The sequence below is a fragment of the Musca autumnalis genome, unplaced genomic scaffold (genome assembly GCF_047663935.1).
Source record: "Musca autumnalis isolate F117 unplaced genomic scaffold, ASM4766393v1 scaffold_1, whole genome shotgun sequence".
Lineage (NCBI taxonomy): Eukaryota > Metazoa > Arthropoda > Insecta > Diptera > Muscidae > Musca > Musca autumnalis.
Window position 1 is genome coordinate 60,577,241 of NW_027411644.1, and position 288,358 is coordinate 60,865,598.

The 288,358-nt window shown below is 35.0% G+C and overlaps 7 protein-coding genes across 8 annotated transcripts; 4 read left to right on the top strand and 3 right to left on the bottom strand.

Moving 5' to 3' along the window:
• Positions 1–999: 999 nt before the first annotated feature.
• LOC141398824 (MYG1 protein) lies at positions 1,000–3,878 on the top strand. The gene is made up of 3 exons (XM_073976530.1): positions 1,000–1,158; positions 1,228–1,588; positions 1,659–3,878. Exons 1-3 carry the CDS (start codon positions 1,089–1,091, stop codon positions 2,398–2,400), a joined length of 1,173 nt encoding a protein of 390 aa, XP_073832631.1. The 5' UTR covers positions 1,000–1,088; the 3' UTR covers positions 2,401–3,878.
• A 1,706-nt stretch (positions 3,879–5,584) lies between these two features.
• Positions 5,585–6,531, bottom strand: Prosbeta3 (proteasome subunit beta type-3). Its single transcript, XM_073963511.1, has one exon. It carries the CDS (start codon positions 6,385–6,387, stop codon positions 5,770–5,772), a length of 618 nt encoding a protein of 205 aa, XP_073819612.1. The 5' UTR covers positions 6,388–6,531; the 3' UTR covers positions 5,585–5,769.
• Positions 6,532–12,144: 5,613 nt separating this feature from the next.
• Positions 12,145–17,549, top strand: Iru (E3 ubiquitin-protein ligase Iruka). Its single transcript, XM_073976547.1, has 2 exons — positions 12,145–12,529; positions 12,596–17,549. The coding sequence occupies exon 2, from the start codon at positions 12,845–12,847 to the stop codon at positions 13,958–13,960; it is 1,116 nt and encodes a 371-aa protein (XP_073832648.1). The 5' UTR covers positions 12,145–12,529; positions 12,596–12,844; the 3' UTR covers positions 13,961–17,549.
• A 7,258-nt stretch (positions 17,550–24,807) lies between these two features.
• On the top strand, positions 24,808–26,488 carry Syx18 (syntaxin 18). Its single transcript, XM_073976540.1, has 2 exons — positions 24,808–25,988; positions 26,047–26,488. The coding sequence occupies exons 1-2, from the start codon at positions 25,029–25,031 to the stop codon at positions 26,233–26,235; spliced, it is 1,149 nt and encodes a 382-aa protein (XP_073832641.1). The 5' UTR covers positions 24,808–25,028; the 3' UTR covers positions 26,236–26,488.
• A 5,567-nt stretch (positions 26,489–32,055) lies between these two features.
• Positions 32,056–155,905, bottom strand: mld (molting defective). Of its 2 annotated transcripts, none has more exons than XM_073976549.1 (6): positions 155,353–155,905; positions 107,697–108,287; positions 53,445–60,015; positions 52,115–52,204; positions 34,464–35,156; positions 32,056–34,400 (listed from the first exon to the last, which is right to left on the bottom strand). In XM_073976549.1, the coding sequence occupies exons 2-6, from the start codon at positions 108,234–108,236 to the stop codon at positions 34,321–34,323; spliced, it is 7,974 nt and encodes a 2,657-aa protein (XP_073832650.1). In that variant the 5' UTR covers positions 108,237–108,287; positions 155,353–155,905; the 3' UTR covers positions 32,056–34,320. The 2 variants fall into 2 exon arrangements, with proteins under 2 accessions (XP_073832650.1, XP_073832660.1); XM_073976559.1 differs by lacking the exon at positions 155,353–155,905 and adding an exon at positions 153,226–153,338.
• Positions 155,906–159,032: 3,127 nt separating this feature from the next.
• On the bottom strand, positions 159,033–160,266 carry LOC141388994 (uncharacterized). Its single transcript, XM_073959986.1, has 5 exons — positions 160,255–160,266; positions 160,082–160,179; positions 159,553–160,030; positions 159,349–159,493; positions 159,033–159,256 (listed from the first exon to the last, which is right to left on the bottom strand). The coding sequence occupies exons 1-5, from the start codon at positions 160,264–160,266 to the stop codon at positions 159,033–159,035; spliced, it is 957 nt and encodes a 318-aa protein (XP_073816087.1).
• Positions 160,267–241,517: 81,251 nt separating this feature from the next.
• On the top strand, positions 241,518–242,339 carry LOC141389052 (uncharacterized). Its single transcript, XM_073960116.1, has one exon. The coding sequence runs from the start codon at positions 241,518–241,520 to the stop codon at positions 242,337–242,339; it is 822 nt and encodes a 273-aa protein (XP_073816217.1).
• The last annotated feature ends 46,019 nt before the right edge of the window (positions 242,340–288,358 follow it).

The window sequence follows — 288,358 nt, forward strand, 5'->3', positions numbered from 1 at the left end:
CAGAAGGAAGATGGTTGTGTTTCCTTCTTAATTCCACACACATTTCTTGTCCATTAGTTCAAAATCGCGTAAAAAATCAGAAACAAAAAGGAAACAAATAACTGAAAGTCTGTATACACAAACATTGTTTTGACGTGTCCCTCTCTCTTTAATTTTGAAAATAGAAACATATAAAAATATATTGAAAATACAAAATAATTAAGAATTTATGGAAAAAATGAATGAAATGTGTGTAGTTAAATATAGAAGATATATTTGAAGGAAAGTCTATTGCTTTTCCTATTCATTTAATGTATATTTTATGTGTTTTCGGTTCAAATTTTCGTGAAAACAAGGAAACAAAAAAGAGGGAATTTTGTTTATGTTTCTGTTAATTACGAATGGTGTCGTGGAAACGGGTTAATTCGTTTACGTCGTTCGACAGGCGAATAACGTAATTGAAACCCTCGTGTGAACATGACATTCTCAATTCCATACAATATCAGTCAAATAAATGACGTAAAGGCCTGCGTACATAAGCTGGCTTGCCTGCTTACCTTGCTTACTTCTGATAGCTCTGTTCCTTTACGTGCCTGAGGTTACCATTTCTTACCATTTTTAACCTGCAAAGCGTTCCTTTACTTCAACAAGCATACAATTTATATGAGACCAGTTCAACACTTTTACCATTTTTTGCCACTGTTACCATTTTTTAAAGTAAAGGAACAGACCAGATAAAAGAATAAAAAAGAAAAGGGCAACCCAGTTCGAAATTTCCTCGGCCTTCTTTATTCTTTTATGTTTATTATCTCAAAAATGAAGCAGGAAAGCAAGGCAATCAGGCAGAGCAGCTTATGTACGCAGGCCTTAAACTCCCAAAACACCTGTTTTAAGCGCAAGTGTAAAACGCAGGCGTATTGGGAGTTTATGTCATTTATTTGACATATATTGTATGGAATTGAGAACTTAAATGATGCATGTTTTATAAAACATGTTAAATGTCAATTTGTTTTTTTTTTATTTCCCGAAGACACATTTTGTAAAAATTCTTAAATAAACGAACACACCTATTGCTGCGCTCAGGTGAGCATCACAGCCAACGAACAAAAATGGGGAGGCTCAGATGTATTTTGCCGCTTTTTAGAGTCACATTAGTTAAGAATAACAACAGATCAACGTGTAAGTAGTGCCTCATTTTGGAATAAAAAGAAAAAAACTATTAAAACTAAATTATTGCTGCAATTAAAGTTTTGCCGCCTAAAAAACTATTTCACAACATCACCATCATGTCATCGTCACCAACTGCCGCCACATCGCCCAAACGTGTATGCCGAGAAGGAGAACCCAAGTGTATTGGAACACACAGTGGGACATTCCATTGTGATGAAGTACTGGCCTGCTTTATGTTAAAGCAATTACCCGAATATAGTGATGCCAAAATCTTTCGTTCCCGTAATGACGCTGAGCTACAGGAGAAATGTGATATAATTGTAGATGTTGGTGGAGAGTTTGATCATGAAAAGAAATGGTATGATCATCACCAGAAGTCGTTTCAGCATACATTGGGTTCTTTGAGACCTGAATTTGAGGAGAAGTTCAATCAAATAAGGTGCGTATGCAAAAGAGGGTTATGATTAAATTTAAAAGAACAAAATAATGATATTGCTTTTAAATTTCAGGTTAAGTAGTGCCGGTTTGGTTTATTGTTTCTATGGCGAACGTGTCATTGATGAGATTCTCAAAAAACATGCCAACATCTCTTTAAGTCCGGATAACTTGAAGTTAACATTTGTACAAATCTATCGTAATTTTATTAGTGAAATTGATGCCATCGATAATGGTGTACCAATGTGCCCAGAGGGAATTGAACCTTTGTATAAAATTTCCACCGGTCTGTCAAGTCGGGTGGGCAAATTCAATCCATCATGGGAAGAGGAGGGGACCAATGTTAATGTAGATGAACGTTTCCATGAAGCCATGGCATATGCTGGCAAAGAATTTGTTGATAATGTGCTGGCCATTGGTGGTTCATGGATTAAGGCCCGAGAATATGTACGTGAAGCCTTGGTAACAGCCAAAACTATTTATAAAACAGGAGAAATTCTTCTGTTGCCACGTTTTTGCCCATGGAAACAACATTTAGTGGAACTGGAAAAGGAATACGATGTTGAAGGTGTACCAAAGTTGGTCATTTTTGTTGATACCACTGGTAGTTGGCGTGTAGCTGGCGTTCCATTAAATCCAGATAGCTTTTTGGGAAGAAAATTTCTACCCGAACCGTGGAGAGGTTTACGTGATGAAGAACTTTCAAAATTGGCTGGTGTGGATGATTTAACTTTTGCACATCACACCGGTTTTATTGGTGGAGCGAAAACGAAAGAAGCTGCCATTGCTATGGCTATTAAGACTATAGAGTTTTAAGGATAATGTGAGGTATAGAAGTGTGTGTATGCGTGCATGTGTTTGAATGTATAATTGAACAAAAGGATAAAATATTTCATAATTATGATTGACGAATGAAAAAATAAATTATGTATTTACCCCCCATACCATTGCTATCGAAAACGATATCGTTTTCGAATGTTTCTCGAGAGTTTTGCGGATATTTTGTTCGAGAACGACACACGAGAATGAATTAAAAACGATTCACTCGTCGCTCAGTTTGTGGCAGGAAATCCTTCGATTTCGAATATCGTTAATAATATTATTAGCGAATGATTGACGATAGTTTTACGATAGTGGCGAAAAACATTTTTTGTGGAGTTTCTTGATGTTTCTGTTATGTACCTTTTACGTTTTTATTTCTTTATGTTTGCGACGCGATATTTAACTGTTGATAAACATTGTTGTCTTGTGTTTGGCAACCTACCCATATGTTGTCTTTATCAACACTTATTGTCTATATTATACGTAGCATTTATATCGAAATTATTTGAAAAAAGCAAATGGGAATTTTTTACAAACAACGTAAATTTTTTTTTGAAACAAAAAAATTTTCAAAGTAAAAAATGTTTCTCGAAACAATTTTTCTTGTGAAGAAAAAACATTCGCCAAATGTTCGAAAACGATATCGTTTTTAAACTTTTGACGAACAAAAGAACAACCCCCCCATACCATTGCTATCGAAAACGATATCGTTTTCGAATGTTTCTCGAGAGTTTTGCGGATATTTTGTTCGAGAACGACACACGAGAATGAATTAAAAACGATTCACTCGTCGCTCAGTTTGTGGCAGGAAATCCTTCGATTTCGAATATCGTTAATAATATAATTAGCGAATGATTGACGATAGTTTTACGATAGTGGCGAAAAACATTTTTTGTGGAGTTTCTTGATGTTTCTGTTATGTACCTTTTCCGTTTTTATTTCTTTATGTTTGCGACGCGATATTTAACTGTTGATAAACATTGTTGTCTTGTGTTTGGCAACCTACCCATATGTTGTCTTTATCAACACTTATTGTCTATATTATACGTAGCATTTATATCGAAATTATTTGAAAAAAGCAAATGGGAATTTTTTACAAACAACGTAAATTTTTTTTTGAAACAAAAAAATTTTCAAAGTAAAAAATGTTTCTCGAAACAATTTTTCTTGTGAAGAAAAAACATTCGCCAAATGTTCGAAAACGATATCGTTTTTAAACTTTTGACGAACAAAAGAACAACGTGCTTGTGTACACCCGAAAAACAATTGCCAATTCTTCGAATGTGATATCGTTTTCGAAAGTTGTGTCGAACATTCGAATAATATCCGCAATTGGTATGAGGGGACGTGCTTGTGTACACCCGAAAAACAATTGCCAATTCTTCGAATGTGATATCGTTTTCGAAAGTTGTGTCGAACATTCGAATAATATCCGCAATTGGTATGAGGGGTAAATCCGAGATATGTAAGTATGTGTCTTTGTGTTTTTTTTTTTTGTGTTCAGAAGCTTACAAGTTTAATAAAGCAGGGAATTTTTGATCCAACCAGTTGACACCGGCAGTTCTCTTCTCAAAAGAGTTGTAGGGGGCTCCTTCAAGCATGACCCATAGGTACTCTTGAAATAAGAGCAGCAGATCGTCCCAATATCAATCGATAATATTGAGGTCGTCCCCATGAATGCCAGGAGGTGTTCGCCATGGAGGCGAGTAGGTCTTTTTAATAGATAATATTAAGGTATTCTTCATAAAAATGATTAGGTAGGTACTCTTCAAAGAATACATGCAGGTCTACAGTAGATATTCTTCGTGGAAGACTATAAGAAACACTTATATAAATTTCAAACGTATTCTTATGGCAAATTTGTATTGGGTAAGTAGGCCTGACTAGAAGGCTTTCTTATAGAAGATCAGTATATCTTCTTACAGAGACGCAAACGGTCGTATTGTAGGATATTGTAAACGTTATCAATAGGATTCCTTAGTACTCTTCAAATATAAGCAGCAGGTCCTTTCATGAAGGCCAGCAGGTATTCTTCACAAAGGCCGATAGAACTTCTTCATGAAGGTGAGTAGGTATTTTTTGTAGATCTGAAGGTCCTCCTCATAAAAGATGCCGTAGCTGCTCTTCAAAGAAGAGTTGCTGGTCTCCTTAATGACAGTCTGTGGGTCTTCTTCATCATCTTCTTATGGAAGACTATAAGGTCTATTTATGGAAGATTAGAAGGTCTTATAGAAAATCAGACTTTTGTCTTGTTGGAGATTAGAGGTCTTCTTATTAAAGGTTAGTAGGTCCCTTTGCAGATCTTCTTGTAGAAAACTAGGTTTTCTTATAAAAGACTAAGCGGTCTTCTCGGAGACCTTAGCTATTTCTTGATGAAGACCAATAGGTACTCTTCGTAGATGACCAGTGGTTCTTCTTCATAGAAAATCAATAGGCCGTCCTCTTCATAGAAGGTCTGGAAGTCATTTTCATGGAAGCGACACCATAGTCTCATGGTAGGTACCTCCATAGAGGGTCAGAGGTATCCGTCATAAATGACTGGAAAGTCATTATGTGAGGACCAGAAGGTCATCATCATAGATAAGTGGTAGGCCATCTTGAAAGAAGATTAGGGTTTTAGTCGAAGAAGATCAATAGGTCTTCTTCATAAACGGCCGGTGGGTCCTCTTCACAGGAAAGCAGGACTTCTTCAAATGGGATAAAAAAATATTTAAAAAAAATAACAGTAAGAAGAACAGCAAATCTTCTGTGTAGAAGACGTGTCGAGTTCTACATTGAAGACCAGTAGGTCATCATTATAGAAGATTAATAGATTTTCTTCATAGAGTGTCAATAGGTAATTTTTCGAAGTTCTACGTTGAAGACCAGTAGATCATCTTTATAGAAGATTAATAGATTTTCTTCATAGAGTGCCAATAGGTAATTTTTCATACAGGACCTGTAGGTTCCTTTATTACATACAGGGTCAGGAGGGTCTCCTCATAAGGAACTAGTAGATCTTCTTCAATGAAGGCTTCAAAAAACAATAGACGTTCTTCATAGAAAGCCAAAAATGCGACTTCTCCCTAGAATGACAGCCATACAAGTCCTATTGTTACTATGTGTAGAGGCGTCCAACTTGACTTCATCATACAAGAACAGATCCAAAACAAATAAAATAAAAAATACAATACAAAAATTTCTTTTGTTTTAAACAAAATTTTATTTTCTTTTTTTTTTTAATTTCGATTGGACAATTCATGACCTTTGCTTATACAAAAAATAGATACGTAATAATTACAAAATTAAAGATAAAAAGCATACTTGGGGCGCAGCAGAATAGCACAGTATCCTTCCCCAATATACACTCCCATCAACGCCATCCTAATCCATACGGGTCTTCAGTGTCTTCACAGTAAACTTGTCTTTTTCAATGATATAAACAGTGGCACCCCAACCGCTAATGGCATCACGATCAAAGGCATTTATCATGGCCTGTGATATGACTTCGAACAATTGATTGGGTTCCAAATCAGGTTTCCACAGTGTTTCACACATACCGTACAGCTGTTCACCACAAGTACCGGCAACAACAAAATCATCTGGAACATTAGGGCAACCGATCAAGTCCATATTACAAATAAATGGCTCCATTGTCTTGGGATCTAAGCCAGCAATGACGGGTTCAATAAAATATGGTCCAAAACGATGTTCATACAAGAAACTCGAAAGCATTGCAGCAAAGCGTGCTGGTTGCATTTCACGATTTTCGCGGGTTTCATACAGATTTTTACGGAACATCAGTCTGTCACGTACCGTGAGAATATCCGTTTGCAAACCCACCAAGCCCACAAACATGCGAGGATTAAACTGGAACACTTTTTCAAAGTCGGTTTCAATTGTTTGGGCCTGAACACCAAAACGACGATCCGTGGCAATGGCAACACAATCCTTGCCACGCATTGCTACAACACAGCCTCCATTATATGCCAATATGGACATTTTGTTTGTGAATTTATTAGAAATTAGAGTTAAAATTTATATTTTCCAAATGATTTGCGAATCTATTTTTTGCAAAACAAATGCCGCTGCGGTTGTTCCAAAGACGATGACTTTTTGTTTCGTTAGGGTTGCTGTGTGCGGGAGCAACGGTGATTTGACAGTTTGTTACTACTTTTGTTCAACAACACTGACAAACATAATGCTATAGTTGCCATATTAGTTGGTATTTTCTGGAATTCGGGGAGTTTTATGAGGAATGAGGTATTATTTTGGGATTTTTAAAAAGCATGACAGGCTAGAGTTTGTTTGAAGGAGAAATTTGGAATTTTCACCACAGGTAGCCCTTTCGATCCTGATTCCAACGGTGTATAACTTTTTTTTTTTTTTTTTTATTTATTTATTTATGCTCATGTAAAAACCTAGCCCATAGGGCCATAATCGGTTCCAAAAACCACTATACATTTACTACTCTCAAAAACTTAAATTTAACAATGATCTGATTCTTAAAACAATAAATCTAACAAATGAATACAATGTTAAAGCAAAAGTTCTAAACCAGCCATGCAATTATAGTTCGATAACAAATTAACATAACAAACCATGAATTTTATATTACACTGCTATTAAAATGCTCATATAACTTTCGTTTGTAACAATTTAAAGAGGAATTAAATACCTTAAGCTCTGGTGGCAAAGTGTTAAATACACGAGATACTCTTACAAGAAAAGACTTCTCCAACAATGGAGTCAAACACGGCACATGTATTTGTTTGTTCCTCTCCGATCTGGAGAATGTAAAAAGGTCTAATACAGTAGAAGGTGTCTGCATTTTATGTACCTTATAGAAGAATAACACTGATCTAATACTCACAAAATTATCAAATGTGCAACCAAGGAACTCTTTAACATACAGAGAAATATGATCACGACATCTAACATGATAAACATAGCGCATAACTTTATTGAACAGAAGTTTTAACTTTCGTAAGACAAAACCACGACTACCCCCTAAAACCTCAATACAATACACAAAATGAGGCATTATGAGTGCATGAGCCAATTGAATTCTTATGTTCTTAGGCAGAACTAAATCCAAACAATATAACTTCCTTAAAATGAAGTTTACCTTGGACACTAAAGAATTAACATGCACGTCGAACACTAAAGCACTATCAAGAAACAAACCAAGACACTTCATGGAGCTTACAACATTTATAGACGTACTATAAATGGAAACATTTATTGAATCATCCTGCACGTTCCCGAAGAACATCACTTTAGTTTTTTGTGTATTAATTGAGAGTCCATTGCGAGACAACCAATTAACCAAAATACTAACATTAAAATCAATCGACGACTGCAAAACATCCATAAACACATACTCTCCCTTGAACAAAAGCTGCACATCATCAGCAAACGCAAACGACATACAACTCCTACTACTAACACAACTCAGCAAATCATTAACATACATCACAAACAACAGGGGACCTAGAACAGACCCCTGAGGCACACCACTACTCACTGGTAGAGTACAAGAAACACAACTTTTACAACATACATACTGCTTCCTTCCGAACAAATAAGAAAAAACAAGTTTACAAGCTGAGGTAGAGGCTTGAAAAAACGATGTAATTTATTTATTAACTTTGCATGATCAATTCGGTCAAACGCCTTCTCAAGGTCGAGAGATAATAGAACACAACATCCCCCAGAACCGACCGTCATCCGTATATTATCGGTCAACCCAACAAGAAGGGAAGTTGTGCTACGATTGCTTCTGAAACCATACTGACTTTCATGAAGCAACGACATGCTATTAATATAGGCAAGCATTTGATCTTTCATTACATGTTCAACCATCTTAGAAAGTATTGGCATTATTGAGATAGGCCTATATTCACTGGCATCACCACTTTTATGTATCGGAACTATCTTCGCTATTTTCCAGACCTCAGGAAAAACAGACACTGTCAACATTGTATTGACAACATGTAACAAAAATTGACCAACAAGAGGAAATACAAGTTTGAGAAATTTAAGCCGAAAACCATCGTAACCTACTGCATTAGATTTTATTTTATCAAAAGCACATACAAGCTCAGCATAATCAATAGCACGAAAAGAAAAACCATCACAAACTCCAACAGGAACACACGAGACATCAAATGCAGTCACAGATTGATTGGAAACAAAAGCCAAATTCAATTCCTCAACATTTATATTCTCAACCTTTTGTCCCGGAATTTTGTTCATCTATGCTTTACCGTCAAGAATGTTAAGGCCTGAGTACATAAGCTGCCTTTCCTGCTTGCTTCTGATAAAAGAATAAAAAAGAAAAGTGCAAACTAATTCGAAATTGGCTCGGCCTTCTTTATTCTTTCATTTTTGTTATGTCAGATTATGTTTTCTTTTACTATTGGAGGGATTTGAAAACGCAAAATAAAGCAATTTATTGGACTTAAAAATATAATATTTTCAATGTAATTTAATTTCAAAAAGAATGCTATAAACATGTTCAGAAAATCCAAACTATAACAAAAGAAGTCTTACTCCAATATAAAGGGAGAGCAGCTTATGTACGCAGGCCTTTAAGTCTTCTTTTGTTATAGTTTGAATTTTCCGAACAGATATACGGGTAACCTCGGAGTTAAAAGTGATGGTTAAATTTCAAGGAGGTTCATCTTGGCATTTACTTTTAGTGTGAAAATTATACCTTTAATGCCTCCAAATTGGTTTATTTTGCGTTTTCAAATCCATTCAACAGCAATAGGAAACATATAACAACGACCCTTATAATAATGAAGGTTAAAGTTTTGTTAATTTTAATCGAAAGGCGTTGCTGTACACCGGAAAGCGTAGCAATTAATAAGATATCACCCTCAGCCACGATCACCGTCACTTAAAAAATACGCATCCATGACAAAAACTATAGAAAATAAATAACCCATAATGTTAGCGACCAGTGATATACATATGTTACAAGAACCTGGACCACTGTCCTGGTGCTGGATTCTTATTCTGTGAAAATTTGAAATAAAAAATATTTCCTTTATAATTTTTTTCATTTGACAGTTTTTTCCTTTATAAAAGTTTTCATTTCAGATTTTCATAGAAACAGAATTGAGCCCCTGGCCTTAACAATAAAATTTTTCTAGACGATAATTTCTCTATTCCAGAATCTGCAAGAACTTACTAAGGAAAAATTAGGTGTGTTCGTTTACTCAACAGTTTGTACAAATTTGTACAAGTTCAGTAACTTCTTGTAATCCGCCGAGGTCTTTTGCATTGTACAGTAGAGTAAACGAACAACATCCAGTAACAATTTGTACAATTTTTGAGTAAACGAACACACATATTATCAACTTTTTAAAAATAGTAGATTCTTGCAGGTTCTGGGGCAGAGTATATTCGGCCCAACTTTTGTATAATTTAGCTTCTGAATAAAGTCTAAAGTTGTATCAGTATTAAAGAGTTAAAAACACGCATAATCCCCGAAGGGACAACGCCGATTCATATTAGCTTAATGGTATGGGACCTACTTGTTATCGCCGAGTCCGAACGACATGTCTTGCGACACCACTTGTAGAGAAGTTTTTTATGGCTGAAATAAATACTTAGAAAATGTAGGCCAATATTACTCTGCGGGATTTGCCAACGACGAAAATTTTGATGCTCTGGTCACGGTTTCCGTGAAGTTGAAAATGCCGAAATTTTTCTACCTAGACTCCAGGTAGGTGGGTAAACCCTTCGTTTTGGAATCTAATACCCCGGTTACACTTAACCGGATTAACCCAGTGGATTTGGATTTCAAATGTCAATTCCATAGCGCAAACGTCAAATAAATCCTCTCGAAGTGGGTTAACCCGGCAAAAAACTCTAGTGTAACCGCACTATAAGGCCATGTTTATATTATAGCCTTTTGCAGGGTTAACCTTCTGAATCAGAATTTATTAGACTTATATGCAAATGAATTGACATTTGAAACCAGTGGGTTTGTTAAATCCGTTTATATATAACGTACTATAAAGGCCTCGGTACATAACAAGCATCGGCGGCTGGCTTTCTTGATCCGCTTAATTTCTGATAAAAGAACAAAAAAGAAAATGTCAACCTAGTTCGAAATTGACTCGGCCCTTTATCATAAATGAGGCGGAGCAAGAAACCCAGCCGGCGAGGCTTCTTATGTACCGAGGTCTTAAGACCCAAGCCAAAATCTCAAAAAAGAAGAAAAATGACGCCGAGGAGAAAAAAAAACCTGTTTCCCACACTTTTCATTATTATTTTCCATTAATTCTGAAAATGTTTGTATTTTCAATACGTTTTTTATTTGTTTCTATGTTCAAAATTGAGGAGTGACATGTCAAAACATTATTTGTGTATATAAACTTTCAGTTATTGGTTTCGTTTTTGTTTCTTTACGCTATTTTGAACTAATGGACAATAAAGGTGTATGGGATTAAGAATGAAACACCACCTTCTTCCTTCTGCATCTATATAAAAGGTTTAATACATTACTTTTCATTAACCTTTTTCTGAAAATTTTTGTGTTTTTAGTAAAAAGTATTTGCAACTTCTTGCAACTACTTTCTCTTTTACTGAACAAGTTTGTTATCGAACAGCATTTTGTGAAAGTTTGTACAAACTTTTGAGTTATCGTACAGACCTACTGCCTACCCTAATAAATAAATCTCCCTTAAGAATATAAATTTGTAGCTTTTCGAAGAACAATTTTTTGATGTAATCCGGATTTCAAGCTTTTTTTCGTTGATATCCACATTGCTTTTTTCTGCTTTCAGTAAAGGGTATAAGGTCAAGGGTACTTACGGAACATTAAAAGTCCATATCAGAGAAAATATAGAATTCTGTGGTAAACGTTGCAAATGATCCCCCGACCGGGATGTAAACTGAGGCTGGATTCTCGTTCTATGAAAATGTGAAATGAAAAATATTTTCTTTATAATTTTTTTCATTTGACTCGATCTAGGGACGCATAATTTCATGAATTTTTTTTCAACGGCATCGCTGTAGTTTGGACCGGGACTTTTATTCCATTAAATATACACATTTCCCTAAAATATTATTTCCCTAAAAAAATTATTTCAAAAAGACATCTGTTCTATGGGACCATAAAAGAAAATATAACTTATGGCCTGTTCCCGTACTTTATAAAGTGGTAAAAGTCGTAAAAGTTGTAAAAGTCTAAACGATTTTCATATACATTTTGTGTACGGGAACGCAAAATGTGTAAAAGTGGTAAAAATTGTAAAAACTTTTTAGTTCTTGAACAGAGCTTTAGATTTGTATCTTTATACATTTATGCTCTGTTCCAGAACCTGCAAGAAGCTACTATTTTTTACTACGATAACATTTTTTCCTTTATGTTATCGGAAAAAATAGTAGAAATTAGTAGATTCTTGCAGTTCTGGAACAGACCATTAGTAAAATGCAATATTCATATGGCTGGGGAGCCGTATATCGTTTTATCCATACAATTATCTTTAAATATTATTATTAACTTTTGAATTATAATTGTTACTACCATAGTATTAGCTTTTTTATTGTAATCTCCAATACATATATAATTGGCTAGGGCTTTCTATGTATTGATTTTTAAATAAATAAATAAATAATTAAATAAATAAATAAATAAAAAATAAATTCCATCAAACAGATGTTTACATCAACACTACGTTACGTTACGCTACACTAATAATTCTGACACGCTGTGTTTGCTGCTCTTTTAGTGTGTCAAACAAATGTCAAACGTTCTTCGTTCTTAGTGAATTGCTCCGCTCTCGCTGTCTACCATTTATCATTGCAAAAAATCAAAGTTATTAAAATTCACACAATAATTTGGCAAAAATAGTTCTTTAAATTATACAGAAATTGTCAAAACCATAGTTAATAACAAAAGAAAAAAGACAATAACTTTGTCAGCAACTACAAAGTCTGATGAAATATTTCCATTAAATTGTCATCTAAAAACAAAAAGAAGGTGCAGTTTAAAGACACGACGAACAGAAATCAGACAAGTTGTGAAAATGAAACTATAGAAACAGTCGGTAGTGAGTATGGTGTGTCAATAGAAGTAAAAAACAGAAGATATAGTACAACGACACATCACAATCAGTTGAAAAGGGTAAAAAACAACAAACAACTACAATTGAATATAGAAAAAAAACTAATTTTAATCTTCCTCATCAAGAAAAAAGTGCAACAACAACAAAGGGAAGGGCTGGTGGCCTACGTACATGCAACAAACAACAAATCAATTAAACACACGACGACGCAGCACAACTAAACAACTGAAAGAGAAGAAAAAGACCCCCGGACAGGTGTGGGAAAATAATTTGCAAGCAAAAGTATAAATCACAAACCGGTGGTACAACAACAAAGCTAGTGATTTTCATTTGCTGTGTTTTTCTTTCTGTTGTTTTTTAAAAGAACAAAAGATATGGCCGAAGCTGTGGTAGAGGAGAGACCACCAGTGGCACCACGATTCTATTGTCATAAATGTGATGAGGAAATCAATATTGCCAATACTGCTGATTACATATGTCCCATATGTTCTGGAGGTTTTGTCGAAGAGTTACCACCAGCTGCTGCCAATGCTGCAGCCAACAATGCCAGCAGCAGCAGTGGTGGTAGTGGAAGCAACAATGCAGGCTTTAACAGTGATGAACTGCAATTGGAGGCATTGAGGGGACAAATTGCCAATTTGCTAGCCTCACGTAATGGTCCCAATTTGGAAATCAACATTAATCCGGGTTCCTTGCCAAGACAACCAAGAGGAATTGTATCTCTGGGACCTCCTGTCACCACGGCCGGTGGTCGTGTTAGGCCACAAAGTTTGGGCTTGGATAATGTCCTCTTAGATTTCCTACAATCGATATCGATGGGTGGTAGTGGAGGAGGTGGTGCTGATGGTGAAATGCATCCTTTTGATAATTCCCATTTCTTGTTTATGGGCAATTTGGGTGACTATGCTTGGGGTCGTGAAGGCCTGGATACCATAGTAACGCAGTTGCTAAATCAAATGGAAACTTCTGGACCGCCACCATTGGCCAAGGATAAAATCGATGAAATACCCAAAGTTGAAATAACACCCGAGGAAATTGAACGTAAACTACAATGTTCGGTGTGTTGGGAAGATTTCAAAATGCAAGAAATGGTACGAAAATTACCCTGCTCTCATGTCTATCATGAAGAATGTATTGTACCATGGTTGAAATTGCATGGCACCTGTCCCATATGTCGTAAATCACTAAATGGCGAAGAGGAGGAGGATACTGATGTTCACATGGATGTTGTTGAGGATCAAACTTCGGCGGCGACAACAACAGCAACGGCTGGTGGCAATTCCTCATCCGCATGTCCCATACATCAGCAAAATGCAACAACGTCTAATCAATATCGTAATCATCAGGATGGTCAACCCGGTACCAGCAGCAATAGTGCCAGCAGTGCTTCTAGTCAACAGCAGCAGCAGCAACAACAACAACAACGTTCAAATCCTACTTCCGACAATATATTTGGCTTTGAAAGAATGGATAGTGTTGATTTGGATTAAAATCGAAAAAAAAGAAAACAGAAAACCGCAAGAAATAGTTTATGTTTATTTCTTTCCTTTAGATTTAGAATTCTATGCATAAACAAAATACATAACACATACACCCACACACACACATTACGACATTATAATGAGAAAACAAATTATCAAAGAAAAAAATAACAAATAACAAAAGAATTGGAAACGAAACGAAAATCAGTGTAGTTGGTGTTTAAACATGAAATTGGCCTTGTTTGTAAAAAAGAAGATATGCAGCAGTGGGGTTGTGAAAAAATGGAATGGAATATATAATAATACCATGGAGACCCTTGTCTCAGTAAAGTATGTAAGGTTTCAAATCTACCAACCTAATGTCATTTAATTTGCAGCATCATAATGTCAAGAAGAGAAGAGAGAAGTCAGAAGAATTGTTTTCTACTGTCAGGCCCAGATTACAACGCTAAGGTTATTTGATCGGAAAATCCCAGCACTTTTCAAGTTGTAGGCCTAAGTTAGCTATCATGAAAACATTAACCCACTTAAGTTTAGTTTCTTTTAGCAAACCCTTACTAATTGAGCCCACATCACCGGCATGGTCCATATGAAAACAATAAATCAGTTACGAGGCTTATCTTTAGTACCATCTAACAGATTGATCCCATATTTTTACCAGGAAATTTATACTGGCTTAAGTAATAATTTGATAAATATTTGAAATATTTATGGACCGATGAAGGAAGTGAAGGATAGTGAAGCTTATAATTTATAATATGGCGAGATAGTGAAAGTGAGAAATCTCCCGCAAGTGAGCATTTATAATTGGCCTGATAATTTTGAAGGTAATATAGCCATAGCTTACTTTAATTCTTTGGCTTCTGTTAATTTCAGGGAAACTACTAGTTATGGCATTTGTTGTCCTATTTTAGTAACCTTTGAAGTTTCAAAGACTCAAGAAACTCCCTAAGAAGATTTAAGAATGATGCTGAACGAGATTTAGCAGCGTTATCAAACATTAAAAATCCCCCAATTTTAAGTATGGCCATAATTTATTTGGAAACTTCGGTTTTCTTTAAAATAGGGATATCGCCCGAATCGCCATGATTCGATTGTAGCAGATTCTGACGTACGCAGGGCGTTTTCTATCGTTGAACATTTTTTTTCAGAAAGTCAAATTTGATCTAGTTGAAAACCCAAAACTGATAGTCATCAGCAAAATGTTGTTGAGTTTAGTGTCACTACATGCATTGATATGGGTGCCACCGTGCGTAATGAATTCCAGTTTCGATTCCCAGGCCTGGAGTCGATATTGATCGGGGTTCATTTGTTGATTATATGCATTGATATGAAATGAATCCCATTTATAGTTTTGCTGTCCTGATTACAATCCATAACTCCTGAGAAATGAGCTTCTGAAATATAGAAAAATCCAAAAATTATAGTTTGTATGTTTTTTTTCAAATCTGGCGAAGTTAATGGCTTTGCTTTTAACATCAAATGTGTGTTTGAACACTAAAAACAGACACTCGTTAGCGAATGTGGTTTCAGTTCAGTTTAGGAACACCAACCTTGGTTGATATGCATTTTTTTCTAGAAATGTAGGTCTTTGGGCTTTTATTTCTCATAATTTAATTTCTACGGTGACCAACGAAAATGGCCTGCGAGGGTGATGAGAAGTGACTAACATTCATCCAATCATCTTAATATTTCCCTTAAACTTATATGAAGCTCGGAAATGGGCTATATCGTACAACTTCTTCCTGTACCTCCTCACAAAAGTTCACAATTTTTGTTTAAGTGCAGTTTAAGGTCTGTTCGATGATTGTTTTGAGATTTTCATCGAAAGTACACCTTATGATTCTGCTTACAACGACATGATTTTTTTTCGTGAGCAAGTCCATGCTTCCTGACATAATTGTCCAAAAGCTTTAAAAATCCTACGGTAACCAACGAAAATGGTAAGGAGTGACTGATATTGGTTCAAACATCTTAGTATTTCTTTTAAAATTACAAAGTTCGGAAATTGACTATATCACAAACTTAAATGATTTCCGAAGATATACCCACAGAATTGGGCTATATCGCACAACTCCATCCGGTACCTCCTAAAAAAGTTCACAATTTTCGCTTAGGTGCAGTTTGAGGACTGTTCGAGGAATGTTTTTAAATTTTCGCCAAAGCTAGTCCTTGTGATTCTACTTACAACGACATTATTTTTTTGTGAGCAAGTTCATGCTTCCTGACGTAATTGTCCAAAAGCTTTAGAATATCCTACGGTGACCAACAAAAATGGCTTACGGGCGCGATAAGGTGTGTCCGACACTGATCCAACTTATATGAAGCTCCAAAATATATATCGGATAACAACTTCCTTCGTTCAGAATTTGCACTTAAATGCGGTTTAAGGTTTGTTCGAGAATCGTTTGGGAAATGTCACCAAAGGTATGGTATTTCCTGTGATTCTGCTTACAACGACATATAATCCATTGTTCCTCGCATAATGAACCAAAAAACACTAAAAATTCTGCGGTAACCAACTAAGGTGGCTGGTTGGAACGATAACTACCGAAAGGAAACGAACACCCAAAATTAGATCCACTTCCAAAATGGACTATGTCGGCCCTTTCCTCCTCACATAATGAACCAAAAACTCTTAAAATTATATCCATTTTCAAAATGAACTATGTCGGTCCTTTCTTCCTCACATAATAAACCAAAAACTCCAAAAATTCTACGGTAACCAATTAAAGTGGCTGGTTGGAACGATAACTACCGAAAGGAAACGAACACCCAAAATTAGATCCGCTTCCAAAATGGACTATGTCGGCCCTTTCCTCCTCACATAATGAACCAAAAACTCTTAAAATTATATCCATTTTCAAAATGAACTATGTCGGTCCTTTCTTCCTCACATAATAAACCAAAAACTCCAAAAATTCTACGGTAACCAATTAAAGTGGCTGGTTGTTGCGATAACTACCGAAAGGAAACGAACACCCAAAATTAGATCCACTTCCAAAATGGACTATGTCGGCTCTTTTCTCCTCACACAATAAACCAAAAACTCTTAAAATTATATCCATTTTCAAAATGAACTATGTCGGTCCTTTCTTCCTCACATAATAAACCAAAAAACTCTAAAAATTCTACTGTAACCAACTAAAGTGGCTGGTTGGAATGATAACTACCGAAAGGAAACGAACACCCAAAATTAGATCCACTTCCAAAATGGACTATGTCGGCTCTTTCCTCCTCACATAATGAAACAAAAACTCTTAAAATTATATCCATTTTCAAAATAAACTATGTCGGTCCTTTCTTCCTCACATAATAAACCAAAAATTCCAAAAATGCTACGGTAACCAATTAAAGTGGCTGGTTGGAACATTAAGTACCAAAACAAATGACTGCTAAAATTAGCGCCACTTCCAAAATTGACATGTCGGCCCTTTCCTCCTCACATAATGAACCAAAAACTCTAAATATTCTATTGTAACCAACTAAAGTGGCTGGTTGGAACGATAACTACCGAAAGGAAACGAACACCCAAAATTAGATCCACTTCCAAAATGGACTATGTCGGCCCTTTCCTCCTCACATAATGAACCAAAAACTCTTAAAATTATATCCATTTTCAAAATGAACTATGTCGGTCCTTTCTTCCTCACATAATAAACCAAAAACTCCAAAAATTCTACGGTAACCAATTAAAGTGGCTGGTTGTTGCGATAACTACCGAAAGGAAACGAACACCCAAAATTAGATCCACTTCCAAAATGGACTATGTCGGCTCTTTTCTCCTCACACAATAAACCAAAAACTCTTAAAATTATATCCATTTTCAAAATGAACTATGTCGGTCCTTTCTTCCTCACATAATAAACCAAAAAACTCTAAAAATTCTGCTGTAACCAACTAAAGTGGCTGGTTGGAATGATAACTACCGAAAGGAAACGAACACCCAAAATTAGATCCACTTCCAAAATGGACTATGTCGGCTCTTTCCTCCTCACATAATGAAACAAAAACTCTTAAAATTATATCCATTTTCAAAATAAACTATGTCGGTCCTTTCTTCCTCACATAATAAACCAAAAATTCCAAAAATGCTACGGTAACCAATTAAAGTGGCTGGTTGGAACATTAAGTACCAAAACAAATGACTGCTAAAATTAGCGCCACTTCCAAAATTGACATGTCGGCCCTTTCCTCCTCACATAATGAACCAAAAACTCTAAATATTCTATTGTAACCAACTAAAGTGGCTGGTTGGAACGATAACTACCGAAAGGAAACGAACACCCAAAATTAGATCCACTTCCAAAATGGACTATGTCGGCCCTTTCCTCCTCACATAATGAACCAAAAACTATAAAACTTCTAGGGTACCCAATTGAAGTGGCTGGTTGGAACGTTAAGTACCAAAACGAATGACTGCTAAAATTAAAGCCACTTCCAAAATGGACTATGTCGGTCCTTTAGGTACCTCCTCTGCAAAAGTTCAAACAATTTTGCCATTTTTTTGGGAAAAAGGTCAGTTGTATAGTCGTTATTCGAGGATCTGTCCATAGACTTATTCATTAAATACAAATATTGTGGGGGTCTAGCTCCCAAGACATGATTAAGGAGCTTCTGCAATTCAAAAAAAGTTAAATTTCCAGGGTTTTGAAAACGCAGATCTTGTGGTGGCTAGGACAGACTTTCATCCATATGTTTTTAAGCCATAGTTTTTGATGTTGTACCTGCCGTGGCTCTAGAAGAGTTTAATGATGAATTGTAGTCATGATGTACGGTTACCTGATGTTACACTAGGGTGGGACGATTTCAACATCTTAAGGGGCGTTTCGCGTTTGTGATTCTTGGGATTGTACTGAGCAAACAAGTCCACAAACTGACTGATTAACTTGCAAATTTTTTCCTTTTTTTTTTTGAAATTTTCTTGGGCCCATATTTCGTAAACTATTTAAAATGTTGACTTATTTTCGAAACTAAACTTCTTACAGAAGACTCTGAGACCCTTAGTTTAAAATATAGAAGAATGTCAGGTTTTTTTATAGAGAAACTAAGATCTTCTTGTAAATGACACTTACGCCCTCTTCTGGAAGAGCACTACGTCTTTTTTTAGAAGTCGGGTTACAAATTCTCTGAACATTTTCCTTAGAAAAAATTTCGTTTTCATGGTCAAAAAAGTCGAAAATGTAGATAACTTGCCATTTTTATTTTTGATATTTTGGGCTTTAACAAAATTCGAAAATTTAGAAAATTCACTTTTTTTTATATTTTTGACTATAACACCCATGGCAGAACTACCAGGTAGTGGTATCACACCACCTTATCGAATATGAAAAGTCAAATCCCTTTATAAAAAAAATATTGTTGTTGTAATTTCCCCAACAACATAAAGTTTTGACATAACATATTCAAAATTTTATGATGCCACTAGCTGGGTAATTGTGCCATGATAACACCCAAACCATTGAGATTTTCGATTCAATACTAAGACAAAATTTGTATTCAAGACGATAGTTAAGAACTCTCTAGTACTACGCAAAAGCATTGGAACGCTTCTAAAAATGTTGTCTTAGTATTGAATCGAAAATCTCAGTGGTTTGGCTGTTCCAGTGCTTTTGCGATGTAGTAGAGAGTTCGCCCATTAAGATTTTTTCCTTCCATACTAGTCCCCCCACCCTAATATACACACATATTTTTTGGGCAAATCTGCTGTATAGGCTTAGTCTTGTGCCAGACTATGAACATTTTCATGAAAATGTTTTGAGCTTATGGGTAAGAAAGAAGGGAGAAAGGGATCTCCTTCACCTCCGCTTTCTCCTAAAAGCTAAAATATTTTTTGAAAATCATAGAAGATTTTAAATTATATAATTATTATATAAGTTTTTCTCCCAAGGGACAGGTGGAATATTCAAATTCTTAAGCGAAAATCCATTTAGCAAAAATAAAATACAAATAAAATGAATTTGAGTGAACATTCGGCAAGTGGTCTTTGAAAGCCCCTCATATAAGAAGGTATTCAGGGTGATTATGAATGTAAACACCCCGTGAATTTTGTCTTTCTGTCGTTTCAACTTAAAGGAAAAATTGCGAAAACTCACGGGGAGTTGATATTCATAATTGGGCTGATTAAATTTCATTTAAAATTTTATTTAAAAAAATTGAAAAAATATAAAAAAAAATTATTGTTCCCCATAAGCTATTTCCCTCCTGCTGCTTTTTAAACACAAGGTCAAGGTCAATTTCATCAGGGATTCCTAATTCGATTTAACAAAAAGCTCAACATAAGAAAGGTATATTTTTTATGAATATTTTAATTTTTTTTCTTCTTAAAAACATACTAAAATTAATTCTCTTTTAAACAAAAACAAAAATATATATTTGAAAACAAGAACAACAACAAAAATGTGTTAATTTATTGCTTGTATTTTTTGACATTATAAAAAATGCATATTTAAATAAAACTAAGTTAAAACAAAAATTATATATACATACACACCTACTATTACCAAAACTGAAAACATTTTCAATTATAAAAAAAATAATGTAAAAAAATTATTATTAAAATTAAAAAAACACTATTATTTATATTCAAACAAAAATTTTATAATATTAAAGAACAAAAACAAATAATAATTATGCATATAAATACAGCTTACGACTGTTTTGTAAAATAAAACCAAAATTTACAAAAAAAAAAATTACAAAAATAATTAAAATCAAATCCATGGGGTAGCTGATGATGAGGATACATACTATCCAACACATTTGTAAACATTTAATGTATGGATTCAAAATATGGATTTGTTTGTAAGGCTTTTCAACTCGTGAATGCAATTCCAGCTGCGTACATGAGTTTCAGTTCAATTTCAAATGTTCACCGCTATTATAAACGAACAGGAAGAGGGGAAACTTGAAAAAGAATAGTTTATTAATAATACGACAAAATAATGAAAGTGAGTAATTTGAACATTTTGAAATTGTCTGTATAATAATAATGACTCCTTTTCCCTCAAATATAATGAAAAAGGGAAAATACATATATACGAAACTATCTATAGTTTAGGGACAATATAACAATATTTTCTAATTTTCACAAAAAACAATTTCAATTTATTTTCACTCCAATTAAATAATTATTGCAATTTTATTATTTCATTCTCATCACCAACATTTACATTAAAGAAAAGCAATTAATTTATTTTGTTTTTTTTTTTTTTCTAATTACTCAATATTTATTGAAATTTTGAATTTGTACGCGTATGCACTTTTGTTATTACATATTTTTTTCCACGAAAATATTTTTCATGCCAACATTTTTAAAATTAACAATTTATAACATTTTCAAAATATTAAAGAAAAGTAAACAAAAATAATTATCTATATAATTAGCTTATAGTTGATGAAAGTAAAATATATAAAAAGTTGAAGACAAAGAAACATATAATGTAATAAAAAAAAAAATACAAAAAAAGAAATATAACGGTTAAAACAGAAATGAAAAAAACACTATGCAAAAAAAGCAAAATAAAATTTAAAAAAAGTTTTTGGACAAAAATTGTATTTTGTTTAAATTTAGAGAAAATGTGCAGAAAGTTATCTAAAAATAGACATAAGCATCTTCCACAACAAGGAAGACCTAACGGCCATCAACAAGAATACCTTAGGGTCATCTATAAGAAGACCTAAGATTCTATTTAAAGACCAGAGGGTCTTCTATAAGAAGACCAGTAGTGGGATTCTCTAGGGCATTTTTGGTTACCGACAAAAATCAGTCAAATTAAAACGCAAAATTAATGAAATGAATGAAAAGTTCAAATAAAAATTGACATCACTGTTGCTATCCGTAGAACTTTGCGAGTACTTTTTATTGGTCGCTAACTTACCGAATAATATCATTTATTACCGAAATTATAAGCATTTTAATTTTAACAATTTTTGTCGATAACCAAAAAATGCGTTAGAGAGTCCCACTACAGAAGGGCTTCTAAAAGAAGACCAAAAGGTCTTCTATAAGAAAACCATAGGGTACTCTATAAAAAGACCATAGCGTCTTCTATAATAATATCTTAAGGCCTTCTAGAAGAGTACCTAATCAAATAAGAAGACCTAAGCATCTTCTATAAGAAGAACTGAGGGTATTATATAGGAAGGTCTAAGGGTTTTCTGTAAGAAGAATGGTCATTCTCAAGTAGACCTAAGAGTCTTAAACGTAGGTCCCATTATCAATGAGCTAATATGAATCGGGGTGCATGAGAGAAGTCTCCCTTGTCCCTGCTGGGATGTTTGTAGAAGAATTATTATTATCAAGACAATCTTGGTGTTAAGTAGTGTTTATTCGCGGACCTGCGATTTCATTGAATTATCTATTTTATCCAGGGGAAGTCCATACTTGCCCGAGATATGGGCCATGAAATTATAAAAACCGAAAGTCGCGCTTAAACCCCACTTGTTCCGAGAAGAACTTCTGTGCTTCTTTGGAAATATTGTTCACAGAACCTCTGATGTTACATAAAAAACTTTCTTCTGGAATAAGACCTTTCAGGTCCTCCCAAGAGGAAAGTCTTATATAAAATATTTTCGGGTCTTCCTCAAGTGACAATGGATTCTTCTATGCGAAGAACTTAGTGTTTCCTATGGGAACACCTGCATATCATCCACTAGACGATCTTCTGGACTTATCTGAGAAGACTTTCAGAACTTATTTTTCCATGAGAATACATTAGGAGGTCTACGAAGAAGCCTTTGGATTTTAAATGAGAAGACTTTCATGTTATCTATGAGAAAATCTGCGGGTTTTTCATGAGAGGACCTTCTGATCTTTTATTAGAAGGTCTTCGTAATTTCTTTTGGAAGATATAATAGACTTCTATGGGAAGCAATCTGGTCTTTCTATGACAATACCTTCGGATCTTCCATTAGAAGATCTTCGGGTCTTCTATTATACGACATTCGGGTCGCTCATAAGAAAATCTTCAGATATTTCTACAATATATTCGGGTCTTCTATAAGAAGACTTTCGGGTTTTCTATAAGAAGTCATTCGGATATTCTTTAAGCCGACTTTCGACCTTCTATGAAAAGTCCATCTGGTCTTCTATTTTCTATAAGAGGATCTTCTGGTTTCCCATGAGAAAACCTTCTATAGGATGACCTAAGGGTCTTCTATAGGAAGACCTATAGGTACTCTGCCTCTCTAGACCTACGGGTCTTCTATAAGAAGACCTAAGGTTCTTCTTTAAGACGACCAATGGACCTCTGGGAATTCTATAGAAAAAACTATGGGTTTTATAACATGACCTATGGGTCTTCTATATGAAGACTTAAAGGTCTACTTTAAGAAATCCTATGGTTCATATATACAAGAACTAAGGTCCATCTATAAGAATAGCTAAGGGTCTTCAATAAAAATATCTAACGCTTCGCTATAAGAAGTCCTAAGGGTTTTCTGTATGAAGACCTATGGGTCTTCTGTAGGAAAACCTTAGGGTCTTATATACGAAGACCTAAGGGTCTTCTATACAAAGGCCTAAGGGTCTTCTATATAAAGACCTAAGGGTATTCTATAAGAAGAACTAAAGGTCCTCTATAAGAAGACCTAAGGGTTCTCTATAGGAATGCCTTTGGGTCTTCTATAAGAAGATCTAAGATTCTTCTATAAAAATACCAAACAGTATTATAAAGAAGACCTAAGGTCTTGTAGAAGAATAAGAGGGCCTTTGTTCATCTGTAAGAAGACCTCGGGATCATCTATAAGAAGACTTCAGGGTCATCTATAAGAGGACCTCAGGGTCATCTATAAGAAGACTTCAGACTTCTATAATAAGACCTCAGGATCTTCTATAAGAAGACCTCAGGGTCTTCTATAAGAAGACCTCAGTGTCTTCTATAAGAAGACCTCAGGGTCTTCTATAAGAAGACCTCAGGGTCTTCTATAAGAAGACCTCAGGGTCTTCTATAAGAAGACCTCAGGGTCTTCTATAAGAAGACCTCAGGGTCTTCTATAAGAAGACCTGAGGGTCTTCAACAATAAGACCTCAGAGTCTTCAGCAAGAAGACCTCAGGACCTTTAACAAGAAGACCTGGGGGTCCTTACAAGACCTCAGGGTCTTCAACAAAAAGACCTCAGGGTCTTCTATAAAAAGACCTCAGGGTCTTCCACAATAAGACCTCAGAGTCTTCAGCAAGAAGACCTCAGGGTCTTCAACAATTAGACCTCGGGGTCCTTACAAGAAGACCTCAGTGTCTTCAACAAGAAGACCTCAGGGTCGGGTGACCGTGCAAACCAGACATTTTCGTTGGTCACCTTGGGATGTTTAATAGCTTTTGGGTCAGTTTATCAGCAATGGACTTGCCCACTAAAAATAAAATTATGTCGTATTCAAAATCGGGCTGAAATGTTTACAGTAGATAGCCCTTGTCTATTGCTCTGTTCTACAAAAAAAGTAAAATTTAGTAAAAAATTAGTAGATTCTTGCAGTTTTGGAATATACTTTATATTTCTGACCTGCGAAGTAGTATTATCTCGTTCTATTTTATTTAATTTTGTGCCAAAAACCCTGTCTCGTACTCCAAAGAGTTGCAAAACTTGCACTTCTCTTTTAACAAAAAGTTACACTTAGTGCCACTGATTTAATTGACAACGGGATAGGGTTGTGTGTCATGCCAATGTTATTCCAACTTTCATCGTTCTTCATTTTTCAAGCTAAATAAATGTCGCATCCTCGAGTTTTCAGCAGGTCAAACTCTCTAATTAGGAACTCAGTGGTGTTTCCAATAAAAAACGCCACAACTTTCGTATCGGCTGTTTTACTTTTAAATACACTCTACAACACTGTTTCATTTAACAAACAGCTGTTCGTTGCTGTCAAAATCTGGCTGGAAGATGTTGAAGATGTTGTCATTTTAGATTTTAGTGATGTGTCAACAAATTTGCTTCTATCAATCAGTCAATGTAGTTAAATTAAATTTCCCCTTAATCCCTTTTTGTTTAAAATAAACAAAGGAGATTTTTCATAAACAATCCACCCACCACATTAGGCCACATCACAGACCAAAGCTTTAATTTTTTGTAAAGCCCGAACATGGATATAACACACTTATTTAAGGCCGGAGTAATGAGCGTCAAATTACAACGTAAAGGTGTATTGGAAGCACAGAAAAGAATACTACCCAGCAAATCCACAAGCAATGCCAATGGTCAACGTGATGAATTCTCCAAACAGGCCAAGGATGTGTGCAATAAAATCACAACGCTGCGTAATGTTCTAATCGAGAATCGTTCAGCCTATATGCGTATAGGACAGCATTTAAAGAGTGCCGCACAAATGACGGACGAACAGAGAGATCTAATCGATAGGGAATCGGAGAAATTTGTAACATTCTATACACAGTATTTGGGGCAAATGCGTAACGATTGGAAAAAGGCAAAGCGAAAGCCTCAACAAAGGGAACACATGGAGGCAGTGTTGGATTTGTTGGCGGCCTATTTGAAGTCGGTACAACAAATCTATTTGGAGCAAAAAAAGTATCGGGTGCAGCATGAACTGGAAACATATCGTTTGCTGAAGTTGGCATCGGATAAAAAGAAAATTCCCGTAAGACCGGCCGGAGAGCATAGATCGAGAAAAACCTCTACGGTATCATCTACATCTAGTAGGGATTTACAATGGGAAGCAGTTGGAAGAACGGAGACAACTTCCGATACAGATCCCGGTGATGGATGGGATTTAGATGAAGATGATATTACAGCACCCAAATCTTCAGTATCCGATGGCAATAAATCACCACATGACAGTTCCAATTTGAGCAATACCTCATTTTCGGCTGATTCCAAAGCCCAGGTGGCCTTAGATGAAGATATACAAAAATCCGAACAAAATGTTGAAGATGCTGCCAAGAATCTTAGTCCCGAAGACATACAAATGTTTGAGGAAGAAAATCTACAATTGTATCATGAACTGCAGGGTCTATCGGAAGAGGTGGAGGCCATTGAAAAGAATGTTGTAGATATAGCAACACTGCAGGATATATTCACAGAAAAGGTAAAAGCTCATTGTATTCCAACAAGGAACATTATTAATTTTGTATTCTGTCTTTCAGGTTACTTTACAACAACACAACATTGAACGTATCATCAATGCTGTCATTGGCAGTACCGAAAATGTTAAAGATGCCAATGAACAAATTAAACAGGCCATACAACGTAATGCTGGTCTACGCGTTTGGTCGTTGTTCTTCCTCCTGGTTATGTCTTTATCTCTGCTATTCCTGGATTGGTATTATGACTAAGATGTGTACACACACATATTTATAATATAGCCGAGAGATGATGCCTTATTTCTCATCCACAAAAAATGTTCCATGTTCCATATTTCCGTTTTGCAATAAGTTTGTATGTTTCTCTCTGTGTTTTTGATACCGCTTTAGAGCTTAAGATTAATCAACAGTTCACCAAATTTGTTTTTATAGCTAATATAATGATGTAAAAAAACGTTATTCTCGAAGACTTTAAGGAATAAAGAAACGAATTCCACTATAAAAAGAATTAAAGTAGATCTTCTTTTCATAGTAGATTCGAATGACTTACCAAAAGGTCTTCTAATAGAAGTCCAGTAGGCCTTTTAATAGAAGTCCTGATGGTCTTCCCATAGAATGGAAAGACCATCTGGACCTAGAGAAGATCTTGTCATAAAAGTGGAGAAAGTCTGCTCATAAAACAAGAGTTTTCTTTATAGAAGTCTTTATGGTTGTTTTTTTTTAAAGGATCAGAACCATTCTTACAGAATGCAGAAGGCATTTGTACAGATGATCAAAGACAGCCAGAAGGCCTTCCCGAAAAAGTTCTTTTCAGAAGTAGAGTATGATTCTCGTAGGTGTTGAGATGTTTTTAGGACCATAACATCTTCTCGTATGAGAACATAGCACTTTTTTATAGATGTTCCTAAAGTCGCCCAGTCGCCCCCATTCTCTTTGCTGATCTAAATGCCTTTCCAGAAGGTTTTCTCATAGGAAACCAGAAGATCTTATAGAAAATAGAAGACCCGATGGACTTTTCATAGAAGGCCGAAAGTTGGCTTAAAGAATATCCGAATGACTTCTTATAGAAACTGCGAAAGTCTTCGTATAGAAGACCCGAACATCTTATAGAAATATCTGAAAGTTTTCTCATGAACGACATGAATGTCGTATCATAAAAGACCCGAAGATCTTCTAATGGAAGATTCAAAGGTATTGTCATAGAAAGTCCAGATTGCTTCCCATAGAAGTCTATTATGTATTCCAATAGAAATAACGAAGATCTTCTAATAAAAGATCAGAAGGTCGTCTCATGGAAACCCCGAAGATTTTCTCATAGATAACATGAAAGCCTTCTCATTTAAAACCCAAAGGCTTCCTCGTAGACGACCTAATGTCTTCTCGTGGAAAAATAAGTTCTGAAAGTCTTCTCAGATAAGTCCAGAAGATCGTCTAGTGGATGATATGCAGGTGTTCCCATAGGAAACAATAAGTTTTTCTCATAGAAGAATCAAGTGTCACCTAAGGAAGACCCGAAAGTATTTTATATGAGACGTTCCTCTTGGGAGGACCTGGAAGGTCTTATTCCAGAAGAACGTTTTTTTTGTAACACCAGAGGTTCTGTGAACAACAATATTTAACAACAAAGAAGCGCAGAAGTTCTTCTCGCAACAAGTAGGGTTTAAGAGCGACTTTCGGTTTTTTTTATAATTTCTAGGCTCATATCTTGGGCAAGTATGGACTTTCCCTAGATAAAAAATATATTTTTGTGTTCAAGGCAATAACCTCTATCTGTGGTAAAAATTTCAATGAAATCGCAGATCCTCGAATAAACACTACTTAAAATCGAAATTGTCTTAATAATAATAATTGTTCCACAAACATCCCAACAGGGACAAGGGAGAATTCTCTCATGCACCCCGATACATATTATCTCATTGATATGGGACATACTGCTTATCGCCGAAGTTTTACATGACACTTCCGAAATGTCGCTAACATACCCTGAGGGGTATTCGCCATTTTGCCACTTGTTGAAAATTTGATGTTGGCTGGTCTGGGAATCGATCCCGGGCATTCAGCGTGCAAGGCGGGTGTGGCAACAATTTTCTTATAAATTGTAATATTTCTCCAATAGCAGGCCCTCGGTCGGAGATGCATGCAAAAGTCGGCTGTGCGGACGTAATCTATATATATAAAGTAGAAAAATGTTTGTACGTTTGTTTGTTTGAACTTTGTGGACTCAAAAACCGCTGAACCGATCTTCCTGAAATTTTCAGAATATATCACTAAATGGCCTGAAAGTAATATAGGCTTTAAAATTTTTTCAAATTCCGCGTTGATCCGGTGATATAGGATCAGAATCGGAGGTACCTCCAAATGTGGAATGTGTGACGAAAATTGGCATACAAATAAATTTGTCAAAATATATTTTACCTTTTTTATAAATTAAGATTGTACCAATAGCTGGCCTTCGGACAGGAATTGACTTTCATGGGTACGCGATTTTTTTGAAAATTTGAAGGTCTGATGTATACGTGAAGTATGGACTTCCCATAGATAAAATAAATTGTTATATTCAAGACAATGAGTCCTATCTGTTGCAGACATTTCAAAGGAATCGATAGGTTGCGTTCTTATGGGAGAGTAGTCTTCTAATTGACTATGAGCAGCTTTCTTTATAAAATACCATAGAGTTTTCAGAGTTCTCTCTTAGAAATCCAGGAGGACAATTCTTTAAATATCAAAAAGACTTTAGCTATGTTCCAGAACTAAAAAGTTTTTACAATTTTTACCACTTTTACACATTTTGCGTTCCCGTACACAAAATTTATATGAAAATCGTATACGACTTTTACAACTTTTACGACTTTTACCACTTTATAAAGTACGGGAACAGGCCATTTATTAGAATAACATTCCTTCTCATAGACTCCCTACTATTTTGCGCAAAAGACTGATTGTAATAGATTAATACGATAAAAATTACCAATACAATGCTTTTCAAACTGTAAACAAAGTTTGTATACCAAAGCTGTTAACTATAGAATTGCATTTTAACGGTTTGACTATCAGCTGATAGTAGAATAATAAAAGAATAATGCAAATGTACTGTGACAAATGAAGATTTGTTAAAAATAAACAAATCTTATTACCAATACTACCGGCAAACATCAAAAAGACACATTGTAACACGCTCTTCTTTTATTTAATTATTCTCCCAATTTCTCTTGCCGTTAATTACTTGTTGTCATAGTCATCAGCAACAGTATATAATACGTTTTAGTATTTCTAAGCTTTGGTATACATTAAAGCTAAAAACAGATAAGCTGAAAGCACATACAACGTTTAAGTTTTGCGTTGGGCATTGACAAAAAAAAACAACAACAACAGGGGGACGCCGACATCAAAGTCCGGCGTTGATGTGTTTGCCGGCATATATTTCAAATGAATTTGAATTTTTCGGCATCATGCCCAACAGTGTAAAAACGGCCAAAACGACACAAAACTTTACTCAAACGTTGTATGTGTTTCCAGCTTATGGGTACTTTACACGATATGTTTTTTACATATGAGTTGTCACTTTGCATATACATTTTGTATTGGAGTAGTGACAAGTCATATGTAAAAAACATACCGTGTAAAGTACCCATTAACTTTCTGTTTAGCGCAAAACTACTTTTGGAAATTTTGTAGTTTTTTCGAATTGTCCTTGCTTGCAAATTTCGAAGTGCAATATCAAAACCTCTTGCGAGGAGAAAATAAAAGTAAACAAGTTTTTATAGGAGTGTATATCGAGGCACAAGTTAAGATGAAGGCCACCTCGTGTAATTTTCCTTGAAATGTCTGCCGCCGATAGCCCTTGGTACCCTTAATGCAATAATATATAGAGATATATTTCTAAGAAATTTAGTATAGTGCTGTTGTTCTGCTGTGATGATCGGCTACCGTTGCTAAAGGGATGTAATAGCTTGTTTGCACTTCTGAAGGTTAACCCCCTGGATTTGTTGTTTGTCTTTTGTTGAAAAAATTGTGATCAAAGTGTCTGAAACACGTAGGAGTAACTAGAAATAAGTCTCTTTTGTTGATACATAGAAGTTGCTCTGAAGACATGATGAGTGACTTAATGGTATTTTTTTGCGAAAGAGTAGACCAAGCAATGAAAAATAGTTAAAGTAGCTGGAGTTGATTATTATCAGGTATGTCACAGAAACTAATTCCGATCGAAAGTGGAATTAATTCTGTATTTAGCTTCTTCAGGTAACCAAATTTTTCGGAATGAAACCACTTTTGCATTTGCATGTATCCTTTTGTAATGGAAAGTGAAAATTGCTAAATTTTTAATTGCTACCCTTTTGTTGGACAGGTGCGATCTGTAAGTGAAATCGATTAGATTAGATTATAAAGAAAGCTATTCATCATCAATTAGAAGACGACTACTCACCCATAAGAACGCCTCTGATCTTTAATGAAAAGCATAGAGCGGATTTACATGCGACCTACCTTCATTGCAAAGGTAAAGGAAGGTGATGGATTTTAAACAAAGAATTGTTGTCTACGAAATCGTAATAAGCCCGTTGCCCTTTGTAAATTGAGTATCTCCCAAAATCACCATTAAGAAAACAATTTCATATTATATTCAAAAATTATAGAGTAAATTTATTTTCATAGTAAATTATAGGTAATAGTAATAATGATCTTGCAGGCAGACATATTGTATGTCTTGCTGAGAGGGGGGTTGTTATTTTGTTTACATTCTTTTTTTGTTTTTATAAAATTCAGACTTTGTGAATGTTTAGAACTTATTATTGAATATCCATAACTTTAAATGATAATTTTTATTATTAACTACTTACAAATAGGCTTTATAAACTTAATATTATTTATGCTGTTGTTATTGTTCATTTAAAAACTTATTTATTTTTATTCATATCACTTACATATGTTATACTACGTACAATTTTTGGGTTTTATTTGTATTTATATGTATACTTAAGGTTACCTTAGGTTGTATTTATTTATTTTGATTTCACTTTGCAATTCTCACAATTATTTTTTTCATTTATATTTCTATGGATATAATTTTTGGTTGGTTTAAAAAAATACTATATATTTTTAAAATTTATTATAATATTATTGTTGTTTGTTATTATTGCTAATTGATTTTTATTTTTGTATGTATTTATGTGTATTTTGTGCTCTAGGTGTTTATATATTTACTTTTTCTCTTTTATATAAAACTTTTGGGTTAAAATGGGCACATCGCACCTGTTTAACAAAAGGGCAGTAACTCAATTTTTTCGAAGAGGAAAAAAAAACAGAAGTTATTAATCTGAAGCCATGAAGAGTCACATAAAGTTATACTTTGACGAAAGATTAGACAAAATAATGGTAAATTTTTACAGTGGGTGGAGTTGATCTGTATGAGACTTTTTAATAAGAACTGAAAATTTCAACATTTTGAGTTAATATCCTTTTTTTGAACAGTTGCAATATGTATGTTGTTGTATTTGTATAACAAACAATATTTTGGGGATTTCATTTTATTAATTTCATTTTTACAATTATCATTACCCAACATTTTGTTTTGGGATTTTTCCGTCTATTCAGATTTCATTTTTTTCTGAGAATCTAGTAAAAATTTAATTCAATACATGGTATAAGTAAAGAGGTAGATTTAAATGAAAAAAATCTATAAAACCCTTGTTTTTACTGAATTCCTAAAACATCAAAATTGGTAAACACAAAAGCAACAAGTGGGTTTGTTTACAATACCAATTTTGAGCATTGTATAAAAACACGAAAAATGAATGAAGGGCCAAGGTTTCTCCACATAATCGAGTTTCGGATATGATAAAATGTTTGTTTCAATGATAAGCTGACAAATTTCTTCCATACTAATAGTCTAAACACGAATTTAAAAACCATTGAATTCTATTGTTTTTAAAATTGTTTGGCATATTATTCAAACAGCACACACACATACAAAGATTGTGTATATTGTTTTGACGTTTTAGGAATAGTCGAAAGAAAAAATTTAAATTAACAGGAAGCTTTGGCTAACCTTTCTTATTAAACCATGATTCAATATACTTATTTCTTGTTAAGGAATATATTTATATTGATGGAATTTGAAAAAAAAAATTGAAATACTTTATAACAAAATATTCTAAAGAAATATTTTTAAAAATATTGCAATTTTATTTAGATGTTATTTAATTAAAAAATCAACAACATAAGACCGCTCCATCTTCTATACGTCATAGAAGACACCAACGATATAGAGGACTATTGGTCTCCTAGACAGTGTAGAAGACCATAGGACTTCTAGACGATATTGAAGACCCCAAAATTTTCTAGAGGGCAAAGAAGACCTAATGTTCTTTTAGGCGACCATGAAGACCCCAAGATCTTCTAGATGGCATAAAAGACATCAATGGCTCAATATCTTATAGACGTAGAACACCTCAAAATATTCTAAACGATATAGGAGACTTTTGTCTTCTAGATGGCATAAAAGACATCAATGGCCCAATATCTTATAGACGACATAAAGACCTCAAGGTCTTCTAAAGGACATAGAACACCTCAAAATCTTCTAAACGACATAGGAGACTTTAAAGTTGTCAAGACGACATAGAACACCTTAGGACCTTATAAACGGCAAAGAAAACATCAATGTTTTCTAGACAAAAATAAAACATGAAGGTTTTTGGAGACATAGAAGACGTAAGGACTACATAGGAGACCTCAGTGTCTTCTAAAAACAAGACACAACGGTCTTCTAGATGATATTGAAGTCCTTAAGGTCTTCCGCAAGACATAGAATACCTCAAGGTCTTCTAGATAACAAAGAGGACCTTAAGATCTTCAAAACAACACAGAAGATCTCAGGGTCTTCTAAACGACATAGAAGACATAGAATACCTTAAGGTCTCCTAGGTAACAAAGAAAACCTTATGATCTTCAAAACAACACAGAAGATTTCAGGGTCTTCTAAGAGACATAGAATACCTCAAGGTCTTCTAGGTAACAAAGAAGACCTTAAGATGTTCAAGACAACGTAGAAGACCGCAGGGTCTTCTAAACGACATAGAAGACATCACGGTCTTCTAGACGACATTGAAGACTTAAAGGTCCCCTAGAAGAAAAAGACGACATCGAAGACTTTATAATTTTCTAGACAACATAAATCTTAAGCTGAAAACACATCCAAGGTTTGAGTAAAGTTTTGTGTTGGGGGTTGAGAAAAAAACAACAACAACAGGGCGACGCCGACTCCAAAGTCCAGCGTTGATCTGGCATCATGCCCAACAGTGTAAAAACGGCCAAAACGACACAAAACTTTACCCAAACGTTGGATGTGTTCTCAGCTTTAAAGTCTTCAATGTCGTCTTTGAAATAACTCAGACAACATCATATAGAAGACATCATTAGGTCTCCTATGTCGCATAGAAGAGATCTAAAGATCTTTCATTTCGCATAGAAGACAACTTTAGATACTCTGCGGTGTATAGAAGATATATTGAGATCTTTTATATCGCCTATAACTAATTTTTAGGTCTTCTATGTCACACTGAACTCATCGTAAGGGCCGACTGCCAGCATCTTTGGATCCTCATGGAGGTTTTATTTGTGGTTGTTGTTTTGTTAGGTGGTCTCTTTTATCTAATCTTTTGATTGAAACCCAAAAATATTTTTATCTGTAACTTAGCTTAAATTGAAGTCTCTTTGTTCAGACTTTAGCCTCTGAGAATATTCGAATAGGAAGGAAAAAAATACAATATTTTTTTTTAAACATTAATAGGATTGTTTGGAAATGCAACAAATATCTTAAAGAACTAAATTATGTTTCACATGTATGGCATTAATTTTCTTTATAAAACTAAAGAGAAACTTAAAAGTAAATGTATCTCACTTATTGTTGACATAATTTGTTTGTTTACTTTAGGTTAATTAAATAAGAAGGATAAAAGTATGAGGAAAGTCTTTAAAGAATAAAAAAATCTGACAAAGTCCTTATATGCTCCACAAAGACCTTCTGTACATTACTCTGTGGAACCTTGGATGAAAGTTTTTTTATAAAAAGAAAGCGGAAGGTCTATAAAGAAAGTTGAAGTAAACGATTTGGAACGCCATAAATTGCTTCAAGTATATCCAACAGTTTATTTGTGGTCCAATTGGAACGCCATAGATTGCTTCAAGTAGATCCAACAGTTTATTTGCGGACCAATGACGCTCTTTCAGGTAACATTTACTGATGTGTTTTAATTTTGCAGATCTTTGTTAATCCCTTCAATAACCGAGAAAATTCATTCCACTCTTCTTAGCATATCTCATCGAAATACAAAGTCGCACTTAATTATTTCCCATCTTGGCCTTTTGTGCTTTAGGAGCCTCCAAGTAGACACAGGCAAATGGTAGGGGCATAAAGTTAGCTAAAAAAGAAATAAAAGCTTTAATTAATAAAAAATCTTTTTTAATTTTAATCCCCAACTCACCTTCATGCGCCACCTTTTCATGGGCCTTCAAGGCACTCTCGGTGGCAAATTGCCGTTTACATTCACGACAGGTGTGCAGCTTTTCAAATTTATGTACCGTTAAACGATGCAGCGTTAGCTGTGATGGTCGTGGAAAACGTATCTGACAAATGTTACATTCAAAGGGTCGACCATGAGCATCGTGAGTTTCCATGTGACGTTGCAGGGCATTGCGTAGACGAAAACCACGATTACAAATATTACAAGTATACGCCATGCTAGATTGAATGTTGTGCACCAGAGTACGGTGTTTGCGTAAAGCAGGAGCTGTGGCAAATTTATCTTCACACAATTGACATGTATAGGAGGAGGCGGTATCACTTGATGCCACAGAAGCTTCAAATTGCTGGATATTGTTACTGTGATTATTGTAATTGCAACCGCCACCGCCATTGTTGCTATTGTAGCTGACCATACAATTACTGTTGGCCGACGACGAACAGTTATTGCCTGCACTACATTTTATGGGACTCTTACGGAATTGCCTTAAACCACCAGATTCATTTTGTTCCGCTGCATGCATATTATAATGAGATTGATGATAATTCATCTTGTCACAGTGAGGATTTACACGTTGTTGTTGTTGGCCATAGCATTCTTTGTGGTTGGTTTGCTGCGATGCACTGGATTTTGAGGAACAGCAGCTATCATCATCTGGAAATAAAAACAAAAAAAGGTAACATAAAATCGAAGTTAGTAAATTTTAATGTAATTAATTTTTCTTCTGGCATTAGGATTCTTCTTGTCGCAGTAACATCAGATGCCGCAATAAGACCCCTCCTTTGGTAAGTACATTTTTTATTCTAAAAAATGCTTAAAGCTGAAAACACATCCAACGTTTGAGTAAAGTTTTGTGTCATATCTGGTGGATGAATAAAATGAAAAGTGCTGCCAAGTTTACATTTTTCTTTATTCTTCTACCAGAAAGGACACAAAACTTTACTCAAACGTTGCATGTATTTTCAGCTTAAAGACCTCGACACATAAGAAGCGTGGCACTCTTGCTGAAGTCATATCTGATAAAAGATTAAAGACTAAGTTCGACCTAATAAAAATATTTCAGAATCACATTTGAATTAGGTCGAACTTGGTCTTTAGTCATTTACCAGATATTACTTAAGCAAGAATGCCATGCTTCTTATGTGTCGAGACCTTAAAGGCCTGCGTACATAAGCTGCTTTGCCTGATTGCCTTGCCTTGCTGCTTCAATAAAAAAATAAAAGAACAAAGAAGGCCGACCCAAATTCCAACTGATGGCAACCCAGTTCGAAATTTCGTCTTTATTCTATTATTTTTATTACGTCAGAAATGAAGCAGGTAAGCAAGGCAATCAGGCAAAGCAGCTTATGTACGCAGGCCTTTACTTTTCAGTCAAAAGTTGTAATTGTCGACAGGAATTGATGTTTTAACTATTGTGAACAAATCTCAACAAAAGTTATATGTTTAACTCGGACAAATATCTTCTTTGTTTGGCTTCCGAAGTTACAGTGAACGACAAGAATTGATGTTTTAATTATTGCTGCATTAAAAATATCCTGCAGATGTCGCTATCTATATATGACAAACCTAGAAACCAAACCTTGGTTTTCTCGACGACATAGAAGACCCCAAGTCTCCTAGATGACACAGAATATCCCTATAGATGGCATAGAAAAGACTTTACATCTTCTAGCTGGCATAGAGGACCTCTAGGTTTTCAAAACGGCATAGCAGACCCCTAGGTCTTCTAGACATTACGTCTTATAGACGACAAATAAGATCTTTGGTTCTTATATAGTACTTAGATGATCCCCAAGTCTGCCGTATGACATAGAAGGCCACTAAATCTTTACATGGCATACACTCCTAGGAATTCTAAACGACATAAAAGACTTCAGGGACCTTTAGACGGCATAAATGACCACTAGCATTGCATAGAAGGACCTCAAGGACTTCTAGACGATAGATCTCAAGGTCTTGTAGACGACATGGAAGACTTTATGGTTTTTTAGACGACATAAACCTTAAACTCTTCAATGTCGTCTATAAGGCTTCTCGACAACATCGTATAGAAGACATCTTTAGGCCTTCTATTTCGCATAGAAAACATCTTGAGATCTTTCATTTCGCAAAGAAGACAAATGTAGGTTTTCTATGGCGCATAGAGATCTATCTTGAAGTCTTCTATATTCACCTTCACCTACAATAGACCTTCAGGTCTAACTGACAGCATCTTGCGATCCTCATGGAGGTTTTACTTGTTGTTTTGCTAGGTGGTCTCTTCTATCTTTTTATTGAAACCCAAAAACATTTTATCTGTAACTGTTCATAAAAATATGAAAAAATAATTCTAGGCTTCTATACAATATTGAGCGACCTTTTGGTCCTCTAAACCACATCAAATGTCTTCCAGACATTCTGGATGACGACATAGAAAGCCTCAAGGCTTCTCAGACAATATATAGGCCTCCTATACTACTAAAAGACATAAAAGACTTCAGGGACCTTTAGACGGCATAAAATACCACTAGGATTGCATATAAGGTCAGTAGGTACTCTAGACAACGTTGGTTTTCTTATAATAGAAAAAATAACTTTAGGCTTCTAGACAATATTGAGCGACCTTTTGGACTTCTAAACGACACCAAATGTCTTCCAGGCATTCTAGATGACGACATAGAAAACCTCAAGGCTTGTCAGACTATCTATAGGCCTCCTATACCACCATACATTGCATCTATTCACACACATAAACCATATATGTAGGTCGACATAGAATTACCCTTAGGATTCCGATTCGACCACAAATTGCTTCTATCTACGCATAGAAACTCTTTAGGTCTTCTAAAACGACACACAACAACTTATAGACGACATAGAATAACCTCTGTGGCCTCTAAGTGTACTAGAAAACGACGACATAGAATTCCTCTTGTCCAAGTCTTCTAAAATGGTGAAGTCTAGGGGTTGTCAGACTATCTATAGGCCTCCTAAACAGCATACGTTGCTTCTATTCACACATGTAAAGCCTATAGGTCGACATAGAAAACCTCAAGGTTTATCAGACTACCTCTAGGCCACATACACGGCCACAAATTACTTCTATCCACACATAGAAACCCTTCAGGTCTTCTAAAACGACACACAACAACTTATAGACGACATAGAATAACCCCTGGGGGGCCTCTAAAGGCCTAAGTACATAAGCTGCCTCGCCTGCTTGCCTTGCTTTCCTGCTTCATTTCTGACATAACAAAAATAAAAGAATAAAGGAGGCCGAGCAAATTTCGAACTAGGCTACCCTTTTCTTTTTTATTCTTTTAGTAGAAGCAAACTAGGCAAGCAGGCGAGGCAGCTTATGTACACAGGCCTTTAGTACATAAACTGCCTCGCCTACTTGCCTTGCTGTCCTGCTTTATTTCTGACATAACAGAAATAAAAGAATAAAGAAGGCTAAGCCAATTTCGAACTAGGGTACCCTTTTCTTTTTTATTCTTTTATCACCAAGCAAGGCAAGCAGACGAGGCAGCTAATGTACCCAGGCCTTAAGTGGACTAGACGACATAGAAGTCCTGTAAGTCTTATAGACCACACAGAAGACCTAAAATGACGACCTCTACAACTTTTAAGACCCGTGGGTTCTAGCCGAAAGTTCTTCTGACCTTTACTTTTAAATGACATACTCGTATATGACATTAAGGCCTGAGTACATAAGCTGTCTCGCCTGGTTGCCTTGCTTCCCTGCTTCATTTCTGACATAACAAAAATAAAAGAATAAAGAAGAAAAGGGCAACCTAGTTCGAAATTCTTGTATTTCATGTTATGTCAGAAATGAAGCAGGAAAGCAAGGCAACCAGGCGAGACATCTTATGTACCCAGGCCTTTAAGGCCTGCGTACATAAGCTGCTCTGCCTGATTGCCTTGCTTACCTGCTTCATTTCTGACGTAATAAAAATAATAGAATAAAGACGAAATTTTGAACTGGGTTGCCATCAGTTGGAAATTGGGTCGGCATTCTTTGTTCTTTTATTTTTTATTGGAGCAGCAAAGCAAGGCAATCAGGCAAAGCAGCTTATGTACGCAGGCCTTTAGAGTTGTGTAGTTCCGGAACGAACTAGTTCCAAGGAACTATTCCGGACAAGGAACTATATCCGGCTCTTTCAGTTGTATAGTTCCTTTAGTTCCATTGTGTTCACGTAAGACGCGGCGGTGCCGAAGTTTTTCGGCAATTTACACACATGCGACACGAATGCCAAGAAAGAGCGTAAGAAAGAGAACAAATGTTTTGATTTGAGTAGAGTATTGAGGAGGATTCAAAATCCATTAAAAAACTCAAATTACAAGTCATATAGTAATTAAAAGTATCAAATTACATATCTTAAGTAAACAAATGGGGTAAAAAGGGTCGCAGACTCATTTATAAAGTAAACAAACAGCATACCATGAGATGGGGTGACCGTGGGAAATTCTTGGAATTCCTTATGCTGGGGGGAAGCATGTCCACTATCAACGTGGGTGGCTTCGTTTGTCCGTCCGTCTGTCCGTAAGCATGCTGGATCGTGTCCATGATCAATGTGGGTGGTCTCGTTTGTCCGTCTGTCTGTTGATTGATCTAATTATGAAGCATTGACCATTGTTGAGGCATTGTGTTTATTGTATGTTTGTGTGTATGTCGTTTGGTTCCTTTTGCTTTGCATTGGATCAGCAGCCACGATAGCTTTATTGTATGTTTGTGTGTATGTCGTTTGGTTCTTTTGCTTTACTTTAAGTCAGAGGACAAGTGTACTGAGTATTTACTGTGTGTTTGAATATGAATTCGATCGATCTTTTCGATTTGTTTATTATTATTCGATGAAGGCGACAATGTCTTTAATATTTAATTGAAGGGTAGATTGAATTTTTGGTTGCTTCAAATTGATCTTGTCAATGGATTTGGATATGAATGCAAATATGATTGGGAGAGTTAAGGGGGAAAGGGGAACCAATGTGTACAAATGAGAAATCGATGACCATTGTTGAGGCATAGCGCTTGTGGTGGTACACTGGAAAAATATGTATGCATGTGTAACCGTGGGAAATTCTTGGAATTCCGTCCGTCCGTCCGCGTGACCGTGGGAACTTTTTTGGAATTCCGTTTGTCCGTCCGTCTGCTGACCGTGGGAACTTTTGGAATTCCGTTTGTCCGTGGGCATGCTTAATCGTGTCCATGATCAATGGTCCTGTTTGTCCCTCCTTTTGTCAGTTCATTGATCTAATTTCCTAATGTTATGAAATAAATGACGTCATCAGTTGGGTTTAAATAAAAAATGAATGAAACTGTACTCAAAAAGAATTTCTTTGAGTGCATAAATCGAAACAATCCAAATGAATTCATTTGGATCTTTTCAATTTTTTTATTTCAGAAGTCAAGTAAAGAATTAGCAAAAACTTGAATATTGGATTGAAGGGATGGTTTGGGATATTAAAGCATATGTGGGTGCGTGTGTATGTTTGATTCTTTGCAGTTATGAGGAATGTATTAACATTAAGTTCTAGCAATTTGTTATGAGTAAGAGGTTGAAAGGGGAAGCAAGCATCGAATGCTTTAAGATTAGCTAGAGCATTAATCATATGTTTGTATGAATATTGCCCTTCGATTGAAGCAGTGACCATTGTTGAGGCAATCAGTTTATATATATATGTTTGTGTGTATGCAGTATGATTCCTTTGCTTTGCATTGGATCAGCAGCCACGATCGCTTTATTTTATGTTTGTGTGTATGTCGTTTGGTTCTTTTTCCATTCCTTTTAATCAGCAGGCGTAATTGTCGCCTTTAACGAAAGCAAAAGGCGACAAGTGCCTGGGGCTATCTGCTGTGTTTGAATATGAATTCGATTCTCTTCTCGATTTGTTTGTTATTGTTTGATCTTAATATTTAATTGAAGGATGGATTGAATTTTTGGTTGCTTCAAATTGATCTTGTCAATGGATTTGGATATGAATGCAAATATGATTAGGGAAGTTAAGGGGGAAAGGGGAACCAATGTGTACAAATGAGAAATCGATGACCATTGTTGAGGTATAGCGTTTGTATGTACGTCAGTCCAGCTTCCTTTAAATTTATGCTGTGTATGTTTGCATTAAACCAAAAGGAGGAATCATTGAACTTTCATTCAGTATTACACAATATCGGATTTGTTTTGATTGTTATGAATCTGGGTTATTGGACCACACAACGTCTGATTCTTTGAACACTGTATGTATGTATATACATATATGCATATATTTTGTCGTCTTGAACTTGAAAAGGAATATATTTTTAATATAGAAAATGCTGAGCATATTTAATGTAAACAAATAAAGTGTTTAAAAGCGAAGGAAGTTTTAGAAAAATTATTCAGTTTCTAAAAATTATCGGACGTGTATCTCATCATCTTAAAAGTACAAAATATGTCAGTGCCAGTTTCAAAGGACGATTCAATCTTCCGTTTGCAACAACAGCATTTACTCCAGGACAGCATCGGTGACGCATACTTAAGTAGAGTAATGGAGAACTATGAATTTACATCCATGTTGCGGAACAATTTTTTAAACGATATTGCTGGAGATCAATACTGCATACATGTAATTATGAGTTACGAGTTAGAAATTTTGAGAAAGGGTCTCCCGGAGAAGCCTAAAATCCTGAAGGTAGAGGAATTGCCGACTGTATCACCATTGATTTTAAGCGATATTGACAGCTATATAAAAGAACATCTAAACGCACTCCTAAACATAGCTTGTAGAGTAGAGGATAACAATATAAATAGCTTTTTAATAAAGTTTTTAAACACTTATAAATAAAATCAATTTCGAAAATAAGTATAATCTCTTCTTTTTTTAATGGGGGGAAGGTTGAGTTGGGTGGAAGGGTTGCGAAATCCATGTTTAATCGTGTTACAATTTTAGTATAAAAAGCCCATACTTTTAAATACGATTCACAGTTTAAACGTTATTAACAAAAGTAGGAAGCATTGTTCTGCGACCATTCGATTGAAGCAATGATCATTGTTGAGGCATTATTATGTATGACCATCAACTTGATGTTGTTATATGTTTACATTAAAACAAAAGGAGGAATCATTGAACTTTCATTCAGTATTATTCAATATCCAATTTGTTATTATTATGGATTATTGGACCTTTTTTAAAGATATGAAATGCGGCTGGAACATCAAATAGAAGCAAAAGTATGCTTCAACTTGACCTTGAAATAACATTTGAAAATATGCTTATGTTGCTTTTCATCACAACATCTAAATGTCACCCCATTTCTCTGCAATTTAATACACAAATTATGAAAAACATAAATCTCACTCTTCATTAAAATTTTCGATCTATAAATGCACACCTATATTATAATAATTTTATTAGTCAGAAACATACTTTCAAACTGTTACAATATGGATTCTCAATATATACTTCCTGAAATCTTCAAGGAAAGCACATTAAGGGAGTCGAAGGATATCGAAGCAGACAAATATTTGTTAAAAATAACGGATGAAATTCAGGCGGAATTCTATATAACACATGGTTTGAAAACGGACAGAAACAGAATCCTTAAGCTTTTAAAAAGGTTGGAGAAAATCACAAATGCCAATAATAATTGAATTTAAATGATTATTAATAAATAAGAAACAAACAAATATATTTGTTGCATATTTTTTTGGGGAAGAGAATGCAATGGTTTATGTATAATTGTCATCTTCGAATCTAAAATTTTGTCCCTGTGTTTAGAGAAAATGTGACAACACTATACACAGTTACTATTTCGTGCCACAGCTCGCTTTTCGCTTCAACAAATTCTTATTATAGCTCACCCTATCCCTAATTTGGTTCAACAGCTCTCTCTTAGAGTTAAACAGCTTCATATTATAACTTAAGAGCTCCCTAATCTTATTCAACAGTTTCGTACTCAACCCTCTTCACTTAAGATCGAACCTCTTAATACAAGGAACACATTTTGATAGTTATCAAACATACCATTTGCTTCAAATTTATGAAAGTTAAAAAAAAAAGCAAGCAAATAAATATTAGTGTACCTCACTCAAATTGAAAATTCGAAGGAAAAGAAACTTTAACAAGGCCATCTAGGGGTTGAGCTATCGATACCTAAATTATTACGAAGATATTATAAATGCTGACTTGTGTACATAACTGTACCATATTACTCATTAAAACAAAAAAATGAAATAAAAAACAATGATATTCAGAAGACCATAGATTGCATTTATTTCGTAATCGCAATGTACACATTTGATATAATATATAATATGATTAGTATATAATATCTGCCTCTCGTAGTTCTTCAATTATAGAGACCATCTCATTTGTATGATCATATTTTCCACTTTGATTTGATTCCACCAACCGCTTTAGTCGTTCAACAAGAACATTGGGATCGTTCCAATATACATATTGAGGTTTTTCTGGATTTACTCTCATTAGGCCTTTACCAGTATGAGTGCCATCGATTATCTTCTTTATTATATTGGTGTATTTATATCCTTTGTTAGATTTCACTCGTTCATTATGGCTGTAGTTTACTTTATGTGCATTGGAGTTGAGTAAAATTTTCTTATATATCTCCAACTCTGATTCATCGTAGTTTTTGGGTTTTTGATGAAATAGAAGTTCAAATAAGCCTGGTGTGAGCGCCCAATTCTGGTTTCCTACGACAATTTTCTCATTATTTATATGTAAAGGTTTATCGCCAAATTTCCATTCCCCATTAACATCTGTATGTGGACCGTATACAGTGTCCAGATTATTATTGATTTTCAATTGAAGAAGATTGTTTTCATAATCATAATCATCATGATCAGAATAAAAAGATTCTTCTCCACCCTCATCGTTGCTTGACTCATCTTGATTATTATCTTCTTTGTACTCTTCATCGTTTGCAGTGATTTCGTTTTTAAAATCTTCCTTATATCTCTTGATACTGGAAAACGATGATTTCCCATACTCGGGTATATTTTCTGTTTTAGGAATGTATTTGGATGCATTCTCACTTGTTGTTTTAACTAATTTGTTTAACTCTTCTGTTATAGGTTTGAAGGTATTTTCCAATTGCGTTGTTCTTGTTTGTTCTCCCCTTTTGATGTTTTGAAATTTTCTTTTCAAAACATTGCGGGATTGAACCAATCGTTTCAACATTTCTTCGTCCATAGTTAGAGTTCTACTGTTAAATGTGGGACATTGTCACAATATAAATAGTGTATCCCTTGATCTAAGCCCAACCTAACCTGAATCCAACCTAACCCGAACCCAACCCGAACCCAACCTAACCCGAACCTAACCCGAACCCAACCTAACCCGAACCTAACCTAACCCGAACCCAACCTAACCCAAACCCAACCTAACGCGAACCCAACCTAACCCGAACCCAACCTAACCGGAACCCAAGCCAACCTAACCTGAAACCAACCTAACCCGAACCCAACTCAACAGCTTATACATTTGTTCAATCTTTAATATTTTATAACTTTGCTTAGACGGTCATAATTGCATGATTAACAGTAGTAGATTATTAAAACTTACAGTCCCACAGATGTGTATTCACCTTTTCTATTGTTTATTATCCCAGAATAAAGATATATTTTTGTAGACAAACAATATTATTCATTTATTTAAATGTCAACATTTTTCAAGAAGAAACAAATGCAGAAGTAAACAAAGAGTGGTGCTATAGGCACCTCTAATATACATATCAAAAGCTTGAGTGTCGTCGGCTAAACTATAAACCATGGATCGTTTTCATCCAATGCCCATACGTTTTGTGCTTCTGGTATATACGGATAATCTTCTTCTGAATTCTCCAAAGATTGGTTTGTTCGGGTTTCGTTCTCCTTTCCTTCAGCATCGGTTTCCACTCGCAGAGACTCATTATACTTTGCCTCGAATTCATTTACAGCTTTTACGCAAGCAGCCTCGAACTCATAGTCCATTTCAAATAATTCAATTTGTTGTGGTGTATTTTGTGTTGCCTCGTAATGGTCTAACATATTGCAACAAATCTTTTCGAACTCTGCATCATTCTCGAACTCAACTCCAATCTCTCCGTTGATATTATTGACCATTTTTAGTTTTCTTACTTTTCTTGAAGAAATGTCTCACTCCATTAAAGGAATTTTGAAAACTGAATATAGTTTCCGAGTCTAACTCAACTTTTATAGAGTTTTAATGTTTATATTAAATATAAAAGGAATACATCAAAAGAAATGACTGTCCAAGACGACAAAACTATATATACATACATATAGGGTTTTATATAATAAATGCAATCTATGGTCTTCTGAATATCATTGTTTTTTATTTCATTTTTTTGTTTTAATGAGTAATATGGTACAGTTATGTACACAAGTCAGCATTTATAATATCTTCGTAATAATTTAGGTATCGATAGCTCAACCCCTAGATGGCCTTGTTAAAGTTTCTTTTCCTTCGAATTTTCAATTTGAGTGAGGTACACTAATATTTATTTGCTTGCTTTTTTTTTTAACTTTCATAAATTTGAAGCAAATGGTATGTTTGATAACTATCAAAATGTGTTCCTTGTATTAAGAGGTTCGATCTTAAGTGAAGAGGGTTGAGTACGAAACTGTTGAATAAGATTAGGGAGCTCTTAAGTTATAATATGAAGCTGTTTAACTCTAAGAGAGAGCTGTTGAACCAAATTAGGGATAGGGTGAGCTATAATAAGAATTTGTTGAAGCGAAAAGCGAGCTGTGGCACGAAATAGTAACTGTGTATAGTGTTGTCACATTTTCTCTAAACACAGGGACAAAATTTTAGATTCGAAGATGACAATTATACATAAACCATTGCATTCTCTTCCCCAAAAAAATATGCAACAAATATATTTGTTTGTTTCTTATTTATTAATAATCATTTAAATTCAATTATTATTGGCATTTGTGATTTTCTCCAACCTTTTTAAAAGCTTAAGGATTCTGTTTCTGTCCGTTTTCAAACCATGTGTTATATAGAATTCCGCCTGAATTTCATCCGTTATTTTTAACAAATATTTGTCTGCTTCGATATCCTTCGACTCCCTTAATGTGCTTTCCTTGAAGATTTCAGGAAGTATATATTGAGAATCCATATTGTAACAGTTTGAAAGTATGTTTCTGACTAATAAAATTATTATAATATAGGTGTGCATTTATAGATCGAAAATTTTAATGAAGAGTGAGATTTATGTTTTTCATAATTTGTGTATTAAATTGCAGAGAAATGGGGTGACATTTAGATGTTGTGATGAAAAGCAACATAAGCATATTTTCAAATGTTATTTCAAGGTCAAGTTGAAGCATACTTTTGCTTCTATTTGATGTTCCAGCCGCATTTCATATCTTTAAAAAAGGTCCAATAATCCATAATAATAACAAATTGGATATTGAATAATACTGAATGAAAGTTCAATGATTCCTCCTTTTGTTTTAATGTAAACATATAACAACATCAAGTTGATGGTCATACATAATAATGCCTCAACAATGATCATTGCTTCAATCGAATGGTCGCAGAACAATGCTTCCTACTTTTGTTAATAACGTTTAAACTGTGAATCGTATTTAAAAGTATGGGCTTTTTATACTAAAATTGTAACACGATTAAACATGGATTTCGCAACCCTTCCACCCAACTCAACCTTCCCCCCATTAAAAAAAGAAGAGATTATACTTATTTTCGAAATTGATTTTATTTATAAGTGTTTAAAAACTTTATTAAAAAGCTATTTATATTGTTATCCTCTACTCTACAAGCTATGTTTAGGAGTGCGTTTAGATGTTCTTTTATATAGCTGTCAATATCGCTTAAAATCAATGGTGATACAGTCGGCAATTCCTCTACCTTCAGGATTTTAGGCTTCTCCGGGAGACCCTTTCTCAAAATTTCTAACTCGTAACTCATAATTACATGTATGCAGTATTGATCTCCAGCAATATCGTTTAAAAAATTGTTCCGCAACATGGATGTAAATTCATAGTTCTCCATTACTCTACTTAAGTATGCGTCACCGATGCTGTCCTGGAGTAAATGCTGTTGTTGCAAACGGAAGATTGAATCGTCCTTTGAAACTGGCACTGACATATTTTGTACTTTTAAGATGATGAGATACACGTCCGATAATTTTTAGAAACTGAATAATTTTTCTAAAACTTCCTTCGCTTTTAAACACTTTATTTGTTTACATTAAATATGCTCAGCATTTTCTATATTAAAAATATATTCCTTTTCAAGTTCAAGACGACAAAATATATGCATATATGTATATACATACATACAGTGTTCAAAGAATCAGACGTTGTGTGGTCCAATAACCCAGATTCATAACAATCAAAACAAATCCGATATTGTGTAATACTGAATGAAAGTTCAATGATTCCTCCTTTTGGTTTAATGCAAACATACACAGCATAAATTTAAAGGAAGCTGGACTGACGTACATACAAACGCTATACCTCAACAATGGTCATCGATTTCTCATTTGTACACATTGGTTCCCCTTTCCCCCTTAACTTCCCTAATCATATTTGCATTCATATCCAAATCCATTGACAAGATCAATTTGAAGCAACCAAAAATTCAATCCATCCTTCAATTAAATATTAAGATCAAACAATAACAAACAAATCGAGAAGAGAATCGAATTCATATTCAAACACAGCAGATAGCCCCAGGCACTTGTCGCCTTTTGCTTTCGTTAAAGGCGACAATTACGCCTGCTGATTAAAAGGAATGGAAAAAGAACCAAACGACATACACACAAACATAAAATAAAGCGATCGTGGCTGCTGATCCAATGCAAAGCAAAGGAATCATACTGCATACACACAAACATATATATATAAACTGATTGCCTCAACAATGGTCACTGCTTCAATCGAAGGGCAATATTCATACAAACATATGATTAATGCTCTAGCTAATCTTAAAGCATTCGATGCTTGCTTCCCCTTTCAACCTCTTACTCATAACAAATTGCTAGAACTTAATGTTAATACATTCCTCATAACTGCAAAGAATCAAACATACACACGCACCCACATATGCTTTAATATCCCAAACCATCCCTTCAATCCAATATTCAAGTTTTTGCTAATTCTTTACTTGACTTCTGAAATAAAAAAATTGAAAAGATCCAAATGAATTCATTTGGATTGTTTCGATTTATGCACTCAAAGAAATTCTTTTTGAGTACAGTTTCATTCATTTTTTATTTAAACCCAACTGATGACGTCATTTATTTCATAACATTAGGAAATTAGATCAATGAACTGACAAAAGGAGGGACAAACAGGACCATTGATCATGGACACGATTAAGCATGCCCACGGACAAACGGAATTCCAAAAGTTCCCACGGTCAGCAGACGGACGGACAAACGGAATTCCAAAAAAGTTCCCACGGTCACGCGGACGGACGGACGGAATTCCAAGAATTTCCCACGGTTACACATGCATACATATTTTTCCAGTGTACCACCACAAGCGCTATGCCTCAACAATGGTCATCGATTTCTCATTTGTACACATTGGTTCCCCTTTCCCCCTTAACTCTCCCAATCATATTTGCATTCATATCCAAATCCATTGACAAGATCAATTTGAAGCAACCAAAAATTCAATCTACCCTTCAATTAAATATTAAAGACATTGTCGCCTTCATCGAATAATAATAAACAAATCGAAAAGATCGATCGAATTCATATTCAAACACACAGTAAATACTCAGTACACTTGTCCTCTGACTTAAAGTAAAGCAAAAGAACCAAACGACATACACACAAACATACAATAAAGCTATCGTGGCTGCTGATCCAATGCAAAGCAAAAGGAACCAAACGACATACACACAAACATACAATAAACACAATGCCTCAACAATGGTCAATGCTTCATAATTAGATCAATCAACAGACAGACGGACAAACGAGACCACCCACATTGATCATGGACACGATCCAGCATGCTTACGGACAGACGGACGGACAAACGAAGCCACCCACGTTGATAGTGGACATGCTTCCCCCCAGCATAAGGAATTCCAAGAATTTCCCACGGTCACCCCATCTCATGGTATGCTGTTTGTTTACTTTATAAATGAGTCTGCGACCCTTTTTACCCCATTTGTTTACTTAAGATATGTAATTTGATACTTTTAATTACTATATGACTTGTAATTTGAGTTTTTTAATGGATTTTGAATCCTCCTCAATACTCTACTGATTTGTTGTTGTTCAACAGCTTCTAACACATTTGCAATAATTGCATTTTCTACAATACATTCTCTTTTTATTCGTTCTCTTCTTGGTCACATATGCTTTAGTTCATATAGTTCCATCCGTGCATATAATTCCATTCATTTGTATAATTCATTTTCTTTATTTAATTGCACACGCACTTCGATCTTTCTTTCAATAAACGTAAATCACATCCTCGTTACACCGCTGCAATTTATTTACTTTTATGTCAATTCATCCACAAAAAGATGAAAACAAAAAGAAAGAGAAAGATTCGTTAAACTACTTAACTCTCGGAACTATTTGGAACGAAGGAAATAGAAAGAACGATGAAAGAGAAAGATTAACTGAACTATATCGCCCTCAGAACTATTTGGAACTATGGAACTATATTAAGGAACTATAAAGATCGATCCGCTCCAGGAACTATGTAGATTGCCCAACTTTAAAAGACATGTAGGCCTCTATAAAAGACTAAAATGACATGTAACCTCTATACGGACGTGGAATATCTCTGGATCTGGATAGAAGACCATCAAGGTATTCTATACAACACAGATGATCTTAAAGGTTTTCTGTAGGGATAGAGAAGACCTCCAAAGGTTTCAATAGGGACATATAACACCTTAAAGGTCTTATTTACGGCAGAGACGATCTTAATAATCGTTTATATATACATAAGACCCCCTCAGAAATCTTCTATCTATCATAGAAGATTTCAAAAATCTTCTGTACAGACCTAGGAGACTGCAAAGGTCCTCCATGCGGGCATAGAGGACTTCGAAAATCTTCTGTTCGGACATAGAAGACCTCAAAGGTATTTTGTTCGGCCCTAGTAGGTATCAAAGATCTTCTATACGGACAGAGAAGACCTAAACGGCATTTTATATGGACATAGAAGACTTCGAAATCTCCTATTCGGACAAAGAAGATCTCAAAAGTTTTCTATACGGGCACAGAAGACTTTAAAGGTCTTCTATGCGGACATAGAAGGCATCGAAGATCTTCTGTTCGGACATACAAGACCTCAAAGGTCTTTTATACGGACAGAGAAGACATTAAAGGCCTTCCATACGGACATAGCAGGCCTCAAACGGACAGTTAAAATCTTAAACGTCTTACAAAAGACCAACAATCTTCTATATGGACGTAGAAGACATTACAAGTCTTATGAGACAAGACCTCAAAGGTTTTCTATACGGACAGAGAAAACCTTTAAAGTCTTCTGTGCGGACAGAAAAAGACCAAAGGTCTTCTATAGGGGCATAGAATCTTCTAGAAGGCAGAGAAAACCTCAAAAGTCTTCTATATGGATGAAGAAGGCACCACAAGTCTTATGAGAGAAGACCTCAATGGTCTTCTATACAGACATAGAAGGCCTCAAACGGACAGTTAAGGCCTCAAAAGCCTTATAAAAGACCGAAGGTCTTCTAGATGGGCATAGAAGACCTATATGGATATAAAATACATCACAAGTCATATGTACGAATAGAAAAGTCCTCAAAGGTTTTCTATACGGATAGAAAATACCTCAAAGGTCTTCTATACGGACAGAGAAGGCCTCAAAGGTCTTCTATATGGACAGAGAAGGCCTCAAAGGTTTTCTATACGGATAGAAAATACCTCAATGGTCTTCTATACGGACAGAGAAGGCCTCAAAGGTCTTCTATACGGACAGAGAAGGCCTCCAAGGTCTTCTAAACGGACAGAGAAGACATCAATGATCTTCTTTATAGACATAAAAACCTCAAAGATATTCTATGTGGACGTAGAAGAAGACTTTTAAGAATTTTTGTTCGGACGTCAAAGGTTTTTTATACGGACATAGAACGCTTCAAAGGACATAAAAGACCTCATAGGTCTTATTTACGGGCAGAGAATACCTCAAAACTCGTATAGAGAGACAGGGAAGACCTCAAAGTTCTACTATACGGACAGAGAAGACCCCAAAGGTCTTCTATACGGACATAGAAGACTTTAAAAAGCTCCTCTACGGAGAAAGAAAACTTCAAAGATCTACTCTATAGACATAAAAGACCACAAATGTCTTCTATGCGGACATAGAAGGCTTCGAAGATCTTCTGTTCGGACATAAAAGACCTCTAAGGTTATCTATACGGACAAAGAAAACTTACAAAGTATTCTATACGACATAGAAGACATAAGTCTTCCATAGGGATGGAGAAGACCTTAGGGATCTTCAATACGGACATTGAAAAACTTACAAACTCTTCTATGTGACATAGATGTCCCTGAAATTCTTCTATATGGATAGAGAAGACCTCAAAAGTCTTCTATACGGAAGTAGAAGGCTTCAATGATCTTCTGTTCTGACATAGAGGACCTCAACAGACTTCTATACGCAGATAGAAGTCTTTAAAGGCTTCTATACGGAGAAAGAAAACTTCAGAGATCTTCTCTAAGACCTCAAAGATATTCTATGTGGACGTAGAAGACTTCGAAGAATTTCTGTTCGGACATAGAAGAACTCAAAAGTCTTCTATACATACATAAAATACCTCAAATGTCTTTTATACGGACATAGAACACCTAAAAGGACTTATTTTCGAGCAGATAATACCTCAAAAATCGTATGTAGGGACAGAGAAGACCTCAAAGTTCTACTATACGGACATAGATGACTTATAATTGTTCCACAAACATCCCAGATGGGACAAGGGAGACTTCTCTCATATCAATGAGTGCACGCCGATTCATATTAGCTCAATGATATGGGACCTACTTTTTATTGCCGAGTCCGAACGGCGTGTATTACGACACCACTTGTAGAGAAGTTTTTTCAAGGCTTAAATACTCAGGAAATGTCGCCAGCATTACTGAGGGGGAGTTTTGCCACCGTTGAAAATTTGATGTTGCTTGGCCTGGGATTCGAACCGCAGACCTTCTGAGTGCAAGGCGGACGTGCTAACCATTGCACCACGGTGGCCCCCATAGATGACTTACAAAGTTTTATATACGACATAGAAGATCTTGAAAGTCTTCTATATGGGTAGAGAAGACTTCAAAAGCCTTCTATATGGGTAGGGAAGACTTCGAAAGTCTTCTATAAGAACGTAGAAAGCTTCAAAAGTCTCTCATACGGACCACAAGGTCTCCTATGTCCGCATAAAATATCTCAAAGGTCTTTTATATTGACAGAGAAGATCTCAAAGACCTTCTATACGGATGCAGAGGATCAAATATCTTCTACGTGAGGTCCTTTATGCCTTCCATGAGATAGAAAATACCTTTAGTTCTTCCAAATGACATATAAGACCTCTATAGACCTTCAGATGATAGTCCACAGATCGATCCCCCAAATCTCTAATACCTAATAAAATATTTTTCCTCTTGTTTTACTTACCGGTATTACAATCAGGACAGCATAATTTACGTGGTGGTGTTTGAAAATGTTGTTGCTTGAGAGCCACTGTAATTTCATTTATAATGTCAGCTGTAAAGAAATAACGTTAAAAAGGGATAAACTTCGTTAGTAAGTGTGTGTGAATGAGAGAGAGAGAGAGAGGGAGAGAACATAGCACATTGTCCCAGTCAGCATTTTTTGAAAATTTTAATCAAATTCGAGTCTTTTTTGATCCGACTGCACGATTAAAAAGCTAGAATATGAGCTCATTTTCTGATCATAAATGACTCCTTTGTCGGTAGGAAAACATAACCTCAGGCGACTCTTCTAAACAAATCACAAATGAGTCTTTTTCGAGTCGTATTTCAATCATTTATTGGTGTTTTGTTGATTAATTTCGGACCCTTTTTCGAGTCTTTTTAGAGTCATGTTTATAATCATTTATGAGTCTTTAGGGAGTCATTTATGAGTCTTTTTGTTAGACGAAATAAATAAAAAAAATTTTCTTTTTATTCTTCTTTGTTTCTTTCCTTTGTTTTATAGTCTTTTCTGCTTTGTTATGTCTTTTAATTATCCTTTATGTTGCTTGGTGGTTAGTATACTGCTTCTTCATTTCACTTGGCAAAACCTGTTGTGTTGTGTTTGTCTGTACCTTTAATATTATACGTTACATTTATATCAAAATTTTGTAGAAAGTGTATATGAGAATTTTATTTTTTTATTTACAACCAAATAAAAATAAAACAAAGCAATCAGTTTTTAATCACCTAACTGTTCAAAATATGATCAGAGTATACATAATTATAATCACTTTTCAAACACCTGTATGACCCTTTTTTGATTAAGCATTTTTCAATCTTCCAGATGATCAAAATGTGACAATAAATAACAAAAAATTGTCACATTTTAAACACCTCAATGATTTATTTGTGATTGCTACACATTTGTTGTTGTATTTTAAATTGAACTCTTTTTAATCATTACAGGGAGTCACTTTCGAGTCCCTTTCTGATCACACAAGCGACTTAATCAATTTTTGATCACCAAAAGGACTCTAAAAAGACTCCTCAATGTGATTTTTGAAAAAACAGTCTTCTAAATGCTATCTGGGGTGCTGCTATTGTTTATTGTGTATTGGTTTTGTGAATTGTTGTTGTTTGTTGGCCGTTATAAATCTCGCGCTCAAATCACAATGCACCACCACCGCCAATCACAATGGCCAACACACAATCAACAACAATAGCAGCACAACACCAAAACTAAAACACAATGGCTGAGAGTGTAGTAGCATGCAAGCGAAAGAAGAAGAGAATGAGAAAACAATACTTACAGCATTTATTGTTGTTGTTCTTGTTGATTTTGGTTTCATCCTCATCTGACGTATGGTGAGTAATAACGGCGGCGGCGGGATTTTTAACCAATGATGATGATGAACTATAAGAGGTGGAGTTTTGTTGTTGCTGGTGGTGTTGAGATGAAGTCAATTGCGCTGCAGATGATGCCATGGATGAGGAGTTTAACTGTTGTGTTGGAGCTACTGTTGCTATACGCGGTGGTATGGCGCACGTTACGCTTGATGCATGGAATTTTTGCAAATGAAAATCTAAAGCACGCTGGGCACAAAAACTCACCCCACACTGGGCGCATTGATAACGAGATCCGTGTACCTGGGCCACATGATCCTGACGTTCGCTACGCCTTTGAAAATGTTTGGGACAATAGTCACAATTGTAGGGTTTCTCAGCAGGATGCATGGTAATAATGTGATTGCTATAGTCCACGTTGTTGGTGAATTTCGGCCGTTTGTGACAAAAACGACAAATGAGATTGATTTTTTGAACCTTTTGGGGGAAAGTGCGAGGTTGTATGGGTTTTTGTTGCTGGGAGGAGGATTTTTGTGGCGGCAAGGAGTCCTTTTTGCGAGCATCATTGCTGGTGGTGGTGGTTGTGTTAGTGGTTGCTGCAGGAGTTTGTTGGATATGATGCTGTTCCAATGCTGGTTCCGAAGGTATGCTAACGGTAACATGTTGTCCAGGTATAGAGGTGGGTATTGAAAAGGAAGTCATACCCGATGAAACTTGATTTACTAATTCCTGTTGGCTGGCAGCAGTGGTGTTGACATAGTTGTTATGATTGTTGGTGCTGTTGTTATGTAGCAGTAATGCCGTCGCTGTGGAGCTACTATTGGTGGCATTGATATATTGTTGGTGGTGGTGGCTGTTCACCACCATTATGTATTGGGAAGTAGGCTGAGGATTTTCGTTGGCTTCCATATGAATTGCCTGATGCTGCTGTTGTTGTTGAGCGGGATCCACATAAATTTGTTCCTGGGCCTCATTACACTCCAATGCTGGCGATTGACTGGCTTGTGGTGCTACCACCAAGGCATTAAAGGTGGAGTTGCTGAGATAAATTTCTCCCGAGGCATTAACATAATAGGTGGGCTGGGCTGCAGCTGTTTGTGTGGATGTATGATGGGCTTGAGACCAATTTGTGGTGGTACTACTGTTATCCAGGGCAACATATTGTACAGTTTGATTGTTGTTGGCGGAAGTTTCCTGAGGGGTGCTAATAAATATGGGTCCATGGGGTGTATTGGCCAAAACAAATTGAGGTTGAGATAGTTGTGGCTCTTCTGGCGCACCAGTGTTGCATTCTTCAAGCTTCGTTTCAGTGGCAGGTTGTTCCATATGTACACTTGTTAAATCCACAGTTTCATATTGGACTTGAGTTGCCTCGGAATTGTTTTGTTGATCCTCCTCCTCTGTGATAAATTGTACCTGATTGCCTTCAGGGGGATATTGATCCTGACTCTCTTCTGTTGTGATTTCATATTGTGGCTGATTTTCTTCATTGGTACCGGTAGTTTCCATTAGATACTGCCCTTCTTGGTTCGATAGATCCTCATTGTGGACATACTGGATCTCTTGCTGAATGGCCTGAGGTTCAACGGAATCTTGGGATTCCTGTGGTATCTCATTGTTTCCCTCCACGGCCACAATCTCATGCAAATGTCCAGCCAAAGCCGCAGATCTTGTGTCAATGGATGGTTCCAAATGTTCAGCTGGAAATTCACCCAAATTCTTTGCGACAACCTTATCCAGAGAATCCAACAGATCTTTATTGCTAAACTCCGGCTTATTGGGTAATGGGGTGAAGATTTCCCCCTCCTCAGGATTGTTGGCAATCACCACTGGTATATTTTCAAAACAGGGTATATCATTTTGAAATCCAATCAATTCCGATTGGGTATTGCTTTCCTCCGTAAAACAGTCCGAATAAGCGGCATATTGATCTGAGGCATCACCTCCCCTTTGGCTGCCATTTGTTACACAACTACTGGCCCCACCACCACTGCTCATTGTACTGCTGTGATTACTTTGCGGTGTCATGGCATTATAATCCGCATTCGATCCCATGTAGGGACTTAACATTAGCGAAGGATTACTATTTGCCGTTTGGGGACTTTCGGCATACAGACTATGTGCCGGTGTGGCTGGAGCATCATTGGTCATGGGTGAATAGAGTGATGCATGGCCAAAGAAATCTTCAGTCTCACCTCTCCTTGGAGTGTTCATATCACGATCATGCATTTCACTTAAGATACCATTGAGGGTATTCTCCACATCACGTATTTCAGCCGATAGATTTGGATTGTGCGACGCCGCCGCAGTCACTGCAATGGTTGGTAAATTCTCCATATGGTGATTTGATGCTTCTGCTCCTTGTTGAGGATCAGGAGAATTTATACAATTATTTTGAAAATCATTTATGAAATCGTTAATCTTCGATGAGGCACCACAAAATGCTTGGGGGTTGGCGTCAACACCCGTCACAACTTCAGATTCCTTGACCAAATCTAAAATGTCTGGATGTAGGGCACTAATGTCTAAACTACTATCATTGGCTGAGGTGTCAGGTACGGTAGCTTCTTGGTTGGGGTGTGTTATGTCGGTGGATTCTTGGGGGGAAATGTTTCCATTGTTGGTGGTTTCTTGGGTTTCAAAAGTTTCTCTCATAGTTGGGCTGCATAAATTACTATGGCATGCCGGATGAGGGTTGTTTTCTGCTTTTGGATTATTCTCCAAAGGTTTGTTCTGGGGTCCTTTGTCCGTTATTGGCATTTGAGGTCCCAAATCTGTGAAAATTTCATCATTTTGGGAAACTGCAGGTCCTGTTAAAGGTCCACATTCCCCATGTTCTTCATTACTGTTCGGGGAATGCGATGTACTTCCTTCTTCGTGGGATTTTCCAGATGCCACATGATTTCCGAATGAATTATGGTGTTCTTTTGTGGTTCTGCCATTGATTTCCTTACCTAAAGAATTTATGCTTGTTAATTGGTCTTCTTTTTGCGAATCTGCGGTGGTTTCATTTTGAGTTGAGGAATTTATTGTCCTCAAATTAAAAGCTTCCCCATTAAGCTTCGGAAGCTCAGATTGTTCATTTTTGCCATGCTTGGTAGAGGTTTTCATGTCTGAAGTCTGCTCTTCCATCTCGGAGACTCTCGTATCCAATAGGTTGCGATTGGTCGCCATTTCCTTTTCGGAATCATTTTCTCCTAATTGCCGGTGATTGGGCGCCACTTCCATCTCTGAGTCTTCCCTGGTGGAGAGGTTGCGTTTGGGCACCATTTCCATTGCTGAATAATTTTCTTCTATTTGTTTGTGATTGGGCGCCATTTCCATCTCGGAGTCCCTCATGTTCAGTGGGTTGCGATCGATCGGCTTTTGCTTTTCTGGATCATTCTGCTCAAATTTCTTGTGATTGGGCGCCACTTTCATCTCTGAGTCCCTCTCCTCCAATTGCTTACCATTGGGCGCCACTTCAAGCACTGAATCTTTGCTCTCCAATTTCTTGCCATTTTCGGACATTTCTATGTTATGATCCCGCTTCTCCAATTGCTTGCCATTGGGCGCCACTTTTATCTCCGAGTCCCTCTCTTCCGATTTCTTGCCATTGGGCGCCATTTCTATGTCAGGATCCCTCTTCTCCAATAGCTTACCATTAGGCGCCATTTCTTCCATTTCAGAATGTCGCACCTCCGAGGCATTCTCTTGTTGTTTGTCCTCGGCATTTGTCATTTCCTCCGCTTCACTTTTGTTTTGAACCGTATTTTCCTTATTTCCATCATCACATAGCTGTGGCGAAGCATTTTGCTGTTCCAATTTATTTTTATCTTTGGTTAAATGCAGTCTTTTGAATTCCTGGGTTAGAGCAGCCAAGGGGACTCGTATCACAAGTTTTTGTTGTTCCGTGAAACCTCCAATGGTTATTTCCTTTTCCTGTCTTCCGTCGATATCCTTTTTATTTTCCACATCAGATATGAGTCCCAAGTCTGACGATGAGGGTAATTTATGTTGTATATCCTCTTTTTCATCCTTCTGATGATGATGGCTTATCATTTCACTTTCGTCAGTCTTGTGGTTCTCCTCTTCGGCGAGGCTATTTTCAGGTAATTTACTCTCCATTTCATTGACATGCTGTTGATCATGATCGACGTTTAGTTTGCAACGCTTGTGAGTTACGACTGGTTCTTCTTCCTTTTCCGTAGCTTCTTCATTGCAGGGGGAAATGTTTGGTTCCTCTATCATTTTTCTTTTACGCGTTTGTTGCTCCTCTTCACTTTCTGCTGCTACTTCTTCTTGTTCTTCGACTTCGTTGTTGTTTGCCAGCATATCCTCGGAGCGTAGACAAGCAAAACGTGTACTGCTGCGTCGTTGTAAAATTAATTTCATACCACGACTGCCGCTGTTGCTGACGCTGCGATTATCTTGAGCTTTGTTTTCCTGGTGGTTGTTGACCAAAGGCGTTAAAGTGGTTGTGGCCTCATCTGCGTTAGTTGCTGTTGATATTGTTGGCTTCTGTTTGTTGACCAACACCTCGTCACCGTCATCATCGTTATTTGTTGGCTTGTTAAATTCCTTGCAGCAGTTGCTGCGTTCACTTTCAGCTTCGGAGTTTTGGCTATCAGCATTTGCCTCCCCGTTTTCCTTAGGTAAAGAGTTTTCCTTATTCTGATCTCCATTTCCATCATCATAACTTTTATCTCTTCCCCCGTTAACGTTCACTTCCCCTTCATGCGCGTTGCCATCCCTGGAAATGAAGCTACTGCTGGTGGAATCCTCAATGGTGTGGCTGGGTGAAATCATGGTATTCGCAGATTTGCGGAAAATATTCTGTCCATCATTGGAGTTCTCTTTCATTTCCGCCTTGGTTTTCCACAAATTTATACCCTCCAAAGAATTGAAATTCCTCAAGGGACCATAAAAGCAATTGGGCTTATAATAATCCTCAAAATCCCCATCATCATCATCTTCGGAGGAAGAAGATGAGGAAGTCAAGGCAGATGAGGATGATGTCAACGAAGATGTCGATGAGGTTGAGGATGAACGTTGTGACCTTCTTCGTCTCCATTTCATATCATTGGCATTACGGTTATCGGGTGAGAAAATTTGGGGAATATTTTTACTGGCACCAAAGCTGGAGGATGAGGCCGAGCCTGTTATAGAGGTGGGAAAGTGGCTTGAGGCCAAGGTAAATATATTTTCTTTGGGTAATTTTTCACACGATCTCAAGGCCACATCTCCAAAGCTTGTTAATTTCTTGGGAGACATTTCCAGTTTTACTAATTTACTGGGTATACGTTGGGCGCCATTTTCAGATTTTCTTCTAACCGCCAAACGGCTCGATTTTCTTCTGTCATTTTGACTGCTAGAATAATTTTCGGATTGTTGCGAGTCGAATAAGGCACATTCCATGGTGGTCTTTTCCGCCAGCACACCACGTCTTTTGTTCTCCTTTCGTGAGGAATATTTTTGCCGTAGTCTTGTCAAAATTTCATGAGATTTTTCATTACGTTCTCTTAAATTTTTATCACATGTTGAGATTTCTTTTCTTGGGAGACGGTTAACTCTTTTTGATCTTTGGCTGGTGGAATTATTCTCATCATCTTCTTCTCTTTCTTCTTCTTCAGGTTCATCACTCAAATTCTGCTCCTTGTTATTATTATTTCCGTCAGCTTTGCCTTGGTTTTTATTCAAAGCATTTTCCAAAATTTGCTTAGCTCGGCGATGCTGACTTGCATTTGGAGAATATGATTTCAAGGCTGCTTTAGTTAGCAATGACTGTGATGAGGATTCAGATTCTGGATTACTTCGGCTACGTTTTAGCAATTCATTTCTTTTTGTTCTTCTTCTAGTTTTGTGGTTTAATCTGACCTCGTCGTTTGCCGACAATTTGGTGGGGGAGGATTCACTAAGATTTCTGGTGAAAGAGGTGGTTTCTTTGTCATTTGATGTCTCATCTGAGCTACAGCTTTTGTTTCTATCATTACTGTTGGTGGAATTTTTAGTCTCTATTGGTTTTGCATTTGAAGTTTCTATTGAAGATTGTTGTCCCCGTAATGTAGATGCTTTGGATGAAATTTCCTCAGCTGCATCTGTGGTAAGATCCATGATTTCAATTGTTTGCTCATCATTCGCCAGCGATTTTGATGGAACACTTGTTTCATTGTTAGGTTCCACAATTTCAATTGAAACATCATTTTCTGCACTGGGCTCATCAGCATTCTTGGCAGAGGCAGTTTGAGATTCTTCTTGTTCTTCTTTATTTGTAAAACTTTGCTTTGAATTTGTTTTCAAAGTCGCCGGATCTTGTAAATCATCATCATTTACAACAATAACATCACAGTTGTCTTGACTTTTTAGCACTTCTTCAACATCTTTCTCCACCGTTCGGTTGGGCGCTGGTTTTCTTTGCGTTCTCTGCAATTGCTCCTCATACAAACTTCTTAGCTGACTCTGTACTTTCAAACATTTCCGTCGAAATTTATGTATCATATAGAATTGCGCAATACATTTGGCACAAATACGTTGGGGTAGGCCATCATTGCATTTAATCTGTAATGTTGAAAAAAGCGAGAAAGAGAGAGAAGGAAACATATTAGTAAATTAATGGACAAAGGGAAGCTAAAATTAAAAGATATACTGTCACATTTTAATGGATTATAACTTTACTTAATACCTAAGAAGCCATGGACAGTTTATACATTGACTCTCTAATGGAAAAGAGATTTAAAGCTCATATGGGCTATTAAGGCAATTAATGTAGTATTTTTCAAAAAAAGCCTAGCACCAAATGGATGTTTTAGGGCTCAAAATAAACTCATACTCGACACACAATGAAACAAATGACGTATCGAGAAAGTCCAAAGAAAATTACTACCCAAATCCTTAAGGGTACGTATAAAGCAGATCAGGGGCTCAGTTCTGTTTCTATGAACATGTGAAATGAAAATTTGTATAAAGGAAATAAATGTCAAATGAAAAAAATTATAAAGAAAATATTTTTCATTTCAAATTTTCATAGAACAAGAATCCAGCCCCAGATGTTGAGGATTCTCATCCAATCTATTCGAATTGGATTGTTCTTCTATGCTGGAGGCTTTTACCTCTAAACTGCTATCGTCAAAATGTTTGCGATTGGGCGCCACTTCCATCTCAGGGTAGGTTTTATGAAAATGTTTGTAATTGGGCGCCACTATTTCTGATTCACTTTCGATAGAACGTACGATCAAAAATTTTTAGCAAAATATTACTTATACGCAAGTTCCTCAAATATTCAGTCCTGTTGGTCTGTAAATTGAAAACGTAGCGAGGCAAAAACTTGGTCTTAAGCCATGTTTATATTATAGAGTTTTGCAGGGTTAACCTTCTTTATAAGGATTTATTTGAAATATAAGCAAGGGAATTGACATTTGAAACCCTTGAAACCCTGGCTTAAAAGCTTTAATCGCAATAAATGAATAAATAAATAAACCCAGTGGGTTTGTTAAATCCGGTTATATGTAAACGTACTATTAGCCTTTCTAAATTCAAGCCTCGAATTAGTGCCAACGTTAGGCCATGTTTATATTATAGCCTTTTGAAGGGTTAACCTTCATAATGAGGATTTATTTGACGTATATACAAGGGAATTGACATTTGAAACCCAGTGGGTTTGTTAAATCCGGTTATATATAAACGTAATATTACGTAGAAGCATTATTTAATAGGAAAGGAAAAGCGGTATGTGTAAATTAAATATTTTCCACGAACATACGCGAATGAACAAGGAGAGACTTCTCTTATACCAATAAGAGAACTCCGATTCTAGTTCAGGCATGACCAAAACGAGAACGGAGAAAATATAAGAAAATATTGGCAACTTATAACATTATAAAACAATAACAAATCAAAACATTTGTTCTCTTTTGTACGCTCTTTCTGTGCATTCGGGTCGTGTCCGTGTAAATTGCCGAAAATCATCGGCACCGCCGTGCCAAATGTGACCATGCTTGTTCTAGTTTAGATTATTGTTATCGCTTGTAGAGAAGTTTTACTGAAATTCACAGCAAACGCGAGCCAACCGTACGCATTGATATTGTATGCCTGAGACCTTAACTGAGACATTCAGTGTGCAAAGTGGGCTACTTAACATTTCACCACTGTGGCAATCAAGAACTTTTCCTAATTTCTCCGGGGATGTTTGAAAGATTAGATTAGATTATGTTGCATTTGAGAATTTTCCGATCCAATTGTTCTTCCTTGTTGTGTAAACTTCTAAACTACTATCACTAAAATGTTTGCGTTTGTGTGCCACTTCCATCCCTGAGACTTTGGTTCTCATATTGCTGACGATTGGTCGCCACATGCACCTCTAAGTCGCTCTCCATTAAATGCGTGAGATTGCTTTTATATCTCTAAATAGTTGTTCTCAAATCGGCTGCGATTGGGCGCCACATTCATCTGTGGAATACATTCAACAAAGAAGATTCTCTGAGTCAATTATCATCACTTTTATCTCAGTCTCTAGTGGAATCTTTATTGATGTGACCCGAAAATATTTGTTTTTTAGATATTCCATGGATGGATTCTTGGACAGCTTTATTTAAAATTATGATCAATTTTTTTTCACCTAAAGTTGCTATTTAAGTTGTTTTATGCTTTAATTAGTGACAACGTACCGTGAAAATAATACTTAAGGGCGAAACCTATAGCTCTGCGTGTTGCGTGTGCTTTCAAAAATACAAAAACAAAATACATGTATTTGTTGTTGTTTTCAATTTGCCCAAATACAAATATATGTTTCTATGAATAAGGTACAACAAATCCAATTAGGACATGTAAAGGAGAAATACTAGGTCTGTTGGATAACTCAAAAGTATGTACAAATTTGTACAAACTTTAACAAAATGTTGTTCGATAACATACTTGTATATGCTCTGTTCCAGAACCTGCAAGAAGCTACTATTTTTTACTACGATAACAATTTTTTCTTTATGTTATTGAAGAAAATTGTAAAAAAATAGTAGATTCTTGCAGTTCTGGAACAGACCGATAGTAAAAGAGAAATTAGTAGAAGTTACAAGAACTTGTAAATACAATTTACTTGCGAAGTTATCGAACAGGCCTACTATCAGAGGAGTGCATATGGCGTGTCTAACGACACCCCTTGTAACGTGCAAGGCGGGATGCACCACCGTTGCAACAACACGCACAGAAAAAATATTTTTCGCTTTTGTTGGAACAAAAATATATGTTTTGGTTCCAAAAATTTATTTGTTTTGTTCAAACATTGTAATCCAAATCCAAAAATACCATCTTTTGTTCCAAACATAGAAAACAAAAACAACTTTCAAATTTCCGCAATATTGTTAAAATCGTTAACAATACCGATTGTAGGAACTATCATAATCTAATTTTGTTTACAAAAAGTATTGTCAATACAGAAAACCAGCCCAGAAATTTTTGATTTGAGTGCATATACTTCTCATATACACTTTTCGCATAACTTGGATATAAATGTCGCGTATAATATTGCAATCATTGATGAACACAATACATGGTTTGCTGCATTGGCTGACAACAAAGACAAACAAAAAGCCACAAGAACCCACCACAACATAAGGAATAATTAAACACCATAACAAACATGAAAAGGAAAGAAGAATGAAACAAAACAGAAACAAATAAAAACAAGAGTCTCACAAGTACATACACACAAAAACAAAGGTAAAGGCAGCATGTCATACAAACACACCACAACTCACCAAAATTGTTTTTTCAACACGACATCGAATAGCGAGAGAAGAGAAACAAATTTTCGAAGAAAAGAGAGAAATATTGTTCAGTTGACACAAACTATTTTTGGATTTAAAATACTACATGAGGAATCCAACAATATGTTAACAATACATATTTTGCTCTTGGAATATTGTTGGATCAAACATATTTTTTTCTCTGCGTGAAGTCATTAAAGTGACGTGTTGTTTGAAAATCACGTTATTTGTAGTATGATTATTCGAAACGTAACGTATGGTGTAACATTTTTCAAATGAGCGGCATTAAAAACAATAACTTTGTTCCTTTACTTTTTTAATGGTAAAAGTGGTAAAAGAGAACAGTGTCAAAATTGCTCTCTCATTAACATTTTTACCAGAAAAGTAAAGGAACGGAAAAATGGTAGATCTGTAGTGTGATTCTGTAACTGATTTTTGCTGTTATCGATAATTGTCGGTAAAATTAAAATGCTTATAATTTCGATAATTAACGAAATTTTTCGGTAAGTTAACGATGAATAAAAAGTAGTCGCTAGCCTCTACCGACACAAACTGTGATGCCAACTTTTCTTTGTATTTTTTATCATAATTTTGCGATTTAATTTTACCGATTTTTTCGGTAACAGCAAAAGTGAGTTGCAGAATCCCACTACTGGTAGCAATGTAAAAAAGAAACATAAAAAATCAATTTTCTACTTTTATTTCACAGTTTTTAATTTTTTTTTTGTCAGCGTTCGACTTTTTCTTCTGTTTTTCGTTCGTTTTTTTTTCTTCATTGTGAAATAAGGTCTGTACGATAACCCAAAAATTTGTACAAATTCGTACAAATTTTTACTGAATGCTGTTCGATAACAAAATTATCCAGCAAAAGAGAGCGAGTTTGGAGAGATTTTTGGAGAGTTTTGTGACTGAGAACTTGCAAAATTTTTGCTGGGAAAATTTGTCCACCAAAAATTTGCAAGTCTGATCAGCTGACTTTTAGTCACCTGTTCAATGTAAACAACTCGAAATGTTAACATTTTTGACCAAAAAAATTTCACAATTGCACATTTTTTTTAGATTGTGGATAGGATTAAAGCATTAAATAAGTAAAATGCAATTTTAAAATGTATGTTTTTGTTTCGTTTGGTTTAAAATATCAAAAGAAACAAAAACCAATTTCATACATTTTCGGAAACAGCTGACTTTCTTGCAAGTTTTTGCAAAATGCTGTTCGATAACTTTCTGCAATTTTTCTTGCTTGAGAGAGGTTGCTGGAACTGACTGAGTAATTATTGCTGGGTAAGTTATCGTACACACCTATAATCGTCAAACAAATGTCGAAAAATTAGTTCTACCATTTTTACCTGCAGAAATTTGTCTGGTAGCCTGTGGTAGAAGAGAAAGGCATATGTGTTTTCTCTCTTTTCTTAAAAATTGCTGCCAGTGTTACCACTTTTTGGGGTTAAGAAACGCTTTGCAGGTTAAAAATGGTAACAAATGGTAATCTCAGGTAAGTAACGGAACACAGCTAATGCCAAAGCTTTTTTAGCTTGAAACATGTCATGAATACTTTCTGAAATAAAGTGTTTCTTTAATTATCAAACCTTTAATTAGTGCAACGTAACGTAATATTAAAATATATGGTTACTTGTGAAAGGAATGTAAGAGTGTGTTTACATAAAATAGATTTCTAAAATGATCATCATTTATTTGATATAAACATAATATAATAATATAGTAATTTACGACAGAGCATACAAAAATATCTCCGATTATTGATAACATAACGTAGAGCAAAATGCTTTGTAAAAACCTGTACACATGCCAAACATTGTACCACGTTAATACCATGGCAGAACTACCAGGTAGTGGTATCACACCAGCTGATAAAATATGAGAAGTCAAATCCCTTTATAAAAAAATATTTTTGTTGTAATTTCCCCAACAACATAAAGAAAGTTTTGACATAACATATTCAAAATTTTACGATGCCACTACCTGGGTAATTGTGCCATGGTTAGTACCAAGTCATTAAGTATATTTTGTATATTCAATGAAAATGACGTGCTTTTTGAAACCCCAGTTGTTGCGAGTATAATTAGTGACAACATAACGTATTGTAGAACACTTTTTAAAAGGCACGATATTCGAAACATAGCCAAAGCTCTTTTATTTAATGTAAGTCATGCATATACCTTATATAAATTTGCCTTGGTACTTGTGAATGAAATCTACGACTATGTTTACATCAAACAGTTTTAAACCCTTTCAGTGTCAAAAATAATTTCTGCCCATGTAAAAACATGGCTAAATGTCAAATATATTCGACAAATGGACTGGGAGGATTAATAACAGTCGCCATTTATTTGAAATGTGTTTGATGTAAACATAACCCAATGAAGACATTTATAAGAGAAAGAAAATACAATAAGAGTTTTCTTTATTGATAAAGTAGCGTATTGTAGAACACTTTGACTAACGATGCAAACAATTTGTACTACGATAAAAATTTTACCTTTATGATATCGAAAAAAATAATAAAAATTAGTAGATTCTTGCAGTTCTGGAACTGGCAATATATACGAGTTAGAATGCAATAATATCTTCGATTATTGCTAACGTAACGTAGTGCAGAATAATTTGCAAAAACATGCGGCATTGGAAAGACAACACAATAATGAGTTTTATGTAAACCCATTTCGGTAAACTAGCCTTATAAAGTCCCTTCAAAGAGAGATTATCGATTGCAAAAGAATTTGCTAAACTCCCTGTATTTGAACACTTTAAACAAACCCCATCTTGCATACAATTATGTCCAATATAAAAACCCAGCGATTTGTTTAAACTATGTATGTGTAATTTTTTTTGGAAAAAACTGTGTGGGCTGCAGTAATTACAGACACATGTTAATATACGAGTATAATGCCACTTTCTACATACCCACACGTTTCGCCACATGTAATTATGGGTTAAATTACAAGTATTGCATCCCTGTTAAGCCAGTCGAATTTCCGTAAATAGTAATTATTCAAAAAGGTTGTAGGATGTATTAATTTGGCCATACTCGTATGTATTTTGAAGAGTTTGCTTTTAATTTGTAATTGATTAAAGGTTGGTTGGGCAATGTTGTCCAAAGTTGCAATTGCTTATTGCAAGAAGAAATGTTTGGGAATGAAATTAATTAAATGAATTGCTTCATGACATTTGATTATTGGCTAGAGGTGTGTTTGATAATGTGGTAGTTTTTGGAATGGACAATGTTGAAGCTTTGGAATGATTTGGTAGTGGAAAAGAGGTATGAGGAAAGAATTAAAGAGTGGCTTTGCTACTTTTATAAGTGTAAAAGTTGATAAGATAGTCGGGGGAACCTTAAACTCCACTGTTTCTGCATTTGGAGCTGTAACATGGATTATTTTAGAATGTTCTGATAGACTACCTGTTCTATAAGGCCCTTAAGCGTCTGATAGAGCACCTGATCTATAAGACTTTTAACCAGCATATTTTCTTAGTTTATTTATTTCAATGCCTTGAACGACATCCCTAACATTTTGAAATCACTGATAATACAGTAGCAACTCCATTACATGTCAGTTGTCATAATGCCATAGCATTTTTATCCAACCGTAAGGAGAAAAATACATACAACGAGTATGTATTGTGTACATATAACTACAATCAATTACAACCGATTAAAATAGGAAATATACCCATTCACCCTCCCTGACTCCCTTTCAGAATTTGAGCCAATGACAGTAAAAATGAAAAGTAAAATACAATGGTAGGCAGAAGCAATTGTAGACTTTTGTGACCATATAATTTGATAATTTTGGAAAATAAAAAAAGCAAAACATCCCCTAATTGTAGAGCATTTATGTACATGCATGGCAGCATGTCGTGCATATATTGTTTATTATTTATGTATGTATTATGGCGGTATATATTTACGTTTGGTCCGCCGTTTTGTAGACATTTCAAATTCATTGCATTTTGTTGTAATTGAATTTAGTTAGTCATGGTTAAAATGAAATACTCTTTTTGTGGATAAGCACGGAATAAGGGAAATTTTTTGTTGATACAAAACACGCCATTTTGATTGTTGTTATTTATATCAGTAGTGCGATTCTCTAACTCATTTTTTGAGTTAACGACAAATGTCGGTAAAATTAAAACGCAAAATTATGAATGAAAAGTTGAAATAAAAGTTGACAACACTGTTGCTATCGGTAGAACTTTACGAGTATTTACTTTTGGTCGCTAACTTACCGAAAAATATCGTTAATTACCGAATTTATAAGCATTTTAATTTTACCGATTTTTGTCGGTAAGTCAAAAAATGAGTTAGAGAATCGCACTACAGGTGATATTAAAGTAAATACACATATATAAACATATTTTTGATAGTTAAATGACAATTGGCCAACCGCAACAATGTACATTTGTATATATCTGTCATAAAAGTTGTTTGACATAACAAAAACATGGAGTTTTTACAGACATTGAAGAGCAAATTTTATGTGTGGCTAGGTCACTTTAAGAAATTTGTCATTTATTGCAATTGTGTAATCCTAGTTGCACATAACAGTTAAATCATGGCACAATTGTGTAACCCACATGTTTTAATAAGACATTGACAAGCTAATTTGATGTGTGACTGGGTAGGTTCAAGAAATCTACCATTTGTGGTAATGGAAATTATGTTACAGTACGTTTACATATACCCGAATTTACTAATCCAGTGCGTTTTAACTGGGAATCCATTGGGTATACGTCAAATAAAGACTAATAAACGAGGTTACCTGACAACACATGGATATTGTGTAGTTCCCGAATCTGCAAGAATCTACAAATATTTTTTTGTTTTGCTCGAAAAGCGTTCCGGTTCCACAAATTCGTATTTTATAATACGATTTCAACAATTCTCAAATCAAATGTGAATTACACACACAATGTGGGGATGATAATTGTTTTTGTTTCCTCTTTTAGGGGTGGAATATTTTAAAATTGCGTATACAACTTAAAGAGGAAAACAATTGCGTAAAACATATATGAACTAATCACTTTAGACGTGAGAGAGTGTGTGTATTTTAGTAATGATTTTTATTGCCAATTACAATTTATCGTTAGTATAAACAATACTTCTTTCTGTTTATTCAAAGCTTTGCCAAACGGCAAAGTCTTTCCAAAGGCCAATAGAAATCAAATGACCGATCATTGTTGAAGTTACACTACAAAAAAAAAAAAAAAAAAACAAAACACATAATTAATTACCTTTAAAACGTATGTGTGTCTGTGTGTTTGATAACGTTAGATTAGACTGCATGGTGTTTTATTTGAAGTATGAAGTTGGAAAAAACGGATAAATGAAGTTACGCCTTCTTTTTTTCCAGCTTGGCTGTTTGTCTAAACGTTATGTTATAAACATTGGCTACTAATTGTTTTTGATACACGCTCGATGTGTGTGTTCCTGAGCTCCTGGGCTAGCTGGAGGCGACGACAAAGTCTGTTATATTATTTACCAAGCATTATTCGTGTTGTATGTCGGCTTGGCTCAAAGTGTTGAGAAATTGTTTTATTTTTTTCATGGGGTTTGGTAAATGTAAATAATAGTTATATTAAATTGTTTTCTTCAGTTGAGTATAAAATATAGGGAAAATCATAATAGTTTTGAAATGATATTAATTTGTTTAAAAAGATTTATCAAAATATATAATTTAATGGATTTCATTCATTATTTTGACATGCATTTCCTAATAAATAAAATGGCTTAAATTGGCTTATTTGACGTATATGTCAAAATCAAATAAATCATGGTTGAGCTATTATAATTATGTAATCGATGTAAACATAGCATAAACAACTTAATGATATGATTAAGTTTGAGTCATGAGATGTAAATAATACTATTAATATATAGACACGCTTGGTTTACATTCGGCATCGTTTCGTTATTTCGTAGGGGTTTCGTGATTTCGCGCGAATTCAAGCAACATTTATCACGATTTTGCATACAAAAATTAAATCATCTCATTTTGTGATTTCAACGAAATCAAGATCGAAATTACAGTAAGGCCACGTTTATATTATAGGCTTTTTCAGGGTTTACCTTCTTAATAAGGATTTATTTGACGTATACGGAAAGGAATTGACATTTAAAACCCAGCGGGTTTGTTTAATCCGGTTAAATATTAATGTACTATAAGGAAATTTCACATTCTAATCATAATAGCTGTGTTCCTTTACTTACCTGAGGTTACCATTTGTTACCATTTTATACCTGCAAAGCGTTTCTTAACCCCAAAAAGTGGTAAAACTAGCAGCAATTTTTAAGAGAGTGAGAGAGGAGGGAGAGCGCATATGCATTTCTCTTCTACCTCAGACTACCTCTCAAAATTTCTGCAGGTAAAAAATGGTAGAACTGATTTTTCGACTTTTGTTTGACGATTATTTCACAATGAAGAAAAAAATGGACGAAAAACAGAAGAAAAAGTCGAACGCTGACAAAACTAAATTAAAAATGTGAAAAAGACGAAAATTGAATTTTATGTCTCTTTTTGACATTGCTACCAGATCTACCATTTTTCCGTTCCTTTACTTTTCTGGTAAAAATGTTCATGAGAGAGCAATTTTGAGCAATTTTGACACTTTTCTCTTTTACCACTTTTACCATTAAAAAAGTAAAGGAACAAAGCTAATGGCACACATTGAATTAATGTCATGTGTGTTATAGCATGGTCTGGCCACATGGCAAATTAACTAATAATGACTATATTACACCATACTTTTTCACATGTATGACATCAGCTGGTCTGTATATTAGAATACCGAAAGGGGCAACATACAGTGAAAAAGCATATGGTGTAATATAGCCATAAGAAAACAACTATTAAACACAATAATGCGATATTTTATAAAATATAAATTATGAAATATGGATGCCAACTATATCATATATATATATCATATTGTCGGAACATGCTACCAATTGATTGTTTTGGATGCTAATAGATTTTTTTGAAATATCCATGTTGTGAGATTTACTTGTTTACTTTCCTGTATATGATGTGTGAATGATGAAGGTTGAATGATGAACATAATGAATTCTCTTACTTAAACGGTTGTAGTTCGACATTATTAAAGATAACCTCACATAAAAGTGATGAACTAATGATTTATTCCCTCTCATAAATTAAATTTCTGTTCTCTTATACTCATTTATTGTTTTGTTACTTACAATGGTATGAGAAAAGAGATGTATCATGAATGAATGAGAGTTGGTGTCTGCATGAAAATGACAAAAGGACTAAATTGCCTATTGTTTGATATCGACATTGCCGCCGTTGTCTATTGACTGAATGTAAATGTGTGTGGCAATTGAAATACCCACCTATGTGCGACAGTGAGAGTATATTGGGTGGCGGTCTTACAGATTTGCATTGACATAATATGACAACAAGTTTGACATTATATGACACAAATGTGTTCTCGACAGAAATGTGATAAGTATGCAATGCGTGTATTGTATAAAAATAATTGAATATAAAAAGTTTGTACGTGAGTTTATTTTAATTTCAATCACGTAAACACAATTATTTGTTATGAAGCGAAATAAAATTGCATGATGTTTGGTTGTCTGTCAAGGAAAATAAAAATATGTACTTAAAATCAAGTTACCGTAATGTAAAGGACAGAGTTGTGATTTTTTTTGTGCCTTACTTTTCGTTATATAATTTTGTTGCCTACATAATTTGATATGTGGCCACACAGCTTAAGGAAATTTCACATTTTATATAGCCGCAAGGTCACACACTGAATTCTTGCAATAAGCGTTATAAAGTGGCCTGGCCACATGACAAATTAACTGAGAAAACAGTTATCAAAGACATTAGAGCGAGATTTCAAGGTCTCTACCAAAAATTGGTTTATGCTAAGTTTACATTTACGAAATCCACTCGATTTCAACTGTCAATTCCATAGCTCAAACGTCAAATGAAATCTCTTCTGAATTTCATTTGACGTTTAACCTATGGATTTGACAGTTGAAATCGAGTGGATTTCGTAAATGTAAACCAAGCATTAGACTATGCACTTATACGATGATTAAGTTCATTATTTCGATTTATTTGAGATATATTGTATGGAAGTGACAACTTAAACCGACAGGATTTGCTAAGCCAGACTATTACTTAATTTAATAGTTAACAAATATACAATTTGTAAATTATTGGTCTGTTCCAGAACTACCAGAATCTACTACTATTTACTACTTTTTCCGATAACATAAAGGAAAAAAATGTTATCGTAGTAAAAACAGGTTCTGGAACAGAGTATATATGAACGATAGCTCAATCAAAAAAAATAATAATAATAATAAATGCAAAGACGTTATAAGTAGTGAGTTATTTTAAAGTGGAAGCATTTCTATAAACATAATGTTAAATATAACCATTTAATTTATAAATTCAAATAAAATAAGCAATATTCGTACATAATTACCAAAATGTGTAATAAATTTGTCACACTTTATTTCATTATCAAACAATGTTTATCCTTCTAAATACATTTGCCGTTGATCTCTTTAACAACAAATAGGTCCTAATGAAAATTGTTTTGGACACAATACCATTACGCACACATAATGGCAAAACAATGAGCTTTGGAATGACAAAAAGAAAACTTTTTGTCCCATACAAACAATAGAATTCAATTTAGTATTCACTTTATGGATTTCAGATGATGATGTTGATGTGCTGTATTGTTTCAAATGAGGCATCCGACCAGTAAAGCTGTGTGGGAGATTTAGGGGGGAGAAAAGTTTTGTGGAAAGCAAATACCAACCAACTAATGTTTAAATAATACAATAATATACTTGTTTGTTATTCAAATACGAATTAAAAATTAATGTTTTCTGACATGACCAAGGAAATCCTAACGCATTGCAAAAAATGAAAGTTTGTTAGATTTGAATAATGAAATTTGGTTTGCTTTTTTTAAGATTTTGATAAAAAAAAATTTTCTTCTTTTGATAACTGTTAACATTAGCCCTGTTCCTTTACGTGCAAGAATCTTCAAGTTTTACCACTTTTTACTCGAAAAGCGTTCCTTTACTTCAGACACCATACAATTCATATGGTAGCAGTTTACAACTTTTGCTACTTTTGCCGGTTTTACCATTTTCAAAAGTAAAGGAACAGGCCAATTGATGCAAATGTTAAGTGTAAATTTTATGTATGAACAGGCCATACTTTTGAGTTATTGTTTTTAATGTTTTAACCTACTGTTTGTATTATAAAACATTAAAAGAAATAATTTTAAATAAAGGAATTAAAAAAATGAACAGACCAAATAGTCAAATTTCCCCTGCAGTACCTTCTTTTGTAACCGGCGATACCCTTTTTCCCATTAATTTGACATGTAGCCATGGCGCTTAAGGAAATTTGACATTTTATATTGCCACAAGGTCACACATCAATTACATGCTTTGGATGTTATGAAATGGCCTGGCCACATGTAAAATTTACTGGAAAATTAATAATCAAAGTTATTAATGGCAATTTACAAAACCCTGACAAGCTTTAAATGCAATTTAATTAATAAATTACTTTTACTTTAATTATAAAATTCAATTATTTTGTAAATTACACGCAATAAAATCAATTTTATAAAGAATAACAAAGGCTTAAATTATCAAGAGTTGCTCTTAAAAGTAAAACATTTTGTTTATTCTAATGAACATAATATTTAACACATAATAAATACATTATAATAATTATGCTGCCAGAGGAAAACATTGTTATGAACGAGGAGCATGGCAAGCATACAAATGTGGCATTTTTAGCCCCAACAACAAAGCAACATAATTTTTTACGTTCTTATACTTGCCACAATGTTCCATCACAGCAAGAAATGTGAGGATAAGCTCCAATGAAAACAATAACAATGTGGTGTTTACATTCTCTCACTTTCTCGCGTATATTTTTAATTCCCACTCAAAGGCGTGAGGCCTTGAATGCTAAATATCATCATCATCAACAACATACAATATAAAAAGTTATATTACAATACCAACTTTTGTGATTGTGCATAGAGAAGAAGAATGTTATGAAAGGCGAGAGTAAAGTTTAAATAAACATCTAGGTTTTGGTCGAATGGGGAGTTATGTTGTTTGAAAAATTGTTACATTTCCCTGTGTGTTTAGATTGAATGTTGTTTGTTATTATTGTTGTAATGTTTTTGTTAGACCGTCAACAATCACACCAATCCTTAAATAAGTCAAGTCAGCAGGCTATGACAGCCATCCCAATGGAAATACCAATCATATTATGTATGTATTCGGGATGTGTGTGTTTAGTAGACCTCATCGGTTTGGTAGTAGATTCAATACGAGTGATGTTAAGAAAATTCAATATGTATATGCATATTTTACAGGAATGAACCAAAATAGGGGAAATGAAAAGGGAATTCACTTATTTTGGGAAAGCTTGAAAATTTCAGACGTTTTATAATTGAAGTCTGCGACATTTATGTTCTTTCTCCTATTTTGACATGACCGTCATTTCGATGGACTAACCCTGCGTTACACATGACAGGACAGTTGACTTCATACATATGTATATTGATTGTCAAAATCCCAAGACTTGACTGTGTGACGTAGGCGTCCAGACAACTGCAAAAACAGTTGTAAAATTGTGAATGAAAATCGTCGATTTCTTTTTGTTATCCGTTCACATATTTTGTTTTTATTCATTATCTTTTTCTTTCAACACATTTCAATTATTACCTCACTTTTTTACAAAAATATAAAAAATTTGTTAACCCTGCCGTCTGTGAAAAAATTATGGACAGCTGGAAGACAGCCGACAAATGTATGTATGTGTTAGTAAATCAGAGGTGTATTTGAAGAAAAACTGTCAGGTGTAAACGCCTGGTTACACGAGGCTATACTTCATCATGTATCTGCATTATGTTTGCTTTTATAGCAACAAAAATTTCAACCCCCAGTGTTGCAATTTAAACCCCAACAATACTAATCCATTTTATAAATTTTTTTAGAATACAATTTCACTGATAAAAAGTCGGCCTCTTCTTTCTATTTGACATGTTGCCATGTATCATAAGGCAATTTGCTCTGAAATCCATTGGATTTCATTTGACGTTTAAGCAATGGAATGTACATTTAAAATCGAGTGGATTTCGTAAATGTAAACTTACTATAAGATGATATTAAAACCTTTAATATGTTTATAGTAGATGAACAAACATTTAAATGCAAGGATTATAATTTTTTCATGATTTAACTGTGTTGTTTTAGCATTTTTAAATAATAAAAACCAATTCTGTTCGAATGCCGGTAAATAAATAAGAAATTTATACGATAGTTCATCAGACTTCGGACCGAATTTGGTCCGACAGTCGTCCAAAACTTCCGAATTTACATACCAACAATACTAACCACTGATAAAAAGTCTCCCTCTTCTTTTAATTTGACATGTTGCCATGTATCTTAAGGTAATTTGCTCATTTCCATAAGGGCAAGGCCACACATTGAATTCTGTGCATGATAGTTATGAAATGACTTGGCAACAAGTCAAATTATATTATTTCGTCAATTCTTGCCTTAGTAGTTGTGAAATGGTCTGACCACAAGTCAAGTTATCTTCTTCCGTTGAAAAAGGTAGTTAAGCCGCATATACATCAAAGTGGTTTTAATAAAAAAAAACACATTTAATTTATAAATTCTTTTGAATAACAGTCAATTAAATTACCCACTTACTTGCCAGGGTAAGTAACTAAGCCTTAACTATTACTTATCGAAAAACTACCAACATTTTGTTTTACAATTTTCCCTTAATTTTTAGATGACACCTCGTATATGGAATCGGTACATACATATGCATATTTGCATACGTTTTCCTGTTTCTGTTTTGTTTTTCTGACATGTTTTTTTGTTGGAACATGCTACTGTATTCGTATGTATATGTGTTCATACATGAATTTGTTTAAATCTAGATAACCAGACATGTGTATTTATGTGTAAGAATATCCTAACGTTGAATGTTGATTCTATATTACACGACAATTGAGTGTGTGTGTGTGTATAGAGGAGGTCTGGACTGTATTTCAAATAGCTAGCCATAGATATGTTTTTGTACAAATGTACTTTTCCTATTCATTTCTGCGCAATACAACAACAACAGCCATCAGAAAGAACAATAAAAATTCACTTAACAAATACTCTGGGTCTCTTCCTTTGATTCGATTTTGCCATTCATTCAACTTTATTCATTGAATTAATTACTGTTGGTGTCATCTATTTTTTTGTTGTCTTCAATATTGTGTGTTTTAATTCAGTATTTGTTCAATGTGATTTTTATTATTTGTTTGTTTGACATTTGAATATGATATCTGTTGAATAGACAGTCCCTTTTTTCATTTGCATATCCCCAGATTTTCATTAGCATAGATTTGGTTCATAAACTATACAGAGTAATCGGCCACGCATCAAATTAGCCAGTAGAAATTGAAAAAAATATTTCAAAATAACCCGATTACTACTGCGGTGCCTTCCTTTTTTTCACTGTCGAACACGTTTATCTGATTAATTTGAAATTTGGCCATGCAGCATAAGGAAATTTGTTATTTTATATAGCCACAAGGTCACACATTAGATGCATGCTATGTATGTTATAAAATGGCCTGGCCACTTGTCAAGTTAACTTGAAAATGAATAATTAAAGCTATTAATGTCAATTTATAAGACCCAGTCAACTTTTACAATACAATTTGTTTAATAAATTACAGCATATAATTGGAAAATCATATATTTTGTAATTTAAACACACTAGAAAAAAATTCTAAAGCAAATATTCTCTATTCTCTCAAACAAATGACGTATTTGGCCCAATCACGGTTTTAGGAGAAAGTGTAAAATAAGTTTTACTTGATTCTGTCAAACAAATCGAGTTATAGTTAATACATGGATAATAAGTGCTGGTCTAAATGTACTATAAGTCACTATTTAATACGAACTATTACCGTTGACTTATGCTTGGTTTACATTTACGAAATCCACTCGATTTCAACTGTCAAATTCATAGGTTAAACGTCAAATGAAATCCAGATGAGAATTCATTTGACGTTTGAGCTATGGAATTTACAGTTGAAATCGAGTGGATTTCGTAAATGTAAACTTAGCATTACTGTCGCTAAATTGTTGAGGAGAGTTGGGTGTTGTTTTAACTGACTTTTGTATAGAAAACAATGGCAACGAAATGTAATACAACCGACCACTGTTCCTTGTCGTCATTGTGTCGTGTGCCAAACGTGTTATGCTGTGTTGTTTTGTGTTTGGTAGTGGCATTTTGCATAATAAAACTTTTGCAAAAACAATAAAGCTTAATATCAAATCTTTTATTGTTAGTTGGTTTTGTCTGTCATGTGTCGTTGTCGTCGTCGTGTACGAACGAGTTGTTGTCGTTGCTGTTGGTTTTAAGGATTACAATTGTTATGTTGGGGGGGTTTTCACCCATAAAACCACACTATAAAGCTTATGTTCATTGCAGCTCATTAGCAAGCAACAATACAATCAAGGTGTTGAAAAACAGAGAGAGAGATGACTGACTGTGTTAAGCCACTAACACAAACCGAAAAACATATGTTTTACTTGTTGTTAGTTTTATCTCCTTGTGCACATCATTTGCTGTTATTATTACCACTAAATATTATCTTTGAGGTTATGGCTTATCTCTCATTCTCATATAAAGTTGTTTAACACTGAGTGTAGAGATGTGAATGGGTGCACAATTTCGCCACAAGCAACAATGTTTTGTGACTTGTTTTTTTTTTTTTCGAAACATTGGTTAAGGGGTGATTATTTTATCATGAAAAAGAGACTTTAATAACACAATTAGTTTAATCTGAAAACTAGATTTTTATGCTTCATTAAAATTACATAAATATTTATGAATTTCACTTATTTGGTGTGGTTAAACAAATGGAACTAAGGTAATGTAGAAAATTTACTGGCACTTGGTAATCTTTGGAAACCTTTACAACAAGACGAAATTCTAATATTTTTAGTTTTACAAGTCAGATTCCCCCAAACAATTACATTATACCCACATATGGGGCTGGATTCTTGTTCTATGAAAATTTTAAATGAAAAATATTTCCTTTAAATTTTTTTCATTTGACAGTTTTTTTCCTTTATAAAAGTTTTCATTTCACGTTTTCATAGAAACAGAATTGAGCCCACGGTATCATCTGTTTATATTACGGCTTTTTGCCGGGTTAACTCTCTTAATGAGGATTTTTTGCCGTATGCGCAATGGAATTGACATTTGAAACTTAGTCGGTCTATTAATTCAGTTTATATGTAAACATACTATTAGATTTCTCAAATTAATTAAATCGTGTTTTTTGCTCCCAAAAAGTCCCATTACTTTATTTCTACGAAAAAAAATCGCCACATTGACACACTTGTGTTGTCAAATTTGCGTTTTTTTTCTATGTTTGACAAATACATTGTTAAGTGCTCCCAAAAGCCCCATTACTTTATTTCTACGCAAAAAAATCGCCACATTGACACACTTGTGTTGTCAAATTTGCGTTTTTTTTCTATGTTTGACAAACACATTGTTAAGTGGCATGGCCACACCACAAACATTTACTTTGTTAATTCTCTCAAACTCCCCAATGAATGCAAAGGGAGGAGCAAAACTCATTATGAGTAAAAATCAACACCTCACATAAGTATCCATTCCAAGTATCTCCACTTGGTCTACCACACTTAAGTGTGATCAAATAATGACAATCGATTTTATTGTAGGTTATTGTCAACAGCCAAGTATTATTATCTTGTGTCCAAGTGTTGAGCCCTCAGCTTAGTGGTTCAGTGAAGCAAATCCTTTGTAAATACATATTTACAAATAAGAGAAAAAGGGAGATGATAGAAGATGTTGACTTTTTGCAAAAGCATTCAGGCATCAAGTCATTAACGGATTGTTAACATTTGTCACTTTTGCATTAACAGCCAAGGCCAAGGTGTTTATGTTGTTGATAATTATTTCGTTATTATATCCAAGACTTTAGAAGTTTCATGGTCTAGGAGAATTTTTTAATGGTTATGTTTAGGAAAGGTAAATAACATTCCCCTGAAATCCATGTTCCCTTATGACATAAATGCAAATATTAAAATAAAATGCCAAAATATTTGTGAATCGGTTAATCGCGATGCCCTATATGTTTACACTTCCTTACATTACAGTATAATGTTTATAAGATTTTTGGTTATGGAACGCTTTTTGAATAAAAAAAACTCATAAGAATGACAAATTTTTTAAATTTCAGTATTTGTTCAATGTGAATTTTATTACTTGGTTGACATTTAAGCTTTGTTCCCTTACTTTTTTAATGGTAAGAGTGGTAAAAGAGAAAAGTGTCAAAATTGCTCTCTCATGAACATTTTTACCAGAAAAGTAAAGGAACGGAAAATGGTAGATCTGGCAGCAATGTCAAAAAGAAACATAAAAAAATCAATTTTCGTCTTTTATTTCACAGTTTTTAATTTAGTTTTGTCAGCGTTCGACTTTTTCTTCTGTTTTTTCATCCATTTTCTTCTTAATTGTGAAATAATCGTCAAACAAAAGTCGAAAAATCAATTCTGACATTTTTTACCTGCAGAAATTTGTCTGGTAGCCTGTGGTAGAAGAGAAAGCCATTTTCGCTCCCTCTCCTCTCTCACTCTCTTAAAAATTGCTTCCAGTTTTGCCACTTTTCGGGGTTAAGGAATGCTTTGCAGGTTAAAAATGGCAACAAATGGTAAAAATGGTAACCTCAGGTAAGTAAAGCAACACAGCTTCAAATAGTGTGTTAGAAAATGCAAGCAGTTTATATTTGGTTTGCTCCTTTACTTTTGAAAATGGTAAAACCGGCAAAAGTAGTAAAAGTTGTAAACTGCTCCCATATGAATTGTATGGCCTCTGAAGTAAAGGAACGCTTTTCGAGTAAAATATGGTAAAACTTGAAGATTCTTGCACGTAAAGGAACAGAGCTATTATTTCAAAATAGTTAAATTTGCCCTTTGGCACTTTCCCTTTTAACCACCGAACCCCTTTATCTCATTAATATGAAATATATGGCTTGTTCCCGTACTTTATAAAGTGGTAAAAGTTGTAAAAGTCGTAAACGATTTTCATATAAATTTTGTGTACGGGAACGCAAAATGTGTAAAAGTGGTAAAAATTGTAAAAACTTTTTAGTTCTGGAACAGAGCTATAGCCATTCAGCTTAGGGAAATTTTATATTTTATATAGCCACAAGGTCACTCACTAATTTCATGGTATGTATGTTATGATATGACCCGGCCACATTTCAAGTTAACTGGACAATTAAACATTAGAGTTATTAATGCCAATTTATAAAACCCAGCCCAGCTTTAAAATCGATTTACTTAATAAATTATTGCAATTAATTAATAAATCATGTATGCATCAACGGAAACTTTAAATAATTCAAAACTCAAATTCTTCGAGTAAAAAGTTTTTAAAGAGATCGTCATGCAGCGCCATTTTTGTTACAACTTTTTTGTGTACGGGAACGCTTTTTCGGGTAAAATGTGTAAAAGTGGTAAAAATTTTAAAAACTTTTTAGTTCTGGAACAAAGCCTTATATTCAATGAATTGTCTTCTTATTGAAATTTCTTCTTATATTATTATAATTAATTAAATTATAAATGTCAAAATATTCGAATCAGTTATTCGCAACGTTCCATTTGTCTTATAAGATTTGTAATTACGGAAAGCTTTTTGAGTATAAAATGAGACAAGAATGACAAAACTTTCAGTTTCTGAAACACAAATATTTTGCAGCGCAAATTCAATAATTAAATTGAATAAATTAAATTTGGCAAGGTATTTTGATATATGACCAGGCCACTTCAATTTAGAGAGAGAGTAGTTCATTACTTTAGCTACTAATAGTTGTGTTTCCGGACCTGCAAAATAGTAATATCTAGTTATATTTTTCCAATTTTTATAGAACCAATTAAATTAGAAGAGGTAATTTGATATGTGTCCAGGTCACTTCAATTTATATGAGAGCAGTTCACTACTTTTGATTTTGTAACTCATTTTACCGTTTCCCTTTAAATTATAAAAAAAAACATTATTTTTAGCTTTGCCGATCTTAACAAAAATCGCTCCCTGACATTTTTAAAATATGAAAGAAGTCAATAGGTCTACCTAGCAACAATGTCAAAAAGTTTTACAAAAATAAATCATTTCGTATATTTTGGCACAACTTCATTCCGAAATTATTACCCAAAGTATTGTTCTCATAATTCAACAAATATTTACATTTTTTCATTAATAATTTTGTTTTTTAGTTTTTGCTGTAAAATAAACATTTTTTACCATCTACCTTCTTAATGTTCTTTGAAGGTTTTCATAGTTCGATTTTTTCATTCATCACGAGCAAATACTCGATCGAATGTCGTAATTATTGTTATTATAACAATCAAACTAATTTATTATCTTGTTATTTTTGTTGTTGTTACTGTTGTATTGTTTGCTCTTGGCATATTCTACAAAGTTTTTCTTTTCTGAACGAAACTTTGTTACATTCTCATTTGATTGTTTAATCAATCAAATAATAGCATGAAATTGTCACCACGGGGGATATCATCATCATCAGTGGCAGCAAAGGCAGCATTAGCATCATTCGAAGTTATTATATATGTTTTTTTTTGTCTTGGGTTCTTATTAACAACTCACTATGTTTCGCCGTTTAGTCTGCGTCACTGGCCAGCCTACTGTCTGTCTACCGCTGTTATTGGATCAAGTGAATTAAAGCGGAAATTCAAACGGAAAATCTAATTAAAGGCAAAATGGATTTGTTTGTTTGACATGGAAAAGAGAAAAACAACGTGGTGAAATGTGTTTGCTTTTTTTGTATGATAAACTGTCATAATATAAGGGATAACAGTTATGAAAAAGTGCAAAAAATTTATAAAATAAATAAAGATTATATGAAACCCACATTGGGCGCCAAGAAGCATTTACATCGAGCGAGTTGTAATAAAATGCGAAATTTTAATTGCCAATTCGTTCGAAATTATGTGTCTCTAGATCGACATCCATAGTAGAGTAAAATCATAAAATTGCTGTAGTGGGGAATTCGATTTAAGAACGCCTAATTTCATGAAATTTTTTAATGAAATTCACGCTAGTGTGGACCGGGACTTTTCTGCTTCATTTCTGACATAACATAAAATAAAAGAATAAAGAAGGCCGAGCCAATATCGAACTAGGTTGCCCTTTTTTTCTTTATTTTTTATTTTTGTTATGTCAGAAATGAAGCAGGAAAGCAAGGCAACCAGGCGAGGCAGGCCGTAATTTTTCCAGATATGATCCTTTTGATACTGAAGCAGCAAAATAACTACTTTGGGCGCCAAATCAATAAATAAATATATTCAAGAACCACGTTGGCTGTCAATCCTAATCAAAAAATATTGAATAAAATCCCAAACCGTCAAAAAATACATATATTCTACTAAACCCAAGTCAACGAAACAATACATGCTAAAACCCATGTTGGACGCCAAGTTTCATTAATTTATTGTTTAAAGAGATAATACTATGTTTACATATACGAAATCCACTCGATTTCAACTGCCAATTCCATTGCTCAAACGTCAAACGAAACCCAATCGATTTTAGATGAGTTTTCATTTGACGTATACACAAAGGAATTGACAGATGAAATCGAGTGGATTTCGTAAATGTAAACCAAGCATAACATAGCAAAAGAAAGAGGAAAGTTCACGTAAGTTTAGTCCCCGAATAAACATCTGTTAACATTTCGAATGTCAACACATATGTGACAACAAAACAAAAAAAGGTTAACTAATAAGCCATGAATGAGTAGTGCTTAAAACGGCTTTCTTAACTCACTTTTAAAGGACAGTCAATGGCCATTGCGTTACACCTTCTTCTTCGGCAAATTATCCATACAAAATTTGTAACGTTGTGGGCACTGAATATTCATTCAATTTAATTGAGATACCACCACTACCTTTGAAGTTGTATTACAAGTTGACAGGGACGTAGTCAAAGGACAAAATATAAGGGGTCTAAAGTTTGCTCTCTTTTGATAATATGCTCAATTTGTAGGAGGTTTTAAGGTCCAACTTGTGAAAAGCATTTTATTTTAATCGTTCCGAAAACATTTATGCTCTGTTCCAGAACCTACTAATTTTTACTACGATAACAGTAAAAATTAGTGGATTCTTGCAGTACTGGAACAGACCATTAAAATACACTAGTTTCCCTATAATCTTGAGTAATGCTATGTTTACATTTACGAAATCCACTCGACTTCAACTGTCAATTCCATTGCTTAAACGTCAAATGAAATCCAGTGGATTTCAGATGAGATTTTATTTGACGTATACACAAAGGAATTGACAATTGTTGAAATCCACTCGATTTTGTAAATGTAAACCTACTTTAAGATGTGTAGCGATTTTAATTGATTAAATAGGCAACGCTTTTTAATTGGTTAGGCCCATGGTGGAATAAGAAGGTGTTACATAAAATCATACCAATAATCAATTATTGTGAATTGCTTGTTTACATTTTGTACGTGTTTTTATTCACAATAATGAATTTTGACAACTAGTGTGATAACCAGCTGTTTTTGCCGCTGTGCCTGTATTATTGTGCCATGGTTAGGCCATTTAACTATTTTTGGGCAATGTCTACCGATACCAAAAAAAGCGTTCCAGGTTATTCAAATGAAAACTACAAGATTTTTTCAATTTTTTGCTACGATAACATTTTTTCCTCTATGTTATCGAAAAAATGGTAAAAATTCGTAGATTCTTGCAGTACTGGAATGTCGTATTGAATAATAGGGTCGTTCTTAAAATAGTGGCATAGATATAGCTGAAAACACATCCAACGTTTGAGTAAAGTTTTGTGTAATTTCGGGTAGAAGAATAAAGAAAAATTGAAACTTGGCAGCACTTTGTATTTTATTCATCTACCAGACTTTACCATAACTTTACTCAAACGTTGGATGTGTTTAGGGCTTAAGTCTTGTTTTGTTATGTCAACATTTTCTTTATGTTGTTGGGGAAATTACAACAAAGATACTTCTATTATAAAGGGATTTAACACTTCATATTCGTACAGCTGTTGTGACACCACTACCTGTTCGATATGCCTTGGGTTGGATATTAACGTAGTTTTCTTTTATGTTATGTCTACCAAAGGAAAAGGCGCTCCGGATAATATTCACTCCACCTCATCATATCGCTTCCTTGGTAAATGCCATGCATTTTCCAAATTGAAATCCTTGGCTACGTTACTGGCCTGCAACATAATGTCACAACCGAACCCCGTAAAAACCGACGATTTGCAACAGATGTTGCAATAAATTGCACCAAAATTGATACGAAAAGAAATGCTTTATTTTTTTGGTTTACTAATTGACTTAAAGTGGGGGCTTTAAGTTCATAAAAAGCCAACTCAAATTACTAATGTAGTGTTGAAAATAAGTCGACTTTAATTTGTATGGCCCTCGCCCCCTTTCTTTTTTTGGCAAAATCAAAAGAAAGAAAGAAATACCCCAGCAATTTGAACAAAGTCGAAATCAGTGATTGTTGTTGTTGTTGCCATTGGAGTGTGTCGATTTTTGTTTTGGAGTACCTTAAACTTAATGACTTGAAAGTGGAGGATGGCGGCGATGGCCGATTTTATTTTGGGGGTTGGCTTGGCTTGCATTACCTTGTGCCTTTTTTTGTAATTTTAGTTATCCTTGTCCAACAATACTGTTCTGTAATTTGTTTTATGTCCCATACATGGAGCTACTCCTGCAAATAACTGTCATTAAGGCATTAACATTGCCAGGCAGCCACAAAAAGGTGAAACGAATTTCAACATTGGCAAGTTATTTCAGGGCTTGTTAATATGTCACAAACTGAACAATAAGGCAGGCAGGCTGGCAGACCCACAGACTTTAATACAATTTGTAACACATCATCACAAGCATAAGCATAAAATATCCTGACGAAGTAAACACGTGAAAGAAAAACCACAGACTTTTTGTGTTTTTGATAAGCCAGCAAGAAGAGCCAACAAACAAAGTGGTCTTCTAATTGACCTTCATTGTGACAGACCGACCGACAGACATACATGTGTGGTAATAGTGTTCCATGAATTCCAAAGAAGTTGGGGGGGGGGGGGGGGGGGGGGGGAGGGAAATGTCTGTCGTCTGCTCTCTATGGATATTTTATTGCCTTAAAATGTTAACGACATTATTTTCACACTCATCACAGGCACACACTGCTTTGCCGCCTTATCAGTAATATCGAGAATTTATTTGATATTATAGCCAGTTATCGTTTTGTGTGTGTGTCTGTTTTTTTGGACTTTTGCTATCTATATAGTCCGGTCAAAATAGACATGCGTATAAGGGGGAAATAGCAAAAATTCCCACAAAGCTGAATTTTGGTGGAGAGCTAGGGTTGGCTATTAGAAGCAACGTCCTAAAAGTCCCCATCGATCCCATGTGAGCAAAACAAGTTATTCGGGGTCAAAGGTCAGTTTTGGAGGCATTATTCAGTTTTTTTTAATTTTTCTCAAAAACGGTAGCACTTAGCAAAAGCTCGCTAAAGTAAAAGTTGTAGATTGAATAATTGTCTACAAAATTGGTCCTTATGATTCTTAAAAAAGACTTACCATTTTCGAGATATCTCGATCTAAAGGTCAAATAAAAAATTAGCCGCGTAAGTACATTATGAGGCGAACCGGTTAAAGTAACGACACTATGTGTTAGATACTTCCGTAAGCTTTCAAACGATATCCACTTTGCAGTAATCGGTTCAGTAGAACCGGGTCTAACCCGGTTTTTAAATTTGGCCTTTCGGGTCTAATAACCGGCGAACCGGATCCGCAACCGTTGAAAATTATACATTTCCGTAATCAGCGCAACAAACCCTACCTTCGGACAAAACTTGAAAAAAATCGGAGAGTTTTCGTTGGGGTCGTTCCCGTTGGGCTTTCGATTATACATGTGGGTTAAATGGGCTATTTTTGCATAAAATGACTCTAACATTGAATAACTCTACTAAACACACTCCGATTTTGTTGTAATTTTTTTAGAAGATAGCTATAACTTCGCTCTTCAAGAAAATATATATATTTTTGGGGGACAGAACCGATAACATCGCTTATTTTAGCCGGTTCGTCTGAATATGTGTATATTTCCCTTATAAGTAGACATCGGATTTTAGCATGTTTTTTATTTCTTATCCGATTGGACTCAAATTTTGGATCTAGGCGTTTTGAGGGTCAATTTTTCGATATTTGGGGTCATATCAAAAATATGCAAAAAATATGCAAAAAATATGCAAAATATATGCAAAAAAAATGCAAAATATATGCAAAAAATATGCAAAATATGCAAAAAATATGCTAAATATGCAAGTGTTTTTTTGACAAAAATCGTCAATTAAATTTAGAAAATCATCAAAAAAGCATTCTAAATTATGTTTTTTGACGTTTAACATAGTTTTTTTGCAGATTATTATGTTATTGAGACTCTCCAGATATTCCGCCACAGCAATAAATATAGACTAACAAGACTTAAATCAGTTTTCACAAGGTGAGAAAATGTCAAATAACCCAGCATTCCTATTACAACATAATTTGCCTTCTATACAAATGTAGATAGATAATGGAAAATTTTCAAAAACTCAATCAGAAATGTCAAAATCAACGTGTCCAAATATGGTGATAGTTTCTAATCGGCCAAAATTGTCTAGCAGAAAAACAAAGGAGCTAGAGTTAGTCATCGCTATTTTTGTTTAGATAAAAGCGCGATTTTTTCTAGTTTTTGGAAAAGGGTTCGTTTATTAGCGAAAAATGGGAAAAAGTACTAAAGTACCATTTACGATTCCAGGATTTCCAGGAATATAACTATAATCAGGAGTATACGTTTTGAATATCCACATATTAGATTTGAATATATTTTATAGTGTTTAGTCCTATATTTGTGGTCAAAAAGTTTGTTGGACAAATGCTCTAACTGCCGCTTTAATATTGATGACATGGTTTTAGTTTAATGCACTAAAAATACATAATTTTATATGTATATTGTAAGTATACAACCGCTTAATGCAGATTTGGGAAATGTTCACTCCTCGGCGAAAAGTAATGCATTATTTTTAGATACACTTTTGCCAGTTTTGTTGAGATGTGTATTTATTATTGTTGTAAAATAATTTCAGCTTAATCTCGGGTTTTGTTGTTTTCAAATTTTTAAAAACAACAAGTTTTATTTAAAGTGGGATATACATAGTTAAAATTGATGCGAAGAACACCAAACGATTAGTGCAAAATGACATGACTCAGAAAAACCACACAATAGCGTGGTAGTGGTAAAATAAGTCAAACCCTTGGAATTATCTTTAACATGGCAAAGGCACTCACATATTTCTGCTAGAAAAGCATTTGGAATGCTAAAAAAATATAGTTCTTTCATTCCTGCTACAGGAAAACAATTTTGATAACACAGTCGAAAAGAAAATATACAATTAATTAACTTATACCTGACCGTGTACTCGATAATTTGAACTAATTATTACAAATGTTTCGAATTAGGACAATTGTTTAATGGACGAGTTGTTGTAAAAATTGTTTCAGCAACATTTAGAAAAAATTATCGAGTACAAGGATATAACACCTTTTATAACACATTAGTCTTGTTGTCTAGTATATAAATAAATATATTAAGAAAAATGTTCGCCGCAATATTGTCATTAAAGTTGCCAAAGGCACTATACACCTAAAAGGCAAAGATTTCAAGGAATCTTAATTTTCAAAAAAATGAAATTTCACATTTGTCCGTGTTTTGCTTACATCCTGATGTATACTTTAAAAACGTCATATTTCTAGCTCTACTTTCCCAATCTGATTGGCGTTTTCTGTAATTTGGGAAATTGAGTCTTGTTGCATGGTAAATTGGTAAAAAGTAAGGAAAGGAACAAATACGGGCAATGCCAATAAAAATATCCGGATTGTCGTATAGAAAAATCTCACTATTTTTAACACTTAGAGCACGTAGAGTATTATATAACTACCACGAGTTATTTAATCATAGAAAATAATTTATTTTCTTTACTATTCGTTAATCCGGACAATTTGATAATTCGGACACCGCCGAAACCTGTGGTGTAGGGATTATCGAGATTATACTGTATATATGGGTGCAATATCCAAATCTGAATCGATTCTTACCAAAATAAACAGGGATCGCCCTAGGGCCAAAAAATCTCCAATTTTTATGCGAATTGGTCTATAAATGTGACCTGTACTTTGTTTTCAAAAAGGCCTGACCAGATGCATAAGTGCGAATGTATGCTGATCATCAAAAGGAACTGTGGGTCTATTTCGTTTCCTTTTGCATGTTGCAAACTCATTCACTAAAACAAAATACCCTTAGGGTATTAAAATATAGTTATCAGTGCAATCATGAATAAAAATTCCGTGCATAATTTGTTTCCTTTCCCAAATTTCACAATTTTTTTCCATAATTATACCCAAAAAGGGAATATTTTTGTCGATTCGACTAGAATATGCCATCATGAAGCGAATCTAGTAGCTTTCAACTTTTTACAAATATTGATTTAAAAAGAGTTTCACTTTCTAAATTATTTTCCGTGCGGAAAATTCGGACGGAAATTTTCATGATTGCCCTGTATATGTTTTTATATGTTATATGTTTTTAGTAAAATATGAAAGATTTTATGTAATATTCAATTCAATTGTTTTACACCCCGTTTATATATAACCGGATTTAACAAACCGACTGGGTTTTAAATGTCAATTCCATTGCTCATATTTCAAATAAATCCGTATAAAGAAGGTTAACCCTGCAAAAAGCTCTAATATAAACAGCATATTAGTCTTAATTTCTAGCTCATTTGTTATTCTGTCAGACAATTTGGCGAAGCAGAAACTATCAACATATTTGGATACGTTCATTTTGACATTTCTGATTGAGTTTTTGAACAAATTTGTATTAGAAAGCAACTTATGTTGTAATAAGAAGGCTGGGTTATAGGAAATTTTCTAAGTCTTTTAGTCCAGATTTATTGCTGTGACGGTATAATAATTAAAAACATAATAATCTGTTAAAAAATCGACGTTTAACGACAATAAACTTAATTTAGAACACTTTTTGATGACTTTCCAAATTTAATTTGACGATTTTCGTCAAAAAAAATAGTTGCATATTTTGCATATTTTTTGCATATTTTGCATATTTTTTGCATATTTTGCATATTTTTTGCATATTTTGTGCATATGCAAAATATGCAAATATGCAAAAAAATAAAAAATATGAGCCTGTCATTGCATTCAGTTTTCTTCAAAACGGATTTTGGTCCAATCAGAATTTTCGTATCTTTATTAATAAAAAATATGCAAATATGCAAAATCCGATGTCTACTTATAAGTGCATAAAAATCATGTGTTTTTTAGAACAGCCATATCTCAAGAATGGTTCCTTCTAACAAAAAAATTATAAGGGTCAAACTTGTAGATAACTTTTCTGTCTACAATATTTACTTTAGTTTTTGATTAGATCAACCGTTTTCAAGAAATAAATCCGAAAACCTAAAAACCCTTAAATTTTGACCTTTGACCCCGAATAATTTTTTTTGCACACATGGGATCGATGGGGACTTTTAGGACGTTGCTTCTAATGGCAAACCCTAGCTCTCCACCAAAATTCAGCTTTGTGGGAATTTTTGCTATTTCAATGTCTATTTTGACCGGACTAATAGCCAAATAATATTATTGCCCAATTACAAAATCATTTCCAATGATTTTGCCTTCCTCATACATATCTAAATCGTGGCGACAATGTAAATTGATTGATTTGCTGTGGTTTGTGGTTAGCATGGTACAATAATACAGGTAGCATTGTCACGCCAGCTGATGGTAACATAATGTGTCAATTGCATTGAATTGATGTCAAATTTTGACATCTTATGTTACCAACAATTGCCGATGCGGCTACCTGTGTATTTGTACCATGGTGGTTAGGTTATGTAGGGCTCACTAAGCACGAAAATGACTCATTGTAGAATACTTTGGAAATTAAGAGCAAAAATAAAAAATCACAATCTACGAGCCACTGATAGTAAAACGGAGTTTGCAGTGCAGCTTTTTGTTGGGTTAACTTTCTTTATGCGGATTTATTTGATGTTTACGCTATGGAATTGACATTTGAAATCCAAACCCACTGGGTTAATATGGTTAAATGCAAACGGGGTATAACCGTGCTAATGTAAATATCAGTAGTGCGTTTCTATAACTAATTTTTTGAGTTGCCGACATAAATCGGTAAAACTAAAATGCTATAATTTCGATAATTAACGATATTTTTCAACAAGTTAAGGTCTGGGTACATAAGCTACCTCGCCTGCTTAACTTGCTTGTTTGTAACCCTGTTCGAAATTTGCTCGGCCTTCTTTATTTTTTTATTTTTATTATGTCAGAAATGAAGCAGGAAAGCAAGACAATCAGGCGATGCTGTTTATGTACCCAGGCCTTTAGCGACCAAAAACAGTAGTCGTAAAGTTCTATCGATATAACGAGTGTTGTCAACTTTTATTTGAACTTTTCATTCATAATTGTGAGTTAATATTACCATTTTTCAATAGAAACGTTTTTTAACAGTCAAACCTTATTACGCTTCACTTGAGTTTCAATATAAATGAAGAACGTAGCTCTGTTCCACAAACTACAAGGATCTGCTAATCTTGAAGTCTTCTTGTATAATTCAAATGGAACGTTTTATATTTTGATGGGTAATTTCGAAATAAGTAAAAAAATATTTGGCGACACTCATTCTATCTTTTTATATGTGGGCGAATGAGAATATGTCGGGGTAATTTCACTGAAATTTTGATATGATATTATGCGTCTCTAGATCGACGTCCATAGTAGAGTAAAATCATAAAATTGCTGTAGTGGGGAGTTCGATTTAAGAACACCTAATTTCATGAAATTCACGCTAGTGTGGACCGGGACTATGATATTTCTTTAAATTTCAAGTGGAACGCTTTTCAATCATCAGGCCTCACCCGGCTTCCCTTCAATTTCAATTTAAATGAAGAATATAGCTTTGATCCAGAAGCGACAAGCATTTAAGGCCGGCGTACATAAGCTGCCTTGCCTGATAGCCTTGCTTTCCTGCTTCATTTCTGACATAATAAAAATAAAAGAATAAAGAAGGCCGAGCAAATTTCGAACTGGGTTGCCCTTTTCTTTTTTATTCTTTTATCAGAAGCAAGCAAGGTAAGCAGGTAAGGCAGCTTATGTACGCACCCCTTAAAAATTCTTGAAAGCATTTTAATGCGTGATTTACATTTACGAAATCCACTCGATTTCAACTGTCAATTCCTTTGCGTAAACGTCAAATGAAAACTCATCTAAATTCCTTTGGATTTAATTTGACGTTTAAGCAATGGAATTGACAGTTGAAATTGAGTGGATTTCGTAAATGTAAACTTAATATAAGGAACGACTTTTGTTTAGATAGGCGCAGTTGGTTTTTTATAATTGAAATGGAACGTTTTATTTTTGGTGGGCAATCTCGAAATAAGTAAAAAATACGTGGCAACACTCATTCTATCGTTTTATAGGTGGGCGAATGAGATTTTGATCTTTATAAATTTCAAAAGGAGCGCTTTTGAAAAGTTGAGCCTCGGACTACCAACGGTCTCGGGGAACATTAATGACTATATGTCAGCACAAATGTCGTTGAGGCAACGAAGGTCCATATACCCCATAGGGATGATTGGACACTTAGCAGCCCACCTCTAGACGGTATAGAGATTTATACCGACGGCTCTAAGATGGAAACAGGCACAGGAGCAGGTGTCTATATCAATTCCCTGGATCTACGTATTTCATACAAGCTGAACGAATATTGTAGTGTTTTCCAAGCTGAAATTTTTGCTATCAGGAAGGTCGCGGAACTGATTAACAACATGAGAGGGGACATAGCTGGACCGGTGACTATTTATGTTGATAGTCAAGTCTCATAGTCTCTCAGGTCCCTTTACATCAAGTCCGCGGCAGTTCTGGATTGCAAACATGCTTTGGAGCCACTAAAATCAATCGTCACCTTGTGTTGGGTCCCATTGCATTGCAACATCGAGGGAAACGAGTCAGCCGACGAACTGGCACGCTGCGGATCGGAGTCACAAAATATTGAAATCGACAACTTCATCAAGCCATCATTGTGCCACTTCAGGAGAGAGATAGTACAAAAATGTCGAGAAAAATTCTGCCAACATTGGCAAAACTTGCCCAGCTGCAGCACATCAAGGGCAATCTGGCCAATCAAGGCCAATCTGGACAAGAACTGCCTCACTGCTCTCAATGAGGAAATCAGACCTGAAACTAGCAGTGGGGATCATCACGGGTCAATGCAGAACAAGATCCATGACAAGCAAATGGGATGAAGACTTGGCCGACTACTGTAGGCTTTGCGAGTATAAGGAAGAAATAGAGACGATTGAGCACCTTTTATGCCGCTGTCCTATGCTCATTTCTAGAAGACTATGTACCATGGGGGTACATACTATCCAATCATTAACAGCATTTAGCCAAGCAGAGCCGTCGGATCTACTTCACCTGGCTAAAGGCCTGAAATGGCTCCAACGCACTGGGAATGCCGCAAGCACCACCTCTACACAGTAGCATCGTCAAACGTATTCCAGCTACATCTCACCCAAGTTCATCACCTCAATCCTAACAATCTTCACTACATACATCTATATCTAACCAACATCATCACTACAACTATAGTCTCAACAACCTCTTCTTACCATTACAGACGAACCGCTAACTGCTTCTCATCCCCAGACATCACCTTCACACCACATCAATACACCTATGGTCTCATCTACCACACCCATAGTCTACATCTTCAACTTAGTCTCTAACCTGGAATGGTCGTCTATATGCACATCTAAATCGCATCCACAACCATCAGTCCATCAATAATCACCACCACTAACTAAGATGCCTAACAATCACACACACACACCAGAACAGAACCTCCAGAATCTACATCCACAACCACATCACCTACAATCTTCATCTATACATAACTACCGTCACACTTCTGCATCTCCATCATACCATCACATCTTCAACCAGTTTCAATATCCAGGATGAACACAATGGACCTCAAGGTCCCGAGTGGAGAGGCTGCCCATACAGCAGCTACGCATCCTATAACCTAACCTAACGTCTTATATTTTGATGTGCAATCTCAAAATAAATAAAAAAATCAAAATATATGTGGTGAGACACATTCTATGGTTTTATAGGTGGCCGAATACCCGTACAACAACAATATGTCTAACCATTTTTGACATAAAATTGATCAATTTTACTTCGATAACGGTTGACTGTGTAGGGTTCTCTAAGCACGAAAGTGCTTCACTGTGAAATATTTTAGAAATGAAGAGAAAATAATGAAAAGCCACAGTCTACGAGACCCTGATACGCTAAAGTATGGCTCAGAGTTTGATTTTTTTAAATTTCAAGAGGAACGCTTTTTAACAGTCAAACCTCAACATTTTTAAAAACATTTCAAGGAACGACTTTAGTTTAGTTAGGCGAAAATTGTTTTTTATAATTAACAAGGAACGATTTATATTTTGATGGACAATCTCGAAATAAATAAAAAATCAAGACAAATTTATATAAGGTATATGCATGAATTACAACAACTAACAAATTTACAAAAAAACTTTGTTGTTATTGAAAATTAAGTCCCAATTTACATTCGGCGAGTTTACTTGCGGCAATTGTCAGTTTTATGGAGACAGAGAGGTGAGGTATATGATAACCCTTTGCCTCTCAACACCCTCTCTCACCCACAAACTGACAATTGCCGCAAGTAAACTCGCCCAATGTAAATTTGGACTAATTGTTAAAAATAAATATTGAATAATAGGGTCGTTCCAAAAATTTGTTCAGGAAAAACATAAAATAGAAAAAATTTGAATCAAAACGTAAATATAAAGCATACAGAACTGTCGTAGGCCATTGTTATTACACGTTTACGGTGAAAAGAAGAATTGTATGGTACCAAATTTCGAATTTGCAAATTTCATTCGTAGAAACATTGTGAACATTTTGAAAAGTAAATTTACAAAAAAAGAAAGAATACAGTTGATTGTCATTTCTACCCTGTATAAATATGCCTTGGTCCGACCATTTTTGACATTAAAGAAGAACAATCAAAAAGGAATTATTCACCAAACAGGACACGTGTATTTTTCCACTTACAAAGGGGATATGCTTGTGATTTTAACTGAGATTTCAACACAAATGCCGAATAATGCCATTGCAGTTACAAGAAAATCCTCACTCCCCTGCCACACCAATTTCAAACAGTGGCAACGGCGGCGGGTACTGATGATGACACACGTTAAGCGTAACAAGGAGAGACGTGTAAAAATGAGTGTTTTTGATATGGCCAGGACAAATAAATATTCCCGTCGGAGGAGGAGGTTAATAATAAATAATAAAATATGAAGCGGAAAGATGTTGACGAACAAAAAGCAAAATAAAAACTCATTAATTTTATGACAATAACCATTGAAAATGGGTAATATCATGAGGAAAATTGGCAATATCATGAAGTTGAAAAGAAAAAAAAAACATTAACATTACCTGTAGGAAAATGTAAATTTTTCCAAGGATTTTTTTTCGAATTAAAAATAACATTGCAAAAGACAACCGGCCCGGCAGGCGTTCATCCTTGTAGGAATTTTAACACAGCTTATAACAATTTGTTCTTTTACCCTTATTTTTATATATTTTTTTAAGATTCATTGTAAATCACAACCACTTAAAAACCCAACAAGAATAAATCATTTCCGTATTGATCAGATTTTGACAAAGTAATTACTTTAGAGTTGACTTTTTCATGAGATTGTTTTTTTTCAAAGCAATTTTAAAGGGTGGTTCCCCAATTGATTGAAGACGAGTGGCAAACAAGCAGGACTCACTTTAAATTGTTGCTTCTGTTAGTTTAATTACTCAAATATTGAGAGAAACGGCATAGTGCACCCCCCACGAAGCAATTGCATTCATTTTCCTTTGTTTCTTTATCGTTGATTCTCTGTTGGAATGCGTTATGGGAATGTTCCCATTTAAATTGTCTCGAATTCTCTGCCTCTTTCTATAGAGTGAGTGGTGATATGGGAAAAAGAGCAATCAACTGGTTGGTGGTAAAAGAAGAAAGATTGATCCGCTAACTGACCACATTACAAAGAAGGAAAGAAAGAACAATCACAGCAGCGTTACAAAATCCCCATGGATGAGAAAAATGGCAATCAATTTTAAAGATTTCTTTGCTCTCTCTCTGTCTGTGTATGTGAATTTGTTGTTATGGGAAATGAAATCATTTTCCAAGGAGGTCTGCTCTTTTGAGATTAAAGATTGAAAAGTCCTGTGGAGGTTTCTTGGCTGTATTACTTACTCTCTAATGAAGATATTTGAAAACACATATTTTCTGTGATGAAATATGCAATCCAAACGTATGATGTGAAACTGCAATTTCTAAAGGCCTGCGTACATAAGCTACCTCGCCTGCTAATTTTGCTTGCTTCTGATAAAAGAATAAAAAAGATAAGGAAACCAATTCCGAAATTTGCTCGGCCTTCTTTATTCTTTTATTTTTATTATGTCAGAAATGAAGTAGGAAAGCAAGGCAACCAGGCGAAGCAGCTTATGTACCCAGACCTTAATGGTCGGATGTATGAGCGGCAGCTTGAAGTCTTAAAGGGGTTTGGGTATTTTATTCAGTAATTTCAAAAGTCTTGGCACCCAACAAGTTTTAGAAAATATATATGTTCGCTGAACTGGCGCCCAACGTGGGTTTAGAGTATATATTTTTTTGTTTTTTGCCACTTCAACGCGAAAAAAGAACCTATGTTCCTAGAACCGTTGAGAATTTGTTTCAAAAAATTAATGCAACTTAGCGCCCAACGTGGGTTTAGCATATATTGTTTCGTTGACTTGGCATTCAATGTGGGTTTAGAATATTGTTACGGAATTAGATTTAACAAATCTCCGTGTAGACGTTGTTTTATTCCCCAGTACGATTTGTACCAAATAAAACAGGGTTCGTTTCAGATTACGTTTCTACAATGCTTTATTTACTTTATTCCACTTATTCGGAACCGGCTTTAATTACTAAACACACAGCTTGTCTCTAGTTAGCACGCAGCTATTCTTTAACCGATCTGTTCAGTTCAACGCTTAAAACACAACCAACTCGCCGTTGCTGATTCCACCTGTATTTACCTCAAAATCCCCTCGTTCAAGAATCCTCTAGAACACGTCTGGCAACACCTCGAATCTGTGCAACGAACACACAGACGCACATTCGCACTAAGCGAACAACCAGACTCAGACCAGGGCGAAGATCAATACAAGTGGACAAGCGCACTAATGACGTAATTACAACAACAAACAAATGCAAGAAATAAAGAAGAAGCAAACTAAACGATAATTACATGATTATGGCAAAAAAAACAAAAGCAAATTAATGAAAGGTAAAGTAAGAACTAGAATGATGAAGATAATTCTAAATGGTAGTTGTTGTTGCTTAAATAAAGTAACTGCGTAATAAAACTACGTTACAATTCAAATTTTTAAATTAACAGAAATTGAACTAAATTAACTTAAACCTATCAGTTACATTCGTAACAATATATTACAATTTGGAAGAGTGAATCTTGATAGTGAAAGAAAGTCCCAATTTACATTAGGCGAGTTTACTTGCGGCAATTGTCAGTTTGTAGGAGAGAGAGGTGAGGCATATGGTAACCCTTTGCCTCTCAGCACCCTCTCTCACCTACAAACTGACAATTGCCGCAAGTAAACTCGCCTAATGTAAATTGGGACGTAGTAAAGGACTGTGTAAATGAACGATTAGAATTAAAATTGTTTGGAACGCAAATGGTTTTAGTCAGCATATCAAAATAAATACATTTAATGCCCGGCCTAATTAAAAATCGTTCCTAATTTTGCCAAGGAAAAGAATAAATAAGAAAAACTATAATTAATCCCGGAAGACTGACTGAAATTGTTACTACAGATGGACAATTTGGTTTTCTATGAGAAAATCTGCTGATAGAAACTACTTTGGGTTTTCTATGAGAAGACTTTTTGGTCTGATTTAAAAATGTTTTCATTGGACACAGTCTATACAGTCGGACACTCAGCCCAAACTAGTTAGCCCTGACTATTTAGTTTGCTGTCAAATACATTATTGTGACATAAAATACAAAGGAAATCAAATCACAATAATGAACAATCTATTATGTTTGTTGTCAAAAGTTGTAAACAGAACTCTGAATGGCCGACCTTGATTTGGTCTTCCGAGGGTCAATCCCATGAGTAGATATAAGAACCTCCACACCAAAAGGTGTCATGGTATTCTAATTGTATACCGGAACGCCTTTCGAGTAAATTGAAAATGATTATTGCACGTAAAGGGACTTATGGTTTAGATGTTTCACGCGCCTCATTTCATTCTTCGAAACTCTTTTTTAGTCGTCTATAGGAAGACTATCTTCCATATGTCTTCATATAGTGTTGTACCAGACTATAAACATTTTTATAAAAATGTTTTGAGTTTAAAATGTTAAAAAATGTTCATGTTATATTTTCAGTATTTGGCACAAAAGATATACGACCTTAAGAAGTAAAATGGCATGTGATTTTGCGTATTGGAAATCTACTTTCCTTTTCCTACCTAGTGTACTCTATATTTCCCAAAACACCTGTTTTAACTGCAAGTGTAAATGCGTTCAAGGAATTGGGGCATATACGGCCCAATAATGTACGGCAGACATTGTTTTGGGAAGTTGCGTCATTTATTTGACAGATATTCTATGGATTTGACAATTTAAATGACACATGTTTTATAAAACATGTTAGATGCAAAAACCGCTTTGCATGGTATAAGTATAGAGGTAGATTTAAATGAAAATAATCTATAGAACCCTTGTTTTTACTGAATTCCTAAAACTTCAAAATTAGTAAACACAAAATCAACAAGTGTGTTTGTTTACAATACCTTTTTTGAGCATTTTATAAAAAACGCGAAAAATGAATGAAGTGTCAAAGTTTCGCCACATAATCGAATTGTGGATTTGATAAAATGATTGTTTTAATGCAAAGCTGACAAATTTTGTGCATACAAATGTTCTAAAAACAAATTTGAAAATCATTGAATTCGATTGTTTTTAAAATTGTTTGGCATATTATTCAAACTGCACACATACATACACACATTGTGTATATTGTTTTGACGTTTTAGGTACACTCGAATGAAAAAAATTAAACTGACAGAAAGCTTTAGCTAACCTTTATTATTAAACCATGCCGCTTTGTTTTAGGTGCCAGTGTAATAGTACGTTTATATATAACCGGATTTAACAAACCCACTGGGTTTTAAATGCCATCTCCATTACATATACGTCAAACAAATCCTCATAAAGAAGGTTAACCCTGAAAAAGGCTATAATATAAACATGGTCTAAGTTAGTTTTGAGAGCTATACCTAATAAATAGCCGATGGTGCAACAAAAGCAAAAGGAGCTCCAAAGTCGTTGGCAATTTTGGGATTATTAGATCGATTTCTCCCCAACAACAATTTTATTTTAATAGTATGAAACACGATCTAGGGACGCATTGTTTCGTGACATTTGGTCTGTTCCTTTACTTTTGAAATTGGTAAAACCGGCAAAAATAGTAAAAGTTGTAATCTGCTCCCATATGAATTGTATGATGTATGGAGTAAAGGAACGCTTTTCGAGGTGGTAAAGGAGGTAAAAATTGAAAATTCTTGCATGTAAAGGAACAGAGCTATTATTTCAATAAAACCACTCTAGTGTGACCAAGTACTAAGTTAAAATTATGGAATATCTTCTATAGAAACCTTGTTTAAGGTGCTCTACAACAATTCTTGTGTTCCAGAACTAAAAATACAACACAACATTTGCCATTTAATATAGTAAGGGAACAGGCCAAATGGCTTGTGGTTTTTTTGGTACTAAAAACCTACTTTCCATTTTCTACCCAGTGTACCCTATATTAAATTTTTGCAATGTAAGGGCTGACTTCTGTACGTGTTTTCATTTCCTCTGAAAAGCCTACATACATACATACATATGTATGTATATTATTTGTCTGCTGTTTTAAAGGGCAAGCATCTCTTAAGTGGTTTGGTTGGAGAATTTCCATTTTATACACACAACTCCATTCTGTTCGGTGTATATGAATGCTGTATGTGTGTGACTGACAGTTTCAAGAGTTTCTTTTATTTATTTTATTTGGTGTTTTATTTACTTTACATCGTCGCTTTTATGCTGTTTCCCCCCTCAACTTGTGCAGTTAGCTTTTCTGCACATTTACTGTGGTAACTAACTATAGCTTCCATTTGGGTTGTATTATCTTCATCATCGCCATCATCAAACATCCTTTTTTGTCGTCTCTCTCTGTTGCTTTTGTTGTTATTTACACATCATCAATAATTTCAATATAAGTTTTTATTTTATTAAGTCCTCAAAGGATATTTCATTGCACTGTCTCTTGCTTTATGTTTATTTAATGAAGACGGTTTGTTGAAAAACGTAAAGAAAGGAGTGAAATCGCAGCAATAATGAAATTTATTTTTTAAATGTCCCTTTAAGTGGAGTTTAATGTAAAAGGGTTTGGGTGTTTGTTAAAGTGTTGATAAATGTATTCAGTTTCTTTTAGATTTGAGTTCTTAAAATTATTCGACGAGTAATTTTATATTATTTGTAGAATTTAATAGTACGTTTATATACAACCGGATTTAATAAACCTACTGGGTGCTAAATGTCAATTTCATTGCGTATACGTCAAATAAATCTTTATGAGGAACGTTAAGCCTGCAAAAAGCTATAATATAAACTATGCCACACTTCAATCTAAATGGTTCACCCAAAGTAATATTAAACAGCATTTACATCACTCCTCTACTAGAGTTTATGGATTATTATTTTGTTGGCGGGTATTAGAGATGGTAAAAAGGAAACCAGTGATTATATAATCATAGCGAAAGGCGCTCCAAAGGCAAGGTTAATTGAATTGATCAGAGACACTTCGAGAGAGTGAGAGAAATAACGAAAATAACAACAACATTTACATATATCATCACAACTGATTTTGAAACCATAGCAAAAGAAGCTCCAAAGACAATATTAAACGTTGCAATAAATGCGCCAATTATTGGCTGTTCCTTTACTTTTGAAAATGGTAAAACCCGCAAATGTAGTGAAAGTTGTAAACTGCTACCATATGATTTATATGGTATCTGAGGTGAAGGAACGCTTTTCGAGTACAAATTGGTAAAACCTGAATAATCTTGCACGTAAATCACGGCCCAGACTAGAGTGATTTCTTTGAAAAATTTTCATGAAATTATGCGTTCTTAGATCGAGTTCCATACTAAAGTAATTTTATGAAACTGTTGTAGTGGGGAACTCCATCTAAGAACGCCTAATTTCATGAAATTATTTCATTGAAATCACTCTAGTGTGGACCGGAACTAAAGGAATAGAGCTTATGCTGTCAATGCCATAGAATATCAATTAAAAAAAATGACAAATTTGCCCAAAACACTTGTTTTAGGTACAATGAATTTCACATTTAATTTATTCCTACACCGGTGAAATTACAATCGATTGAAGACAAACAGTTTCGGGAATCGTCTTAATTTATTCCTACACCGGTGAAATTACAATCGATTGAAGACAAACAGTTTCGGGAATCGTCTTATAACCTAGGAAACCGTTCCCTCCTCCACCTACCCCTACCGAAAATAAAACACATTAAAATATCACTAAGTAAAACAAATAATTATTTAAAAAGGATAAGGAAAGAATGCACAACAAAAGTAATAACAAACGGCATTAAATGTTAAAACAACAAAAAGTTTGTTTACGACTGCCTCCTTTTCCATCTATTCCTAGTTACCAAAACAAAACAAATATTTGCCACCCTTAAATTCTCATTTGAAACAATAACACTTATAATTCGCTCTCTGCCCACCATCGTAGCTTCGTATTGTTGGAATTATCAAAGAGATTATAGACTTATTGTAGTCCTTTCCATTGTGAATAATGAGTTGCCGGTAGACACACACAAACCAACTTGTTTGGTGGCCAACATAAGAGGTAGGGTGGGAATAACAAATTGAAATTTCATTTGGATCGAAAAACTGTATGTAAATATTATTTATGTGGTCCAACGGTATAGTAAAGCTTTTGCAAATATCTGCAAGCTACAAAATAATGTTAATTTGCTATCATGGCTTTTCGAACAAATATTTTGCAGTTTACGAGGGAAGGTCGTTGTCCGCCATGTGCAGGGTGTTTTGTGGTGTTTCACGCGTCATAAAGTGTGGGAGCGAACAAAATTTGTAAATATGTTTTGATAATCTGATAAAACTTTGGCAACATTTTATGGTAAATGGAAGAATAGAGAGCAATATTTGGAGGAATGTGGGAAATGTAATCCATAATTTGTCAAAACTATGACATTAAGGAGCGCTATATATATACAGAAGAACTTCAAAAGGGATATGAGTAGAGGCTACTTATACATAAAAAACAAACTAAAGCTTCACAAGACCGCTGAAGAACCCTTTTATGGACACAACAACTCCTAACGGGAACATTGTATTGATAAAGACCACATAAGGACTCTTCTATAGATAAAGCAATTCATTTTATAAAATATCTACGGAGTATAGGTTATTTTAATAATTATGCCATACGTCAATGCAAAAGTTTCACCCGGTATAACATTACATATACTGCGTGGAACGCTTTTACTGTTCAACAGTGTAAAACTCCATACACATTAGAAAAAATTGCCGGATTATAGTACGTTTAGACCATGGTACAATAATACAGGTAGCATTATCATGCCAGCTGATGGTAACATAATGTGTCAATTGCATTGAATTGATGTCAAATTTTGACATCTTATGTTGCCAACAATCGCCGATGCGGCTACCTGTGTATTTGTACCAAGGTTTAGACTTACGAATTCAACTCGATTTCAAATGTTAATTCCATAGTGTATACGTCAAATAAAATCGAGTGGATTTAAAACTATGATTTATTTGACGTATACGCTATAAAATTGACATAAATCGAGTGGGTTTATAAATGTAAACGTACTATTAACCTTCTTTATCATTTTTTTACTATTATGGTGCAACTTAAACGTGCGCGTATGTCATAAACATAAAATATGGCTGACATCCGAATGGCATTTGACAAATATTAATTATTTAGCTTTTATACAAACAAATATGCCAAATTAAAAGGAAAAAAAATGCATCCACCAGTTTTCTCCCCTTCTTGCTCACCCACTTCTATTTCAATTTGCCAAGAAGCTTAGCCTACATTATTGGAAAATTTATTACATTTTCAAGTGGTTGTTATTTGCATTTCGCCGTTTATTTTTTTTTTTTTGCATTTTTTTGCATGGCCGTCAAGGTGAAGTGGTTGGTGGTGCCACTTGAACCAATCAATTTCCATGGCATGTTTAAGAAAAATAACAACAACAAACTAACAAATATTTGTTTTACTTTGACATGTTTGCTTTAATTCATCAGCATATAGCCATCATCAACGAGAGACGTCGTCGTCTGTCGACCGTCCAACCATTATAATCATCATCATTTAGGACTTTATTTTGTGTTATTAATGTATAACTAACAAATTGCTATGAACCATGATTACAATGAACCGATGATGATGATGATGACGATGGCGATGAATGAATGAATGAATGACTAAAAAATGTAAAATGAATGACGTTAAGTGAGAACGTATAGCGAACATTGTCGTAAGGCAAACAATTATAATTATGTCGAAAAGAAGCAGGAGAAGGGAAGCAGAAGAATGAGACGAAGAAGTAGATGCTTTGCCACCTTACCTTGCAATTAAATTTTTATGCATATCATTTAGGTGATGTATTTAGTTGAAAATACACATTGCAGACATTTAACATGCAACAACAACAGCACAAACAAGAACAAATCAACAACTCCATGAACACGAATAGATTGTTAACTACCATAGTTTACGTTATGCTAATGTAATGTTTACAGTTGTAGTTAAATGTTCCTTGCAGAAAAAAAAAAACAACACAACACACGCCACCAACCATTCATCCAGTCAGTCCCTTGAGCATATACCTAGCCTGTTTACCATATCAAGAAGGTAAACACAAATTAAAAAAAGAAGTTCCAAGAGTGTATCCAGGAGTGAGCGTAATGCTTGCTGCTTACACCACATAATAAGCTATGTTATATAAGTATGTATGCAATGCAGTACATAAAACGATAAAACACATAAAACAAAATGGCCATTAGTTAGTTATGTGAAGAGCTGAAAGAAAATAATTACTATTGGGTTTATTTTCAATTTAATTTTTGTGTAATTCAAATATAACCCCAAGCCAGAGACGATTAAAGGATAACACGGAATGCGAAAAGTTAAACTTACTAATATTTACATTGCAATAATGCTATGTTCACACCCATTACTTTGGTATATAAATGACCTATTGCAATTAAAAGCGTTCCTTTTTTAGCAAGGTTTTCATGCACTGCACACCACTTTGAGATTAGGTCTATAAATGAGACCTTTTTCTTATCCATAGAAGACACTTTAGGAAGTCTCCTAACTAAATAGCAAACCTTTAAGAAATGTTTTATCATCTTAAAAGAGCTACTGTGAAAAGAAAACCACAATCCGGAGGGCATATGGTCTATAGAAGATTAATTCATCAATTGAATAGACGCCCCTATGCATAGGAGACCTCTACAGAGGGTCTTCTTTCTATACATAAAACCATTTTAAAAGAATTTTATCTACAGAAGCTCCGGTTAGCAAACCTAAAGCAGCCCTTCTGCCTATATCTGACCATTTGAGGAGTACTTTTATTCCCAGAATGCCCATTTATGGTTTTCATGGCATGGCAGACCACTTTAAGATTTGCTCTATATATAGGAGCCCTCTTTCAAAATATTCTTATCATTGCAAACACTTTAGGAAGTCTTCTTACTAAATATGAATTCTTTAAGAAATGTTTTATCATTTTAAAAGAGCTTCTGTGAAAAGAAGATCACACCCAGAAGGCGAATAATACATAGAAGATTAATGCATCAATTGAATAACGCCACCAGGCACAGGATACCTCTATAGAAGTCCTTCTAACCATACATAAAACTATTTTGAAAGGGGTTTATCTATAGAGTCTCATTTTGGCAAGTATAAAGAAGCCTTTCTACCATGAATCCCCTTTAAGGCGCATTCCTAATAAGACTAAGACTCTTCTAGGTGTTCTTCCTTCTATATTCCTTCTATACCTTTTAAAGTGGTTTTCTATGGATCTCATCTTATGAACATCACTTTAAAAGCAATTCCATATATAAAAAATGCCTTCTCTCATCCAAACAAAGAAGTTAAGAATATCTATAATCTATGGAAATAGTTAAAGAGATTTCCTACCTCTAGACACCTTTAATAGAACTTCGATCCATAGAAGACCACTTTAGAATGTCTGCAATCAAAAGAATACCACTTTGAGAAGGCTTCCATTGGAAAATATAACTTTGGAATGGTTTTAATCATTTATGAGGTACTCTATGTACAGGCGACCCTTTTAGGAGATCTTTTAAGCATAAAATGCCGCTTTAGGAGGATTTTCCTGCATAAAATACACCTTTACGAAACCTTTTAATTTTATATACACAACTTCTACCCAAGATACCTTTAATTAATAGAAGACGCATTTGACAACTCATATTTTTCACTTCACGTAAAAAATACGTTAATAATACTATACGTCACGTTACCACAAATCGACGTTAAACATATGTTTTCCTTTAGTCGGTCTTTAATCTATGGAATGTTGCCATATAACGGCTTCTATTTATAGTATAATCCTTTTTCAGGTCTACAATACCGCTAAAGTATACCTTTAATCCATTGACACCGCATTTACCAACTCATATGTTTAATTTAAAGTAGATAATACGTTTATAGTACATTACGTCACATTACCACACATTTTCTCTAAGTAGCTGCCAAACGCCAAGTTATCTATGCAACATTGTAACTAATCGTTATAAAATATTCTTAAGTGGGTTGACAACAGATCAAGCGAATCTATTTTTGTACAGTTTGCGCCTAAAAAATCAAGATAAAATGTTACAAGCTTCACTTCACTATTGTAGTCAGTTTCCATTTTACGTTGCGTTTTAACTAACTGTGGCTTGGACACCCATCAAATCCGTACGTAAAGCTACTATCTACAAGTAATGGCTATATTACACCATATGCTTTTTTACATGTATGTATGTTGTCACTTTGGGTATACTAATATACTGACCAGCTGATGTCATGCATGTGAAAACATATGATGTAATATAGCCTTAATGCGATCACCACAAATCGATGGTAAGACCGTGTTTAGACATTCAAACTGGAAAGAAAATTTTTCTTCTCAATTTCTTTTAAAATTTCGTTGTTGTTTAGACACGGAAATCATGTTTGTGTCAATTTTATAATTTTTCTTATTCTTCTTCACTTACTTTCTCATTGCGCCGTTCAAAAACAAAGCCAAGGCAAAATTGTAATGAAAAGTAAAAATGGACGTGAGTGATAACCAATTAATTATTAAAGGGACCCTTGAATTGCATTTTAATTTTGATATTTCCACTTATTTCGAATTGTTTTTGCTTAAAAAAATAGTTTTTCCTCCAAAAGGTTTTTGTTTTTAAGTATCTTCGCTGTTGTTTGTTTCTCGACAGAAAAAATAAAATGGAAGAAAATGCAAAAACAAATCTGCAGCCAACTTCAGGTTGTATACGAAGAAAAACGAAACAAAACAGAATTTGCCAGTACAGAGGTGTGTGTACCCCCTTATATTCCTCTCTACTCCCTCGCCCACAAACTCAATTTTCTTTCCCATCAACTTTCCCTGTATAAAGACGGACTAAGTAAGGATTTTTAAGTAGATGCTCAAAGCCCAATATAATAGTACATTTACATTTACGAATTCGAGTGGATTTCAACTGTCAATTCATTTGCGTATACATACGTCAAATGAAAACTTACTTGAAACCCATTTAATTTAATATGACGTTTAAGCAAAGGAATTGACAGTTGAAATCGAGTGCATTTCGTAAATGTAAACCCTGCATAACTGTTAAAAAGTATCGTGTTTAGTTTGCGTTACGCTTCAACTATTCGATGCCAAAGATAAATATTCTGAAGCGGTTTAAGCCAAAGAACTAAATATTTGATAAAATAAAGTTTCCATTTTACGTTGCGTTTCAACTAATCGAGGCTTGGTCACAAATCAAATCAAATAGTAAAACTAAGGACGTAAACAATTGCTCTGTTCCAGAACCTGCAAGAGGCTACTATTTTTTACTACGATAACATTTTTTCCATTATGTTATCGTAAAAAATAGTAAAAATTAGTAGATTCGTGCAGTACAGGAACAGACCAAATATGTTTATTGCACGTTAGATTACCACAAATCGATTATATTTACGCACTTAATAGCTTTGTTCCTTTACTTTTTTAATGGTAAAAGTGGTAAAAAAGAGAAAACTGTCAAAATTGCTCTATCATGAACATTTTTACCAGAGAAGTAAAGGAACGAAAAAATGGTAGATCTGGTAGCAATGTCAAAAAGAAACATAAAAATTCAATTTTCTTCCTTTATTGCACAGTTTTTAAATTTGTTTTGTCAGAGTTCGCCTTTTTCTTCTGTTTTTCGTTCATTTTTTCATCATTGTGAAATAATCGTCAAACAAATGTCGAAAAATAAATTCTACAATTTTTTATCTGCAGACATTTGTCTGGTAGCCTGTGTTAGAAGAGAAAGGCATTTGTGCTCTCTCTTCTCTCTTAAAATTTGCTGTCAGTTTTACCACTTTTTGGGGTTAAGGAACGCTTTGCAGGTTAGAAATGGTAACAAATGGTAACCACAGGTAAGTAAAGGAACACAGCTTAAGTAGTTGCTCAAAGGTCAAGTTAAATATACAAAATTACGCATTAAAACTCTGTGAAAAGCATCGTGATTAGTTTACGTTACGTTGCAACTAATCGATGCTAAATATGAATATTCTTAAGTGACTTGACCACAGATCACACGAAGTAAAGTACTTGCTTCAAATAACTCAAGATAAAATATTTGACAATCATATCTAAGCTCTATTTTAAAGGATGTTTGCCAAAGTTTCCATTTTACTTTGCGTTTCAACTAATCGAAGCTTGTTCACACATTACGTCATTCAGTAATACTACTTACGTACGTAGCACGTTACGTTACTACTAACCTGTAATAAGTACACATTTTCTATCTGGTCAAAGGTCCACTTAGTCCCGGTCCACACTAGAGTAATTTCTCTGCAATTTTTACAGGAAATTAAAAGAAAATGTAAAATAAAACGAACATACAAATATTGTAACAAAGCAAACTTGACGAACACATGAAATTATGAGCTTTTCCAAAAACAGAAAAAAAAACCGCAAAATTTCATGTCAAACTTTGTCCCGGTCCACACTAGCGTGAATTTTATTAAAAAGTTTCATGAAATTAGGCGTTTCTAGATCGAGTTCCATAGTAGGGTAAAATCATGAAATTGCTGTAGTGCGGAATTCGACCTAAGAACGCCTAATTTCATGAATTTTTTCAATGAAATTCACTCTAGTATGGACCGGGACTTTCAAGGAAATTACTCTAGCTTGGCCCGGGACTTAACAATACAAAAGTACGCATAAAAGCTCTGCGAAAAGCATCGTGTTCAGTTTGAGTTACGTTCCCACTAATCGATGCTAAATATAATTATTCTAAAGTGGCTTGGCGACATATCACACGAATTGAGATACTGTAGTACTATTTAAGTTATAGAAGATCCACTTAAACGCCTGTAAGACTATGAACTTATACTATGATTTAAACTGTCAATCCCATACAATATACGTCAAATGAAATGCAGTGGATTTAGAACTACGATTTATTTGACGTATATACTATGGAATTGACATTTGAAATCGAGTGGATTTACAAGTCTAAACGTACTATTATGAGGCATTTATTTAGTAAAATAGGTTTTGTGGATTCCTCCTAACTATAAAATATGTCTTTTAAGGATCTTGTATCTTTAATAATGCTTCCGCCATACCCAGATAATCTCTTCTTTCAAGAAAAGTTCACACTAACCCTTTTCCTTCAAATAATATAAACAAAATTTCCTCTACTTCCATAAAATATACACCTGAGACTAACAAAATAAGAGAATAAAACTAAAAAGCGTGAATAACTTACCTGCAAATGCCAAATTTGCATTTCCTGTAAAATATTTTCCATATTGCTTTGACCCTTTGCTGTTGCTTTTGCGGTCGCCGCTAAACTATCAAATGTCATGGTGTTGCTGCTGCTGGTGCTGGTGGTTGAACTACTAACGCTAGAGGATATTGATGGTTGTGCTGCTGCTGATGCGAGGCAGGAGTTATTTGTCGTAGTATTATGATGATGATGAGAGCTGGAGGAATTTGCGGATAACTTGCCAGCATAACAGGTGGTTGATGATGTGGTAAATGGTGAAGAAGAAACATCACCAGTCTTTGTTGTTGTTGTTGAAGTTGGCATTGTGTTTTGCTGCTGCTGCTGATAGAGATCATATAAATCTTCGCTGTTTTTACCACAACTGCGACATAATTCTTGCGATTTTAATGTGGTATTTTGGGAGTTGCTGTTATTGCTAATTGCTTTCGAGTGAATTTCAGTTGCAGTTACTTCTGTTTCAGTGGTGGCTGCGCATGTCTTTGGCGTCCTTGTGGTTGTTGGTGCCACAGAGGCTGCCATATTCAATGATTCTTTGGGTTTTGGTTTGAGATTTAATGATTTTGAGAAATTCTAAAAAGAGAAAAAAGGAAAGTTAGATGAAATGTTAATAAAATTTACAGCAATAGGGTTATGTTTAAAGAAGGGTACAATGTAGGCACAGCTTATGGTGACTATTGGTCTGTTACAGAACCTGCAAGAATCTACTATTTTTTTACTAATATATATTTACCATTTTTCCTTTTTAACTTTAAAAGTTTTTGCAATATTTTGTGTATTTTTTAATATAGAATTTAATATTCATCTGGTTTTATGTTGAACGTTATTTTAATGTTGTGTGTCCTTTGGTTGATAATCTGTAGTTCTTCAGCTTCTGAATTGCAACACTTAATGAAACTCTTCTCAAACAATCAATTTCAATTTTGCAATAGCCTTTTCTCCCGTTACAATTCCTCACACGTGGAATTGTAACGGGAGAAAAGACTATTGCTGTATAAGTTTAGAACTAATTGACCATCTTCTGTGTACAATGCAGTGTGAACCTCCCTTGTGATATTATGTTAGGTTAACATTGGTGAAAATTATTTGCGTGTATTTTCTTCTTTCTCTCTCTCTCTTCATTTTATAACAATTTATTTCAGTTTATTGCCAAAAATTGAATATTCTATGAAACACAATTTAAATATCCCCTAAACGACAAATCAATCAAACATTTCTACGAATAATTTACACTTTACCAAAATAAAAAGGAGCATATGCATGCAACAAACGTCAAAAGTTTTCATCAGCTATGGAGGTCTTCAGCTTAAACGAGGATAAGGAGAAGTGATAAACGTATGCTAACTGGGAATATTTTAAATTATTTTTTAGCACTTTTTGATATATTTAATTTACATAGCCTTGGGCAAAGGTTATCCTCTTCGAGGTGGATGAATAAAAAAACACAGGTAGACATTGAATTTGTAATACCAAAGCATGTAAGGATTTCGCTTAAAACGAGAGCTTTTCGCATATGTCTGTCTAATTTACAACCGAATCTTTGAAATATTCTTCTTCGCATGATATATGTGGGTAAAAATGAACTTAGGCGTAAATATTGTACAAGAGCCTTCTTACAAAGGTAAAATAGATGGATGCAATTTGGAACAAGAGTCGCACGAGTTTCGCTAATATTGAAGTAATAATTCCTGGAACTCAAAATGTTTACTTTAAGAGCAGTACACATTGTCAGTTTTGAATGTCGATATTTCTCAAGTATCGATAACTGTTCAACCATCCAGCAACCACAAAACATTTTGCGGTTGCATGATGAATGATAAAAATGAACGGCCACACTGGCAAGCAACAACAAAGCTGTCATTCAGAACTGACAATGTGTACCCAGCTTTATGGTGCAACTAATCGATAAAAGTCTTCTTGAGTGGTTTGAGGCTTGACCACAGATCAGACGAGCTAAAATACTTCCACATCAGGTAAACAATACGTTCATAGTTTTTTTCCTTTATTATTCCACTTGGGAACATAGGGCTTCTACAAGATTGTTCCAACTTGTTCTATCGTTACATAACATTTTGATATCATCTAAAGTTGTGTTTGCTTTCTTCAGCTCATTGAGTGTGGTTCTGCGCCATGTAATTTTTGGGCGGCCAGGGCGTCTGCTTCCGTGTGGGTTCCATTCCAAAGCCATCCTGGAAATGCTATTGTGTGGTTTTCGCAACGTATGCCCTATCCATTTCCATTTTCTCCTTGCAATCTGCGGGGCGATTGGTTCTTCATTTGCCATCAGGTATAGTGCAGGGTTTCAGATTTTGTTGCTTATTATCCGGAGGCATTTATTGACGAATACCTGGAGTTTTTGTGTTATAGCGTTTGTTACGGGCCAAGTTTCGCTTCAGTAAAGCAATGTGGATTTCACACATGCATTAAACAAACGCAGTTTTGTTTTATACGATATTTGGTTTGATCGCCAAGTTTTGCTGAGTCTTCCGAATGCGGATCTAGCTTTCTTAAGTCTATTGTCAACATCCTCTTCTACACCATTTTCTGATGACATAGTAACCCCGAGGTAGCAAAAATTGTCTACATATTTTAAGGTTTTGTTTTTGATATTAAATGTGTTGTCGCTGGTGGTGTTTATTCGCATTGCCTCTGTTTTATCAATGTTTATTTCCAGTCCAGCTTTGTTTGCAAGCACAGTCAGGTCGTCCAGTTTACTTTGCATATCGCTGAATTTATGGGACAAGAGACATATATCGTCCGCGAAGTCCAGGTCTTCAAGGCGATTGTTGAAACCCCATACAATGCCACGTTTATTTTCGCATATTTAAATCATAATTTCATCAAGAACTACTGCAAATAAGAAAGATGAGAGAGGGCATCCTTGTTTAACCCCTGCATTGGTATAAAAGGATTCGCTTTTTCTGCCTCTGTGTAGAACGCAAGTTTTTGCATTATTGTATAGGCCTTGGATTATTTTAATTAATTTCATAGGCACGCCTTTCGCTTTTAGTGCGTTCCATATTTCAGACCTTCTTATCGAGTCAAAGGCTTTTTTGAAGTCTACGAAAACTAAATAAAGAGGTGTTCTCCATTCTAGCGTCTGTTCAATAATTATTCGTAGAGTGTTTTTCGATGACTTGCAGTTTATCGTTTAATATGATAGCCATTATTTTGTAGATGGTGTTGAGTAGTGTGATACCTCTCCAGTTGTCACATTCAGATAGGTAATTTTTCTTGGGCCGTTTAATTATAAGGCCTTTGTTCCACGAGTTGGGTAGTTGCTCGTTTATCCATGCGTTTCGAATATGGGGATATAACATCTCTGCTGAAGTTGCTGGATTAGCTTGTAGGAGTTCTGGTGGAATTCCATCTTCACCTGGTGCCTTGTTTCTTTTCAGTCTTAAAATGGCTTGTTTTATTTCGTACGGATTTGGTGTTTCTGTGGATATTGAATTGTTTATGTGGTGCTCCATTAACGGTTCTGGGTTCGATAGATTATCTTCATTTACGTTGCTTATAAACTCAAAGTGTTGTTTCCATCGGTGCGTTTGTTCCTCAACTTGGGTGATGGGTTGGCCGTTTTTATCTTTCACAATGTGATCACAATTTCTGTTTTGATTACTTAGTCGCCCGATAAGTTTATGCAATTCCCTCATGTTGTTTGCTCCTGCAGCAGCTTCTGCATCATTGGCTATATTTTTAAAATAATTTATTTTATCTTTTCTGGCAGATTTTTTCACAAATACGATCATAGTACTTTACGTTAACACAAATCGATGTAAATGTAAGGTCCAGATAACTGTGCAATTGAAAGCTTTGTGAATACCATCGTGTTTAGTATACGTTACGTTGCAACTAATCTTTGTCAAATATACATTTTCTCAAGTGGCTTAGACAAAGACCACATGAATTAAAAAAATTTCACTTTAAGTAAACAATACGTTTATAGTACTTTACGTTACGTTACCACAAAGCGATCCGTACCTGAAGCATTTTCATAAATTATACCGCCAAATGTCATAAAATAAGTGCCAAGTTAACTGTACATATAAAATATTTGTGAAAAACAACGTTCTTAGTTTACGTTACGTTGCAACTAATGAATGTCAAATATTTATTTTCACAAGTGGTTTAGTCACAGACCACATTTATTTTCATTTTAAGTAAACAATACGTTCATAGTACCTTACGTTACGTTGCCACAAATCGATGTTAGAGTTTTGTGAAAATCATCGTGTCATCGTTGCAACTAATCGACGATAAATAAGAATGGCTTAGCCACACATCACATAAATAATGATATTTTTGTGCAGTTTATCTGAAAGAACTCAAGATAAAATACTTGCTTTGTAGTAATAGATTTTACTAAGGTTACTAGTTTACGTTGCGTTTCAACTAATCGAAGCCTATACGCTTTACGTTACCACAAAACCACGGCAAGTAGGCATTTTATAAAAGCAGCCGATCAAAAGGCCCAGATAACTGTGTAAAACAACACTTTAAAACGAGAGCGAAAAGCATCGCATTCAGATTGCGTTACGTTGGAACTAATTGATGCTACATGTACATATTCTTAAGTGGCTTGGCCACACATCACATTAATCAACAAAAGCTTTGTTCCTTTACTTTTTTAATGGTGAAGTGGCAAAAGAGAAAAGTGTCAAAGTTACTCTGTCATGAACATTTATACCAGAAAAGTAAAGGAACGAAAAAAATGGCAGATCTGGTAGCAATGTTAAAAAGAAACAAAACTTTTATTTACAGTTTTTAATTTTGTTTTGTCAGCGTTCGACTTTTTCTTTTGGTGGTAACATCAGGTAAGTAACTAGGCGTTTACACACAGACAGTATTGGCAAGACAATAGCAAAGTTACAAACCATTTTCACCAATACATTCACACTTTTCTCTATTCATATTTAACAATTTGTAAATGTATTTGTGAAAAAGGTTTGCATTTTTGCTATTGTCTTGCCAATACTGGCATTTGTAAACGCAGGGTTAAGGAACACAGCTAATAAAGCCTTGGGAAAAACATCGCATTCAGATTGCGTTACGTTGGAACTAATTGATGCTACGTGTACATATTCTTAAGTTGCTTGGCCACACATCAAATTAATCAACAAAAACGTGTATAACTGAGTTATGACGCTACTTAAAGTAGTTTGGATGGCAAGTGGCAAATCTATCGCACCGAAAATTTAATATGGAAATCTTAGTCCCGGACACTAGCGTGAATTTCATTAAAAAAATTCATGAAATTATGTGTTCTTAAATCGAATTCCTCACTACAGAAATTTTATGATTTTACTCTACTATGAAGGTCGATCTAGAGACGCATAATTTCATGCAATTTTTTTTAAAGAAATCACTCTAGTGTGGACCGGGACTAAAGCAAAGTTACGATTTACAACAGGCAATTTTCAGTAAATAAATGAGAAAAAATCTCAATGTTTCCTCAATTTAACACCTAATTGCCACTTGTTATTGATTTTTAACACATCTGTAAAGCAATTTACAAAAACAAATATATTTGTTTTAAAATCTTCTCGGATCACCTTATTGTCATTAACACCTTTAGTCAGTTTTTTTAGAGGTGTTGTTTATTTTTTGTGTCAAAATTAAATATTTAATTAAGTGAATTGAGACTTCGTCGTCGTCGTCAAAGTGTCAAATGGGTAATTATGCAGCAACATTAGTGGGTTTTAAATAAAATCAACAAGCAAGTGAATTGTGAAAACGACTATAACAAATTAACAAGTTTTTCTTGAGGGATAAACATCTTATTTAGGTGACAGATTTTTCTAGTGAAAATTCACGCATCTCAACGGATAGAAATTTGTCTTTTGTACATGAAGTTGAAGCGAAATCTTTTGATTAAAAAGAAATAATCATTTCGTAATAGTGAGAAAATCTGCTTGAAGGACCATGATTAAAAAAAGAAGTCATAGAAATTGCTGACAGAAAGAATTTGGATTGAAATGTATGGAAATACAAAGAATTTGGAAAAAATAAAAATTCCATATTGAATTTTATTAATAAATAAAGTACAAATCTTCTCGAAGGACCAAATTCTGCAAGATTATGTAATGGAGACATAGAAGATAAAGCGTTAAATCGTCCATTGTATTTCTAACTTTGTACATTAGGCAGATAATACCGCCGGCGGCAATGAATTTTATTGTTAATTTCAAAACTATGAAATAGTATCAAGTTTTAAATATCGCATTAAAACACGCACTCAATTCTGCCAAATAATAAACCATTTCAAGTTTAATTTTTTTGTTGATATTTCAAAGTAACCACTGATTCCATGCTGTCTGCTGCCTCTGTTATTGAAAAAAAAAAACAAAGAAAACAAAACCCGTTGAAACCTGAAGCACTGAGTCCTCATTTATGTTCTTTTTTTGGCACAAGTTCATGATTTTTTGCTGAGCAACAATATTGTTTTTTTATCTTGTTTTCCATTTTTTTTAACTTGGGGCAATTTTGGATATTCAACAAAAAATTGCATTTGTTTTCTTTCTTTTGCAAATGCAATAATAACAAAGTAAATTTGACAATTTGATGCGCTTGTCAAAACCTAAAATAATCCGCACATTAACAAATTGTTTATGAATCTTATTTCACGCTATGAAAAGGAAGAAAAAATAATTTGCTAGTTTGCACAGCGATATTCATTATTATTTGTTATAATTTTCATCTCCTTTTTGGTGTTGTGCTTCTTTGCCAAATTATGGCGGCGGCGGCATGCCTTTGAAACGAAAAAAAAAAACGATTTGATGCTTAAATCCATTTAGGAAAATCAACATGAGACTTGAATACTTAAATACATATGTGTTTAAGCTTTGTTCCGCACTAGTTTCGGGGGTTTTAATTATATTTTTCGTTAATTATTTTATTTTATATAAAAGATTGTGCCGCGCACACGAAAAATTTAAGCGCTTCACTTCATCAAGGAAATGAGGTGTTTAAGAATTTTGTGAAACTATTGGCGTGGTAAATTTAAATTACCGCAAAAAATGGAAAGATTTGTCTCATTTAATGATAGCCAGTGAGAAGAAGCAGTTGCGGAGTGATAAGTATTGGCGCCTGAGACTAGAAGAGAATGTTTATCAGTCAGGAAAAGGCATGCCGAAAAGAGGCGGCGATAGCAAAAATTTTCCAAGTTGAGGAAAAAGTTTGTCTGATCTACTTGGTTATTGAATCTATTAATGGAACCCAGACCGAAGAGTACCATGAAAAGTCGTATAAGTATGTCAAAAGTAATCTGCCAGCGAGATGAAGCCGTGGCGGAATGATAAGAAAGAAAATGAGTCAAAAAGAGGCTATAGCAAAAATGATCCATGCCGAGGATGAAGTAGAGATTCTTCTCATCAATTTGGCTACTGGAGCTATTAATGAAACCCAGAAGAGTATCATGAATAAATGTATAAGTATGTTAGAAGTAATCTGTCATCGAGATGAAGCCGTGATTAGAACTGCCACACAAGACTGGAAATGATCCTCAAGAAGAATAAATGCACTGCCAAGCCAAAAATAAAAAAAAAACTAAAAACAGCAATTTACTTCTTTTAAGATAACTTTTTATCAGGCTAAAAGGTCATTCTTCAGTGAAAATAAAGATTATTTATTTCATTTTTTATCCGACGTTTTGCTGGTATTTGCCAACTTCTTCAGAGGTAATCTATATATATATAAAATTCTCCTGTCACGGTGTTCGGCTTTGAACTCCTCCGAAACGGCTGGACCGAATTTTATGAAATTTTGTATATGGAATTTGTAGGTCTGAGAATAGGTTTTTAACTACTTTTTATAGTGGTCAGTGGAGTGACCAGAGTACCTCCCACACAAATTTTTTTAATAAAACGTGAAATCGAAGATATTTTTCAACCTATTGTTTAAAAATTGTTTGGAATGCTATGGTAATTATTGCCCTGACCCTGAATGGTCATCGCGGAAGTGCAATATCGCGGTCCACAATTTTTTTTTTCAAAAATGTATATTTGCAGATAATATCCTTAATGTTAGTACGCGTGTCTTTAAAAGCGCTATAAACACTGGCTTCAATAAGGTAGACATTGCGGTCAACTTCACAATTTTCACAGTAAAATTCCGATAATTTGAAATGGCACTTGACCAAAATTCCAAAACAATCGATTGGGAAATCAGCCAAAGTTCTTCAAAATATCGAAATAACAGCTTTCATTGCAAATTCTCATAGTATAACGGGAGGAAGTGGTCTCGGGTGACCTCCCCCACAGCTGTTTTGACCATTGGTAAACATGACATTGGTATTGTGGTCTACATCATTAGTTGTTGTGTTGGTAGTAGAAATCCGTTGTAGAAAAAAGTTGTAGTTGTAAATGTTTATACCGGGACCTCAAAAACGGGGCAGCAACGCGGACCGGGTCAGCTAGTATTTTATAAAATATTTAATCTTTGGTCAAGTTTCACATTTAATTGTCAACATATGAAGGCTTCTTTACACAACAAAACAAAAACATCGTGTTTAGTATACGTTACGTTGCAACTAATCGACGATAAATAAGAATGGCTTAGCCACACATCACATAAATAATGATATTTTTGTACAGTTTATCTCAAAGAACTCAAATAAAATACTTGCTTTGTAGTAACAGATTTTACTAAGGTTACTAGTTTACGTTGCGTTTCAACTAATCGAATTGACAGTTGAAATCGAGTGGATTTCGTAAATGTAAACATAGTATTACTCTATTTTGGTTTTGTCTAACTTAAAATATATGAAAATCAAGATTTATGCTTGTAAATTCCCTTGTAAAAGTTTCCATTCAATAAATATGACAGTTGCCATACGCACTACTACAAGCGGCACCATAACTCATCGTTATTTTGAGTCATGTTTTGTTTTGTTTTCCTTTTTCAAAGCCGTAAACGATTACCGTTATCACTCAGCCGACCACAATCGTGACGTTGCGACATCAAGCAATGACCGATAGTTCAGTAATACAAATTCTTCTTTATGACAATAACATAGTAACATTTATACATTTTTTAGTAGAGATTCTGTGCTGCTACATGTGACTACTTGATAGTGATAAGAATGGAAAATAAACATGTGTTATTGTTGAATGGCGGGAGGAGATATGATTCCAAGTCTGGCTTCTGTGAAAGACGAAGGTGTTGGTAACAAGCGTGTTTTAGATGAGAATGACAATTTGTAGAAAATTTTTTTTAAACAAAATGTGTCTATAATTGTAGAAAGTTTTGGAAAATTGGCAAATTATTGACAAAGAAAATAAGCTATACATAAATCGGCAAGTAATTAGCCCTTCGATGAGCATACACGTTTAAACGCTATCAAAAATATATACCTGGTCCTTCGACTAGAAAAATATTCCTTCCTCAAAGGAACATTATTTCCCTACATAAACATATATTACCAACCAAACCCACATTGCCCATCACTTTCACTACCAGCTCCCATTGTCCCCAATCGATTTACACCATCAATCATATTTACCGGGTAATAAATATAAATGTAATTTTACTTGTTTACAAGGATTTTAATGACTTTTCTCACTCTCTCTCTCTCTTTAAAACTCATCCCAACTTTTCCCTAAAGAATCCAAGTAATACCCTAGACAGACGGCAGCGTTAATTCGCATTAACTGCCTTAATTCAAATTAATTCGTGCATTATCCACATTCTTAATGCACAAAATCAAAGGAAATTTAAGCTGTATTTAGGTATTTCAATATGGCAATGCTGTAAAAGAGAGCCCACATTCATGTAGGAGAGAGAGCATATTCATGCTCTGAGACACAATTTGCATTGAAAATCAATTGTCTTTTGTCAAATTTCCATGTTTAAGAAAATAAAAAAGGAAAACAAATCAGAAATTTTCGCGTTTCTTTCAAATAAGTAGTGGTCTTTCTCGAATAGAATAGCAGCTAATCGTTTTTCACGCCTTCTAACAAATCTCTTTTTAAAATTTTTATTTTCACAACAATTTTCATTACCCACCATACCAATTCTATCGAAAATTATATATTCTACAAATGTTTTTTTAAAGTTTTGCAATATTTTTATAATATTAAAAAGTCTCAAAAATATCGCGAATAAATTAAATTTATTTTTGCATTATCGTGGTGAAAAATTCAATGGTAGAAAGTATATTTGTTTCGCATATTTTGGCAAAATTTTTGTAAAACTTTATGAAATGGTCTGCTGGGTACAAACAAACAACACAAACAGCTGTTTCATAAATGCAGAAACTATCGTCTGTCAGGGTAAAAAGTTAATTCAAATTAAGGAATTTTTAATGCAAATTAACTCTGCCGTCTGTCTAGGGTATAAGTCGCAAAGTTATAAACAAATCTTTTAAACTGCCATAAATCACAGCACAGAAAACAAATTCCCTTTTTATTACAGAATTCCTTTGTGGGGAGGAAGCAATACACAAACAACAAATGAATTGACAAAATCATAACCGACTACAAGCTGCGCTGCAGTAGTGTTAAATTCAATTTAAATAAAATTTGCCATTTCAGCAGAAGAGTGAGATAGAATGGGTATGGGAGAAATAGAAAAAGTAGAAGAAGTGGTGTCTATTTGAACGGAAACAATGAATAACTGACTGGCATAAATGCCATAAATAAAGGGGGAAGTTCATTTGGCAAATATTTTAACCATATAATGTGATAATGCAAAATACACGCATTGCATGTAATGTTGAAGTTGGTTCATGAAGAGAAACAAATTAATTAAATTCAATAAAACAATTTCACACATTTTTCTGTTTTTTTCTGAAGGCACATACTAATCATGGGCGACGTAGGGGATGGAAGATACCAAGGAACGGTTCTGACCGGCTTTAACACGGCAAAGTCCAGGATTTATCTTGGTCCTTCTTTCATCTCAAGTGGACACTGACCTCCCCATGGTGTCACCTGGGGTAGCTGCCTTTAACACCCGTTAAAGGTAGTGAGCTAAAATGTTCGGCGCGTTCACCCATAAGAACGTTAAAAACTTGGGTTTGGGCGACGGGTTAGTAACCCTTCCCTAGGAAAAACAGCCTACTATGAAAAAAAACGAAAGAAAAGAAAAACAAGCCCCTCTAAACTTTACGAACCCCGCAAACGTTTTAAGGACCATGATCTGCGAATCTGCACCTGGAATGTTTGCACTCTTTATAGAGAAGGTGCAGTCTTCGCATTGGCAGATGTACTTGAAAAATACAAGGCCGACATTACTGCCATACAGGAAATACGATGGAACGGGAAAGGCGTCACAACAACACCTAAAGGACTACGTACATAGGCTGCCTTGCCTGCTTACCTTCTTCTGATAAAAGAAAAGGGCAACCCAGTTTGAAATTTCCTCGGCCTTCTTTATTCTTTTATTTTTATTATGTCAAAAATGAAGCAGGAAAGCAAGGCAATCAGGCAGAGCAGCTTATGTACGCAGGCCTTAAAAGTGACGCGCTGTATTATAGCTGCCATGACACAAAGCATGAGTTTGGTTGCGGATTTGTAGTTGGTCGGAGGTTTAAACATCTGGTCTTCAGTGAATGAAAGACTCGCTGCAATTCGATTAAAAGCAAAATTCTACAACATCAGCTTTATTTGCGCTCATGCTCCCACTGAAGACAAGGACGAACAGACCAAAGATATATTTTACGAGTGCTTAGAAGAAACTTATGACCGCATTCCCTGTCCATGACATTAAAATTATACAAGGCGATTTTAATGCCAAAATTTGAAAGGAAAATATCTTTTCCCCAACAGTCGGAAAATTCAGTCTCCACAGTGAAACATCTGACAATGGTATGAGGCTGATAGACTTTGCAGCTGCAAGAAACATGGTAGTTAGCAGTACCAGATTTAAGCATCTCGATATTCATGAAGACATGCATCAAGCGTGATGAATGTACGATCGTTCCGAGGAGCAAACAAAGACTCGGACCACTACCTTGTTGCAGCAAAGGTACGCACCCGCTTAAACGTAGCAAACAAAGTACGAACAGACACAACACGAAAGTTAGACATCGGTAAGCTGCAATCACAACAGATAGCCACAGCATATTCCACTCAACTAGCCCAATTGCTTAATCAAAGCACTCCTCAACACGATAACATATCAGCGCAATGGCAAAACATTGCCCACTCCTTGCAAACAGCCGCAAAATCCATACTTGGATACCAGAGACCTCCACCAAGGAAACCATAGTATGATCAGGAGTGTCGTGCTGCTACCGAAGAGAAAAATGCGGCATATAGAGCTACTTTACAATCAGTAGCAACGCGTAGCGCACGAGAGAGATATCGGGAGAAATCGAGAGAGATGAGAAACGTCTTTTCCGCAGGAAAAAGAGAGATAGATGGAAAAGCGGGAGTGTGAAAAAATCGAGATGCACAGGAGACAGAATGAAGTCCGAAAATTCTACCAAAGAGTGAAACATCAAACTGATGGCTTTGGAAAGAAACATCAAACACAAGAAGGGAGATAAGACTGTATGCTCTAACTATAGGGCCAGGTCAGGCAATTAGGCGCCCGTGTGCGCTCATTTAACGTTGCTCTCTCCACACAAACAATTCAACCCATTGAAAAAGCATGCACTCACACAATGACGCCCCGTAAAGTATGCAATAGAAAAGTATGGTGCCTGACGCTGCTATAGGGGCATAAGTCTTCTCCCTATCGCCTACAAGATCGTGTCAGGGATATTGTGCGAACGACTAAAGCCAATGGTCAACGAAATAATTGGACCATACCAATGTGGCTTTAGACCTGGCAAGTCCACCATTGACCAGATATTTACCCTGCGGCAAATCCTGGAGATGACCCAAGAGATGCAGATCGACACCTACCACCTTTTTGTCGATTATAAAGCAGCCTTCGATAGCCCGCTGCGTTCAAAGGTATTCCAAGCCATGTCTGAATTTGGTATCCCCGCAAAGCTTATTCGGCTTTGTAAAACGACTCTAACTGACACAAGATCTTCAATTAAAATAGGAAAGAACCTTTCCGAAGAGTTTTGTACCAAAAGAGGTTTCAGGCAAGGAGACAGCCTTTTCTGTGATCTTTTCAACATCCTGCTGGAAAAGGTTATACGAGAGGCAAACGTCAAAAGAAGTGGCACAATCTACACCATTAGCCACATGTTACATGCTTATGCTGATGATATAGACATCATGGGACGATCAGTAAAAGAAGTAACCGATACTTTTATGAAGGTCGAATGAGAAGAATCTGCTAAAGTGGGTCTGGCGGTAAACGGCGAGAAGACCAAGTTGATGGTATCGACGCGCAATGCATCCATTGAGATCGGACCAACTGTTGAAGTTGGTTCCTATAATTTTAAGGTAGTAAAAGACTTCGTATACCTCTGCACCGCTGTAAACACAACAAACGACATCAGTTGTGAAATAAAAAGAAGAGTTGTATTGGCCAACAGATGTTACTTTGGCTTAAGTAAGCACTCCAAAAACAAAGCCACAACTCGTCAAACAAAAATAACGCTTTACAAAACACTGATACTACCCGTGCCGATCTATGGATCCGAATCCTGGATACTTGCGCAAGCAGACATGGCAGTGCTTGGTGTGTTGGAGCGGAAAATTCTTCGAAAGATCTACGGACCAATCTGCGTTGACGGAGAACATCGACGTCGTATGAACCACGAGCTGTATCTGCTATACAAAGACATGAATATAGTTAAACGTATCGAGATGCAGCGATCGCGTTGCCTAGGCCATATAATAAGAATGAGCGATGATGAACCCGCTAAAAAGGCGTATAAATTCGAGCCACTTGGCGGTGGACGCAGAATTGGCAGGCCAAAGAATAGATGGCGCAAACAAGTGGATGAAGAGATGACAAGACGCGGTATTCCAGAAAGCGACGCACTAAACAGAGAGAATTTGAGATCTTTTCTTAGTTCGGTCTATGGAACAAATGTTCTGTAATGGGCCAGCTAAGTACGTAAGATACTAATCATATTTTACATCATGACCTCAGCAGCAAATTATGGGGGTTATCATGAATGAAATTTCCCCGTGAGTTTCGACTTTCCGCCGTTGCAACTTAAGGGAGAAAGTGAAAAAATTCACGGGGAATTGTCGTTCATGATAACCCCCTATATGTTCCCTATTTCCCCCCTAAGGCCATATTTATATTATCGAGTTTTGCAGGGTTAACCTTCTTTATGAGAATTTATTTGAAATATATAAGCAATGGAATTGACATTTGAAACCCAGTGGGTTTGTTAAGTCCTGTAGTATAATAAACGTAGTATAATAAATGAAGTTATTTCAATAAAAAAATAAATAATATTCCTTGGTATTTAATCTGATCAGAGACTTGTATTGACTACATCGTATATATGCTTCATTGTGTGACATGTTTGGGGACAATCCACAAATGAAGTGGTCCTTTGTCCCTGTATACGAGTATATGCTTCATATGGTGACATGTTTGAGGACAACCCACAACTAAATTGGTCCTTCGACATGGAAATAAAATTAATATTTTTACCTACAACGAAAATAGTTGGTCCTTCAAAGTCTCAAAATTCCTTAAAGTTATTTTAATTTTCAAGACTTTGTCTTATTGAACTTTAAGGTCCTTGTTTGTTAATGAAAAATACAGATTATTTTATTTCATTTTTTATCCGACGTTTCGTTGGTGTTTCCCAACATCTTCAGGGATAATTTATTAAATCTGGCAACAACAGATACACAGTAAAGATTACAATTTATACATTTGTTTTCACCTTAGTTTAAAGAAAAGCTTTACTTACATATAATCTTTCGTCAAGTTTTTACATTTAAATTCGTCAAGTTTATGTATACATTTTACGACACAACAATTAAACTAAAATAAATGCAAAAATAATTACGATTAAATGTAGATATCAAAGTGGCTTCTTAAAACCTAGGTATCACAGCTGTTAGGTAAAACACGACAAAAAAATTGCCAAGGTATAAATTGAGTTTGTGTTGTCCCTTTTCTTCTTTTCTATTTATTGCGTGTTCCATTTTCTGCTGTATCCGTAAGCTCTCTAACGTGAAGCTCTTATTCTCTATTCTTTCTTTATCTAGTATGTTTACATTGTCAAGATCAGCTGTATGGTTGCTTTCAAGACAATGTTGCGCTAAAGCTGTTGTTTGCTTCTTCTTTTGTATATCGTTAATTTGCCATAACATTATTGGTCCTTCGATGCAACATTAGGAGCGAACTTCAACTAAACATGCTTCCTGAAGAATTTTTACAGCAATATTGAATGATTTTTTTTTTTGCATAATTTAACCCAAAAAACTTGCGTAAAAAATAAAAAATCAGCTTCTTTTTGTGTTGTTCTTCCTTCCTTGCAAAAGTCTCAAGTATGTATTTCCGCAAAAGCGAAAAGAAGCAAGCTACTCAAAATATCTGCTGCCACCATCAACGAGGCATCAAAGTAAATAAACTTAACGCTTAGGAAAGAATGGCTCTTTTGAAGTGCTTGTAAATACTATGCTTGAATTGTTTTGCTTGCCAATGAATTTGAAGTTGAGTATGGATATATGGGTAGAACAGACTACTTACTACCCGACGACGACATTGAATAATTCCACTTAAGGGTGGTGTAATGCGTTCTTAATTTCTCTTCGGGTTGATGATGTGCCCTTGAAAGGAAACTTGAGGGAAATTTTTTGTTGAATATAAGTATTTTTTTATTCCAGACCACAAAAGTTGTAACCTTTCTTCGTAATCTATAAATATTTACAAGTTATCAAAAACAAATATTTGTTGGTTGCCTGAGGCCGAGTTTGATAATAAAATAATAATTTTGTCTCACTTCTATTGGAACTTATTTTGTTAGATTTTCGCTACTACCATTTCTGGGTATCTTGACATTTGCAATTGCGTTTCATGTGACACTTTGATGTTTCACGACGGATTGCCATGGGGAGACAGGCGGCAGCCAAGCCTTTGTGGAGTACAATGCCTTTGTCTTTGTCGTCCGACTTATGGTATGGTAAAGAAACACATATAAAGTAGCTATGTCCTTTTTACATGTTAATTTTATTCTTCTTTCTTTGCAGCCCCAACCACTTCTCCCCTGGGAAAATAAAAACTGTCACATGGTGACTGGCTGAATGGCAAAAACAACAAGTTAATATTTCCACAGAGTATTAAGAAGCATGACATTAAAAGGAAGAGATATGTGCTAGCAGATAATTTGAACCCTTTTGGCGGTCAAGTATCATCTCTCGGCATTAGGAAAATGTAAGAAAACCAACAAACCAAAGAAAAGTAAAATGAAATAAAAAGAAAAAATCTAACAAATGTAGAGGGTGGATGGATGGCTGCCATGATACGAAGAAAATTGGCAGGCAACCAACATTAGATCTAAATGCTGTTGCTGCTGCTACTGTTTGTTTGTCACCAAAGCAGCTGTAGCAGTGGTGATTGGCAAAACAGCTGTGTCAGCTATATGGTTTGTCTTTTGCCGCAACACTTAAAGCTTTGAGGCTTGTTTGGGATTCAAACTCCCCTCTCCCCACATTATTAAAGGATTTGTCTAGCAAATTTGATCAAGGACTTTATTTGCAGCATGAATACTGAATTAATTCAAGACAAAATATGGATATTTAAAGAATTATTAGAAAAATGAATATTTGGTCCTTCGAGCAAGTACTGTCATAAATAAAGCAAATGGTTGCATGGTTAAATTTTGATAAAAGAATATCGTTTATACAAAACTGAATAATTGGCTTGGGTGTCTACCCATCTTTGGAGCAAAATATGGTAGAATGAAAGAGGATGCAAAACAAAGTTTAATTTCCATTAAAACGACATCGAAGGACCAAATATTTGGAGTACCTTCCGTTAATTTTCTTTATATGTAATTGATGGCGTGGCAAATTTGGGGACAATCTATTAATGATTTGGTCCTTCGACATGGAAATAAAATCCATATTTATATAAATGTTCTTTAAATCTGATCCGAAAAAATACAATTATTGATCTAATATTTTATTTATGAATCAATAATTTCAAATCAAAAAGCGTCAGAGTATCCTACTTCCCAGAAGACTAATCTGATTAGAGATTTGTATGGGTTGATGGTTGTGTCCTGGAACCTGATAGACGGAAGACAATCATCGAGCGTGTTGGATGTGCGTTTGTTCCGAGGAGCAAATATAGACTCGGACCACTACCTTGTTGCAGCAAAGGTACGCACCCGGTTAAACGTAGCAAACAAAGTACGAACAGACACAACACGAAAGTTAGACATCGGTAAGCTGCAATCACAACAGATCGCCACAGCATATTCCACTCAACTGGCCCAATTGCTTAATCAAAGCACTCCTCATCCTGATAACATATCAGCACAATGGCAAAGTATTGCCCACTCCATGCAAACAGCCGCAAAATCCATACTTGGATACCAGAGACCTCCACCAAGGAATCCATGGTATGATCAGGAGTGTCGTGCTGCTACCGAAGAGAAAAATGCGGCATATAGAGCTACTTTACAATCAGTAGCAACGCGTAGCGCACGAGAGAGATATCGGGAGAAAAGGAGAGAGGAGAAACGTCTTTTCCGCGGGAAAAAGAGAGAGATGGGAAGCCGGAGTGTGAAAAAAATCGAGATGTACAGGAACCAGAATGAAGTCCGAAAATTCTACCAAAAAGTCAAGCATCAAACTGATGGCTTTGGTACAGGCACATTCTCCTGTAGAGACCAGCAAGGTAATTTGGTAACTGATACAGATAGTGTACTCAGGATATGGAAAGAACATTTTTCAAGACTGTTGGTATCCAATAGCAGCGAAGACGACGAAGATACCACAGACCCAATCCCAGAAGATGGTATTGAATGTAAACCGCCCAGCTAAGATGAGGTAAAGACAGCAATAAATCGGCTGAAGAATAATAAGGCAGCATGAGCTGATAGCCTACCAGCCTAGCTGTTCAAACCCGGAGGCGACACGCTGATAAGGTGTATTCATCAGCTAGTTAGCACCATCTGGCAGGAAGAACGAGTATCCGACGATTGGAACCTGAGCATCCTGTGTCCCGTCCATAAGAAAGGAGATAAGACTTTATGCTCCAACTATAGGGGCACAAGTCTTCTCCCTATCGCCTACAAGATCGTGTCAGGGATATTGTGCGAACGACTAAAGCCCATGGTCAGCGAGATAATTGGACCATACCAATGCGGCTTTAGACATGGCAAGTCCACCATTGACCAGATATTTACCCTGTGGCAAATCCTGGAGAAGACCCAAGAGATGCAGATCGACACCTACCACCTTTTTGTCGATTATAAAGCGGCCTTCGACAGCCCGCTGCGTTCAAAGGTATTCCAAGCCATATCTGAATTTAGTATCCCCGCAAAGCTCATTCGGCTTTGTAAAATGACTTCAACTGACACGAGGTCCTCAGTTAAACTAGGAAAGAACCTCTCCGAAGAGTTTTGTACCAAAAGAGGTTTCAGACAAGGAGACAGTCTTTCGTGTGATCTCTTCAAAATCCTGCTGGAAAAGGTTATACGAGAGGCAAACGTCGAAAGAAGTGGCACAATCTACACCAACAGCCACATGTAGCTTGCTTATGCTGATGATATAGACATCATGGGACGATCAGTAAAAGAAGTAACCGATACCTTTATGAAGGTCGAAGGAGAATCTGCTAAAGTGGGTCTGGCGGTAAACGGTGAGAAGACCAAGTTGATGGTGTCGGCGAGCAATGCGTCCATTGAGCTCGGACCAACTATGGAAGTTGGTTCCTATAATTTTGAGGTAGTAAAAGACTTCATCTACCTCGGCACCTCCGTAAACACAACAAACGACATCAGTTGTGAAATAAAAAGAAGAATTGTATTGGCCAACAGATGCTACTTTGGCTTGGGTAAGCAGTTTAAAAACAAAGCCACAACTCGTCAAACAAAAATAACACTCTACAAAACACTGATTCTACCCGTGCTGATGTATGGCTCCGAAGCCTGGGTACTTGCGGAAGCAGACATGACAGTGCTTGGTGTGTTTGAGAGAAAAATTCTTCGAAAGATCTACGGACCAATCTGCGTTGACGGTGAATATCGACGTCGCATGAACCACGAGCTGTATCTGCTATACAGCGACTGCGTTGGATAGGCCATATCATAAGAATGGTCGAAGATGAACCCGCTAAAAAGGCGTATAAATACGAACCGCTTGGCGGTGCACGCAGTATTGGCAGGCCAAGGAATAGATGGCACAAACAAGTGGATGAAGAGTTGAAAAGGCGTGGTATTCCAAAGTGCGAAGCAACAAATAGAGAGAATTAGAGATCTTTTCTTAGTTCGACATATGGAACAAATGTTCTGTAATGTGCCAGCTAAGTAAGTAAATATGTGTAATGCCTGATGGCGTGACATGTTTGGGGATAATCTAAAAATTAATTGGTCCTTCGACATGGAAATAAAATTCATTTTTTGTTTGTGTTCTCTCCATCTGAAGATAAGAAATACTATACCATACCGGGAATGAAATTGAGTGAATGAAATTTCAAGTGCCTCGCTGAGCAACTCACAGCATGCTTACATCCAAGGTAAATTTTTGGAAACTGCTCTTCATGAGGTCGTCGGTTTTATTGAGAGAAACATGGAGAATTCGAACTTTACCTTGGCAGCTTTCCTGGATATAGAAGGAGCTTTCAACAACGTAAAACTTGAGGCCATTCATCTCTCGCTTAGAGCGGTCAACACCCCGGAAACCCTGATATGCTGGATAAATAGGATGCAAGAGAGCAGGATCATTAATTCCAGTATTGGCGAGTTGACGATAAGAAAACAGTAACTAGAGGTACCCCCCAGGGAGGTGTACTCTCACCGCTGCTGTGGCTACTTGTGATAAACAACATTTTGGCGGAATTCGACAATCAGGGCATCAAGGTTGTCGCATACGCGGATGATGTCGTTATATTGATAACAGGCAAATTCTTGTACACAATATCGGAGCTTATGCAAAGAGCCTTATCAAAGCTGTCCCGTTGGGCCACCGCAAATGGCCTTGGTGTAAATCCAACGAAAACAGAACTGGTATTGTTTACCAGAAAGCGTAAGCTCGGCGACTTCGTGCCACCAACATTGGATGGAGTGCAATTACAACTATCTCCTGAGGCCAAATACCTAGGTACAATCCTGGATTCACAATTGAGATGGAAGAGGAACGTTGAGGAACGGACGAAGAGAGGTTTGATTGCACTCTATTCATGTAAGAATTCGATTGGGAAGAGCTGGTGATTAAATCCAGCTATTATACACTGGCTGTATAATACTGTGGTGAGACCCATCTTATCCTACGGATGCCTTGTCTGGTGGAACGCGGTTCGACATAAATCGAACTCCGGCAACATAGACAAGGTACAGAGGGCGGCCTCGGTCCTGATAACTGGTGCTTTTAGAAGTACGCCGCAAGCAGCTCTAACTGCGATGTTGAACCTCTTACCCATGAGACTCAGCATCAAAGGTCAGCAGCAGCACGTAGTGCCCTAAGGCTACATGAATTGAATCGTTGGCGTGACAGAACCTATGGATATGCATGCATTCTTCGGGAGCTAGGACCAAACCTTACCTTAAATCAGCAGGGGAAATTCAGCGACTATTTATCACCAGTCCAAAGATTTGAAGACATTGAGGTCGTTATCCGTAGTAGAGATGACTGGATCCGTAGTAACCCTCCTCTGGACGTTCTGGCTTTCTACACAGACGGTTCCAAGATGGAAAAAGGTACCGGAGCTGGCGTCTACTGCTACTGGTTAAACAGCGACTGTAGTGTTTTCCAAGCCGAAATCTTAGCGATCAAAATGGCTGCAGAGTTGATAACAAGTCCGGATGCAGAAATCTTTGATAGTCAGCCGGCTCTTAAAGCCATCAAATCCTCCAACATCAAGTCTGAGGCCGTTCTTGAGTGTAGAACTGCTTTGGTGAACCTCACAAACGCTGTCCGACTCTGCTGGGTACCGGGACACTGTGACATTATGGGAAACGAGAAGGCAGATGAACTGGCAAGATATGGATCCCAATCAACAAGTCTAGCAATCACTGATTCAATGAAACCACCCATATGTCACCTTTTTCGGAGAGTGGAGACGTTCTTTGAAGAACGAGCCAAGGAACTATGGCATAATGAATCAACGTGTCAAGGGCCATTCGGCCGACTCTATCAACAAACAGAACAACTTCACTCTTAAATTTGAGTAAATCGGAAATCAGGGTATTCACGGGGGTCATTACCGGTCATTGCAACATCCGAGCTTTCATCGGCAAATGACAGGATGATGGCGTGGACTATTGCAGGCTCTGTGAAGATGAGGAGGAAAGGGAGACTATTGAACTCGAAAGCGATATAGATTAACAGGAGTATGCTTTTCTCCAAGCTTAACCTTCTACTCAAACATGGAACCATGGAACCCATAGGCGTAACTACTTCTATGACAGTTTTTCTAACCATCACCAAATAAAACCATCCTCCTTTCTTTATTATATTTTCTTTTTTTTAATAATCCATTTATTATTACTTTCCCAAGTCCACCCTCTTTTTTCTTTATTTTCTTTTGTTTTTCTTCTGTTGTCTTTTCAGATACTTCTGAACTTCTTTTTTTCTGATTTATGGATGATCACAATGGACCGAAAGGTCTCCGAGTGGCGTAGTCAACATATTGGCTACACATCCCCAAACCTAACCTAACCTAATCTATCTAATAATAAAAATTAAGGAGAGTCCATCACATCTGATCATCTCGAAGGACCAGTTTAAGGCAAAGTCTCTATTATGTGGCTTTGACAAATTAATCTTCGCCCAATCTATGATTTTCTTTAACATTTCAAGGCACTTTCAATCTCAGTTTTGTAAACAATCTTGTGTGGATTTTGATGCGTGCTCTTGAAATGAATGAATGTATTTCCATCGAAGGACCAAATTTGCCAGTAAAATACCGAAATTATTGTCCCTAACATGCAAGTGAATCAAAAATATTCTTGAGAATTCTTTAAACCAATATATTTTACATTACATTAAGGAAGGTGCATCTTGAATGTATTTAATCCTATTTGATTGCCTCGAAGGACCATTTTGTGGCAAAATCTCCACAACGTTGTTTTGCAAAGTAAAGTTTCTCCCCGCCAATCATTTTCTTATAAGTTTCAATGCCGTTTTTCGCAGCTTTGTAAACAATCGTGTCTTGATTCTGAGAAGTAAAGATTGGCAAAAAATGGCTGGCAATGATTTGACACTTTTTTTGAGGTTAAGTTCAACGTTTCTTAGGTCTGTTTGCAGGCTATGCATAGTCAATAAATGAATGCAGTTTGTTAATGATGATGCTGATGACTCCAACACAAATATAGACTTTCAAGTGCCTTTTGTAGAAATGAATGTTAAAAAGTAAATATTTTGATGCTGTTAACATAACAATGAGACAGCAAAAAAATCGAAACTTTGCCAAGAGACTTTGGAAAATGATAAAACTATTCAAGGGAGAAGAGAAGAAACAAAAAGTCTGGTTTGAGAAAAGATGGAAAGGGAGTTTAGCAACACGATTGGAAGGAAAACGAGTGAAGATAAGAAGAATGAAGTTGTGCCTGAAATTCCTTGGGGAACTATGGCTATTCAAATGAATATCACAAACGTTTTGAAGAGAGAGCAAAGAAGAGTTTTATTATCCCCTTTCTTCTAGCCATAGCAAGTTAATATCAATGGAATTGATTACTTCCTTTGAAATTCTATCTTTTAAATATTCTATGACATTCGTAATTATTTATTTATTAACCCGTTTCTATTGCGAATGCAAAAGAAAAGGGAAATTCATATGTGAATATTGTCAAAAAGTATAATTTAGTGTTTATATACTCCGTTATGTAAACACTGCTCTTCTTTCAAAGCGGCAAAAGGCAGTATGTGGTGCTTTATTGTGGGTGTCTAGAATTTCATTCGAATTTGGCAAGACACATAGGAAGGTTTTGATGGCAGGCATGCATTACGCGCTTTGCTTGTTAGTCATTCATATGTCTGTGTTTATCTTTCGGCGAAAAGGGTTTTAATGTGTTCTTGCTTACTTTTTCGTCGTATGTTAATAACAATTAATATAGAGTTAGGGGGATATTGTAACAAATTCGTAGAAGCTTGAAGAACAACTGCTTCTCATCATCCCATAATTCTCTTTGCATTTCATTTTTGTCACACAGGATTATGTTTCATTGTTAGACATTTGTTTTTCTTTTGTAGCTTTTTATGGCTTTTTTTCCTGCTGCCTCTGAAAAAAGCCGCAGCAACAGTAGCTGGCTTTTGTTATGCTTGAACTTGTCTGGTGTTTATTGTTTGCCTTGGCGTTTTGTTACAAAACACACATTTGTTGTTGCTTAGTGTGTACGATTTGAAATATACATCATTAAAATTTTATATCCTTTTAATATCCGCAGGATGTTAAGTTAGTACCGCCAAAGAAGGAAACATAACTTTGGTGTTAGGTTTGGTTGGATGGGTGTTTTATGGTGTATAGGAAAAAGAAGTAGCAACAGCGAGAGAAGTGTGGACAAATGTTTTGGCACTGGTAAACAATTTCCTTTTGTGCTATTGTAAGTAAGTAACTTATGTCAAGGCTTAAGAGGATCGCAGCAAAAAGATTAGTCCATATTTACATTAGGCAATTTTCCTTGCGGCAATTGTAAGTTTGTAGGTGAGAAAGGGTGTTGAGAGGCAATGGGTTACCATATGCCTCACCCAAGATATATTTATAAGGTCACGTAAGTAGCACAACAACAACTCTATTTTGGCCAAAAATTCTTCAATATGTCAAAATGTTTGTATACGTTTTCATACAAATGATTCACAATAACAAAATAATTGACAGATTGAAACCAATCAGCTGGTCGTTTTACGCCACCTTATAATTTCATCATGGCCTCACCTCTCTCTCCATCAAACTGACAATTGCCGCAAGGAAAATTGCCTAATGTAAATATGGACTAACGAAAAAGAAATTATTCTCACCGAAGAACCAAAATTCTAAGGTGGTCATGATCATTTCTAGATTTTTTATACCAAACTAGAAAACTTTCGCTTTGAAGTGAAGTATTTTTTAGATTAAGAGGAATTTATGGTAGTCGAAGGACCAACATTCAAAACTAAACATGTTCGTTGGACCAAATAGTTTTATTACTGCTTTGCATAAATTCCCAATTGAACCTCGTATCATGCTTATTCCTTTATTATGTGGAATACTAACCACAAACCGCAATTGTAACAAAAAGAAGTATAAGAAGAATTAAAAAAAGAACAAATCGCGTAGTATATTACAATAAAAATGTCATTCATATTTGAAATGGCAGGGTTTCCGGTAAAAAAAGAACAAATGGGGGAAGGGGATGGGAGAGAGGAAAGGAAAGAAAAATCTGTCTACTTTTGGGTGTTATGCACAATAGCAAGAATACAATGAGAATAACAAAAAATACTGATGTGTTAACATAGCCACCGCAGAATAATACATTTCATTCCCATTCTCTTTTGCAATGAGATTTGTAGCAAAATTCTCTTTGGCTCTTTAAGAAGAAGACATTTTAGTCATAATATAAATCATATGTATTTGAAAAAAAAAATACATAAATAAACAAAAAAATAAACAAAATTATTAGTTTATGAATCATCGAAGTGAATGAGAATTACATACATTGTGTATAGTATAAACAAATGTTTGGTCATCACTTAATGTCATCATATGACGTAAAACAAAACATTGACCGCATTTATATGCCCCAGAAAAAACAAAAAACCGTAAATAGCTATTGGGTATAAAAATCATAATCGGAATTCATTGCAAAGCAAGATCAAACAAAATACCTGCTATTGTTGCAAAATTGTTGGCTGTACAGTTGTAGTCGAAGGACCAATAATCAAAAACTAATAATGCTTTCATTTGTAAATCATTCTGTAGGAAAGGAACAAGACAAATTCCTGCTTTTGGCAGATTTTCAACGTAAAATTAAGAATGAAATGTTGGTCCGCTGAACAAATCTTGTGGAAAAGGAAATAAAATTGATATTTGGTCCTTCGTGGAGACGATTCTCTGTTTTTTACCTTTGAAGGTGAAACTGAGAAAGTACAGTACATCTAACATTTGGTCCTTCGATCAATTTCTTTCCAGCGTTTTGCTCTTTCGAAAAGTACATCTAGAGTTCAGTTAAAGTATTGAAGAATCGAAGGACGAAATATCGAAACAAAATATTCTCAAAATACATAACTCATTGTGTTTCTTGGTATAATAGTTGAAGGACCAAAAATCAAAACTGATCATGCTTATTTGTAGGCCTTTTTGTAAGAAAATAGACTTCTTTATTATTATTTATATTATTCATTTAACTCCCACTGGAGCATAGGGCACTGACTTCTTCGATCCAGTGAAAAGTTTACAAATCGCATGGCCAAATATTTATTTAAATGGCTGTTTTTATAGTTGTTGTCGAAGGACCAATAATCATAAACTATTCTTCCTTACATTTGTAGACCGTTCTATAGGAAGAAAATAAAGCTTTTGGGTCGAAGGACCAAATATGCAAAAGCAAACATGATCGAAATACATAAAACTATCGTATTTTTTAGTTGAAGGACGAAGAATCCAAATAAGACTTTTTGAGTCCAAATAAAAGTTTACAAATCGAAGGACCAAATATATATTTTACAGGTTGTTTTTATAGTTGTAGTCGAAGGACCAATAATCAAAAACCAATCTTACTTTCATTTGTAGACCGTTCTCTACCTATAGAACGGCTTAAGGCTTTCAGGGTTCAGTAAAAGTATTCAGCCATCGAAGGACCAAATATCAAAACAAATACATAAACCTATCGTATTCTTGGCGTATTAGTTGATCATGCTCATTAGAAGGACATTTTATAAGAAAGACAACTTCTGGAATCCACTGACAAGTTTACAAAAGGAAGGACCGTATATTAATATCGTTATCTGATTACCTTTAAGGCCATAATAAAGATTCTTAGAGGAAATTTACTTACATACGCTCTGTGCAGCTTCATATATACACAAATCTGTCTGATATTTAGTCTTTAAACGTTGCTTGAGCAAGAAATTGTGGTCCTTCGAGCAAAAAAGCAAAAAAAAAAAAAAATAAATAAGTCGAACTATAGGAAAAGTTTGGATTTTCCATTAACATAAATTCGCATATGCATTTATCGAATGAATTGCGTATAAATACTAGTAACCAGCTTAGCCTTCGCCTGCCACAAAAATAACGCCCTAATATGTCTGATGGTCGGACTTAACCACCCGTGAAACGTAACATAATGGTTGGATATGTGAGACTTCGGTACACTCCTAATTTTCAATGTACCTCTTAGAATCATTAATCAAACAATTTTAAATATGTGAACGTAGAATATGTCAGATTTCTCTCCAGTAAGGCTGATATTTGGTCCTTCGAGCAAATTGCTTTGTACGTTTTGGTCTTTCGATGTTGGTCCTTTGAGCAGATGATTACTGGTTTTTGTATTTCCTGCAAACAATAAAATTTTTAGTAAAAATCTGGCAACAATCTCGTAGAAATTGAGAATAAAATCCATGAATAGATTTTTCTCCAGCAGAGGTCATATTTGGTCCTTCGACCTAATTGTTTCCCACGTTTTGGTCTTTGGTATTAACAACAGTGAAGAACAGTTTGGTCCGTCGAGCATTTTAACACAAATTTTGTATAACATTTTGTTGGAATGGGGAACAAACTTAATATTTGGTCCTTTGAGCAGATGATTTCTTGATTTGGTTTATCGACGTTAATAAAGAACGAATTTTTGGTCCGTCGAGCTAAAAACGAGAATTTTAGCACAAATCTGTCTAGTCTCTTGACGTGGAAAATCTAATTAATATTTGCCCCTTCGACAAAATGATTTTCGCCGTTTTGGTCTCAGCGTTGATGGAGGAAGCATTTTTAAATCCATGAACATAATAGGTCAGATTTGTCTTCGGCAGAGGTCATATTTGGTCCTTCGACCAAATTATTTTCCGCGTTTTGGTCTTTTGTCATTAACAGTGAACAACATTTTGGTCCATCGTGCAAAAAACAAGAATGTTAAGCCAAATCTTGCTTAAGTCTTTTTGAAATGGGGAATAAATTTGATATTTGGTCTCTTGAGCAGATGATTTCCTGGTTTTAGCCTTTCAACGTAGAATACATTTAGGGTTTTGACTATAGTCTTGAGAAAATATAGGAGAAAACTGATACTTGATCCTTCGATAAATGATTCTTTCAGTATTAGTCTTTCAATGTGGATGGAAGAAGTAAGAAGAGGCTTTATGAAAATTGATTGAATAAATTGGACATATGATTTTTTGATAAGACTTTCTCCAGATTTTTGGCCTTCAAGAGTAATATTAAAAATGAAATATTGGGTTTTCGAGCAACGAACAAGAATTTTTACATAAAATTGATGTATGGCCCTTCGAGCAAAAAATAAAAAAATAATATATGTAGGCTAAAATTGGTATGATTACTAATGATGCGAATGAAAGACTTTATTTAATTCTTAATTCAATACTTCATAGTTTATTTATTAATTATGTTAAGGTTCATAGATTAATATTAAGTTAAACAAAGCATAAATCTTCACATATAAATTATTTACATAAATTAAAATATTTCAGAATTGTCTTAGGTTTAACTTGTTCTATTTTACATACTTCTAATTTATCTTCAAATAATTCGTTTAATAAGTAACTTCTAAGACTTCGCTGAGGAGAATAAATGTCTCGACACATAAGAAGCATGGCATTCTTGCTTAAGTCATATCAAATGTGATTCTGAAATATTTTTATTTGGTCGAACTTGGTCTTTAGTCTTTTATCAGATATGACTTCAGCAAGAATGCCATGCTTCTTATGTGTCGATGCCTTAACTACAGTGAATTTGATTGTCTTCTTCTAGGCGACTTCACTGTGGAGAGCAACTACAGTGAATGGGAATGTTCGGTTCAGTGGATAATCTTGAGATTTAAGTTCTCCTCGACAAAACTATAATTTTTGCATTCTTCGCTAACTTTTTCGCACAAGCAAATCCAACAACCGATTTGACATATAAAAATTTTATTCTGCGTGGTTAAAAGCCTTTCTGGTATTCTTTTTGATTTTATTTCTGACAGAAAGACAAAATTTTGATTTCAAAATGAAATTTTATTTACCCAAATAAACATCCAAAAAAGAAATTTACCCGGTATTTACCCAGATTTTGGGTAAATACCGGGTAGAATCCCACCTATACCCATTCCCACATATCATGGTAGAACAATAAAAGGTAACAGCAATACCCAGCTGACTGAACTGGGCTGTAATGTTAGTGTCAAATTCCATACGACATTTTATATATTTATTTCTATGTTCGATGTATAATAGGGCTAGAAATTTTTTGAAGAAAAAATTTATTCATCAGAAGAAAACTATTTCCCATATAGACTTCTTCATATCATTGACATGTAACCTCCTGGTCCGAACGACGTGTCGCGCACTAAAACACCGCTTATAGAGGCGGAACAATATTTGTTAATATGTGTGGTATTTTGCTAAACTTGAAAAGAATAAATCCCTATTTTGATTTCAAAAACAAAAGATTGAAGCAGCTTCTCCTTTTTCGATGAATTACAAGCGATCCCAACCATTTTTGCAGGAATTCTGCTTTCTGCGGAAAATTATGCATTTAGTGGAATGATATGGAAACATCCAAATTGAAAATCAAACGAGTTTTCATTCATATTTTCCAAAATATTCAATCAAATGTGAAAAAATATTTGTTTTTTAAATTCCAATAATTTATAGACATTTCCTTATTTTGTTTACATTTACCGTTGATACTAACATTACAAACAAAAACAAATTTCTATGTGGTTGTTGTTGAGTTGTATTTGTTGCAGTATTTACTTTACCTGGTTTGTTCTGCCATGCCTACATATATATGTACATTTTTAATGCATCCTATCTGTCTCCAAAAGAACTGATAATTGGTCCTTCGAACAAATCTTTTTGCGCATTTTGGTAAATAGCTAAACTTGAAAAGGAAATATTGGTTCTTCGAACAAACAAGTAAAGGGCTGAGTACATAAGCTGCCATGCCTGCTTACCTTGCTTACTTCTGATAAAAGAATAAAAAAGAAAAGGGCAACCCAGTTCGAAATTTCCTCGGCCTTCTTTATTCTTTTATTTTTATTACGTCAAAAATGAAGCAGGAAAACAAGGCAATCAGGCAAGGCAGCTTATATACCCAGGGCTTAAGAGTTTTTGCACAAATTTGTCTACTTTCGAGTAAAATTTTAAAATATTAGAAAGTAAAATATCTATAATGCTCATATTTGGTCCTTCGAGCAATGCTTTTCGGTATTTTGGTCTTTTGGCGATAAAATGTCTTGAGGAAATAGAGAATAAAGTTGATCTTTGCTGCTTCCAGCAAGCGAATTAAGAAAGTTATAGTTGGTCCTTCGTTGAGATGATTTCCTATTTTTTACTTTTGAACAATGAACGTAAACAAACAAAACGATTCCCGTACCAATCACACAAAGCCACAAACTTTTCAGCTTCTCTGAATCGTATCATTCTCATAACCAAAACAAAACCACAAACTTTTCAATGTAAAAAGATGGAAACCGTACGATTGCTGAAATGTAACTTCGGCTATGCTTTGCCGACTTGTTTCATTCACCACTGAAACAAAAAGAATTTTTGGCAAACGTTTGCCGTGCGTTATGGTCAATGTCACACTCAGGCACACACACATGTGATTGCTTAACAACCCTATAAACTAACATTAACCACCAAACGTTTTTGATTTATTCACATGTGTTTAGTACTATTTAGTTTTCTATCTCCTCTTGTGGAGTTGAGTACTTTTCGCTTTTCGTCTTGTTCGCACTCACGAATGTAAACAAAACGAAACTAAACAGCGAACTCCGCCAGCGCGGGTTATGTTTCGTTGTGTATTGTTCCTATGGAAAATACGAAACGAAACGATTGGAAATGTTATATAAAGTATTTCTTCGTACGCTGCTTTTGAATTGAAAATTGAGAAAGAATATTTGGTCCATCGAGCAAATCTTGTGGAAATAGAAAATAAAATTGATGTTTGGTCCTTTGTGAAGACGATTTCCTTTTTTTAACCTTTCAAGGTAAAACTGAGAAAGAAATTTTGGTCCTTCGAGCTAAAAGCAATTTCAATTTTATGGAAAAAGGGTTGGAAGAATAAAAAAGTGTTGCAGGTTACTATGATATTCAAAATTCAAGTTCATTAGAGTTTAAATTGAACGGAATACCATGAAGACAATATTCTCGACAAAGAATTTCTGTTTGGTGGTGAATAAAATTGTGACACTTAAATATAAAATTACAAAATTGTTATCCTGCAAAAGAAAACACGAACATGATCCTGTTTACGACGAGGGTAAGTATTTGATACTTGTTATTATTGGCAAAATCGATTGTTGATCAAAGAATGGTGGCAAGAGAGATTCAATTGTTCCCGAATAATAGAGCATGACACACATCTAAACTAAAATCATCAAACCAGAACAATATGTGAAAACTAATTATGCGGGTTGTAAAGCACTTAGCACACCACTACTAGTTATTTTTTCATAAGTGTCTCGTTTATGGAATCTGAGGTAAGGGGAACAGAAAGGAAAAAGAAGACAAAACAAACAACAATTAACTTCGTTACAAAATGCTTGAGTTGCATTTAGTGTAGCAAGCATTTAATAATACTTCAGAATCAAGTTCATTGCTACTACAAATCTGGATGATAATTGTGCCGGAACTTAAAGCGTAATAGTTTTGAGTGGAAACTATGTTTTTTTTACAGGGTTTTATTTTTGTATTACTATTTTTCTCTAAAAAAATTGGTGACAACGACACAAAAAATCATACAGCGTAAAACAGACTGTAAAAGGCATGACTGAACACACTAAAAAAGTGGAAGACACATGCATGTCCATAGTTTACATTTTTCCGGTACAGTAAGATATGGTTTTGACACATTAACAGTATTTTTGTGTTCCAGCACACAACAAAAATCTAAAAGATTCAAAAATTTTTGGGTAAAAAATGTATTGATAATTTTTATTTAATTTATTTTAATGTATAGGAACAACTGCATTTGGTCCTTCGAGCATTTGATTGTTGCTTTGTGGTCCTTTGACAGAGACACGTTTCTCTTCATTGATAGTTAAGACCTCGGTACATAAGCAGCATGGAACATTGGATTAAGTCGGCCGAGCCAAATTCAAAGTACGTTGCCCTTTGCTTTTAGTCTATTACCAAAAATGACTTAATTAGGAAAGTCAACCGCTTATGTACCGAGTCCTTTAGTCTCTAAAGAAAATCGTATATAAACCTACCATAAACATTAAGATGTTCTGTATTCACACCTTTGCCCACTGTGCCTTTGACGAATTTATGACATGATTTATTGATAATTAATTTGCCATTTAGGTGTCACACCCATTGTTTTACGTAGCTGTAAACAAAAACCCCCAACTGCTCAAGGCTCTCCTCTAATTTAGGCAATTAGTTTGGTTAGTTGTTTCTTTTTTCCTGTTGCCTTTGTGTCACATTATCATATTATCCTTTCATTTTCTGCCATTATCCACTTTGTTACGCGTGACAATGTTGTGAGCTTTGTGCGTACATTAACCCCTTCTTTTTGTAGTTTTATTAAATGCTTGACCAGTTCGTTGACTAAGTGACTGACAGGCAGTCACACAATCCAAATGTACATCCAAGAAAACAGTTGGTGACTCTTGGTAATGATTTCAATAACAAAAAGAGGAGGGAAGCAGAAGGGAGGGTTGGTCGGTCGGTGGGTTCTATTCAAATGTGACTTTTGGTGATATCATGTGGTTATATTCTTCTTTAAGTTTCAACTTCCTCATGAACAACGACAGTCACTCATACATACACAATTGGGGTTATTTTGAACGAAAATTCCCGGTGAGTTCTTTCACTTTCTCCCTTAAGTTGAAACGGCGGACAAACAAAACTTAGGGGGAATTTTCGTCCGGAATAACCCCCAATATGTTCGCACAAATAACCCCGAAGGAACAAGGGAGACCTCTCTCATAGCAATGAGCACATCGAGAGTCATATTGCTTCAATGAAATGGGACCAACATTTTATACCCGAGTCCGAACGATATTTCTTAAGACACAACAAACAAAATACAGTGGATACTGTATCCACGCCAACTAAGCAACTCTGGTGAAGTTTCTACGAGATCATGATAACGTGGATAAAGTATCTGGGTTATATAAATAGCATGGATAAGGTATCTATGTTATCCAAATAAAGTGGATAGCAAATCTATGCTAATCAGATAAGGCGGATAATGTATCTACGTTATCCAGATAACGTGGATAATGTATCTATCGAGATAATCTGGACAATGTAGATGCATTATACATGTACGTTATCCAGATAAAGTGGATAATCTCTATACGTTATCCAGATAACGTGGATAATGTGTATACGCTGTTCAGATACGGTGGATAATATATTTACGTTATACAAATAATGTAGATACATTATCCCGGTAATGTATCTACATTACCCAGATAACGTGGATAATGTATCTACGTTATCCAAATAAACTGAATAAAGTATCTACATTATCCAGATAACATGGTTAATGTATAAATGTTATCTAGATAAAGTGGATAACGTATCTACGTTATCAAGAAAAATTGGATAATGTATCTACATTATCCAGATAACGTGGATAACGTAAATGCAGCACCCATATAACGTGGATAATGTGTCTACGTTATCCAGATAACGTGGATAATGCATCTACGTTATCCTGATAACGTGTATAATGCATCTACATTATCCAGTTAACGTGGATAAGGTATCTACGTTATCTAAACAACGTGGATAAGGTATCTACGTTATCTAAATACCGTAGAGAAGGTATCTACATGGACAGAAAGTAACTACGTTATCTAAATAACGTGGGCAATGTATTTTCATTATCCAGATGACGTGGATAATTTATCAACATTATCCAGATAACGTGGATATATCTACATTATCCAGTTAACGTGGATAATGCATCTACATTATCCAGATAACGTGAATAATGCATCTACATTATCCAAATAACATGGATAATGTATCTACATTATCCAGATAACGTGAATAATGTATCTACATTATCCAGATAACGTGGATAATGTATCTACATTGTCCAGATAACGTCAATAATGTATCTACATTATCCAGATAACGTGGATAATATTCTACGTTATCCAGATAACGTGGATAATGTATCTACATTATCCGGATAACATGGATAATATTCTACGTTATCCAGATAACGTCGATAATGTATCTACATTATTCAGATAACGTCAATAATGTATCTACATTATCCAGATAAAGTGCATAATGTATATACATTGTCCAGATAACGTGGATAATTTATATACATTGTCCAGGTAACGTGGATAATGTATCTACGTTATCCAAATAACGTGGATAATGTATCTACATTATCCGAATAACGTGGATAATATTCTACGTTATCCAGATAGCGTCAATAATGTATCTACATTATCCAGATAACGTCAATAATGTATCTACATTATCCAGATAAAGCGGATAATGTATCTACATTATCCAGATAACGGCAATAATGTATTTACATTGTTCAGGTAACGTGGATAATGTATTTACGTTATCCAAATAACGTGGATAATGTATCTACATCATCCACATAAAGTGGATAAAGTATCTACATTATCCAGATAACGTCAATAATGTATCTACATTATCCAGATAAAGTGAATAATGTATATACATTGTCCAGATAACGTGGATAATTTATCTACATTGTCCAGGTAACGTGGATAATGTATCTACGTTATCCAAATAACGTGGATAATGTATCTATCCAAATAATCTGGACAATGTAGATGCATTATACATGTACGTTATCCAGATAACGTGGTTATCCAGATAAAGTGGATAATCTCTATAGGTTATCCAGATAACGTGGATAATGTGTATACGCTGTTCAGATAATGTGGATAATATATTTACGTTATACAAATAATGTAGATGCATTATCCCGGTAATGTATCTACATTACCCAGATAACGTGGATAATGTATCTACGTTATCCAAATAAACTGAATAAAGTATCTACATTATCCAGATAACATGGTTAATGTATAAACGTTATCTAGATAAAGTGGATAACGTATCTACGTTATCAAGAAAAATTGGACAATGTATCTACATTATCCAGACAACATGGATAACGTAAATACAGCATCCATATAACGTGGATAATGTGTCTACGTTATCCAGATAACGTGGATAATGCATCTACGTTATCCTGATAACTTGTATAATGCATCTACATTATCCAGTTAACGTGGATAAGGTATCTCCGTTATCTAAACAACGTGGATAAGGTATCTACGTTATCTAAATACCGTAGAGAAGGTATCTACATAGAAAGAAAGTAACTACGTTATCTAAATAACGTGGGCAATGTATTTTCATTATCCAGATGACGTGTATAATTTATCAACATTATCCATATAACGTGGATATATCTACATTATCCAGATAACGTGGATAATGCATCTACATTATCCAGATAACGTGAATAATGCATCTACATTATCCAAATAACATGGATAATGTATCTACATTATCCAGATAACGTCAATAATGTATCTACATTATCCAGATGACGTGGACAATGTTCTACGTTATCCAGATAATGTGGATAATGTATCTACATTATCCGGATAACGTGGATAATATTCTACGTTATCCAGATAACGTCGATAATGTATCTACATTATCCAGATAACGTCAATAATGTATCTACATTATCCAGATAACGTCAATAATGTATCTACATTATCCAGATAACGTGGATAATGTTCCACATTATCCACATAACGTGGATAATGTTCTACATTATCCAGATAACGTGGATAATGTATCTACATTATCCAGATAACGTCAATAATGTATCTACATTATCCAGATAACGTTAATAATGTATCTACAATATCCAGATAAAGTGGATAATGTATCTACATTGTCCAGGTAACGTGGATAATGTATCTACGTTATCCAAATAACGTGGATAATGTATCTACATTGTCCAGGTAACGTGGATAATGTATCTACGTTATACAAATAACGTGGATAATGTATCTACATTATCCAGATAAAGTGGATAATTTATCTACATTATCCAGATAACGTGGATAATGCATCTACATTATCCAGATAACGTGAATAATGCATCTACATTATCCAAATAACATGGATAATGTATCTACATTATCCAGATAACGTCAATAATGTATCTACATTATCCAGATGACGCGGACAATGTTCTACGTTATTCAGATAATGTGGATAATGTATCTACATTATCCGGATAACGTGGATAATATTCTACGTTATCCAGATAACGTCGATAATGTATCTACATTATCCAGATAACGTCAATAATGTATCTACATTATCCAGATAACGTCAATAATGTACCTACATTATCCAGATAACGTGGATAATGTTCCACATTATCCACATAACGTGGATAATGTTCTACATTATCCAGATAACGTGGATTATGTATCTACATTATCTAGATAACGTCAATAATGTATCTACATTATCCAGATAACGTTAATAATGTATCTACAATATCCAGATAAAGTGGATAATGTATCTACATTGTCCAGGTAACGTGGATAATGTATCTACGTTATCCAAATAACGTGGATAATGTATCTACATTGTCCAGGTAACGTGGATAATGTATCTACGTTATACAAATAACGTGGATAATGTATCTACATTATCCAGATAAAGTGGATAATTTATCTACATTATCCAAATAACGTGGATAATGTATCTACATTATCCAGATAAAGTGGATAATGTTTCTGCATTATCCAGATAACGTCAATAATGTATCTACATTATCCAGATAAAGTGGATAATGTATATACATTATCCAGATAACGTGGATAATTTATCTACATTGTCCAGGTAACGTGGATAATGTATCTACGTTATCCAAATAACGTGGATAATGTATCTACATTGTTCAGGTAACGTGGATAATGTATCTACGTTATCCAAATAACGTGGATAATGTATCTAAGTTATCCAAATAACGTGGATAATATTCTACGTTATCCAGACAAGGTGGATAATGTATATGCATTAACCAAATATCGTGCATAATTTATCTACATTGCCCAGGTAACGTGGATAATGTATCTACGTTATCCAAATAACGTGGATAAGTTATCTACGTCACATAACCAACTTGGTTAATGCATCTACGTTATCCAGATAAAATGTATAATGCATCTACACTATCCAGTTAACGTGGATAAGTTATCTACGTTATCTAAACAATGTGGATGAGGTACCTACGTTATCTAAATACCGTAGATAAGGTATCTACATAGAAACAAAATATCTACGTTATCTAAATAACGTGGATAATGTTTTTACCTTATCCAGATAACGTGAAAATGTATCAACGTTATCCGTATAAAGTGGATAATGCATCAAAGTTATTCAGATAAGGTGAATAATGTATGTACGTTATTCAGATAACGTGGATAATGTATCAACGTTACATAACCAATGTGGCTAATGCATCTATGTTATCTAAATACCGTAGATAAGGTATCGACATAGAAGCAATGTAACTACGTTATCTAACTAATGTGGATAATGTATCGACGTTATCCAAATAACGTGGATAAGGTATCTACGTTATCCAGATAACATTGATAAGTTATCTACGTTATCCAGATAACGTGGATAAGGTAACTGCGTTATCCAGATAACGTGAATAATGTATCTACATTAGCCAGATAACGTGAATAATGTATCTACGTTACATAACCAACGTGGATAATGCATATACGTTATCTAAATACCGTACATAAGGTATCTACATTGTCCAGGTAACGTGGATTACGTCACACGGTATCGAGATAATATGGATATCTGGATATGGTATCTACGTTATCCAGATAACGTTGATAAGGTATATACGTTATCCAGATTACGTGGATAAGGTATCTGCGTTATATAATTAACTTGGATAATGCATCTACGTTATCCAGATAACGTGGATAATGCATCTACATTATCCAGATAACGCTGATAAGGTATATACGTTATCCAAATAGCGTGGATAAGGTATCTACGTTATCCACATAACGTTGTTAAGGTATCTACGTTATCCAGTTAAAGTGGATAAGGTATCTGCGTTACATAACCAACTTGGATAGTGCATCTACGTTATCCAGATAACGTGGATAATGCATCTGCATTATAATAAATAAATAAAATAATGTGGATAAGGTATCTACGTTATCTAAACAACGTGGATAAGGTATCTACGTTATCTATCTAAGGTGAATAATATATCTACGTTATGTAAATTATGTCAAATAAATATCTGCGATATCTAAATAAATTGGATAATGTATCTACAATATCTAAATAAAGTTGACAGTCTCCGATAATGTATTCACGTCTCCAAATAGCGTGAAAAATATATTCACGTTATCCAAATAACCTGGATAATATATCTACGTTATCTAAATAACTCCCATAATATATATAAGTTATGTAAATAAGGTGGATAATGTATCAACTATATCTAAATGCTGTGAGTAATGCCTTCACGTTATCCAAATAGCCCGGATAATGTATCTACGTTACATAAACAACGTTAAGTATTGTCGACCTGTTCCCTATTTGGTTCCATTCATTCGATAATAAATAAATAAATTGATAACTGAATGTAATGTGTGAGTGGCAAATGTATCCGAAGGACCAGTTGGTCAATACGTTATACAACAACAGCAGCGATGGGCAATAAAAATCCCTGGCAGTGGGCTGATGACACTCCAATTAATATTTATTTTATAATTTCCACTTCAGTTACCTAACCTTTAGGAAATTACGTTCCACAGAAAATTTGTGTATGTGGGTTTTTACCTCTTCCAGGCTACTTAATGCCGCACATATGCTGTGTAATCTTTCAAGTGGTGAAAGAAAGGTAGGAGGGTAATAAAAAAAGGATATTAAAAATTGGGCAAGTACTTGAAATATCCTTTTTGTCCTTTTGAGTTCATATTATTTGCTTTAAATACATGTGTATGTAATTATGAATATTGGCGTTGTTGTTGTAGCTGTCTTTAAGGATCACTTATTTGCCCAGAACCCGGATAGTCATCAGGTTCGTCAATGTCGTCATTATTATTATCATTCACAGCACAGTGTGTTGTTGTTGTTGCTTGTGTTTCGGGGTATCACTCTTCGTATTCGTCTTCCACTTTTAAACGAGAAAACCTTAACACATGTTGAAGGGATGTGCTGACGTGGTAATTTTCAGCATTTGCTGATCGGGTTTTTTGTGCCGTTCTTTTTTTTTTGCTTAGGAGCAATGCGCAAATTGGTTTGCTGATGCAGATTGTTGCCGCTGCGCTCCGCTCATTGCCTTTATTGTTCTTCTCCCGTAATGGTGTTATTTGTGTTGGTGTTGTTTTTGTTGCTGGTTAGGAAAACATATACTTATTTTCTTAACTAATGTGTTTGAAGAGGAGGTACACAAAAATAACCTACAGATAGAAGTAATGGGGGAAGAGGTAGAGCGGAAGACAACTGCCAACAAAAAAAGCCCAAATTTGAAGCAGTACGCTTTTGGTGTTTTGTTTTTGTGTTTCACATACCAATTTTATGCTTGATGGGCCCAGCACACCAACTTTGGCCATATCAGTAAGGCAGTTAGCCAGTCAACCAGCCAGCCAGCCATCCAGTCTGCTACGACGACGGAGTAAAGAGATGTTAAGTATGGGTCATATATTTAAGAGATCGTTTGCTTGCCGCTGCTGCTGCTGCTAACACCAAGAAAAATCAACGATTGCCTTTAATCATATTTGCCGAGCCAACAACAACAACAAAAAAAAAACTAAAAACGTTGTTGTATTATTTTTGTTTTCTTTTCGGCTCGATATTTACCCAGTTACAGATGATGAGGATGGGAGGGATTTGTCTTAAGGGGCCGGTCTCGCGAACCTCACGATAAATGCATTCGCCAGAAAATGATGCTAATGAAAAGCGTTTATGGGCTTTTTCCCTGTTGTTGTTGTCGTCCAACATCATTGTTGTTGTTGCTGCTTGCTTGTTTTCTTGGATTTCTCTTGGGTTTTTTCATGTTTGCCGTGTTTAAATTGGATGGGATGCTGGACTCTGGGCTAAGAAGGTAGCTTGGCTGGCTGGTTGACTGGCTATCTGTTGCCTCTCTGGCTGGCAGGCTGGCTAGTTGGTTGGTTTGTTGTGGTTATTTTAAAAGGTTTCATTAAGTTTTCGCACACATCATTATCATCATAAATAATGGAGTTTCGCGCTTCTGCGCAATCTCCACGTCGTCGGCGGTGATGATGAAACAAACAAACAACAGCATGGTTATTTGTAATCACATGAGGTGCTGCTGATGTTTTCCTGATGTTGTTGTTGGTGTTCTTCTTCTTGTTCTCAATGTGCCAGAATGTCTGGTGTGGTTGCACATTTTGGAATCTCCTTGCCGGTCTGCCTGGCTGGCCATGCATTATTTGCTGCTTATGTTAAGGTGGTATCTTTAACCGCCTTAAATCATCTTTTTGCTGTTTTCCTTTTTGTTGTTTATTATATCCAACACTTAAACAAGCAGTTGTTATTATTCCTTTTGTTGTTGTTGCTGTTGTTTTCTTTTTGATTACATTTGTAACACCTTGAAGAATATTTTTCAAATTAAATTCAAGTCTCTTTCCTGTGCCATGGTAAATACTTGCACAAATCAACAGCAATAACAAGAACAACACCAATTGTTGTTGCTGTTGCTGTTAGCAGCAGGACTAACTGGTTAACCAGAGTCTCCTCAGTCAAAAGACAGAGGCTATAATAAAAATTTGAGATGGTCATATAAAATCCACAATTTGAGGTTTTGCTTTACAAATTATTTCTAAATACACACACACACACGAAATGAAAGGCAGTTTGTATCTGTGTGTGTGTATTTTTGAAGAAAAAATAAATGCCGCCCAATTACCAAGTAATGACTTGACTGACTGGACATGCACATTTACACAGACAAAATGCAGTTAAATTGCACGAAAAAGTAAATTATTTACATTTTTGTCGATAGACGAGGGGATATTATCTGCATAATTTTGTTAGTACAAATTATTAATATAATGTAAATACATTATTTATGCCATAGATAATGTAGTTATGTTATTTGGTAATGTTAGAGACATTATTGAGGTTATTTAGATCACGTAGTTACATTATACGCGATATTTAGATAACATAGATACATTATCCATGCTATATTGATAACATAGATACATTATCCATGCTATATAGACAACGTAGATAGATTATTCACGTTATTTAGTTAACATAGATACATTATCCATGCTATACAGATAACGTTGATACATTATCCACGTTATTTAGATAACATAGATACATTATCCACGTTATTTAGATAACATAGATACATTATCCATGCTATATAGATAAAGTAGATACATTACCCACGTTATTTAGATAACGTAGATACATTATCAATGATATTAAGATAACTTAGATACATTATCCATATTTCTTAGACAACAATGATACATTAACCACGTCACATAGATAGTAAAGATACATTATCCGCGTTACATAGACAACGTAGATTATTATCCACGTTATTTAGTTAACGCAGATACATTAACCACGTCATTTAGATAACGTAGATACATTATCCACGTGATTTAGATAACTCAGAGACATTATCCACGTTATTTAGATAACGTAGATACATTATCCACGTCGTTTAGATAACGTCGATACATTAACCACGTTATTTAGATAACGTAGATACTTTATCCACGTTATTTAGATAACGTAGATACTTTATCCACATTATTTAGATAACGTAGATACATTATCCACGTTATTTAAATAATATCGTAGGTACATTATCCACTTTATTAGATAACATAGATACATTGTCCACTTTATTAGATAACATAGATACATTATCCACGATTTTAGATAACATAGATACATTATCCACGTTACATAGATAACGTAGATACATTATTCACGTTATTACGATAACGGAAATACATTATCCAAGTTATTTAGACAACGTAGATACATTATCCACGTTACATAGATAACGTAGATACATTATCCACGTTATTTAGATAACGTAGATACATTATCCACGTCATTTAGATAACGCAGATACATTATCCACGTCACATAGATAACGTAGATACATTATCCACGTTATTACGATAACGGAAATACATTATCCAAGTTATTTAGACAACGTAGATACATTATCCACGTTACATAGATAACGTAGATACATTATCCACGTTATTTAGATAACGTAGATACATTATCCACGTCATTTAGATAACGCAGATACATTATCCACGTCACATAGATAACGTAGATACATTATCCACGTCATTTAGATATCGGAAATACATTATCCATGTTATTTAGGCAACGTAGATACATTATCCACGTTACATAGATAACGTAGATACATTATCCACGTTATTTAGATAACGTAGATACATTATCCACGTTATTTAGATAACGTAGATACATTATCCACGTCATTTAGATAACGGAAATATATTATCCAGGTTATTTAGACAACGTAGATACATTATCCACGTTACATAGATAACGTAAATACATTATCCACGTTATTTAGATAACGTAGATACATTATCCACGATATTTAGATAACGTAGATAAATTATCCACGGTATTTAGATAACGTAGATACATTATCCACGATGTTTAGATAACGTAGATACATTATCCACGTCGTTTATATAACGTATATAAATTATCCACGTTTTTTAGATAACGTAGAGACATTACCCACGTTATTTAGATAACGGAAATTCATTATCCAAGTGATTTAGATAACGTAGATACATTATCCACGGTATTTATATAATGTACATAGATTGATTGGATACATTAACCACGTTATTTAGATAACGTAGATACTTTATCCACGTTATTCAGGTAACGTAGATAAATTATCCACGGTATTTAGGTAACGTAGATACATTGTCCATGTAATTAAGTAACGTAGATACATTATCCATCTTATTTAGATAACATAGATACATTATCCATCTTATTTAGATAACGTAGATAAATTATCCACGGTATTTAGATAACGTAGATAAATGATCCACGGTATTTAGATAACGTAGATACATTATCCACTTTGTTTAGATAACGTAGATATATTATCCACGTTATTTGGATAACGCAGATATATTTTCTGCATTATCCACGTTATTAATATGAAGTAGATACATTATCCACGCTACTTTAAAAATATTCCTCGTTATTTAGATAACATAGATACATTATCCACGTTATTTAGATAACACAGATACATTATCCCTATTATTTAAATAAAGTAAGTTCATTATACGCATTTTATGTAGATAACACAGATATTTTATTCCTGTTATTTGTATATTTACATAATTTGGATAAAGTATATAGATTATCCACATTATTTAGATATCGTATATAGTTTATTCCCGTTATTTGGATAACATTATCCACATCGTGAATACATAATAAAAATTCAGCAAAAAATATAGAAGTTTACATCATGAATTTGAAACAGATCGTCGGATAAAATCATGTGGAATTTCCATACCCGCTATAACAGGCATCCTTTAAGCTGAAAACACATACAACGTTTGGGTAAAGTTTTGTGTCGTTTTGGCCGTTTTTACACTGTTGGGCATGATGCCGAAAAATTCAAATTCATATGAAATATATGTCGACAAACAGATAAACGCTGGACTTTGGTATCGGCGTCGCCCTGTTGTTGTTGTTTTTTTCTCAACGCCCAACACAAAACTTTACTCAAACGTTGTATGTGTTTTCAGCTTTACTCGCCTTAATTACCCGTCGGAAAATGTATTTGGCAAAATGTTATTCATATTTGCCGACGGAAATATGGAAAAAAACATTTTTGGTCGTATATTGTACTGCCTTGATTCAGTCTGCGAAAATACATATCGCACCGATTGGACCTTCAAGCGACATCACTTAAATAAAAATGCTATTACAAATTATCGACAAAACTTCCGAATCTTTTTCTGTCTAGTAACAGGTATCTGAACTGTTGCCATGTGACACTCTTGTTAATAAATTCTTCTTCCACTGATCTTCTTAGCGTAATATTTGGTCTTCCCCTGTTCCTGTGTCCCTGTAGGTTCCATTGGTAGCAAACTTTGACTATGTTCATGTCCGTGGCCTATCAATTTCTTTCGTTGGATTTCAATGTTCCCAATAAACACGGAGCACGTTGCATCTCTGCATTGCCCAGAAAAAGAGCAGCAGTTTCTAGGCGATTGTGTCGGGGTTACTTCGCAGGTTTCATTTCAGTAAAGCAGGACAGATTTTACATTCGTATTGAATATATGGATCTATGGATTTGGTACCCACTGGGTTTATTAAATCCGGTTATATGCAAACGCACTATTAGTTTGTGCTGATATTTGGCTTCCAAGGAGCGCAAATGCATGACGGGTCTTATTCAATCTGTTTATTACGACATACATATCTGCCCAACCATCTGTGCTTATTATAAAGCTGAACTGTTTGACATCTGCTATAGTTTGATTATTAGTAATTATTGAAGTGAATTTGTTCGTTGATATTCTCATCACTTTAGTTTGGAGGAAGTTTATTTTTGGACCGACGCTAAGGCGACAATCTCTGTTTTCCAGCATTAAGCATAAATCGTTCGTGTAATCCAGGGCATGTAATCGTTCAAATCAGCTTCCATTGTATTCCGTCGGGTAGAGTTGAGCAATCTAGTTCATAGTTCGCTGTCTTAGTACAAAAAAATAGGAGTGATTTCATGTTTTATACAAACGAACGGAGTCCATTGAACTAGATCGTTCAATTGTATTGTGTAGCAATCTACAACTCTACCGTCGGGTACTTCGTTCGTCTTTGTCATCACCATATCTAACACAAATAGGAAGAGTGTGGGATGACAGTGCACCTCCTTGTCTTACTCCATTTTTTACATTATTCAATTATCGAAAGGCTTCGGTTTCTGGCGGCATTTAAAAGAATTCGTTCGTTTTGCACACCCGTCCATTCTTTAATGTTACTTATCCATGTTGTTTCTATTCTTCCTCCGGGACTTTTTCCATCGATATTGGTCTGTATAATGGCTTGGAGCAGCTTATATTTTTCATTCCTCATTAAATGGCACAAATAGGCAGTTTTCTGGTTTTTATCATACGTGTAACTTGAAGTTCGGTATTCATGCGTCTAAGCACTTCATGACACATTGCAATTGAATAATTTTGATAATTTTTTGAAATTTTGCCTGTTAGGGCGAAGATCATTTTTTTAATGATTTTATTAATTTTCTCGTTTAGAGTTAAGCTTAATGATCTGAAATTATTTGCAAGTGAAAAAGGAAAGCCATGGACTCGAACCCACATAGTCACCAAATTACGTTACCTGGTTTCATTGGTGGTAAAGCAAATCTTCGGACGTATCGACTATGTAATGGCTTCTCTGTCCTAGAACTTATCGTTTTTTCAAATGCAAATGTGTTTTTATACATTAACGGATATTTGGCCGTTTGAAATGTATTTTTCTTCACAACAACCGCTTTTTGCGATGCCTTTGAAGTTATGAGTTTTGGCTTTGAACGCTAACACGCCGTGACAACATTTTTTTTTGATATGTTTTCAAGGACGTGGGTTCAAATCCCAGCCGGGCTCAGCCCTAACAGGCAAAATTTCAAAAAATAAAAAATAGGCTGAGCCCGGCTGGGATTTGAACCCACGTCCTTGAAAACATATCAAAAAAAAATGTTGTCACGGCGTGTTAGCGTTCAAAGCCAAAACTCATAACTTCAAAGGCATCGCAAAAAGCGGTTGTTGTGAAGAAAAATACATTTCAAACGGCCAAATATCCGTTAATGTATAAAAACACATTTGCATTTGAAAAAACGATAAGTTCTAGGACAGAGAAGCCATTTACTGGATCCCACACAATACCTCTAGGGTTTTCATGGTAGGCACGCCTCACTATGGCATCGATCACAACCAAGAAGAGCAAAGGTGACAGAAGTCATCCTTGCCCGAGATTGTATTAAAGGGTTCTGACATTTTACCCTTGTGAATAACTGTACATTCGAAATTGTCGTAGCTGCTGCGTATAATTGAAATTATTTATTTGTGGATTATTATTATTTCATACATAAGCAGCTTGCCATTGTAGGTTAAGTCATTTCTGGTAAGAGAATGAAAACAAAGGCCAATCTTATTTCGAATTTAACTCGGCCGTTCTTTATTATATTGCAGAAATAGCTTATGTACCGAGGTCTTTAACACTACCTTTGTGTTTATCCTATACTTGTGTCGTATCCAAATTTTTCCTCTCCTTCTAATTCCTCCATTTAATTTTTTTTATTGTCGATTAATTTTGCAAATAGAGCTATGCTTTATTACATAATTTTCTTCCCAACGTTTCGTCACTTTTTTGGTCACTAAACTAAATATTTGATGCTTTTCTTAAGAGTTTTTACATTCCATTGTGCAATTCTTATCCCGTTTGCAAATAAACAAAACTGATTTAATGCTTTTCTTCCCAACGTTCCGTCACTATTTTGGTCAGTAGTTTTCAAACTAACTGATTGATGCTCCTCTTAAGGGTTTTTACATTCCATTGTGCAATTCTAATCCGGTTTCCTCTGTCAAAGGTTGTCTCGATGCCGATTATTACCGTTATTACGGCTAGTTGTAAGCTTGAATAATTTCCATTTATCTAACAATGTTAGGCGCCGAGGTCTTAAGATTGTGTCGTATCCAAAGTTTCCATCTCCTTCTAATTCTTCCATTTAACTTCTTTGTTATTGTCGATTAATTTTGCAAGTAAAACAATGCTTTATTAATTTTCTTCCCAACGTTTCGTCGCTTTTTGGTCACTAGTTTCCAAACTTAATATACCTATGATGCAATGTAAAAGTTTTTACATTCCATTGTGCAATTCTAATCCGGTTTCCTATGTCAAAGGTTGTCGTCGATGCCGTCGTTATTCATGATTCCAATTATTGCCGTTATTAAGGCCTGCGTACATAAGCTGCTCTGCCTGATTGCCTTGCTTTCCTGCTTCATTTTTGACATAATAAAAATAAAAGAATAAAGAAGGCCGAGGAAATTTCGAACTGGGTTGCCCTTTTCTTTTTTATTCTATTATCAGAAGTAAGCAAGATAAGCAGGCAAGGCAGCTTATGTACGCAGGCCTTTACGGCTAGCTGTATGCTTGAATAATTTCCATTTGTCAAACAATGTTAGGCGCCTTTCCGTGGCATAATAGCATATTTACATCAGTGCTTTCTTCTGTGTTTTAACTGCTTTGTGAGTACTTATTTGACGTGTAACAACTGAGCTTTCATTTGGTACTGTATTTTAATATGATTTTCACTATAGAATGTCCCTTAGATTATTGATAACACTTTATATATTCCACACATTTTTTTATGGTTTTACAAAATTTCCTCCATAATTTTATTAAAATTTCATTGCACCCGTCAATGCGAGATGACAATTCTGTTGCATTTGCCAAAACGTTATCAATTCTCATCGTTTACATGTCATCCTTGATGTCATCACAACATCTGAGGAGAGGGCGTGCAGCGCAATGCATGAATGTCAGAGAGTAGGTAATAAAAATAAAATCTTATCAGAATTTGGTGAGTAATAACCCGTTATCAAAAAAAACGAATGCATGCCTTATCACGACGAGAGATGTAAGCAAGAGATATCATGCAACAGTAACAACAACACCAACAACAGACTTAACAAAAGTGGCACCTACATTAATTCTCAACAACAGCTGAGTGGGGATTCTGCGCCCTCTTGTGCATGCATTACTCTTGCCTTTGTGGTTGTTGTTGATGGGTATTTGAGATGAAATGCACTTGTCAACTCAACTGCTGCTGCTGTGCCAAACTAAACAAGAAGAGTTGTGAAGACATTTGTTTCACTTCATTGTTTCTTTTTTGGCATATGACATTAAAAGAAGAAGAAAATATGCACACACCATAAAAACGTTTTAAATGACACATGGAGGCCGGAGAGCATAAAATAAACAAAATTTATACACAAAAACCACTTGAGTTATTGATTTCATTTTTTGGATGTACAAAAAATTAGAATTTTTTGTTTTTGGAAATTATACAAAAAAATCTCTTTGCATTTTCTTTCTCTTCAGTATTCAAATTTTCAATTACTAATTGTTTTAATTTTGTAAACAAAAATAACAACAAATTCAATAAATTTTCTAGAGACAAAGAATTTTTAGTTATCTCATCACCTCTCCTCCTTTTCTATTCTAATTTGTTTGTAAGGCAATCGACGGCCAAATAGCGAGCAAATGGTATCCACGTTTTCTAAAAATATCATTATTGCCGTGAAGAATCACCAAAAAAAAAGAATAGAAAAAATAATCATCACACTTACACTCGAAGAAAAAAACCGTTGTAAACACTCGACTTTTTCACTTAGCCCACGATGAACATGTGTTTACGCGTACACACACACGCCGCACTTGCTAGAATTTTTGGTGGCCTGTTTTGTTTAAAAGTAACAAAATTCTCAACAATTTGTTTTATAAATGTTTCAAACTTTTACTTCTTCTTGTTGTTGTTATTAATTGTTTTCTCACAGAATTCCAATAAATTGTTGTTGTTGTAATTTGTTTTATTGATAACACGCTTTATTCCAAAGGCTTTTCATTTGGTTGCACCTTTACTAATCGTCGCCGCACATCTAAAACAATTTCAACCGACCAACGACTATTCGCGTAAAGAGGTTGCAACTATTTGCTTATTCTTGTTGTTGTTATTACACACAAATTCTTATTTGTTTTTCAACCGGATTTTATTTTGTTTGTTTAGATAAATTCGATTCCGTTTTGAACAACCAACACGCACGCCTTACAATCTTAAACTAAATTGAACAAGGCACGACACGGACACGGCATGGTACGGCAGCGACGAGCCATCAAACGAAAGTATCACACACACAAAAATCAACAAAACAATTTGATATTGTTTTTTGATGAGCCAAGCAGCATCATCCACAAGCAAGCAGAGCAGCATACTCACAGTAGTCGTAGTAAATATTACCACTCACCACCCCCTTGGCAAACAAAGCCCAACACGAGAAATACCCAGAAAAACCAACAATACTCATCACTAAGGCAGAGGCACACAATACAAATAATAACAAAAACCAACAACCACTAACAACAGCAACAACAATATGAAATACCCATTAAGAATGAGAGCAAGCAATATCCTCAAATGGAACAACAACAACAACATCTCCGCGACAACACGAAGAGAAAAACAAATAAAAAACAATACCCATCAACAAACATTACCATCAACGTCGCCGTTGTTACACTGCCACGGCCTCACACTAACGTCGACGTCACCGCAACGCAAGCAGCACAGCCGAGAAAAACCAACAGTCAGTCGCATTTATTCATTCATTTATTTGCCCATGAGAAAATCATGCAAACAAACCCCCACACACGAACACCACACGAACCGTCGTTATGACAGAGAGTGTGAGAGTAGAGAGATTTAGTGGAAAATACAATGGGGGGCTACTGTGTTTTGATTATTTACCTAGCAAAAAACCAACATTGGCTCTCATTGTCGTTGCCAAAAACAAACAACAGCAACAACCCAGTGGGAAAATGTAATCGATGGGAATCGAACGGGTAATACAGAGCCACTATGTTTTATTGATTACCGAATACATTATTCGTAACACGGTGCATGTCCTAGGAAAATAATATATTCCTTTATAGTATCCATAGAAAGCATCGTGTAATCTATGGGTATATTCTTTTATAGTTCTTTAGTAATATATAATGGAATTCATATACTGGAATGCATCGTATTATGTATGTATTCTCTTTTTATAAATAATTTATTCCCCCGGTATGCCTTAAGTAATTTATTGAATTGAAATAGAAAACCATTATTTTTAATTCATTTTTTAATTATATTTAGAAATATAAGGATTTTATGTAGGTAAAAAAGTATTCATAGAATACAAAAAAAATATTCATTCATTAAAAACAGCAATTAAAATAGTTCATTAAAATTTTTTAATAGTCCACGAGGTACTAAAATTCTTTCCATAATTGGTATCTGTAAGAGGGAAATAAAATGGTAGCAATAATAATAAAAAACAAAAAAGAATATTCAAAAATGACTTTGTGACTTACATATGAAGTGAAGTTTTCCCCAATTTTTTGAAGATCAGATTAGTTTTTTTTAATCCAGTTTGATTTCAATACGGCTAAGAATATTTTTGAATGTATCCAATGTCTTTTGGAATACATTTTTCGAACTTACGTCTTTATTGTTACACGACACAAATAAAACTGGCAAATTTATGCTGCGACTTGAAGGCGTCGGCAGATAACGGGACTATAAAAAAAAAATATAGAAAAAGAAACATTGCATTCCCTTGTCGTATCCAGTGGGAATGTAAGATGTAATTAATATGAATTTTTTGTCAAGTGAAATTACTCGTTCGATTCTCTACGGTATATTATATAACGTATCTTCTATAATATATTTAATAATTTAACATATTGTCCAATTATATTCTTTTTTCGATTCTTACGGATACGTTTTGGAACGAATTGCTTATAATGCGTTAATAAATATATTTTCAATGTAATATGTTCCCAATTTTCCCACTGGGAAATAATTCACACAGTCTCTCGTTTTGTCGATTGTTATGTTAAATAGGATGCACAGAGATGCCAGATTGTTAAGTGGTATATAAATTTGGGAGAAATAAATGGAGAAGGATATTTATGTGTATAATTTGTCGGTGTCATGCTTAAGTGTTCCATACGCCATTTTTGACTTTTTGAGATACAGGTGGTTTCTACGGTTTTCCGGTATGCTCTCTCTGAATTTCTAGTCGGCTTTCTCCTAGGGGAAAAATTGAAAATTTAGGAGAAAATTTTCTTCCCGTTCTCGAAATTTGCACCTGTCCATAGGAGAGTCTTAAATCCCCGGCCGAAGGCCGGCTATTTGGAGAAAAAATTGCAATTTAGGAGAAAATTTTGTTCCCGTTCCCGAGATTTGCACCTGTCCATAGGAGAAAGTCTTAAATCCCCGGCCGAAGACCGGCTATTTAGAGAAAAATTTACAATTTTAAAGAAATTTTGTTTACATTCCCCGAGATTTGCACCTGTACAGAAAAAATTATAATTCAAAAGAAAAATTTGTAATTTTAAATTTTTCTAATTGTAACATAAAGTAATGCCTTGTTCAGGCTGACGGTAATTCGTTCTCTATTCGTTGTTCGACCCCAAATTACGATATAATTACTTAATTTTCCATACAAAATTTTGAGAACGAACAACGATTTTTGTGCATTGTTCAATTTAAATTACTCTCAGAACGACGATAAAATATGTCCTCCCATCTCTAACAAATGAGAGAATTTATCGAAATAAATTAATTATGACAGAAAAAATATAAAATTTAAAAATTTATTAAAAACCTAAATATTTTTAGAAAAACTGCAAAACGTTAATGAAAAGTAAACGGTTTAACGACTAGTATACATTCAAATCATAGCAAATTTTCTCTTCTCTTTTACCACAGCTGCATTTCTTGTCCATCGTTTTAAATTCGCGTTCAAATTTAGAAACAAAAATCAAATGCCTGCCAGAAAGTCTGTATACCAAAAAGTTATTTTGGCAGGTCTCTCTATAATTTTGAAAATAGAAAAATTAAAAAATGTGCTGAAAACAGCAAAATTGTGAGAAAAAATAGAAACGATGAATGAAAAAATATTATTTAATATTAAATAGATATCTGAAAGAAGGACAAATATTTTTTTCAGTTTATATCAATTAATTTTAATCGTCTTTTGGCTGAAACTTTCTTTAAATTCAGCAAATAAAAAGTATGAAAATATGAATCATGATGCTATGAATTGTGTACCATGTCGTATGAACAGGTTAATTCGTGTACATAATTATGAGAGCGAACAACGTGATTCAAATGCTGGTATGAACATGGCATAAGACAAAATACTTATTTGGACAAAAAGAAGAGAAATTACTAAACAAATTAAAAAATAGTTTTGCTATTATTTTAAATTTTTAATTTTTTGGCGGGTGGTTCATCTTCACTTTCAGCAGTGCTGTTCTTATTGGGGTATTCATCTTCACTGCTGATTTCAGTATCGGCTTTACTCTCTTGTGATTCCTCGCTTGTGGATCCACTTTCCAACAATACATTAGAGGAAGAAGGATCCATTCTTGGTTTCTCAAATTCGGAGTCAGCTAAAGATTTTGTTGGATCATACAGCTGACCCGCTGAAATTCCAAGAATGCATTCTTGTTATTGGCTCGGCACCATCTTGAAAAGACAAATTTCTGAATATAACCGTCGAAAAATATTTTCCTACGGTTATATTCAGGAACTGATCTTTTCAGATGGCGCCATAACCCCTCCATGGTATTTGTGTGATAACCGGTCTGTGGATCCACAAAATTTTCTGAGTGGTTTACTTGGTGGTGGGTGTACTCCTCTTTGGATAGTGTTTTATAAGCCTAAAATTAAAAAATAAAAATATATTATTTATTTTTTTAAAATATACTGTTATACTTACTCTCCAGCAGTCTGAAATAATTATGGATTCTGGCTTAATATATTTTTTAATGAGGGGCAGTAGGGTGTCTCGGGTCCGATCCTCCACGGGAAACATAAAACTGTTATTGGAACCACGTTCAACACCTCCAAACGCCCACTGCCCCTCAACATGATGTCCGCGGTGGAATTTTCGTTTCCCCACTTTGGTTTCATAAATTTCGACAATTTTTCCGGGGCCGCCGATTTCTATTTGGGTCTGAAAGGAACTGTGGATACAAACTTCTCTGCAGAAGTTGTTCCAGTCCACTGCAGCCCGCAAACCAATTGATATTTCATCTATTATGTCATTTAATCCACCGGTACGTTTTGTCCACATGAACACAAAAACGAGGATTTTGTAAATGGGCAAATGTGATTTATCAAAGAATGTTCCTTTCCGGAAGGAACGTCTGAAATTACATTTGCCCTTTATACGGCCCCGGAATGTTTTACTGCATCTAAAATAAAAAAAGTTACAATGGGAAAAACAAAGCTGTACTATTATATACCTCCCTATCCATCCATCACAACTTGGGTAAGGACACAACTTTAGTGCATGACCCCGGTTGCATTTGAGCATGCCTTCCTTTGGAATTAGATTCCATTCCTGTAGTTTTTCGAGGACAGGAGAAGTTAGGTTCCCATTTCGGCATCCGAAAAAAAGATCACTTATGTATGTTACTTGATTAACCATTTTTGTTCAAATGAGTTTCAAATTAAAAATGAAGCACATGTTGAAAATAACGGTAAATTTCCATCATGTACTCCATTTTCAATTGGAAATGAATATGAACAAAATGGAAATTAAAATAACAAATGCTCATAACGCTATACTAAAAAAATAATAAACATATACGAAAACTTTCTAGAAATTTCAGTGACCTATTTCTCGGGAAGTGTGGACTTCCCCCATATAATTGTATTCCTGTGTTGGGTGAGACGAGACTTACCAGTAATAATAAAATTTTCATATGGTACGAGTTTAGTAAATAAGTTTAGCTTAAATCGAACATAGGGATTTTCCGGAACTTTCGAGGCCTATATCTCGGGAAGTATTCATTTCCTGGACAAAAGTTATACATCGTTGGAATCAGAATAGAATGGGCTATGTGTGGGGAAAATGCCGATTTGTTCCGCCAGGTGCCTCTAAAGGAAATTTGTTCCCAGAATTTTAATAATCGATTTAGAAGTATTTAATTTATTGAGGCAAAGATGGAAAATTTGTTTGTCACTTTGAGAAAAATGTTTACAAATGTTATGATGATGTTATTTCAACTTAGTTGAATCGTGCTGTCAGCTTGCAAATATTTTGTTCTGTTGTTTTTTTGGGAAAGCCGAAAAGTGGGCATCATTCTCATTAACATGAGAATACTCGATGCTTAAAGAGTTCAGGTTTTCACTAAAAAATCATCATTTCCAAAACTGAAAAGCCAATTGATAATTCCCTTTTGCAAGCTGTCAGTGCGTTTTGTAAACATTATTCTCTGCAAAGAGGATAGTAATGAAGTTAAGCCAATGGAGGAATACTCCAGACTTAAGCAATCATAAAAATAATTGAAATAATAAAAAAATAAAAATTAAATTTATTTTTGTTTTCTTTATTTGCGAATCCGATATTCGGATGTAAGGCGATCATACAATATTATTGTTTATATGTTTTAAAATTAATTTCAAATATAGATATTATCTAGTTGTAGGTAAGTTCTCGATTTTTAGCGGCATTTAGTAAGTTGGTTTCATCTCTGTATCCCGTCCAGTCTTGAATGTTTTTTAACCAATATATCTCTCTCCTGGCTCTGCTTCGGCTTCCTTCTATTTTCCTTTTTATAATTTTTTGTAGAAATTTGTATTTTGTATTTCTCATAAGGTGACCCAAGTATGACATTTTTCGGGATTTGACAGTATGTAGGAGTTGTCTTTCCTGGTTCATTCTTCTCAGTACTTCCTGGTTTGTTATGTGAGCAGTGTATGGTATTTTCAAAATCCGTCGATATAACCATATTTCGAACGCTTCGATTTTCTTTTCATCTGCACTTTTAATTGTCCACGTTTCAGCTCCATATAATAACACAGACCAAATGTAAAATTTCGTGAATCGTATCTTTGTTGCTAGACTTATGTCGTGATTTGTTAGTACGTTTTTATATTTGAAAAATGTGTCTCTGGCCATCTCCACTCGACGTTTGATTTCGTTTGATGTATTCCATTTGTCGTTTATTAGAAAACCAATGTATTTGAAGTTCTTTACACGTTCGAAAGTCTCGTTCTTTATTTGTAGTGTTGTATCAAGAATCATATCGTTTCTACCGACAACCATATATTTTGACTTTTTTATATTTATCCTGAGACCACCTTTAACAACGTAAAACTTGAGTCCATTCATCTCTCGCTTAGAGCGGTCAACACCCCGGAAACCCTGATTTGCTAGATAAATAGGATGCTGGAGAGCAGGATCATTAATTCCAGTATTGGGGAGTTGACAATAAGGAAGACAGTAACCAGAGGTACCCCTCAGGGAGGTGTACTCTCACCGCTGCTGTGGCTACTTGTGATAAACAATATCTTGGCGGAATTCGACAATCAGTGCATCAAGGTTGTCGCTTACGCGGATGATGTGGTTATACTAATAACTGGCAAATTCATGTCCACAATATCGGAGCTTTTGCAAAGAGCCTTATCAAAGCTGTCCCGTTGGGCCACCGCAAATGGCCTTGGTGTAAATCCAACGAAAACAGAACTGGTACAGTTCACTAGAAAGCGTAAGCTCGGCGACTTCGTGCCACCAACATTGGATGGAGTGCAATTACATCTATCTCCTGAGGCCAAATACCTAGGTACAATCCTGGATTCTCAACTGAGATGGAAGAGGAACGTCGAGGAACGGACGAAAAGAGGTATGATTGCACTTTACTCATGTAAGAATTCGATTGGGAAAAGCTGGGGATTAAATCCGGCTATTATACACTGGCTGTATAATACTGTTGTGAGACCCATCTAATCCTACGGATGTCTTGTCTGGTGGCATGCGCTTCGACATAAATCGAACTCAGGCAACATAGACAAGGTGCAAAGGGCAGCCTCGATCCTGATTACTGGAGCTTTTTGAAGTACACCACAAGCAGCTCTAAATGCGATGTTGAACCTCTTGCCCATGAGACTCAGCATCGAAGGTCAAGCAGCACGTAGTGCCCTAAGGCTACATGAATTGAATCATTGGCGTTACAGCACCTATGGACATGCATGCATTCTTCGGGAGCTAGGACCAAACCTTAGCTTAAATCTGCAGGGGAAAATTAGCGACTACTTATCACCAATCCAAAGATTTGAAGATTTTGAGGTCGTTATCCCTAGTAGAGATGACTGGATCCGTAGGACGGTCTGGCTGGACGGTCTGGCTTTCTACACAGCCGGCTCCAAGATGGAAGAAGGTACCGGAGCTGGCGTCTACTGCGAAAAGCTGTGTCTCGAATACTTATATAGGTTGAACAGCGACTGTAGAGTTTTCCAAGCAGAAATCTTCGCGATCAAAATGGCTGCAGAGTTGATAAAAAGTCTGGATGCAGAGATCTTTGAACCGGTGACTATCTTCGTTGATAGTCAGCCGGCTCTTAAAGCCATCAATTCCTCCAACATCAAGTCGGGGCCGTTCTTGAGTGTAGAACTGCTTTGGCGAACCTCACAAACGCTGTCCGACTCTGCTGGGCACCGGGACACTGTGACATTGTGGGAAACGAGAAGGCAGATGAATTGGCAAGACATGGATCACAATCAACAAGTCTAGCAATCACTGACTCAATCAAACCACCCATAAGTCTCCTTTTTCGGAGACGTTCCTTGAAGAACGATCCAAGGAACTATGGCATAATGAACCAAGGTGCAACGTGTCAGGGGCCATTTGGCCGACTCTATCAAAAAACAGAACAACTTCACTCTTAAATTTGAGCAAATCAGAAATCAGGGTATTGACGGGAGTCATTACCGGTCATTGCAACATCCGAGCGTTTGTCGGTAAATGGCAGGATGATGGCGTGGACTATTGCAGGCTCTATGAAGATGAGGAGGAAACGGAGACTATTGAGCATATTTTATGTCGTTGCCCGATGTTAACTCGAAAACGATATAGATTAACAGGAGTATGCTTTCCTCCAAGCTTAACCTTCTACTCAAACATGGAACCAACAATCATAAATAACATCATCAAAAATTTGAATTGGCTGGGACGGCGCGACCCATAAGCGTAACTACTTCTCTGACAGTTTTCTACCATCACCAAATAAACCATCCTCCTTTCTTTATTACATCTTCATATTTAATCATTTCCATTTATTATTACTTTCCCCAACACCACCCTCTTTTTTCTTTACTTTTTCTTTTCTTTTGTCTTTTCAGGTAATTCTGAACCTCTTCTCTCTGATTTATGGATGATCACAATGGACCGAAAGGTCTCCGAGTGGCGTAGTCAATATATACATATATTGACTACACATCCCCAAACCTAACCTATCCTGAGACCATATATTTCGCTTGTGTGTGTCAGTTTGTGTAGGAGTTTTTGTAAATCAGATATATTGCTAGCAAGTATGGTGGTATTATCGGCGTATCGTATATTATTTATCATTTTGCCGTAAATTTTTATGCCCATGCGTTCTTTTTCAATTGATTCACGAAATATTCGTTGGGAGTATATATTGAAGAGGAGGGGTGATAATATGCATCCTTGTCTAATTTAAATTTAAAATAAATTATTTAAATATATACAAAAAATGAACTAAAATAGTAATTAATCAGGGTTCTTCCTTGGCTTCTTTGGGGACCGGGGATTTAAAAATAGAAAAAATAGTATTAAAATTCACTCTTTTAAACAACATTATTATATTACCTCTGTTAACCAAAAAATTATATAGGTTTTTTTATCAATTCAGCTCTTTCGAAAATCCTTCTCAATCCAAAATAATTCAGTATCTACAGATTTTCATGGCATCCTGCCTTCTTTTTGTGTACAGCATATTATTTGTACTTGGAGTACCAATTATCCTTTCCCTGCAATCAGCGAAAAATTTTTCAACTGTATAGTGGGTGGAATATTTCCAAATGTGTTCCAATCATATATAATCGACTCTATTGTCATGTCAAGCAAGACAGAGGACGTGCCATTAAAAAAAACGGGATGTATCTTTAAATATTTTTTGTTTTTGCTCAAAGTTGAATGAGTCTTCATATTGAAGTACATTAATCAGAGGTATAATATTTCTAAAACACTCTTTCATATTTTCTGTATCATTTTCTTTATATGTGAAGACTGCCATAACCTTGTCAAAAGAAAAATCACCGTACCGATACCTATAACGATCTGTTTTAGTAAACAAAGAAGGTATGTTATCACGTGTTCTATTAAAAATAACCGGTACACCATTTACCACCAAAGTAGATGTAACAAATTGTCCACACAATTCGTGGATTATGTCAAAACCCCACCGCAATATGTATCCAGGTGCAACCTCAACCTCATACATATTTCCCAGAAGTTTCGACTGTTTTAAAAAGTGGTTATGCCTGATATGACCTTCAAATATTATTTTTTATAACTGTTACACCAATTTAATGCCTTATGTATCATCATCATCATGTGCATTGGAACCAAAAGCATAACATATGTGTATGTTTTATTTTCTGTAATAATCTCGTCCATAACCAAGAAAAAACGTCTTTCTTCTTCAGATTTATTGTAAAAGAATCGGAAAAGGTTATTTTTTATTTCACGGTCAAAGTCATTAGGATTCCTGGGATATGTATTTTCTACTTCAACCGAGAAAGGAATTTTCCACTTATTTTTACATATTTTATAGTCATGTATTTTAGCAGACCGAAGAACACTTTCTATTTGTTCCATATCCTCGTGGGGCATCATTGCTCAATTGCTCAATTCAACGCTGGGAGTAAGGGGGATAACCCCGTGTGAAAGTTCTGCTATATTTAAAACCTGAAGTTTATTGAGAAATTCTAGTTCAACATTGGGAACTTGAATATTCTCAAAAATTGCCATGTTATTCTGTGGTCCTATTGCAGGTAGACTATCTGGTAGAACTTGAATATGCACAGAGAAGCCAGATTGTTAAGTCGTATATAAATTTGGGAGAAATAAATGGAGAAGGATATTTATGTGTATAATTGTCAAGATCCTTAAGCTGGGTAAACATTGTCAGTTTTGAATGTCGATATTTCGCAATTATGAATAACTGTCCAACCGTCCAGCAACCACAAAACATTTTGCGCTTTCATGATGAATGACAAAAATGAACGGCCACACTAGCAAGCAACAACAAAGCTGTAATTCAAAACAGGCAATGTGTACCCAGCTTTAAAAAAGACGACGTACTTCCGAAAACTGGATAAGAATCATACTGCTTAATTTCTGACATAATTAAGAACAAAAAAAGATAAAGAAGAAAAGAACCACCTGGTTCGAAAATGGATCGGCCTTCATATTCTTTTATGTTTATTATGTCAGAAATGAAGCAAGGTAAGAAAGCCAGGAGGCGAAGCCCCTTATGTACCGAGGCCTTAATCCTGGCGATACGAGCTAACATCGAAGGCTTTCAACCACAAGCTGCCTAGACCAATAGAACACGCTAAGAATAATTATCGAAAAGTCAGTGGAATGGATGGCCCCGTTATATCTGCTCTTTGTCGACTTTATAAAGGCCATCGAGCAGCAATATGAAGGTCGCTAGAAAAAAACGGCGAATGCCGAACAAATTAATCACTATAATAAAGGCTATGTACTCCAATGCTGAAATTTGGTCGAATTAATAATAACCACGGATCATTAAGATTTTCACGGTTAATCGATGTAAAATTAACAAAAAAAAAATCAGTGTTTCCTTTCCCGGATAATGGAGTTTTTATGGATAATCGATTCCCGCATAATAGTGTTAGATGGCAAAATGCTTAAGGTGTGCACAAAGAGGCGAGGTATAACATAGGGGCTGAATAGGCAGCTTGACGACCTAGCATATGCAGATCATATATGTCGTCTGTCACACAAGGCCTGTGACATGCAGGCCAAAATAAATGGTCCAGAGCAAGAGAAGTTGGACTAGAAATCATCCTTAACACGTAGGAAAGTATCAGTCGGCTTTGTCGACAGAGATATTAAGGCCAGAACAGAATCAATCGTCGCTTGCTTTGTTTGCTTCTCCAAATGTCAAATTATAAAGGAATGCCAGAGCCTCTTTGCAAATCCGCCTGCGTTCCCCTTTAGGAGGCTCTGGCATTCCTTTATAATTTGACAAGCGACGATTGATTCTGTTCTGGCCTTTACTTAGCTGGCCCATTACAGAACATTTGTTCTATAGACCGAACTTAGAAAAGATCTTCAATTCTCTCTGTTTAGTGCTTCGCTTTCTGGAATATCGCACCTCGAATTTATACGCCTTTTTAGCGGGTTCATCATCGCTCATTCTTATTATATGGCCTAGCCAACGCAATCGCTGCATCTCGATACGTTTAACTATATTGATGTCGTTGTATAGCAGATACAACTCGTGGTTCATACGACGTCGATATTCACCGTCAACGCAGATTGGTCCGTAGATCTTTCGAAGAATTTTTCTCTCAAACACGCCAAGCACTGCCTTATCTGCTTGCGCAAGTACCCAGGCTACGGAACCATACATCAGCACGGGTAGTATCAGTGTTTTGTAAAGCATTATTTTTGTTTGACGAGTTGTGGCTTTGTTTTTAAAGTGCTTACTTAAGCCAAAGTAGCATCTGTTGGCCAATACAATTCTTCTTTTTATTTCACAACTGATGTCGTTTGTTGTGTTTACGGCGGAGCCGAGGTATACGAAGTCTTTTACTACCTCAAAATTATAGGAACCAACTTCAACAGTTGGTCCGATCTCAATGGACGCATTGCGAGTCGACACTATCAACTTAATCTTCTCGCCGTTTACCGCCACACCCACTTTACCAGATTCTCCTTCGATACCTTCATAAAGGTATCAGTTAATTCTTTTACTGATCGGCCCATGATGTCTATATCATCAGCATAAGCAAGTAACATGTGGCTATAGGTGTAGATTCTGTCACTTCTTTTGACGTTTGCCTCTCGTATAACATTTTCTAACAGGATGTTGAAAATATCACACGAAAGGCTGTCTCCTTGCCTGAAACCTCTTTTGGTACAAAACTCTTCGGAGAGGTTGTTTCCTATTTTAACTGAAGATCTTGTGTCAGTTAGAGTCATTTTACAAGGCCGAATGAGCTTTGCGGGGATATCAAATTCAGACATGGCTTAGAATACCTTTGAACGTAGCGGGCTGTCGAAGGCTGCTTTATAATCGACAAAAAGGTCGATCTGCATCTCTTGGATCTTCTCCAGGATTTGCCGCAGGGTAAATATCTGACCAATGGTGGACTTGCCAGTCTAAAGCAGCATTGGTAAGGTCCAATTATTTCGTTGAACATGGGCTTTAGTCGTTCGCACAATATCCGTGACAAGAAGACTTATGCCCCTATAATAATTGTTCCACAAACATCCCAGATGGGACAAGGGAGACTTCTCTCATATCAATGAGTGCACCCCGATTCATATTAGCTCAATGATATGGTAGCTACTGTTTATTACCGAGTCCGAACGGCGTGTCCTAAGACACCACTTGTAGAGAAGTTTTACAAGACTGAAATACTCAGGAAATGTCGCCAACATCACTGAGGGGTATTTTGCCACCGTTGAAAATTTGATGTTGCCTGGCCTGGAAATCGAACCCACGACCTTTAGCGTGCAAGGCGGGTGTGCATACCATTGTACCACGGTGGCACCCTTATGCCCCTATAGTTGGAGCATAAAGTCTTTTTTCCTTTCTTATGGACGGGACACAGAATGCTCAGGTTCCAATCGTCGGAACCTGATGCATACACCTTATCAGCGTGTCGCCTCCGGTTTTAAACAGCTCGGCTGGTAGGCCATTAGCTCCTGCTGCCTTATTATTCTTCAGCCGGTTTATTGCTGTCTTTACCTCATCTTGGCCGGGTGGAATACCATCTTCTGGGATTGGATCTGTGGTATCTTCGTCGACTTCGCTACTATTGGATACCAATAGTTTGGAGGATGTGCCAGTTCTAAAGCCATCAGTTTGATGTTTCACTGTTTGGTAGAATTTTCGGACTTCGTTCTGTCTTCTGTACATCTCGATTTGTTCACACTCCCGCTTTTCCATCTCTCTCTCTCTTTTTCCTGCGGAAAAGACGTTTCTACTCTCTCCTTTTCTCCCGATACCTCTCTCGTGCGCTACGCGTTGCTACGGATTTTTCTCTTCGGTAGCAGCACGATACTCCTGGTCATACCATGGATTCCTTGGTGGAGGTCTCTGGTATCCAAGTACTGATTTTGCGGCTGTTTGCATGGAGTGGGCAATGTTTTGCCATTGTCCTGATATGGTATCGGGACGAGTGCTTTGATTAAGCAGTTGGGCCAGTTGAGTGGAATATACTGTGGCTATCTGTTGTGATTGCAGCTTACCGATGTCCAACTTCCGTGTTGTGTCTGTCCGCACTTTGTTTGCTACGTTTAATCTGGTACGTACCTATGCTGCAACAAGGTAGTGGTCCGAGTCTATGTTTGCATCTCGGAACGATCGTACATCCAAGACGCTTGATACATGTCTTCCATCTATCACAACGTGATCAATGTGATTTCTTGTTCTTTGATCTGGCGACAGCCTGGTGCCCTTATGAATATCGAGATGCTTAAATCTGCTACTGCTATCTACCATGTTTTTTGCAGCTGCAAAGTCTATCAGCCTCATACCATAGACTAATTAATCGTATAGACAGAGAAAGTTGTAGTGTGCTTGTTTGTTGTAGATGGCGCCCATCCATTCAATATGCTCTCGATATCCTCAAGTTGTCACTCAAATATGTCGTGTAGTAGCTCCATAGACAAAATAATCTATAGATAGAGAATTTTAATGTGTTTATTTTTTATAGATGTTGCCCTTCCACTCAACATGTTCTCGATATGCTATGGTCTTCACTGAAATATGTCGTGTATTAGCTCAATGTTTAAAAAAATACTGCTAACGCCATCTAACTATTACAGAGCATACTAAGTAACATGCTGAGAACAATTCTTCGTCTACACCTTCATTAGTCTATGCCTCATACCATTGTCAGATGTTTCACTGTGGAGACTGAATTTCCCGACTGTTGGGCCAAAGATATTCATTCTCCTTTCCAATTTTGGCATTAAAATCGCCTAGTATAATTTTAATGTCATGGGCAGGACAACGATCATAAGTTTCTTCTAAGCGCTCGTAAAATATATCTTTGGTCTGTTCGTCCTTTTCTTCAGTGGGAGCATGAGCGCAAATAAAGCTGATGTTGAAGAATTTAGCTTTTATATGAATTGCAGCAAGTCTTTCATTCACTGGGGTGAAGCTGGAGAGCAGATGTTTATACTTCCGACCAACTACAAATCCACAACCAAACTCATGCTCTGTGTCATGGCAGCTATAATAAAGTGGGTCACCTTTAGGTGTTGTTGTGACGCCTTTCCCATTCCATCGTATTTCCTGTATGGCAGTAATGTCGGCCTTGTACTTTTCAAGTACATCTGTCAATGCGTAAACTTCACCTTCTCTATAAAGAGTGCGAACATTCCAGGTGCAGATTCGCAGGTCATTGTCCTTAAAACGTTTGCGGGGTTCGTCAACTTTAGAGGGGTTTGATTTTCCGACAGAGATATAGTCTCAGCATATGGGAACTGAAACTTTCATCTACGAACAGATCGAATACTGAGGGTTTCGAAATTGTGTGTACCTTTTGTAACATTTGAACTTGCTTTTGAACCACTATGTCAGGAACCATGGACTTGCCCACAAGAAACATAATATTGCTGAAAACAGGACTATAAGAAGAAGCATCGGTATAATTTTCCATAGGATCTGCACTTAAACAAAAATGTTGAACTTTTGTGGGGGAGGTACCATAAGGAGAAGACTGATATGGGTCATTTTCGAAATTAAACTACATTTGGGCAAAATATTAGGAGATCAAAATTTGGAACAAATCTCCGTTGCTCCGTTTAACGGATATTGCTTGTACCACTTTTACAACTGTCGGAGCTTAAACTGAAGTTATACGAAATTATCCATATTAAAACCTATGTCAGGTAGAAATTTTCACACTGTTTAAAGTTTGAACCAAATCCGTTACTCCCTTCAAGAGTTATCGTGCACACTATTTTTCCGAATATTTTTGAACTTTTGTGGGGGAGATACCCGAAGGAGTGGACCGATATGATGATATAAAGACAGAACACCTTTAGAAGATCTTATGGAGGTCTTCTATCTATAGAAGTCATTCAGGAGGTCTTCTATCTTTAGAAGACTTTAGTATGTCTTCTATCTTTAAAGATATAAGACTTTGGGATCTTAAATAGTATTTCTACAATGTAGCTGTCCTTGTTACTCATCTTGAGTCCAGGACCAGCGACAAAAGGATTGGGGAGAGGTTGACAAATGGGTTAACATGGTTTCTCTTGGCATTTTATCCCGCCCTAAGCTCTGCATGTGCGTGGAATGTGGGAAGCTGCGTTAAAAAGTATAAAAACTCATCTCCGAAAAGTAGCCGGACATTTAAAGTAAAGCAACGAAGAATTTTCTACCTTAGTAATAAGAATTGAAAGTTAACTGAATTCCAGCCCATTGTCTCCTATAAGCAAGGATCCAAGATCCGATCCGAGTAAGATTCAGACAATCTATCGTTGATGAATAAATGACAAAGACTCTTCAAATCCACTTTGCCAAACGTTGGAAAAAAAGTACATTTCCAAACTTCAACGTAGATACAAGAGAAAGAGAACTCAACGAGATCTAAGCCGAACGATTTCGTGGTTATAAAAGGCGGAACGGAAAGGCGACTTGGACGCCTGATGTTTTCTGTCGAGATCTAAGCCGAACGATTTCGTGGTTATAAAAGGCGGAACGGAAAGGCGGCTTGGACGCTGTTTTCTGTTTACGGGTCATTATTTCAAGGTTCAAGGTCCCTAAGTACCGTATTTACCAAGCGAGATGCATTTCATGAAACAATACCCCTCCTTTCAACAAATGCGGTCATGAAACGCCGCTCCTGGGCACTAGATAAGGGATCATTTTATGATCCGTCTATTACGGTCCACATTACCGGCGATATACTAAAACAACTAAACTTGACCATTCCAGAAGACATCAAAGAGATTAAGGTCCAATCAAGTAGTAATCATTTGACGGGCGTTGCAGATCTAGATTTGTTTCAATCTAGTTAATATTGAAATATTATTGACAAACGACCAAAAATTGTGGTGTCTTCCAAGCCGAGATCTTTGCAGTCAAAAAAGCGGCAATTGTCGCTGTCCAATGCTCACGACTCGGAGACTACGAATCATGGGTGAACACACGATCCAATCTGCGACAACCTTCTGTCAAACTGAGCCAACAAGTCTGCTTCTTCTTGCCAAAGAAGAATAGTAGGTACAGTTGTGTTTATTAAATGTAGTTACAATTACCATTAGCATAAATTTTGTAAACAAGTTCCCGTTAACCGAGAAGCCACGTGTTCGGCGCAGCAGCAGAGGGGCGGCGTCGGGAAGTCTGCTGGAAGTAGCCTTGAAGCCGCTGCCGAGGGTATAAAAGGCAGAGACAAACCAAGCTGGGGGGTCAGTCGGAGTAAGACCTTTAAACCGGTAAGAACGAGGAAAAGATCAGTTATAGTGCAAAGCGGACCTGGATACCAGACCGAAGAGGAATGTGGATCAGCCGGTAAAGCGAAGAAAACAAGCGATTTTAATAGATTTTTCCCGCGATGTTCAAGCACCGCCGTTGGTCTGAACTTAAGAATTTAAGTGATTTGTAACAGATTTTCCCCGCGAAGTTGAAGAATCGCCGTTGGTCTGAACTTAAGGAATTAAGTGGTTTTAATAGATTTTGCTGCGAAGTTCAAGAAACGTCGTTAGTCTGAACTTAATAAGAAAGTGTACGACAACCTGTTCGAGAGCCGTCGTGGGCCAGAACATACAAATTAAGTGATCGAATCTCGTTGAAGAGCCGTCGTGGGCCAGAACATAAGAAAAGTAAACGAAATCTCGTTCAAGAAATCTCTGGGCAGAACATACGGAAAAGTGACCGGAATCTCGTTCAAGAGCCGTCGTTGGTCAGAACATAAGAAAAAGCGATCTATACCTGGTTCGAGAGCCGTTGTGTCCAAGAACATAAGCAAGGTCCAGAAATTTGTGCATATTCTGCATATTTTGCATATATTGACATATTTGCATGCAAAACCATATGCACAAATATATACAAGGATTTGTGGTCTAAAAATCCCACCGAAATGGCTGAAATGTGGTATTAAGTCTTTGTAAGGGGTATGAAACTTTACAGCTGAAATTTGTCCGCATGGGTCCACGTCTTCATATAGCCCTCATAGAACGGTACCTCCCGATTTCCGATATTTTGTGTCCTACACATCACACTTAAATGCCTGAAATTTTGTATAAAGTCTTCGTTGGGAGTATAAGTCTTTCCACCTGAAATTTGTCAGTATAGGTCCACGTCTTCATATAGCCCCCATAGAACGGTACCTCCCGATTTTCGGTATTTTGAAAATTGTAGCCTCAATATCTCACCGAAATGACTGAAATTTGGTATTTAGTCTTCGTTGGGGGTATAAAACTTTCCATCTGAAATTTCTCGGCATAGGATCACGTCTTCATATAGCCCTCATAGAACGGTACCTCTGGATTTCTGGTATTTTGAAGGTTGTTGCCTCAATATCCCGCCGAAATGGCTGAAATTTGGTATTAAGTCTTCTTTGGGGGTATAAAACTTTTCACCTGAAATTTCTCTATATGTGTCCACGTCTTCATACCCCATAGAACGGTACCTCCGGATTTCTGGTATTTTGAAGGTTGTGGTCTCAATATCCCTCCGAAATGGCTGAAATTTGGTTTTAAGACTTCCTTGGGTGTATAAAACTTTCCACCTGAAATGTTTCGGTATAGGTATAGGTCTTCATATAGCCCCCATAGTACGGTACCTCCCGATTTCCGGTATTTTGAAGGTTGTGCCCCCAATATCCCTCCAAAATGGCTGACATTTGGTGTAAGTCTTCCTTGGGGGTAAACAACTTTCCACCTAAAATTTGTGGGTTTAGGTTCAGGCCTTCATATAGCTCCCATAGAACGATACCTTCCGATTTTCGGTATTTTGAAGGTTGAGGCTGTGGTTATACATTTCTCTATTTTATTGACTTGTCTGAAAAGAAATTTAAACTGAAAAAATATACATACAAACATGTTTGTACCTATTTTTGCAATATTTGTTGCATTAGAAAATATGCAAACATTTATGCATTTTGCATAATTTTGCATATGTCATATGTTTCGAATGCAATTTAATCAGAAGCCAAAAATATGCCCAGTCCCAAAATTTGGCAAAAATCGGACCAAAAATTGCATAAAATTCCGCTGTCTAATGATATGGCAACATTCTCGCCTTATACATTTCCATTTTCTCTTGGTTTCTTAAATACTTTCTCTCTTTAGCACTCGCTCTCTCCACCTAACAGGCAAACATCTCATGCATGCTCATTAAATCACCGTTAAGTAGGCTTACAACAAGAGTGGCGTTTGTGACAAAAGGTAAAAGTATTCTTGAGGATTGTTCAGCACACCGTCAAACAGATGAGCAGCAACACTCACACAAGTGGGGTTGTCCACAAGTTTGAGTGCAACAAATCTCCGGCCTCCTCTCAACTGATGAGAGTCATCAATGTATAGCACCACACAACACATAGTTTATGGTTGTTTGTTTTGTTGTGTGCAGCCAGTCAGCCCCCGCCCCACCAATTTTGAACGCTGCTGAATGAAATACAGCAGTTAAACGCCAAAAAGTGTGCTTGCTTGACTTAGGAAAAAACCAACACTAGTTTGCTGCAACAACAATGCCCTGACAAAACACTTCAACTAAACTACAACAACTAATACTTCAAACAAAAACATACTCGAAGACAACTTCAGTTCATACTTGTGTGTGAATGGTATTAGCGAACGCCGGAGATGGATGAACGGAAACAGGAGCTATTATTTGTTGTGTGAGTGTTTGTGCGCGCTTAAATCTCTGTTTGTTAGAAGAGGAGGAGGCATGTCAAGCCAGTAATAAAAAAATAACAACGAATGGTAATTCGAAGCTTTAGCTTATTTTGCTTGCTGTTCGGCTGTTCGTTCATACCCTACAGCCGTTAAAGTGCCTATTAAGAAAGTGGTTTCACAAACACTTTTCGATGGCCCAGAGAGCAGATGAAGGGTCCATAAGTTAGGAGGTAGCCAACCAGGCAATTCCATAATTAATAACAAACAATCACGAGTTTGATAAGCATCATTTAATAATTGTTAACAATACCTGATGAGAGGCTGGCTGAGAGAGTGATACAATAGGATATGGAGAGAGAGTGTGAACACACACACAACATTTTGAATATTTAAACAAGTATCATCCAATCATCAGTGAAGAGGAACTTTAGAAGAGCAATGAATTATTCTGAGGATTATTGTTGTTAATGTTGTTGCTGTTTTGAAGGAGGCTCTACAAAATGCCAATAAAATTGTTGTGAAATTCTCAAGGATTGTATGATGGAGGATGATTAGACAAGGAAAACAGGGATAGTTAGTTAATCAATATACAAAGGTTTGATGCGAAATATGAGGAAACTTACTGGTATTCTCAGAGAAGACCAGTGGTCTCGCCTTCTTCGAGAAGACTTCCTGTTGTTCTATGAGAAGATCTACTTCATTCAGAGGACGTACTGACCATTTTGAGAACATCTAGTGGATTTCCAACATATGCCTTTCTGTTAGAAGAACTATGTAGATCTACTGGCATTGAATTTTAAGAGTTATTGAACTTTTGGTCTTCTATGGGAAGACCTCCTATTCTTCTATGGCTGAGAGCTGTTATTCTTCTATGGGAAGACCCACTGGTCTTCTATAAGGAACCTCCATGAGTAGACATGCAGTTCTTCCATGTAAATATCTAATGAAAGACCTACTGGACATCTTATCTCATCTTTGAGAAGATCAACTGCCTTTCTTTGAAAAGATCTCCTAGTTTTCTTCGAGAAGAACTACAGGTCTTCTGTAAGAAGGCTTAGAAATCATTTAACAGAAAACCTACTTTCTTCGAGAAGACCTATTTGCCATTCTATTAGTAAACATTCTTTTAGAAGATCTTCTTCTTATAGTAGTAGATGACTTATACTATGTTTACATTTACGAAATCCACTCGATTTCAAATGTCAATTCTTTGCGTATACGTCAAATGAAAACTCATCTGAAATCGATTCGATTTCATTTGGCGTTTGAGCAATGGAACTGACAGTTGAAATCGAGTGGATTTCGTAAATGTAAACATAGTATTAAATCCAAGGAGGCAGATGAACAAAGTGGCTTTGTTACTGATCAGAAAAGAGATCCTAAAGGAGACCAAGAAGTACAAAATTGTGGTAAGAGAGGATCGAATGAAAATCAGAGACAAATGGTTCACCTGGAACACCCAAAATAACCCAATCAGTGGCCGCGAGGAAACTGAAGCGATATTGAAGAACTTATATGGAGAAGAACTAACTGTCACATCCTTCAACAATATTTTTGATAAGATTAGTTCAAAAAACTAAATGTCTGACCTGCTAAACATAATTCAAAAACTACTAAAATTAATAACACCAATATAAATTATAAAATTATTTCGTACAATATTAATGGATTGTCTAATAAATACCTCTATGCATCGTTTTGTATGTATTTGAACGAATTTGATATTGTTATATTGCTGGAAACCCATCTAATTATGGAAAATTCAACACAAGTCGAGAAGTACTTCCCTGGGTACCTTATATATTGGATATATGCTACGAGAACTAGTCGATTCGGTTGAGCGATTGGTTGAATTATGGTTGGAGGAAAGACATCCTTATCAGAACTGGGCCAGTGATTTTTACAAAGTCAAGAACTTCGCCGAACAAACAATTGAGGAAGATCTCATATTAATGGGTGACTTAAATATATGTACAGCAGGACATTGTACCTCTCTATAGAGACCTTTTTTTGGCTGGAACTGATGTAAGGAAGTCTCAAAGCAATGAAGTTAATACAAGAGGTCGCTTGTATCTTGATTTCTGTAACGAAAATAATCTTATCGTTTTAAATGGGCAGACTGTAGGCGACGAGGATGGTAATCTCACATACATATATTAGCACTGCGCAATGTCCCATGCTTTGTTACAATATTTGCCCAGTTGTCATGTAGAGGAAAAAATATGGTCTGATCATTTGCAAATAGTTGTTAGAATGGAATTAAGTTCGCCATCTCAATATTCAAATAAATTAAAATTGTTATCCAAATTGCTATAGAAAGAATCAGCTAAAAGCTTGTATCAAAATAAGCTTAATTTCAGTCTTCAAAATTTTCGGGAAACGAAAGAAAGCATTTCTATTAAAGACTTAACTGACATTATTGTTTCATCATCGGATACAGCAATCTCAACCAAAACATATAATCCCAAAACGAAATGGTTCAATGAAACATGATATTGGGCTAGAAAAAGTCTTTGAACAACTACGTAAATTTCGGAAGAATAGCAGCGAAGACCAGAAACAGGCTTATTTACGTGCCAAAAAGAAGTACAAAGAGGTATGTGAAATAAGCAAACACAGGTATTATTCCACGATAAACGAAAAAATTAACACTATTTCGAATGGAAAATAGTGGTGGAAACTTGTGAAAGAACTTAATAATCAGGAACCAAATATAAACCAAAACATATCATCCGAAATGTTTAAGAAATACTTTCGACACTTGTTAAATCCTGAACAGGCTGCAGTGGATATTTATATGCGCCAATGTTAATAACACACCAGTTATTGGATAAGGAAATATTGTTGGATGAAATAAGGAATATGTTAAGAATGGTGTAAATTTTAGAAGGCACCGGGTGAAGACGGAATTCCTTATGATTTTTTTATAAATGCCACTGATGACTTTCTCAACAGAGTCTACGAAAATAGAGACGTGCAGGATTCCTTTTCGAATGCCCTAATATTTCCGATCCACTAAAAAGGAAGCCTAAACGAGGTGTCAAACTACAGGGGAATATCATTTATGAACAGTGTGGCTAAAATATTTATGGGAGTTCTCAGTGAAAGACTTAGAACATGGGTTGAAAATCGAAAAATACTACTACTAAAAATAATACCAGGCGGGATTCAGGAGGAATTATTCAACAGCTGATAATGTGTACAACCTGGCAAATTGTATGAATTTTTCGTGGATTTCAAGGCCGCATTTGAAATATTAGTGGGAACATGTTAATTTATAAACTACATGAAATGGGAATCTCTTACAAGTTTGTTAAAATGATAGAGGGTATATATCAAAGAACCAAATCTGCGGTATTGACTGGTAAGGAAAGATCAGATTATTTTGATACAGTATCTGGTGTGAAACAAGGCTGCTTGTTATCACCATTGCTCTTCGCACTATACTTAAATGACCAGCACAACTGTTTGAATGGAGGAGTTACTACAGGGGTACTGAATATAAGATTACTGTTGTACGCAGGCGATATTGTTATCTTAGGAGGACTTTCAGGTACTTCAAACTATGATATTTAATTTAGAAGAGTACTGTTCAAAATGGAATCTAGTTGTGAATATGAATAAGTAAAAAATAATGGTTTTTCGAAAAGGAGGCAGATTATCTACACAGGAAAAATGGTCCTACCGTGGTGAAGAGATTGAAATCGTTTCACAATGCAACACCAAGGTATTATTGTTACTCCGCAAATTTCCTTTCTGAAACATATACAAAATCGTAACAACCAAGCAAAAAGTGCGTTGAAAGTGACATGGAAGAATTTTATAAACAAAAATGAAATTGGATTGCCTCAGAAATGGAACGTATATCAAGCAGTTTTTAGAGCAATTCAATTGTATGCGGCGCAAGTGTGGGGTCACCTATACTTTGATGAGGTTGATAAGCTTCAACGTTTCTTTCTCAAATGAGTCTTTAAATTGCCAGATTCCACACCAAACTATGCGCTTACGATCGAAACAGGCCTTGAGGCTGGGCATATCCACATACTCAAATTGCATCTGAGATATATTTGGAGGACTTTGTTCCGATATAGCCAAGACGGATTACCAAGTAAACTCAGTAAAATATTGTTGCGAAAAGAAATCTTTTGGGTCAAACCATTAAACGATTGTCTTAATTCAGTGCAAATGCAGTCAATAGGAGAGCATATTTCACAAAATGCTTGGAATATTATGGAATCAATTTTGATAGACCGATTACTATAAAATAAGAAAGCTAAAGATTTGCAAAGGGCTCTTCAAAGCAATTCCCGTATATACAAGAACATAGACCTAACACGAGGAGTATTCTATTTTGATGAGAATTACAGTCGCGAAGAGATTTCTTGGATATTTAGGGCTAGATGAGACCTTATCTTTCTTAATGGAAGTCGCAATATATCAGAATCGGACGCAAATAACTGTACGATATGCAACCTTCACGAAAGAGAAACTCTGTAGCACTTCATCGGAATTTGTCCAATATTTAGAGAATACCGATTACAAATATTTAACCATCCAATACTTCAGCACCAAGCGGTATTATTAATATTGAATGGAGAGGAGCAGAATGATTGGAAAAAAACTAGTTGCTTATCTTAAAGTTGCACTTCAATATCGTAAATTAATTATTACAGAATTTCAATAATATACGTGAATTCTTCTTAATACATATATGTATATGCAAAATATGTACTCAATATGTATTTCATAACCGACTGACGACATAATGCCATAGTGGTAAATCTTTTATTTTCAATAATATACGTATTAAAATGTAATTATGTATTCAAATGAAGAAATAAAGTGATACTACTACATAGTATTACTGATCTTTGCGGGGTACAAAGCGCTCGGCACATACGATGCGTTGAGCGTCGCGTTACAACAACCACATGAAAACTTCAAGAACAAACTTGGCATCACTTACACATTTTTCATGTGGTTGTTGTTTTCAACGCGCAACGTGTCACAAAACGGACCGTAATGGCCCCGGCACATACGGTACGTTGTGCGTCGCGTTACAACAACCACATGAAAACTTCAAGAACAAACTTGGCATCACTTAAATTTTTTTCATGTGGTTGTTGTTTTTAACGCGTGACGCAACGCACAACGTGCCGTATGTGCCGGTGCCATATGTGCCGAGCGCTTAAAGCCCTCGGCACATACGGTCCGTTTAGTGACACGTTGGGACACGCGTTGTCCCAAAACAGTTTAATTATGCTTAACTTTAATGCGTCAGCCATATTGTTGTTTTTCAAAAAACTTGGCTTCACTTACACTTTTTTCATGTGGTTGTTGTACCGCAACGCTCAACGCACCGTATGTGCCGAGCGCTTAAGAGCGCATATTTTCATGACATTTATTTCGCCGTTTGGCTAAAGTACATAGCTTTGTTCCCTTACTTTTTTAATTGTAAATAACAACAAAAAATCAACAAAAAATCAAAATAAATTTCACTGGTATAATTTTTTATTTCGCCGTTTCTTTATATTTTGATTTGAAGAAATTATTTTTTGCCTCAATTGTCAAATAACTGTCAAATCAGCAGTTTAACAGATTTTCCAGTTTTTACACCACGGAACTTGTTGAGCAGAAATCAGTAAAAAAGAAAACATTTTTGCTCCCTTTAAAATTTTGTCTTCAAGTTTTGCTACTGCTTAGGGTTAAGAAACGCTTTCCGAGTTAAAAATGGTAAAGCTTTAATAGTACGGGTTATAGTGGGTTAACCCACTTCGAGAGGATTTATTTGAAGTTTGCGCTATAGAATTGAAATTTAAAATCCAAACCCACTTGGTTAATCCGGTTAAGTGTAACCGTGGTATAAGAAACTTTAACGAAAGGAAGAAAGTTCATATAACATCTATAATAGTGCGTTTGCATTAAACCAGACTTATTAAACCCACTGGGTTTCAAATGTCAATTATATAGCGCAAACGTCAAATAAATGCTCATAATGGGGCTTCTACTCGGTATGTTTTATACATGTTATGTATAGCAACTGTCACTGTTTTTTCGTCCATATATACCATGGCACAATTACCCAGGTAGTGGCATCGTAAAATTGTGAATATGTTATGTCAAAACTTTCTTTATGTTGTTGGGGAAATTACAACAAAAATAATTTTTTTATAAAGGGATTTGAGTTTTAATATTCGATCAGCTGGAGTGATACCACTACCTGGTAGTTTTGCCATGATATATACATAATTCCTTATGCACGGCAAAATTTTATTTTTCATTCGTTTTCTGTTGTTTTCGTTTTTCATATTGTCAATAGTCACACGCGCGGTAAAGATAATTGAGTTTTTGGGAGAGAGAGGAGAGGAAAGAGCCCCTCTGTACTGGTTCGTCCCCGCTCCCAACCAAAAACTCAATTTTCTTTACCGCAAATTTTGCGCGTGTGACTACTGACATTGCGAACAAACGAAACAACTGTTTTCCTTTTGTTGTACAGACGACAATAGAGCGCGTTCTATTCGTTAAAAATTCATACATATGTATACCCATATCACTTTGATGCATACAGATTTTTGTATGTTTCACACCATAGGTGTGTTCGTTTACGCGATAATTTGTACAAATTTGTACAAATTGTTACGGGATGTTGTTCGTTTACACAATTCTCCAGCAAAAGAGAGCGAATTGAGAGAGCACTTTTGACAGTTGTGTGACTGAGAACTTACAAATTCTTGCTGGGAAAATTTGTCCAGTAAGAATTCGTAAGTTAGATCAGCTGTTCATTAATCAGTTGTTTTGCGTTAAACAAACAAATTGAAAACAAAACAAACAAGAGTTTGCAGAATAAATTTATTTTTTTAACACTTTCAAAGGAAAAAAGCAAGTAAAAATAAAAAAAGAACTTTTGCAGCTGTTATCTTGCAAGTGTTTTGCTAGATGCTGTTCGTTTACTTTTTGTAATTTTTTCTCTTGTGAGAGTAAAATTGGTATTTATTCTCAGTAACTTCTTGCTGAGTAAATGTTACGGGAAAAGTAAACGAACACACCTCATGTGTACAAAATTCAGATTTGTAAAAAGTGACAGTAGTTATGTATAAAACATACCGTGTAGAAGCCCTATAAAGAAGGTTAACCCTGCAAACACCTCTAATGGCCCCGGCACATACGGTACGTTGTGCGTCGCGTTACAACAACCACATGAAAACTTCAAGAACAAACTTGGCATCACTTACATTTTTTTCATGTGGTTGTTGTTCTTAACGCGTGACGCAACGCACAACGTACCGTATGTACCAGGGCCATATTGCAAACGCCGTTTAAATGTTTCTCCTGTAGTATTATTCATTTGTAATACATTTGGGGTTAAAATCAATTACCCAATTTATTTAAAATAAACAACATACTTTTAGCCGCCGAGTACGGTTTGGTCTTCTACGAGAAAAAAATTGTCGTCCTTATAAAATCCTTTTTATTACCCAAAAGATCATTAACATACATATTTCCTACATTAGTTATTAATATAAAACACATTTTTTCTGAATTAAAATTCTTCATGAATTTTCATTCACAAAAACGCAAATTTAAAATGCATTTGCGAGGCACAAACCATGACTAATAGGAATATAACTGTATTCTTTCTCATAGCATCCGAAATTGACAAAACTTCCCTAACATTTTTGGTCAATGCCAATCCGTAATTCAAAAATCTGACACTGCCTCCCTTCGTCATCGTTGTCATGCCTAAAAGCAGCCTAATTTAAAGAGGTGTAAATCCCTAATGTAAACATGGGATCATCTGTTTGTTTACATTGCGGCGAACAAGGCCACAAAAACAAAGGCCGCAATTGGCCACGCACGACACAAAACAATTATTCAATTTCGCACCCTAGCGAATGGCTGTTGCGTTTTTTGTGTCTGTCTGTGTGTGACAGTGACAGATTTAAAACAAAAAGAATTTAAATTTTCCTCAAATCTAACACTGACTGAGAATCTCTCCCAGTAGAAGCTGAAGAAAAAAATCAGCTGTTGTTGTGTTTACATTCACATAACATTAGTGGCAATTAGTGACGCGTCGTATTGCTGTCACTGGTGATTTGAATAATGCAGCATTCATTTTGCCTGGACCCTTTTATTGCCAAAAAAAACGAAATTTTATTTCTGTGTAAACAAATTAAAGCGTGAAAATAACACGACGCATTAGACTTGAGGTAACCCTCATATCCTTTATTGCTTGGAAATAAAACAGATGCCGTTTTTTAAAACTAACCATTTTACTGCATTTATTTCCATAACTACTCAGTGATAAATGATGGAAGATTGCCTCCTGGTTGCTGGGCAGAAAAAATAAATAACTTCCAAATTTAACTCTTTCCGTTAAGAAAGCGTTACGAATTTCAACTCGTTATTTCGTGATAAACGATTGGTTTAATTTAAAAGAACAAATATTACACATGTCGTGTCTTCTTTTTTTTGTTTAATTTTTCTTAATGGTGTGGGCGTTGAACTGAACCCCCAGTGTTGTGGAACAAATCATAATGGTATTCAAATTCGTAATAAACTTCCTTTTACTAACTTCTCTGGATTGAAGTTCTTTCTTTTGGCAAAATGGCATGTGACATAAAACAGCTGTTTTTCCTCCCAACACAGCTCTAATTGCCAGTGACATTTAAACGTCATTGTTGTTTGGCCTTTTGCGTTTTTCATGCGCAATTTTGTTTTTGCAGCAATCATGAAAATGTTTCCTTCTTCTTCTTCTTCACAGTTAACAGGAAGTGAGGGCGTGCTGTATTCAAACGATTTACAAAGTTTTAAATTTTCCAACTTTTGTTCGAAATCAGGAGCGCCATTTCATTGTTTTGGCAAACAATTTCTATGAATAGAACGTCCGTGAGGAATTGGCGTGGCAAAAAAAAATGTTTACACACAATGATAGCACGAGACCAAAGATCCGGAGGAAGCCAATCGGCATTTTAATAGAAGATCTGTGTTTCAGTAAATAACACCTGATCTTCTCAAAGAAGGCCAGTGGATAATGACAAAAGTAACTAATGTCCAAGATCTATTTAACAGGTCACGTAAGTAGCACAACAACAACTCTATTTTGGCCGAAAATTCTTCAATATGTCAAAATGTTTGTTTACGTTTTCATACAATTTATTCACAATAACAAAATATTTGACAGATTGAAACCAATCAGCTGGCCGTTTTACGCCACCTTATAATTTCATCATGCTAATGCCCCCTTATAGCAATATGCATTTGAACTGTCACAATTCTGAAACGTGTGAAACACACGAAAATGCCAGTCAATCAAAGCCTGGATCAGATACTCGCTTATGTGTCATAGGTTAATTTCCCTTTTATCGCCCTTTGGGAAGCTATTTGAACGATTTCTTCTATATCGCATTATTCTAGTTATTTATAGAGGAAGGATATTAAAGGATGTCTTCGCTCATACATTGGCTACCTTCCCTACCCAGCAAACCAAATGTCTGATGTCCGACACGTATGAACAATTTCGTAAGCAAAGTCGTTCAGATTTCGTTCCGATTTCTAAACGATAGGAAATAGTTCAGATTTTGTACCGATTTCGAAACGAATGTCGGAAAGAAATTTCCTTTCCGAATTTCTCAAGGATTTTCTTCAGATTTCGTTACGAAATCGGACCGAAATCGATCCGATGTCGCTAAGACATTTCGTTCCGAAATTATGTCAACCACTTCATACAACTTTCGTTAAGATATCGTTACGATTTCGGATCAGAATTCGGACGTATCGTCCGAATTTTGTTCCGATTTCGTTACGATGTCGGTACGATTGGTTTGCTGGGTACATACATACATACATGTATGTATGTATGTGATATATGATTTCAAAAATAAAACGGCCAGGATATTGCTAAGACTTACTGATATTAGGTCTGTACGATAACTTCGAAAGTGAAAAGTACTTGCAAGTACTCAGCAAGTTCTCAGTAACCTCTCTCCACCAATTTTACTCTCTCGAAGCAAAAAATTTGCAGATTGTTATCGAACAGCAATTTGCCAACACTTGCAAGAAGTCAGCTGATTTGATAAACATGAAGAAGTTGGCGGAAAAGATTAAATAAAATAAATAATAAAATAAAAAAATTCACCACAAACTACAAAATAATTTATTTCACTTACATTTCACTTTTTCATAATTTATTTAATATTTTTCCCCTTTTTTACTTCTAGTTATTTTAATAACCAAACGTTTGTTTATGTTTTTGCCAAGAAGTCCGCCATAAAGCATTCGAATTTAAATCAGCTGATCAAACTTGCAAATTCTTACAAGAAAAATTTTCCTTGCAAAAACTTGTGAACAAAACCTTCCAAAAATCTCCAAAATTCTCTCACAATTGTCTCCAAATTCGCTCTCTTTTACTTTACAAGTTTGTTAAAAGTTTGTGCAAATTTGTACAAACTTTTGGGTTATCGTACAGACCTATTAGGGTAGAAACACAATGAAATACGCAGCTTTTTCACGCTCAGTTTCATGTAAAAGACTAAAGGCCAAGTACTACCTAATTCAAATGAATTAGGCAGCATTTGAATTAGGTAGTACTAGGCCTTTAATCTTTTACATGAAACTGAGCGTAAAAAAAACGGCGTATTCCATTCTGTTCACACCTTTATAGCTTCGTTCCTTTACCTTTTTATACCCTCCACCATAATATGGAGGGTATAATTAAATTTGTCATTCCGTTTGTAAGACATCGAAATATTCATCGGACAAAGTATATATGTTCTTGATCAGGGTAAAATTCTAAAGGTAGACACACAATGAAATACGCCGCTTTTTCACGCTCAGTTTCATGTAAAAGACTAAAGGTCAATTACTACCTAATTCAAATGAATTAGGTAGTACATGGCCTTTAATCTTTTACATGAAACTGAGCGTGAAAAAAGCGGCGTATTTCATTCTGTTCACACCTTAAGTCGATATAACCATGTCCGTCCGTCTGTTGAAATCAAGTAAGTACTAATTTAGTACTACAAATTTGGTACAATGTGGATTTGTGTGAACGAAAAACCATCAATTTGGAATTAGGATTCCTACTAGAGTGTAGAATTGGAATATGGATGTAGCTTTGGAAATTCGTACTTATGTTTACAAAAGTACTAAATTGTACTAAATTTGGTAACATTTGGTATTATATAAACTGACAGAGCTAAAAGATTGACATTTAAAATGAAAATCAGGGTTGAGAAGTAGAGTTGATACAAGGAGGTGGTTTTGGAAATGTGAACTCATGTGTACGAAAAGTACTAAATGGTACTAAATTTGGTACAATTAGGATTTGGGCTAACCGGTAGAGTTGGAATCTTGAAATTTGGACTTTTGGGATGTTGCAGTGTCTGTTCGAGATATGAAGGCAGTTTTGGTAATTTGTACATATGGGTACGAAAAGTACTAAATGGTACTAAATGTGGTACAATTTGGATTTGGGTGAACGAATAGAACTAGAATCCTGAAGTTTCGAATTAAAATTAATGTTGGAGTGTAGGATTGATTTGGTTTTGGAAATTTGTTCTTATGGGTACAAAAAGTACTAAATGGTACTTAATTTAACACAATTTGGATTTGAGTGAACGAACAGAGCAGGAATCCTAAGATTTGGATTTAATATTATTGTTGGAGTGTAGGAATGAAGAAGTTTTAGAAATTCGTACTTATGAGTACGAAGAGTACTAAATGGTACCAAATTTGGTACCATTTGGATTTAGGTGCTGGAATCCTGAAATTTGGAATTAAGATTACTGGTGGAGTGTAGGATTGAGATTTGGAGTCAGTTTTGGAAATTCGTACATATGGGTACGAAAAGTACTAAATGGTACCAAATTTGGATTTGGGTGAACGAACAGAGCTGGAATCCTGAGTTTTGGAATTAAGATAGCAGTTGGAGTTTAGGATTGAGGTAGTTTTAAAAATGTGTATTAATGGGTACGATGAGTACTAAATTATACCAAATTCGGTAAAATTGGGTCTAAAGCTGAAAACAGATACAACGTTTGATTAAAGTTTTGCGTTGGGCGTCGAGAAAAAAACAACAACAACAGGGCGACGACGATACCAAAATCCAGCGTTTATCTGTTTGTCGGCATATATTTCAAATGAATTTGAATTTTTCGGCATCATGCCCAACAGTGTAAAAACGGCCAAAACGACACAAAACTTTACCCAAACGTTGTATCTGTTTCCAGCTTTAGGTGATCGGTAGACATCGGATTTTTGCATGTTTTTTATTTCTCATCCGATTGGACTCAAATTTTGGATCTAGGCGTTTTAAGGGCCAATTTTTCGATATTTGGGGTCATATCAAAAACATGCAAAAAATATGCAAAAAATATGCAAAAAATATGCCAAAAAATATGCAAAATATGCAAAAAATATGCAAAATATGCAAAAAATATGCAAAATATGCAAAAAAATATGCAAAATATGCAAAAAATATGCAAAATATGCAAAAAATATGCAGAATATGCAAAAAATATGCAAAATATGCAAACAGTTTTTGGCCGAAAATCGTCATAAAAGTCGTAAAATTGTCAATTAATGTTGGAAAAACAATCAAAAAATACATAACAGTGTTCTAAATTAAGACTGTTGACCGTATAACATCGTTTTTTTTCAGCAGATTATTATGTTATTGAGACCATTTACGACAGTGTGGTGTAGGGTATAAAAGTATGGTATTGTAATACAATTTTTTTATTATTAAACTATGCAAAAATATAAAATTTGATAGAATATCAAACGCTCTATGTGAAATTCAATACTTTCTTTGTAATAATTTGTAGCGTTGGGCTGGTTATTGTTCAAAGGGAACAAATCGATGTCGGATTTTTTAAGGCGGCAACCGCATAAAGTTTTTAGTTGGGTCAGATTTTAAGACTGTCAAAGTTTGAGCACAATTGGAATATGTTAACATGTGCCACTGGGGCCCTGACGTTATGAAAATCTCGATTTTTTTTTGGCTATTTAGCGATTTCGGCGACCCATTCTCTGGAATGGTTAAAGCTTTTTATCCATATTAAGCATTAACTTAAAGGCCATTCTGTTCTTAACATTTCTTGCTGAACAACAAACTACGTAAGTATTACAGAATTCGAGATAATAAAGCCAATGTCCCGAAAAACGTGACTAGGTACGCCTTTGTGCGAAAATGGAGACTATTAAAAAACATTTTCTTCATTTTTATACATTTTTGGAATGAAAACAAATGTCTTTGACATTTTGTTCTAAATTAAATTTATTCGAGAGTCAGAAATCATATGGTTTTTTGGTTCTGGGTACAGCTTACTACTTGAAGAACGCTCTGCTATGTAGTTCGCAACTTTCAAGTTGTTTACCATACTTTGCGCCTCCTGGAAATTCGGAGTTAATGTTTAATCTCTTGAACAACAAGAATTATGCCAGATATTTTTCTAGGATTTTCGGCAGTTGCTCTTTTGGAAGTTTGGATCGAATATTTCTGAAGAAATTTGAATCTTTGCTTTGTTAAGATTTTTGTTGCCTTTTGGCTCTTTACGGCGTTTGCACAGTTGTCCCAATTCAAATTTTTTTGGCCAAAATTATTTAATACAACATAATGTATACTTTTCGTTTATAAATAGATTAATATTTATTATAATAATATTAATATTTATTGCAAATCCGTTAAAACGCGTTTCTGCAATCATAAGGTACAATATAGTACTATTTATTAGGTTTTTAGATATGCAAAGGCATACAAAATGTTAGGGTACAAAATGTGATGTTTTAGTACAAACATGAGTTGTAAAACAAAATAAAATGAGGTAAACATAATTCAAAATTTACTCTTTTTATAAAAGTATGACTTAAAACAGGCTTAAGAAGGTTGTTTTATACTATTAAGTAAAGAAAATAAAAGAACTCTATTAAGTTTTAAATTAATTAATTATTGAATATATGTAGATATTTCGTTTTCCAGAGCTATATTTTCATCGCCATATTCTTCTTCAAATTCTTCATCTGTGGTTTCATCACAATCAGTATCATTCGCGGGCCGTAATTCATCGTTTAGTTCACAAACTAACAATTCGATTACTTCAGATGGCAGGTTTAACCGCTTTCTTTCTTGTAAGCGGGCGTTTAGGCGTATAGATGATATAAGTGGATCAGATGTATCCAATGCTCTATTAAATACGTCTGTGAGATTATTGATTATTGATTATTGACATATTGGTCTTAACCAAAATATTTGGTACAAACAGTTTATACTTTCCATGAAGTCAAAATGCAAAGTTAGAGCCGAATCGGTTAAATAATATCGCTAAAATCTTTAAAATATCTTAAATCGGACGGTACGGCTATGTCACAGTGTGGGCCAATTTTCAAAAAATTTTGCAGAAATGTTTTTTATACTATTAAAACCTTAAATATCAATTTTAAGAAAAATCGGATGAAACTTTGTCTTTATCCCACATTTTCAGTTCAATACTATATACAATAAAAACATCAATTTATAAAAAATTTCACTCAACTTAAAGTAGAAAAATACATTTTTTTCTAAAAAAGGCAAAATAAGGCAAAATATTTCATCTGAATATGATAGTACATACCCCTGCCAGCTTCCAAAAATTTTTTGGAGGAGACGATATTTTTACATTTTTTCTAAAGTTTAAGAAGATTTCAAAAATATTTGTAAAAAATAATTTTCAATATACACACAAACTTTTATCTCCCTACCCAGATATTACAACTTTCTTCGTTCTTTCTTTATATATTATGAAAGCACTTATTATCAGCTTCCAGATTCATAATAACTTTGGTCTGAATTTCGTATACCCATTCGACCACACAGCACACCAAAAAGTATATATTTTACAGCACACAGTCTGTTCTATTTTTTATACAAAAAATTTTCAACTTTAGCATTACACCAACGAGAGGCTATTAATGGTATTTAGAAAAACCAATTATTTTCGGATGGTTTGAAGTGTTTTTTATTATTCCGCGCAAAAAAATTATAAAAATATGAAACTTCAAAAAAATAATTTTGGCCAAAAATTTTGTGATTGCGACAACTGTGCGTTGGATCAAACAATGCCAAGCCAACAAGTTCAGGACTAAGATCCACAGGTGATTTATTATTTTGTTATTTCCTTTTTCTGATACTTGTTTGTCTATGTTTTCGTATTTCAATAGATTTTCAATGAGGTCTAGCTCTTGTTTTTATGCTAAACGTATCGTAGAATCTGAAGAACCATCTGTCCCGAAAACAATCAAGCGTGGCTTCAAGAAAATCGTAACTATGCAATTGTTATTGGTGCTGGACCCCTGTAAGATGTATAGGAACGTTACTAGTATCATTATGGCTACAGTAGAAGCTATCGGAGAGGATCCCTACAAATATAAGGTCTCTAGAAGCTTTATCCGTGAACAGCGGAGAATAAACCGTGAAAAATAAACGCAACAGCTTCAAGGAACGAGGCTATTTGTGTGCACTGGCATGGAAAACTTTTACCAGATATTCTCAAAACAGAGAAGAAAAAACGGGTTGCTGTTCTGGTATCACATGGGGGTAAAGAACAACTCCTATGCGTTTCTGAAACTGACAGTAGCTCATGGGAGAAACAAGAACTAGCAGTGTACAAATGCCTAGAACAATGGGGTCCACGAGCTCGAGCAGATAGTAGAGAGCTTCTGTACCACCGTACAAACTTGTTAGATAATTGTTGAGAGGGATTTTTGACTGCAAGTTTGGAAGCACATCCGGACATCAACCAAACATATTCAAGCGATTTCTATAAGAATAGTCTGCGATTGACAAATCCAAGTTCGAAGTAGGCGAGAGTGTTTTAAAACTACTGCCCAGCCTACTTCCCAAGAACAAGAGGCCGTAGAAGCACCTTGCGTTTAAATCGTTCGAGACTGGACGCCCCCAGAATGATTTTTTCTATTTTATTTATTTGGTATCCCACACGACAACAACTAAGTGTTATAAGTGAGAGTTTGGGTTATTGATTTTACAAAACGTATAATGAACAAGATAATGTTTATATAGATATAATATAGGATATATTGGGTAAACATTATCAATAGGTTAAAAAGAAATAGAGACAATAGATTGAGTTTAACACAAAAAATAGTGAAAATCATATTCAGAAATATTTTTAGGTCCAAAACAAGACCTAAACCGCATTGGAGATTTACTTAATACGAAAGGCATTCACAAACAAATATCAGATAAAGGAAATAGCAAACTGATAAATCATATGTGGTACCTTAGTCCTGAACTTATTGGTCTGGTATTGTTTGAACTGATAGTGCAAAACACCGTAAAGATCCAAAAGACGACAAAAATTTTAACAAAGCAAAGATAGAAATTTCTCCAGAAATAATCGATCCAAATTTACAAAAATCAACTGCCGAAATTCCTAGAAAAAGGTTTACCAGGCATAATTACAAGTGAGACTTAATTGTTGTTCAAGAGATTAAACTTTAACTCCGAATTTCTTGAAAAAGATTCTGCAACTTGACCACAGAACATCAATTACCGGGAGGGGTAAAGGAGGGTAAATAACTTGAAAATTGTGAGCGACATAGCAAGGAGTCGAGTTCATCACCAAGTTGTCATCTGTACCCAGATGGCTCCTAAACCACATTATGTCAGTCCCTTAATGCCCGTAATTTCAAAGCGAAGTTATCTATAAGTTCACAGATATATCCCGTGTAAGCAACATTTTATAATTTCAAAGCATAGGTAACATTACTGAGTCAAAAACGGCCGTGTTACTTACACCAAGGATTTTACCTGGTTAATCGTTGCCAATGTGTTAAAAGTTGTAAAACACTTCTATGTGGCAATGATTTTGCGAAATCATGAATGAAAATCACCAATATTACCACATCATTTCAAAATTTACATGCCTCGGTAAATGGCATGTAGAAATTACGCGTAGGCAAAGATAACTAATAGGTAGCTGCGTACCCGTATACCCAGACGTTGAAATTACGGGCATAAGTAAGTTAAAATATGTATGAACAAATGGTAAGCGTTTGTCATCGAAGCCATACAATGAATGTACAAATGTCCATCTTTGTAAAAACAAAATTGCATTTGAAAAAGGAAATGTTTGATGGATAGCGATGCCATTCCACGGCCGATATGTCTTATGAGTCTCTACAAAAGGCGAACCATGTCACATAATGGTGGTTGTGAGGGTTCGAATCTTCGGCTTTCCCTTTTCACTTGCAAACATCATCGTTCATTAAGCTCGACTCCAACGAGAAATGAATTAAAATTAATATTAAAAAATCCGAGATCGATTTGGTCTTTGAGTTAAAACCAGCCCAATTCTACAAATTAAATAAGATGCTACAAAAAAGAAAATATTGAATTTTACATAAAACGTTTGATATTTTATCAAATTTTATATTCTTACATGGTTTAATAATAAAAAAATGGTATTACGATACCATATTTTTATACCCTACACCACACTGTCGTAAATGGTCTCAATAACAAAATAATCTGCTGAAAAAAATCGACGTTATACGGTCAATAGTCTTAGTTTAGAACACTGTTATGTATTTTTTGATGGTTTTTCCAACTTTAAATGACAATTTTACGACTTTTATGACGATTTTCGGCCAAAATCTGTTTGCATATTTTGCATATTTTTTGCATATTCTGCATATTTTTTGCATATTTTGCATATTTTTTGCATATTCTGCATATTTTTTGCATATTTTGCATATTTTTTGCATATTTTGCATATTTTTTGCATATTTTGTGCATATGCAAAATATGCAAATATGCAAAATAAATACGAAATATGACCCTGCCATTGAATTTAGATTTCTTTGAAACGAATTTTGGTCCAATCAGAATCTTCGTATCTTTAATATTAAAAAATATGCAAATATGCAAAATCCGATGTCTAGTGATCGGATACATTTAGAATCCTGACATTTGGAGTTATAATTACTGTTGAGGTGTAGTTTTGGACATTCCTTCTTACGGGTACGAAAAGTACCAAATTTTAAATTTGGTATAATTTGATTTAAGTGAACGGATTGAGCTGTTATCCTGGATGTTGGATATTCAAACTTGCACATTGTACAAAATATGATACCTTTTGCTATTTGCTAAAATATAGAATTGAAATGAATTTTGGTATCAGAATCAATGTTGTTGAGTAGAATAGAGATAAGAATTATGTTTCGGAAATTAGGGCTTATGTGCACGGATACTAAATTTCGGAATTTTGCTATTATAGTCACAGTTGCTGTTTAGGGTTGAGATATGGATGCGGTTGTGTAAATACGTACGTTAAGAATACCAAAAGTACTAAATGATACAGAATTTGGAAGAGATTTTGGAAATTCGTACTTATGTATACGAGAAGTACCAAAATATACTATAATTACTTTTAGTGGAATATGTAGAGCTGAAAATGAGAATCGCGGTTGGGATATAAGGAGATAATTTTATAAACGTATACCTATGTGTACGAATGTTATAAAATTTGGTACCATTTTGGTATTTCATAAACGGATTGAGCTGGATTCTAAAATCTTGTATTAGGGTCAGTGCTGTTGTTTAGATTAGGAATTTGTTGAAATGCGTAGAAATTCTGAAATTTGGTACAGAGATCGTTGTGAGTTATGCAGGTTGTGCTGGAAAGTACAGAATGGTACTAAAATTTGTGTTGGTGGAAGCAATCAAGCGGGAATTAAATTACTAGAGTATGAAATGTACTAAGCGGTATAAAACTTGATATTGGACAACGGAATAGAGGTGGAATTCTAAAAATTATTATTAGGTTCACTGTTAGACGTGGTCACTGTTACAGTGTACTCGAAGTACAAACTAAAGTAATAGCTGGTTTACACGTATACGTCAAATGAAAACTCAAATGAAATCAATTCGATTTCATTTAACGTTTGAGCAAAGGAATTGACAGTTTGAAATCGACTCGATTTCGTAATGTAAACCAGCTATAAGTAAATTTAAAAACTGTACTGAATGTTGTTGTATTGGTTTTAGTAAACGCCAATGCGGTTTCTAAACAATCCTTTACAAGAAGATTTTTACCCCTTGATAAATTGAAATACCTCAAAAATGTACCGTTATGTAGCACCTACCTCAAAGAGTGCACATTAAGTAACATTTTTTGAATACGAAGTTACAGCTACTTCTGTTGGAAAATGTAGATAAAATCTTCACAATACCCTAAACTGAAGTGAACATTTTTTAAATTAAGGTTCTATATCCTCTGAGAATTCAAAGACCAAATTTTCAGACGATTGGAAAATGTCGATTTTTAAAATAGCCTAAGTGAAGTGTAAATAGTTAACGTGACTTCTGTGGCCATTTTGAATACCGGACATTATACGGAAGTATTCGGGTTCTAGGCAAAACCGCTGAACCTAGAACCTTGAATTTGGAATGTGAATTATTGTTGGCGTATTGGGGCTGGATAAGTTTGGGTGTTTAGAAATTCTTACTGGAAGGGTACGAAAAGTATCTTATTCTTTGTTAATGAAAGGGTAAAACCAGAATTCTGAAATTTCCAACATAAGTCACTGTAGGTAAGTATATTTGATATAAGGTCGTAGTTTTGGAAATTCGAATTAAAAGAGAATTAAATACTGTGAGATTTTTAACGAATGGATAAATTCTGAATCTGAAATTTAAGATTTGGACGCTGATGGTGTGTAGTGGTTACATACTGAAATTTCTTGGAAATCCAACTAAAGGCGAACGAACATTACATAAATTAAATTAAAATAGCTATTAGAATACACAAATCCCGTGTTCATCATCAGTCTTGTTTAATACTATTTTATTTCCTTTCCGCATACGAAGTAGCGGGCGCTTTGCTAGTATCTGATAAAAGACTAAATACCAAGTTCGACCTAATAAAAAGATTTCAGAATCACATTTGAATTAGGTCGAACTTGGTCTTTAGTCATTTACCAGATATGACTTAAGCAAGAATGCCATGTTTCTTAAGTGTCGAGGCCTTAATACATGGTTTACATTTACGAAATCCACTCGTTTTCAACTGTCAAATCCATAGGTTAAACGTCAAATGAAATCCCGATTTTTGGTATTTTTAAGGTTGTGGCCTCAATATCCCTCCGAAATGGCTAAAATTTGGTATTTAGTCTTCGCTGGGGGCATAAAACTTTCCCCCAGAAATTTGTCGGCACAGGTCCATGCCTTTATATAGCCCCCATAGAACGGTACCTCCCGAATTTCGGTATTTTGAGGGTTGTTGCCTCAATATTTGGACTTCGTTTGGGATATAAAACTTTTCCCCAGAAATTTGTCGGTACAGGTACACACTAGACTGGTTTTAACTCAAAGGGAAGAAATCGATGTCGGATTTTTTTATGCGGCACCCTCCTAAAATGTTTAGTTTTGTTAAAAATTAAGATTGCCAAAGTTTGAGCTCAATCGGAATATGTTAACACCTGCCACTGGGGCCTCAAAGTTTCCAAAGAAGACCCACAGAAGTGTTGTAGGTCTTTCCAGAGAAAAACTGTAAGTTTTCTCACTGAAGACTTTGTGGCTTCTAATAAAAATGTGCGTCTTCTCATAGAATACTTGGGGTTTTTTTGCAAGTCCTTCCAAAGAAGACTTGTAGGTCTTCTCAAAGAATACCTGTGCGTCTTTTAATAGTAGGCTTTTAGTTCTTCACATAAATACTTGTAGGTAAGAAGAAGAATTGTAAGTCTTCTCATAAAGAACTGTATGCCTTCTCATAGAAGACTTGTGCTATCTTACATAAGAAATGTGGGTCATCTTAATCTATCAATGACCTATCTTAAAGAAGTCCTGTGGGTCTTCTATTACTAGGAGATCTTCTGAAAGCATATTAGTAGTTAGTTTATATAGTAGTGTAGTAGGTCCTGTGATTCTTCCCATAGCATGTCTTGCCATAAACCAGTAGGTATTCTCATAGACCAACAGGTGCTGTGCTTCTTCTAATTGCATGTCTTTCCATAGAAGACCTGTAGCTCTTCTCATAGAAGACCAGTTGTTCTTCCCAAAATAAGGACAGTAGCTCGTGTAATATTGGTTAACGGGTAGGTATTTTCATAAAATAGTAGATATACTCATAGACCACTCGTTCTTCTCATAGAACAACATGTCCTGTAATTCTTCTCATTGCATATCTGCCCATAGAAGACCGGTAAGTCTTCTCATAGAAGTAGGTCTTCTCATAGATGACCAGTTGTTCTTCCCAAATAAGGTCAGTAAGTCTTTTCATAACGGACTAAGAGGTGTTCTCATAGAAGACCAAAAGGTATTCGCATAGAGGACTAAGAGGTCTTCTCATAGAAGACCGGTAGTTGTTCCCAAAGAAGAACCTTAGGTCTTCCCAATGACACCTTGGTCTTCTATAGATAGATAGATAGATTGATAGATAGATAGATAGATAGATAGATAGATAGATAGATAGATAGATAGATAGATAGATAGATAGATAGGTTTTTTATACCCTCAGCCTTTAGGCTAAAGAGGGTATTTACACTTTGATACGACCAAAAATGTGCCTCATCGAAATAATGGTTTTAGACCCCAAGAATGTTTGTACGATATCCGTTTCAGACAATTTTGAGTAGATCTAGCAATGTCCGTCCGTCTGTCTGTCGGTCTGTCTGGCTGGTGCGCACGATAACTCTCGAACGGATCAATCGATTGTGTTCAAATTTTGGGTATCGAAATATTTTGTCCAGATTCGATTTAAGTTCGAAGATGGGCCATATAGGTCCACTCCTTCAGGTACCTCCCCCACAAATGTTCAAAAATTGTCGCAAAACTTGTGCGCACGATAACTCTTGAAGGGAATAACCGATTTGGTCCATACTTTGCACATCGTGTAATTTCTACCAAACTTAGATGAGGTTCCAATATGGACTCAATCGGTCCACTCCTTCGGGACCGCCCACTCCTTCGCCCACACAAAATTTCGGAAAAGTTCAGTTTAAGACCTGGTCTCGAATCGCTTTGATTTTTGTTTACGCAAGTTGTATTCGCTGTCCTCTATACGACGCTGTAAGTTTCATTAGGGGCAAGCCCATACTTCCGGAGAAAATAGCCTGAAAGTTACAAAAAACCCTATGACACCGTGTGTAGTGGTTGGAGCGCAAGATAACTCTCGAACGGATCGGCCGATTCGGTCTTCTAATGCTAGGCCTTGTGAACACAGCCACGATTTAACCAACTGTATGCTGACTTCTGAGACATTTTTTGCTTCTTCGGTTGTTTTAGCAACTATAACTAGCGCAATATCATCTGCAAATCCAATAATATTTGCTTTCTCTGGGAGTTTTAGCTTTAAGACTCCATCATACATCACGTTCCACAGAAGAGGTCCAAGAACAGATCCTTGTGGTACTCCTCCTGATATTCGGTATTCTTTTAAACCCTCCTCAGTTTGGTATATTAGTATTCTGTTGCTGAAGTAGTCCTGGAGTATAGCCACAAGATATGCCGGGACGTTTAACCGTCTCAGAGCGTTTAGAATATTCTCCCAGTTAGCTGTGTTACAGGCATTTTTAACATCTAGTGTTATGACAAAACAATACTCTTTTTTCCAGCTTTGGCCATTTATTGCTTCCCTTGCGATATCTGTTACCATTTTTATTGCATCGATCGTAGATCTTTTTTTTCTGAAACCAAATTGGCTTTCAGATAAGCCCTTTGCACGTTCTATGTACTCTTCAAGTCTGTCGCGGATAATGCTCTCAAGGAGTTTTCCGCATGTATCTATCATACATAGCGGGCGGTATGATGAAGGATTTTCCAAGGGCTTGCCGTTTTTGGGCAATAGGACTAGTCTTTGCCTTTTCCATAACGATGGAAAGGATCCATATTCTAAGCAGGAGTTCAGTAATTTAAGCATTTGTTCTCCACAGCAACTTATAATCTCTTTTAGAACGTAGTTGGGAATTCCATCGAGACCAGGCGCTTTAGAGTCATCGAATTTAGAGACGGCAATATTTATCTCCGCTGGTATAACCGGGGGGTAAGCAAAATGTCCCCCAGGGTCAAAAGTTGCCCATGATGTTACATCTTGGTGAGGAAAAAGGTGATTCGCAATGTTATCTAATGTTTTAGCATCCGTAGGTGTACTTGAGCCGAAGCATTTCAGTTTCTTAGTCACAATCTTGTACGCGAGTCCAAACGGCTGGGATTCTACATCATCGCAAATAGCGAGAAAACACGATATTTTGCTTGCATGAATGGCTTTTTGGAGGGCTTTCTTCTTCATCTTGGGAACCTGTCTATACGCTTCATTGTCTTCTCTATCACGAGTTCTTACAAAACGTCTTCTAGCACGAAGACACTCTTTACGTAGTTCAGCTATTTCAGCGTTCCACCAATATACTGGGGCTTTGTTGGCACCCCGCTTCCTTTTTTCATCGATGCGTTGCATGCTTGTGTTGCTCGAAGAATGAGCTCTTCCGCCATATTTTCGGGGGTTCCCTGCAGTTCTGTGTCTTCCATACATAGCGCAAATATGTCTTTATATGGCGTTCGAACCGATCTGCTTACTGTTGTCGCGTCATTACGATTAATGATTATAGCCTGATGATCACTATAAGTGAACATATCACTGATTTGCCAGTTAAACTGATAGAAGATGTTAGTACTGACAAACGCAATGTCGATTATGGAACTCCCACCATTTCGACTGAATGTTGGATTACTCCCCGAATTCAAAATTTCCACATCTAATTGGGCAAAGGATTCTAACAATATTCGGCCCCTTTCATTTGTTCTAGGGCAACCCCACTCTGTGGCCCAGGCATTAAAATCGCCCGCTATCAAAATTGACCCTCTGGATGCGGCATCATTTGTTAAGTCAGTTATAATTCTTCTGTAATATTCAATATCATATCTTGGTGGTATGTAGCAACTGTAGACTGTTAATCCGGCGAAAGTAGCGCGGACAAAACCAGTTGCAGAAATCAAAACATTTTGTATTGGTTTGTTTAAGGACCAGATCGAGGTTGTGCCGGACTTATCACATAACCAATTTGCTGAGCTTATGTTCTTGTAGGGCTCGCTGATAATTGCTAGATCAACCTCTAGTTCCCGAACTGTCGGTTTTAACAAATCTTGGGCAGCTTCACAATGATTTAAATTTAATTGTATAAATTTCATTAAGATCCCCTAAGTTGGCGTAGAGCTTCCTTGTATTTGGGACACACAGTCGACCCAGTGATGTGGCTACGATCTGTTGATGGTTCATTGCATAGAATACACTTGGGGGGGTTTTTACAATTAGCAACCTTGTGACCCGTTTCTCCACAGCAAATGCCACGACCTGAGTTGTCGTTCGGGTTTTTACATCTAACTGCTGTATGACCAAAGTCCAGACATTTATAACACCTCATTAGTGTCAATTTTTCACGTATTCGACAATCCGCCCATCCAATACGTAGTATTCTTTTCTTTAAAAGAATATTCGCTAGTAGCTAGCTTACGGAAACTTTAGCAGTTTGTGTGCCTCTATATGCTTTTCGTAGTGATTAATAAAATCAGCAATAAGCAGATGCTTGCAATGTATCATCAATATCATCTCTATTAGACACCCCATCTATATCTTTAATTTCCCGTTGTATTTCCTGAGTTAAGGCACGAACTTCAGCGGTTGGGCCTAAGACTTCTTCAATGGCTTCTCTAAAGTCATTTGTGTTCTGGTGTGCTGGTTTATATAGTTCTAACAATAGCTCACCCTTCTCTGTCTTCCGAATTGTCTTCACATTTTTGCCTAACGCAGCCAGCTTTGCTTCACTTTTCACTTGCTTCAGAATGTCTGAATATGAGGAATCTCCACATGTTTAAATTATTAAAGCATCTGGTTTACTTGGTTTCCTTTTCCATCTATATCTTGTTTGAACTTTATTCCATGCTGCCGCATTTTGTACGGTATCGGATTTTCCCACATTTTCATTGATCGTCTCTTCTATTGTCTTTACAGAATCTGGCTCTTTAATTTTAGGTACGACTTCTTTTTTCTTTTTTGTCCTATTCTCCTTCGGGCTTTGGGTCTTGGGGCCTCTTTTCAATGCAGGTGTTGTTGGGGTTCCTGGTTGTTTAGGCTTAATCCATGCTTCGGTTTGGGTCTGCTTATTGTCTACCTGGCCCATTTGACGTATTTCAGCTTCCTTATTCATATCATCGGCTACTTTTAAATATATTGCCTGTATCTCTCTCATCATGGATTGGATATCTTTGTGGATGTTATTTTTCGATTTGACAAATTCATCCAGCTGAGCTATTTTCCTTCCGAGCCTCCTTAGATTTTCACTTCCAGGACTTTTGTTTTTAGGCGCTTCTTCGCCTGAATCATTAGTCGGTGTCGCCATCACAATCACCGAACTCCTTTCTAATGGGGAATTTACACCTCCCGTGTTTTCGACTCGTAGATCCGAGCATCTTCCCAGTGGGGTTTCTTCAACCTCTATATTTGTTCTCCTTGTTTCTTGATTTGTTTCGTTCATTTTAGGTTTCGAGGTCCCAACTCAAAGCCGCTATCTCCGCTCGTAAAATGTGCAGTCACGTAAAGATCCCATGGGTCCCTATTCCTAGGTCCATGCGAGGGTTGACGGGAGACCCTTATGAGATCTCCCGTTCAGAGCCAGATCCGTGTTAATCTGGAATGTACATCCGAACCTACACTGCCAACTTAATGGGACGAGCATTGAACGTACTTTGAGACTTGCCAGATTTTAACGGGACGGAGGCAGCTGTGGCATTAGCCTGAAAGCCATTTCTGTAAGGTTTCCCCTCGACATACTCAGGTTCCAAAATACCACAGCCGTCAGCCCAGGGTTCATCAATTCCAAATCGTAGTCTAGTAATGTCATAATCAACATCGTGCTGGCTTGATCTTGATGCCTTTCGGCAGGGATTTGTTTTCTTCTTTGTGTAGGTTTTGACTAGGGAAAACCATGGAGTCGTCACCTCCTTTCCAAACCTCTCATGAGGTGTGCCCCTATGGTGGAATACTTAATTGTGGGCGGTATTCATTCGCCCCGACACAGGGTTTCACCGAGCACCTGTACCATTTTGGTATGCTCTCCACACCTGCCAAAACTAGGGTCCGCGGGGTCGTTACTCCCGTTATCCTCTTCAGAGAATACCCTTGAGGGGAGATAGATAGGTAGATAGATAGGTAAATAGATAGATAGATAGAAATCTTGTAAACCTATAGGTAATATAGGTCTTCTGAAGAAGATCTGTAGGCATTCTCAAAGGAGAGCAGCAGGTCTTCCAAAAGAATATCAGTAACTCTTCAGAGAGTAGGCCCTCTCGAAGAAAACCAGTAGGCCTTCCCAAAGATGAATCGTATATGAGAAGGCCAATAGACTCCCCTCTAATAGGTTATCACATAGTTCCCCTCAAGGGTCTTTGCACTGATTATCTATGCCAGCTTTACTTGCCTAATCCTCCATCATAGAATCCTTGAGAATTTCACAAAAACTTTATTGGCATTTTCTAGAGCCTCCTTCAAAACACCAATAACATCAACAAAAATAACTTAATAATAATTATACTCAGAATAATTCATTATTGCTCTTCTAAGTTCCTCTTCACTCATGATTGGATGATACTTGTTAAAATATTCAAAATTTGTGTGTTCATTCACTCTCTTTCCCTATAATTCTCTCCTACTTAGGCTCTCATCAGGTATTATTGACAATTATTAAATTAAGCTTATCAAGCTTGTGATTGTTTGTTATTAATTATGGAATTGCCTGGCTGGCTACCTCCTAACTTATGGACCCTTCGTCAGCTCTCTGATCTATCGAAAAGTATTTGTGAAACCACTTTCTTAATAGGCACTTTAACGGCTGTAGGGGATGAACGAACATTCAAACAGCAAGCAAAATAAGCTAAAGCTTCGAATTACAATTCGTTGTTATGTTTATTGTTTGCTTGACATGTCTCCCCTTCTAACAAAAGGAGATTTAAGGGCACAAAAACACACACATAGCAATTAATAGTTCATCCATAGTATGAGAAAAACACCGCAATTTCCGAGGAGGAACCACCGCAATGTTGCAAATGGCATTAGGAATGCTAAAGCTTCCAAAGCGTTGGCCCCTGACAAAATTTCACCAAAATTCTCAAACTGACTTTTGCCCCCAAATCGCGCCCGATGCCTGGAAAGTAGGCTAGGTGGTCCTGCCACTGATTTCAGCGGACAATAACAGCTATTGCTTTATCGAAGCCCTAGGAGTAAAGGAAAATAACTCTACGCCTTATACCCTAGACAGACGGCAGAGTTAATTTGCATTAAAAATTCCTTAATTTGAATTAACTTTTTACCCTGACAGACGATAGTTTCTGCATTTATGAAACAGCTGTTTTTGTTTTTTGTTTGTACCCAGCAGACCATTTCATAAAGTTTTACAAAAGTTCGCCAAAATATGCGAAACAAATATGCTTTCTACCATTGACCTTTTCACCACGATAATGCAAAAATAAATTAAATTTATTCCCGATATTTTTGAGTCCTTTTAATATTAAAAAATGTCGCATAACTCTAAAGAAACATTTGAAGAAGATCCCAGCAAAATTTGAAGGAAGGGGTTCCATGGGATGACGTGATTTCATGGCATCTTTTGCATTGGTTCAAAAGAAGTCATGAAAGATCCGATCTTTTCATTAGCATTTGAACAAATGCAAAGGAAGTCGTGAATGATCCGATCTTTTCATCAGCATTTGAACCCATGCAAAGGAAGTCGTGAAAGATCCGATCTTTTCACCAGCATTTGAACCCATTCCATCGATACAATAGAGATGAATTTTGGTTTTTTTCATACACATTTTTCTAAATATATAAGATTAATTATTTACAATAGGCTTGATGATGTCGGAGACTCGAAATCACAACCTACGTTGTTAAAACTCTCGTCGTAAAGATAATGTCATTGCAAAGAAAAGGTGAGAATGACATGCCAAAGCATTGGTGAAAATGACATGTCAAAGCATCGGTGTAAATGACATGATTTGGATCCAAAAATGAATAGCATCTTTTGGGGTCCACGCTCATATAAAATTCATCGATGAAGATGCTAAAAAGATGACATGCCAGATCACTTTCACCCATGATTGAATGACATCTTTGGCATCGAACATTTTGCTGGGATGTTATTTTCGATAGAATTGGTATGGTGGGTAATGAAATTTTAAAAATAGATTTGATAGAAGGCGCGAAAAACGATTAGCTGCTAATCTATTCGAGAAAGACTACTACTTATTTGAAAGAAACGCGAAAATTTCTGATTTGTTTTCCTTTTTTATTTTCTTAAACATGGAAATTTGACAAAAGACAATTGATTTTCAATGCAAATTGTGTCTCAGAGCATGAATATGCTCTCTCTCCTACATGAATATGGGCTCTCTTTTACAGCATTGCCATATTGAAATACCTAAATTCAGTTTAAATTTCCTTTGATTTTTTGCATTAAGAATGTGGATAATGCACGAATTAATTTGAATTAAGACAGTTAATGCAAATTAACGCTTCCGTCTGTCTAGGGTATTAAGCATTTGCAGACTTTATTATCTATATATATAAAAATGGTGTAAAAAATGTATAGTAATTCATAAAATGAGAACGGCTAGGCCGATTTCTGTAAAATTTTTTGTCAGTTATTCGTATTTTCGAGGAGAAGGTCTTTACGGAAGAAAATTTTGGAAAATCTCTCTGGAAAAGTCGGAAAATTGGAAAAATCGAAAATTGAGTTTTTGTATGAAATTTTATTCCTTAATAGCGAGACGAAGTTCGCCGGGTCCGCTAGTTTTTTATAAATGTGATCGATGGTTTTACCGTTAGACCCTTTTCATAACCTTGTTTCCCTGAGTGATGTGGATTATAAAATCGTTGAAAGATGCTCTTGAATTTCAAGTGTTTTATTAATTCTGGAGAATTTTAATTCCTTGTAATAAAATCAGACGGAAAAAGTCTCTCAGACACACTTATCAAATCTAAGTCCCAGACAACTCGTAACAACAACAACACCATCACAACAAACAAAAAAAAAAAAAAAACAAAACAAACATGATTTTACAATTTAAAACTAATCCCATTTTATCACGTCACACTTAGTTTAAGCCAGCGAACGAACGAAGGCAATGATGATTTGTTGTTAGGACAAACCGACAAAAATACGCAACAACAACAAGCAGACGACGACGACAACCGTCAGTGTGCATTGCCAAACCGCTTACGAAAAAATCCACCCGCTTTTTAGTTGTTGAGATTAGCAAACAGAAATTCGTAAAGGTCGTAAGGTCATTAATTAAAATTTGCCATGACTACAAATGGCACGGCGGGCAGGGCACGCACACGTGTCCACAGTGCCAACATCATCATCACTGCCACAGCCGCCTCCTCTTTCTCTCTCTCCATTGCTATATTAAATCATTATTTTGGCACAAATTTGAAGTTTGATTTCCCCATTGTTGGGCAATCAAAAAAATTGTTTGGAATTAATCGGAGCGTTTGTGTGTTCGCATTCGTTCGCAATCGGAAAATTTAATAGAGGGCGTTTCTATTTAATCGTCGCTTAATTTGTTTTTGACTGACGATTTGTTGCTAGGATTGCCGACGGCATTTGGGCAAAATTCTTAAACTGCTAAAGCCAATAGAGAAGACATGTCTTGTGGAAGGACTTAACAGGTTTTTGCTTAGATATGTAAAAGGAAGAATATTGGAAAAATTGAAGAGAAGAAGGGCAAGGGTGTTGATCGGTCTTTAGTAAAGTTATAGAGTGTAATTGGAGGCGATACGGTCCATCCATTGTCCTAATTTGAACTTATATATCTCAATAAAGGTAAAAACTACGAAGATATCATGAAGATATATATCTTGTAGAGAATTTTCATAGCTACAACAGTTTCTTTAGTCCCATTTCTATAGGACATGCGGTTGCCAAGCAAAATCGTGAAAACCTAAAAAAAACCCTTAAAAATGTCAACTTGAATCGCGATTTATTTAAAAAGCGCTCCGGCGATGTTTTTTTGGTTTTTTGATTTTTCTCATCTATGAACATTGCTGTTTCAGAATCCTCAAAAACTTCCCAGGTGTAGGCACCTTCCATTTAATTTTGGTTCAAGAGCACCGTGACATGTCTTTTTTACTTTGGTATACTTCCGACATCTTCAATGCATGGCCAACTGTAACTTGCAGATTGCAAGTCAGAGTAGCCATTCATACAATCGAGTCAACGACGGATTGAGAACTTTGGTTTGATACCCATCTCCCAACTCATCCCGCCGCACAGTGGATGCGCCCAACGACAAAAATGAAGAAAATCATGTCGTCATTTTAAAAACTTAAAGATGCAAATCGCTTCAAAACATTCAAAATTTTTCGAAACTCAATTTATTTTTTCCATTTTTCGCGGTTCTTAAGGAGAAAAAGCCTCACAAACATAACTAATTTTGAAGAAAATAATGTATTTAAAAATGAGAAAAAAAAATCGAATTTATGAAACAAATGACTATTTTTAACGCCTTAACTTAAGATGAATCATTTAGTAAATTGCCTTAGCTTCATTTTTCTAGTTATGAAAATTCCTCTAAACTGCAAGGGCTGCCAAATATTTTGGTTATAATATTGGTAAACACTAAATTATTTAACATAGATGTAAGGATATCCTTAAAGTTTTAGTCACTTTCCACAAATTCGCACAAATGGCCACTAGTACCAAATTAAAGCCTAGCGCCTGTAGATTTCAAAACTGTATAGACTTTTTGCGGAAATTTGCGGTTTTGGCAGTTATGACTAAAAGTTTAACTCCCATTTTTAGATGCTGAATTCATATTTTTTGAATTTTTAAAATTATTTTTATTATCTTTTCTTACATTTATGTTCAATATAATGTTTTTGTGCTATTTGTGACTTCTTTTATCATGGTAACTTGGAGCCGCACTGAAAACTCGCTATTGAAAAATAAAAGGTTTTGGGGGTATACACTTTAATAAACATTTTTTCTTGTTTGGGACACCCTAATGTTGCAACGCGTCAAAACGTGGAAGTTTTTCCCGCACTGAGAACCAAAAATACGTTATTACAGGTAATTCTGCAGAAAAAAGGTGATTAAATCTTATAAAGTACAGAAAAATATATGGTAACCCTATGGAGGCTGTGGCCAATGTCACATTTGTTTATATTATCCTGTTCTAAACTCTGAGTTCACTATTAAAGCCTAATCCGTTTAGAATTTGTTAAATATCTGTAAAATACAATAAATAGAGATAAAAATCATATATGGGGGTACTAGCAAAGTGCCCGCTACTTCGTATGCGTTAAATATACAAAATAATTAAACAATATATAATATAGAATGGTGGAAACATTTTGTGTACTAATACGTACCACTTTAGTCCGATTTTCGTCACGCCTACACATCAAGAGCAGTCCACATTTTTTGAGATATTTTAATTGAGGTTCTCAGCGCAAATACGGCCTAACCCAACAACCGCCATCCTCATTTCCAGCTCTATCTGTTCCCCCAAAACCAATTATAGAACTATTTAGTACTTTACATGTAAATGCTTAAATACGAACCTCCTCCTAAATTCCCTTCACACAATAACAAATTGTACCAAATCCTGTGTAAATCGGACGTTATAAGCAAATGATAACAGTAATCTTAATTCCAAATCTCACGAATCCAGATCTATCCGTTCAACCAATACAAAATTGTACCACACATGGAACCATTTCGTACCCCTAAATGTACCTAATTCCACATTTTAGGATTCGAGTGCTATAATTTCACCCAAATCCTTATTGTACAAAATGTAGTTCTTTTCGTACTCATAAGTACGAATTTCAAAAACTACTTTCATATCTCAATCCTACACTCCAACAGTAATCTTAATTCCAAATTTCTTGATTCCAACTCTATCCGTTCGCTCAAATCCAAATTGTACCAAATTTAGTACTATTTAGTACTTTTCCTACCCACAACTAAAAATTTCCAAAATTTTATCAATCCTACAATTCAACAGGTATTTTAATTCCAAACTTGAGTATGGCAGCTACATCAGATCACCGAAATCCAAATTGTACCAAATTTAGTACCATTTAGTACTTTTCGCACCCATAAGTACAAATTTTCAAAACTACCTCAGTGCTATGTTCAAACAATAAGCTTAATTCCGAATTTCAGGATTCTAGATATATCCGATAACTCAAATCCAAATTTGGTACCATTTAGTAGTATTCGTATCCATAGTACGAATTTCTAAACCTACATCTATCAACACTCCAATATCAACATTCAGCCAAATGCAAACTGTATCAAATTTGGTACCATTTAGTACTTTTGTACCCATGAGTACGAATTTCTACAACTACCTCAATCCTACACGCCAACAGTAATCTTAATTTCAAATTTCAGGATTACAGCTGTATCCGATCACCGTAATCCAAATTGTACCAAATTTGATACCATTTAGTACTTTTCGTATCCAAAGTACGAATTTCCAAACCTTCCTCTTTCAACACTCCAACAATAATTCCGAATTTCAGGATTCCAAATGTGTCCGATCACATAAATTAAAATTTGGTACCATTTAGTACTTTTCGTACCCATAACTAAAAATTTCAAAAACTTCATAAATCGTACTTACCAACAGTAATCCTTATTCCGAATCTCGGGATTCCAGCTATATCCGTTCACCCAAATCCAAATTGTACCAGATTTGGTACCATTTAGTACTTTTCGTACACATAAGTACCAATTTTCAAAACTACCTCAGTGCTATGTTCAAACAATAAGCTTGATTCCGAATTTCAGAATTCCAGATACATCCGATAACTCAAATCCAAATTTGGTACCATTTAGTACTATTCGTATCCAAAGTACGAATTTCCAAACCTACCTCTATCAACACTCCAACAGCAATTTTAATTCCGAATTTCACGATCCCAAATGTATGCCAACATTGAAATCTAAATTGTACCAAATTTAGTACTATTTAGTACTTTTCCTAACCATAACTAAAAATTTCCAAAACTTTATCAATCCTACACTCCAATAGTACTCCTTATTCCAAATCTCGGAATTTCAGCTATATTCGTTCACCCAAACCCAAATTGTACCAAATTTGGTACTATTTAGTACTATTCGTACCCAAGAGTACGAATATCCACAACTACCTCAAGCCTACACGCCAACAGTAATCTTAATTCCAAATTTCAGAATTACAGCTGCATCAGATCACCATAATCCAAATTGTACCAACTTTAGTACCATTTAGTGCTTTTTGTTCCCATAGGTCCGAATTTCCAAACCTACCTCTATCCAACACTCCAAAAGTAATCTTAATTTCGAATTTCAGGATTCCAAATGTATCTGATCACCCAAATCCAAATTGTACCAAATTTGGTACCATTTAGTACTTTTCGTTGCCATAAGTACGAATTTCCAAAAGTATACCAATCCCACACTCCAATAGTAATCTTAATTCCAAATTTCACTATTCCAGCTCTATCCGATCACTTAAATTCATATTGTACCAAATTTGGTACCATTTAGTACTTTTCGTACCCAAAAGTACGAATTTCCAAAATACCTCTATCCTACACTTATACAGTAATCCTAATTCTAAATTTAAGGATTCCAGGTCCATCCGTTCCCCCAAATCCAAATTGTACCTTATTTGGTACTATTTAGTACCTTCCGTACCCATATGTACGAATTTCGAAAACTACCTCCATATCTTAAACCTACACACCAACAGTAATAGTAATTCCAAATTTCAGAATTCCAACTTTATCGGTTCGCCCAAATTCACATTTGACCAAATTTAGTACTATTTAGTACTATTCGTACACATGAGTACACATTTTCAAAATCACCTCCTAATATCAACTTATCTTCTAAACCTTGATTTTCATTCCAAATTTCAAGATTTTAGCTCTGTCCGTTCACGTTATACCAAATGGTACTAAATTTAGTAACATTTATTACTTTTCGTACACTTATAGTTCGAATTTCCAAAAACCCTTTGGTACACCTTTCTAACTCTCCATCAGTGAACCTCATTCCAAATTTCAGAATTCTAGCTCTTCGCGTTTGCCTAATACTAAGGGTACCATATTTAGTACCTTTTAGTACTTTTCGTACTGTTCTAGTTCGAATTTCCAAAAACCGAGCCTTATCTGACCTATTCGGACCATGAGTGACCCTCACCCAAAATTTCAAGATTCTAGCTCCAGCCGTTTAGTCTGGGCGTTGATTATCAGTCAGTCAGTCAGTGAGTCAGTGAATCAGTGAGTCAGTGAGTCATCATTACTGAACTCTTTTATAAGTATAGATAGCAAATCATGGACCAATATTGACAGTTTCTCGCGGGCAGGTTTACTATGCAATAACAACTCCTAGTTCCGGATTACTGCGAATTCGGTTAAGCAATACGAGTATGTTGGCAACAGTAAAATACTTCAATTCAGAATGATTCGTTACATGGGGACCATGCGAAATTTTGGACCTAGGACTCCAATATTTTTGTTGGAGAGTTTTTAGCCCCCGAGGACCAATTGATAAAAATTTCAGTTCGATATATCATCTAGAAGTATTTTTGTCACACCTTTCCATGTAAGTGCCACCACTGTGCGCCGTTTCAGCATTACCATGGAGATTCCATCAGGGCGCAACAATTTGAATTATTTAACGTTCCTGATGTCATTTGCTACATTGCCCATTGTAAATTATGGTAGTTCCTTATCGGCAGAAAGAGATCTAATCCTACGTAGTACTCTTCTCTTCGCTCTCTCACTACCGGGACAAAGTGCCGATTTAAATAACTTGCACACCTATTGGGATCTGTCAGCGTAATGTCGCCACATGTGACTGAGGTTCTAAAGGCCTCGATACATAAGAAGCATGGCATTCTTGCTTAAGTCATATCTGGTAAATGACAAAGACCTAATAAAAAGATTTCAGAATTAGGTCGAACTTAGTCTTTAGTCATTTACCAGATATGACTTAATCAAGAATGCCATGCTTCTTATGTGTCAAGGCCTTATCTTCCTTCTTCCCTGAGTTCGAAAGCAAATTAACCGTAGGCCACAATTCACTTATACCGGCCCCAGTGTTGCAACTCTTCAGATGATTTAACCAAGTGTTCCGCTTATGCTCTGCTAGTGTCAGCTTCCTGGCTCTAGGATCACTGGGGTTGGCACGACGAAACTCATTTGCTAATCCCGTCGCCTCTACTACCAGCAAGAATACGGAGAGCAGCTGCAGCAGTGATGATGACTCGGAACTAGGAATACGCAGTGAAATGCAATAATCGGTTTTTTGATTATTCGGTTTTCATGAAAAACTTTAAACTCGATTTTCGAGTAGTCGATTATTTGAGAGTGTTCTAAAATTCGACTTTCGATTAATCGTTAGGCGGGGTAAACACGATCAATTTTGACTGTCAGTTTTGCTCAAATAATCGGTTGCTTGCCAGTATGGCCGTTCATTTTTGTCAGTCATTAGGCAACCACAAAATATTTTGTGGTTGCTGGACAGTTTGACACTTATCGATATTCCCGAAAAACTGACAGTCAAAACTGATCGTGGGGTACTTTAACCGCCGAAAACCGATTTTAATCGACCATTTTCGTTGATGCGATCCGTGATGGTTATTTGTATAAAAAAGTACCCTCGATTACGCGGTTTTAGCACACCCACTAGTCAACTACTACTAATAGTCGACCACCATTGATAGTCGACTACGAATAATAATAGACTACGACTAATGGTTGACTCCGTCTTCCGAAAGCCGATTAAGAATAATCGATTATTCGGTTTTCGCAAAGTTAATAGTCGACTACGACTTTTAGAAATTTTACGGCCAATAGTCGATTAATCAATTAACCGAAATCGATTTTACGTATCCCTACTCGGAACGTTCTCTCTGCTATCCAAACATCAGATGGATTCAGTAGATAAGTTTTTCCTCGATTGATGAAAGAGGAGGTGATAAAATCGGGTGGTATGCTGATGGATACCATTATTGGGAGATGTTTTGACCCAAAATAAACGACAGGTTGATAGATGACCTCTTTTGTCAGACTAGGTGACACAATGGTTATATCTAAAGAACTGTGACACTCTCCACAAATTCTGGTAGGGACGTCCTCATTGATCGTGCAAAACTAGAGATGGTTTTTACCGGGTATTTACCCGGTAAATACCCACACGGTGGGTAAATACCGGGTAAATACCCATTTGTGGGTATTTATTTGGGTATTTACTATATTGAATGGGAAATACAACATTTTACACCCTATTCCTGGGTTTAGGTTGTAAATTCGTTTCAAATGGATAGTTTTACAATACTTTAGACTAGTGGGTAAATACTTGGGTAAATACCCGAGTATTTACCCAAGTGTTGGGTAAAAACTCATTAACTGCCGAACCACTTGACGTAGGCTGACAAAATTTGGCTTACATCTTTCTTATATCAACAGAACTTCTGGTACTGAACATGGGGGCTCTGGGTCCATGTTTTGATATAGCCCCCATATAGCCGTACCTCCCGATTTAAGGTATTTTTCATCTATTAGCCACATTTTACAACCAAATTGGCTGTAATTTGGCACAGTGAGTCCTCAAAGAGTATAATATATACTTGCACATATTTGTCAACGTAGGTCCACGTTTTCCTGTAGCCCCCATATAAGGGTACCCCGATTTCGAGTATTTACCCAAAATTGGGTAAAAACTCATTAACTGTCGAACCAGTTGACGTTGGCTGACAAAATTTGGCTCAAAACTTTCTTATATCGATAGTAATAAGGGTATTGAAAATGGAGTCCCCGGGTCCATGTTTTGATATAGCCCCCATATAGCCGTACCTCCCGATTTAAGGTATTTTTAACTATTAGCCACATTTTACAATCATACAGACTGTAATTTGGTACAGTGGGTTCCCAATATGTATAAAATATCCTTGCAAAAAATTGTCGACGTAGGTCCACGTATTCTTGTGGCCCCAATATGGGTTTCTGAAATCGGGAGGTTCGGCTATATCAAAAAGTGGACCCAGGGACTCCATTTTCAATACCTTTAATACTATTGATATAAGAAAGTTTCTAGCCAAATTTTATGAGCCTACGCCAATGGTTCGGCAGATAAAGAGTTTTTACCCAATATTTGGGTAAATACTTGAAATCGGGGTACCCATATATGGGGGCTATATGAAAGCGTGGACCTACGTTGACAAATATTAGCAAGGATATTTTATGCTTATTGAGGACTCACTGTGCCAAATTACAGCCAATTTGGTTGTAAAATGTGGCTAATAGATGAAAAATACCTTAAATCGGGAGGTACGGCTATATGGAGGCTATATTAAAACATGGACCTAGAGACCCCATTTTCAATGCTAGATATTCTCTTGACATAAGTAAGACTTCAGCCAAATTTTGTCAGCCTACGTCAAGTGGTTCGACAGTTAATGAGTTTTTACCCAAAAATTGGGTAAATACTCGAAATCGGGGTACCCTTATATGGGGGCTATTAGAAAACGTGGACCTATATTGATAAATTTTTATTTTTTTTTTTTGAAATTTTGCCTGTTAGGGCGAAGATCATTTTTTTAATGATTTTTTTATTAATTTTCTCGTTTAGAGTTAAGCTTAATGATCTGAAATTATTTGCAAGTGAAAAAGGAAAGCCATGGACTCGAACCCACATAGTCACCAAATTACGTTACCTGGTTTCATTGGTGGTAAAGCAAATCTTCGGACGTATCGACTATGTAATGGCTTCTCTGTCCTAGAACTTATCGTTTTTCAAATGCAAAAGTGTTTTTATACATTAACGGATATTTGGCCGTTGAAATGTATTTTCTTCACAACAACCGCTTTTTGCGATGCCTTTGAAGTTATGAGTTTTGGCTTTGAACGCTAACACGCCGTGACAACATTTTTTTTTTTTTTTTTGATATGTTTTCAAGGACGTGGGTTCAAATCCCAGCCGGGCTCAGCCTATTTTTTTATTTTTTTTTTTTTTTTTTTTTTTTTTGAAATTTTGCCTGTTAGGGCGAAGATCATTTTTTTAATGATTTTTTTATTAATTTTCTCGTTTAGAGTTAAGCTTAATGATCTGAAATTATTTGCAAGTGAAAAAGGAAAGCCATGGACTCGAACCCACATAGTCACCAAATTACGTTACCTGGTTTAATTGGTGGTAAAGCAAATCTTCGGACGTATCGACTATGTAATGGCTTCTCTGTCCTAGAACTTATCGTTTTTCAAATGCAAAAGTGTTTTTTTTAAATTTTTGCAAGGATATTTTCTACTCCTTGAGGACTCACTGTGCCAAATTACAGCCAATTTGGTTGTATAATGTGGCTAACAGATGGAAAATAACTTAAATCGGGAGGTACGGCTATATGGGGGCTATTATAAAACATGGACCTAGAGACCCCATGTTCAGTACCAGAAGTTCTTTTGACATAAGAAAGATTTATGCCAAGTTTTGTCAGCCTACGTCAAGTGGTTCGGCAGTTAAAGAGTTTTTACCCAAAATTTGGGTAAATACTCGAAATCGGGGTACACTTACATGGGGGCTATTAGAAAACGTGGACCTATGTTGACAAGTTTTTGCAAGGGTATTTTCTACATATTGAGAACTCACTATGCCAAATTTCAGCCACTATGATTGTACAATGAGGCAAATAGACAAAAAATACCTTAAATCGGGAGGTACGGTTATATGGGGGCTATATCAAAACATGGACCCAGAGACCCCATTTTCAGTGTTAGATATTCTCTTGACATAAATAAGATTTGAGCCAAATTTTGTCAGCCTACGTCAAGTGGTTTGGCAGTTAATGAGTTTTTACCCAACACTTGGGTAAATACTCGGGTATTTACCCAAGTATTTACCCACTTGTTTAAAGTATTGTAAAACTATCCATTTTGAATCGATTTCATAGCCTAAACCCAGAAATAGGGTCTAAGATGTTGTATTAGCGATTCAATATAGTAAATACCCAAATAAATACCCACAAATGGGTATTTACCCGGTATTTACCCAATTTACCGGGTATTTACCCATTGGGTATTTACCCACTGTCCATCTCTATGCAAAACGTAGAGCTATCAATCTGATCAGCCATCACTATACCTTGTCGAGGAGCGAAAGCCATAACTAATGATGAGCATTAAAGTCCCCTAAGACCAATTGGTTATGACCTTCCATAATCGGGTTTTGTTGGACCAATAACCTGGAGTACAGCTATTTATCGGCGGGATGTATATGTTAAGAAACTTTACTTCGGCAATTTCACACCTGGCTGCTACCCCCATACATTCCATGTACGGTTCATTGGAGCTAAGCTCAAGCGTGATAGGTCTAGATTGGAACACTCGTTCGACAGGAAAGCTGGTCCCCCACAGTTGTTGTTGAATTTGGTTTCCTGTACAGTAGCGAACATCAACGACTGGCGTTAAAGGCCTGGGTACATAAGCTACCTCGCCTGCTTGCCTTGGGCCTGATTACGACATTCGATTCGATCGAGTATTTGCTCGTGAATGAAAAAATCCAACTATGAAAACCTATGTGTTTTTCAAAGAACATTAAGAAGGTAGATGGAAAAAATGTTGTTTATTTTAAAGCAAAAACTAGAAAAAAATTAATAATGAAAAAATGTAAATATTTTTTGAATTCGATGAATAATATTTTTGGTAATAATTTCGGAATGAAGTTATGCCAGAAAAATTTACGAAATTATTTATTTTTGTAAAACATGTTGACATTGTTGTAACAGATTGCTAATGCATCTACCTTAGTAAATGTATGGTTGGTGGCGCGAATAGGTTTTCATAGTTCGAATCGAATGTCGTAATTAGGCCCCTTGCTTTCCTGCTTCATTTCTGACATTATAAAAATAAAATAACAAAGAATGCCGGGCCAATTTCGAACTAGGTTGCCCTTTTCTTCTTTATTCTTTTATTTTTATAATGTCAAAAATTAATCAGGAAAGCAAGGCAAGCAGGCTATGCAGCTTATGTACCCAGGCCATTAAGGCCTCGACACATAAGAAGCATGGCATTTTTTCTGAAGTCATATCTGATAAAAGACTAAATACCAAGTTCGACCTAATAAAAAGATTTCAGAATCACATTTGAATTAGGTCGAACTTGGTCTTTAGTCATTTACCAGATATGACTTAAGCAAGAATGCCATGCTTCTTATGTGTTGAGGCCTTTAAGGCCTGGGTACATAAGCCGCTCGTCTTTCTTGCTTAATTTATTTCTGGTAAAAGACTAAAGACAAAGTTCGACCTAATTGAAATGTGGTTCTGACATTTCTTTATTCCTTTGCCAGAAATGAATTAAGTAAGAAAGCCGAGCGGCTTATGTACCCAGGCCTTTAGTGCTGCGTGGGAAGCTTCTGTTGGGGGAATGCAGGGGAGTATCTTATTCTGATGATGACTCACGGGGCGCAGTGTTCACGCAGCATGCCATGACGAACGCGGACATTGGTTTTCACCTTAATTTGGGATTTCTGTTAAAATCATGGCTGTCTCTACGCATTTTTGAAAAGGAGAAACTTTTCTGGCACTTCAAAGTGTCCTATTTGGGAAGTTTCCAAATAGGGCGTTCCGCCGTTGCCAATCATTAGTGTAGAGTAGCTTGTGGTGTTTTATGTTGTTTTGTTGGGGCTGTATAGACTTTATCGCGTATATTGCCAAGGGGGGGGGGTTACCAATTCCCTCGTTGCATGGGATTAAAACTGGAAGTAACTACGATCCGACCAAAGGTAATTTTCTTGTACCGCAGATGGTATGAAGAATTGGGGAATTTCAATTACAGAATTTTAATATCTTTTCGGGAGCATTTTCAAACATAATCGCTTGTCGTTCGCCAGTTTCAGATCGGAAGATGTGAATAGAACTCGCTCGCTCCTTGCAGTGAGAAAGCTACGTCCCACGGTGGTCCCACTTGTATGGAAAGGAATGCCAAAAATAGTTCTAATCGAGCTACCGCCTTCAAATTTTTAATATAGGTTTATAACGAGACAAAAAGATAGAAACCAAATTTTAGTGGATATACATAGGTCCATATTTAGGTATAGCCCCCAATAAAGGCACCGCCCGATTTGTGGTATTTTGAAGAATTTAGACAAATTTTCCAACCGATTTGGTTGAAATTTTGCATTTTGAGTCCTGAGTGAAAAAAACACCTCCTCGAAAAAAAATTCAATATAGGTCCACGTTTAGCTATAGCCCCCATATAAATGTTCCGCCCGATTTTCGGTATTTTGAACTATTTTTGCTAAATTTTTTAACCGATTTGGCTGTAATTTTGCATCGAGACTCACAAATACTCACAACATTAGTAAAACTCAACATCAAGTAATAGGAATGATATTAAAAATACCAGAAAAAGTCATCTACAAAGAATTTAGGTTTAGGGAAGTTAGAAAACGAATTATGAATATGTTTTTTTCGTAAAAACATTGCCTATACCATTGACTATCATTTTAATTTTGGAAACTGTAGATTTACCTCTCAAATTTTTTTATAATTTCGCAGCGATCCTACGAATGCTTTGCGGATGTATTTTACTTTTTCAAGGCACCACATACAAATCACAACTTCTTCGACTTAACTTAGCATATTGCAGCTGTAAATTGACAAAAAAATCCTGATATTAAAATTTTGATGTGTTTAGAACAGCCATTTGTCGCTAGTTACACACATACGATTCGAACGCAAAGAAAGAGCGTGCAAGAGAGAGAGAGAGCAAATGTTTTGATTTGTTTTTGTTTTGTAGCTTGCGTGCATAAAATCATACTAACACACTGTCATAAATTGCCACTGTTTTGAATACATTCACATTTGTGGCTTCGATCTTTGTGGTCGGCATTGGTTTAGAGAATATTTATTTCATTTATAATCAAATTTGTCGCCATCAATTTTGCGATTTTTGTCCACGGGCGGAACCACTGTGCGTCCGTGTAAACGTGGTGACTAGATGCTACATCAGTGTAACACTTGTGTTGCATTCCCTGATCGTGAATAATTGTTCTCACTTTGGGTGATCAGTACCGGGTTGTATGAAACTAATCTGTCGATTTAGCCTGACTATGGTTAGGCACCTATTAGTTGTAAATGTGTGGTTAACACTAAAATCGCTGGTAGAGCTTCGGCTCGGTGTGGAGTTGTTTGAGGAAAGTACTCTTCTTATAACGTGAAATTCATTTGGAAGAAATATTACGATTTGCAAAATTTAGGTCCAATCGAACACTCAGTTCGTAAGTTATCGTGCTCATCAGCTCAGGAAGTATTGACACAATTGTGCGGACGTATAGGGGAAGCCAAAAAATGATCTCAGACATGTCCTTAAACTGCTCTTTTGTAAAAATTTTTGAAATTTTATGTGGGATCTATCCGAAGAAGTGAACAGATATAGTCATTATTCGAACCTGATCTATGTCTGAAGAAATATCGCATGGTGCTCTTGAAGCAATTTTAAATGGAAGGTGCATACACCTGGGAAGTTTTTGCGGATTCTGAAACTACAATCTTCATAAATGAACAAAATTAAAAAAAAATTGACGGAGCGCTTTTTAAATAAATCGCGATTCAAGTTGGCATTTTTAAGGGTTTTTGAGGTTTTCACGATTTTGCTGGGAAACCTCAAGTCCTATCGTAAAAGAACAAAGGAAGCTGTTGTAGCTATGAAAATTCTCTACAAGATTGATCTTTATGGTATTTTCGTAGGTTTTACCGTTTTTGAGATGTAGAAGTTCAAATTGGGACAATGCACTTGAGTTGCATTCCTGATCGTCTCTTATATAACAGTGTCATGATTGCAATTTCCCAACATAAACGTATATATCTCAGAAATGGTACAACCTAGCAAAAAGATACCTTATAGAGAATTTTCAAGGCTACAACATTTTCTTTAGTCCCATTCCGATAGGATAGGACAAGCAAAATCCTGAAGATCTAAGAAAACAATTTGAATGATTGATCTGAACATCTATATCTCAAAAACGGAAAAACCTACGAAAACATTATGCAGGTCAATCTTGTATAGAATTTTCACTGCTACAACATTTTCTTTAGTCCCATTTCGATAGGAAGAAGAATGTCAGCGAAATTGGTGGGAAGCGCTCATCAGGTGTATCTTGTGTACCAATCTGACTATGTCTCTACCCTAAATTTTTCGTTCTAAATATACTGAATTTAGGTCTGTTCGTTTACTCAAAATTTGTAAAAATTGTTACGGGACGGTGTTCGTTTACTTTGCAGTACAATGCAAAAGAGCTTAGTCGATTACAAGAAGTTACTGAACTTGTACAAATTTGTACAAATTGTTGAGTAAACGAACACACCTTTTATTGCGAAATTGGTAAACGGGTTTCGCTTAAAGTTAGTTGAGGCGCACCATGTATGACATTGTTTTATAAGGTAGCGATACAGTCAATGCATTGTCCCAGTTTGAACTTCTATATCTCAATAACGGTAAAACCTACGAAATTATCATGAAGGTCACTCTTTCGTCACCCATTTCGATAGGACTTGCGGTTTCCAAGCAAAATCGTGAAAACCCCAAAAAAAAACTAAAAATGTCAACTTGAATCGCGATTTAATTTTCCAAACTTTGTTCCACCTCCAAACATTTCGTGTCATCACAACATTAGCATAAATTAAATTCCCACGAAACCGTATTTTAAAAATCATTTTACCATATCCTGCTACAAATTTTTCATTCATAAAAATTTCTTTTAAAAAATTAAACATTCTCATGAAAATTGAAAAAAAAAGAAACGAACGCGAATTAAAAAAACATTAAAAATTAATTCAACCCTCCTACCAAATTAAAAGAAAAAAACTGCTTATTGGAAATCATTGCACGCATATCCAAAAACATAATTTTATAATGTTATTTTTTTAAACAATAACTGTAAACAATAAAGATCCTTTCAATTCGATTCCAATGACATGGCATTTTTCCTTTTCTCGCCATCCCATTCACAAAAAAACATTCTACCTCTCCCCCTTCACCGTGATTTCATTTTGTTTACACCAAAAACCCATTGTTTGTTGTCGTTGTTGTTGTTGCCATGACAAATTGACGGCGAATGGAAAATGGCGTGAATAGATTTATGTGACCATTTTATGGCAGTGACATTTCCACGTTTGAGAATGTCTAACGTTTTTGTTGTGTTTTTTGGTCACGGGATATGATGACTGCCATATAAATTTTAGCGAAGAATTATTAACTTAACGGTGAAACGACATCATCATTGGGGTTTCTTCAAAATAAACCATAAAATCAAAAAGGAAATTGTTTTCTCAAAATGCACTGCATTAAGTTCGGCATAAGATGAGGGGAAGATTAATGTACCATGCTTTATTGGAATATTCAATTTAAAACAAGTCGTAGTATGTAGGTACAACTAAAACTTCCAAATCGAATAGACTTCTACCCCGTTTCCATAAAGGAAAGAAGACAAATTAAGAAAAAAATCAACAGGGTTTTCAAATATAGATTTCCCAATATTCTGAAAGAAGGGGTGCTTCGATAGACCATTTTTGAAAGAAAGGTTGCTTCTGTAGTCCCTTTCAGAAAAAAGGACGCTTCCATAGGCCCTTTCTAAAGGAAAGGGTGATTTTATATACCCTTGCTGAAAGAAAGGGTGCTTCGATAGACCCTTTCTGAAAGAAAAGGGTGCTTCAATAGACCCTTTTTGAAAGAAAGGGTGCTTCGATAGATCTTTTCTGGAGGAAAGGGTGCTTCGATAGACCTTTTGTGAAGGAAAGGGTGCTTCGATAGACCCTCTCTGAAAGAAAGTTTGCTTCGATAGACCCTTTCAGAAAGAAAGGGTGCTTCGATAGACCTTTTCTGAAGAAAATGGTGCTTCGATAGACTCGTTCTGAAAGAGTGGGTGCTTCGATGGGCCTTTTCTGAAAGAAAGAGTGTTCGATAGACCTTTTCTGAAGGAAAAGGTGCTTCGATAGACCCTTTCTGAAAGAAAGTTTGCTTCGATAGACCTTTTCTGAAGGAAAGGGTGCTTCGATAGACCCTTTATGAAAGAAAGGGTGCTTCGATAGACCCTTTATGAAAGAAAGGGTGCTTCGATAGACCCTTTATGAAAGAAAGGGTGCTTCGATAGACCTTTTGTGAAAAAAAGGGTACTTCGATAGACCCTTTATGAAAGAAAGGGTGCTTCGATAGACCCTTTGTGAAAGAAAGGGTGCTTCGATAGACCCTTTGTGAAAGAAAGGGTGCTTCGATAGCCCTTTAAGAAAGAAAGGGTACTTCTATAAACCCTTTATGAAAGAAAGGGTACTTCTCCGATAGACCCTTTATGAAAGAAAGCGTACTTCTCCGATAGACCCTTTCTGAAATAAAGGGTGCTTCGATAGACCCTTTATGAAAGAAAGGGTGCTTCGATAGACCCTTTAAGAAAAAAAGGGTACTTCGATAGACCCTTTATGAAAGAAAGGGTACTTCGATAGACCCTTTATGAAAGAAAGGGTGCTTCGAGAGACCCTTTGTGAAAGAAAGGGTGCTTCGATAGACCCTTTATGAAAGAACGGGTGCTTTGATAGACCCTTTATGATAGAAAGGGTGCTTTGATAGACCCTTTATGATAGAAAGGGTGCTTCGATAGACCCTTTACAAAAGAAAGGGAGCTTCGATAGACCCTTGCTTAAAGAAAATGTGCTTCGATAGACCCTTTTTGAAAGAAAGGGTGCTTCAATAGACCCTTTATGAAAGAAAGGGTGCTTCGGTAGACCCTTTCTGAAAGAAAAGCGTGCTTCGATAGACCCTTTCTGAAAAAAATGGTGCTTCGATAGACTCTTTTTGAAAGAAAGGGTGCTTCGATAGACCCTTTGTGAAAGAAAGGGTGCTTCGATAGACCCTTTATGAAAGAAAGGGTGCTTCGATAGACCCTTTGTGAAAGAAAGGGTGCTTCGATAGATCCTTTAAGAAAGAAAGCGTGCTTCGATAGACCCTTTATAAAAGAAAGGGTGCTTCTGTAGACCCTTTATGAAAGAAAGGACGCTTCCATAGGCGCTTTCTAAAGGAAAGGGTGCTTCTATAGACCCTTTCTGAAAGGAAGTGTGCTTCGATAGACCCTTTATGAAAGAAAAGCGTGCTTCGATAGACCCTTTATGAAAGAAATGGGTGCTTCAATAGACCAGAAAGAAAGGGTGCTTCGATAGACCCTTTCTGAATAAAGGACGCTTCCATAGGCCCTTTCTAAAGAAAGGGTGCTTCGATAGATCCTTTATGAAAGAAAGGGTGCTTCGATAGACCCTTTATGAAAGAAAGGGTGCTTCGATAGACCCTTTATGAAAGAAAGGGTGCTTCTGTAGACCCATAGGCGCTTTCTAAAGGAAAGGGTGCTTCTATAGACCCTTTCTGAAAGAAAGTGTGCTTCGATAGACCCTTTATGAAAGAAATGCGTGCTACGATAGACCCTTTCTGAAAGAAAAGGGTGCTTCAATAGACCAGAAAGAAAGGGTGCTTCGATAGACCCTTTCTGAATAAAGGACGCTTCCATAGGCCCTTTCTAAAGAAAGGGTGCTTCTATAGATCCTTTCTGAAAGAAATGGTGCTTCTTTAGACCCTTTATGAAAGAAAGGACCCTTCCATAGGCGCTTTCTAAAGGAAAGGGTGCTTCTATAGACCCTTTGTGAAAGAAAGGGTGCTTCGATAGATCCTTTATGAAAGAAAGGGTGCTTCGATAGACCCTTTATGAAAGAAAGGGTGCTTCTGTAGACCCTTTATGAAAGAAAGGACGCTTCCATAGGCGCTTTCTAAAGGAAAGGGTGCTTCTATAGACCCTTTCTGAAAGAAAGTGTGCTTCGATAGACCCTTTATGAAAGCAAAGCGTGCTTCGATAGACCCTTTCTGAAAGAAAAGGGTGCTTCAATAGACCAGAAAGAAAGGGTGCTTCGATAGACCCTTTCTGAATAAAGGACGCTTTCATAGGCCCTTTCTAAAGAAAGGGTGCTTCTATAGACCCTTTCTGAAAGAAATGGTGCTTCGATAGACGCTTTTTGAATGAAAGGGTGCTTCGATAGACCCTTTCTGAAATAGAGGGTGCTTCTATGGGCCTTTTCTGAAGGAAGGGGTGCTTCGATAGACCTTTTCTGAGGGAAAGGGTGCTTCGATAGACCTTTTCTGAAGGAAAGGGTGCTTCGATAGACCCTTTCTGAAAGAAAGTTTGCTTCGATAGACCTTTACTGAAGGAAAGTGTGATTCGATAGACCCTTTCTGAAAGAAAGTTTTCTTCGATAGACCTTTTCTGAAGGAAACTGTGCTTCGATGGACCCTTTCTGAAAGAAAAGGGTGCTTCGATAGACCCTTTCTGAATAAAGGACGCTTCCATAGGCCCTTTCTAAAGGAAAGGGTGCTTCGATAGAACCTTTCTGAAAAAAATGTTGCTTCGATAGACCTTTTCTGAAAGAAAGTTTGCTTCGATAGACCTTCTTTTCTGAAGGAAATGGTGCTTCGATAGACCTTTTCTGAAAGAAAAAAAATTACATATCCATTTCTTATTGTGTAACAGGAACTAAAACTGAATTTTCGTTGCAATATTTTTGGACATTTTTTGGTTAATTGTTTGCCTTCTAGAGAATGTGAATTCATTTCCCATTCGTCTACTGATTTATTGCCTTTCACTAATAAACTAATTAATAACGAAAATCATTTCATTATTTCAATTCTCAAGTGTATTAAGCGACGTTACTCACCGCTAACTTTTCTAAAATCAACCTCATGAATATGAGAAACGTGTTGCTTAACCTCACTTTTTTGCACTCCATGAATATGCGGCGCTATGGGGTGGAAGCCGCTGTGTATTGTGCAAAAAATGCTATGAGGTAAAGTGAGTGTGTGGTGCGGTATTTGGTGTGGGATGTCAATGTTATCCTTAAATCAAACACACGTTCCACAATTGAAATGTTTATGGAATTTTATTGCATATTAATTATTTTGACCTTATGCAGAGGCACAAATCACAAATCTCAAAATTTGTAAGATATGGTGGATGGGAGGTTACCAGGATTTTGAGAAGAAGAAGAGAAAAAATGGTATATTAATGGATGAATTACAGCCACTACCAATTTTACAAATACAAAGCTGTTGTTATAGAAAATGCCCAGAAAATTTTTAATAATATGGTCTTTTTAAAAATATTATTAGAGAAAACATAAAAACATTTTGAAATCCTCTGAAATGGAACAGATTTGATTTTGAATATTACTCTAATCAGACGAGCAGTATGTTGGTTGTGGGTATACATATGTATTTAACTCTTGATAATTAATTTACTTTCAGAAAGTGTCTATAGAAGCACCCGTTCTTTCAGAAAGGGTCCATAGAAGCACCCGTTCTTTCAGAAAGGGTCTATAGAAGCACCCATTCTTTCAGAAAGGGTCTATAGAAGCACCCGTTCTTTCAGAAAGGGTCCATAGAAGCACCCGTTCTTCCAGAAAGGGTCTATAGAAGCACCCGTTCTTTCAGAAAGGATCTATAGAAGCACCCGTTCTTTTAGAAAGGGTCTATAGAAGCACCCGTTCTTTCAGAAAGGGTCTATAGAAGCACCCATTCTTTCAGAAAGGATCTATAGAAGCACCCATTCTTTCAGAAAGGGTCTATAGAAGCACCCGTTCTTTCAGAAAGGGTCTATACAAGCACCCGTTCCTTCAGAAAGGGTCCATAGAAGCATCCGTTCTTTCAGAAAGGGTTTATCAAAGCACCCGTTCTTTCAAAAAGGGTCTATAGAAGTTCCCGTTCTTTCAGAAAGGGTCTATAGAAGTTCCCGTTCTTTCAGAAAGGGTCTATAGAAGCACCCGTTCTTTCAGAAAGGGTTTATAGAAGCACCCGTTCTTTCAAAAAGGGCCTATAGGAGTACCCTTTTTTCATAGAAGCTCTTAGGAGCACCCTTGCGTTCGGAAAGAGTCTAATCTAGAAGCTCCCTTTCTTTTAGAAAAGACCTACAGGATCGTCCTTTCTTTCAGAAAAGTCCACTGAAGCAGCCTTTTATTCAGAATGGGTCTATAGAAGCTCCCGTTCTTTCAGAAAGGGTCCATGGAAGCACCTGTTTTTTTCAGAAAGAGCATATAGAAGCACCCGTTCTTTCAGAAAGAGTCTATAGAAGCACCCGTTCTTTCAGAAAGGGTCCATTGAAGCACCCGTTCTTTCAGAAAGGGTCCATTGAAGCACCCGTTCTTTCAGAAAGAGTCTATATAAGCACCCGTTCTTTCAGAAAGGGTCCATTGAAGCACCCGTTCTTTCAGAAAGGGTCCATTGAAGCACCCGTTCTTTCAGAAAGGGTCTATAGAAGCACCCGTTCTTTCAGAAAAAGTCCATAGAAGCTCCCGTTCTTTCAGAAAGGGTATATAGAAGCACTTATTCTATCAGAATGGGTCTATAGAAGCTCCCGTTCTTTCAGAAAGGGTCCATGGAAGCACCTGTCTTTTTCAGAAAGAGCATATAGAAGCACCCGTTCTTTCAGAAAGAGTCTATAGAAGCACCCGTTCTTTCAGAAAGAGTCTATAGAAGCACCCGTTCTTTCAGAAAGGGTCTATAGAAGCACCCGTTCTTTCAGAAAAAGTCCATAGAAGCTCCCGTTCTTTCAGAAAGGGTATATAGAAGCACTCATTCTATCAGAAAGGGTCTGTAGAAGCACCCGTTCTTTCAGAAAGGGTCTATAGCAGCACCCGTTCTTTCAGAAAGGCTCCATTGAAGCACCCGTTCTTTCAGAAAGGGTCTATAGAAGCTCCCGTTCTTTCAGAAAGGGTCCATTGAAGCACCCGTTCTTTCAGAAAGAGTCTATATAAGCACCCGTTCTTTCAGAAAGAGTCTATATAAGCACCCGTTCTTTCAGAAAGGGTCCATTGAAGCACCCGTTCTTTCAGAAAGGGTCCATTGAAGCACCCGTTCTTTCAGAAAGGGTCCACTGAAGCACCCGTTCTTTCAGAAAGGGTCTATAGAAGCACCCGTTCTTTCAGAAAAAGTCCATAGAAGCTCCCGTTCTTTCAGAAAGGGTATATAGAAGCACTCATTCTATCAGAAAGGGTCTGTAGAAGCACCCGTTCTTTCAGAAAGGGTCTATAGCAGCACCCGTTCTTTCAGAAAGGGTACATTGAAGCACCCGTTCTTTCGGAAAGGGTCCATTGAAGCACCCGTTCTTTCAGAAAGGGTCTATAGAAGCACCCGTTCTTTCAGAAAGGGTCTATAGAAGCACCCGTTCTTTCAGAAAAAGTCCATAGAAGCTCCCGTTCTTTCAGAAAGGGTATATAGAAGCACTCATTCTATCAGAAAGGGTCTGTAGAAGCACCCGTTCTTTCAGAAAGGGTCTATAGCAGCACCCGTTCTTTCAGAAAGGGTACATTGAAGCACCCGTTCTTTCAGAAAGGGTCCATTGAAGCACCCGTTCTTTCAGAAAGGGTATATAGAAGCACTCATTCTATCAGAAAGGGTCTGTAGAAGCACACGTTCTTTCAGAAAGGGTCTGTAGAAGCACCCATTCTATCAGAAAGGGTCCATGGAAGCACCCATTCTTTCAGAAAGGGTCTATAGCAGCATCCGCTCTTTCTGAAAAGGTCCATAGAAGCAACCGTTCTTTCAGAAAGGGTCTACAGAAGCACCAGTTCTTTCAGAAAAGGTCTATAGAAGCACCCGTTCTTTCAAAAAGGGTCTATAGGAGTTCGCCTTTTTTATAAAAGCTCTTAGGAGCACCCTTACATTCGGAAAGAGTCTAGTCTAGAAGCAGCTTTACGTTCTGAGATTGCCGGCCAAATTGACTTCGATATCTTACCACCAGTGGCTACCGAAAAAAATCGGTAAAATGAAAACACATAATTATGAATGAAAAGTATGAATAAAAGTTGGCAGGACTGTTGCTATCGATAGGACTTTTCGGCAGCTTTAATTTGGTTGCTAACTTACCCCCACATTTCTTTAATTACCGGAATTATAAGCATTTTTTGTCGGTAACTAAAACATGCGTTAAAGAATCCCATTACAGGACTGCCCTGCCAAATCTTTACGGTTTTCTCTGCGTAGGGCTTACTAAGTTTTTAGATGAAGAAGCAAAGGGGTGGACTGTGTCAACCAGTCCAGTCAGTCTAGTCAAGATTAATAAGTGTCTCATTTCCCTCTACATTGCCCCGGTACCTAACAAAATCTAACGACTATACCACAAGTATGTGAGATAGACCTAGAATTTTGAACAATCTTAGATTTAATATTGTCTGGCCCTCATGCCTTTAGGGCATGCCGTGCAATTTTCCATCTTCGCCCCATTAGTGAAATGGATAGGCTAACAGGAAGTGGTCTGCCCTGCACTCTTCATTCCTGTTATAAATTATTGCGTCAGCTGTGTCAAAGTCTAGAGCTGGTGCATTGTAGTGGAATTTTCCCCCTGTCACTTAGCCCAATCTGGCTGCCTGTCCGCTGTAGAACACTTGCATGTCTAAGCCGTGAACAAAGCCACATGTTAAGCTCTCTGTATCTTAAGGCACTTTGGGATGCTTGATTCTGATCTAGAATATCAAAGATGAATTTTACTGGATCCGCGGTAGTCATCTCAGTATTTGAACTGGTCACTTAGCCCAATCTGGCTGCCTATCCGCTGTAGAACACTTGCATGTCTAAGCCGTGAACAAAGCCACATGTTAAGCTCTCTGTATCTTAAGGCACTTTGGGATGCTTGATTCTGATCTAGAATATCAAAAGATGAATTTTACTGGATCCGCGGTAGTCATCTCAGTATTTGAACTGGTAACTACCTCCGGGTCAGGGAGCGGAATCCATTCGATAAGTAGCGAAGCGTTCACCTGTCTCCTGGGGATTTGTCCACGAACAATGGATCTTTATAGCCGTGTTTGTCCTTTCTTTCCCGAGCCCTATTACTCTTGATGGTTAGGGATGTGGGGGAGTGATCCATCTCTTCATCCACAGCCCCATCCGTCATGGCGTCTTGCTTGGGAAACACAGGTCTGTTGGAAACTTCCTGCCTGATCGCCAGGGTTGTTACTTCTTGGACGCCACTGTGTTTTATTGATATAGAATGACCGTAGTGTCCATCTCAATGTCTGACAGAGAGATGTCTTCCCCGGGAGAACTTTGCTGACACAGATTTAGAGACGCACTATCCCTAAGAAGATCGAGCAATTCAAGCACGTAGAAGGTCAATTGAAAGAAGATGAGTAATTCTCAAAGAGGTTAGAAGGTCTTCTTAAAGATCATCAGCAAGTCCTCTATAAATGTTTACTGAGAACAGAAGGCCTTCTCCAGAAAGTCTTCAATTAGAAGACATATTCTCTGTAAAAATACCATCTCGTGTTCTTATAGAAGACTTGCATCTTGCAACCCTATATATTCTCTAGTAGGCTGTTAACTGATCTTTTCCTAGATGACAAATACATACATCTTTCTATAGAATATCAGAAAGTTTTTTCATAGAATACTAACAATCCACTAAAAGACCAGTAGGTCATATCACAAAAGACCAGAATCCGACGGCGGCCGGTTATATGCAGGAGGAGGAATCTTCGACCATGGGCCGTCACCTTAACAATTTTGTGTTTGTGTTCGTTTTTTTTTAATCATGGAAGCGGTAACATATCCAGGAATGTCCGTTCTTTCAGAAAGGGTCTGCAGATGCACCAGTTCTTTCGGAAAAGGTCTACAGAAGCACCCGTTCTTTCAGAAAGGATCCATAGATGCACCTGTTCTTTCAGAAAGGGTCTATAGAAGCACCCGTTCTTTCAGATAGGGTCCATAGAAGCAGCCGTTCTTTCAGAAATGGTCTTCCGGCTCTTTTTTGTAGGGATAGAGAAGGACCCCGCGCCATGGATCCGCATTCACCATTTGTTATCGTTCGCTTTTAGAGGGCAATAACCATCTGGAGATTGTCACAGCTCGCCAGAAATCACCATTTTTACACCCGGTCTTATAAATGACGTATCCTGAGAAGCCGTCATTTCCCTTGGCTCAGACCACCTTCACAGATCACCCGACTTTATAACATCGGATCGTTGTACTTTTCTGAACCATGGAGAAGTTGATGGGCAAGGGTTCAGAGAATTTACTAACCCACGCTTCTGAAAGTTGCCGATTCTCTCAGATCCTCGGCTAGCTGGGGAATATTGCGGGACATCAGCACAGCTGCAGTCGCTCGTTATATGCTGTTCAAATACTCGAAATCAGGTCAAATTTCTCAGCAGATGTGACGGGATTAGCAAATGAACGTGATGGCTTCGTCGTACAAACCCTGAAGACCCAATTGTTGCCTAGAGAGTTGCATAAGAGAAAAAAGTGACTAGATCATCTGAAGCAATGCAAAATTAGTACAGGATTAAGTTAATTGTAGGCAACGGTTAAATTACTCTCGAATGCGGGAAAGAAGGATCATAGAACGGCTGTTACTTTCAACGGTTTGACAGATATGAAGAGCCTTTCCTGCTGAGGAGGCACCACTACAATGTACGATGAACTATGTTGCAGACGTCATCCACAATGCGAAATTATCCAAAGCAACTGGATGAACCTGGGGTTGAGTATTTAACAAGTGTCCTCAATCTACTATTAGCCATCTATGTTGTACCAGAAGCCTGGAAAGGTGGCAGGGTTGTCCTGTTACTGAAGCCAAGCAAGGATGCCAGCAGAGGTGGATCGTACTGGCCGTCTTGTCGCCAGTAGCGAAGATTCTAGAGACTCCTCCCCTTGATGAGAAACAGTTTCTCAGTTGCCCAAAAACGCACAGCGCCATAACAACATTACACGCCATATCAACACAAATTAGTCGAGGACTGCCTAGAGCATACCGTGCAGTCGAATAGTTATGTTAGCTCCTAACCTAACGAAGGCCTTCGATACCGTACAAGGACATAGAGCAGACTTCTCTTTAGCAGTGTTTTAAGGGGATGATTGAACCATCTTGATCTGTCACTGTGTTCACCACTTGGACGGCTGAAATTTGGCTCAACTGAACATATTGGTCGATGGTGCCCTGATTCCGACCACTAACTACCCCAAAATATTGGGGTAGCATGTTTAGGTCGTCCTCGTAAGTCACAGCTATTTGCGATAAAATCAGAAGTAGGAACAAATTCCTGAAGTCGCTGGCCGGCAGTACTTGCGGTGCTGACAAAGAAACCTTGTTGACCTCTTACATGGCCATAGGCCGGTCAGTGGTATGCTATGCGGCGCTAGGGTGGTATGCAAATGTTAGCACTACTTAATAGAAGAATATTCAAACCTGCCCTAATGCTTGAGGACTGCAACAGGGTGCCTCCTCATGATACCAGTGGAGGTATCATGAGGGAACGAAGATTTTACCGGTACATCAGCACAACAAGATATTGACGATGCAGTACTTGCTTGGGTGTTGCCGCCGTAAGCATCCCAGTCACGATCTAGTGGATAAGTTTCCACCTATGCGAGTCAGGAGAGATCTTCATGAGAGAGAGAGAGGTCCAAAAGAGGAACAACGAGCCTATCAGGCAGAGGAACCAGCACAACTGGAATAATATGCAAAATAACATATTTGCGTTGCTACAACAACAACATTGGTCCATGTGGCTTATCTTCGAACTTTCTTAAGCCATCTAAATTAAATTTTAAGAACTTACTATGGACCTCCTTTTTATACCCTCAGCCTTTATGCTAGAAAGGACATATACACTTTGATACGACAAAAAATGTGCCTCATCGAAATAACGGTTTTAGACCCCAAGTATGTTTGGACGAAATTCGTTTCAGACAATTTGGAGTCGATTTAGCCATGTCCGTCCGTTTGTCTGTCTGGCTGGTACGCACGATAAGTCTCGAAAGGATCAACCGATTCGAACCAAATTTTGGGAATGGTAATATTTTGTCCAAACTTAGTTGAAGTTCGATGGGCCATATCGGTCCACTCCTTCCGGTACCTCCTCCACAAAAGTTCAAAATTTTCCTGTAAAATGGTGTGAACGATTTGATTTGGTCCAAACTTCGCACATCGTATTATTCCTTCCAGATATATATCGGGTTCGAATTTGGACTATATCCATTCTTTTCGGGTATCTCCCACACAAACTTCGGATAAATTCAAGTTTAGGAGCTCCTCTCGGATCGTACTGAAATTTTGTTTTGGCCTAAAAGCTTCGGTCCCTCATCGTTTTGATTCTTTTTTCAGTAGGTTGTTCTCAAAGATGGTCTGTCGGAAATTAGGATTTATCTGACATACATTTCAGACGTATATTACATATGTCAGAAATGTCGTAAACCTAGCTAAAAAACAAAATGTGACAGAATAAACAATCGAATTTTATAACCTAAAAATTTATTTCTTTTAAGATCCTATTTTATTAAAAAAACTTGAATTCTATCAGACCCATTTGAGTTTTTATTTTAGAACCCACTGGGTTTATATCTGACGATCATTTTTAATTTTTATGAGAAGACCCTTCTGAGCTTCCATCAGAAGAATCTTTTGTACTTTCATGAAAATATCCTCTTGCGTTTCTATCAGAAGATTAATTTGGGATTCGTGCACAGTTTAAAATTCTGAATGGTTTACCTTCTTTAAAAAAATATGGGAACCATCGTGCTGTGACGGTTAGCATGGCCACTCTACTCACAGAATATCATGACTTGTAACCTTCCCTCATGGTAGCGATGTTGCAGAGTTTAATGAGAAGATTACATGCCGTTCTGATCAACTATATTTGGGTCAGCTAAAGCCGCATTTACACTATCCCGGGTTTAATATTTAATTAATTTAATTCTGTCAATTCTTTCGGATATCAAAACTCTTGTTTTAGATGCCAATGTAAATAAGGTTAAAGAAAAGTTTCCTCTATCCCTTGTGACTTATTATTGGGAAATTTGTACTAGAGATTTATTCCCAGCTCCCTGAAATCAAAACTCCTGCCTTCTACCTAATTTTTCCCCGGTCATTTACATTTCCCTATTTTCGCTAATTTCTGCTTATTTAGTAACTTCTTTTGTGTGCAAAAAAAGTAAAATGTCATTCATTGTAATTTCCTACTCCCACGCTAACTCTCTGTTGTTAACGTTACGCCTGTCTTATTTATTTAATAACGCTAATAATACGGCAGAGCTTGTTGTTTTTTCCTCCAATTCAAATCGTCCTCCATAGTCATGGGATATCTACCATTTTGGCCATTGTTATACTTCCTTTTCGTGCAGAAAAAAAAAACACGAGAAACCAACAACAACAATCATCATTAATCGTGGGCGTATTTTGTTTTGTTATTTTGTTGCTCGCCATGTGCAGCAACACGGCTGGCTGGCTAAGCGACGCATCACTTGTTTCGAACGACGTTTAGACATGCAATAAGTTTCGCGCGGTTGTTCCTCACTCGAGAAATGGAGACACCATTGTTGCAAAATTTACCCTTACCGCAAGTCGTTTTTTGGCCAACTTCCTCCTCATAGAGGACGATATGAGAGGTAGCCCACAAAAGAAAGAGTGAGCGAGTAAAACGGCTTCTACGAAAAATTGGTAACAAAAAAAGTATAAAATGCCATTGTTATGGAAGAAAATGTTGAGAGTGTATTAAAGCCATTATATTTCCTTGTTGTTGTTATTGTAGAAATATACCATCGCTACAAACAGAGTATGTAGCTATTTAGTATACATATTCCTTGAAATAAGTGTGTGTGAGCACTCTTGTACCGTGGAGTTAAGTGGCAATTGTAGTGGTGACGATAGCCCTTAAAGTTGTGCTGTGCACAGTGGCTTGTGGTCCGGTCTGCTATCTAAGGCTTTCTTGGGCTGCTATCAGAAGCCTCTTTTAGGATTTTATAAGCAGCATTTTTGGGTTTCTGTCAGAAGCATTTTTCGTCCCCAATTGCACGTCTATCAGAAGTCCCAATTGGGCAGCTATCAAAAGCCCCTTCTGCGTTTCTATAAGAAGTCCCTTTTTGTCTCCTCTTAGAAGCACCTTTGGACATCTCTCAAAAGACGCTTTTAGGCGTCTAAAATAATCTTCAAACAGAAGCGCACTATGTGTTTCTAAGAATGGCTCCCATGGGCTTCTCTCAGAAGTCCCATATTGACTTATATAGAAAGACCCTTTGTTTTAAAAAGGGTATACAGATGCACCTTTCTTTCAGAAAGGGTATATGGAAGAAACCTTTCCTTCAGAAAGGGTCTATAGAAGCACCATTTTTTCAGAAAGGGTCTAAAGAAGCACCATTTTTTCAGAAAGTGTCTAAAGAAGAACCATTTTTTCAGAAAAGGTCTAAAGAAGCACAATTTTTTCAGAAAGGGTCTAAAGAAGCACCCTTGCTTTCAGGAAGGGTCTAAAGAAGCACCCTTGCTTTCAGGAAGGGTCTATTATAGCACCCTTTCTTTTAGGAAGTGCCTATAAAATCACCCTCTCTTTCAGGAAGGGTCTATCGAAGCACACTTTCTTTCAGAAAGGGTCTATGTAAGCACCCTTTCTTTCAGGAAGGGTCTATAGAAGCACCCTTTCTTTCAGAAAGGGTCTATATAAGCAACCTTTGTTTCAGATAGGGTCTATAGAATCACAATTTCTTTCAGAAAAGGTCTATAGAATCACCCTTTCAGAAAAGGTCTATAGAAGTACCCTTTTCTTTCAGAAAAGGTCTATAGAAGTACCCATTCCTTCAAAAAAGGTCTACAGAAGCACCCTTTTTTCAGAAAATGTCTAGAGAAGCACCCTTTATTTCAGAAAAGGTCTATAGAAGCACCCTTTATTTCAGAAAGATCTGTAGAAGCACTCCTTTTTCCAGAACTGGTCTATAGAAGCACCATTTCATTCATCCGTTATCTATAGAAGCAACATTTCATTCATCCGTTATCTATAGAAGCAACATTTCATTCATCCCTCATCTATAGAAGCGCCCTTTCTTTTAGAAAGGGTCTACAAAAGCACCCTTTCTTTCAGAAAGTGTCTTTAGAAACACCCCTTCTTTCAGAAAGGGTCTATAGAAGCACCCTTTCTTTCAGAAAGGGTCTATATAAACACCCCTTCTTTCAGGAAGGGCCTATAGAAGCAGCATTTCTTTCAGGAATGGTCTATAGAAGCACCATTTCTTTCAGAAAGGGTCTATAAAAACACCCCTTCTTTCAGGAAGGGTCTATAGAAGCACCTTTTTTAAGATTGGTTTTATAGAAACACGCCTTCTTTCAGAAAGGGTCTATAGAAGCACAATTTTTTTCAGAAAGGGTCTATAGAAGCACTAATTCTTTCAGAAAGGGTCTATAAAAGCACCCTTTTTAAAAGAAAGTGTCTATAGAAACACCCTTTCTTTCAGAAAGTGTCTATAGAAACACCCCGTCTTTCAGGAAGCGTCTATAGAAGCACCCATTCTTTCAGAAAGGGTCTATAGAAGCACCCTTTCTTTCAGAAAGGGTCTATAGACACACCCCTTCTTTCAGGAAGGGTCTATAGAAGCACCTTTTTTAAGATTGGTTTTATAGAAACACGCCTTCTTTCAGAAAGGGTCTATAGAAGCACAATTTTTTTTAGAAAGGGTCTATAGAAGCACAATTTTTTTTAGAAAGGGTCTATAGAAGCACCCTTTCTTTCAGAAAAGGTCTATGGAAGCACCCTTTTCTTTCAGGAAGGGTCTATAGAAGCACCCTTTCTCTCAGAAAGTGTCTATAGAAACACCCCGTCTTTAAGGAAGCGTCTATAGAAGCACCCCTTCTTTCAAAAAGGGTCTACAGAAACACGCCTTCTTTCAGGAAGGGTCTATAGAAGCACCCTTTCTTTCAGAAAGGGTCTATAAAAACACCCCTTCTTTCAGGAAGGGCCTATATAAACACCCCTTCTTTGAGGAAGGGCCTATAGAAGCACCATTTCTTTCAGGAAGGCCCTATAAAAGCACCATTACTTTCAGGAATGGTCTATAGAAGCACCATTTCTTTCATGAATGGTCTATAGACACACCCCTCCTTTCAGGAAGGGTCAATAGACACACCCCTCCTTTCAGAAAGGGTCTATAGAAGCACCCTTTCTTTCAGGAAGGGTCTATAGAAGCACCCTTTGTTTCATGAAGGGTCTATGGAAGCACCCTTTCTTTTAGGAAGGGTCTATAGAAGCACCCTTTCTTTCAGGAAGGGTCTATAGAAGCACCCTTTCATGCAGGAAGGGTCTATAGAAGCACCCTTTCATGCAGGAAGGGTCTATAGAAGCACCCTTTCTTTCAGGAGGGGTCTATAGAAGCACCCTTTCTTTCAGGAAGGGTCTATAGAAGCACCCTTTCATGCAGGAAGGGTCTATAGAAGCACCCTTTCTTTCAGGAAGTGTCTATAGAATCACCCTTTCTTTCAGGAACGGTCTATAGAAGATTCCTTTCGTTTTAGGAACGGTCTATAGAAGATTCCTTTCGTTTTAGGAACGGTATATAGAAGATCCCTTTCTTTTTAGGAACGGTCTATAGAAGATCTCTTTCTTTCAGAAATGGTTTATAGAAGCACCCTTTCTTTCAGAAATGGTTTATAGAAGCACCCCTTCAGAAAAGGTCTATAGAAGTACCCTTTTCTTTCAGAAAAGGTCTATAGAAGCACCCTTTATTTCAGAAAAGGTCTATAGAAGCACCCTTTTTTCAGAAAATGTCTACAGAAGCACCCTTTATTTCAGAAAAGGTCTATAGAAGCACCCTTTATTTCAGAAAGATCTGTAGAAGCACTCCTTTTTCCAGAACTGGTCTATAGAAGCACCATTTCATTCATCCGTTATCTATAGAAGCAACATTTCATTCATCCGTTATCTATAGAAGCAACATTTCATTCATCCCTCATCTATAGAAGCGCCCTTTCTTTTAGAAAGGGTCTACAAAAGCACCCTTTCTTTCAGAAAGTGTCTTTAGAAACACCCCTTCTTTCAGAAAGGGTCTATAAAAGCACCCTTTCTTTCAGAAAGGGTCTATACAAACACCCCTTCTTTCAGGAAGGGCCTATAGAAGCAGCATTTCTTTCAGGAATGGTCTATAGAAGCACCATTTCTTTCAGAATTGGTCTATAGAAGCGCCATTTCTTTCAGGAAGGGTCTATAGACACACCCCTTCTTTCAGGAAGGGTCTATAGAAGCACCTTTTTTAAGATTGGTTTTATAGAAACACGCCTTCTTTCAGAAAGGGTCTATAGAAGCACAATTTTTTTCAGAAAGGGTCTATAGAAGCACTAATTCTTTCAGAAAGGGTCTATAAAAGCACCCTTTTTGAAAGAAAGTGTCTATAGAAACACCCTTTCTTTCAGAAAGTGTCTATAGAAACACCCCGTCTTTCAGGAAGCGTCTATAGAAGCACCCATTCTTTCAGAAAGGGTCTATAGAAGCACCCTTTCTTTCAGAAAGGGTCTATAGACACACCCCTTCTTTCAGGAAGGGTCTATAGAAGCACCTTTTTTAAGATTGGTTTTATAGAAACACGCCTTCTTTCAGAAAGGGTCTATAGAAGCACCATTTTTTTTAGAAAGGGTCTATAGAAGCACCCTTTCTTTCAGAAAAGGTCTATGGAAGCACCCTTTTCTTTCAGGAAGGGTCTATAGAAGCACCCTTTCTCTCAGAAAGTGTCTATAGAAACACCCTTTCTTTCAGAAAGTGTCTATAGAAACACCCCGTCTTTAAGAAAGCGTCTATAGAAGCACCCCTTCTTTCAAAAAGGGTCTACAGAAACACGCCTTCTTTCAGGAAGGGTCTATAGAAGCACCCTTTCTTTCAGAAAGGGTCTATAAAAACACCCCTTCTTTCAGGAAGGGCCTATATAAACACCCCTTCTTTGAGGAAGGGCCTATAGAAGCACCATTTCTTTCAGGAAGGCCCTATAGAAGCACCATTACTTTCAGGAATGGTCTATAGAAGCACCATTTCTTTCATGAATGGTCTATAGACACACCCCTCCTTTCAGGAAGGGTCTATAGACACACCCCTCCTTTCAGAAAGGGTCTATAGAAGCACCCTTTCTTTCAGGAAGGGTCTATAGAAGCACCCTTTGTTTCATTAAGGGTCTATGGAAGCACCCTTTGTTTCATGAAGGGTCTATGGAAGCACCCTTTCTTTCAGGAAGGGTCTATAGAAGCACCCTTTCTTTCAGGAAGGGTCTATAGAAGCACCCTTTCTTTCAGGAAGGGTCTATAAAAGCACCCTTTCTTTCAGAAAGGGTCTATAGAAGCAACCTTTCTTTCAGGAAGGGTCTATAGAAGCACCCTTTCATTCAGGAAGGGTCTATAGAAGCACCCTTTCTTTCAGGAGGGGTCTATAGAAACACCCTTTCTTTCAGGAAGGGTCTATAGAAGCACCCTTTCATTCAGGAAGGGTCTATAGAAGCACCCTTTCTTTCAGGAGGGGTCTATAGAAGCACCCTTTCTTTCAGGAAGGGTCTATAGAAGCACCCTTTCTTTCAGGAACGGTCTATAGAAGATTCCTTTCGTTTTAGGAACGGTCTATAGAAGATTCATTTCGTTTTAGGAACGGTCTATAGAAGATCCCTTTCTTTTTAGGAACGGTCTATAGAAAATCCCTTTCTTTCAGAAATGGTTTATAGAAGCACCCTTTCTTTCAGAAATGGTTTATAGAAGCACCCTTTCTTTCAGGAACGGTTTATAGAAGCACCCTTTCTTTCAGGAAGGGTCTATAGATGCACCCTTTCTTTCAAAAAGGGTCTATAGAAGCAACCTTTCATTTAGAAAGGGTCTAAGAAGCACCCTTTCTTTCAGGAAGGGTCTATAGAAACACCCTTTCTTTCAGGAACGGTCTATAGAAGCACACTTACATTCAGAAAGGGTCTATAGAAGCACTCTTTTTTTCAGGAAGGGTCTATAGAAGCACCCTTTCTATCAGGAAGGGTCTATAGAAGCATCCTTGCTTTCAGGAAGAACCCTTTCTATCAGAAAGGGTCTATAGAGGCACCCTTTCTTTCAGGAAGGGTCTATAGAAGCAACCTTTCTATCAGAAAGGGTCCACAGAGACACTATATCTTTCAGAAAGGTTCTATAGAAGACCCTTTTCGTTCAGAAAGGGTTTATAGAAGCACTCTTTCTTTCAGAAAGAGTCTATAGAAGCACTCTTTTTTTCAGGAAGGGTCTATAGAAGCACCCTTTCTATCAGGAAGGGTCTATAGAAGCATCCTTGCTTTCAGGAAGAACCCTTTCTATCAGAAAGGGTCTATAGAGGCAGGGGTCTATAGAAGCAACCTTTCTATCAGAAAGGGTCCACAGAGGCACTCTATCTTTCAGAAAGGGTCCACAGAGGCACTCTATCTTTCAGAAAGGGTCCACAGAGGCACTCTATATTTCAGAAAGGTTCTATAGAAGACCATTTTCGTTCAGAAAGGTTCTATAGAAGACCCTTTTCGTTCAGAAAGGGTTTACGGAAGCACTCTTTCTTTCAGATAGAGTCTATAGAAGCACGCTTTCTTTCAGGAAGGGGCTATAAAAGCACCCTTTCTTTGAGAAAGGGGCTATAAAAGCACCCTTTCTTTGAGAAAGGGGCTATAGAAGCACCCTTTCTTTGAGAAAGGGTCTATAGAAGCACCCTTTCCTTCTGAAAGAGTCTATAGAAGCACCCTTTCCTTCTGAAAGAGTCTATAGAATTACCCTTACTTTCAGAAAGGTTCTATAGAACCACCCTTTCTTTCAAAAATATTCTATAGGAGCACCCTTTCGTTCAGAAAGGTTCTATAGAAGCACCCTTTCTTTCAGAAAGGTTCTATAGAAGCACCCCTTCTGAAAGAAATTTTCTATAAGTACCATTTCTGAAAGAAATGGTCTATATAAGCACCCTTTCTTTCGGAAAGGGTCTATAAATGCACCCCTTATTTCAGGCTTATAGGAGCACCTTTCCTTTCAAAAATGATATATAAATGCACCCCTTATTTCAGGCTTATAGGAGCACCTTTCCTTTCAAAAATGATATATAAAAGCACCTTTCCTTTCAAAAATGATATATAAAAGCACCTTTCCTTTCAAAAATGATATATAAAAGCACCTTTCCTTTCAAAAATGATATATAAAAGCACCTTTCCTTTCAAAAATGATATATAAAAGCACCTTTCCTTTCAAAAATGATATATAAAAGCACCTTTCCTTTCAAAAATGATATATAAAAGCACCTTTCCTTTCAAAAATGATATATAAAAGCACCTTTCCTTTCAAAAATGATATATAAAAGCACCTTTCCTTTCAAAAATGATATATAAAAGCACCTTTCCTTTCAAAAATGATATATAAAAGCACCTTTCCTTTCAAAAATGATATATAAAAGCACCTTTCCTTTCAAAAATGATATATAAAAGCACCTTTCCTTTCAAAAATGATATATAAAAGCACCTTTCCTTTCAAAAATGATATATAAAAGCACCTTTCCTTTCAAAAATGATATATAAAAGCACCTTTCCTTTCAAAAATGATATATAAAAGCACCTTTCCTTTCAAAAATGATATATAAAAGCACCTTTCCTTTCAAAAATGATATATAAAAGCACCTTTCCTTTCAAAAATGATATATAAAAGCACCTTTCCTTTCAAAAATGATATATAAAAGCACCTTTTCTTTCAAAAATGATATATAAAAGCACCTTTCCTTTCAAAAATGATATATAAAAGCACCTTTCCGTTCAAAAATGATATATAAAAGCACCTTTCCTTTCAAAAATGATATATAAAAGCACCTTTCCTTTCAAAAATGATATATAAAAGCACCTTTCCTTTCAAAAATGATATATAAAAGCACCTTTTCTTTCAAAAATGATATATAAAAGCACCTTTCCTTTCAAAAATGATATATAAAAGCACCTTTCCGTTCAAAAATGATATATAAAAGCACCCTTTCTTTTAGAAAGGGTCTATAGAAGACCCTTCCTTTCAGAAAGCTTCTATAAACGCACTTTTTTGGGGTTTAAATTGGAAGCCTTTTCGGTGTTCAATTCAAATACCTTTTCATTTTCTCATGCCAAATAATTTCCCACTGTGCCTGGCCATTGTTTGCTATTTGGGCCCATTGTTAATATCATCCACTCCAACCCGCCGAGTATGTACTCCAATTCGAGTTTTGAGAATGTGGCTAAAATGTTTGTAATTGGTTTACTGGCAAATGGCAACAACAGCCAACCAAAAATGCTTAACAATGCCCTGACAACAAATGAAAATGTTTTAAGAGCTAACCCTCGACCCGGCCCCCTTTTCACATTTATACTCCAAATCGGTTTCTCTCTTCCATAAAACACATACACCGACGATAAAATTGGGTTGAGTAAAATGTTTATGTGTGCGTTAGTGTTGCTGTTGGATACTCACTCCACCTCGACACAAACCAAACAACATTCATGCCCTTCTTCTTCTTCGTCTTCTTGTTCCTCTCCCTTTGGCAAACCCCCATCATGGCTCGACAGAAGGTCTGCTTGCTTACTTTGAGGGCAAACCAAACCACCAGACTACGTGACGTGACTGCCTTTCGGAATCAATTTGCTTGATTACCTTCGTTTCGTTTGTTCATAGTGGCTGGCGTACAACTCCATCATCAAAACAACATCGACATATTCCGCCGCCGCTCAACAAAAAACACAACAGAAGAAAAGGAGGGCAAACGTTGGATGGATGCCTGACTGTCTGCCAGGTCTCAAAACACAAAAGATGTTTAACTCTAAACCTGAATGTAACACTGTAAACATTCCGAATGCTGTTATATGACGCTGTGAGGCTAGCTGGATGGCTGGCTGGCTGCAGCTCTTTGATGTTGGTGGAACATCATCACCAGGATACAAATCAGGAATCATCTCTAATAACATTTAATGTGCGAATGAATATGCGATGATGCTGATGATGGCGATTCCCGATGATGGTGGTGTTGGAAGCACCAACATCATCGGCCATGAAAGCCATGCTTAAGGCAACCGAAAGGCAGGCAGGCATCAGCAGCCGCATCGACATCAGCAACATAAACAACACCTCAACAACTAACTGGCCACTAACGGCTAACCGACCGAGTCCATTGTTTAATTTGTATCTGATGATGATGACGAGCAGAATGATTTGCTTCATGTTGTTGTTGTTTTTGATCCTTTGTTTTGTTTTCTTCTTTTTTTGGGGGGTTTTCTGGGAATATCATCATCGGGGACGTTTTAATGGTTTGCCCAAAGTGGGAATGGTGATGCTTTACAGAGTGTCCGTGTGAGTGTGTGCTCGCGAATTAGTTAAGCTTAGTTTGGTTAGGCTTCTTCCCGACATCCGAATGAGTTAAGTGTCTATTGTTGGCTTTTAAAATGGCTTAAAAAACAAAGTGTGAATATATGAAGAACGAAACGTTGTGGAAATAAATGAGATGAACTTGTGAAGGATATATTAGAGTGGGTCACCGGGAGAAAAGACTAAGTAGGTACGGCAGACTAAAGAAGCGGATAATGGGGACCATGAAAACTTCTTACAGAGGAATACGAGGTCTTCCTATTGAAAATCAATGGATCTTCTTATAGAAGACCAAGGGGTCTTCTTATAGACAAGCAATGAGTCTTCTTATTGAAGACCAAGGGGTCTTCTTTAGAAGAACGAAGTTTTCTTATTGAAGACCATGAGGTCTTCTCTAATAGAAGAGCACGAAGTTTTCTTGTTGAAGACCATGAGATCTTCTTATAGAAGACCATGAGGTCTTCTTATAGAAGACCACGAGGTCTTCTTATAGAAGATCAAGGGTCTTCTTACAGAAGACCATGAGGTCTTCTTATAAAAAACCAAGGAGTCATCTAATTGAAGACCAAGGGGTCTTCTTCTTATTGAAGACCAAGGGGTCTTTTTTTAGTGAAGGCCAAAGTTTATTCTTAAAGAAAACCAAGGAGTCTTCTTATAGAATACCAAGGAATAAGAAGACCCCTTTGTCTTCAATAAGAAGCCACGAGGTCATCTTATAGAAGACGAAGCAGTCTTCTTATAGAAGACCATGAGGTTTTCTTATTGACAACTGTAGGTACACTATATGTTACTTTACAATAAATTATTTATATCGTAGTTCACATTGTTTTGACTTTTATAAGTTTTCAGTTTGAATATGAAAAATATGTATTCAGTTAGTCATTCCAATTTTGTACATTAATAAAATACATTGTTTTTTATAAAAAAATCGTGTGCCACAATTAATTAATATCGTTGTGCATCAAATTGGGGCTACAATTGGCGATCCTGTTTTCGTCCTTTTTAAAAAGCAATCCTGTGAACATTTTAATAGTTTTGAATACCCAAATCTTATGGAAAACAAATCGAGGATATTGGCTGCCATTTAAAATTGTGCTTCATAGAGAACGGATCGATAATTTTGAAATTGCATGTCCTGCGAAAATTCCAAACGATACCCGACACATTCAACGTCAATTGGCGAAAGTCTATGAATGGTGAACGACTGATTCAAGAAATATAACTTTGTGAAGAAACCAATACACCTCTAAGGAATATCGCTTTGTAAAGAAGAAAATTCGAAGGATACTGGCTACATGTAGCATCAACTGAAGAAAGTTACTGAATTGTGAGAATTCCAGTTAAAGGAGCATCATTCTGTGAACGAGTCATCAATACACCTCTTGGAAAGATATTTGAAAGCGGATAAGGATATTTATATCATTGGAATCTGACCACCAAGCGTATCAACCATCTACCATATACGTAAGTTTGTAGAATCTGGAGGCAAGCACAGCATTACTAGTTACCATACGTAATAATTACTTGGATTATAATTATGTTTAGTATCATTATTATTTCTATTCGTCCATTACATATTCATTTCCAAATTATTGTGTAAACTCCTTCTCCGAAGTATCAAAATGTTAAGCTCACCACAACAAGTAGGTCGGGGTCCGAACGAAATTAATTCATCGGCGAACGACGGTACATTAGCTTCTAATTCGAATGCACAGTCGGTGTCATCGAATAGTTCTAGTATGACGAACCAATCGAGTGGGTTTGAGGTTTCTGCCGCTTCTATAAAACTTCCGGGGTTTTGGACAAATTGTCCAGAGGCATGGTTTATTCGTGCTGAGATGCAATTCGCAACTAAAGGGATCACTTTGGATAAAACTAAATATGAGTATGTTGTTACAGCTTTACCTCAGGAAGTGATAATGTCTGTTTTAGATGTTATTCGCAACCCGAGAAATAACAACAGCTATGAAGATTTAAAGGATGTATTGATAAAAGGACATACTTTAAGCGAGAGTAAACGCATCGACAAGATTCTATCTGATTTAGAAATGGGAGACCAGAAGCCATCCGAATTGTATAGATCTATGTCACTAATGGCGGGAACACAGTTTAGTCAGGACGTTTTGAAAAGAATATGGATACGAAGATTGCCAAAAAATCTTAATGTTGCATTGATGGGATCAAATATTACTGACACGAATCAGCTTATTCAGACAGCGGATAATATTTGGAAAGTTCTACAGAGGGATGAATTATCTGCATTAGGAGTATCTGCATCGTCGGAAAAGACATTAATTCCAGACATGGGTAAAGTGGTAGAGGGTCTAGTTCAAGCTACTAGTAATATTTGCCAAGGATTTGACAAACTTTCATTGAAGGTTTCTGCAATGAAACGACAGTATGAGGAGATGCAAGATCGAGATAGAAGAGAAAGATTTAGTTGAAGGATGTCACGATCGGGAAATAAAAAAAGGAATTGGCTGTGTAGGTTCCATTATAGGTTCGGCAAGGATGCTAGAATTTGTGAACAGCCTTCCTCGTATTATGAAAACAATGGTTAAAAAAACTAATTAGGCCCATTGTAAAAGCGGCGGGCAATGGGTGCGCAGAAATATCAACACGTCGCCTATTTGTGTACGACAAATCGAATAAAATAAAATTTCTAGTGGATAGCGGGGCTGATATATCAATTTTGCCGGCATCAGAATTTAGAAATTATAAGAGAGTCTCAGATGTGGTCCTGACAGCTGCCAATGGGTCAACAATCCAGACATATGGGAAAAAGTTGTTGAACGTCGATTTAGGTCTTCGTCGTGATTTTCAGTTCGCGTTCACATTAGCAAATATTAGTAGGCCGATAACACTGTGCAGCAGCATTTTTGGGGGGTGGAAAATTTCTTTTGAATATGAAAGCCCTTGATGAGTATAATAGGAACCCAAAAGGAAATTTTCGCCATAGGTCAAGTTTCTGAGATATCGCGCGATGAAGTTTTTGATTTTTTCCCTATAATACTTGGGAAAATAGCTCCATATCTCTGTTTGGCGTTGTTGTAGCTTCGTTTTGAGGTGGCATGTCTTCAGTGAAATCGATTGGCGAATCTTTTTGTAGAACATTACATTCTTCTAACTCAATGCCTTTCATGTCCTTTTCGTCCTTTATTTCTTGAACCGTAGTGAAAGTACCACAAGATACCCAATATTCTACAAAAATGTTGCTCAGAAGATTTTAGGTACGGTTCCCTTTGACAACTAATCGATTTTGTCCCGTTTTCATTGTCCTTTTCGACATTTAATCGGTTTTGGTTCAGAAATAAACTATGTTTTGTTTTTCTGTATATTCGTCATTGGTTATTTATTGGTATGTACACATAACTATTGGTTATTGCTTATGTAGACATCTGGGGTGCTTCTGAAATATTTACCACAAATAGCTATTGTAATGATGAACACGTTAATAACAAATTTTCTTGGAGGATAGATCCGGTTATCTCAATTTTGGAACCGGATATTTCGACATTAAAACCGATTTTTGAACCGGTTTTAAGTAACCGATTAAACTAATATGTATACCGTTAAAAAGCTTATAGAGTTGTTAATCAAATTAAATTAATTCGCTTCAGAAAACTTTGTTAGTTGCAATTCTAGAACAAAAAAACCGTTTTCTTAAACCGTTTTTAAGGAAAAATATCAATACGCGCAAATATGGAGATCAAGGCTGGGGGGCGAACAATTCTTTTTGGCGATGAAAGTCGATGAAGGTAATATTACGAACCCGGAAGGGCAGTTATGCCGTAGGTCAAACTTCTGAGTTACTTACGGTTACTTAAAACCGGTTCAAAAATCGGTTTTAATGTCGGAATATCCGGTTCCAAAATTGAGATAACCGGATCTATCCTCCAAGAAAATTTGTTATTAACGTGTTCATCATTACAATAGCTATTTGTGGTAAATATTTCAGAAGCACCCCAGATGTCTACATAAGCAATAACCAATAGTTATGTGTACATACCAATAAATAACCAATGACGAATATACAGAAAAACAAAACATAGTTTATTTCTGAACCAAAACCGATTAAATGTCGAAAAGGACAATGAAAACGGGACAAAATCGATTAGTTGTCAAAGGGAACCGTACCTAAAATCTTCTGAGCAACATTTTTGTAGAATATTGGGTATCTTGTGGTACTTTCACTACGGTTCAAGAAATAAAGGACGAAAAGGACATGAAAGGCATTGAGTTAGAAGAATGTAATGTTCTACAAAAAGATTCGCCAATCGATTTCACTGAAGACATGTCACCTCAAAACGAAGCTACAACAACGCCAAACAGAGATATGGAGCTATTTTCCCAAGTAATATAGGGAAAAAATCAAAAACTTCATCGCGCGATATCTCAGAAACTTGACCTATGGCGAAAATTTCCTTTTGGGTTCCTAGTATACTCATCAAGGGCTTTCATATTCAAAAGGAAATTTCCACCCCCCAGACTTTGAGTTCCATTTTGTGTCACAGTGTAATAGGAGCAGACTTCCTTCACAAATACGGATTATTGGTAGATATTCGGAATAAGAGTTTGGTGGACAAACTTAAAAGTGTCTGCATGTTCACAACTATGTAGTATTCAGTTGCCAAAGATCTTTGCATACCAAAATCAATATACTAACTTACTGAATGAATTCCCCTCATTGACGTCGGAATCAGATTACACGAAACCAGTGAAACATTCGACTGTACATACAAAGCCTAGGCTTCTGGATCCTATGAAATATAAAGTGGCTAAATCGAAATTTGAATATTTAGTCAAATGCGAGATTTGCAGAACCTCGGACTCGAGCGTAGCATCTGCTCTGCATCTAGTCCCCAAAAAGGACCCAGATGATTGGCGGCCTTGTGGAGACTTTAGGCAGTTAAACGCTGTCACAGTCCCAGACAGGTATCCTATACCACACATACACGACTTAAATATGAATATGCAGGGGAAACGAGTGTTTTCAAAGTTAGTTCGTGCTTATCATCAGATTCCAATGGCGCCAGAAGATGTACACAAGACAGCGATTACAACACCCTTCGGTATGTTTGAATTTGTTCGAATGCCCTTTGGGTTGAGGAACTCATCTCAAACCTTTCAACGTTTTATTAACGAGGTGTTCAAAGGTCTGGACTTTGAATTTGTTTATATAGACGATGTATTAGTTTTTAGCGAAAATGAAGAGGAACATGTACGTCACCTCAGAGTGATATTTACTAGGCTACAGGAATATGGGTTAAACATTAAGCCAGGGAAGTGTACATTCGGTGCAACAAATATTGATTTTCTGGGACATAATGTTTCAGAGGAAGGAATTAGACCAACAGATGATAAGGTCTCTGCCATTCGAGATTTTGAGAAACCGACTACAGTTAAGCTTATGCAAAAATTTATGGGTATGGTCAATTATTATCATAGGTACATTCCCGGACTGGCGGAAATGTCGGGTCCTATACATGATATGATAAATTGCGCTTTCAGTGATAAGAAGAAACTTGTAACATGGGATGACAAGGGTGAAAAAGCTTTCGTCGACATTAAAAAAGCTTTCGCATCTCGAATTATGTTGAGTCATTTTGATGGTAAGTCAAAACTAACGTTGACGGTCGATGCGTCTTGTACTGCAATCGGAGGGGTCCTACACTAGGTACGTGGTAGTGTAACGGAGCCGTTGGCGTTCTTTTCGAGGAAACTGTCCCCTACAGAGTCGAAATATAGTGCTTTTGATCGCGAGTTACTGGCGATTCATGACAACATAAAGCAATTTAGGTATATGCTTGAAGGAAGATGTTCTACAGTGTTTACAGACCATAAACCATTGATACGTGCTATGGAGTCAAAGACAGGACGAAGTCCACGACAGATCCGACAATTAGAATACATTTCACAATTTACGAATGATATTCAATACGTTCGAGGAACTTCCAACTTCGTAGCTGATACGCTTTCAAGGTCGTTTGAGGTTGAGGTCCTGAATAGCTCGGAGTTGAATTTAAAATTATTAAGCGCAGAACAACAAAAAGATGACAACCTGACATAGATCTTGCACACAAAATCTCCGGTAATGAAAATAGATATTCCGAAGGGCAGGTTTGAGCATATACATGTTGATATTGTAGGACCATTGCCACCTTCACGTGGTCATCGATATCTACTGACTGTCATTGATAGGTACACACGTTGGCCAGAAGCATACCCACTTAGGGATATTACGGCTGAAACAATCGCTCCGACTTTATTTTCTAGATACGTGTCACGTTTTGGGGTGCCACTCACTATAACAACTGACAGAGGAACGCAGTTCACATCAAAGATGTTTACGGAATTAACCCGGTTACTCGGCAGCCACAGAATTACCACTTCTGCATATCATCCCCAAGCAAAAGGCATGGTTGAGCGGTTTCATACAGGGTTTCGGAGTCGAGGTATTTTTGGCTCGACTCCGACTCCGACTCCAGGCGAGTTTTTTTCACGACTCCGACTCCGACTCAGACTCCGGGCCGACTCCGAGAGTGAATTCCTATCCCACTAAAAATGAATAAAATGTGCACAATTTTTTAACTTCCTATATTTTGGCGTATATAGGCTAATGTGTTAGTTTTTCCTTACATATTCCTTAGAAAGGGCATTCGTTCGAATACATTCGAAGATATCAATACTGTTTCTCCGAATCTTACATTGAAAAATAGCAAAGTTAGAAAGTTTTTGTCCGTTTTCCTTTTTTGAACGAGTATATTCTGGGCGGAATTCTTCCGCGTGGGCAAATCTTTAAGCCTTCGAAATATGTGTTCAACATTTTAGTGTGATTAGCCTTAAATGGAGACCCCCAGTTGTAGAAATTCAATAAAAGCCACTTTTCGTGACTTTTTTCGAGAAAACTACGTAACTTTTTGCCAGATTTTTTTCTTCATCTTAAAAAGAAAAGTATTACGAAGTTTTGAGGTCGTCTACGAAACCTTGTTTTTATTAAAGCATTTTAAAGCATTTGGAAAACTAATAAACCAATTGTCATATGTTTTTGTGGCCGTGTGGAAAATTGACCACATATTCTATGCTACTTATACTTTCTACTTTTTTCTGAAATTTGTATGTAGGGATCACCCCTTAAACTAAAATTCAGCGCTCACATTTTGAACTTTGGTGTGGAGTGGATAATTTTATTGAAATATTTGAGATATATTGTGTACACCATTCAGCACGTAGGCAGATAGATGTTTTCTGGAACTGAAAAATTAGCAAACGGTGAGATTTCGAGCATGAAAATATTCTACAAAAATTTTGCTAGGAAAATTTTATGTAGGGACGTTCGGTTCACTAGGACAAGAAATCGATATTGTCATGTTTTCATTGTCCTTTATCACTTTTACCAGACCCTTTCTCATGAAAACTCTATGATTATGTATTTCATTGAATTTCGTGTATGCAATTGATTGTGTAGAAAACTCGAATACACATTAACTATATCTGTTCCTGGCGGACAGATCCGGTTATTTCAATGTTTACATCTAAAGCCCTCATTGAGTATATAATGAATCTTAGAAGGAAGATTCGCCGTTTGTCAGACTTCTGAGTTATAGCGGGATGAATCTGTCGTTAACCAACAACGAATTTATGATGCCTAATTCAGAAGCGTAACCATCCGAATTTGATATACAGTTAATAGATTATGCGAAATTTACCGAAATACATAAACATAGGTTTTTTTGACAAAGTAAATGGAAAAACTGATAAAGGACAATGAAAACGTGACAAAGTCGATTTCTTGGATATGGGAAACCAACATATAATTTTCAGTGGAACATTTTTGTAGAACATTTAATTTTGTTTTACTTTTTGAGTTCAAGAACTAAAAGGACATGGAAGAACTGAGCTAGGAGGACAGCATATTTGACAGAAATGTTCCTCCTTCCATTTAACTGAAAACATGTCATCTAAAAATGATGAAACAATATCTCCAAGCAGAGATATTAAAATATTTTCTCAATGATTGATGTTGGTCAATTAAAAAAATCATTATGTCATGACTCAGAAATTTAAGCTATGGGATCCTTTAGCGTTCTCATTTGGGGCTTTCATTCCCGAAAGGAATTTTCCTTCCCCAGATCTTAACTTGCATTTTGTGTCACAGGGTATTCAGTAAGATTTCCCATAGAGACCACAATGTCTTTAATAGAAGACAAGGATGACTTCTCATAAAAAACAAGATGACAATACCAATAGAACTTTGTGAGAAGACCAGCTAGACTTCTGACGAAAAAGGTTAAAGGTCCAATTTTAATTCGATTGTCATAGAACTTTACTTTTGTTTGCAAAAATGTAACGAATCAATTGGATCAACAAAATAGGGATGAATTGACTACACTTCAACGGATAGTAAATATCCTGTGAATTGTCATTTAACTTCGTCTAATACATAATTAGCATATATATTTTATTATACCTTTCTTTTAAAATAAAAAATGATTTTTTAAAAAAAAAGTTCTTGTTCCAAATTTAATATTACATTTCTATATCGTGGAAAAAAATTTGCCCGGAGTCGGAGTCGAGTTATTTTTTTCGACTCAGACTCCGACTCCGACTCCAGCAAAATTGCTCGACTCCGACTCGTAGACTCCGACTCCGACTCCGACTCCGAAACCCTGGTTTCATAGGCAGCTTAAAGCTGCAATTATGGCAAGCAATCAGCAAGCAAATTGGTTCGAGGTGCTTCCGATGGTGTTGTAAGGGCTAAGGTGTACATTAAAGTTAGTAGTTCCAAGTACAATCGATTACAACTCTGAATTGGTGGATAAATTAAAGGGTTATTTCAAAGACATTCGATCCAATTTATCGCATCACAAGAACACCACTAAAGGGGTATATATATCCAAAGATCTTTCTAGTTGTAAATATGCATTTGTACGCGTAGAAAATGGGCGATCTTTGCAGCAACCATATGAGGGCCCATACAAAGTTATAGAAAGAGATAAGAAATTTTTCAAGCTAGAAATCGATGGAAATATTAGAACTATTTCGATAGATAGAATTAAACCTGCATTTGTCGAGACCACCGAGTCCCAAAATGAGGACAAAAGAGTAAAGCGAGTAACTTTTAATTTGTTCGACATTGAAGCTTCAGGAGGGGGAATGGTGTAGGTACACTATATATTACTTTACAATAAATTATTTATATCTTAGTTCACATTGTTTGGACTTTTATAAGTTTTCAGTTTGAATATGAAAAATATGTATTCAGTTAGTCATTCCAATTTTGTACATTAATAAAATACATTGTTTTTTATAAAGAAATCGTGTGCCACAATTAATTGATATCGTTGTGCATCAAATTGGGGCTACACAACCAAGAGGTCTGCTTATTGAAAACCAAGGGATCTTCTTGTAGAAGATCTTTAGGCCTTCTTACAGAAGATCAAGGTATTCCTTTAGAAGACAAAGGGGTTTCTTGTAGAAGCTCGATGAGGACTTCTTATATAACCATGGGGTCTTATTTATTTTTTTATTTATTTAATTATCTATTTATTTATTAATTTATTTGTTTATTTATTAATTTATGTATTTATTTAGTTTATTTATTTAATTATTAATAAATTAATTTATTATTTACTTAATTATTTATTATTTATTTATTAATTAATTTATTTATATATTTAATTAATTATTTATTTATTTACAATTTTTTTAGTTTTTTATTAATTAAGTAATTTATTAATTATTATTTATTTATTTATGTATTTATTTATTTATTCATTTATTTATTTAATATTAGATAGATTTAATCTTTTTTTACTTCTCTTTCATAGAACCTGAGGTCTTGTTAAAATACTGCGGAAACCTTAATGATTACGGGCGCGTCCTATTACATCGACTAAATTCGACAGTTCGACAATTTTCTTAAATGCACATCACTGCAAGCCGGATTATTATATCATCCCAACATGAATTACAACCCACCTTAATGTTTTCGTTCGCAAGCTGCTTAAACATAAATGTTTATGAGTTGCCGATGAATATCATCGAAGGTCAATGATAATTATACCTCCTTTCTTTGGCGGCGAGTGTTAACATAAGACATCAGCAAAAGAATTTAAAATTCTCTAAAAGGCAACTATTTTTGGAAAATCTTTAAGATCGGATCATTGCAAGAAGAAACATTTCGGGAAAGAACAACCTCCGTTCTGGTCTCTAGTACTAAGTAATGATCAATGGGATACAGCACTGAATGAGCAGATTAATAGGTCTACCTACCTTTTTCGCGGTCAATGAGGAAGCCAATAAGAGAATTAGCGAAGAGTGCCACAGACATAACGATCGAGTCAACTGATCTGACTTAGCTTATCTTCGAACAGACCATGTCGCTATAATCGTCTCCGTCAGCAGACCGTCCCAGTTCATCATCTCTGAATGGCATAATTTCGTCAATGATGAGAAAGTTAATTGACCAAGTTTCAGAGAGTCATTTGGTCGGTGAGTACAAGCGGAATATGTGTACTGACAAATTTCCATGGTACTCCACTCTTGCATCTACCGGAAATTGAGCATCTCACAAAATTTAGCTAGTCATCTAAATCGTGCCCGATATCTTGAAAATGGACAGGCCGCTACCGAAACCAGGTAAGGATGCCAGCAAAGAAGAATCGTGCAGACCTATTTCGCTTCTGTCGCTCTAGGGGCTCTAATCAAAAATTTATCAATTGGTCAAGAATTCAAAATGATCATCAAACTGCCTTTAAAGTGGCACTTAAGCGAAAAGTTTTAAAACTTTTGTGGGGTAAGATGTTGAGATACAAAAATTCAGACCATTTGTTGTTGATCAAAATATTCTAACCTCAAACTGAATGCGTTGCTACAAAATATTCCCTTGCTGTTTTTCAGCTTATGAGTAGCTGTCATGGAGCTTTATTTGCTAAACGAAATCTCCTCAAAAACTACTCAAGCTGTCATATTATTTGTTAAACAACAAAACAAATTCACAATAAAGACTCGCCGCCTTTATTAAAAACCACAAAATAACTGCCTGCGCTCTATGCTCAAGCTAAAATGATAATGATGATCATAACATTTCATAAATCTCAACTTTATTCCATTGTCCAAAAACAAAACCGAAATAAAAGCAAGCACGCACTCACACACATAATGGAGATTGATCCTAATCAAATATACGCTTCATAAAGAAGCGACGAATATGGATTTTTGATTTACGTTCTGACACAGGGTATAGAGAAGAACAAAAAAAAACTCGAGTTTATTAGCTTTGCCAGGGAACTGGAGGCTGTAGCGGGAAGAGGAGTAGGTGATCTTCGGGGGAGAGAGGGAATCTTATTATCGACAACGTGTAACATTTCAACACCAGTGTTATGGCCTTCTGTCTCTCTCCCTCCGGGTCGCTCAATATCTGTTCCCATCTGCCAACATCTTTGGATGCTGCTCCTCCTTTTTCAGCGGCCACTTCAGAAACATAAAAATAAACACAATTGAAGTTTATGATAAGTCAGACTCAGAATTATGGCAGTGTATCTTCTTCTACTTCTTGGCAATTTCTTTACAAGGTGTTTGGTTGTGACGAGCTCTTTGGATTCCATAGAAATTCATCGATCTTCCTTTCCATCATCCATCGCCTGATGTTTGAACAAAATGTTGACGATGGATGATGTTGTGTACTAGCGTTTATGAAGAGCAGCAGCAGCTGCTGCGAAAAGCGCTTTATGATACAACAACAGCACCACATGTGAATCTTTTTAAAAAGTAATAATAATTGCGGCGGAGCACACTCCCCACAAAAAAGGATGAGCTTAAAAGGAAGGGGAAGAAGTATGTGAAAGAGCATGCAGAAGAAAAAATGCTATTATGATGCCTCATAATAAGCCAAAAAGCTCACCCATTAGCTAACAACTTAGCAGTAGAAATCTCAATCATCCTTTCCAAATGAATTGGGTATATCATATGGATGATATAGTAAAGGAATACTAAAATAAACCTACGTGGATTTTTTAAATAATATTTTTCCTTGATATTTGGACCAATAAACGTGGATTTTTTAAATAATATTTTTGCTTGATATTTGGACGAAATAAACGTGGATTTTTTAAATAATATTTTTACTCGATATTTGGACCAATAAACATGGATTTTTTAAATAATATTTTTGCTTGATATTTGGACCAATAAACGTGGATTTTTTAAATAATATTTTTGCTTGATATTTGGACGAAATAAACGTGGATTTTTTAAATAATATTTTTACTCGATATTTGGACCAATAAACATGGATTTTTTAAATAATATTTTTGCCTGATATTTGGACCAATAAACGTGGATTTTTTAAATAATATTTTTGCCTGATATTTGGACCAATAAACGTGGATTTTTTAAACAATATTTTTGCTTGATATTTGTAGCAATAAACGTGGATTTTTTAAACAATATTTTTGCCTGATATTTGGACCAATAAACGTGGATTTTTTAAATAATATTTTTACTCGATATTTGGACCAATAAACATGGATTTTTTAAATAATATTTTTGCCTGATATTTGGACCAATAAACGTGGATTTTTTAAATAATATTTTTGCCTGATATTTGGACCAATAAACGTGGATTTTTTAAATAATATTTTTACTCGATATTTGGACCAATAAACATGGATTTTTTAAATAATATTTTTGCTTGATATTTGGACCAATAAACGTGGATTTTTTAAATAATATTTTTGCTTGATATTTGGACGAAATAAACGTGGATTTTTTAAATAATATTTTTACTCGATATTTGGACCAATAAACATGGATTTTTTAAATAATATTTTTGCCTGATATTTGGACCAATAAACGTGGATTTTTTAAATAATATTTTTGCCTGATATTTGGACCAATAAACGTGGATTTTTTAAACAATATTTTTGCTTGATATTTGTAGCAATAAACGTGGATTTTTTAAACAATATTTTTGCCTGATATTTGGACCAATAAACGTGGATTTTTTAAATAATATTTTTACTCGATATTTGGACCAATAAACATGGATTTTTTAAATAATATTTTTGCCTGATATTTGGACCAATAAACGTGGATTTTTTAAATAATATTTTTGCCTGATATTTGGACCAATAAACGTGGATTTTTTAAATAATATTTTTGCCTGATATTTGGACCAATAAACGTGGATTTTTTAAATAATATTTTTGCTTGATATTTGGACCAATAAATGTGGATTTTTTAAATAATATTTTTGCTTGATATTTGGACCAATAAATGTGGATTTTTTAAATAATATTTTTGCCTGATATTTGGACCAATAAACGTGGATTTTTTAAATAATATTTTTCCTCGATATTTGGACCAATAAACGTGGATTTTTTAAATAATATTTTTGCTTGATATTTGGACCAATAAACGTGGATTTTTTAAGTAATATTTTTGCTTGATATTTGGACCAATAAACGTGGATTTTTTAAATAATATTTTTGCTTGATATTTGGACCAATAAACGTGGATTTTTTAAATAATATTTTTGCTTGATATTTGGACCAATAAACGTGGATTTTTTAAATAATATTTTTGCTTGACAATTAAACCAATAAACGTGGATTTTTTAAATAATATTTTGTGCTTGATATTTGGACCAATAAACGTGGATTTTTTAAATAATATTTTGGCTCGATGTTTGGACCAATAAATGTGGATTTTTTAAATAATATTTTTGCTTGATATTTGAACCAATAAACGTGGATTTTTTAAATAATATTTTTGCTTTATATTTGGACCAATAAATGTGGATTTTTTAAATAATATTTTTGCTTGATATTTGAACCAATAAACGTGGATTTTTTAAATAATATTTTTGCTTGATATTTGGACCAATAAATGTGGATTTTTTAAATAATATTTTTGCTTGATATTTGGACCAATAAATGTGGATTTTTTAAATAATATTTTTAATTCATATTTGGACCAATAAACGTGGAGTTTTTAAATAATATTTTTGCTTGACAATTAAACCAATAAACGTGGATTTTTGAAATAATATTTTTGCTTTATATTTGGACCAATAAATGTGGATTTTTTAAATAATATTTTTGCTTGATATTTGAACCAATAAACGTGGATTTTTTAAATAATATTTTTGCTTGATATTTGGACCAATAAATGTGGATTTTTTAAATAATATTTTTGCTTGATATTTGAACCAATAAACGTGGATTTTTTAAATAATATTTTTGCTTGATATTTGGACCAATAAATGTGGATTTTTTAAATAATATTTTTGCTTGATATTTGGACCAATAAATGTGGATTTTTTAAATAATATTTTTAATTCATATTTGGACCAATAAACGTGGAGTTTTTAAATAATATTTTTGCTTGACAATTAAACCAATAAACGTGGATTTTTTAAATAATATTTTTGCTTTATATTTGGACCAATAAATGTGGATTTTTTAAATAATATTTTTGCTTGATATTTGAACCAATAAACGTGGATTTTTTAAATAATATTTTTGCTTGATATTTGGACCAATAAATGTGGATTTTTTAAATAATATTTTTGCTTGATATTTGAACCAATAAACGTGGATTTTTTAAATAATATTTTTGCTTGATATTTGGACCAATAAATGTGGATTTTTTAAATAATATTTTTGCTTGATATTTGGACCAATAAATGTGGATTTTTTAAATAATATTTTTAATTCATATTTGGACCAATAAACGTGGAGTTTTTAAATAATATTTTTGCTTGACAATTAAACCAATAAACGTGGATTTTTTAAATAATATTTTTGCTTTATATTTGGACCAATAAATGTGGATTTTTTAAATAATATTTTTGCTTGATATTTGAACCAATAAACGTGGATTTTTTAAATAATATTTTTGCTTGATATTTGGACCAATAAATGTGGATTTTTTAAATAATATTTTTGCTTGATATTTGAACCAATAAACGTGGATTTTTTAAATAATATTTTTGCTTGATATTTGGACCAATAAACGTGGATTTTTTAAATAATATTTTTGCTTGATATTTGGACCAATAAATGTGGATTTTTTAAATAATATTTTTGCTTGATATTTGAACCAATAAACGTGGATTTTTTAAATAATATTTTTGCTTGATATTTGGACCAATAAATGTGGATTTTTTAAATAATATTTTTGCTTGATATTTGGACCAATAAATGTGGATTTTTTAAATAATATTTTTGCTTGATATTTGAACCAATAAACGTGGATTTTTTAAATAATATTTTTGCTTGATATTTGGACCAATAAACGTGGATTTTTTAAATAATATTTTTGCTTGATATTTGGACCAATAAATGTGGATTTTTTAAATAATATTTTTGCTTGATATTTGGACCAATAAACATGGATTTTTTAAATAATATTTTTGCTTGATATTTGGACCAATAAACGTGGATTTTTTAAATAATATTTTGTCTCAATATTTGGACCAATAAAGGTGGATTTTTTAAATAATATTTTTGCTTGATATTTGGATCAATAAACGTGGATTTTTTAAATAATATTTTTGCTTGATATTTGGACCAATAAACGTGGATTTTTTAAACAATATTTTTGCTTGATATTTGTAGCAATAAACGTGGATTTTTTAAATAATATTTTTACTTGATATTTGGACCAATAAACGTGGATTTTTAAATAATATTTTTACTTGATATTTGGACCAATAAACGTGGATTTTTTAAATAATATTTTTGCTTGATATTTGGACCAATAAACGTGGATTTTTTAAATAATATTTTTGCTTGATATTTGTAGCAATAAACGTGGATTTTTTAAATAATATTTTTGCTTGATATTTGGACCAATAAACGTGGATTTTTTAAATAATATTTTTGCCTGATATTTGGACCAATAAACGTGGATTTTTTAAATAATATTTTTGCCTGATATTTGGACCAATAAACGTGGATTTTTTAAACAATATTTTTGCTTGATATTTGTAGCAATAAACGTGGATTTTTTAAACAATATTTTTGCCTGATATTTGGACCAATAAATGTGGATTTTTTAATAATATTTTTGCCTGATATTTAGACCAATAAACGTGGATTTTTTAAATAATATTTTTGCCTGATATTTGGACCAATAAACGTGGATTTTTTAAATAATATTTTTGCTTGATATTTGGATCAATAAACGTGGATTTTTTAAATAATATTTTTGCTTGATATTTGGACCAATAAACGTGGATTTTTTAAACAATATTTTTGCTTGATATTTGTAGCAATAACCGTGGATTTTTTAAATAATATTTTTACTTGATATTTGGACCAATAAACGTGGATTTTTAAATAATATTTTTACTTGATATTTGGACCAATAAACGTGGATTTTTTAAATAATATTTTTGCTTGATATTTGGACCAATAAACGTGGATTTTTTAAATAATATTTTTGCTTGATATTTGTAGCAATAAACGTGGATTTTTTAAATAATATTTTTGCTTGATATTTGGACCAATAAACGTGGATTTTTTAAATAATATTTTTGCCTGATATTTGGACCAATAAACGTGGATTTTTTAAATAATATTTTTGCCTGATATTTGGACCAATAAACGTGGATTTTTTAAACAATATTTTTGCTTGATATTTGTAGCAATAAACGTGGATTTTTTAAACAATATTTTTGCCTGATATTTGGACCAATAAATGTGGATTTTTTAATAATATTTTTGCCTGATATTTGGACCAATAAACGTGGATTTTTTAAATAATATTTTTGCCTGATATTTGGACCAATAAAGGTGGATTTTTTAAATAATATTTTTGCTTGATATTTGGATCAATAAACGTGGATTTTTTAAATAATATTTTTGCTTGATATTTGGACCAATAAACGTGGATTTTTTAAACAATAATTTTGCTTGATATTTGTAGCAATAAACGTGGATTTTTTAAATAATATTTTTACTTGATATTTGGACCAATAAACGTGGATTTTTAAATAATATTTTTACTTGATATTTGGACCAATAAACGTGGATTTTTTAAATAATATTTTTGCTTGATATTTGGACCAATAAACGTGGATTTTTTAAACAATATTTTTGCTTGATATTTGTAGCAATAAACGTGGATTTTTTAAACAATATTTTTGCCTGATATTTGGACCAATAAATGTGGATTTTTTAATAATATTTTTGCCTGATATTTGGACCAATAAACGTGGATTTTTTAAATAATATTTTTGCCTGATATTTGGACCAATAAACGTGGATTTTTTAAACAATATTTTTGCTTGATATTTGTAGCAATAAACGTGGATTTTTTAAACAATATTTTTGCCTGATATTTGGACCAATAAACGTGGATTTTTTAAATAATATTTTTGCCTGATATTTGGACCAATAAACGTGGATTTTTTAAATAATATTTTTGCCTGATATTTGGACCAATAAACGTGGATTTTTTAAATAATATTTTTGCCTGATATTTGGACCAATAAACGTGGATTTTTTAAACAATATTTTTGCTTGATATTTGTAGCAATAAACGTGGATTTTTTAAACAATATTTTTGCCTGATATTTGGACCAATAAATGTGGATTTTTTAAATAATATTTTTGCCTGATATTTGGACCAATAAACGTGGATTTTTTAAATAATATTTTTGCCTGATATTTGGACCAATAAACGTGGATTTTTTAAACAATATTTTTGCTTGATATTTGTAGCAATAAACGTGGATTTTTTAAACAATATTTTTGCCTGATATTTGGACCAATAAATGTGGATTTTTTAAATAATATTTTTGCCTGATATTTGGACCAATAAACGTGGATTTTTTAAATAATATTTTTGCCTGATATTTGGACCAATAAACGTGGATTTTTTAAACAATATTTTTGCTTGATATTTGTAGCAATAAACGTGGATTTTTTAAACAATATTTTTGCCTGATATTTGGACCAATAAATGTGGATTTTTTAAATAATATTTTTGCCTGATATTTGGACCAATAAACGTGGATTTTTTAAATAATATTTTTGCCTGATATTTGGACCAATAAACGTGGATTTTTTAAACAATATTTTTGCTTGATATTTGTAGCAATAAACGTGGATTTTTTAAACAATATTTTTGCCTGATATTTGGACCAATAAACGTGGATTTTTTAAATAATATTTTTGCCTGATATTTGGACCAATAAACGTGGATTTTTTAAATAATATTTTTGCCTGATATTTGGACCAATAAACGTGGATTTTTTAAATAATATTTTTGCCTGATATTTGGACCAATAAACGTGGATTTTTTAAATAATATTTTTGCTTGATATTTGGACCAATAAACGTGGATTTTTTAAATAATATTTTTGCTTGATATTTGGACCAATAAACGTGGATTTTTTAAATAATATTTTTGCTTGATATTTGTAGCAATAAACGTGGATTTTTTAAACAATATTTTTGCCTGATATTTGGACCAATAAACGTGGATTTTTTAAACAATATTTTTGCCTGATATTTGGACCAATAAATGTGGATTTTTTAAATAATATTTTTGCTTGATATTTGGACCAATAAACGTGGATTTTTTAAATAATATGTTTGCCTGATATTTGGACCAATAAACGTGGATTTTTTAAATAATATTTTTGCCTGATATTTGGACCAATAAACGTGGATTTTTTAAATAATATTTTTGCCTGATATTTGGACCAATAAACGTGGATTTTTTAAATAATATTTTTGCCTGATATTTGGACCAATAAATGTGGATTTTTTAAATAATATTTTTGCCTGATATTTGGACCAATAAATGTGGATTTTTTAAATAATATTTTTGCCTGATATTTGGACCAATAAACGTGGATTTTTTAAATAATATTTTTGCCTGATATTTGGACCAATAAATGTGGATTTTTTAAACAATATTTTTGCCTGATATTTGGACCAATAAATGTGGATTTTTTAAATAATATTTTTGCTTGATATTTGGACCAATAAACGTGGATTTTTTAAATAATATTTTTGCCTGATATTTGGACCAATAAACGTGGATTTTTTAAATAATATTTTTGCCTGATATTTGGACCAATAAACGTGGATTTTTTAAATAATATTTTTGCCTGATATTTGGACCAATAAACGTGGATTTTTTAAATAATATTTTTGCCTGATATTTGGACCAATAAACGTGGATTTTTTAAATAATATTTTTGCCTGATATTTGGACCAATAAACGTGGATTTTTTAAATAATATTTTTGCCTGATATTTGGACCAATAAACGTGGATTTTTTAAATAATATTTTTGCCTGATATTTGGACCAATAAACGTGGATTTTTTAAATAATATTTTTGCCTGATATTTGGACCAATAAATGTGGATTTTTTAAACAATATTTTTACCTGATATTTGGACCAATAAACGTGGATTTTTTAAATAATATTTTTGCCTGATATTTGGACCAATAAATGTGGATTTTTTAAATAATATTTTTGCTTGATATTTGGACCAATAAACGTGGATTTTTTAAATAATATTTTTGCCTGATATTTGGACCAATAAACGTGGATTTTTTAAATAATATTTTTGCCTGATATTTGGACCAATAAACGTGGATTTTTTAAATAATATTTTTGCCTGATATTTGGACCAATAAACGTGGATTTTTTAAATAATATTTTTGCCTGATATTTGGACCAATAAACGTGGATTTTTTAAATAATATTTTTGCCTGATATTTGGACCAATAAACGTGGATTTTTTAAATAATATTTTTGCCTGATATTTGGACCAATAAACGTGGATTTTTTAAATAATATTTTTGCCTGATATTTGGACCAATAAACGTGGATTTTTTAAATAATATTTTTGCCTGATATTTGGACCAATAAACGTGGATTTTTTAAATAATATTTTTGCCTGATATTTGGACCAATAAACGTGGATTTTTTAAATAATATTTTTGCCTGATATTTGGACCAATAAACGTGGATTTTTTAAATAATATTTTTGCCTGATATTTGGACCAATAAACGTGGATTTTTTAAATAATATTTTTGCCTGATATTTGGACCAATAAACGTGGATTTTTTAAATAATATTTTTGCCTGATATTTGGACCAATAAACGTGGATTTTTTAAATAATATTTTTGCCTGATATTTGGACCAATAAACGTGGATTTTTTAAATAATATTTTTGCCTGATATTTGGACCAATAAACGTGGATTTTTTAAATAATATTTTTGCCTGATATTTGGACCAATAAACGCGGATTTTTTAAATAATATTTTTGCCTGATATTTGGACCAATAAACGTGGATTTTTTAAATAATATTTTTGCCTGATATTTGGACCAATAAACGTGGATTTTTTAAATAATATTTTTGCCTGATATTTGGACCAATAAATGTGGATTTTTTAAATAATATTTTTGCTTGATATTTGGACCAATAAACGTGGATTTTTTAAATAATATTTTTGCCTGATATTTGGACCAATAAACGTGGATTTTTTAAATAATATTTTTGCCTGATATTTGGACCAATAAATGTGGATTTTTTAAACAATATTTTTGCCTGATATTTGGACCAATAAACGTGGATTTTTTAAATAATATTTTTGCCTGATATTTGGACCAATAAACGTGGATTTTTTAAATAATATTTTTGCCTGATATTTGGACCAATAAATGTGGATTTTTTAAACAATATTTTTGCCTGATATTTGGACCAATAAACGTGGATTTTTTAAATAATATTTTTGCCTGATATTTGGACCAATAAACGTGGATTTTTTAAATAATATTTTTGCCTGATATTTGGACCAATAAATGTGGATTTTTTAAACAATATTTTTGCCTGATATTTGGACCAATAAATGTGGATTTTTTAAATAATATTTTTGCCTGATATTTGAACCAATAAACGTGGATTTTTTAAACAATATTTTTGCCTGATATTTGGACCAATAAATGTGGATTTTTTAAACAATATTTTTGCCTGATATTTGGACCAATAAACGTGGATTTTTTAAACAATATTTTTGCTTGATATTTGTAGCAATAAACGTGGATTTTTTAAATAATATTTTTGCTTGATATTTGGACCAATAAACGTGGATTTTTTAAACAATATTCTTGCTTGATATTTGTAGCAATAAACGTGGATTTTTTAAACAATATTTTTGCCTGATATTTGGACCAATAAACGTGGATTTTTTAAATAATATTTTTGCCTGATATTTGGACCAATAAACGTGGATTTTTTAAATAATATTTTTGCCTGATATTTGGACCAATAAATGTGGATTTTTTAAACAATATTTTTGCCTGATATTTGGACCAATAAACGTGGATTTTTTAAATAATATTTTTGCCTGATATTTGGACCAATAAATGTGGATTTTTTAAACAATATTTTTGCCTGATATTTGGACCAATAAACGTGGATTTTTTAAATAATATTTTTGCCTGATATTTGGACCAATAAACGTGGATTTTTTAAACAATATTTTTGCTTGATATTTGTAGCAATAAACGTGGATTTTTTAAATAATATTTTTGCTTGATATTTGGACCAATAAACGTGGATTTTTTAAACAATATTTTTGCTTGATATTTGTAGCAATAAACGTGGATTTTTTAAACAATATTTTTGCCTGATATTTGGACCAATAAATGTGGATTTTTTAAATAATATTTTTGCTTGATATTTGGACCAATAAACGTGGATTTTTTAAATAATATTTTTGCCTGATATTTGGACCAATAAACGTGGATTTTTTAAATAATATTTTTGCCTGATATTTGGACCAATAAACGTGGATTTTTTAAATAATATTTTTGCCTGATATTTGGACCAATAAACGTGGATTTTTTAAATAATATTTTTGCCTGATATTTGGACCAATAAACGTGGATTTTTTAAATAATATTTTTGCTTGATATTTGGACCAATAAACGTGGATTTTTTAAACAATATTTTTGCCTGATATTTGGACCAATAAATGTGGATTTTTTAAATAATATTTTTGCTTGATATTTGGACCAATAAACGTGGATTTTTTAAATAATATTTTGCCTGATATTTGGACCAATAAACGTGGATTTTTTAAATAATATTTTTGCCTGATATTTGGACCAATAAACGTGGATTTTTTAAATAATATTTTTGCTTGATATTTGGACCAATAAACGTGGATTTTTTAAATAATATTTTTGCCTGATATTTGGACCAATAAACGTGGATTTTTTAAATAATATTTTTGCCTGATATTTGGACCAATAAACGTGGATTTTTTAAATAATATTTTTGCCTGATATTTGGACCAATAAACGTGGATTTTTTAAATAATATTTTTGCCTGATATTTGGACCAATAAACGTGGATTTTTTAAATAATATTTTTGCTTCATATTTGGACCAATTAACGTGGATTTTTTAAACAATATTTTTGCCTGATATTTGGACCAATAAACGTGGATTTTTTAAATAATATTTTTGCCTGATATTTGGACCAATAAACGTGGATTTTTTAAAGAATATTTCTGCTTCATATTTGGACCAATAAACGTGGATTTTTTAAATAATATTTTTGCCTGATATTTGGACCAATAAACGTGGATTTTTTAAATAATATTTTTGCCTGATATTTGGACCAATAAACGTGGATTTTTTAAATAATATTTTTGCCTGATATTTGGACCAATAAACGTGGATTTTTTAAAGAATATTTCTGCTTCATATTTGGACCAATAAACGTGGATTTTTTAAATAATATTTTTGCCTGATATTTGGACCAATAAACGTGGATTTTTTAAATAATATTTTTGCCTGATATTTGGACCAATAAACGTGGATTTTTTAAATAATATTTTTGCCTGATATTTGGACCAATAAACGTGGATTTTTTAAAGAATATTTCTGCTTCATATTTGGACCAATAAACGTGGATTTTTTAAATAATATTTTTGCCTGATATTTGGACCAATAAACGTGGATTTTTTAAATAATATTTTTGCCTGATATTTGGACCAATAAACGTGGATTTTTTAAATAATATTTTTGCTTCATATTTGGACCAATAAACGTGGATTTTTTAAATAATATTTTTGCCTGATATTTGGACCAATAAACGTGGATTTTTTAAATAATATTTTTGCCTGATATTTGGACCAATAAACGTGGATTTTTTAAATAATATTTTTGCTTCATATTTGGACCAATAAACGTGGATTTTTTAAATAATATTTTTGCCTGATATGTGGACCAATAAACGTGGATTTTTTAAATAATATTTTTGCCTGATATTTGGACCAATAAACGTGGATTTTTTAAAGAATATTTCTGCTTCATATTTGGACCAATAAACGTGGATTTTTTAAATAATATTTTTGCCTGATATTTGGACCAATAAACGTGGATTTTTTAAATAATATTTTTGCCTGATATTTGGACCAATAAACGTGGATTTTTTAAATAATATTTTTGCTTCATATTTGGACCAATAAACGTGGATTTTTTAAATAATATTTTTGCCTGATATTTGGACCAATAAACGTGGATTTTTTAAATAATATTTTTGCCTGATATTTGGACCAATAAACGTGGATTTTTTAAATAATATTTTTGCTTCATATTTGGACCAATAAACGTGGATTTTTTAAATAATATTTTTGCCTGATATTTGGACCAATAAACGTGGATTTTTTAAATAATATTTTTGCCTGATATTTGGACCAATAAACGTGGATTTTTTAAATAATATTTTTGCTTCATATTTGGACCAATAAACGTGGATTTTTTAAATAATATTTTTGCCTGATATTTGGACCAATAAACGTGGATTTTTTAAATAATATTTTTGCCTGATATTTGGACCAATAAACGTGGATTTTTTAAATAATATTTTTGCTTCATATTTGGACCAATAAACGTGGATTTTTTAAATAATATTTTTGCCTGATATTTGGACCAATAAACGTGGATTTTTTAAATAATATTTTTGCCTGATATTTGGACCAATAAACGTGGATTTTTTAAATAATATTTTTGCCTGATATTTGGACAAATAAACGTGGATTTTTTAAATAATATTTTTGCTTCATATTTGGACCAATAAACGTGGATTTTTTAAATAATATTTTTGCCTGATATTTGGACCAATAAACGTGGATTTTTTAAATAATATTTTTGCCTGATATTTGGACCAATAAACGTGGATTTTTTAAATAATATTTTTGCCTGATATTTGGACCAATAAACGTGGATTTTTTAAATAATATTTTTGCTTCATATTTGGACCAATAAACGTGGATTTTTTAAATAATATTTTTGCTTGATATTTGGACCAATAAACGTGGATTTTTTAAATAATATTTTTGCTTGATATTTGAACCAATAAACGTGGATTTTTTAAATAATATTTTTGCCTGATATTTGGACCAATAAACGTGGATTTTTTAAATAATATTTTTGCCTGATATTTGGACCAATAAACGTGGATTTTTTAAATAATATTTTTGCCTGATATTTGGACCAATAAACGTGGATTTTTTAAATAATATTTTTGCCTGATATTTGGACCAATAAACGTGGATTTTTTAAATAATATTTTTGCTTGATATTTGGACCAATAAACGTGGATTTTTTAAATAATATTTTTGCTTGATATTTGAACCAATAAACGTGGATTTTTTAAATAATATTTTTGCCTGATATTTGGACCAATAAACGTGGATTTTTTAAATAATATTTTTGCCTGATATTTGGACCAATAAACGTGGATTTTTTAAATAATATTTTTGCCTGATATTTGGACCAATAAACGTGGATTTTTTAAATAATATTTTTGCCTGATATTTGGACCAATAAACGTGGATTTTTTAAATAATATTTTTGCCTGATATTTGAACCAATAAACGTGGATTTTTTAAATAATATTTTTGCCTGATATTTGAACCAATAAACGTGGATTTTTTAAATAATATTTTTGCCTGATATTTGGACCAATAAACGTGGATTTTTTAAATAATATTTTTGCTTCATATTTGGACCAATAAACGTGGATTTTTTAAATAATATTTTTGCCTGATATTTGGACCAATAAACGTGGAGTTTTTAAATAATATTTTTGCTTCATATTTGGACCAATAAACGTGGATTTTTTAAATAATATTTTTGCCTGATATTTGGACCAATAAACGTGGATTTTTTAAATAATATTTTTGCCTGATATTTGGACCAATAAACGTGGATTTTTTAAATAATATTTTTGCTTCATATTTGGACCAATAAACGTGGATTTTTTAAATAATATTTTTGCCTGATATTTGGACCAATAAACGTGGATTTTTTAAATAATATTTTTGCCTGATATTTGGACCAATAAACGTGGATTTTTTAAATAATATTTTTGCCTGATATTTGGACCAATAAACGTGGATTTTTTAAATAATATTTTTGCCTGATATTTGGACCAATAAACGTTGATTTTTTAAATAATATTTTTGCCTGATATTTGGACCAATAAACGTGGATTTTTTAAATAATATTTTTGCCTGATATTTGGACCAATAAACGTGGATTTTTTAAATAATATTTTTGCCTGATATTTGGACCAATAAACGTGGATTTTTTAAATAATATTTTTGCTTGATATTTGGACCAATAAACGTGGATTTTTTAAATAATATTTTTGCCTGATATTTGGACCAATAAACGTGGATTTTTTAAATAATATTTTGTGCTTGATATTTGGACCAATAAATGTGGATTTTTTAAATAATATTTTTGCCTGATATTTGGACCAATAAACGTGGATTTTTTAAATAATATTTTTGCCTGATATTTGGACCAATAAATGTGGATTTTTTAAATAATATTTTTGCTTGATATTTGAACCAATAAACGTGGATTTTTTAAATAATATTTTTGCTTTATATTTGGACCAATAAATGTGGATTTTTTAAATAATATTTTTGCTTGATATTTGAACCAATAAACGTGGATTTTTTAAATAATATTTTTGCTTGATATTTGTAGCAATAAACGTGGATTTTTTAAATAATATTTTTGCTTGATATTTGTAGCAATAAACGTGGATTTTTTAAATAATATTTTTACTTGATATTTGGACCAATAAATGTGGATTTTTTAAATAATATTTTTGCTTGATATTTGGATTAATAAATGTGGATTTTTTAAATAATATTTTTGCTTGATATTTGGACCAATAAACGTGGATTTTTTAAATAATATTTTTACTTGATATTTGAACCAATAAACGTGGATTTTTTAAATAATATTTTTGCTTGATATTTGGACCAATAAATGTGGATTTTTTAAATAATATTTTTGCTTGATATTTGAACCAATAAACGTGGATTTTTTAAATAATATTTTTGCTTGATATTTGGACCAATAAACATGGATTTTTTAAATAATATTTTTGCTCTATATTTGGACCAATAAACATGGATTTTTTAAATAATATTTTTGCTTGATATTTGAACCAATAAACGTGGATTTTTTAAATAATATTTTTGCTTGATATTTGGACCAATAAACATGGATTTTTTAAATAATATTTTTGCTCTATATTTGGACCAATAAACATGGATTTTTTAAATAATATTTTTGCTTGATATTTGAACCAATAAACGTGGATTTTTTAAATAATATTTTTGCTTGATATTTGGACCAATAAACATGGATTTTTTAAATAATATTTTTGCTCTATATTTGGACCAATAAACATGGATTTTTTAAATAATATTTTTGCTTGATATTTGAACCAATAAACGTGGATTTTTTAAATAATATTTTTGCTTGATATTTGGACCAATAAACATGGATTTTTTAAATAATATTTTTGCTCTATATTTGGACCAATAAACATGGATTTTTTAAATAATATTTTTGCTTGATATTTGAACCAATAAACGTGGATTTTTTAAATAATATTTTTGCTTGATATTTGGACCAATAAACATGGATTTTTTAAATAATATTTTTGCTCTATATTTGGACCAATAAACGTGGATTTTTTAAATAATATTTTTGCTCTATATTTGGACCAATAAACATGGATTTTTTAAATAATATTTTTGCTTGATATTTGAACCAATAAACGTGGATTTTTTAAATAATATTTTTGCTTGATATTTGGACCAATAAACATGGATTTTTTAAATAATATTTTTGCTCTATATTTGGACCAATAAACATGGATTTTTTAAATAATATTTTTGCTTGATATTTGAACCAATAAACGTGGATTTTTTAAATAATATTTTTGCTTGATATTTGGACCAATAAACATGGATTTTTTAAATAATATTTTTGCTCTATATTTGGACCAATAAACATGGATTTTTTAAATAATATTTTTGCTTGATATTTGAACCAATAAACGTGGATTTTTTAAATAATATTTTTGCTTGATATTTGGACCAATAAATGTGGATTTTTTAAATAATATTTTTGCTTGATATTTGAACCAATAAATGTGGATTTTTTAAATAATATTTTTGCTTGATATTTGGACCAATAAACATGGATTTTTTAAATAATATTTTTGCTCTATATTTGGACCAATAAACGTGGATTTTTTAAATAATATTTTTGCTTGATATTTGGACCAATAAACGTGGATTTTTTAAATACTATTTTTGCTTCATATTTGGATCAATAAACATGGATTTTTTAAATAATATTTTTGCTTGATATTTGGACCAATAAACATGGATTTTTTAAATAATATTTTTGCTTGATATTTGGACCAATAAACGTGGATTTTTTAAATAATATTTTGTCTCAATATTTGGACCAATAAAGGTGGATTTTTTAAATAATATTTTTGCTTGATATTTGGATCAATAAACATGGATTTTTTAAATAATACTTTTGCTTGATATTTGGATCAATAAACATGGATTTTTTAAATAATATTTTTGCTTGATATTTGGACCAATAAACGTGGATTTTTTAAATACTATTTTTGCTTCATATTTGGATCAATAAACATGGATTTTTTAAATAATATTTTTGCTTGATATTTGGACCAATAAACATGGATTTTTTAAATAATATTTTTGCTTGATATTTGGACCAATAAACGTGGATTTTTTAAATAATATTTTTACTTGATATTTGGACCAATAAACGTGGATTTTTAAATAATATTTTTGCTTGATATTTGGACCAATAAACGTGGATTTTTTAAATAATAGTTTTGCTTGATATTTGTAGCAATAAACGTGGATTTTTTAAATAATATTTTTGCCTGATATTTGGACCAATAAACGTGGATTTTTTAAATAATATTTTTGCCTGATATTTGGACCAATAAACGTGGATTTTTTAAATAATATTTTTGCCTGATATTTGGACCAATAAACGTGGATTTTTTAAATAATATTTTTGCTTGATATTTGGACCAATAAACGTGGATTTTTTAAATAATATTTTGTCTCAATATTTGGACCAATAAATGTGGATTTTTTAAATAATATTTTTGCTTGATATTTGGACCAATAAACGTGGATTTTTTAAATAATATTTTGTCTCAATATTTGGACCAATAAATGTGGATTTTTTAAATAATATTTTTGCTTGATATTTGGACCAATAAACGTGGATTTTTTAAATAATATTTTTACTTGATATTTGGACCAATAAACGTGGATTTTTAAATAATATTTTTGCTTGATATTTGGACCAATAAACGTGGATTTTTTAAATAATAGTTTTGCTTGATATTTGTAGCAATAAACGTGGATTTTTTAAATAATATTTTTGCCTGATATTTGGACCAATAAACGTGGATTTTTTAAATAATATTTTTGCCTGATATTTGGACCAATAAACGTGGATTTTTTAAATAATATTTTTGCCTGATATTTGGACCAATAAACGTGGATTTTTTAAATAATATTTTTGCTTGATATTTGGACCAATAAACGTGGATTTTTTAAATAATATTTTGTCTCAATATTTGGACCAATAAATGTGGATTTTTTAAATAATATTTTTGCTTGATATTTGGACCAATAAACGTGGATTTTTTAAATAATATTTTTACTTGATATTTGGACCAATAAACGTGGATTTTTATATAATATTTTTGCTTGATATTTGGACCAATAAACGTGGATTTTTTAAATAATAGTTTTGCTTGATATTTGTAGCAATAAACGTGGATTTTTTAAATAATATTTTTGCCTGATATTTGGACCAATAAACGTGGATTTTTTAAATAATATTTTTGCCTGATATTTGGACCAATAAACGTGGATTTTTTAAATAATATTTTTGCCTGATATTTGGACCAATAAACGTGGATTTTTTAAATAATATTTTTGCCTGATATTTGGACCAATAAACGTGGATTTTTTAAATAATATTTTTGCCTGATATTTGGACCAATAAACGTGGATTTTTTAAATAATATTTTTGCCTGATATTTGGACCAATAAACGTGGATTTTTTAAATAATATTTTTGCCTGATATTTGGACCAATAAACGTGGATTTTTTAAATAATATTTTTGCCTGATATTTGGACCAATAAACGTGGATTTTTTAAATAATATTTTTGCCTGATATTTGGACCAATAAACGTGGATTTTTTAAATAATATTTTTGCCTGATATTTGGACCAATAAACGTGGATTTTTTAAATAATATTTTTGCCTGATATTTGGACCAATAAACGTGGATTTTTTAAATAATATTTTTGCTTGATATTTGGACCAATAAATGTGGATTTTTTTTAGTAATATTTTTGCTTGATATTTGAACCAATAAACGTGGATTTTTTTAATAATATTTTTGCTTGATATTTGGACCAATAAATGTGGATTTTTTAAATAATATTTTTGCTTGATATTTGAACCAATAAACGTGGATTTTTTAAATAATATTTTTGCTTGATATTTGGACCAATAAATGTGGATTTTTTAAATAATATTTTTGCTTGATATTTGGACCAATAAACGTTGATTTTTTAAATAATATTTTGTCTCAATATTTGGACCAATAAACGTGGATTTTTTAAATAATATTTTTGCTTGATATTTGTAGCAATAAACGTGGATTTTTTAAATAATATTTTTACTTGATATTTGGACCAATAAACGTGGATTTTTTAAATAATATTTTTACTTGATATTTGGACCAATGAACGTGGATTTTTTAAATAATATTTTTGCTTGATATTTGGACCAATAAACGTGGATTTTTTAAATAATATTTTTGCCTGATATTTGGACCAATAAACGTGGATTTTTTAAATAATATTTTTGCCTGATATTTGGACCAATAAACGTGGATTTTTTAAATAATATTTTTGCCTGATATTTGGACCAATAAACGTGGATTTTTTAAATAATATTTTTGCCTGATATTTGGACCAATAAACGTGGATTTTTTAAATAATATTTTTGCCTGATATTTGGACCAATAAACGTGGATTTTTTAAATAATATTTTTGCCTGATATTTGGACCAATAAACGTGGATTTTTTAAATAATATTTTTGCCTGATATTTGGACCAATAAACGTGGATTTTTTAAATAATATTTTTGCTTGATATTTGGACCAATAAACGTGGATTTTTTAAATAATATTTTTGCCTGATATTTGGACCAATAAACGTGGATTTTTTAAATAATATTTTTGCCTGATATTTGGACCAATAAACGTGGATTTTTTAAATAATATTTTGTGCTTGATATTTGGACCAATAAATGTGGATTTTTTAAATAATATTTTTGCCTGATATTTGGACCAATAAACGTGGATTTTTTAAATAATATTTTTGCCTGATATTTGGACCAATAAACGTGGATTTTTTAAATAATATTTTTGCCTGATATTTGGACCAATAAATGTGGATTTTTTAAATAATATTTTTGCTTGATATTTGAACCAATAAACGTGGATTTTTTAAATAATATTTTTGCTTTATATTTGGACCAATAAATGTGGATTTTTTAAATAATATTTTTGCTTGATATTTGAACCAATAAACGTGGATTTTTTAAATAATATTTTTGCTTGATATTTGGACCAATAAATGTGGATTTTTTAAATAATATTTTTGCTTGATATTTGGACCAATAAATGTGGATTTTTTAAATAATATTTTTGCTTGATATTTGAACCAATAAACGTGGATTTTTTAAATAATATTTTTGCTTGATATTTGGACCAATAAATGTGGATTTTTTAAATAATATTTTTGCTTGATATTTGGACCAATAAACGTGGATTTTTTAAATAATATTTTTGCTTGATATTTGAACCAATAAATGTGGATTTTTTAAATAATATTTTTGCTTTATATTTGGACCAATAAATGTGGATTTTTTAAATAATATTTTGTGCTTGATATTTGGACCAATAAATGTGGATTTTTTAAATAATATTTTTGCTTGATATTTGGACCAATAAACGTGGATTTTTTAAATAATATTTTTACTTGATATTTGGACCAATAAACGTGGATTTTTTAAATAATATTTTTACTTGATATTTGGACCAATAAACGTGGATTTTTAAATAATATTTTTGCTTGATATTTGGACCAATAAACGTGGATTTTTTAAATAATATTTTTGCTTGATATTTGTAGCAATAAACGTGGATTTTTTAAATAATATTTTTGCTTGATATTTGGACCAATAAACGTGGATTTTTTAAATAATATTTTTGCCTGATATTTGGACCAATAAACGTGGATTTTTTAAATAATATTTTTGCCTGATATTTGGACCAATAAACGTGGATTTTTTAAATAATATTTTTGCCTGATATTTGAACCAATAAACGTGGATTTTTTAAATAATATTTTTGCTTGATATTTGGATCAATAAACATGGATTTTTTAAATAATATTTTTGCTTGATATTTGGACCAATAAACATGGATTTTTTAAATAATATTTTTGCTTGATATTTGGACCAATAAACGTGGATTTTTTAAATAATATTTTGTCTCAATATTTGGACCAATAAATGTGGATTTTTTAAATAATATTTTTGCTTGATATTTGGACCAATAAACGTGGATTTTTTAAATAATATTTTTACTTGATATTTGGACCAATAAACGTGGATTTTTTAAATAATATTTTTACTTGATATTTGGACCAATAAACGTGGATTTTTAAATAATATTTTTGCTTGATATTTGGACCAATAAACGTGGATTTTTTAAATAATATTTTTGCTTGATATTTGTAGCAATAAACGTGGATTTTTTAAATAATATTTTTGCTTGATATTTGGACCAATAAACGTGGATTTTTTAAATAATATTTTTGCCTGATATTTGGACCAATAAACGTGGATTTTTTAAATAATATTTTTGCCTGATATTTGGACCAATAAACGTGGATTTTTTAAATAATATTTTTGCCTGATATTTGGACCAATAAACGTGGATTTTTTAAATAATATTTTTGCCTGATATTTGGACCAATAAACGTGGATTTTTTAAATAATATTTTTGCCTGATATTTGGACCAATAAACGTGGATTTTTTAAATAATATTTTTGCCTGATATTTGGACCAATAAACGTGGATTTTTTAAATAATATTTTTGCCTGATATTTGGACCAATAAACGTGGATTTTTTAAATAATATTTTTGCCTGATATTTGGACCAATAAACGTGGATTTTTTAAATAATATTTTTGCCTGATATTTGGACCAATAAACGTGGATTTTTTAAATAATATTTTTGCCTGATATTTGGACCAATAAACGTGGATTTTTTAAATAATATTTTTGCCTGATATTTGGACCAATAAACGTGGATTTTTTAAATAATATTTTTGCCTGATATTTGGACCAATAAACGTGGATTTTTTAAATAATATTTTTGCCTGATATTTGGACCAATAAACGTGGATTTTTTAAATAATATTTTGTGCTTGATATTTGGACCAATAAATGTGGATTTTTTAAATAATATTTTTGCTTGACAATTAAACCAATAAACGTGGATTTTTTAAATAATATTTTGTGCTTGATATTTGAACCAATAAACGTGGATTTTTTAAATAATATTTTTGCCTGATATTTGGACCAATAAACGTGGATTTTTTAAATAATATTTTTGCCTGATATTTGGACCAATAAACGTGGATTTTTTTAATAATATTTTTGCCTGATATTTGGACCAATAAACGTGGATTTTTTAAATAAACGTGGATTTTTTAAATAATATTTTTGCCTGATATTTGGACCAATAAACGTGGATTTTTTAAATAATATTTTTGCCTGATATTTGGACCAATAAACGTGGATTTTTTAAATAATATTTTTGCCTGATATTTGGACCAATAAACGTGGATTTTTTAAATAATATTTTTGCCTGATATTTGGACCAATAAACGTGGATTTTTAAATAATATTTTTGCTTGATATTTGGACCAATAAACGTGGATTTTTTAAATAATATTTTTGCTTGATATTTGTAGCAATAAACGTGGATTTTTTAAATAATATTTTTGCTTGATATTTGGACCAATAAACGTGGATTTTTTAAATAATATTTTTGCCTGATATTTGGACCAATAAACGTGGATTTTTTAAATAATATTTTTGCCTGATATTTGGACCAATAAACGTGGATTTTTTAAATAATATTTTTGCCTGATATTTGGACCAATAAACGTGGATTTTTTAAATAATATTTTTGCCTGATATTTGGACCAATAAACGTGGATTTTTTAAATAATATTTTTGCCTGATATTTGGACCAATAAACGTGGATTTTTTAAATAATATTTTTGCCTGATATTTGGACCAATAAACGTGGATTTTTTAAATAATATTTTTGCCTGATATTTGGACCAATAAACGTGGATTTTTTAAATAATATTTTTGCCTGATATTTGGACCAATAAACGTGGATTTTTTAAATAATATTTTGTGCTTGATATTTGGACCAATAAATGTGGATTTTTTAAATAATATTTTTGCTTGACAATTAAACCAATAAACGTGGATTTTTTAAATAATATTTTGTGCTTGATATTTGAACCAATAAACGTGGATTTTTTAAATAATATTTTTGCCTGATATTTGGACCAATAAACGTGGATTTTTTAAATAATATTTTTGCCTGATATTTGGACCAATAAACGTGGATTTTTTTAATAATATTTTTGCCTGATATTTGGACCAATAAACGTGGATTTTTTAAATAAACGTGGATTTTTTAAATAATATTTTTGCCTGATATTTGGACCAATAAACGTGGATTTTTTAAATAATATTTTTGCCTGATATTTGGACCAATAAACGTGGATTTTTTAAATAATATTTTTGCCTGATATTTGGACCAATAAACGTGGATTTTTTAAATAATATTTTTGCCTGATATTTGGACCAATAAACGTGGATTTTTTAAATAATATTTTTGCCTGATATTTGGACCAATAAACGTGGATTTTTTAAATAATATTTTTGCCTGATATTTGGACCAATAAACGTGGATTTTTTAAATAATATTTTTGCCTGATATTTGGACCAATAAACGTGGATTTTTTAAATAATATTTTTGCCTGATATTTGGACCAATAAACGTGGATTTTTTAAATAATATTTTTGCCTGATATTTGGACCAATAAACGTGGATTTTTTAAATAATATTTTTGCCTGATATTTGGACCAATAAACGTGGATTTTTTAAATAATATTTTTGCCTGATATTTGGACCAATAAACGTGGATTTTTTAAATAATATTTTTGCCTGATATTTGGACCAATAAACGTGGATTTTTTAAATAATATTTTTGCCTGATATTTGGACCAATAAACGTGGATTTTTTAAATAATATTTTTGCCTGATATTTGGACCAATAAACGTGGATTTTTTAAATAATATTTTTGCTTGATATTTGGACCAATAAACGTGGATTTTTTAAATAATATTTTTGCTTGATATTTGGACCAATAAACGTGGATTTTTTAAATAATATTTTTGCTTGATATTTGGACCTATAAACGTGGATTTTTTAAATAATATTTTTGCCTGATATTTGGACCAATAAACGTGGATTTTCTAAATAATATTTTTGCTTGATATTTGGACCAATAAACATGGATTTTTTAAATAATATTTTTGCTTGATATTTGGACCAATAAACGTGGATTTTTTAAATAATATTTTGGCTCAATATTTGGACCAATAAACGTGGATTTTTTAAATAATATTTTTGCTTGATATTTGGACCAATAAACGTGGATTTTTTAAATAATATTTTTGCTTGATATTTGGACCAATAAACGTGGATTTTTTAAATAATATTTTTGCTTGATATTTGGACCAATAAACGTGGATTTTTTAAATAATATTTTTGCTTGATATTTGGACCAATAAACGTGGATTTTTTAAATAATATTTTTGCTTGATATTTGGACCAATAAACGTGGATTTTTTAAATAATATTTTTGCCTGATATTTGGACCAATAAACGTGGATTTTTTAAATAATATTTTTGCCTGATATTTGAACCAATAAACGTGGATTTTTTAAATAATATTTTTGGACCAAAAGAATGATAAGGAATGATTTTTGCATTTTCTTATGGAACGCACCATATGTATTCCTTTGGACTCATAATGTACTTAGTAAAGAATCTTTAATAATACGCTAACAGGGCAGAGCCATGGCAAATAATACAATTGGGGTCTTTTCAAATACAACAGAGCAGCAGCAGTAACAGTGAAGAAGACGGCTTGAAGCTTTTTATCTAAAAAAAAAAACAAGTAATAATGCAAACTACCTGCGGTTAAGGCACGATGCGTTCACTCTTCCATGCTCTTCCATGTTCTCACCTCTACACACATCCAACACACAATTGCCTCATATGCTGCGTATCTCGTTGAAGTGAAATGAATGGTCGCTTGGATGGATTATTACAGTCAAGCCAGACACTCTGGAGCTGTGAAATGATGAACGCCCAAACCTAAACCGAGGTAATGGAACTCACGAACAAATGCGATGTGTTGGGCGAACAATCGACGAGCTGCCTAATTACCTTTTTATCCCATTTATTAAATACCAACATAGTTAGGACCGAAAGTATGCACGTTGAAGTTACGAGCAGACATTGTGGCTGCCTTGTACGAGGGTTGCCTGGCAAGTGTAGCAAGGCATTATCATTAGGGGTGTTTCAATTAGGTGTTGGTCTATTTGTCTAATGTTTGCTAATGATCTTTCTTTTGTGTTTTTTTAAATGAGAGTGTTACACTCTCATCTGTAACCCGCTTCTGATGTAAGACAAAGCGGAGCTACTTTTGGTAATGAAGCGAGAAAATTCAATTAATACCCGCTGAGGGGGGCGGACAGTTTGTGGCCGAGGGTACAATTGTTGGATATTTCGGAAAAGTAATACAAAGTTGAAATGCCGATTTTCCATGGCCTAGAGGGAGGTGTATGCCACTCCGCCAATAAAAGAGGATAAATTGTTTTAAGATTTGGCCAAATTGTTATTAACACAAAAAGGCATCATTTGACTGCTGGTGCTGCTGCAGCCGTTGATGAGATTTGATGGAAGCAACAGTTTATTATCGTATTTCTTGTTGTTTTTATTTTATTCCAAAAAATAACAACAACGCCAACAACAATAAAAACCAATAACTGATTATTATTTGTTTTGTGTTCGGCACTTCATACATCTTCAACAACGATTATGAATCGTTTGTTAATCCAGCAGGGGGTATTTGATGTTGTGCCGCCGCCGACCTCTTGTTTTGAAAATTTGTTGTTCCAAAATTGGTTTTGAGTTTCTCGATGACCTGGCCAATGATTTGAATGAATTTGTTTTTAAACCATTTGGGTTTAAACCATCACCTAAATGAATGACTATTGCATATTTGACCCACAGCAAATGGAGAGAAGAAGAAAAAGCCGTTAAAACCTCGAATATGAAAACAAAAAATTAATTACTGTCATATTTGTTTAAAGAAGAACAAACACACACACGCACCACAGATAATTTGAAGATTTAGTTTGTTCAAGAAATCCGCAATATTTGTATTTTCGTTTCTAAATTATTTTCTTTGGAGGGTATTTTGACAAATGAGATTTTAATTGCCATGAATATCAGGCAGGGAATGAACACAAAAAATATTTAAAAATTTGTTCACATAAAATATTTTGCATAATATTTTTGGAAGTCCTAGGAACAATAAAAGTGGATTTTTTAAAATAGTATTATTGGCAGATATTTGGATCAAAAAACATTGATTTTTTTATATAACATTTTTGGGAGATTTTAGACCAAAAACGTATGTTTTTTAAATAATAGTTTTGGAAGATTTTTGGACGAAAAAGCGTGGATTTTTCAAATAATATTTTTTGAGATTTTTGAACCAAAAACATTAATTCTTTAAAATAAAATTTTTGGGAGTTTTTTTTTTTGACCAAAGAAGTGGATTTTTATACCCTCAGCCTTTAGGCTAAAGAGGGTATTTACACTTTGATACGACCAAAAATGTGCCTCATAGAAATAATGGTTTTAGACCCCAAGTATGTTTGTACGATATCCGTTTCAGACAATTTTGAGTAGATCTAGCAATGTCCGTCCGTCTGTCTGTCTGTCTGTCTGTCTGTCTGTCTGGCAGGCTGGTGCGCACGATAACTCTCGAACGGATCAAACGATTCGGTTCAAATTTTGGGTATCGAAATATTTTGTCTAGATTCGATTTAAGTTCGAAGATGGGCCATATTGGTCCACTCCATCAGTTACCTCCCCCACAAATGTTCAAAAATTGTCGCAAAACTTGTGCGCACAATAACTCTTGTAGGGAATAACCGATTTGGTCCATACTTTGCACATCGTGTAATTTCTACCAAACTTAGATGAGGTTCCAATATGGACTCAATCGGTCCACTCCTTCGGGTACCTCCCACACAAAATTTTGGAAAAGTTCAGTTTAGGACCTGGTCTCGAATCGTTTTGATTTTTGTTTACACAAGTTGTATTTGCTGTCCTCTATACGATGCTGTAAGTTTCATTAGGGGCAAGTCCATACTTCCTGAGAAAATAGCCTGAAAGTTACAAAAAAACCTATGACACCGTGTGTAGTGGTTGGAGCGCAAGATAACTCTCGAACGGACAAACCGATTCGGTTCAAATTTTGGCTTTCGTAATATTTTACCCAAACTTAGTTTAAGTTCGAAGATGGGCTATATAGGTCCACTCCTTCCGGTTCCTCCCCCACAAAAGTTCAAAAATGTTCGGAAAATTTGTGCGCACCATAACTCTTGAAGGGAGTAACCGATTTTGTCTGTACTTTGCCCATCGTGAAATGTGTACCAGACTTAAATAAGGTTTCAATATGGACTCAATCGGTCCACTCCTTCTGGTACCTCCCACACAAAATTTCGGAAAAGTTCAGTTTAGGGCCATCTCTCGAATCGCTTTGGTTTTTGTTTTAGCAACTTGTATTTACTGCCCTCCATACGACGGTACAAGTTTCATCAGGGGCAAGTCCATACTTCCTGAGAAAATAGCCTGAAAGTTGCAAAAAACCCAACCCACACCGTGTGAGGTGGTTGGAGCGCATGATAACCCTCGAACGAATTTGCCGATTCGGCCCAAAATTTGGCGTTATTAATATTTTGTTCAAACATAGTTTAAGTTTGAAGATAACCCATATCGGTTCACTCCTTCAGGTACCTCCCCCACAAAACTTCAAAAATGTTCGGAAAAATTGTTCGTACGGTAACTCTTGAAGGTAGTGGCCGAATTGGTCTATACTTTACACATCCTAATATATCTACCAGATGTAGATCAGATTCAAATATGGACTATATTTGTCCACTCCATCCGGTACCTCCCACACAAAATTTCGGATAAGTTCACTTTAAGACCTGATATCGAATCACTTTGATTTTTGTTGAAGCAACATGCATTCGCTGCCTCAATTACGACGGCAAAAGTTTTTTTAGGGGCAAGTCCATACTTCTTGAGCAAACAGCACGAAGAGTGTAAAACCCCCCTATGGCACCATATGTTGTGGCTGGAGATCCACTTCCATAACGGTCAATGTCGATCCATTCCTTTTAGTATCTCCTCCGCAAAACTTTTGATATTTAATCCTAATCAACATTTTTGTCGGTTCAAACGCCCACAATTTTTGAAACCCCTAAATACATACGGATTTTGGGAAAAAAATTGTTTCAATATACAGGCTGAGGGTATATCTCTGTCGGCAAAGCCGACTGATACTTTTTTACTTGTTTAAATCATATTTTGGATTTTTTAAATAAAATTTTTGGGAGATTTTTGGACAAAAAAGTGGAGTTTTTAAATAATATTTTTGTTAGATTTTTAGACCAAAAAACGTGGATTTTAGGGGCAAAAACGTAGATTTTTTAAATAATAGTTTTGAAAGATTTTTGGACCAAAAAGAGTGGATTTTTAATAATATTTTTGGGAGATTTTTGAACCAAAAACGTAATTTTTTAAAATAATATTTTTTAGACCAAAAACGTGGATTTATTAAATATAATTTTTGGGAGATTTTTATACAAAAAACATCGATTTTTAAATAATATTTTTGGAAGATTTTTGGGCCAAAAATATTTTTGCTTGATATTTGGACCAATAAACGTGGATTTTTTAATTAATATTTTTGCTTGATATTTGGGCCAATAAACTTGGATTTTTTAAATAATATTTTTGCTTGATATTTGGACCAATAAACGTGGATTTTTTTAAATAATATTTTTGCTTGATATTTGGACCAATAAACGTGGATTTTTTTAAATAATATTTTTGCTTGATATTTGGACCAATAAACGTGGATTTTTTTAAATAATATTTTTGCTTGATATTTGGACCAATAAACGTGGATTTTTAAATAATACATAGTTTTGAAACATTTTTGGACCAAAAAGAGTGGATTTTTTAATAATATTTTTGGGAGATTTTTGAACCAAAAACGTAATTTTTTAAAATAATATTTTTTAGACCAAAAACGTGGATTTATTAAATATAATTTTGGGAGGTTTTTTTTAAATAATAGTGAGAAATTTTGGAACTAAAACATTTCTTTTTTAAATAATATTTTTGGGAGATTTTAGACCGAAAAACGTGAATTTTTAAAAAAATAGTTTCGAATGATTTTTGGACCAAAAAGCGTAGATTTTTTAAAATATTTTTTTGGGAGATTGATTGAACCAAACACGCTATTTTTTTAAATTATGTTTTTGGGGGATTTTTTTACCAAAAACGTGGATTTTTGAAACAATATTTTTTAAATAATATTTTTGGACCAAAAAGATTGATTTTATAATATTCTTGGAGATTTTTAGACAAAAAACGTGGATTTTTTTTAAATAATATTTTTGGGAGATTTCTAGACCAAACAACACTGTTGTTTTAAATAATATTTTTGGAACATTTTTGGACCAAAAACTTGGATTTTTTAAAAAATATGTTTGGGAGATTTTTGAACCAACAACATTGAATAATTGTTTCGGGAGATTTTTGGGACAAAAAACGTGGATCTTTTAATAATATTTCGGGAGATATTTGGACCAATAAACGTGGATTTTTTAACTAATATTTTTGAGCGGATCTTTGGACCAATAAACTTTGATTTTTTCAATAAGCGATCCGCTCAAACGCTCAACGATCCGTTGCACCAATAAATGTGGTTTTTTAAAGAATATTTTCGAGCGAATCTTTGAACCATTAGACGTGGATTTTTTAAGAATATTTGTGGGGAATCTTTGCACCAATAAACGTGAATTTTTTAAAGAATATTTTTGAGCGGATCTTTGGGCCAATGAACATGGATTTATATACCCTACACCACTATGTGGGGAGGGTATTATAAGTTGGTTTTGGCCAAAAAGTTTGTAACGCATCGAAATAATGGTCGTAGACCCATACGTAGGGTGACGTAGGGGATGGAAGATACCAAGCAACGGTCCTGCAAAGCCCAGGATTTATCTTGGTCCCTCTTTCATCTCAAGTGGACACTGACCTCCCCGTGGTGGCACCTGGGGAACTGCATTTAACACCCGTTAAAGGTAGTGAGCTAACATGTGCCGCGCGTTCACCCATAAGAACGTTAAAAACTTGGGTTTAGGCATAGGGTTAGTAACCCTCCCCTAGAAAAAACAGCCTACTATGAAAAAACGAAAGAAAAGAAACCCTTCTAAAGTTGACGAACCCCGCAAACGTTTTAAGGACCATGATCTGCGAATCTGCACCTGGAATGTTCGCACTCTTTATAGAGAAGGTGCAGTCTTCGCATTGGCAGACGTACTTGAAAAGTACAAGGCCGATATTACTGCCATACAGGAAATACGATGGATTGGGAAAGGCGTCACAACAACACCTAAAGGTGACGCACTGTATTATAGCTGCCATGACGTAAAGCATGAGTTTGGTTGCGGATTTGTAATTAGTCGGAGACTAAAACATCTGGTATCCAGCTTCACTCCAGTGAATGAAAGACTTGCTGCAATTCGAATAAAAGCTAAATTCCTCAACATCAGCTTTATTTGAGCTCATGCTCCCACTGAAAAAAAGGACGAACAGACCAAAGATATATTTTACGAGCGCTTAGAAGAAACATATGACCGTTGCCCTGCCCATGACATTAAAATCATTCTAGGCGATTTTAATGCCAAAATTGGAAAGGAGAATATCTTTGGCCCAACAGTCGGGAAATTCAGCCTCCACAGTGAAACATCTGACAATGGTATGAGGCTGATAGACTTTGCAGCTGCAAGAAATATGGTAGTTAGCAGTACCAGATTTAATCATCTCGATATTCATAAGGGCACCTGGCTGTCTCCAGATCAGTAAACAAGAAATCAAATTGATCACGTTGTGATAGATGGAAGACATTCATCGAGCGTGTTGGATGTACGATCGTTCCGAGGCGCAAACATTGATTCGGACCACTACCTTGTTGCAGCAAAGGTCGGGTGCGTACCTTAAACGTAGCAAACAAAGTACGAACAGACACAACACGAAAGTTAGACATCGGTAAGCTGCAATCACAACAGATAGCCACAGCATATTCCACTCAACTAGCCCAATTGCTTAATCAAAGTACTCCTCATCCCGATAACATATCAGCGCAATGGCAAAGCATTGCCCACTCCATGCAAACAGCCGCAAAATCCATACTTGGATACCAGGGACCTCCACCAAGGAATCCATGGTATGATCAGAAGTGTCGTGCTGCCACCGTAGCACACGAGAGAGATACAGGGAGAAAAGGAGAGAGGAGAAACGTCTTTTCCGCAGGAAAAAGAGAGAGATGGAAAAGCGGGAGTGTGAAAAAATCGATATGTACAGGAGCCAGAATGAAGTCCGAAAATTCTACCAAAGAGTCAAGCATCAAACTGATGGCTTTGGTACAGGCACATCCTCCTGTAGAGACCAGCAAGGTAATTTGGTAACTGATACAGATAGTGTACTCAGGATATGGAAAGAACATTTTCAAAACTGTTGGTATCCAATAGCAGCGAAGACGACGAAGATACCACAGTCCCAATCCCAGAAGATGGTATTGAATGTATACCGCCCAGCCAAGATGAGGTAAAGACAGCAATAAAACGGCTGAAGAATAATAAGGCAGCAGGAGCTGATGGCCTACCAGCTGTTTAGAACCGGAGGCGACACGCTGATAAGGTGTATGCATCAGCTGGTTAGCTCCATCTGGCAGGAAGAACGCGTATCCAACCATTAGAACCTGAGTATCCTGTGTCCCGTCCGCAAGAAAGGTGACAAGACTGTATGCTCTAACTATAGAGGCATAAGTCTTCTCCCTATTGCCTACTAGATAGTCTCAGGGATATTGTGCGAACGACTAAAGCCAATGGTCAACGATTTAATTGGACCATACCAATGCGGCTTTAGACCTGGCAAGTCCACCATTGACCAGATATTTATCCTGCGGCAAATCCTGAAGAAGACCCAAGAGATGCAGATCGACACATACCACCTTTTTGTCGATTATAAAGCAGCCTTCGACAGCCCGCTGCGTTCAAAGGTATACCAAGCCATGTCTGAATTTGGTATTCCCGCAAAGCTCATCCGGCTTTGTAAAATGACTTTAACTGACACGAGGTCCTCAGTTAAAATAGGAAAGAACCTCTCCGAAGAGTTTGGTACCAAAAGAGGTTTCAGACAAGGAGACAGCCTTTCGTGTGATCTCTTCAACATCCTACAGGAAAAGGTTACACGAGAGGCAAACGTCAAAAGAAGTGACACAATCTGCACCAATAGCCACATGTTACTTGCTTATGCTGATGATATAGACTAGACATCATGGGCCGATCAGTAAAAGGAGTAACTGATACCTTTATGAAGGTCGAAGGGGAATCTGCTAAAGTGGGTCTGGCGGTAAACGGTGAGAAGACCAAGTTGATGGTGTCGACGCGCAATGCGTCCATTGAGCTCGGACCGACTGTGGAAGTTGGTTCCTATAATATTGAGGTAGTAAAAGACTTCGTCTACCTCGGCACCTCCGTAAACACAACAAACGACATCAGTTGTGAAATAAAAAGAAGAATTGTATTGGCCAACAGATGCTACTTTGGTTTAAGTAAGCAGTTTAAAAACAAAGCCACATCTCGTCAAACAAAAATAACGCTCTACAAAACACTGATACTACCCGTGCTGATGTATGGCTCCGAAGCCTGGGTACTTGCGAAGCAACAAATAGAGAGAAATGGAGATCTTTTCTTACTTCGGCCTATGCTAAGTATACCCATACATATATATATACCAATATGAATGTCTCTACGAGCTGAGTCGATCTGTGTCCGTCCGTTTGTCCGTCTGTCCATCTAAACCTTGTAATCACGGCACAGGTCGCAATTTTGATCGGATCGTCACCAAATGTTGGGTGTTGATGGGGGTCCCGGAGGGGAAGAAGCCTATTGATTTTGGTGTTGGTCAGATAATATTTAGGTGTCGGAATGGACAAAAAACTTATTTGGACAAAAAGTCAACTTTTTTTCCAAAGCCAATATCTCAGCTTCCATAAGGGGTATACCAAACGTAAAACCTTACAATGAAAGTAGAACATAACGCCTATCTAACGATGTAAAGTATGTTGTCGTAGGTGCTGAAGCAACGAAGATTTTACAATAGTCGCAAATAAAACCCAGCTTTTCAGTTTTGCGATTTTAATTATAATGACATATATCGCAGATTTGGTTAGGGACTTTCCAAAAGCAAAACCTGGCTATAAAAGTAGAAAATGTCATCTTTACAATGATGCAAAGTGGGTTGGCGTAGGTGGCCAAATAACGGAGATATAGCAATAGTTGGTAATACATCCCATTTTGGGGGTTAATGGGGGTCCCACAGAGGAAGAAGCCTATTGATTTTGATGATGGTCGGATAATATTCAGGGGTCGGAATGGGCAAAAACATATTTGGAGAAAAGGTCAACGTTTTATTTCCGATTTTTTTATAATCACGCTACAGGTTGCAATTTTGATCGGATCGTCACGAATTTTTTGGGAGGTGATGCTGGTCCCACTGATGAAGAAGCCTATTAAGTTTGGTGATGGTCGGATAATATCCAGGAGTCGGAATAAGCAAAAAACTTATGTGGAGAAAAGTCAACTTTTTTTCTTATGCGAATATCTCCGCTTCTGGTAGGAGCATTCCAAAAGCAATTTTTGCATTTTTTGTAAGCACGCTACAGGTTGGAATTTTGATGGGGGCACCACAGAGGAAGAAGCCTATTGATTTTGATGATAGTCGGATAATATTTAGGGTTCGGAAAGGGGAAAAACTCATGTGCAGACAAATTCAAAGTTTAATTCTTTGTGAATATATCGGCTTCTAGGGAGGGCATTCCAACGGCAAGGCCTGTCAATGGAAGAAAAAAATATTATCTTTACATTGGTGTAAAGAAGTTTGGCAAAGTTGGTGGTCAAACAGGGAGATACCACAATAATCGCTAATGCATCCAATTCTTCAATTTTTTTGCAATCACGCTACAGGTCGCAATTTTGATCGGATGGTCACGAAATTTGTGTTGATTATGGGGGTCCCAGAGAGAAAGAGCCATATTATGTTTGGTGGTAGTCGGATAATATTCTCTAAAAGAAATGTTTACCAGTGAAAAGCTTATGCACAGGGGTAGTGGCGTAGAGTATCACATGGTCGGCCCCGTCCCGACTATAGCCTTTGCTCACTTGTTTAAAGAATATTTTTGGGGAATATTAGGACCAATAAACGTGGATTTTTTAGAGAATATTTTTGGGGAATTTTAGGACCAATTAACGTGGATTTTTTAAGAATATTTTTTTGAAATCTTTGCACCAAACAATGTGGATTTTTTAAAGAATATTTTTGGGGAGCCTTTGTACCAATCAACGTGGATTTTTTAAAGAATATTTTAAAAGATCTTTGGACCAACAATATTTTTGTAAACAATATTAAATAAAAGTGGATTTTTTAACGAATATGTTTGTGGAAACTTTGCACCCATCAAACGTGGATTTTTTAAAGAATATTTTCGGCCAATAAACATGTATTTTTTAAATAATATTTTTTAGGAATCTTTGCCCCAATAAACGTGGATTTTTGGGTTCCTCATAGTCGCCTTATTGATGACCTTCTTGGGCCATAGAAGGTCCTTTTTCTAAATACCGTTTGTTAGAAGGCCTTCCCTAATTTGCTGATTTTCATTATTGATGAGACGCTTGATACCCATTAAGCTTTTCTCAAAACTCAAACGATGCTACGTGTTGCGATACACATCTTCTTACCATGCCGCCGCTAATAATAAATTAGGTTCTACTTCATGAAAATGGATGAAATGTACTTTGTTGTTGTTGCTGTTGTTGTTGTTGCCTTGTTATTATTAGTTTTAAATCCACAAAACGTGTGAAAAAGGGGGCTGTAAACACACATACGAAATTATAGGGCAGAGAATGCGATGCGAACTAAGAAAGAATCCCATCAGGCGTTGAATTATTGAATTCTGCGAATTTTCTTTAGAGATTTAGGTGTTTTTAAATAAACATAGCATCGATAATATTGGGCGAGTATGTATGTGTGTGAAGGCACTTTGTTTATTTAAAGAATGCCGAAGAACACAATTCGAACATAACCATACGAACGAAGAACCGCCACTTGCCAATTATGGCGGTAAGCATCTTCCCATCATCCTAAACAAACATATTTCACAAATTTATGAAAAATATATCCATCTTGCCATCCAATGAGGCATACATTCGCACACATGCTTCAGCCAGCAGCACCATATGCCTGAACTCTTAACTTGGCAGAACAAAAACCCGAAGAAGATTTACGTACAAAATGTTAAGCTGCTGTTTCCATAAAAGAACATCACTCTCAGCTCAGCGGCAATAATAACAGCAACAACCATAAGATTGGTAATAGCTGCAGCCAGAAATCGTAATTAACAAAGTCTGGTTATAGGTTCTGTATGGGGTCGGTCCGGACTGTCGTGTATGGTTTCGGCTTTCTTTGGTAGATGATGATGACGACCTGCTGCATTCACACCATCACCACCAACCACCACGAGATATTTTCCTGGTTAAGCGAATAATGATGAATGACTTTTTTTTCAAAACGCACTTTAAATTCTTTATTGGAGGTTATGAAATGAAATATTATATTTTTTGTTTATCCATGGGATGGATGACTGGCTCTCTGATGCATTCGATCAGAAGCTAAATGTTCTTTTCTACACCTTGCATTTGATCTTACATTGATGTGGAATATGTTCGATATTTATTTAAATTAGAAAACCTACCGAGTTGACCGGGTCATGTTAGTACCCATTATTCATAAATCTCAACTTCGTTCAAGTCCTTTTGTTGTTCATTAGACACTGTAGGCTTGATTATTTTCCAATCCGCTGTGCTAATCACAAGCAAAGTTTGGTTAAAGGAACGCATATTCAATGATTGTAACCTCATTCCGCTATGTCCTAGGCACCAGGAAGGAAAGAAAGGGTGCTAATATATACCCTTTCTCAAAGAAAGGGTGCTACTTTAGACCCTTTCTCAAAGAAAGGGTGCTACTATAGACACTTTCTGAAAGAAAGGGTGCTACTATAGACACTTTCTGAAAGAAAGGGTGCTACTATAGACACTTTCTGAAAGAAAGGGTGCTACTATAGACACTTTCTGAAAGAAAGGGTGCTACTATTGACACTTTCTGAAAGAAAGGGTGCTACTATAGACACTTTCTGAAAGAAAGGGTGCTACTATTGACACTTTCTGAAAGAAAGGGTGCTACTATTGACACTTTCTGAAAGAAAGGGTGCTACTATAGACACTTTCTGAAAGAAAGGGTGCTACTATAGACACTTTCTGAAAGAAAGGGTGCTACTATAGACACTTTCTGAAAGAAAGGGTGCTACTATAGACACTTTCTGAAAGAAAGGGTGCTACTATAGACACTTTCTGAAAGAAAGGGTGCTACTATAGACACTTTCTGAAAGAAAGGGTGCTACTATAGACACTTTCTGAAAGAAAGGGTGCTACTATAGACACTTTCTGAAAGAAAGGGTGCTACTATAGACACTTTCTGAAAGAAAGGGTGCTACTATAGACACTTTCTGAAAGAAAGGGTGCTACTATAGACACTTTCTGAAAGAAAGGGTGCTACTATTGACACTTTCTGAAAGAAAGGGTGCTACTATAGACACTTTCTGAAAGAAAGGGTGCTACTATAGACACTTTCTGAAAGAAAGGGTGCTACTATAGACACTTTCTGAAAGAAAGGGTGCTACTATAGACACTTTCTGAAAGAAAGGGTGCTACTATAGACACTTTCTGAAAGAAAGGGTGCTACTATTGACACTTTCTGAAAGAAAGGGTGCTACTATAGACACTTTCTCAAAGAAAGGGTGCTACTATAGACACTTTCTGAAAGAAAGGGTGCTACTATTGACACTTTCTGAAAGAAAGGGTGCTACTATTGACACTTTCTGAAAGAAAGGGTGCTATTATTGACACTTTCTGAAAGAAAGGGTGCTACTATAGACACTTTCTGAAAGAAAGGGTGCTACTATAGACACTTTCTGAAAGAAAGGGTGCTACTATAGACACTTTCTGAAAGAAAGGGTGCTACTATTGACACTTTCTGAAAGAAAGGGTGCTACTATAGACACTTTCTCAAAGAAAGGGTGCTACTATTGACACTTTCTCAAAGAAAGGGTGCTACTATTGACACTTTCTGAAAGAAAGGGTGCTATTATTGACACTTTCTGAAAGAAAGGGTGCTACTATAGACACTTTCTGAAAGAAAGGGTGCTACTATAGACACTTTCTGAAAGAAAGGGTGCTACTATAGACACTTTCTGAAAGAAAGGGTGCTACTATAGACACTTTCTGAAAGAAAGGGTGCTACTATAGACACTTTCTGAAAGAAAGGGTGCTACTATAGACACTTTCTGAAAGAAAGG

Bases quoted from the DNA above. Each gene is read 5' to 3' on its own strand.
- Syx18 (XM_073976540.1), top strand. From the start codon at position 25,029: ATGGATATAACACACTTATTTAAGGCCGGAGTAATGAGCGTCAAATTA. The intron at 25,989-26,046 runs GTAAAAGCTCAT...TCTGTCTTTCAG, and splicing joins AGGATATATTCACAGAAAAG to GTTACTTTACAACAACACAA.
- Prosbeta3 (XM_073963511.1), bottom strand. From the start codon at position 6,387: ATGTCCATATTGGCATATAATGGAGGCTGTGTTGTAGCAATGCGTGGC.
- Iru (XM_073976547.1), top strand. From the start codon at position 12,845: ATGGCCGAAGCTGTGGTAGAGGAGAGACCACCAGTGGCACCACGATTC.
- LOC141398824 (XM_073976530.1), top strand. From the start codon at position 1,089: ATGGGGAGGCTCAGATGTATTTTGCCGCTTTTTAGAGTCACATTAGTT. The intron at 1,159-1,227 runs GTAAGTAGTGCC...CTGCAATTAAAG, and splicing joins GAATAACAACAGATCAACGT to TTTTGCCGCCTAAAAAACTA. The intron at 1,589-1,658 runs GTGCGTATGCAA...TTTAAATTTCAG, and splicing joins GAGAAGTTCAATCAAATAAG to GTTAAGTAGTGCCGGTTTGG.
- mld (XM_073976549.1), bottom strand. From the start codon at position 108,236: ATGGCAGCCTCTGTGGCACCAACAACCACAAGGACGCCAAAGACATGC. The intron at 35,157-52,114 runs GTAAGTAAAACA...TTTTATTTCCAG, and splicing joins CTGTCCTGATTGTAATACCG to ATGATGATAGCTGCTGTTCC. The intron at 34,401-34,463 runs GTGAGTTGGGGA...TTTCTTTTTTAG, and splicing joins TGAAAAGGTGGCGCATGAAG to CTAACTTTATGCCCCTACCA.
- LOC141389052 (XM_073960116.1), top strand. From the start codon at position 241,518: ATGTTAAGCTCACCACAACAAGTAGGTCGGGGTCCGAACGAAATTAAT.
- LOC141388994 (XM_073959986.1), bottom strand. The intron at 160,031-160,081 runs GTATATAATAGT...TTTTTATTTTAG, and splicing joins TGTGATGGATGGATAGGGAG to ATGCAGTAAAACATTCCGGG. The intron at 159,494-159,552 runs GTAAGTATAACA...TTTTAATTTTAG, and splicing joins TTATTTCAGACTGCTGGAGA to GCTTATAAAACACTATCCAA.